Source organism: Dipodomys spectabilis, unplaced genomic scaffold (genome assembly GCF_019054845.1).
Source record: "Dipodomys spectabilis isolate Male_0828 unplaced genomic scaffold, ASM1905484v1 ptg000032l, whole genome shotgun sequence".
NCBI classification, from domain to species: Eukaryota; Metazoa; Chordata; class Mammalia; order Rodentia; family Heteromyidae; genus Dipodomys; species Dipodomys spectabilis.
Window position 1 is genome coordinate 7,593,856 of NW_024870709.1, and position 288,358 is coordinate 7,882,213.

At 35.5% G+C, this 288,358-nt stretch overlaps 2 protein-coding genes and 1 non-coding gene across 5 annotated transcripts; 1 reads left to right on the top strand and 2 right to left on the bottom strand.

The window, feature by feature from the left end:
- Positions 1–3,557: 3,557 nt before the first annotated feature.
- Tmprss15 (transmembrane serine protease 15) lies at positions 3,558–105,762 on the top strand. Of its 2 annotated transcripts, XM_042676982.1 has the most exons (26): positions 3,558–3,702; positions 5,408–5,538; positions 5,803–5,870; positions 15,576–15,727; positions 16,730–16,774; positions 19,968–20,003; positions 26,634–26,768; positions 31,107–31,218; positions 35,588–35,694; positions 36,772–36,912; positions 37,496–37,645; positions 45,894–45,999; positions 46,297–46,447; positions 48,596–48,731; positions 55,882–55,971; positions 58,245–58,370; positions 59,171–59,311; positions 64,884–64,994; positions 66,103–66,235; positions 83,021–83,116; positions 86,619–86,668; positions 86,859–87,033; positions 94,196–94,377; positions 95,566–95,661; positions 100,492–100,631; positions 105,607–105,762. In XM_042676982.1, exons 1-26 carry the CDS (start codon positions 3,558–3,560, stop codon positions 105,760–105,762), a joined length of 3,111 nt encoding a protein of 1,036 aa, XP_042532916.1. The 2 variants fall into 2 exon arrangements, with proteins under 2 accessions (XP_042532916.1, XP_042532917.1); XM_042676983.1 differs by lacking the exon at positions 16,730–16,774.
- Positions 105,763–109,090: 3,328 nt separating this feature from the next.
- Positions 109,091–128,637, bottom strand: Chodl (chondrolectin). 2 transcript variants are annotated; one of them, XM_042676908.1, is made up of 7 exons: positions 128,445–128,637; positions 118,452–118,761; positions 118,174–118,331; positions 114,391–114,477; positions 112,471–112,573; positions 110,517–110,595; positions 109,232–109,318 (listed from the first exon to the last, which is right to left on the bottom strand). In XM_042676908.1, the coding sequence occupies exons 1-7, from the start codon at positions 128,521–128,523 to the stop codon at positions 109,316–109,318; spliced, it is 819 nt and encodes a 272-aa protein (XP_042532842.1). In that variant the 5' UTR covers positions 128,524–128,637; the 3' UTR covers positions 109,232–109,315. The 2 variants fall into 2 exon arrangements, with proteins under 2 accessions (XP_042532841.1, XP_042532842.1); XM_042676907.1 differs by lacking the exon at positions 110,517–110,595 and having other exon boundaries at positions 109,091–109,318.
- A 10,580-nt stretch (positions 128,638–139,217) lies between these two features.
- On the bottom strand, positions 139,218–139,379 carry LOC122105724. The gene has a single exon (XR_006147081.1). It is a non-coding gene; the product is annotated as a U1 spliceosomal RNA (small nuclear RNA).
- Positions 139,380–288,358: the final 148,979 nt, after the last annotated feature.

Below are 288,358 nucleotides of genomic sequence, written 5' to 3' on the forward strand. Positions count from 1 at the left end.
CCACTAAACATACACACATATACCAGTAAAAAGTAAGAAAAAATTTGCTTTTTTTATTCCCCTGTTGATATTGATAAATACTTAAAACTTCTCCTACAGTGTTTTCAAGTTTAAAATAGATTTAAAATGAGCACTAACTCATTATTCAAATGTGCTAGATTCCCCAAGACATCTAATTAGAAGAGGAATTTGGGGGATGATTGGTTTGAGTGTATTTAGTTTCGCTTTACATTATGAAATTGTTCTTCTGCATGATTATTTTGATTTTCACACTCCCAAGCAATTAATGCCACTTTTAGTAACATGCAGCCTTTTACTTTTTGAAGAACCCCTTGATGAAATAAATTTCTGTTTTTTAAAAAAATTAATTGATATTCAGCAATGACTACTAAATTACTGTTCATCTACTAAAGTTGGGCACCTACCAATGACATTTATGTGTGTGTTGTGTTTCCTTTGTGTTTAATTTTTACATTTATTTTCTTAATTATCTGCTCTCTGCCACTCTTTCCCCAATTAGTGGAAGTCTTTCATGAATTCTGAATCCTGTTTTTCATTGAGCCACTATAAAACTCCTCTGTCCACGTGTACTCTTCTATCTTCTCTGCCTGTTAATGTCAACTTCCACTGAGGGCACGACCCACACGGAGGGCAAGATGAACACACCAGAGGGAGAAAATCCCAAAGAAACCCCCAATCAATGAGCATGACTACTCAGGAAAATACTTATCTCTGCTCACTCACCCCTTTGGGGGGAATCTCTAGAGCCTGTTTTCCCTGCCACACTGCCCAGGCAGGATATCTGCTTTTTAGATGCCTAACCCCATTGGCAGCTGACTTGACTTTATTACGTTCGGTCCCTCTCTGTAATTTTAATTCCCTCTTATGTGCTTTCTTTGTGCATATGAAAATAAATTTCAAATAAATTTCAGGACCACATATGAAATTATTTGCCTCTTTTCTGTTGTGATACCAAATAAATGCACTTGCATAATAAAAAGGTCTAATCCGTGTCTTTAGATTTTACTTTCCTTTTGACATTCTATGCTTAAAAAAATAGTGAATGTTATTATTGGGTACATATATCAACATTCTTTCTAGTTTACCTTTTTATTGTTTACACTTTCAAAAATTATTTGAAAACCTTACTTTCATAAAGACATTCTTCTGTAGTTTTAATCAATTTAATATGTGTATTGAATTTGTTTAGAATTTATTTCCCTCAATGCTGATGGATAATGTTCTAATTTTACTAGTCTGTTGATGGATGATGAATCAACTCACACCATTCTTGAATGAGCACTTACTTTTTCACTCATTCATGGTAAAGTATGCTTTTATTTGTTATTTTCTACCTGTCAATTTTTTACTCAGTTTTCTTCAGACATATTACTGCTCCTAAACGTATACCAAATTCTCTTTGCTCTTGCCATTCTGCACTGAGTTTTGTTACCTGATAGAGTAACACTTTTGAAAAAACAAAACAAAACTCCACACATGATATATTCATTCCAATCTTTTATTCATAAAGTATTAGAATTTATTCTTCTACTTACATTTAAATATACTGTGTGTAGCTATTTCATTTGAAAATGGAAGAGGTGAGTCTGATCAAAGTACCTTGCATGCATATATCAACATGTCAAAATGAAATCCCTTTGTACAACCTAATCGGTACTAACAAAAATACAAGGATGATTGAATTAATCAATTAAGCAAAGCTTTGTTTCTGAAAAATGTAAATTATTTTAGGTTATTAACAATAAGTTTTACGTGTGAGTTTCCTGCTTGTGAAAGCGTGTGAATTCACTCCTTCGTCTTCTGCCCTTAGAAGTCAAAAAGAACAGAAAAAGAAAACAAAAAACCCTCAAATTCTCTTTGATTTTCTTTTCTTTCTTTCTTTTTTTTTTTTTTTTTTGTCAGTTGTGGGATTTGAACTCTGGGCCTGGGCTCTGTCCCTCAGCTCAAGGCTCAAGGCTAGTGCTCTACCTCTTGAGCCACCGCGCCACTTCAGTTTTCTAGTGGCTAATTGGAGATAAGAGTCTCAGGATATTCCTTCCTGGGCTGACTTTTAACTGTGATCCTCAGATCTCAGTCTCCTGACTAGTTAGGATTACAGACGTGAGCCACTGGTGCTCAGCTCTCTTTGATTTTCTGAACTGTTTTGCTTCTAGATCAGCTATGCAAAGAAAACAGTCATTATTGTGTTTGACTTCCTTGGATTTCAAAATCCAAGGAGCATATTTTCTAAACTCTGGTTCAATAAGAGGGTCTGGCCTATTGTTAGAAATATCATTTATCATATAAGTAAAATGAACTATATTTCCAGGGCTGCAGTGGTGCTTCTGATTTCAATGCATACATTAGAATATTTAACAGCAAATAATTCAATTTAAAAAATGAACAAATATTTTCAATGATACTTATTTATATACTACTTTTTACCAATGGTAATAAAGAAAAACTAGTTATTGCTATTCTTAGCTTATTATAACTTCATAATTTCAGTGTGTTAAGGATTTCAAATCTAGGACTTTCTATTGCTGTCCAATTTTACTAACGGATCTAAAGCAAAATAGTTTACCTTACACTATATTTGGTTTATGTATGTATTTACATCTAATCCTGCACTCATTTTTATTATAGGTGTGAAAGTTCAATGAAAGCTTGAATTTTATTTACCAGAAAAGAGTTTTTGCTTTTCATATAAAGCATATGTCAAAAATCATTAATATGGTTATCTTAACTTGTATTCTTGTTATAATTTGAATATTTAAGGAGATAAGCCTGGGACAAATGAGCAACGTCTTACTCACTTGGAAAATGTTCTTAAAATAGAAACAAATAGCCTATTCCTTTTAAGGAAGCTACTTCTGTATATGTATAATTGTGATTGGCCATATGATACCTTCTTTAAGTGGACTTTACTTTAAGATATATCAATTCCCATTGCATAATGGTCCATTGCATAACTTCACTACTGACATGTTAAGCCTATAAAACTTTTAGTTGTTATAATCAGAGAGAGAGAATATATTAGAGACAATACTATATATACATATATATAGTATTATCTGTGCCCAATTTATTTCTGGATTACTACATCTATACACAAATCAGATTATTTAATAATGACGAGGTTGTACAGGTAAGGAAATCACTGTAAAAATGAAGTGCTTGCACCTAATGACTGTAATCGGTCATGGATTTTATGTTTTTCTCAGTAGTCCTCAAAACGTTAGTCATTCTCTATTTACAGCATGACTTTAAGTTTATTTACATCATCAAATGGCCTGTCTATGTAATTACCATTTACAACTGTAGGTATCTTTACTCATTCATATCTTTTTAAAGATTAACTACTCTTTTAAGCTACTTAACGTACAGAGACATAATGTTGCCAAAAGGATATAGACATCACATGAATACTGACCAGAAAGACTGTGAATTTAGTGATTTTTTTTTCTTATGAGACCTCAAAATTTGATAGAATTGTATCCTCAGTGCCACTTCGCTGATGTGTCTGTACTAAGTAGCGCAAGGCTTCAAAACCAAAAATGGCATCAAAAAGAAGTGTATCTTGCCAGAATCATCCCCTCAGCTCCTACGAAATCATGTTTGCTGCTCTCTTTGCCATACTAATGGTGATCTGTGTAGGATTAATTGCAATATCCTGGATCACGATCGAAGAATCAGGACAAGGTAAGTCAGCACTTGCTTTACTGAGGTGTGTTTCATCTCAGAGGTCCTGCGAATCACTGTATTCATTGGTGGGGCTTCATCACAAAGTGTTTTTATTTCATTAGATGCCTCTCTGGCTTCTCTTCATAGAATAACGGTAGGGAATTTTGAAACTTTATCCAGAATTTGAGCATGAGATTGTTTTTAATTGTTTTAAATGAAACATGTTGTGTTTCACTTCAGCAAATAACACTGTAAGTTTCATACCTGTAGGTTTATTCTCTTACATTTGAAATCATAAATATAGTTAAGCCATTTAAACCATGTTGACTAGAAAAGTTGTAAGGATGAAAGTTAATGAAACCTTATTGCTTATTTATATAGGATAATATCTTTATTTTCTTGTTAGTTCAGGTTTTATTGTGGTTCTGTAAATCAATGGGAATGTAGATGTACAAAAATCTCATTCTGAGTGGCATATAGTGATAAAAAAAAAAAAAGTAAGCCGGCACTATTTAAAACTAATTTCAGTTGTGTCAATGCTTTTCAAAGACATTCAAATTCAATACCTTGCTAAGAAAAGCTTTTGAGCCAGTTGCTTCTTGTAGTACTGCTCAGGAAACAAGGCAATCTCCTACATAGGATTTGCTCAGTTAATTCCCTTTTCCTCCAGTTAATGACAGCTCTTCGTGTTCTATATTTAAGTGTGGAACTTGAAATGCAATCTGAGTCTTTGAATAAATGATATGAATTACAAAAACTTACATCAATTAAATAACAGTAACTCAAATCCAAGTTCATTATTTGTCCCATTAGTACTTCTGACCTGTAGAACTTGGTGACCATGATAGACCTAAGGTTATGGAGTCATGATGTTCAAATTCCAGATCTCTCGGCTAAAGCAATTAATATTTGTGAAAATTCTCTTAGTCATTCTAACTCTTTCCCCATTGTGAAATAGAAAAATTATCATCTTCTCATATCATGTTCCTGTAAGGGTATTGTGTGTCATTTATTACATTTACTAGTGATTTCACCATGATGTGAATTTCAGTGGAAGCTATTCGTTTTCGATATATCACAAACAAAATATTCTGAAAAGATATTTTCTGCAGTGCTCTCAGTAATTCCTTCAATAAAGACAGTCACCATCTCATGCCAAAAATCACGCATGCCAATTTTATAATTCCTAGAATGTCAGAAGTAGCTTCAAAGCGAGGTTTCAAAGTAACACACATACTGAAATCTTCACAGCAATCACATGTAGAAAACCAGCTGTGCTCCTGGATACTTGGGGCTAAAGAAGTATCTGAAAGAAACTACACAACTTTTAATGGCCAATTTCTCCCCATGTTTTTCTGAATCAGTTCCTGTCATTGGGAGAATCTGATTAGTCTCTGTGTCATCCAACAGGAATCTCAATTTTAAAAAACTAGGGGGAAGTTTGTAGTGTGGGTTAGACTTCAAAGAAAAGAGAAGGAAATAATGGAAAATAAATTAAGTATATTTTTTAATCTTTTAAGACAAATAGGTAAAAAAAAAAAAGCAAACAGGGTGAAGGATGGGCAGACAACTGATTTCAAAATGGGAACACTACAAAGAAAGCCAACAGCTACTATAAAAATCAACCTATCAAGCAAGAACTTTATTTCTGTGTTTCAAGACAGAATTTACCTATTATCTCTTATTCGTATTTCACTGTTTGATTTCTAATTCATTCCTCCAGATGAAGAATTGGGGAAAAGTCATCAAACAAAAGGGACATTTAAAATAACATCTGGAGCTACATATAATCCTAATTTGCAAGATGAACTCTCAGTGGATTTCAAAGTCCTTGCTTTTGACCTTCAGCAAATGGTAGGGATTCTCTTCCTTCAGGGGGCTTAAAATTGTATGATTTTTTAATTAACTTATTACTAAAAGATATATAGATTCCATTTTCTCACTATGAAAAATACACTAAATAAATGTAACATGATTAAGATTTTTAAATATGTGAAGTCCCAACTCTATGAAGAAAATTCCCCACTTCTAAGGAAAACATTAAGATCGTCTGAACTTTCTATAACTTTTTGAACAAAATTGGAACTTTCACATTTAACACTTTTAAACCTCTTTTAGATAGACGATATCTTTCAATCAAGCAATCTGAAGGATCAGTATAAAAGCTCTAGAGTTTTACGATTTGAGTGAGTATGATTTAAAACATCACTGATTTTTGTTAGACTTATGAACTAGTATTTTTTTGTCTAAATGTAAAAAGTAGACTCACTGTGTGCAGGAAGAAAAGAAATTCTTCCTCATATTGTGAACATGTTGTGAGAACTGAGAAAAATAATGCAGATAAACATTTATTTCAGTGGCAATTAATAGTAATTTCGGTAACTGATAATATGTTCACATGTTTCTTTTAAGAAAGAACCTTGAACAGACACATGAAGGGTATTGAAGTTGAAAACTTTGCCACAGAGATATATTGTTTAATTTGTTATAAATACATTGAAGAAGGTTGTTCATTATTAATAAAATAATATAGTGTCTTCTAGCTTTATTGTACACACAAGAAAAGGTACTTATTCACTTTTAGACCTTCAAGGCATAAAGTTGTGCTTGAAAACAGTGTTCAGACATGAATCACTCTTAGATTACTAGAATACTGATACAATTTCACAATGGATACTTGACTCTGCAATGTGCCTGTAAGTATGTTTTATGCGTATTTTAAACGTGTGAGCATGACTCTGTGTATGTGCATGTTTGTTTAGATATCAGAGCAGTGAATTCAAGCCTAGAGTTCAGAAATTGTCACACTGGTGTTTATTGACGGTTTCCTAGTGATTATCATCCCCTGTGTGTGTCTTGCTCTACTCATTTCCTAAACTTTCTTAAGCTTTCATAAGCAGGAAAATCCCATCCTTTCTATCACTTTGTTTTCTAACTCTTGCTTTTAACCTTCATAAAATTAACTGACAGAAAACTTTTGGAGGAGAATTTATTCATTGAAGAGTGAAAAGTACCTTATTTACTCCTAATTTTTTCCAGTCATTAAGATGGCATTTCTGTCCAAATTTGGTAGGAATTGACTGTTTTAACAGTAGGACAAAGAGGGAACCAATGTATCAGCGATACCCACACAACAATATGTTGGAAATGGTCTGTACAACTGTGGGGGGAGAGGAGAGGTTGGGGAGAGGAAAAAAAGGGAGAAAAATAAGGAAGGAGGTAACAAGTTCAAAAATAAATGTATTCACTACCTTACTTATGTAACTGTAACCCCTTGGTACATCACCTTGACAATAAAATTAAAAAATAAAAAAGTTACAAAGAAAACGGCCTAATCGTTGCCTTAGGACAAGCTACAAACAAGTTAAAGATGAAGTGAAGAGTCTACAGTGATCATACAATTCATGTGTTAGACATATATCTAAATTTTGAAAGTATGTATGTGTGCGGCAGAATGCCATAGACCAAGATTTAAATGTCAATTTTGTTAGAATGAACATTGTGAGCATGATTTCCTTTCTCTTCTACTACAATGACACATTTCGTCATGATTGCTGCAGCTGAGTCACTTAAAAATTATCTCAATTTTTATTTGATTCAAGCTATTTCCTTGCAGTTTCTGTAGACTCCAGAAGTCAGATTTTCTTTTATCTTCTGAAAACGATATTCAGCTCTTTAAGATAACCTTAAAGTCCTATAAAAATTACATACATTAAAAGAATGTAGAAGACAAAGTCAAAACCATTGCATAATAAATAGAGCCATCTGAATTTGAAATATCTTCCTATATCTTCTAAAGTAGAAAATCGACTCACCTAAAGATGAAGCAAAAGTAGGTACTGTATTTACAAAGTAAGCAAAATATGTCTTAGATTGGCTCTGAAAATTGCCTCAAATATTTGTCCTCTCAACACAGAATTAGATAAATGTTAATTTAGTCATGCATTCATTCTCTCATTTCTTTATTACACAGACATGCTTGCTTGAAACCAGATAATTAAATAAGTTTTGAGAATACACACTAAAAGAGAATATTATGGAGCTTACATAATCATAATTATTCAGATATTCTTTCTTGGGCTGATATATTTAGAACCATTTTATTTTCTTTCCTTTCTTTGATTTGTTGTTGTTAGTTTGGTGGGTAGTTTTTATTTTAGATAGTCCATAAAGTTTTGATCAACAACCTACAAAGAACACCTAAGAGTTAAATGAAAAATATTTTAAAAATAATAATAATGTTAAGCTATACTGAACCTATAATGGCAAAGGTCTAAAATTCCTGCTGTGTATAGCTTAAAATACTATTAGAGAGATACACAAGCAGTGCACTACTTATTGTATAAACAGGTTATGTAACAGTGCAAGGACAAAACATCATTCAAGATGATGTAGTCTGGAATTTGCTCAACTGAGTTGGGCAGCAACGTTGATAGCCTCAAAAGGAAGATAATTTAACTTCTGCAAGAATAGAGTCATAATGTTTGAAATGCATTCTCTCATAAATATCTGACAACAAAATAGGCATCTATTTTCCATGTTTCTATGAATGTCCTGAACACTACTTCTTAGTAATCATAAGTACTGCCATGCTTTTTTTTATGAATTCATTCTAATCACTAGGGGAAAATAATGCTTCATCATTCTCTATCAAGTCTTTGTTTCTCACTTACTGATCCTGGTTGTAGTTATTAAAGTTTTGGAGAATATGTTTTAAAATGAAAGCTATTAAGTAGGAATAGAATTAAGTTTTGAGAACAGGTTTTTCTCCAGCTTCATATCTCATTCATTCAGTATTAGACACCTGCTTGTAAGCTGTCATTCTAAATGCATGTGTGATCCTGCTCTCTGCCTTCTGTTTCCCCTCCCTCTGCAGGATATCTATCATTCATTCCACCCTTAGTCTCCTAAGACACAGTCCATGTCACCTCTCAAATGATGCTTAGCTGACATTCTACTCTAAATTAGACCTTCGCTCCTTTATTCTTTTAGCACATCACACAAACATAGAAGGTACAATACTCAAAACATAATGCACCTGTGCATTTGTCTCTCTTCTACACTGCAGGGGAATGTGTCGGCAGCATCCGTGTTTTCTGAACCTGAACAATGTTTGCCTCAGAGTATTTGCTCTATAAAGATCTGTGATTTGACGGATGGTTTTTAAACACCCATTGTTCAATGGGAAATATAATGAAGAGAGTGGAAAGTTTTAGCTTTTTGTGCAAAAATGTGAATTTACACATTCTCTCCCCCCATGCCTATTCATCGACCAACTACTTTAATATTCTTTGTATCTCTATGGTCTTGGAACCTTAATCTTACTAGCTGGCCCTACAATTATCTACTGTCTTCCCTTCTTCTATAATTTATAGCCCAAAGATCTTATATCTTTTTCCAGTATTTGTTATCCTTGATAACAAATTGTTCCCATATCAAGACTTGAAGGAGACATAAAGAACAACATTGAGATTGATTTATTTTTTGCCTTTTTTCAAAATGCTATTTAAAAAGCGTTCAGTCAATAGTAATTCTATGAGTATAAAATCATACACACAAGGTTGTTTTTTGTTGCCTTTTTTTGGCCCACTTTGAGCTATTTCCGATAGTGGAATGAGTTGAACCAATTTTTCTTTTGTAGATATGTCAAGGATTGAGTCTGTAGAGCTACATTAAAACATCAATCAGATTTCTTTTTGAAAAGATTTATCTTTACTTAGGAAGATATCCCAGATAACTCTCTCCTTCATTGGTTTGTGGCCCCATGGCATCTATACTGGGCGAAGTGGATTTTGTCCTGCAGAATTTATCAGTGTGCTTATTTCTTGCTTGTTTTTTTGTGGAGCCCTTCAAGTTCATATGTATACAATATTTTGGATACCTTCATTTTTACTAGGTTGGAAATTCAACAAATATGGACTCTTACATTGTGAGATTAAAACTCTTGAGACTTAATGCTCTTTGCCTAAAAGAGTTTTATTGTACCAATACTGATGTTATGGAGAGAGGTACTCTGCCTTCAGATAAATTCTGCAGCTGCTGACAGCAGAGTATGTTAGACAGCTCTTGTCTATGGAATAAATTCATGTGAGGAATAACTTAAAGGAGGAATGATTATTTTGGCTTCTGGTTTCAGAGGTTTCGTACTGGAATCTCTTTGCTTTAGGCCTGACCTGAGGCTTGTGTTTAACTGGAATTCCCAGTAGAAGACATAAATACTCCTGGGTTGAAGATTGCTCTCCTGAGCTTCAGATCTCCCCTTATGAACTTTTGAGCCTCCTGAATGAATGACTCCAACTGTTAATTTCATTTTTTTTGCTGTTAGTTCAAGACCCTATGGACTTGGTGGATGATTAGAAAATTGCATAGAAAGCTCCTATCTCCTGCCAGAGAAGTCTGTTTTCCAAATACCATCTTGATGGCAGTGATAAATGTAAGCTAATAAGCTCCTCAAAGAAAGGACTCGGTCAACGCCAAAATATTTCTTCCACCTACATCTCTATAGCAAATGTTGGTTTTTTCCATCTTTCTTGTACAAAGGACCACAATACTCCTGAAAGAGCGAAGTAGTTCAACATTTCCACTAGACAGGATATACTTTAGTAATGCCTTTGCCAAAGTCACGAAGTTTCACGGATCACCAGGAGTAATTCCTTTCTATCTACTTTTAACAAGTTGAACATTGTATTTTGATATAATAAGCTCACAGTTATCTATCAATTTTGTAAAATCATAAACTTTGGCACTAAAGCTTAGTTTATAGAGTTATTTGTTTATGTCACAGTAACCCATTGTGAATATGAAACAGAAAAAAACATAAATTGATAACAGTAAACTTAGAAAAAAACATAAATAGATAGTAAACTTGGAACATACGGTGGCTATAGATGAGAGGGGGGAGACCTTGAAGTGCAGGAAATTTGAGGAGAGGCACTATGTCCAATAGGAGGGGAACTTTATGCTTCAAAATTGATTGGAGTTTGTAATCCAGAAGACTGTACATATACAGGGAGCTGATATTGCTTGAGGTTCTGATGGTCTTCAGAGGATTTAAGTCAATGTTATCCCAAGCAATCAAGAATAGAGGACGGGTTTTGATTGGTTTCTGCCTGTATGTATTAATTGATCAACATCACTTATATCTTTCCTATTCTATTATTTAGAGCATGTTTGTTAAGTAAATTTAGAGTATCTTCAATTTTTTCTTTTTTTCAATATATATGCCTGGTGTGTTGAGAACCCCAGATTAATTTTAATATTTAATGAGAAATATTTTATTTCTCTAGATCATAAAATCATCATTTGAAATTGAAATTTATTTGAGCTTAGGAATTACTTCTTTCCTTTATAGACACCTAAGAAATCAGTATAATGCCCAAACCTTAATAAATACTTTATAATAATTCCAAAGTACATTCTACATGTCATCAGTGTAGAGATATTTTTCCCAGGTGGTGGCTGAACTACTTTTAAGTTGGAAGTGAGTTTTTGAAAAGTTGAATATAAAAGAATTTCACGAAAATGTCTGCATGAACAATTACAGCTTAGTGCTTTGAGGGGCCTTTTCCAAAGGCAGGAAAAGAAATTCAGAATTAGGAGCAAGAGTGAAGGAGTAATATTTAGGATTATTTTAAATAATCACACATGAATAAAAATACTCAGTAATTCATATAAAGCCTTATAATTTTATTTAAAATCTCAATTTATAAAATCAAAGAACAAAAGTAACTGAATATATATTATATATAGCATTATATATTATGCGTAGTATATATTTTATATAATATATTATATACCTTTTTCTTATTTTTTATCAACATAAGTAAATTCACAAGTGTATATACCCAAATTATAGTTCTCAGTATTTTAAACTTAATCACCAAGCTATTTTTTTCTGGCTTTTAACAAATATTTAATACCAACCCTTGCCACTTGCTAATTTGTGGGTGTGTATATATGTGTGTAGCCATTCTGCAGGACAAGCAAGTGATTTGCTTTCCTTTGGGAATACTGTCTGTTCTGCTTTAAGAAACATGTGATTCAGATAGTATTAGCAGTTGACTCTTTTAATATAAAGTACAGTTTACCCTCTGTGGCAACATGCACTTTTGCTTGCCCTTTGAACACAGATAAGTCACAAAGTTAGGAGAGGAAAGACTTTTGTTTATTCAGCAAACTTAAAGGTTATCAATAGCATTAAGGAAAAATGAAGATAAGCATTTTGATCTCTTATACTCAGGTTCTGTGTACAATGATAGGGTTTATTTGCTTAAAGGGAGACAGAAAAAAAGAGAAGAAAGCAGAGAGAGTCACAAAGAGAGAGAACAGACAGGGAGAGAAGGAGACAGAGAAAAGGGGAAATACAGCAATTTTGCTGGAACAAGTAATTGGAAATGATCATTTTTTTCCCTTAAAGGTATAATTCTCATTTGCCTTAATAAACAACATCAATCTCACAGAAGTTGTAGAGGTTATAGTTAAACTACAAAAAATAACAGTTTCAGTTTTCTCATAAAGTGAAACACAAATGTTTATTATGTTTTTCATGATATCTTCAATATATTTCTCATATCTTAACACTTAGAAAAGAAGCTCTAAAGAACAAAACTATATATTTGGATATAAGCTATATAACTTCTGACCTTGCAAAATATAAATTATTAAAAGTTATACATAATTTACAACTAAGAGAACATATCTTTCATACAAATACATTTTAAGCCTGAGGATAATCAATCTAGTTATTTTCAACTAAGTAAAAATTCCAGATTTTCCCTTTCTCTGACCCAAATAACTTACCTCTTTTACTTCCTACCTTAAATAAACTAAAATTAACTGTTGAGTCAAATTGAACATGTAGAAAATGAATAGAGAAGACTCATGTATTTAATTAGAATTAAAACTATCTATTGTGCAATATAGAATAAGTAAAATTTTTGAACTGAAAATTGAGAACAAAAATAGAGATTATGCACGGTTACTCCACTTTAACCATAATTGTTTCTGTATTAAATCATTTGTATTTTGGGTAATGATATTGATTATGGATATAATGTAAATGAAAAGAAAGAGAGGAAGAGGAAAAGATAAAATGGAGATGGAAGAGACTATAAATCTTGAAGGAAAGCAGGGAAACAATATCTTCCCTCTCTCTCATGAAAATGTCTTAGTAGTTATTTGAGCTATATTTTTGGATATAAAAATCTTATAAGAGTTCATCATAATAAAATCTAGACTTGTCTCTAAAGTGCTATAGTATCTTTTGCTTTGGACTAATAGTTCATGATAGTGTTGAAAGAAATGAAATTGTATGTAAGAGGTTGGGAATTATGTAAAACTTTCTCTGAAAGGAATAGGAATAGGTGTTTTATCCCTGACATTAATAAAGTGTATAGCTCTAATTTATTCTGGGTCTCAATGTTATTATCACTAACATGAAAATGTTGGCCAACTATTTCAGCACTGATGGGATGAAGCCTGAAAGTTGAAAGCCAGTTAACTATTGTCTTTTTTTAAATGTCAGTTAACATAAATATGACCCACCAGTGCCTTAACTAATGGGTGTTTGTTTTCTGACATCACAAGAAATCAGGAGGTTTCCATGGGACAATGCGGGACGTGATCAGAGTGGAATCCTGGTGTCCTCTTCCTTCCATTCTTTTCTCTGTGGCTTGTCGATCATTTCTCCCTTCATAGTCCCGAGAAGAACTATAGTCCCAAGTTATGTCAATCATATGTACACACAATAAAATTCAACAATAAGAAAATAAGTGATTCTCTGTAGCCTGTCTTTTATTGAATGTGAAAACACTTCCCAGAAGTTTCCGTCAGTCTTATTATTCCATTGATCAGACTGTCACTTGTTTGTGAATAAAACCATGATTGACATAAGGAATGCCTAAAAATGTCAACTTTTCTTAAAAAATGGAGAGATATTCTCAGATAAAATTCATGACAGACATATGGAAAAGTGAACAAGTATGAAAGACCACATGAAAAATTGTCTGTGACAAAATGTGTTCTTACTGAGGACAGGGAATCCATTCATGTGAATGTCTAAGAGCTTTGTCATTTACAGGACATGGTTACTAAGATATAAGCAAATAATTGCATAAACTAAATTCTAATCACGACTTTACAAAGTTGATGGATATGAAGTATAAAATCATTATATAGAAGTACACAGCTCATTATTTTCTTTAAATCAACTGTATATAAAGGAATAATACCTATTAAATCAAGAATCTTAATCATTGTGACACAGCATAGATAAAGCATATCCTGTCTAGTGGAAATGTTGAACTACTTTGGCCTTTCAGGAGCATTGTTATCCAGTACATAGGTGAAGGAACAAAAACACATTTGCTGTAGATTCTATCAATGCACATGGGAGAAATATTTTAGAGCTTACAAAATCCTTTATTTGAGAAGCTCATTACCTTTCAAGTGTCACTGTCATCAAGGTGATATTTGGAAAAGGAGATTTCTCTGAGAGAAGAATGGAATTCTCAGTTTTCTAACCACCTATCAAGACGATAAGTCTTTGGACTAACAGCATAATTATATGGAAATACTTCAAGAAGGTGACTCTCAAGGTCATAAGGTGGGATATAAGTCAATGAACTATCTTTAACTCAGGAGTATTTATGCCTTCTAACTTGAATTTGTATTTTAAAATAGGTCATCTTGATTTATGCTCATGTGGCAACTTTCCAATTATCCTGTGACATGACTGTTATTTTGGGTCTTGTTTGGGTGTTTTTTTTGTAGTTTAATATATACAAAATCCATGCACTTTCTATTCTTGGACCCAATTACTTATCTAGGGACATTGTATTTCATTTAACACTTGTTTCCTACTTTCCTTGTCATTTACCTAGCTACCCTACATCATAGAGTCTTAATACCTGTATTTTGGAACCAGCAATTATATAATGCAATATTTGACTGTTTTTGGTTAATCTACGAAGGAACAAGTACAACCTGAATATTGCTTGCTTCATGCAGGTATACAATGAAGATCAGAGCTAGAGTTGGCCTTCCAAGTGGTGTAACTTAGAAGGATCATATAAAATTAATAGAAATGAACAAACAAGACAAAAGGAAATGAAAACAAAGATGACAACAGAAAATAACAAAACAGCTTGCTTCTGTCTTTGGGAGGATAAGGGGGAGCAAGAGAATGGTGGGACAAAGAGAGAACAAATGCAGTAGTGTTGCTCACTAGACCCTATGTTGAAAGTGAACTATACAACTTGTGGGTAAGGATGGGAAAAACTGGTAGAGAGTCATATACTCATTACCTGACTTATGTAACTGTAACCCCTCTGTACATCCCCTTTACAATCATAATTAATTAAATTTTCAAAAATAATAGAAATCAAGACAGGAAAGCAAAACTCTGTTCATTGACAGTATCTTACATTCCTCACTATTTTTAAATTAGCAGAGAAACCACAAATTCAGAGCCCTTGTTCCTTCTGTCATTACACTCTAAACAAATCCCCTGACATAATTTGACTGGTTTAATTGGGCACAAGTGAATCTTGGGAACAGCACAGCCCATGTGGATCTTAGAAAACTCGGATTGCAGAGTTTCTTTGGAGTCTGTGCTCTTGAAAAAGTATTTCATGTTTCACTCCTTTAACTTCCCAAGTGAAATAAAGACAATATACATTATCTAGCATATTCACTTTCATCTTTCTTTAAATTGCAAATGAAATCACTGTATAAAATGTACATTATAGATCAAGGGTTATAACCACTTTATACTAGTGTAATGAGGGTTAACAAGGTGATAACGAAATTTTCGAAGACATTTTACATGAACTGAGCACAAATCACTTGAAGATGACTGACTTTTTCCTCTTATATTGTCTTTTGCTTTGCAGAAATGGCAGCATTATAGTCCTATTTGACCTTTTTTTTGTTCAGCAAGTATCAGATGAAAATGTAAAAGAAGAACTGATTCAAGGCATTGAAGCAAATAAATCCAGCCAACTGGTCACTTTCCATATTGATTTGAACAGCATTGATATCACAGGTATCTGAGAACATTATTTGATTTCCTTGAATCATTAAGCTATGAAATTAAGATTCTAGCAGTGTACCTGAGAAGTAGCGTGATCATCTTTGGCTTCAGGAGCATATCTTATTGCCTGAGGTAACACATTTACATGAGAAAAGTAGAAATTGGAGAAACTGTATTTGAAGAAAAATATTACAGGGAAAAAGTTTGTAAAATAGCAAATATCAAAAATGGTTCTGAGAATGATGGCATGTATAAATATTTGTGAATCTGGTCCTGGCTTGGGATTGGGTCAAGAATACCCCGACTTTGAAGGAGACTTCTTTCAGAAAGCAATACTTAAGACATTCTAAGCAATTCATAGACCTCATTAGGTTACAAATTCAGGGGTTAACCCAGTTGAAAAGATAAAAGATAAACAAGAAAGGTCTCATCAGGTAGGCTCATCCAACCTCCTTGCTTATAAAAAAAATAATTTTTATTTTTAAAATGGCAGATCATTTTTGTAAAGAGAATATACTAAAGCAGAAGAGGATTAAAGTATCAAAAGTAATATCCTTGATGTAATTGTGGTTTTGCTATGAAGTGTCCTCCCAAAAGACTTATGTCTCCAGAACTTAGCACACAGCTTTTAGCTCTATAGAGCCATGACTGAATCATGAGAGCACTGGCTTCGTCAATGGTTTAGACCACTGATGAATTCTTTCATAGCTGACTGGTCCAATAAGAAGTAGAACTAAACTGGAAACACTAGATCCGTCGGGGCATGTCTTTGAAGAGTACAACCTCCCTCATCCCTCTTTTTGTCTCTCTGTCTCTGTCTCTGTCTCTCTCTCTCTCTCTCTCTCTCTCATTCTCCAGTGTGTCACTACAATAGAATGAATAGAAATGACATAAAAGCAGACAAAAATAGTATATCAAAAATCAAACAGGCCCTTTGAACAAACATTCTAGCTGAACCTAATGTTTTATAGCATCCTTTAAAACCAGTGTTAATTCAATTTTACATTATTCTAGAATCTTCGGGGAACTTCCCTACTATAATCCCTACAACAACTTCAGGTCAGTATTTACAGCATTTCTTACTACGTGTATTACACTGATTTTATTACAGTTATTACATGGTGATCATTAAGCTTCCTACTAAGATCAGATTTGTTTTATTTCTGTAACACTTTCTGATAGTCTCTATATTTAAATACAAAAATCAGATAGTTGCTTAGGAATAATATAATAAGCTAATAATATCACAGACTATATAATTACATAAGCCCAGGATATGCAGTTCTAATTTCATTACTACTCTTGTATTTCTAATTTTTATTTTGCAGGCAGGAGGAGTACATGCATGTGTGTGTATGCGTAGCATCTCAAAATATGACTCAGACATATGGCTGTATAGGTGAATCAATGGCATTTATAAGATCACTAGGAATGAGAAAGTGTCCAAAAGCTTTTCTAATGATGACATTCAAAATGTATTAGCCAAGCACCAGTGGCTCACGCCTGTAATCCTAGCTACTCAGGAGGCTGAGATCTGAGGATGGTGGTTCAAAGCCAGCCTGGGCAAGAAAGTCTATGAGACTCTCCAATTAGCCACCATAAAACCAGAAGTGGTGCTGTGGCTCAAGTGGTAGAGTGTTTTCCTTGAGCTGAAGAGCTGAGGGACAGCGCCCAGGCCAAGTTCAAGACCCACAATCACCACTACCACCACCACCCCCACCACCACCAACAACAAAATTGTATTGCAGTCTCTGGAAAGGAGAATTCAAAGCTCAATGTCAATGTCTCTTCACTGGATCTCTCTAACTTCAAAGTTTACTAATACTTAGGACTTCACTAGGTGTCATCAATCTTTCACCACTACTCAAAGAGTTCTCCTTCAAAATTTATCCAATATTTTTAGAATTTGCCTAAGTTACCTTGTATGTAAAATGTTTCTGCAATAGGAAAGCACAAATACCAACCCTGTTTCTGACAATGATAAAAATTAGTTGTTATATCCTTTCATCCCTCTAAAATTAAACATCACAGGAATTATGGATATAGACAGTTTTCCAAATATTTCTGGTGTCATCCTGAATAGCAACTTCACGTATAATTATTTTAAATTTCAAATGGTTATGAAATAACCAAGATAATACTTTTGGAATCAATCATTGTGACCATGTTTTCAAACACTATAGTGTTTTTTTTTAAATGTCCACCTAATCTAGGTAATATATTTTGTGAACATTTAATCATGGTGTTCATACTGACTCTTTGTGAAAGTGACATATTTACCAACTTAAAAAATATAAAGAATGCTATGTGCCAGTGGCTAATGCCTGTAATCCTACCTACTCAGGAGACTGAAATCTGAGAATCATAATTTGAAGCACGACCCATCAAACTTTTATATCTAATTAACCACCAAAAACTGGAAGTGGAGATGTATTTCTTTTTCTTTTCTTTTCTTTTTTTTTTTTTTTTGGTCGGTCGTGGGGCTTGAACTCTGGGCTTAGGCGTTATCCCTCAGCTCTTCAGCTCAAGGTGAGCGCTCTACCACTTAAGCCACGGTGCCACTTCCAGTTTTCTAGTGGTTTATTGGAGATAAGAGTCTCAGGAACATTCCTGCCCAGGCTGGCTTTGAACCATGATCCTCAGATCTCACCCTCCTGAATAGCTAAGATTACAGGTGTGAGCCACTGGCACCCGGCTTTGAGATGTATTTTTAGGGTGGAGTGTTAGCCTTGAATACAAAAGCTTAGGGAAAGCTCCCAGGCCCTGAATTCAAGCCCCAGGACCAGTAAAAAAATGAAGAAGGATTCTGTGACATATCTAAGGTCACAAACTGTTCCAAACTATCAAGTGTTATTCTCATGAATAAAAAGTAATTTCTTCTGATAGTGGCCAAGGTCTAAGCATACCACATACTTCTACTTACAATGCTTCTTTTTTTAAATACATTTTTTTATTATAAAATACTGTACAGAGGGGTTACAGCTACATGAGTAAGGTAATGAGTACATTTCCTATCAACATTGTTACCTCTTCCTTTGTTTTTCCCCTACCATCTCTTCCCTTCCCATCTCCCCAACTCCTGTTTAAACTAGAGACTTTACATTCAAAGCCATTATAAAAATCAATGAGTCTGAAGATTAACTTAATGGTCATATATGATATCTTCTCTATTTAGAAAATAAAAGTTGAAGTAAAGCATTTTAAAACCTATATTTTACATTGGTTATAAATAAAATCAATGGGTAATAAATATGTGAACTGTTAGGCTTATTAGTTAGATTTAATCATTCCAATTTAAAAGCATGCATCAAAACATCATGTGACACACAATTAAGTACTCACAATTATTTATTAATTGAAAATAAAATTGTAAAAAATTAAAAGCAAACAGAAGGCTTACTTTTTAAATCTAGATACAAATAATCTATGTTAGACAAATGCACTATACACACACATCACAATAATTCACAATATCTTAAAACTAGGTAACATAAAAGATGATAGGGGAAAAATAAAGTAGGGGGTAACAATGCTCGATAGGAAATGGACTCATTACCATGCTCATGTAACTGTAACCCCTCCATACAATATCTTTACAACAAAAAAAAATAGGTAACATAGTTAAAAGTAGTTAAAATATTAAGTAGAAAGTAATAATTTCCCAAGAAAATCTTCAAAGTATGAAATCATTGTTTTAATATTATTTATTCTTACAGACAGGCCAATAACCAACCATCCCCCTGCAACTCCAGGTAACTCTTGATCTTCTTCCTATTTTGCCTCTTTAGTTTTTACTTGTTTCCACATTTTAAGCATCAGCTAGTTGTTCCAGGGGTTTCGTTTTGACATGTTTATATTTGTGTTCAATATACCTTAAATCAGAATCATTCTTCTTTCACGCTCACTTTTCCCCAAACCATCTCAATGAGATAAGTATTCCATTTTGCACAGGTGCAAAAGGTATTTTCACCATCTTTTCCCTCTTTCAACTTCTCCATTCTTCCTCCCTTCTCCCTCTACTACCAAATCAAAGACAGGACCTGTTTTACATCGCAGTCTTTCATTTATTTTTGAGTGAGTGCTGGGTTCAGATGTAGCCTTGGTGTGGGATTTCTTTAATCAGATTGGGCCCCCTCCATGACTTTCCCTTCACTTTCTCCATCCCTGCTATCCATAATATTCAATAATTTTGAATGAATTTTGTTGTATTATTCAGTAGATTTCAGTGAGTTTCATTTTGCTGTCTTCACAGTTAAGTTGACAACCAGCCATCCACCAGCAACTCCAGGTGAGTTTCAATAATGTAATTCTCCATGTTTTAAAATTCTTCATTCTCGTTTTATTTTAGGCTCCCTAAAAAATCATCTGAGAGCACAGAAGTTCAATACTATCAATATTCTCTAGAGAATTGGGCTTTGAGGCTCATATTTACTAAAAGTGAAATTATGTTATGGGTTAATGCCTAGGTTATGTTACTTCATTCTAGCCCTCTGAGTTTTAGAATCATGGTTATATTCAATTTTTCAAAATGCCATCAATAGCGCCAAAATGTTTTCTGACAATGATTCAGCATCATCAGATATAAAAGATTTTGTTCTTTCTGTTATTCCCTTTGTGTATGTTAGATATGATTACTCTCTCTTGCTAAGGAGCTACTGTTGACAAAACCACTGCCAAACTAGGTCTGGGTTCATTCAGTCAACGTTTCTGTAACTAAGTGTTCACTTGTGCCAGCTCCCATTAAATATCTTTGATGTGCCAATTTCTCTGAACTTCTAGTAATTTGTCCTACATGTTTTTGTCTATCTGCCAGTCAACTAGAATGCTTTCTCTGGTCTTGATTTAATCTTTGTGTTAAATAGCCTATGTGTCACCTGAAACCTGTCAAGCAAACTCAGCCAGGCAGCACTGTTTAGACCTTCAATAAACTCCCAACAATAATACAATGGTGCCCAAATTCATGAAGGACAGACTCCAGTGGAGATTCCTGAAATGTTAGGTAGTACAAGCTTTTTTACCTTATGATGGTATGAAAATATACCTATGTAACTATTAGTTTTTTTTATTTTCAATACAATCTATTTACAAAACATCTAACATATTATTATAAAATGGGGTTGTGTTAGATGTCTCCTAACTGTAGGCTTATGTCAATGTTCTGAGCATATTTGGTTGAGTTAAACTATAATATTGGTATATTAGGTATAGTGAATGCATTTTGACTTAAAGTATTTGTAAGTAATGATAGGTTCATCAGGGTATAAATTTATTGTAAATGAGGAGGCATATATATGTGTGTGTGTGTGTGTGTGTGTGTGTGTGTGTGTGTGTGTGTTTGTGTATTCTCGTATATACAAACCTATGAGAAATCTATAACTTCTTTTATAATATTTTTAAAAAGCACTTTACAATCTCTCTTTGGCATACTGAAGTTTCTAGTATCAGTACTCTTGTGTTTGGAGACCAATATTGAAGAGTTACTTGGGATGGGAACATGGTTGAAGTAGAATAGTGCCCACCATTAGACTCTGGATTCAATTCCCAGGGAAGTCACCTGACCACAACTACAGTAATACTGAAATAGTTTGGTAATGGAGTCGAGTCTTAAGTGACGCTACAGGTACCACAGACACATGGGGAAAGACAAATCACAGCTCTTCTGACAGCAGAGTGGCCAGACGCAACATGGTAGCATATTTCTTACCATGGCATACAATTTAAAACATGGGGATTTTTTTTTCTGGAGTTTTCTATTTCAAATGTTCAGGACATAGTTACCAAGTGTTTCTGAAAAACCTAGAAAATGAAACCACGTATACATGGCTACTACTGCAATCCTATTTGTATAGTGTTAAAATGTACAGCACACAGTACATGCCCCCTCTTTGTAAGAAGGAATGATTCCTGTGAAAGACAGGATGGTGTGATTCAAAGCAGTTACGTGAATCATTGATCAAAATGCTTTATGAAGCAATTCCTCACAACTCTAAAGCCCACAGATGTCTACGGGGCAGGAGGAACCCTGCCTGACTTGTATTGAAATACATCCACAGAGAACCTTAACACACTGAAAAGCTCATTGAACCTACATGTCCTTCTCCAATATAAAAAATTTCTTACAGTATCTTTAATACATTTTCAAAAAACTCCTTTAAGGATTGATAGTGACTAATTCCATCAATTGGTGGTATAGCATAAATCAAGCACACAGGCCTTGGCAAGCTTTAGAGAAAAAAATAAAGGTAGCATAAAATTCTCTATCATTGACAAGGCATGAGTAAACCCTCCCATTTCTTCTTTTTACAAATCCCTGCACATACGTTTAGCAAGCTGTTTGGTGTCTTTGAACTGTATATTAACGATGGGGAAAATCAAGATTAATATATATGTCCAAGACAGTGACTGAGAATTTAAAGACGGATAATATAAATTCTGGTCAGCACACAGGAAAGACATAATGTATGAACATTAATCACTACTATACAAATAATAGGAATCTGAATTATAAAAGTAAAATATCAAAAATAATAACATGCTGCTTAAAAAAGGAATTGAGTAAGCTTAAGATGATGACCGTATTTTGTAATGCTTATTTAAATCAAATCAATTAATTAAACTAAAAAATATTAGTTTCTCAGCATTCCCTGCTATTGGAGAATATACTGAATTAACTATAATTGATTCTCAAAGAGTTCTCAAGGTAAGAAGATGAAAGGTATCATAGTCCTGTTTTAGCTAAATCCAAGTTCTATGTTAGTTCTGAATTATACGTCTCTCATTTATCCCTCTGAATGCAGTAAGATACTGTAGATTTATAGAGGGGAATGAGGCAATTAAACTTGAAAACTGCAGTTTCCAAGCAGTAATTTATTATGAATATGCCTTTCAGGGATGTTAAGTTTATACTCATTTTTATATGCCTGGAAGATAGAGTTTGAGAAAAATCAACAAACGCATGCATCATATACCTGGCATCCGTTCTACTATAAATTCTGCCTAAGAGTATTTTTATGTGATAACAGGTACAAAGTCCATGAGGATTGTGTTCTGTTGTTCAGATGCCTTTGTTGCCAATTATTGTAAAGTTTTACTAACCCACTGGAATGCCGGAGGAGAGAGGTAGGAGCTAAGGTCGCATTATACAGATTGATTTCTTGGCTGCTGCGGAGTGCCAGGAGGGGCCGTTTGGGGCAATTGCTCATATGCCTGAAGGGTTTCTAGTCTGAAGCTTGTTCTAGCCCTTTGTTGCTGACTGGGCAAACAAGGATTGCAGAAAACACAGAAGTTTCGCTGTCATAGGCTTTCTCCATTTCATACAAAATGCAATCTTGCTGCAATTCGACTATGTGGAAGAGTTTGGAGATGGAAGGAAAAGTAATTGGCTGTTTCTGAAGAGCATATTGTTAGACCAAAAGAACCTAAGGAAGAATTATGACCCTTAGTTTAATTGTACCAGGACTGACAAGCAGGGACTTTATCTACTAACAAATGTACTGTGATGGGGCATTGGAGGAAACTATGTTTATATATTGCTAAGCCATCTCTTCTAATTTAAGACACTCCTACTGACAGGATATCAGGACTGCAAAAGAAGCTTGCCACTGTAATTTCATTTGGATTGAAATGTAATAGTCTTGCTAATAAGACTTCATTTGTTCAATCAAAGTAGATGAGAATTTTTAGAAGGAGCTATCAATTTTCTAGTACAGTGTGGCGAAATGAAATTGGTCTCTAAGGCAGACATCTGGGGTCTGCTTGCAATACAATGAAGCTTCTAGAATCTTGAGGTTAATTTTTCCCAAATAGTTTTGATCACCAAGTGCTATTATCCCCACTTGAAGGAAAAAGAAAATAAATACCTAAGATTTCCAAAATATCATTTTTAATTTGTTCTCTTATGTATTACATTGCTTGTCAGTGATAAGATATTAAACACTGGATTTTAGACTTTTTATCTCCCATAAAGCTTGCACAGGTTTGGTACAAAATATTTCCAGAAAGTTCCCCATCCCACATCACTAGACATTGGTTTGACTTTGCATTACTCTTTGGTAACCACATTTGAGTTTACCATGAATCTCTCCTGATAAACTCTAAATAGATTGTTAAATCTTTTTATCAAGATAATACTGATTTACTGTGTGCTTTCATAATAGGCAAAAAATCAATTAGCTTGAAGAAAAATACCAAACAGATATAAAAATATGTAAAAGTCTTTTGTTTTTACACTAAAATTAACAGTGTCTAATATTCTAAGCCTCTAACAAGCTAACCCAGATATTACTCTCTTTCTGTACATTTATTGGGCTAAAATTCATTATTTCTTAATCTTTTCTCTTTTTAGAAATACAGCTATGGTGCTGGACTTTGTGGTACATACATGTAATTCCAGCTACTCATGAGAAGCAGAGAGGGTTAATGTTTGAGGTCACCTCAACTCTTTTCAGCCGATAAACGCCATTGTGACTAAAAAGCAGCAGTAGTTCAACTTCCCATCACTTTGCTCCCATTTTCCTGCCTTCTCTGGTCTTGATCAGGGCTGCATTGGATCACTGAAACTCTTTACTTCTGTATAATGATAATTCATTCCATGGACCATCAGTGAGGAAATCAGCCTGCATCTGTTTTTATCTGGAATATTAACTAGCTTCTCTATTGATCTATTCTAAATTCATCACATGATTCTCCACAGGTGTCCAGAAATTGCTTTTATAAGACATATCTTATATATGTCTTATCACATTCATACAGGAAAATTTTCAATGCCATTGGGTATAGTGAAATTGTTTCTAACATTTGCCAAAAATGGAGGGTCCTCACAAAACTGGCACCAGACTCCCTTCGATGATGACTCCCAGAATCACCCTTCCATGCAGATATGTACATTCCATGTATCGAAGTGTTCCTGTCACCCTGTCACAAACACTTCATATACTTTCTCCTATGTGGTACTTATGGGCATCCTTCAAAATCGAGCTGAAAGAAGACTTACTTTAGGAGTATTATTTAAATCCCTACCTCAGATGGAAATGAATTCTCTAACCTACGGTGCTCCCATAACACTTTTTTAACCTATTAAGAAAATAGTTAACTCCATAAGCAAGTGCCTTACACATCTTTTTATCACCATCTGTTAAAATGGCACAATACAAATAAGTTGACCATAAATATTTGTGAAGAGAATAAATCACTGTTTGTGAGACCAAAGGACCCATAGTTTTATCCCTTAATATGCTGTTGGCATTATTAGACAAGAGAAAGAGCTGAAGCATGAGGAGGCAAAGCTCTCATGAGAAGCATTTGGACACTCAAAAATTATGCATTTTCCTGGGTAAGTCCCTAAGCCTCGTCTTTCAAGTGCTGAATACATAGAATTTTATTAGCTACTGTTAAACTAAGGCAGTCAAGTAGAATGCTGTTACTCATCTATTTATTAAGCACTGATGAAATCCTATCAAATATTATACATTTTCTGGATTAGAACTCAGTGATTAACACCTCTGGATGAATAGATCATACATATCAACAATTGCAAAAATACATTTGAATTTATTAAGTAGCATTTTCATCATTAATTTTTAGTCAGCTAAATGAGGATATTCTGCCACTTGAGACTAATTCAGATCTTTATGTCTTATTTTAGGATTTCTGTGTTCCAAGAATTCTCAAATGGTTACTCATTTGAAGGAGACCCGGTTATCAGCATCTAATTTAGTTGTCCATATATGAAGCAATGCTGCCTATAAATATTTTTAATCAGCTGTATTCTTGGCAGAGTCAGTGATACAAATACTTTACTTTTTTCTAACTAATTTGGGGGAGCATAAATTTCAGAATATTTTAATTTTTTAAAAACCCAGCAGATGGCAGTACAGTTCTGGCTTTAAGGTTAAGAAAAAAAATGCTATTGAGTTTTGAAAAAAATAATCAAACCCTTTAAGCCATTATTATTCTAGTCACAGAAAAAAAAATACTAAGTTCTCCCATAGCTCTGCAAAACACAAACAGTGTCTTATCTTGTGGACATCTAAAAGCATGTCTTATTTTTAATTACTCTTAAAATTTCTGAGTTAGAGGAGATGGATTTGTTCAAAGTATACTATGAGTGAATATGGAAGTATTACTATGAAACCATCTTGAGCTACAAATATATGCTAATTCCAACACAAAAGTAAAATGCCTAAGGATATTTGTAGAAGTAAGTTATGCTTCTTGGTGCTTTGCTATATCTACATATGTACAATTGGATAGTTGAAAGATAAGATAATTGAAAATTGATCAGGTCCTGGCAGAGTATGACAGAGAACCCTGCAGGGAGTATTTGGATGGAATCTTCTAAGAACCTGTATGTCAGGAATCAAAAAAGAGATGAGGGACAGGAATAGCCATTGTATTTCTCCACTGCTCCAAAGCACTTAAATGCACTTAGAATTTTAAGTGCTTTATCTTACTTTAAAATGACTTTCCCTGGCATAGTTGACTCTTCACAATACATGTCTCTGCTGAAGTTACTTTATTTTCAAACAATAAATTGTGACTAGATGAAACTGGCTACTAGCTGCCATAGAAAATACGATGCGATTGCTAATAAATTGCCCCATATACCACAACAATGTTAGGAGCTACAAATAGTAGGAACAAAATGTGTAACCTATGGTAGTAATTTATCAAAGTTAAGATAAAGTAAACATTTACAGTGAAGATCTATGAAGAGATACAAGGTTTTTTTTTCAAAATTTAAAATCCTATATAAGCTTAACAATGAATGATTCATCAACTGAAGTAAATATTTGTAGTGGAAATTAAAGTACATTCTTGTAAGGACCTAATAAACAAACAACACAAAACAAATATTCAGACCTTACCAGTTGTCTACTAGGAAAGAAGTTTACAACTTAAATGTTTTTTTGGTTTTAAGGAAATGTCTCTATCGAGTGCCCAGCTGGTTCAAGGCCTTGTGGTGCTGATGTTCCAAAGTGTATAGCCATCAACTTATTCTGTGATGGAGAGATAAACTGCCCAGATGGTGCTGATGAAGATAAGGAACTCTGTGGTAAGGTCACTCCCAAGCTCTCTTTCTCCCCTCAAAGTTCAACATTCACACAGGTGCACCAAGATCTCAGCTAGCAGAAACCACTGAAGAATAAGCTTTCCTCCTAGCCACATGGATCATTAAATACAAGCTCTCAGAGCTGCTTATACTACTGACCTAAATTTTATTACATAGTATTGGACATGCTGATTAATGTTACAGAATTTCATTTGATGACAATGTATTCTCTGATTGGCAGTGCTTGTAATTCCTGTGGAGAGTGTTACTGTTTGGGGGCTAGGATTACAGCAATAAGTTCCATTTTACTCAAGGATAGTGCTCTACTACTTGAGTCACAGAGCCAATTCCGGCTTTTTCTGTGTTTCATTAGAGTTAAGAGTCTCACAGGCTTTCCTGCAGGGCTGGCTTCGAAGTGCAATTTTTTTTAATTAAACACCTCAACAGTGAATTGTATGCAGTCAAGCATGATTATATACTTTATATATGTTTTCTTTTTGTTTATTTCTTCATTTGTAACTGGGATCCATTTAGAAACATTTACTAGAAATCAGTAGCTGTATAATTTATTTCTGTGTCTAAGGTAGCTAAGCATGATTACCACAGAATTATAAATACAGATTAGGAAGCAATGGGGAGAACAATTTGGGTAAGTGTAGCCTATAATTCCTTTTGAAAAAAACTTAACAGAAAGCATGAGTTGCACATTTAGGGGGTGTGGTTTATAATCCATTTAAAAATTGACGATGCCTGAAATGGTAAGTACTGGAGTCATTGTTGGCTCCCCTTCTCCTTCTATTATTCAATACAGTTTTCCATGTGATGTACACTGACAATGAAAGCTCCAATAAGAATCAACATTTAAAGCACAATCTATCCACTCAGTGCAAATTGTGTAAGATGGGCAGTTGGTCCACTTCCCAGTAGCAACTCAACAGAAGCCTTCTTTCCTAAAGAGACCTCCACTCAGCACTCCTGATTCAAATGTTCTTGGATATAATTCAAACCTACAAAGTTTAACTACTTACTCTGAAGTGCACTCAGAATATATTGGAAGAAAGTGCAGACTATGGAATATTTCTAATCTATTTTATATAACGAAGTTACTCACAGAGGAACAAAGTGATCTTTTATGTTATGGTTTTCAGGCATTTTCTTAACTCCTTGCAGAAAGAATATGATACAAGTGTGCCATCATGAGGTAACAAAGATGTGCTGATTGCAGTTTCAAAAATAACAATATATAGCCAAGTAAGAAACATAGCACTAAGGCAATACGATAATTGGAAATGCAGGAAAAAAATACATTAGAAGAATCAGAAATTTTGACATAGCTATTATTTGAACTCTATACTATGAATTTCTAAAATTTCATAAGGAAATATCTATGTAAATAAAAAATTAGTCATAAATGTTATATAAGGATCATCATTTTATCTCAAAATAAATTTCAAAACAAAGAATTAGCTGGGCTCTGGTGACTCGTTCCTGTAATCTTAGCTACTCAGGAGGCTGAGATCAGAGGACTACAGTTTAAAACAAATCTAGGCAAGAAAATCAGAGAGAAACTTATTTCCAATTCACTATCAAAGAACTAGAAGTCTAGCTGTGACTCATATGACAGAGACTAGCTTTGAGCAATAGGCTCAGGGACCAAGCCCAGGGCCTGAATTCAAGCCCTAGGACTAGCAGAATAAATAGGAAAAGAAAGGAAGGAAAGGGAAGGGAAGGAAAGGAAAGGAAAGGAAAGGAAGGAAAGGGAGGAAAGGAAAGGAAAGGATTATTTTTCTGAGCAATATGTTTCCACATTACAGATGAATTAAATTACTACTTCCGTTTTAAATGCATATATCAAATTACACCATGACTTACCTGTGTTAGAATGGATTTATGCTTTAAAGTTCACTAACACCAAGCAGTTCATGTCACTTGCTCTCTTAAGCCTATTTGTCCTCATTTTCCATTTTCTTTATTCCATTATCTTTATTCTGGGCTTTATTCTCTATCTTTTTCATTGTCTTACTTTAAAGTTAGTATTGTATCTGTTTGTGGGAAATATTTTTAAGTCCTTTGTGAGAAAAGACAATGAAAAACTCACATACATTAATATTATCCAATGAAAGTGTAAGAATACAAGGGGTTTTCTTTTTGTAAATTTTAAGTAATTCATATTAATCATTCATAGTAATGAGCTTAAAAGCCTAAAACCTAAACTTTTGGTAAGAAAATTTCTACCTCAAAGATTTTACTTACCAATCTATATTCACAGAATGATCCATACAGCACATTTAATTGACCTTTGATCTCTCCTATTTATTTACTTTGCTCCAGCTGTGAGGTCTAATTCTGGTTATGTTATTAATAGAGTGCATTAATGTTGACTTCCTCTCATGGCTTCCTATTTTTAGTGTTTGGATATTTAAATTTGAATAACGTATAGCTGACTATAGCTAAAACAAGATTTCTTTAAATTGTTTTTCTCTTCTGATTAGAATAGCATCAGCAAGAAAATTCACTTTTTAGCTGACCTATAAAAAGAAAAGATGCTGACTCACAGCCTTTAGGCCAAGGTACAGGGCTATCTTTCAGTTGGCAAGTGTCCTCTTCATTTGCATGTCTCAAATGTGTGTGCCTAACAGACCTGCTGCTGGTGGGAAGTTTTGATTTGTGTATCTAGAAAATTCAGTGTGCTGAACAGACAGTAAACAGTGAACCAGCAGAGGGAGCTATTGGTGAATCCTGCTTAGAATTCAGGCCCTTAGGATACAGAAACATTTCACAACATGCTGTGGAATGGTTGGTATGGACAAATTCCTTTGTCTCCTAGTCAGAATGTTGTTTTTAATGCTGTGGTAGAAAACACTAAAAAGTCTACATAGTAATAATCTTGAGTCCCCACAAATACTAATTCTTGTGTTACACATTTTAAGCCTGAAATATTATTTCTTATTTCATTGTCATATATAAATTTAATTTCTCTAGAAATACCCTTCAGTTAAATATATATATATATATATTCATACGAAAGATATTTACAGAACATTATATCATGAAATGATATTTTGGCATTCTGTGCATTTCTATTGTAAGTAATTTAATACTGATACAATTTTATTTTTAAATTCCTAAGGTAATAATATTCTCTCTATCTTGATTTGTTTGAAGGAATTACCACAGGACAATGAGAACAATTAGAGCTTTCATTATGAATTCACATAAAAAGTTGCAACTTCATAGAGAACTGGACAAATTGATCATATTCTTTAGAACAGACTGGCATAATAATTTTAGTCGTGTTTCACCTACATTTATTACCTTTTCTATTTAGCATCTATATTGTCATTCAAGAGATATGACTGAATACTGGCTATAACTTTACAGTCAGGAAACGAGTTCCCTTTCTGCCATCTACTTCTACCCCAAATCCTTTACACCATCTCTTTCCAAACTGCTCATGGGCAACTAAAGAATATTCCAGAATGTCTTTTTAGAAACTACATTTATGTATGTAGTAAATAGGTTAGAAGAATTGTTTTGAAAATTCATCAGTTTTGTTATTTTGTAAATTATTCTCTAACTTATAGTTAAATAGTATATTTAAATATATTTGGGGGGGGCGGTGAGGGGTCGGTTGTGGGGCTTGAACTACGGGCCTGGGCACTGTCCCTTAGCTCCTCAGCTCAATGCTAGCACTCTACCATTTGAGCACTTCTAGTTTTCAGAGTTTATTGGCCACAGGAGTCTCGTGGACTTTCCCGCTGAGCTGGCTTTTAACCTTGATCCTCAGATCTCAGACTCCTGAGTAGCTAGATTTACAGGCTTGAGCCACCAGCCACTCTGCTCTACCCTACTACTTCTGATCTCAATCCCAACTTTCAAGTGCCATTTGGTTGTATTGTGAGTTCATTTTTTGAAGGATCTAAGCCATTTGAATTCTCCCTTGCAAATACTATGCTCAGGTTAATATATGCAAATTCTTAGCCTTGTCTTGTTTGTTCTAACATTATATATATATACATACAATATTTAACTTTCTGCTTATTCTTATGGAGAGCTATGTGACCTATATCCTATTTTCACATCATGGGCACAGGTGGGGCATTATAAAGTTCCCTGCTCCAGTGTTCATTTACACCCTCTCCCACTCTTCTGCTTGCCTGCTCAGAGTGAATAATGTCATCTCTTGTTAACTCCTCTACTGCATTATTAGGAAATATGGCACAGTAAGATCTGAAAGAATGCTTAGCTTTGAATTCTTGCTTACAAACTGGGAGATTTTTTGTGGTAATTACTTAAGCTCCCTAAATCCCAGGATTCCTTCTAACTGGAATTTTTCTGCAGCCACATCTTGTGATGGCAGATTTTTGCTGACTGGATCTTCAGGGTCTTTCCAGGCTGTGCATTACCCACCACTAGCTACATCATCAAGTATCGTTTGCCAGTGGATCATACGGTAAGATGCCCATTTCTATGCCCTAGTCTTCAGGCTTAAAGTCTATCCTGATATAAAGATATATCACATAGAATAGTATATTTAAAAAATTATTATTGGGGCTGGGAAGGTGGCTCAGTGGTAGAGCGCTTGCCTTGCAAGCCTGAGGCCCTGGGTTCGATTCCTCAGCACCATATAAGCAAAAAGAAAAAAAGCCGGAAGTGGCGCTGTGGCTCAAGTGGTAGAGCGCTAGCCTTGAGCTGAAGAGCTGAGGGACAATGCCCAGGCCCAGAGTTCAGGCCCCACAACCAGACCCCCCCCCCAAAAAAAATTATTATTGTTTTCATTAGCTCTAAGGTAACAAACTGACAAACTTTCCAAAGCATTAGTCCCATTTTTAATCTTTTTTAAAATTTTATTTTATATTGGGATTATTATGTACTTGTATAAAAGAGTTATAATTCCCTAAGACTGAATATGTGTGCAATGCTTCTTGACAAAACCACTTTCCTTCCTGATTTCACATTTTCTCCCTCCTGTCCTTACCACAAGCTATATCACTCATTTATATATAATGTACAATGTTTTGTCTAATAAATAATGTCATCTTATTAGGTTCTGAAGCAAGCTTCATTTTTCAATTTATTATTTTTGTTGCCTTTTTAGTTATCTAAGGAATTTTCCTATAATATTTTCTTCAAGCAAATATTCTACTTTGTGGTGAAATTATAATGTTATTAGCCAAAGCATCTAACTTTTCTTCCCCAAAACTGGTTTCTATATTAGAAATGCTTTATTCCATATAGTTTGTGCTCAGTGTTGACCAAAACAAGTGAAAAGACAATGATTAAATTAAAACAGAGCAAAATGTTTAATATATAATTAAACTGTATTTATTATTTTATTAAACTGTATTTATATTAGAGTGATCTACACTTGACATTATGATTAAAGTTGGTATAACACCAATGTTTTAAGCATATGGATATGAGAGACAACCTTGAAGACTCAAACCTAGCTTTTTCGGATTCAAATACACGATTCCTCACAAATGAAAAGCCTCTTTGACCCAAAGTTTCTGCCTTTATAGAGTTCAGCATCTCTAAGTATAGAGTTCAAAGTAATTATAAAATGTAATAAAAATATCAAGTGTTTAGAACACATTAAGTACTCAATAAAGGTATGCTATAAAATACTAACTAATAATGCAAAATTATGAACTGCATACATTAAATTTAGCAAAGTATCCATACCTTTTAAAAATTCAAAAGGAAACAAATTTTTGTACTCTAAAACCACAGGATTATAATCATGGTATCAAGGAGACACTGTGGAAAGTGAATTATGCAACTTATGAGTAGGGTTCAGAGAGGGAAACTGGGGAACGCAAAGGAAGGGGTGACATTGTCTAAAAGAAAATGTACTCATTATTTGAATTTTGAAATGGTAACTTTTTTTGTATGGCTCCTTAATAATAACAATAAATTATATATATAATATATATATAATATATATATATATATATTTAAATCCACAGGTTTATTCCTTTCCTGAGTCACTAGAAAGCAGAAAACATCACACAGGTGTCTCTCTCTCTCTCTCTTCCATGCCTAGCTATCTATTAGGAATAGGCAGAAGCCTCTGGATGCAAAGGCTCATGGGTCTTATAGCTTGAAAGCCTTATTAGGCAAAATCGCTACTTTCTTGCCTAGAGATATTAGAACTGTACTTAAAACAGCAGAACTCATTCCTTTTCTCCTTTATTTCTTCAGCCTCTTGTCTCTTCACCTTTCACGCTGGATTCCCTATATGTCTTAAAAACAAGCTAATTCCACTTTCCCTGAGCTGACGTTAGAGGCTGCACAAAAATAATCCAGCTGCCATCAATAGTTTTGTTCTCCCTTTTTCAGGCAGGGATGAGAAGCCTGTTTCTCCTTTATTGACCAAAGTCCTGTGCATATACCCACACCTATGAATATAGACCATGACAACAGAAGCTCCCAGGACTATTTTCTTAATTAAAGGATTTCCTTTAATTAAGAGCTCCTTAAAATCACAGTCAACTTCACATCTTCTGATAAATTGCCCTACATTCTTTCTACATACATACTGGAAGTTTCATAGATAATTTTTTAAAATGTAATAGTCTCTACAAACTCTGAGGGGTAAAAGCATAAGTAAATTTAATCCTTATATTAGAGGCAGACAAGGTATGATTGGCAAGGTGATGAAATAGTAAGATATGCAGAACATGATCAGGGTCAGAAAAAAATGTACATAGATTAGGGAAATTAATGCTGTTTAGATGTCCCTACCACTCAACATTACATGCAGGTCAAGGCCCACCTGGCATGTTTTTAAAATAAAAGAAATACTTAAATTCATATGCAGCCACAGAGAAACCTGAGTAGACCAAATGATCTTGATATTGAAGAACAAAGTGAGAGATTTCACATTTCCGAGTCTCAAAATGTATTATGAAGCTACAATAATCAAAACAGCAATGACAGAATAATGGGCTCAGATGAAAATTCTGCAAGTGTGTTCTAGTGTTCTTCAGCTACACCATCAGGGCAAGACAAAAAGGAAAGAATAATTTCTCCACTAAACGTTGTTGAGAAAACCCGAAATGAATGCAACAAAATGAAAGTTAAAAGTAAAGAATGAAGAAGAATGCGATCAGAATCTTGTCTTAAAATTTTCATAAAAATTTACCCAGAGTGAATTAAAAACTTCACGGCAAAACCTAAAATAATAAAGAAACCCAAAAAACATCAAAGAAATTTTTTTTCAACGTTTCTCTTAGTAATGATTTCTTGGATACAATATGAATAGCATAAGGAGAACTATATCAAACTATAATGTTCTACACACCACTGAATAAAATCAATAGAATGAAAAAGCAGTGTGAGTAATAAGAGAAAATATTTGCTAATAAAATATCTACTGTGGGTAAATAAATAAATATGTAAGCCGTTTCTACAACTGAATAGAAAACGTGAAAATTTTAGTAAGCCTGGTATAGATGCTTCATGTTTGTATTTCTAGCTATTCAGGAGACTGAGATCTGAGGATCATGTTTCAAAGGTAGTGCAAGGAGAAAAATCCATGAGACCCTTATCACCAGTTAACCTGCAAAAACCTGTGTAACTGGAGGTATGCTCAAGTCGTAGAGTACCAGCATTGAGCGAAAAAACCAAGCAAGAATTCCAGGCCCTGAGTTCAATCCCCAACACTGGTTTATACAAAGAAAGATTTTAATAAACATTTTTCCAAAGGCACAGAAGTTAAAAAAAACAACATGAAAAAAGAAGTACTCACTTTCCAAAATCGTTAGGAAAATACAAATAGAACATGAAACATTACCTAAAACTTTTTAATGGCACATTGCAACAAAAATCAAAGTAACAAGTGTTGGTAAGAATGCAAAGAAATTAGAACCCTGTATCTGGTTAGTAAGAAAGTAACAAGATGTTATTGCTATGCAAACACCATGCAATTTCTTTTTTTTTGGGGGGGGGGTCTGGTCGTGGGGCCTGAACTCGGGGCCTGGGCTCTGTCCCTCAACTCTTCAGCTCAAGGCTAGCACTCTACCACTTGAGCCACAGAGCCACTTGCAGCTTTTTTTTCTTTTTGCTTATGTGGTGCTGAGGAATCAAACCCAGGGCCTCTTGCATGCAAGGCAAGTGCTCTTACCACTGAGCCACCTTCCCAGCCCCCCATGCAATTTCTTGAAAATATAGAACCCAGCAGTCCTAGTTTCGAGTATTTATAAAAAAATAGGCATTAGGATGTCAAAACGATATGTATAATCCACAGTTCATATCAGAATTATTCACAATGTGCAAGAGGTGAATATTCATTAGTAGAAGACATTTAAAAATTCTAATATACATTCTAATATATATTTGTGTGTGTGTATATATATATATATATATATATGCAGTGCAACATTCTTTCTTCCCATTAAGAAAGGAATTCATATCAATAATAGAACACTGAACTCAAAAACATTATATTAAATGAAGTTAGCAAGTCATACGTGGTAAATTTTGCATGATTTTACTTATGTAAAGTGACTTAACTCGTCAGACTCAAAGAAGTGACATGGATGTTGGATCCAGGGAGTGAAGGAAGAAGAAAATGAGGATTTTTTTGCTTAATGACTATTCAATTTCACTAGTATTAGATTCATAAATTCTGGAGCTATGTCATACAATGCTGTTAATTAATATATTGAATTTAATACTTATACAATGTTTTAATGAAGTAGATCTCATATTATTGTCTTTAATATACATGTACTATGCATCAAACTCTATAATGTATTAAGTGCATTAACAAGTGTTTCATGGGTTTTTTTTTTTCCCTTTACATCCTTTCAATTCAGTGTAAAGCAAGGACTTTCCATTCAACTGAGCTTTGACTCTTTTAATACATATTATTCAGATGTGTTAAATATTTATGAAGGAGTAGGACCAAGCAAAATTCTAAGAGGTAAGTTTGAACCAATAAGTGGTCTATTTATTAAAATAAAACACATGTGAGGGAGATATTTGGAGTGAGATAGGTGGCCTTTTATATTTGAACTGAAGATGAACTTAAATTTTAAGTTACTGAATGGAAAAAGAAAAACTTTTATGTAAATCAGGAAATAAGTATTCTATGTAAACTTCATAACAGTATTATTTTATATGACCCTCTTCTAATTAGTGTTTTAAAATAGGTGAAATAAACATTCTTCATAAATTCCATTTCACTATAATTACCAATAAGAACAATTTTACTACCTTTTCCCTATTGTTCGCTATATCATTTTAATATTTCATGAATTTTGTAATTGCCTCTATATGTGGGCCTTAGGTTTTTACAAATTAAGCCTTTGGCCTCTACTAACCATTTTTATCCTTCTTAGAGCTGTAGTAACCCTTTGAGAATGTTAATTTTATAAAAACAAATATCAAAGAACAAATATATTTATTGGATATCATATAAAAGATTTTACATCCCAAGCATTGTATCAATGCTTGAGGATCAAAAATGGAAATGTATCCATTAGATAACTTAGCGTTGTTAGGGTAGTGATGAAATCAATATAAAATGTATAGAAGCAATCATGAAGTCACCTACTGTTAATGGAGGTCCTACAGATATATGAGTAAAGAGCCAAAGAAACACACATTTCTTTCTACTATTGTAACCCAGTTAATTTCCTGATAGAACATACACGAGAGAGTAAAAGTAACTTTTAGTCTTATAATTGCTAAATTTTTGTTCTTAGAAGACGTTTTTCAGTAAGATAAGGCATCTTTTTTCTTTTTCTTCTATGTACAGTGCATGTACCTAGTGGTTAAAATGAAAATACATACTGAAAAATCACACATATATACAGTAATCTGAGGCTTTCTAATACTTAGAAGAGGAACTATTTTAATTAAAATGAATTAATCATAAGAGTAATGAATTCTAACTGAGTGGAGTCAGACAGAGTAATAGGTTGTTCAATAAATTGAAATTAGTAGATGGATGATGAATAGATATTGACCTATAATAGCCATTCATTTTCCTTTATAGCTTCACTATGGGAAACTGATCCTGGTGTAATTAGAATATTTTCCAACCACGTTACTGCTACCTTTGTTATACAATCTGATGAAAATGACTATATTGGCTTTAGTGCAACATATACTACATTTAACAGCAGTGAACTTAATAGTAAGTATTATTTATTTATTCTTCCAGATGCCTTAATATCTTAACTTAATTTTTAAAATAGTATAATAAAATTTTTAGTTTTCAAGTTCTTTACTAAGTATTGCTTATGTGTATCTCTCTAGCTCACTCTAGAAAGAAGCAATAAATTAGAAAACAGTTCACATTCTTAATTGAAATCAAATAACCAATTTAAAAATAGATGTTGATGAAAATTAAGTTAAAATTTCACATGAATAATATAGTAAAAATTGTTATTATAAAATTGGAGAATTTCCCTATATGCTTAATGATGTCCAAAGTTATAACTTTAATAACAATGGAAGACAGAAAATATATAACAAAACTTGTGAGTAGACCAATGGAGCTAAAATAGAAAAATAATGAAAGCTTGTGTTTGCTGAAATAAGAAACACATTAGTTTAACACAGTTGGAAGCCAAAAACGAATTTTAGCTATTTGAAATGAAAAAGAATTAAGATTAACATTCAGTCATAAGTACAAAAAGTTAGACTGTTTTCAATGTAACCAAACTTCTGCATTGTAGAGTGAATTTAATGGGATTTTTTATATTTGTATTTCACAGATTATGAGAAGATTAATTGTCATTTTGAGGATGGCTTTTGTTACTGGATCCAGGATCTAAATGATGATAATGAATGGGAAAGGATTCAGGGAGGCACTTTTCCTCCTACTACTGGTCCAAATTTCGACCACACTTTTGGCAATAATTCAGGTACAGTGGTATTTAATTCATGACTCAGAAGGACACTGGGGTCCATTGTTCTGTAGTTGAGGGTCCTGCTAAATGAATAAAATATATTTTCAGATTTTCTTTTTGGTAATGAATTAATGAATACATTTAAATAAAAATGATTTCGAATAGGCTAGTCAATACATATTTAGGAAAAAAATCTATTCTTTTGTTCTGTAATCATTCATGAGATATTGAAAAGAGTGTTATGAACAGTACAAACAAGAAGGCTAAGATGTTTGTATGGATTCACCATTTATTTGCATGTGGACTTAAACAAGACAATGAGCTTCCCTAAGTATTGTTTTGCTTTGCCTTCATGCCACTATCTGATTTTTCATTGCTAGTGCATAAAAACACAGTTTTTGAATGTTGATATGGTACCTGGAAACATTGAGAAAGTTTTAGTTCAGATATCTCCTTTAAAAACTATTCCTCAGATTTCTCAATATATAATATCATTATTTTTTGAGATAAGACAGGCTTACTTCTGAGAATCTATATAATAAATGATAAACTGGTGTTTAGAGCCTTCTAAAGGAAGAACTATGATGTGTAAGTACATTTTTTCATAGAATGAGATACTAGAATTTGATTGCAGGTCAAAACATTAACATTGGAGACAATAAAAAATGACTGTTCTCATTTGCTTCTTAGAGAAGCATCAGAAGATGAGGCTCCTGAGAGACCTAGAAGCAAACACCAATGTAATTACCAAACATAATTACTGAACCAAGTCTTAAATGTGAAAGGAAAGGGGGTCTTTAAATGAGGAAGATCACAGAAAAAACACAGTAGAAATTTGTGCATTTATATCATCCTCAAATGGGACTTGTTCATAATTACTGATGCAAATACTATGCAATTATAATTATATATTAAAAGATGCAATTAACAAGACATAATTCTAGATATCAAGGACACAGATCACATATATTTCTACAAGGTCTGTCAGAACCTATAATTTGAAATCTTCCATTCTTCTCTGGTGTTCCTTTCTTAAATATATCTGAAGGACATTATATTATTAATCGATGTCTTCTTACTTAAGTATTCCTTTCAGAAAGAAGAAACTAGTCTTTTTTATCTTACAATTCCAATGGCATTGACAATATATAAATCTATGTCTATGACTCTGACTCGAAATAATATCTGAATAACTTGTTGACTAAATGACATAGAATGTAACATAAAAAATTGAAGCACACGTGCTTTGTAATTTATTGTTAATGAGTACTTCTGTTACACAAATAAATATTTTCATTTTTATGACCTGAAAAAGTAAATGGTTGATTTAATGTTAACTATGACCTAAATAGTTATGAAACATTAAGCCGTTATCTTCAAGAGAGAAACGTATCTAACCCAGCATTTGTAGATAATACCATCCAAAGAATAATAAAACACAGTCCATCTTATTATTTCCACTTGTTCAAAATACCTTTACTAAAAAAATAACTATTCTCATCAATTTGTATTGTCATAACTAAAGTACTTTTTCATTTGTTCTTTTATTTCTTCATTTAAGGAAGCAGTTTTCCTTCTTTTGGTTTGTTTACAGAATTTGTTATGAACCAGACCCTATCTCAAACACTCAGAGAATATGTGTAGTCAAATAAACTACACTCTTTTTGCTTTCATAAATCACATAATTCTATCCAAGTTAAAGACAAATAAATAAAATGCATGAAAAGTCATATATGAATTATCCGGGATGATAGAAGGAAAATTAGGATGTATGTGCTAATTAGTCTTGATGTCACTGGAAAAGGGATATATGTATCCAGTTTTTTTGGAATTAAAGGAATTAGTCATCCAGATTGTTTCAGGCAGAGGAAAGAACATGCAAAGAGTCTAAAAGGAGTATATTTAACTTGACTAAAGAAAAGCCAGGATGGCAGTTCCTGGCGCGGAGTAAGGAAGGCAGTGAGATCTAGAGAACAATGCCTCTCCTCTGACTGGTTTTCTGAGCACTCGAAGGGGCTAGCTGAGGTTTTGGAGTACAGAAGTGGTAAGATTCATCCTGGCTGGTAGGCAGGGAAGAACTGGTGGAAGGCAAAAATGTTTTTGATGCTTTAGAAGGTAGCGAGATCATTACAAGGCTTTCTGCAGAACAAAAAGATCATAGGGAGAAAAAATCACCAGCAGATGTAATGGAAAGATGTCAGAGAGCTGCGGATATAGTAAGAAGGAAAGACAATCATTATTATTAGTTATTAATAGTCAACTGATATTCTTTGTTAATGGAAAATTAGTTAGCAGTATATAGACCTATGAATAAAAATGTGCCCTGAATAGAGACTGATTGCATAAGATCAAAAGCAATTATTCTCCTACATAATTAATCTTCTTTTGAGTAAGCTATTTCCCAGAGCTTGACCCCCACATTCATGAATTAGTATGCTCATTCCCTTAAATGATCATCACCCTAGACCCCTAAAGATACCCTGAAACAGTCAAGTAATCTAATCATTATTTTTCCTACAGTGTACAAAGGAGGTCTTTTCCAAAGTTGGATAGAGAAGTGAGATGAAAGGGCAGGAAGCGTTTATATCTATTGACTGTGACAGACACCTTTTATATAGTTGAAATCTTTGACATTCAAACGATCATTTCTCGGCTTTTATGTCATCATAATAAAAGGAAAAAAAAACAGTTCCATTGCTATTTGAAGAGTGTAAGTACATTACAAGAGGGGGAAAAATGCTTTCAGTTTGACAACAGGTTAATAACTACGCAAATGCAATGAACCTGACCAAAGTGAAACAGCTTGAATGTCAGGTGGAGATTTTAAGTAGTTGGGTGGGATAGGGACAACTCAGGAGAAAGTCATATACCAGAAGTTATTTAAAATTAAAGAGGCAGAGTAGGTCAGAGCTCACCAGAGGCAGAAAAGTAATAAGGTCCATGGGAAAGCTTAATAAGGCCTCTTCAACTCTCATACCTGTGATTCATAATCACCAGTCATTCACCCCAGGGACATTTTTCTTCCAACTGGCTTTTTAATGCATCAGAACATCCTACCTCCAGAATGGAAGAGAATTAAATCTCTCCTGCTGTTCCTACTCATGTAAGCTTTTCTTGTTCTTTTGCATTCACCTTAAATGAAAGGAAGCCTAAATTCAACAGCCTAAATTAGCATTGCTTTAAGGAAGACCATCTGAGCCATTTCCCCTTTCCATACCTTCTAAAGAGCCCTCTCTTGGTGGAGTCATAGCTATTCAATCTTTGCATTGTCATTGTTCAGAGATTCTCTCTTCCTCTTGGAGACAAAGAGAACTGGGGGAAAAGCAGAGTTACCATCTTGGGATGCTCTGAAAGGGCCAATTTATTCAGGGAAATTAATGTGAGTTATATGCTAACTTCAGGAAGAGTCACAATAGGTCAAGTCAGTGCAAAGATTAGTCCATACCCCTTTCAAGATGTGTTTGATGCTTTAGAATAGAACAAAAGATCACTAAAATGTAGTCCAAGTTTAACCTTTGTTAAGACCTTCTATTTAGGCAGGCTATTTTGTGCCTTAGTTCCCTTTTCTAGAAAGTAAGGTTAAAGACAGAAGGATCTAGCTTTAAAAGCATGTTCAAAATATCAAACTGATAACCATGTTTAAAGAAAACTTCAAAAATTCCTGACTCATGAAAAATAGTAATACAAAACTGTTAGGTTTCATAACTATATTCTTTTCATGCTACAAATTGTCTATGATTCTGTTCTAAGTAGTATCCTGAAGAGTAAAATGGATATTTGACTCAACTTTTAAATGTTTATAACTTTTAGATATCAGCATTTCAATTAAGCATATAAACTTTGTATTGGTATACTTATACTGTTAAAAAACTATCATCTTAAATTTATCTTTCTTGAAGTATTGATTTGAGAAAGTAATACACTGTGTAATATTGATAGATTGAACTTTGCCCATTGTCCAATGTATTACTTTAAAAAATGCTTATGTAGTAAGTCCACATCATTTTACCTACAAACAACTCATAAAGCCATATGTATGAGCCTATTTTCTTTTCTTTCTCCTGGGATTTGAAATGAGAGTCTTCCACTTGTTTGGCAGGTGCTTTACCCTTTGAACCATGTTTACTACCCTTTTACTTTTTAGTATTTTTGACAACGAGTCTTTCATTTATGACCTGGACAACCTGAACCATGACCCTCTTACTTATAATTCTTATGTGGCTGAGATAACAAGTTTGTACCATCATGCCCAGCTTTTTATTGGTGGAGATGGGGATCTCTCAATTGTTTTACTTGGTCTGGTTTCACTCCATAAGCCTCTTGGTCTCTGCTTCTTGAGTCGCTAGGATTACAGACATAGGCCACTTGGCCATGTTCCTATTTTCTTCTAGAGAAATGTCTCTAGATTTGTAGAAAGCACAACTGTTTCTCCAGGTGCAACTGTTTGCATCAACATCAGTGCATGTCCAGCATTTTCTTCTCTTTGTTAGGGAGAGATTGAGTTCAGTGCATGCAGAATTTAAAAAGTGACAGAAGAGAGTTTTAAGAACCCTCTCCCCCAAAGAGGTTTATGAGCAGCTTAAATTAATGAAATGTATTCAATTTTGCTAAGTTTAAATTTACTCTTAGGTGAATCTCAATAGTTCTAGAAGATATTTCAAGAAAATTGAAGCTTTCTTAAAAGACATTATTATTATTATTTGACCATATACACTCCATAGGTTTATAGAAAATACCTAATCATTCCACTGGTGTAGAGTTCTAATAAATATGAAAGCAATGTAATGATAATATGCCAAGCAAATATTTTGATAATATTTATAGAAAATACAATACAATTTTATTTTCCAAGGTTCTAGAAAGTTCACTTATATCAAATAACTTAATATACAATGCAACAGCAGAGAAGGAAAATGTATCACAGAAAATTCAAAAGCACACTACTAGGTAGATAAATATAACTGGAAAACTTCCTGAAGATGCAGACATTTGGTAACATTTTTTTTCACAGAGATAAGTAAGATTTTAACAAGACACAATTGGAAAAAATAGAAAGTCAAGAAAATATAAAACAACATAAGGGTCATAAAGTTTCAGATCTTCTTCTAAATCAGCGAAGTGGTCTGCATAAATAGATAAATTATAAGAACCAAAGGTGGAAGATATTCTCATTATAGTATGCAGGATGCAAATCTCAGATTGAATTTCTGTTTATTAAATAGGAAAACAAGAGATAAAGATGATGAATAAAGGACTCATTTGATGGCACACAAAAATTATTATCAAGAAATGTAAATATGAGGCATAGTTTCGAGGTAGGAGCTTAGAGTGCCATACTTATAAATAAATATTAACAACGGTGTTCTCACCGAAATCTTCTCTTCCACTGATGAGATACTCTATGAAAATCCAGTTTGGATTTTGGATGTCTTACTCTGAATGCAACAGAGTTTTTCAGAAGATACCAACTGGAATTGTGTTACATTAGAATTTTTGAAGATCAAAGAAGATAGCAAATCTTGAGAAGACTTAGGAGAGGACATCATAGAAACTTTAAACATGAGTAGAGCTAGCAAATACATCTTAACTATATGATCCTAGAAATTAAAATGATCAATAATGAGTGCATAATAGTTCAATTTCAAAAAGAAAAAAATAAATTATAGTCATGTTAAAATGAAATGAGTTTTGTTAAAATGAAATGATTCTCATTGCATTTGACATGTTTTGCATAAATCAAGTGACCTGTACAGGCAAAATGTCATATATACGATTAAAAGAATTGGATGCCTAGACTTAGTCATGCCTCCAATTACAGGTGCACTGAAATTGTTTACTGTTAGAATTCACAATTTCATCAAGAATGCTCTCCATACTTGAATTTGTTAGCTAAAGAATTTAATGAATATCACAGATAATAATTTAATATATCATTTAATACAAAATCTCATTTTACTATATTCAGTCATGTGAAGTTATACCTGATATTTATTATACTGCTTGTGTATTTTATTTATTTTTACAAAATTCATAAGGAACTATAATCTGTTTAATTAATTTTGTTTATTGTGGACATGAATTCATGTGTTGATTTTACTAAAAATATCTCCAAATATATTACCATATAAAGAATAACAGAATCAATATGTTTCAGAATGCAATTAATCGACTATGAACATGGTCAAACATAAATGGAAATGTGTTGTGTGTTAGTATGATAGAGTTGCTGCTTATTACAAAAGTGTTTGAGTAATTCAATCATTTTACTACTTTTCCATGGTGTTCAGTTGTATTTTAGTTATTTTATCCCTATCTATGTCATAACGGAACTTAAGGTGAATTCAACATGAATTTAGAGTTGGATTCTGAAGCCTCACTTCCGTAACTATGATACTTTTATTTATTTGGTTGTGTAACTGAACTCTAAATCAAAAGTTACCATGAGCATTTATGAAGTATTATAGCATATGTAAAATATGAGCAATACATAAACAAAAAAAATATTACCACATATATTTTTACACTTAATATTTTCTTATAAATGTACAAATACTACATTTATGAAGGCTTTGGGCTATTACTTCACCTTGACTATTTATACATTGATGTATATATAGGCAGCGCTAATAATTCATTCCTTGATCTTACTCTAAATATTACAAATGAAATGTTTTGAATTTTATATACCACATTGCCTATATTTTTTCTGTTAGATGTCACAGGAGAGATTTCAAGCCAACACTAAATTTTAGAATTTCATAAAAGCAGGCATTGCAATTGAATTGGCTTAATCCAATATTTCATTCCTTTTATATCAATTTCATTGTATGATTTCTGCTTCTTGCTATAAGTATATGAGTAACAAACTAAGATTAAAATAAAATTCTCCAAGAAAATGTTCAGCATGTTTTACCTAACAGTACTTTGCATATCAAATGACTCAAATCATTGGCTGGAATAATGAATTCTAGTCCAAAAAGTACTTTATGCATTCACTTGGGCCATTATGAAAACTTTTATAGGGATTTGTATGCTGCTTGCTTCTCTGTGATCTGATTAGTTATCATTCAAAGAAACATAGAAAGATGAGACGTTTATCAAATCAAGTAACTTATTTTATTTAAAAGTGTGCAGTATAGTCCATGGACTATTAAACTGATGATCTTTGAATCTGCTTACCTTGCCTTCACATGTGTATTTAAATACTGTGTTCTATAAAGACATGGAATCATCCAAGTATTTAACAAACTGGAATTAAAATTGGGGGTGCACATTTGTTAGGAAATGGAAAGACTTCGAAAAAATTATATTAAGTGAAGTAAGCCAGGACCAAAGAAACATAGTTCCCATGGTTTCCCTTATTTGCAATAACTGGTATATGTCTACGACAAGTAGAAAAGGTCAAAAGCTATGTCCATATAGCCATTTAAGATAATGTTAAGTGAAATGAATCCCAAGATAGAGACACAAGAGGTTTTATCTTTCTTGCTGTTGTTTTTAGTGTACTTATAATGTACCATGTGATTTTTTTTGTTTCTTTTTTATGTTCTTTCCCCATGGCATAACCCCTGTTTTCAGTGTTTGATTCCAGTATATACATTTTCTAATTTGGGGAGGGGAAGGGAAATAACAGTAAGGATATTGGTTGACCCATTGTAACAATGAGATGTACGAAATTCTATGCTGAAAATGAACTTTACAGGGGCAGGGAAGGGGAAGAGGAGTTGGGGATGTGAGAAGAGAAGGCATGGTAAGGGAAAATAAAAGGAGAAGGTAACAATGCTGGAGAGGAAATGTACTCATGACTTACTCATGTAGCTGTAACCCCTCTGTACAGTATTTTTACCATAAAAATATATACAAAAAAGAAAAAAAGTAAAAGGTCTTGAACTCAGGAAAAAGAAACTAAAATGGGAGGGGCAGGTTTGTGAAGTGATTTTCCTAAAGAGTGAAGGAAGAGATAAGTACAGGAGGGAAGAATGAGAGTATTGAAAGGGGCTGACATTGATCAAGAAATACTGCATTCAGAACCTGCTTCGTTAAATGGCAACTCTTTTACAATGACTTAAAAGCAATTTAAGAAATAACCAAAAAAACCTACTTAATGCTTTCCCAATTCAATTCTATTGTCTTCTACACTGTATAAAATGTTTGCTAATCTTCCTACCATATGTATTATTTTCCCGTCAAATAATGTTGCTCACACAACAAAAAAAATTTTAATAATACTTAAGCCATGACAACTTTCACTTTTTTAAAATAGGATTTTATATTTCGACACCAACTTTTCAAGGAGGGAGAAGAGAACGAGTTGGACTTTTAAGCCTCCCCTTGAAGCCTGCTTTGGAACCAGTCTGCCTTAGTTTCTGGTGGGTTTCTGTTCATTTCTGGTGTAACTCATTTTAAATGTGGCTTTATTTAATGGTAGTATTAGCTTTCTCAAGGTTTTAGGCTCATATTTCATTAAGATGTTGCACAATATTTTAATTCATGCAATATGACTTTTTTTATGTGATAAAGCAGTAAAGTTCTTATATGCTCTCTTCCCTATTTCAATAACTTCCCAAGGGGCAAGTTTCAAAGTCAGTACAGGATTTAGAAGAAATTAAAATGCATTTGCTATAATGAAATAGAACTCCAAAAATTTCTGCTTATTTCCAAACTAGGTATTTTATGTATGGTGTAAATGTGTATAGATTAAGCATTAATATCACCAGTGGCAAAAACCTGGAGAAGACCATTTTCCAAAAAGAGGGGAATTATGGTGAAAACTGGAATTATGGACAAGTAACATTAAATGAAACAGTAGAATTTAAGGTTTGTAAAATACTTTGTGATATATTCTTCCTTCTGGTCATTTTACATACACATTTTGCAGGGATATGGTGAAAAAATTATATATTTCTAAGAATAGACAAACCTCTTTCTGCATCTTTCTAATCTACTTACTTTTTATGACTGGCACTTTTACTTATATTTACTCATGGACTTGTTCAGCATCTTTCTGACACTGGTCAACTACATCTTCTCATCTTCACATCAAAACTGGGGCTTGCTACTTTCCACAAGTTCCCTGTACTTTTCCTGTGAGTCATCTTTTCCTACAAAAACATGCAAGGCCATCTATACACACCAACTTACCCCATTCTGGCTTCCACTGCATACATTTCCTTGAAAAACAGGTTCTATGAGCTGTATTATTGGGAAGTCTCTGATCATTTATTATCCATTAAGATCAATTAGTTTTTCAGCTAACAGCTTACTATATTCTCTTCCTGGAGGGTTTTCGCAATTAAAATATAGGATTATATAGGTTATCTGCTTAATCAAATCAACAGGGCTCTAATTGCATAATTTCAAACAAGAAGTATGTTTAGATATACACTGTCAGTATCAAAGGCTTCTGTTTTCTTTGTGGCAAGTTGTAAGTAAGCTAGGTAATATTCAAAAGGGCTCTCATTTCTAGTCTGTCTGTCTGTGTATTTCCCTTTATTTCCTCTTTTTTAAAAAATTCTCTTCCTTTTGAATTTATATTTTTACATAAACTCTTCCAATTTTGTTTGCCCATTGATAGTTCAAGTAAGAGTGTGGGAACAGTACAATGGCAGAAGGAAGGAAACAAGAACTTCAGTAGCCAAATTTGGTTCAGTTCACTGAACACCTTTTGTAAAATACTTGAACTTGATTCAATTATTGTGTAGTTAGCTCAATAAGCAGAATAAGCACCAAGTTCTACAAACACTGCAGTAGTCCCAGCTTATGCCTACTTGCATTTTCCATGTTTCAATTACACATGTTCAACATCAGTCAAAGTATTCATGGAAAATTCCAGAAACAATAATTTGTAAGCTTTAGATAATTTTATTCAACTATAGTCTTGCAATTTTTCTACTTTGTTATATTATTATCGTTAATCAGTTACTGTGCCAAACTTTATAAACTTCCTCATAGGTTAATTTACACAATATGGGGAAATTATAATACACATTGTCTCCACATTATCTATAATTTCAGATACCCTTTGGTTTTATAATAGATTACCTAATGGTTAGTGAGGACTATGGTATTTGTACTTTACATTTGGAACAATATTGTGAAATCTTCAATAATTATTATTCTCATTTTGAAATCTGATTTGCTGTTCTATGACACAAAGGAATAGGACTTATTTGGAAAATGCCCCTGAGATAGAGTGAATGAATGGACAAGCAGATGTACAATGTACTCTAGTATTGAAAAGTCAGGTAAGACAATGATACCATGTTGCTAATATAGCAGGTAGTGCATTCAGCAATCATTCTGCTCATGTGTCTCTTCTACAAAAGGGAGATTGCAGAAAAGGATGACCAAAACTACCCATTATTTCTTTGAGCCTACTTTGCAACCTCTTACACAGATGAGATTTCCCAAGTCTGGTTCTGTGCCCCGCATCAGCACCTCATACAAATCCCATCTGATTACCTTAGATGAGCAGTGGCTAGGTAGGACCAGCTGGCTGTGCATGGTCAACTTATGACAATAGTTATCCCTTGTCCTCTTATTTTCCCTCTCATAAAAATCTCATCAGTGTTTCTTCCCTTTTTAGCTGGTATGCTTTAAAAACAAAAAGAGCTACCTGAATCTTTACTATTTTTAGGGGAAGAAATCAGTGAGAATTCTGTCTACCACCAGATGACATGACAGAATATGATAGAATAACAATATTATTAAATGGAAAGGAAGAGAAACAGAAACCAGAACAATATGGTCTAACTCTGAAAATAGATGTGAATTAAGTATATGAGTCAGTACACAGTAGAAGAAAGCTAGATTGCTCATAAGAATTTTAAAAAGCATGATCCATAAATATTTCAGAATCTAGTATTGATCATGACATATTTGCAGATTGTCGTATTGACATGTGAGAGGTTATTAGAACACAAAAGACTAGAATGGAATTATTTTACACATATCTCTGAATTTCAGGTTGCTTTTAATGCTATTAAAAATCCATTTCTGAGTGATATAGCTTTGGATGACATTAACCTAACATATGGGATATGCAATGAGAGTCTTCATCCAGAACCAACTTTGGTCCCAACTTCTCCACCAGAGCTCCCTAGTAAGTACCTTCCATTAAAACATTAATAATACAAGATAGATTTTGCTTTGGGTTACTTTGCTATCCAAACACAATTGTTTTGTCAATGAACATCAAAGACTAAAATTTAAGAATAAAGAAGAGCCGTAAGTAAAATGGAGACTCAAAAACTATGACATTACATATAAATTCAGGAAAAAATCTTAAATGCCTCAGTTGTGGATAATAGTTATGATCACATAAATATCCTTCTCAGTTTTAAAATGAAGTAGCTGAGTTGCAATTTAGTTTCCCTAAAATATGAAATAATATTCTACTGACCATGGTAAATGTCTGGTGGTCATAAAGAAGGGCCTTATACTTCTCAGTTTCCCTTTATTTATTTTTTTTCTGGTACTGGAACTGGAAGTTAGGGTCTCCTGTCCTCGCTTGATTTTTTCATTCAAGTGTGGTGCCACACCACTTGACCTATAGCTTCACTTTCAGCTTTAGGCTGGTTAATTGGAGATAAAATTTGGACATTTAATAGCATTAGTTTGAAACCATAATCTTCAGATTTAACCTATTGAGTTAGCTACAATGACTTTCTCAAGGAGTGATTTTAAGATCTTCAGCCCCTGAACTTGCTTTGAGAATAACTTAATAATAAGGATGGAGTCTCGAATTTTAGCATACACATTTACTTCACACAATAGATTTTTGTTCTGAAATGATGTCTTTCTAAGGTTTTACAATATATTTTCTTTATGAAGCTGCTAATATTTTGCAGCTGAGTATTCATTAGGATTTTTAGCCTTAGGAGATATTTTTACCTCAAAAATACAAAGTACAGCCTAAGTCTATCTATGCTCTCAAGTCAAATTGGAAATCTGACATTTCAAAGAAAACTCATTACTGTTCATCATATCCGGGTCAAAGGAGACAGCCACTTCACATTACTTTCAGACTAATGGGAATTAACAGAAGAAAAAGAGAAGAAGAAAATATCGACAATGATATAATATATTAAATTACCACTGTCTCTCACTAGCATCATCATTAAGCAAAAATATCTTATAAATATCTACAATGTGTAGGAGTACTGCAGAACAAAAATGAAATGTAGCAATAAAATTTGATGTACAAAGTAGTAATAGATAAGCATCTAAATCAATAGATAACCTGTGCCTACTATGTGAGAAAAGTCAAACAACAAAAATGTGAATTGGAGAAAATATTAAGGAAGCAGCAAGATAGAAGACATAACGACATTCAGAAAGTTTAAAAAAAAGTGGACTAGAACCACGTATCCTTGTATGATAAGTCTGGCTATAACATTCTAATAAGATGCGATATTTTTCTTTTTTGTGTGCTGGATATTGAACCCAGAGCTTTGTTCATGCTAGACAAGAATAAGAAGTTAGTTTCCTGAGATCAAACTTAGTCTTCATGTTTGCTCCACTAGGGTTTGGCTGGTTGCTAATATCACATAAAAGTAATAGTTATTATTTACTATGGATTAAATAGTCTCTCTTTAACTCTTCTATTATTTTGGCTTATTTATTTTTGCCAACACAGCTATCTTTGGCAAACACAATTTTGGCACCAGAAAGTTTAAAAATGATGATGAGTAGAAGTAGAAGAAAATGCTAATATGGATTCAATAGTTTGTGCTTTGTCATATTTAAAAATAATTGGCTCACTTCATTCTGTGTAGATGCACTATCTGTTTATTATACACAATATTTTTTACAAAAAATACATATTCAAAGCCCTTAACAATCAATGCTAATTGAAAAATACTTTCTACAGACAAAATAGTAGCAATATTTTCCTAATTCAATATTATGGGGGCTGAGAGTCCTTGCCTTGCATGCATGAGGCCCTGGGTTGAGTTCATTTCCTCAGTATCACATAAGCCGGAAGTGGCTCTGAGGCTCAAGTGGTAGAGCAATGACCTTGAGCTGAAGAGTTGAGGGGCAGCGCCCAGACCCAGAGTTCAATCCCCACAACTGGCAAAAAAATAAAAAAATATTATGGTCATACCAAAAAATAGATTCTCTTAATGCTTTTTTTTGTCTGTCACTGTATTTGTCAACAAATAGTCTATTCTTAAGGTTAAATAATGTAACTTTATATGCTCTATGTTTAAAACATAGCAAAATCTGATAACCTAAAATAAAATATTTGAGATGACTTTTGAATATAATATCATATACACAAATAAACTTTAAATATGGTTTCCATGTTACATATTTATCTGCATGACCTATATTAACATTATATCAATTCTTGCCAGAAGGAAAAAGGATAATTAATTCCCTGATGTCATAGAAGTATAGTATGCCTGCATATTTTAGCATTAGAAAAATTATAATGGTATAATAACTGATCTGATTTTAGAATACAGACATAGAATCTATCCAGAGTAAATTTGTTCCACTTGCCAAATGATACACTTCAAGGCAATATTTAGCACAGTAGAAAATGTTAATTACCATCAAACACATCCTGAATAATTATATTCTAATGCTATTTGCTATTGGTTCAGTGACAATCTTATTCGAACAGAGTTGTTTTTGTTTTTTTTGTTTTTTAGTTCCAAATCACTGATTTGTTTAAGCAAAAATAAAACCATAGTTGGCTGGGTAATAGCCTTATTTCCACTCTTTAGAGAACATTTAAGTAAGAAAATAATCCCTGACAAGTAAATGAATAATACAGTTTAGTCTCTAGCATCATTTTTAGGGATAAATACAGTGACTAGTTGGAGGAATGTAAGTTCAGTTTCATAGCTAAAGGAATTCTGTTCTGTGACATGAATCACTTGCTGCTTCTGCCGCTGTCTGCCCGTGACATTGGAATGCATTTATTTAAATATGGAGGCTATGCTGAAAACTCTTTATGAAAGCATACATTCTGTTACACAGACCTCATTTGATTTTACCTTCTAACAATGAGATAACTACTAAAAAGTATAGGCATGTACAAAAGGAAATCCACATTTTGGGGTCTTGAACTTATTTCTGAGGCTGTTAAAATGAATTAAGAAAAAGTAGGTTAGATAAAGATATATATTTAATCATTTCCACATTCGCTATATACATGTCTTTTTTCTCAATCTAGTCATAATTTCAGCCATTTTCTACTTCCAAATACAAAATAAAGTTAACTTGAAAAGTATAATATACATGACATTATACTCAGAACTCAGTAACAAATTTTTCACACAGAAATAAGGTAAGACCTTGCTGTCTCCTGCAAGAAATGACCATTTCAGTATATCATCATTCTGTACCACTTATTTGAATTAATAGTCAAACATAATTTCCATATCAACTATATTCTTAAATTCCTTAATTAACAATTTTTAACTATTTTATTTAAATTTAACTTATTTTATCTTTACATCATGAAGCCTAAATTTTTTAGTTATCATTGGTTTGATTTCTACAAAAAATAATGAAATTCAGGCCACAAAGAATAAAAAGTATCAAAATTGTAATGCAAAATGGTTAGTTACATCATGAATGGTTACAATAACTTTTTAGTGGAAATACAAATTTTCATAAGCTATTTTCACAATTAAAATTTTTTTTCATAAGCTGAATACAATACTCTTCATAGATGATTTCACTTTATATTATAACCTAAACTTTCAAAGTATAATCTCTAATATAAAAATGATTTGTCATTTATTACTAGGATATTAAACATTAATTGCATATTTTGAAGCTAACCATTTTAACATACTCAGCCATTTCTCAGATTCCATTATTATTGCATTTACATGAGAGCACCAATCCCAAACCTATTTTTGCTTCTAACTATATGCTCAATTTTTGTGCTTTGCCCTGGGTATTTTTAACTTAAGCCCTCTTTCTGTAAGTGAATACAATACTTCTTTATTCCACCCCACAGTAAAAGCATCTCACTGACATATGTGTCCTGGTCTTCAGCAGCTTAATCATGGATTTAAAATGACACGCTTGAAGAAAATTATTCATCCTTGACAGCTATTTTGCAAACCGCTGCATATTATTTGCATAGTGTGTGCTGTGAAAAATCCCTATTGGCATAGTCAGAAATTAACTGGAGTACAAGCTTTTGAGAGACTAGCTCTCAGAAAAAGAAAAACATAAGCACTTACCACTCTGAATGGGTAGAATTCTTTTCAGTAGACAAGCTACTTACTTTCTTTTCCTGAGTGGTCCTGACTTATCTGATGACACAGCGTGACTGTGATTTCTGCCATCCCTTTGCATGAGTCTTTGGGCCTTCTGCTAAGAAACATGCTAAATCTCAAGAAGAGCAATGTCATCATTAATATAAATAGTGTCATCGTGTTTAGAATGGTGGAAAGGGCTTCTAATTTCACTCCTTACAGTCATTTACACCTAGAGAGTAAATGAAATATTTTATCTTATGGGGCAGTTATTTGATATGAACTTATCATTCAAATGCACTTTGCAATGCACTTCTTAAGCATTTAAAAGGAATGAATTTCCCAAGATCTCTGCTTAGAGGAGAGATATTAAGTAAACTGTCCTCCGAAACAGACTTAACAGTACCACTTAGCAATCTTATCGTTTTGGTTGTGAGTTATATTATTAAAGTCTTATCCTTGATCCTTCTTTATATCCCATGAAGTGCTCAGATAGGTGAAAATTTGATGCATCCTCAAAACACCATTTGGCAGTGTAAAATTTTTATATTTCTCTATTTGAATATTGAGAATCATTGTCTCACACATACACACCCACATACACTCATGCATGCATGCACGTGCACATGCACACACACATACACACACACACACACACACACTGCACACATATGCTTAGTTTATCACCTTCCTCAGTGTTCCAATGGGAACACTAATTGGCAGCTGGGAATTACTCAAATTAACTGCGTCATATGTACTTCAAGTTTGAGTATTATAACCGATCCTTCTTCATATTTCCCACTGCATTTAGTCATGTAATAAACCAGATCCTTAGTCTTTTGTAGAGAAGTTTCCTGTGTTCCTAAATTACTGTTATTTCAAGTACTTTCTGCAGCGTTCTGGAGACATTAACTTCTTCATTTCAGATTGATCTCTCATTTACCTTACTTGCCAATATTTTCACTCATGTTTCTTCCTGCCTTCCTTGTTTTTGCCATACTTCTATTAAGTACCACTTACTAAGACTCATTCCAAAACCTCCATTAGCTTGGTCTCAATAGAGACAATGCTTTGGTTTAATCAGGTCAATGTGAGACAGTTACAGTACTTTGGAGAGCTTGGGATTAACTGTGTGAGGTCATTGCCCTTGGTCTTAGGTAAATAACAACGGCATAATCAAATAACTGAATATCTCCAAACTTCAGATTATCTGAATTCAAAAGAGCAATGATACCAGTATTCTAATCCACAAGGATTTTTTAGAGAACCAGTACTGCATAGGTACTTTTTACAAGTTATCTTTAGTTTTTAGAACTCAAAAAAAACTTCTTAACATCTATGCTCTGTACAGGGCAACAAATCCTAAGTACTCAACCAGCCCTTTATACAATTTGAGTCCATTTCTCCCCAGATAAAAACAATTCACATGGAAATCCTCTGTAAATGATGGTATATTTTAAGTGTATTTATTGTATACGTTGTATAAGTTCATCTGGGTCTGGACTGGCCTATTTGAGAAAGGAGTATAAGAGTACACTTTACCACCTTACGGAGCAGGCCAGTATGAGTAAGTCAGAATAATGATCTCTCAAGTGTCCTATTATAAACATCACAAAATCCAACTTTGTAAGTCTTATAATACAAAGTTAGCCTAGTAGCATGGATTTTAGTGATCAGAGTAAATAAAGTAGATGGTACTTTAGGAAAGGAGCAAGACTGAAGACATTCCCATGAATATAGATACATAATTACCCTTCCCATAATTTCACAGCAGCTCTACCAGATGATATTTCCAATATCATCTGCTTTTACTAACAGGAAAAAATATCTGCATGTATTTTTCAGATTAGATTATTTTAATGTGATGCGATTTTAATATGTTAACAGTAAACACTTAGAATAAAGATATTTAAAGTAGTGATAAATTCATGTTACTTTAAAATTTATAATAAAGGAGAAAGTTATAATATATTAAAATATCATGGAGTTAATGTACCTACAGTATAATAGCCTTTATTAGAAAATTTATGATTATTTTGGTAATATATTTGCATTAAGCTCTGACAGTCCTAACTTGATTCCTGGAAATTCCAGTTGCCAGTCAGTCCAGGGGAATTGGTAAGTAAGTGGAGGGAGATTCAGTTAGTCTCCTTTATCTGACTATCGAATACTTCACTATGAAGACCAATGAAGTTTCCCCTAATACTTCAGAAAGAAGAGAGGGTAAAGAAAGAGAACAATTTTGGATTAGTATCTTACTAGCACCTCTGAAAGAAAAGTGTTTGGTCTACAATTTCTTCTATAAATAAGTTTATCTCCAGCATAGATTCAATATTTATTTCATGACGCATACTTATAAAAGATGTTCACTCAAATAACTTTCATTAGTGCTACACACTATCAGGCTTCCTTCGAGAGTCACAAAAGCAATAAAAAAAAAATCTAAGTATTTTAAAAAGCTCTTGAGTAAAGTGATTCATTAGCTTTTATTTGTTCCAATCTTAAGTTGTGGAATTTTCTCTTATACAAAGCCTAACATTTATCTGTCAAAACTAGTATTCCAGCCTGGAGTCAATAGCTCTTACGTGTAGTCCTAGCTACTCAGTAGACAGAATTCCAAGGCTACCTAGGCTAAAAGTCTGTAAGACTTTATCTCAATAGAAAAAGTTGAATGTGGTGACAGGCATATATAATACTAGCTATGGACGGAAGTGTAAACAGGGTGATGGTGGTCCATGACGGCTTAGTCATAAAATGAGACCATATGTCAAAAATAACCAGAGACAAAGGTGCTGACAGCATAGCTCAAGTGGTAGAAGCATGCATTGTAAGCACGTGACCCTGAGTTCAAACCTCAGTAGAGTATTCATCCAAATTCGAAATATATATATATACACTCACAAACACACTCACTGTGAAAACTTAGCATTCTAACCACGATAATTACAAGTGCCAAATTTGCTGGCATATGATATTATGTCTCTAAAATAAACATTGAGTCTCTAAACAATGTTCTTTCCTTTTCAGCGGACTGTGGAGGACCTTTTGAACTGTGGGAACCAAACACAACATTCAGTTCTCCAAACTTTCCAAACAACTATCCTAATCAGGCTTTCTGTAAGTCATTCATTTCCCAGTTCCTACCCCCCCGAATGTACATATCAAGAATATGTCCTCCCATGGGGCTGGGAAGGTGGCTCAGTGGTAGAGTGCTTGCCTTGCATTCATGAGGCCCTAGGTTCAATTCCTCAGCACCACATAAGCAGAAAAAGCTGGAAGTGCTGCTGTGGCTTAAGTGGTAGAGCACTAGACTTGAGCTGAAGAGCTGAGGGACAGCGCCCAGGCCCAGAGTTCAGGCACCATGACTGGCAAAAAAAAAAAAAGAATATGTCCTCCCATAAAATATCAAAGTAGAGAACAAATTTGTCAAACATGAACACATTTACTGTATATATCTGTAATATTTTTAATATAACAAGAATCAAAATTATTGCTAACCTGTTAGCAATGAAAATATTATACTAGGCAAAGTAATTCCTCAAAATATATTATTTCTGCCAATTCTCACAATTTAATAGTTCTTTAAGGTAATTGCTATTATTATGATTCCAAATGAAATAATTGAATATAATCATAAGACAGCCAGTTTATGTCATACTCCTCTAGCTTATGTACACAGTGTTATGGTGTTTATACATAGTCTGTAATTTATAGAACAAAGTGAATGGAAAGCTTAAAATGTAAAAAGTCAGTTAGTATTCCTTTTGCAAATATAGCAGTCAATAACGCAGATACCACAGTGATTTTTTTTTAGGCCAACTATGAAGAAGAAAATAACAAAAGGAATGTTATAATACTTACACTGAGAAAGACTAGTTAGCAAAGACTGTACAAATGCTGTATTTCCACCAATCTGACTAACATGAGAAACTCACTATAGAGATTGTATTAAAGGTGCAAAACAAGCGTCTAGTCCATCCTACTAAGCTTGCACATCAGTAGACTTGTTTAGAAACAAATCCTTCCCATGACCATACCTGGTTAAGGCTACTAACCTGGATAGGGAATTCTACCAGTGTAAGGAACACCCCAATGGTTGTAAAAAGTGAGTTAGAAAATGCCAACTTTTAGCAGGGCGCTCCTGGCTCACACCTGTAATCCTAGCTACTCAGGAGGCTGAGATCTGAGGATCATGATTCAAAACTAGCCCGAGCAAGAAAGTCTGTGAGACTCTTATCTCCAATAAACCACTAGAAAAACCAGAAGTGGCACTGTGGCTCAAGTGTTAAGAGTGCTAGTCTTGAGCCGAAGAGCTCAAGGACAGCACCCAAGCCCAGAGTTCAGGCCCCATGACCAACAACAACAACAAAAAGAAAATGCCAACTTTTCTTCTTGCAATGATCTAGAGATGAGCAAGTCCCACTTTCAAAGGCAAATAGATGACCATTATAGGGATTTACCTGATCTAATAAATAAATAAGCTATCATTCATCAAATTCCACTTTTATGGAGAAACAGATTATTATCTCTACTTCTTTGGACATTTTAAAAAGAATGTCATTTGAATTAAGTAAGAATTCATACAACAGTATGATATCCAAACAGAAATTCAGGGGCTTGGAAGGTAGCTCAGCGGTAGAGTGCTTGCCTTGAATGCATAGGTTTGATTCCTCAGCACCACGAGTAAGCAGAAAAAGCCAGAAGTGGCACTGTGGCTCAAGGGGTAGCTGAAGAGCTGAGGGACAGCGCCCAGGCCCAGAGGTCAGGCCCCACAACCAACCAAAAATAAATAAATCACAGCAATTCAGAGAAATTTGTTAACTAATTAATTTGCTCAAATACTAAACATGTTTAGGCACTGAAATAAATTTTTAAAGGCCATAATTTAACAAGGATTCAGATAAATTGTCGGGATTACAAAAATATTTAAGTCATTAAAATAAAGACAAAGACATTCATTCAGGAATTCATGGAGGGTCCTTAATGTGTAAACAAGGAGCCCAGAACTATGTATTGATTCTCTAATTAACTGTATTGAAATAGAATATTAGCTTTTTTGTTATTTGTAAGCTTTATGCTGTTGGATTCAATTGAAAGTTGTGATATTTTATTCTAGTATTACATCTTATATAAAAGTATGTACCCATGGTAAATTATTTCAAGTTTGAACTTTTACTTTCTAAACATATTCTTGGCCAAACAAATAACTTTCTTACACAATAAAGTAAAAAAACAAAAACAAAAACAATAAACACCTGTTTGAAATCTTGATTTTTTATGAAATGGAAAAAAATGCTTAAAAGTGATGTGAAGTTTTTCAGAAAGTGAAGACTTAAATGAGATACAAAGCAATGTATTGCAAATTAAATTTACTACTGATTATCTCTAAGGTGTCTGGAATTTAAATGCACAAAAAGGAAAGAACATACAAGTCCATTTTCAAGAGTTTGACTTAGAAAATGTGGTAGATGTAGTTGAAATCAGAGATGGTGGAGAAGATGAGTCTTCGCTCCTAGGTAAGTCTGTAGTCTTCCTACTGTGAAGACTGGCTAGCTCAAGACATGGGTGAATAGAATGCAAGACCAGAGATTGAACACTTCTACAACTAGCAAAACAAAAACACTAGCAGGATATTAACCTTCAATAGGCAGTTTGTTGGCATTGGTGACAAATACCATTTTCCTTGAGCTCTTGTGGATAGGAATTCCTTTCAAAATTGAATTATTTTCATTGCTTGTAATATACAAAGCAATTAAAAACGTGACAGTATACTTTAATTAGCTGAAGTATTATCAGTAAAGAGTGTCTATGCAATACCCACAAGAAGAGAATTCATGAAAAATAGTTTAAAAGTTATTATTAAGTTTGTACTATCTGTCTCTAATCCACTTGAAAGCAACATTAATATATTTGGATAATTAATTAGTACATTAATTAATTAATAACATATCAATTAATACATTTGGAAAAAAGAGTAAGAAAAATTCTTACCCACATTTATGCTTAACGGTCTTAAAAGGAAGCAGTCATTTCTTTGAAATATCATGAAGCTTGCACAGTAGAAGTGCTAATCCAGATAATATTATGATTAACACTTTATTAAGTTATAGAGCTGCAGAACCTTGACCAATATTGAAGAGCTCAATAAACATGTTGGATTCGTAGAAGTAGCATCTAAAATCCAAGAGACTATGAACATTTCTTATGGCTGCTTCATGATGAACATGCTTTTCCTAGAGAATGGATATGGGCTAAAGGCTATGTTGGTCTTCTAGATTTAAAGGTCTTACTGAGAATTAATTTTCCTTTGGAGCAGCCGTGTATACAGGGCCAGGGCCAGTGAAGGATGTGTTCTCCACTTCAAATAAGATGGCTATCTTGTTCATCACTGACAACAGTTTGACCAGAAAAGGATTTAAAGCAAACTTCACTACAGGGTATCATTTGGGGATGCCAGGTAAGAATGTTACAGATCACATCATCAATTTAGAGAAAACAAAAAAATAGAAAAATAAATATATACTGGGCTTCTATTATATGCATTCTTCCTCATCTTAAAGATTTTTCTGCTTTATATCTGTGTAATTGTGACTTGAGTTTTTGTCAGAGTAAGTATTGATCCAACATGCTTCTTCATAGATCTACTTGCACCTCTCTGGTGTTCAAAGGGCCTTGAATTATGCTCACTTTAAAGATGGTCACTTGGCTACCTCAACTATGTAAGGAAGAACCCGTTCTATCACCAAGGTCACATTCAGGGGACAGCTGGGAGACAGGCAGGTGATCTGTGGGAATGCCAATAATATCCTATCAAAGAGTTTAATGTCATGAAATAACCAACTTATTAGAGACATCTGGGATAAAACAACTACAGTGAAGGAATGTAATGCTGATATTCACTGGATACTCACCCTCCTTACTTGTATTTTTTACTTTATCCATTAACAAGAACAACATAAACAAAATTATGGTCTGTTCTGTGTACATGCACACAAGTGTGTACATGTTCACATATGTATGTGTGTGTGTTAAAATTTAACTCGAGTTAAATCTGGAGTTTAGTCAATAATCTCATCCCTTAGTAATTTTGTGATTGCTTATTTCATAATAACAAAAATTTTCTATGAACATTTTATCTGTTGTTTTAGGGTCTCCTCTTTGAGACATTTTTATTTTGTTTCACCATTTGATTTAAAATAATCGGTTTATAATTCTTGTAGAATATAATAAATTATCTTACATTAGCTATACAAGGAAGATTTCATTTTGATATTTTCATGCATGCATACATGTCTTTCAATCAATCATTCCCTATCACTTTCCTTGACCACCACCCTTTCCAAAGACATTTTCAACAAGTTTCCTTACCCTGTTGCCATACTTTCCAATTATCTATTTCAACCCTATTCATTCTCTTTCACCTTCTGTAACCCAATCCCCTTCAGTAATTCGAGAAGAAATCTTTGATTGCAGCAAGGATGGAGTCTTCATGAGCGTCACTGTGTGATGAATCATCACTGTGCGATGAATCTGCTGGCAGTATGAGTTCACATTCTGCCTGGACCTGGCGTAGAGGTGGCTGAATAGTGGCAAATAAACAGAACCAGCTTCCCTCAGCACTGTCCTTGTCAAAATTTCTTAGACTAAAAGTTTGAAAACGGACTTGGACTTCAGGGGAGAACTGAGCTGGCACTGGGAAGTGAGGCTGGACCCATAGATTTGTTTATGTTGGTGCTCTACTTCGGAGACACTTATAGAAAGCATGTACAAAAGGGACATCATATACTGGTGTTAGCATTTATCTCTTTTACTTGAGATAGATGTATCTGATATACTGTAGGGACAGCTTTGAAACTATTCAACTAAAATATAATTATGTAGCATACTTTTATATATTCCTTTACCCCGTTTCATTTGATCCCATTTTCATTGAAATAGAAGTTATAATAAGTATTTATTAAGAGGTATCTACAAATGTACTCTCATTGCTCTTTTCTGATACATTGAGCTCAGTAGTATGAGCTAACTCGGAAGTAGCAGCTGAATACACTTAAGGGTTTTGAGCCCTCCTCCAGGCATGTGCCTCAGAGACAAATCCAGGTCTATTTAAAACCAAGCTTTTTATGTTGACTACATGAAGCACAGCTACCAGAGACTTCATAAAAAGAAGAAAGAGAAATTCACTTCTTAGCAATATTTCTTTTTCTCTCGCTTACCGTTGGCATAAAACTATCAGAAATTATATTTAAGAGTCCAGAGAGAGTTAGACAGTTGTGTTAAACCTTTCTTGATGGATTTTAAATTCCATGGAAGCCAAATCAAGTCTATGCATTGAAAGAAAATTTAAAAACAGCTTATTTATGCATCTACTTAGATCTTATAATTTCTATTGAGCAGTAATGATCACTTTGCCTCATTGAACATGATTTTCTCTAATTCATCAATCTTTCGAAACAGTTTATATTTTCTGGACTTATTAGTATGAGATATTAGGGTATAATCCTAATACTTTTGGCTAAAGCCAAACAGTGGTTTATAATTTTCATATTTAAACTTATCATATTTAATTAATATGTGATTTTCTTTTTTTCTAACATCTATACTGGGTTTCATTATGAGTTTCCAAATATATTTGGTCAAACCCTCCTCCATCACTCTCCCTCTTTCCACCTATCCCTTTCTTAAAACAATTTCAACAGACTCCATGGTTCAATTTTCGTACATGTATGTCAAGTACTTTGTCCATACTCTATTTCTCTTCCCTCACTCTCTCTAATCACTCTTCCTCCTTTCAAAGACACCCACCTTTAAGCAGCATCTACTTTCATTTCTCTCATTTCTTGGTAAAGTACATGCTATCACTCAGAGATATGAAGTTCTTTGTCTCATGTGCATACATGGTAACTAATCATATTATCTGCCTTTATTGTTTTCTCCCATCCCCTTTACCTGTTTATTGCATAACTTATTTTAGAAGCAATACATTTTTACTTAGAAGCAATGCTTTTTATCCATCACTCTCTCATTCTCTTGTTCTCTCCCCCAAGTACAAATTACCTCAATTAATATAGGTAGGTAAGTAGATAGATAGATAGATAGATAGATAGATAGATAGATAGATAGATAGATAGATAGATAGATAGATAGATGAAAAACATTCAATCTTTATCCTGCTGAACATGGCTTCACTCAAAGTGATAATATCCAGTTTCACCCAGTTTCCTGAAACTGTACTATTTGGAGAGGTAAGGCATTCTTGGGGCTTGAACTTGGAACTTGGGCACTGTATTTGAACTATTTCCTTGTAGTCATTCCTTGTAGTCATACACATATATACACATTTTACTTATCTATTCATCAGAAGAAGAGAGTCTAGCTGTTTTCATATTGCTTAGCTTTTGTGAATACTTTTGTATCATGGCTTACATTTTCTCAGATATATGTCTAAGACTGGTATTGGTGGGTGGATTGCATAATAGTTCTATTTTCATATTTCCAAGATACATACATACAGCTTTTCATAGTAGTTATGTTCACTCACATTGTCATCAGCTGTGTATAAGGATACCCTCTCTCTCTCTCTCTCTCTCTCTCTCTCTCTCTCTCTCTCTCTCACACACACACACACACACACACACACACACACACACACACTTTTCCAGCATTTGCTGTTCTTGATGATAGCCATTCTAACCAGAATGGTATAAAATCTCCATGTCATTTGATTTTCATTACCCTTCAGGGCAAAATGTTACTTCTTCAAACATTTATCGGCTATTCAAATTCCTTTTGGAATTTTTTGTGTTCATTTGCCCCTTGCTTAAGATAAGTTGTTAGGATTTGGGGAGATGATTTTTTTGAGCTCTCTCTTTATCCTGGTTATTAATCCCTTGTCAAATGTATAGCTGGCAAAGATTTTTATGCCATTCTGAAGGCTGTATCTTCAGTCCTGAAACTATTTCCTCTGCTGTATAGAGGTTTTTTAGTTGGATGCAAGACATTTGTCAGTCCCTTCTCTTCTCATTTGCTGGACTATTCAAATTCTGTTTAAGAAGTTATTGCCTATGTCTATATGTTCCAGTGTTTTCCTGTAGTAGTTTCAGATTTACAGGTCTCTAATCTAGTCCAGTCTCTAATCTATTTGAAATTGATATCAATACAGAGCAAGAGACAAAGATCTAATTTCAGTAATGTATATATGGTTATCCATTTTTTCTAACTTATGATTTTCTAATTAAACCTATCCTGGCTACATTAACAAGAATAAGATTATCGATAACTTTATCTATGATTAAATTATTGTCTAGACCTAATTTTACCCAATGATTTTAATAAACTATGAAATCATGGATATTTTCAAACTATGATGACTAATATTCTATGATAATATTAAAATATATAATTATGGTCATGGAATTAGTGCTGTGAGGTTTTAAAATAAATATATATGTGTTAAAATATAGATTTATGATAGAATTATAAATAGATTTTATGTGTTGCTATTTTTAAATCTTCTTATTTCCTAGTAGAAAATAAAAGGAATATTTCTAAAGACAGAATAATTCTTTCTGTTAAAATATTAATTCTTGACTGAGAAACAAAATATAATTATCTCTGTCCATTTGTCATCTCAGTAATCTGATTCAAAATGTGTTCATGAACCAAATAATTACATTTACAAGTACTTCCCTAACAATATTATAGAGATATATAACTTATTTGTCTCATGGTATTATAAAAGTTTACAGAGAAAAACCAACTTTGGTACACTTAAGATGAAAAAGAAGTACTTACTTTCTTTTAATAGTCAAGCGCACTGAGTATTTAAACTCAGACCAATTTATTTGTACAAAAAAAATTACAAAATGTCCAAAATGGCTTAGATAAAAGGCAAATGGTGCTAGAGTATTCAACCACTGTTCAAATTTACATGAGTAAAATTTGTCTTATAGTTCATAAAACTAAAGTATGATTTCAAGTAAAATAAATTTTTTCAAAGGTGGGGTTTTGTTTGTTTTTTGGCCTTTTTTGAAAGTTGTGGGGTTTGAACTCTGAGCCTGGGCACTGTCCCTGAGCTCTTCAGCTCAAAGCTAGAGTTCTAACACTTGAGCTACAGTTCCACTTCTAGTATTCTGGTAGTTAATTGGAGATAAGATTCTCATGGACTTTCCTACCCAGGCTGGCTTTGAACCGCAATCCTCAAATCTCAGTATCCTGAGTGGCTAGGATTACAGGGGAGCCACCAGCACCTGGATCAAAAGTTATTTTATAATCACTAAAATTCCCATCAACTAATAAATTTACATTTTAAAATATTTTTTGAAATAATGCTTTTTAAAAAGAGCTTTTTTATTCTGTCAAATCTGTAATTAAGTTTTATGCCTATTTTTGAGGCATATCAATGATTTAACATCATTCATACTTATCGTTTAACAAATAATTACATTCTCATGTTCCGACAGTACTTTACTTATTCAGAGCTCCATCCTTGACTTCCTTTTGCATACCTTCTACTGTAGTTTCCATTACTATGTGATTACTCAGCATTGCTTGACCCTGCTTCAGCAGAATGCACTATTTCCTACATGACCTGACTGCTTCCACAAAAGACAGCATCCACATTGTTATCTAATAAACATCTGGAAGCATCAGTTAGATGATGATGCTTGAGGAGCATTATAGTAGCTGTGACTTGCCTGTTCATTTGAAGTGGGGTAATTTGCTGAAGAGGCAGTAACAAAAAAATTGAGGATATATGTACTCAAAGACCAATAGGCATTTCTTGGAACTTCCTTGAATCCTTCTTCAAAGAATATGACTGAAGTTCTATCTACAATTTTTTAAAGCTATATGTCTGACTTGGATTCTGTTTCTGAAGCCTTCTGAGTAACCAAGAGCACAGTTTTCAATATCAAAGCCAGTTCAACCATGTACCTTAGAAAGGGCTGATGTTCAAATGGAGTGAAATGGAATGAACACTCCCAAATCATTATTTCTTTATCCTATAAAATAATCTTCTTTCCTACTAGAGCCGTGCAAAGATGACACTTTTCAGTGTGAAAATGGAGAATGTGTTCCACTTGTGAACCTCTGTGATGGTCAGCCACATTGTAAGGATGGCTCAGATGAAGCACATTGTGGTAAATCTTATTTTTATGTTCATATTATTTTAACCACTATTTCTTAGATTCTAAGTGTGTGTTTATTACAATGCATCTGAAGTTGTGGAGTGTGAGCATCTCACAGTGATCCCAACAGTTCTGTGCTACCTAGTTAGAAGAAAATTTAACATGTGTTTCTGCTCATTTCTTTGTTTAAACGGAGATACATTTAATAACAAAAAGTCTAGGACAACCAACATCAGGTTGATCACCGAAATAACACAAGATGTAAGAGCCCAAAGTAGTCATTTTTGTACAACTCAGATTAGCCATTGACTGTATTGTGCTTATTATAGAATGTAAGTAGACATCAGGTGCTTATTTATAGCTGACTTCCAGACACTTGGCCCTTGTCTTTCTTGGTTCTTTAATATATTTTACTCCTTCTGTCTTACTTATTTTTTAATCTAGCCCCCTACCCCCCTTCAGGTTTCTGTAACAATTTGAGAATTCATTCTTTACTAAACCTCATTTTTACTTCTAGGAAATATTTAATGTACATATGTTATTTAATGTATATATCTATAAGTGTATATTTAATAGATATTATATGATACTGTATGTTACATATTATATTAGTCAATATCTAATCAAATAAGTGCATACATTGAAAGCATAATCAGTTTCTACACTCTAAATACTAAGAACATTGCTGTTACCCTAAGGCCTTCATTTACTTTTACCAACTTATGTCAAAATGATCCCATGTGTAATCTGATATTTTTAATACATGTCCCTTAATTAGTTTAAAATTTGTAGTATAAATAAGCATAATTGTAAATACTGAAAGAGTATAGAGATTTTATGATATATGTGTACAATGGTAACGAATAAACTAATTGACCTATCTGTCACTTCAGATATTTATGATTTCCTTTGCAGTAAGAATCTTTGAAACTTACTTTCATAGCATTTTTTGAAATATACAATGCACTATTATTGTATGCAGTAGTAAGTATAGTAAGCATATTCTTCAATAGATCTCATTCCTATCAACTAATGGAAATAGTTTTTCTTCTGATTGACCACACATCAATGCATTCACCTTCCAGTCTTTAGAAACTACCACTGTTCTCTGAATCTGCAGTGCATCTTTCCAATGGCACAATGAGCAACAATGGGCTGGTGCAGTTCAGAATCCAGGCCAAATGGCATGTAGCCTGTGCTGAGAACTGGACCACAGAAATTTCAAATGATGTTTGTCACCTTCTGGGACTGGGGTAAGTAATTTTTTTAAAGAATGTAACTTTTAAAACAATATTCCATTGAATTTATTTAAAATGTATAATTTGTGAGTTTAGAAAGCAGATATGAACTTAGAAAATGTATGAGCACAAAAGAAGAAAGTAAAATTTTGATTACCTCCTTTCTATAGTAGTAATTATGACTAAAATTATTTTAGAAATATATTTCTATGCAAATATTATACAAGATAAAATATGCTGTACATCTAAGCATTTTTTATGGTTGTACATATACCTTTTAAAGAAAATAAAGTACAATCATCTGTTGGGCTCTGTGGAGAATTTGTTCCTAGACCGCAATGGGTAATAAAATCCATGCATGCTCAAGTCCTTATTAAAAAAATGGCATAGCTAGGTACTGATGGCTCATGCTTATAATCCTATCAACTCAAGAGACTGAGATCTAAGAAATGTGGTTGAAAGCCAGGCAGTGCAAGAAAGGCTGTGAGATCTTATCTCCAATTAACCACAAAAAGACAGAAGCTGTGACTCAAGTGGTAGAGTGCTAACCTTGAACTAAAATCTCAGACACAGCCTCTATGCCATGATTCAAGCCCTAGAACCAACACATACACACACACACACACACACACAAAAAAAAACTGCACAATATTTGCAAGTAATCTGCATTTCTGCCCATTTATATTACATCATCTCCAGACTTATTATAAAAGCCATTAAAATATAAATAGCATATGAGTACTTGTGATTCTAGGGAATCATAACTAGAAAAAAATTGTAAATAGCCAGTATAGGTGTAATTTCTGTGTGTGGATAGATAGATAGATAGATAGATAGATAGATAGATAGATAGATAGATAGATAGATAGATAGATAGATAGATAGATTAGATAGAGAGATAGATGGCTTATATGTAAAGATATAGAAATTACAGAAACAGAGCACTGATTATATTCCATTTCCATAAGAAGCATAACAAAACACAATAGTACTTCAGAGAAATTTATTTTACTAAATATTTTCAAAATATTCACAATAGTTGCTTGAGAAAATTTGTTAAAGTACAATGTGAACTACATATGAGAAGGTTTAAGACATACCCAAGAAAGATAATACAAGTAAAACTTATAATTAATGAATCACCAAAAATTAATTATACTTCACAGTCTAATGTAATAATATGTTACGTGGACATCTAAGTTCACATTATTCATTCCTTACTTCCTCATATTTCTAGACAAAAACGAGCAAAAAATAGAAAACAATGAATATGCATAATTTGATTCTTCTGCAATTCTTCTCAATGTTTTGTTTTGTTTTGTTTTTTGTTTGTTGATTGTTGGGCTTGAACTCTGGGCCTGGATGCTGTCCCTCAACTCTTCGACTCAAGGCTAGCACTCTATCACTTGAGCCACTGCACCACTTTTAGTTTTCTGCTGGTTTATTGGAGATAAGAGTCTCATGGACTTTAATGGCTAGGCTGGCTTTGAACCACAGTCATCAGATCTCAGCCTCCTGAGTAGCTACAGGCCTGAGACACCGATGCCAGGCAATTCTTCTCAATTCTGACACAGCCTTCTATGACTGAAGATTCACAATTATATTCACATATAGTTATTTTTTAACCATTGACATGATTGTGCTTCTCACCTGTGTGTCATATTAAACTATGAGTTCTCTAAATGCAAGAGATGCATGTTGATTTTCCATCACTATAATATGTATCTGTGGTAACCAGCTTATAAATAGGTAAGGATCATTTTGTTGCAGTCTTGGAGTTTCCAATCAATGATCAATTGTTCCTAGCACTTTGGACATATGAGAAAGCAAGAGTAGGCTGTATAGTTCTTCAAAGTTTTCACTACCTTTCAACAGCACCAAGATTCAAAATTTGCAGACATTTAGAAGACATTTAAAGTCCAACCTACAGCACTTCTTTATTTTATCTGTTATTGCTCACATCCAAAGAAATCCTTGTTTGAAAAGAATATACGCACAAAATACATATTCATGGAGGCAATAAATTATTCATTGTTTTCATGCATACGTACATATAAATATGGATAGATCTAGCTATCTAAAAGCATGCCAAGAGTCATTTAACTAGAAAGCATTATCATTTTCTCTCTGCTCTGAACTGGTACCTCATTTTCTAACATAAAAGTTACAAGGTCAAAAAAGAAAAATAATCCATGTACTCTCATATGCATACATCAACATTTTAGCTAACACCAAATATTCGTAATTCATCAAAATCAAATGCAGTTGATTGCCTTTAACATACAAGGCTCCTCAAACCAACTAGTAGTGCATAAACCAACCTTAACGCACAGATTTTCAAAATGGCTTCCTGTTTATTTTCTTATTTTTTTTTTAATTTTATTTTATTTTATTTGAGAACATACTGTACAGAGGGGTTACAATTACATGGGTAGGATAATGCATACATTTCTTACCAAGCATTGCAGCCTCCTCCTTTGTTTACCCTTCACCTCCCTTCCCAGCCTCTCCCCTCCCCCCCACCCAATCATACCCCCCCTCCCCCCCCAGACCGACATTGTAAAGCTGGTTTTGACATGACATTTTGTACTTCTCATTGTTACAACAGGTCCACCTGAATCCTTAAACGACTTGTTTGTCCCCGTCTCCTCCACATGTTATACTGACATCAAATATAGTGAAAGCGGAGGTTACACTGTGGGGGAGGGACTTACAAAGCAACAAAGAAATAATCTTATAAATGCGTTAGAAACACATGCATGAAAGAAACAAAAACATTAAAATACATATTTGAGGGTTCGTTTTCCTAACATCACATTCTCTGACTTTTTCCGCTTGACTCATACCTATACTAGATATTGCAAATAAGGGAAACCGTGGGACCTATGTTTCTTTGGGCCTGGCTTACTTCACTTAATATAATTTTTTCCAAGCCTTTCCATTTCCTAACAAATGGGGAAATGTCATTCTTTCTGATGGAGGCATAGAATTCCATTGTGTATATATACCACATTTTCTTGATCCATTCATCTACTGAGGGGCATTTGGGTTGGTTCCATATCTTAGCTATGGTAAATAATGCTGCAATAAACATAGTTGTGCTGGTAGCTTTAGTGTGGTCTTTTTTGTAAACATTAGGGTAAATGCCCAAAAGTGGGATTGCTGGGTCATAGGGGAGTTCTATGTGAAGTCTTCTGAGGAACCTCCATATTGCTTTCCAAAGTGGTTGAACAAGTTTACATTCCCACCAACAATGAAGTAAGGTTCCTTTCTGTCCACATCCTCTCCAGCATCTGTTGTTGTTAGAGTTCTTGATTTTTGCTGTTCTAACTGGAGTGAGGTGATATCTCAATGTTGTTTTGATTTGCATTTCTTTTATGGCTAGGGATGTTGAACATTTCTTCATGTGTCTATTGGCCATCCTTCTTTCTTCTTCAGAGAAGCTTCTCTTTAGGTCTTTCGCCCACTTACTTATTGGGCAGTTGTTTCTTTGAGGATTTGTTGTTGGGTGGTTTAATTTTTTGAGTTCCAAGTATATTTTAGATATGAGACCCTTGTCCGTTGTATGGCTAGTAAAGATCTTCTCCCAATCCGTGGGCTTTCTATTGATCTTGCTAGCTATGTCATTTGCCCTGCAGAAGCTCTGCAACCTTATGCAATCCCATTTGTCCAACCTTTCTTTGATTTGTTGTGTTTCCGGATAAATATTCAGAAAATTTCGGCCTGAGCCAAGGAGACCCAGGGTTTCTCCTATTCCATCCTGTAATGTTTTCAGAGTGTCTGCTTTGAGTTCAAGGTCTTTGATCCATTTGGAGTTGATTCTGGTGCAGGGTGATATATAAGGATCTAGCTTTAGTTTTCTACATGTAGTTAACCAGTTTTGCCAGCACCATTTACTGAAGAGGTTGTCTTTCTTCCATTCTATTGTTTTAGCTCCCTTATCGAAGATTAGATGGCTATAGGTCTGTGGGTTCATTTCTGGGTTTTCAATTCTATTCCATTGGTACTGAGGTCTGTTCTTATGCCAATACCAAGCTGTTTTGATTACTATGGCTTTATAGTAGAGTTTGAAATTTGGTATTGATATTCCTCCAGCAGTGTTCTTTCCATTGAGGAGCGTTTTTGCTATTCGGGGTCTTTTATTGTTCCATATGAATTTTTGGATTGCCTCTTCTATTTCCTTGAAGAATGAGGATGGAATTTTGATAGGTATTGCGTTGAATTTGTAGATAGCCTTGGGAAGTATTGCCATTTTCACGATGTTAATCTTTCCAATCCAGGAGCATGGGAGGTTTTGCCATTTTTTAAGTTCTGTATTGATTTCCTTTTTCAAGATTTTAAAGTTTTCATCATAGAGGTCCTTCACTTCTTTAGTTAATTCCTAGGTATTTTATTTTTTGTGGGGCTATTACAAATGGAGTTGCTTTCCTAATTTCAGCCACACTTTTCTCATTGTTGGCATACAGAAAAGCCATTGATTTTGGGGGGTTAATTTTATAACCTGCTACTTTGCCAAAGTTTTGAATCAGCTTGAGTAATTTGGGAGTGGAGACTATGGGATTCTTTAAATACAAGATCATGTCATCTGCAAAGAGGGAGAGTTTTATTTCTTTTTTCCCTATTTGGATCCCCTTTATGTCTGCATCTTGTCTTATTGCTGTAGCTAGACATTCTAATACTAGATTGAAGAGAAGTGGAGAGAGTGGGCATCCTTGTCTTGTTCCTGAGTTAAGAGGAAATGGCTTTAGTTTTTCACCATTGAGTATAATGCTGGCTGTAGGTTTGTCATATACAGCCTTTATTGTATTGAGGAATGTTCCATGGATCCCTAATTTTTCCAAAACCTTCATCATAAAGGGGTGTTGGATCTTGTCGAATGCTTTTTCTGCATCTATTGAGATAACCATGTGGTTCTTATTCTTGCTCCTGTTGATGTGATGAATAATATTAATTGATTTGCGTATATTGAACCAGCTTTGCATCCCTGAAATGAATCCTGTTTGATCGTGGTGTATGATTTTTTGGATGAATTGTTGAAGTCGGTTGGCCAAAATTTTGTTGAGAAGTTTTGCATCAATGTTCATCAAAGAAATGGGTCTATAGTTCTCTTTCTTTGATGAGTCCCTGCCTGGTTTTGGGATGAGGGTTATGATGGCTTCATAGAATGTGTTCGGTAGTGAGCTTTCTCTTTCAATTTCATTGAAGAGTTGGAGGAGAATTGGTGTGAGCTCTGCTTTGAAGGCTTTGTAAAATTCCGCTGTAAAACCATCTGGTCCTGGACTTTTCTTAGCTGGGAGGTCTCTTAATGCTGTTTCTATTTAAATGCTTGATATGGGCCGGTTAAGATAGTTTAACTCATCTTGCTTTAGCTTTGGCATGTCAATATTTGCTAGGAAGAGGTCCATTTCTGTCAAGTTCTCAAACTTATTAGCATAAAGTTTTGAGAAGTATTCCCTTATAATGTTCTGAATCTTGGTTGTTTCCGTGGTGATGTTTCCATTCTCATCTCTGAGTTTATTAATTTGGGTGTGTTCTCTTCTTTTTCTGATAAGATTTGCTAAGGGTCTGTCAATTTTGTTGACTTTTTCGAAGAACCAACTCTTTGTTTTGTTGATTCTTTCTATAGTTTTTTTGGATTCTAATTCATTTAATTCTGATTTAATTTTGATTATTTCTTTCCATCTACTGGATTGGGGTTTATCTTGCTGCTCTTTTTCAAGGAGGTTTAGATGTGTCATTAAATTGTTAGTTTCAGATCTCTCCAATTTGTTGATGTAGGAGCTCAGAGCTATAAACTTGCCTCTGAGTACTGCCTTTGCTGTGTCCCAGAGGAGCTGGTATTTTGTGTGTTCATTTTTGTTGAATAGCATGAACATTTGAATTTCCTTTCTAATCTCTTCCATGACCCACTCATGATTCAGCAGTGTGTTGTTCAGCCTCCATGTGATACCGGACTTTCTTTGGTGGCTTTTGGTGTTGAGTTCTAATTTTATTCCCTTGTGGTCAGAGAGAATGCAAGGTATAACTTCAATGTTTCTGAATTTAGACAAGTTTGCTTTGTGGCCTAAAATGTGGTCTATTTTAGAAAACGTTCCATGTGCTGCTGAGAAAAACGTGTATTCTGATGCTGCTGGGTGAAATGTTCGGTAGATGTCTGTTAAATCTAGTTGATCTATGCAGCTGTTTAGATCTGCGGTTTCTCTGTTGAGTTTTTGCCGAGTTGATCTATCTAGTGGGGAGAGTGGTGTGTTAAAATCTCCAACAATTAATGTCTTTGGATCTATATGGGATTTGAGGGAAAGTAGTGTTTCTTTGATAAATTTGGGTGCTCCATTGTTTGGCGAATAGATATTTAGAATTGTAATATCCTCCTGAAGGAGAGATCCTTTAATTAGTATGTAGCAACCTTCTTTATCTCTTCTCACGAATTTTAATTTGAAGTCTATTTTATCTGATATTAGGATTGCAACTCCCGCCTGTTTATGGGGGCCGTTTGCTTGGTAGATTTTGTTCCAGCCTTTAACATTGAAAATGTGTTTGTTTTTATGGGCAAGATGTGACGCCTGCAGGCAGCAGATAGAAGGGTCTTGTTTTTTAATCCAACTAGACAGTCTATGTCGCTTAATTGGAGAGTTCAGTCCGTTAACATTAAGAGATAGGACTGAGAGGTATTTGGGAGTTCCTGCCATGTTATCTACCTTCTTGGGGGCTGCGAAAACTGGGTTCTTCCTATGGTTCTTGGATTCTCAGTTTGGGTGCAGTTTCTTGGCCTTTATTGCGGTCTTGTTGGTTTTCTATGTGTAGGACATCTTTAAGAATCTTTTGTAGGGCTGGTTTGGTGGAGATGTATTGTTTCAATTTTTCTTTGCTATGGAAGGTTTTTATTTGGCCTTCAGTTATGAAGGAGAGTTTAGCTGGGTACAGTATTCTTGGTTGGTAGTTGTTTGTTTTTAGGGCATGGCATACATCATTCCAGGCTCTTCTTGCTTTGATTGTCTCTCCTGAGAAATCTGAGGTGATTCCAATTGGTTTCCCTTTATAGGTGATTACCCTTTTCTCCTTGACAGCTTTAAGGATCTTTTCCTTGTTCTGAGTTGATCCTGTGTGGATTATAATGTGACGGTGGGATGTCCTATTCTGGTCTGGTCTATTTGGGGTTCTAAAGGCTTCTTGTATCTGGACAGGCCTATCTTTTTGCATGTTTGGGAAGTTCTCTGCTAGGATCTTGTTAAACAAATTTCCTAGACCATTAACTTCTGCTTCTAGGTGCTCCTCTACACCCATTATCCTTAGATTAGGCCTTCTGATGGTGTCTTCCAGGTGTTGGATAGATCTATCATATTTCTTGGACTTGTCTTGGATGGTTGTATGTTCTTTCTCTATAATATCTAGGCTGTCTTCAATCCCTGAGATTCGATCTTCTGCATGGTCTAACCTGCTGTCAAGACTCTCTACTTTGTTTTTTATCTCTTTTCCTTCTAGTTGGTCAGCTTTGATGGCTTCAAGTTCTTTGTTGAAGCTCTGTTTTAGGTCTTGTATGAATTTCTTTACTTCCTTAATTTGGTGTTCAGTGTTTGTCCTCAAATCACTTAGTTGATTGGTTATTGTTTCTTTGGGCTCCCATTCCTTCTGTTGGGTTCCATTCAGCATTCCCTTTGTGGTCTCCCTGACTTCCTTCAGCTCTTTGTTAATGGATTCCATGAATGCCTTTAGTGATCTTTGTGTGTTCTCTACCTGGTCTCTCAATTCCTGTATTACTCTTTGATTAGCTTCCTCCCGTTTGTGGGATTCCTGCAGATCTCTTTGAGTGTTCTCAGCCTGCTCACACCATTCCTCCCTTTCTCTTTGAGTATTCTCAAGTTGTTCATGCAAATCCTGTATCAGTTTTTGAGTAGCTTCCTCACGCTTATGATATTCCTGTATAAACTTCTGGGATGCCTCCTCTCTCTCCCTATCACGCTCATACAGAGTCCTTTGTACGTTGTCAAACTTCTCATTTATCATGTTTGCCAGCAGTGTTTGTAGAGCTGTTTGGGAACTCTCCTCTGGATTATTCATTATCTGTTCTAACCCCTGATTATCAGGATTGGGAATTGAGATACCCGAATTTGCCATTTTTCTTGTGTTTTTCCGGCTTACTCTGCCCATTTGAGATGAAGATAGCACCAGTTTTGTGCTAGAACACTATCTTAAGGCAACCATCAACCAAAGTTTGCATTTGTACAGTCAATAGTCTACAGATACAATCTAGTTCAACAGATACATCTATTCGACATCAAACAACTATATGTTAAAGGGCTTCGAACCGCAGAGAAGAATTTGGAAAACCAGAAATTATTAGGGTTAGGGAGAGATGTGGGTAAAAAATAGGAATAGATTGGTGTGGGGAGGCACAGGGAGAGTTAACTATGTCCTAATCACAATGCAGGAAATAGGTTGGGTAGGATGCAAGTAGAGAGAGAGAGAAAAAGAAGAAAGGGAAAGGGGAATGAAAAGAGACCAGAAAAAAAATAGAAACGTAAAAATTAATGTTATTATAGAGATTAAAAGACCATCTATTTAGAGAGGAACGTGAATATGTTGAGAGAAAGGGAGGGACATAGAGCAGATGTGAAAAACTTTAAAAAAATGCTTAAAATATTATATAGGTATAAAGAGGTAGTACTGCTATTAATGAATTTAACTCTCAGAGGTTTTGAATTGAGTAATAAGTTTGTGGATTAAGTGTGTACACAATGGGGGATAGGGTCTACTAGTTAACTACGGGTTTATCTGAGGATGTGCAGGACAAGAGTTAAGTCACATAAAGAAGAACAAAAGAGGAAAAGGTGGAAAGGATAGGAAAGTGAGAAGAAAAGATCAGAAGTTCAGTAGAGCTAGACAAAAAACAAAAAGATAATTAAGAATGAAAGAAAAAGAGAAAGAAGACAAGAAAAGAAAGGAAAACACACCTTCACGTATTCCTAAAATAAAAATTATAAGAGGAGAGAAAAAAAAAAAAGTTACTGGAAAACAATTATTTTTTCAGAAGAGGCAAAAATTAAAGATTAATAAAAGTTTTAGAAAAGGAAAAAAAATTTTATATATATATATAAGGTAACAAAATAATGAAAAACAAAAAATAAAAAAAGAAAAGAAGAAGAAGAAAAAAAAAAGTTCTTTGATTTTTTTTTTTTTTTTTTTTGGGAGGGGTGGGAAGAGTCCTGTATCTCCCTTTTGTCTGTAACCAGAGTCTGGTTGGAGTCTATGGTCAGCTTGAGGTCCTGTGGCTTGATTGGTTTCTTAAGTCAGTTTGTTGGAACAGGCAGAAAAATGCTCTGCTTTACCCAAGATTTTGAGATCCCCCTCCCAGGTTAGTTTACTGGGAGGGTGATCTGCTTTGAGAATCACAAAAGAGGGGGATGCAGTGATGAGGCTAGGTTCTGGGTAGAGTTGAGGCCTTTCAACAAACAGTAGCTTTTCCCTGGGGCTATTTTGTGAAAAAAACTCACAGCACCCAGCCTGGAGCCATTCTCAGGGTTTCTGTTTTTCAATTGATTGTGGTGGCTGCTAGAGGGAGGGGCAGCCTCTGGCTCTGGTTACCCAGTGAGGAGAGCCACTCCAATGGCTGGCGCCTGAGCTGGGTGACTTTTCCCTGGATGGAACTGAGTCTGTGAGGTCACTTCGCCGTTAAGTTCTTGTGACCTGCTAAATGACTCGTTTTATTCCAAGGCCTGAGCTGGAGCTAGCCGCTCCTCCGAGCTTTGTCGGTATCCAAGATGGAGATCACCGGTGCTGGGGGGGGAGGGGTGGCCTTCCCTCCTCTGCTCCCTGAGAAGGAGTGAGGAAGTCGGGCTTCTACTCACGCCGAGTCTTGGATCCTGGGTCGTCTCTGGTCTGCAAAGTGCAGGATGAAGTTGTCCGCACCTTGTCGGTTCTTGCTGGTGTTGAGTAGAAGCCGCTGGTCCGCTGCGTCTGGCTCCTTCGTCCCGGACTGTGTCTCAGGTATGACCCCAGGGCAGTGGTTGCCTCTGCGACCCTGCCGCTGCAGCGGCAGCTGCTGGCAGGCGCTCAGATGTGTCTGCTTGGCTTCCCCTCTCTTGACTAACTCTCTGTCCTGTGATGGCACACTTGGTGTGATTCTCTGGCTTGGGACTGTTCACTGGAACTCTGAAACTGTTTTCTATGCAAGAGCTTGTTCATATTCCAGCTTCTCCTCCGCCATCTTCCCAGAACCCTTCCTGTTTATTTTCATTTGGACCCTAAAATGTATTTTTCACTAGAAATAACATTGTTTGCAGTATTTGGGTACTTAGTCCACAAGCTGTTAACTTCTGGCAGACTGAGAGAGCTGTACTATATACTAGAGCCAAAATAATACTCAACCATGACATAAAAATATTTTTTACCATAGGAAAATGGTCTGAAGTCTCACAAGCAGTGCTAGAAATCTTCCATAACTTACTGCAATTGGGCTGAAACTTTCCAGTTTTCCTTATTTTTCAAAATTCTGTGGATTCATTATTGGAAGTCCCCAAAACAGACCCAATGTCAGACTCATCAAGATCATTCTTATCAAGAATGAAAGAAGGAAGTGAGTCCTAACGCACTTTATGTAAATACCCATCAATTTGGCTATGTAACTTAGTCAGAAACTTCCTGTCCTTTAGATATATGTACATATTTGTTAATATGTTTGCATTTGCATCATACTTTCTAATAATACTTTATAGGTTTTAATTAAAGTGTTTTTCACATTTGGGAACATTTCAGACAAAAGTGTGAAAGAGGGTGAGTGGTAGGAAGAATAATGGTTTTGAGTAATCAGCAAAACAAGGAAACTGTCGGATGCTAATCTGTCACATCAAGTAAAACTCTGGTGAACTGGTATTGACTCCAGGTTCCTATTTCCATAATAATTTTACTGGAATAGTGACTTCAGAGGGATAGGGTTCTAGGAAGTCCTGTGGTTCCACTGTCAAAATTGCCATTACGTCTCAGGAGCTGATTTATAGACTCAGTTGAAAGATGAAGCTGAACAGATTGGTACCTTGACTATATTTCTAAGTAGGGGCACCCAAATAACCTGGAAATTTGCCCAGGAAATTCGTGTTCCAGTTTACCACATTACTAAGCAGAAGAATTTTTTTGTTGTTTTGTTGTTGTTGTTGTTGTTCCATTGAGATTTGTGAATTCTTACTTAATTGCTTTCTAAAGGATGTATGGTATTCAGAGGAATTCATTGTTCACAAAACAAAAATTGGTCAAGACTTTTCTTTGAAAATATTTTTTTAGTGAGTTTGAAAACAGTATATTGGATGATGTTAAAACGCTGATTCCTACAGTTGCATGCCAGAATTTACTAGAATGGAAGTATAAATCTTTATTATATTTTAACAGTACATAATGTAAATACATCATTTTTCATGACAGCAGAGTCAGAAATACAAAGATTAGCCATGATATTTTGTCTCATCCATGAATGAAAAAAAACAATTTTTGACTTACCCATATGTGCATATAGACACATAGGGAATTAAAATGTATTGAGATAAATACAAGACTGTAGGAGATCCTAATTCAATATGGATGTATCAGGGAAGCTGAGTGTAAGCAGAGTAGATGAAAATCGACTCTATACAACCGTGTACTGTTTATTTACAGGTTTTTCTTTTTCCCAGCTAGTGAGTTTCACTGACCTCATTTTCTATGGATCACAGTCCTTCGAGCTGAAGACAGGGATGAGAGCTAGGTTTCTTAGTGTGTATAAAACAAGTAGTGCACCCCCCACTGCCTTACATACAGTGGTTTTGATGAAGGCCAGGTATTTGTTTTCTTCTCAAACGAGTCAGGGTAATTTATGCCAAGACCTTCAATCTTTGTCCGTGTGCTTGCTTATTAAAGTTTCCTTAGTGCTCTAATAAAGGAAAGAAAGTTATAACCTTAATGAGAATTGGTCTAGACTGGTAGATGCTAACTGAAAGAAAACTCAATGAGTTTAAATGATATGTGTTTAGCATAGTGGAAAGTAATTCAGGAGTTAACTTATTATAAAGGCATTGTAGTCTCTCAAGATTATTTATGCAGATGAAGTATGAGCTGCAATTCCCTGCAGATTCTCATAAATCATATGAGGCAGATTTCATCAGTCTTTCCTTTTCTTATCTATTAAGCATTTAATTCCATCCCATTTATAGCATGCATAAGTAAAAAGTATTTTGAATAACATTTTATGTCTTTTATCAAAGTATGAAAAAAATTTAATCTGATGGAAAAATTAAAGCACAGAAACTTAGAGTGGTGATTTTTACATGATATTTTCTATGAAAGAACACTGTACTGTTCTTAACCCAGCACAGGAGAAATTTACTTGATTTTCCATTTTAAAATTAGGAAGTCAGCAGCTATTTAAAAACTTCACAAAATTTCAAAAATGCTAATGTACTAAGTTAAGTAATTATTTGAATCATCCTAATCCTATAGGAAATTGGGGTTAATTTTTAAATTCCAATATACTTCTGCACAATATTACTTTATATATAAAATATATCAATTTGATCTTGTTCACAAACCCAAATTTTAAAAAAAAATGAATTTACTTCAATGCTTGTCCATTTCAGGGTTTTTTGAAAATACTGGGAGAGAGTAAAATATTGTTTTAAGTTTTTCAAATAAATGAAATAATGTATCTGTTATAATAGGCTACCAGAGAATCTATTGAACCCGGGCTAAGATATAAGGTCTTTGGTTGCAAGGGAAACTGAGGTCTTAGTCTCCATGAGAGCCAGGTATACCTCACAGGGAATTCTTTCACATTTAAGGAATTCATAATCTTCATGATACTTCATGTTTGTTTTGCTCCAAGCATAGAGTTGGTGGTTTGATTTCACTTGCTCTTAGAAGCAAGACAAAGAAACACAAAACAAACCATACAGAACTTTTTTATTCTACTGTCATAGATCTAAATACTCTACCAAAATAAACTCTAACTTAATCCATAGGATTGCTTCGTTTGTCAATACTTAGAATTTCAGTATGAAATAATAGATCAAAAGATCAGTTGATTTCTGTATTACCCTTAATACAGTAGCTTCTACAAAGTAAGACATTGATTAGGTTAAGATAACTAATCTATGGACATTTTTTTTCTTTTTTTTGGGGGGGGGGGGGTTCTGGTCATGGGGCCTGAACTCTGGGCCTGGGCGCTGTCCCTCAGCTCTTCAGCTCAAAGCTAGCGCTCTACTACTTGAGCCACAGCGCCACTTCCAGCTTTTTTCTTTTTGCTTATGTGGTGCTGAGGAATCAAACCCAGGGCCTCAGGCATGCAAGGCAAGCGCTCTACCACTGAGCCACCTTCCCAGCCCCCGACATTTCTTCATGTTTATGTAACTATCCCAAACTTTTGAGGTCTGAAGTCAGAAAATCTAAATTTAATGAAGCTTATCTGCTAAGAGTTACTTTAGGGCTAATAAATGGGAAGTGTACTCCCACAAATGTGCTAAATGAACAAGCAGGTGTAGATGAGATGTGGTCAGTTCAGTAATGATGTTTCTACAACTGCCGCTTACAGTGGGTCTCCTAATGGGATGATTTGCTATGGAATTCCTTCAATTCACCCTCCCCCTGTCAATAAAAAGGTTCCTCCAATGTCCCACAAAATCAATCCTCTTCTTTCTCTCCAATCTGAAAAGAAAGGTCCATCCCTCTCCAAAAACCTTTTAGGCTAATCCCACCTGGAACTATTCATTACTTAAACCTTTTGGGGTGTGAAATGAGCCTATAGTGCCTGGCTGCAGTATTCACATTATTCCTTTTAGCTTTTAGTGTATCCAATGGCTTAAAACATTTCTACCTAAGCTTTTGCTTCAGGGAAGAATTCTTATCAAGCAAATGCAGTCTGAGTGACTAGACAAAGGAGAGAAAACCTGAGAATGACCTCAGAAGAGAGGCAGAAGATTTAACACCATGCAAGGAGCCTTAGGCTATCATTTGTGCTCTCTGTAGAATTCATTTATATTTTTATATTCCAACTATGACCTAAAAATAATAATGTCTGTATATATAGTCTCCTTTTATCATATAGAATAAAGTTTTTCTGAAGTCAGGAGAACCCTTTGAGGATATATTACCCATAAACATGGTAATCAGGGTTTAAGACAAGTTCCAGGAGGCATTAATATGTCAACAAGGTAATACTATGTGTTGTTTCTATGCTATACTAAATTTTTACCGATTTAGATAGTTATGTAAGTGGACAATAGCATTAGATAAACCTTCAGATCTTGCCATTTTTTTAATTTAGAAAATGGACACTTTAGCTGTATTCTTTGTGGAATGCCTCTCTAAAATCTAATAACAATTCTCTTTGAAGAAATGAAAATGGGAGCCAAAAGGACATCAACTGAATAATTACAGAACTTTATGTAAAATAGCCTCTCTTCAATTTGCTGAATATCCATTGTTCATAAATATGTTGATTTCATCTAGAATAATCATATAAAATCACTAATAACCATCCCTTCATAGTGCACGCCAGTAGTAGATGTATGATGCTTAAATCAACATGCCAGAAATATATCTTTAATGGAAAATTTTAATAAAGGAGCATCTTGAAGATGTTCCCCATTTAGTCTCAAGTGCTGTAGAACAGATGATCAGATAACTAGAAATCACTACAGAATAAAAATGTCCCTGGTGCCTTAGACAAGTAGAAAAGAAAATCTTGTATTTGGCTAGGATGGGAGTTTTCTGATAATAGTAGGCACCAGAACCACCCAGAAAGCTTGTTGAAATACAGATTTCTGGACCCTCTCCCAGAGTTTCTGACTCTAGTGGTCTTAGAAGATTGGAGAATGTTGAGTGCAGTTACTGATATAGCTAATTCTGTAAGAATGTGCGATGGGAAGGCAGGACATAGAAAACTACGTAGAAGAATGTTTACTTTATGGCAGACGTTCAATAGAATATGGATACTGGGAATGTGATCAAACACATCAACAAGAAGCATTGTCTAAAATGGAGATTGGAAAGTGACTGTAGCCCACCAGCTTTGCCCCCACAGTAACAAAGGATACTTCTCAGTTCCAACTATAGGACACACACACACTAGGACACACACACACACACACACACACACACACACACACACACACACACACATCATATATAAATGTGGTAGTAACATATTTGAACTAGAATCTCCCAATTACTAACCAAATGGTCTTCCAATTAAGCTAGATGTCTAGCTCTTTTTGTTTTAAATTTTCATATAGGGTCTCATATATTTGGCCAGGGCTGGCTTCAAACTGTAATCCTCTTATCCTTGCCTGTGCATACCTTGTTTTACAAATGTGTACACAACAACATCCGTATTGAATTTTGAGCTACCATCTCATTAACCTTTTTGCCAAGGAGGGTCTCAATCTAGGAACCTCTCATCTTTTCCTCCAAAATAGCTGGGATTATTTCTAGTCTTAGAATTCCCATACTTTTATAAATCAAGATTTGTGTGATAACCACAGTTGTACCAATGGTAAAATTCAAAATGCCTTAAAACCTGTTTGAGGCTCATTGTATCTTCTATAATGTATGCGTCATTAGATATCACAGGACAGCGTTGGTAAATTCCTCATGACCTCAGTGAAACATCCTTGCACTTCTAAATATCCTTCTGCCCTTTAAGGACTTCCAGACTAATGAGTTTTCTAAGCATTAGCAAATATATGTAATATATTTGCTAGGAAGGAAGGAAAAGGAAGGAAGGAAGGAAGGAAGGAAGGAAGGAAGGAAGGAAGGAAGGAAGGAAGGAAGGAAGGAAGGAAGCAAGGAAGGAAGGAAGGAAGGAAGGAAGGAAGGAAAGAAAGAAGGCATTGAAAATGCTCCTTCCTGCTCTTTTATTCTTATTGATCATAAAGTCATTTAGTTTTCCTTGAAATTTTTCTATACACAAATAACAAAACATCTATGTTGACACTAACATTGTCCACACTTTACTGAGAGCTGAAATCATTGGGTCTTCTTTTGAAAAGGCAACATATGGGTGCTTCAAAAGATAAGACCTTCATAATCTTACTGTTTAACAGTAGAAGAAATTCTCGGTCTAAGTTTAAGAAAAATGGGATAATTAAGAAAAACCTTCTATTAGGATTCACACCTGAGAATGTGGACATATCAGATTTTTGCACAGGCGATTTCATACCCTTGGTCAGTAGCAAGGGCCTTCTTCATCCCATTATGCTCATCCATTGATACTTTCAGGTCCAGAGGATATGTTCCTAAGAGCAATCATACAGTTTCCACCTTTTAAAATTAGAGTTTGGAATTAGACTGAAATTGAATGAAATACCAAGCCATTTTTGAAAAATAAACACAAAATATGTAGTTCTTAGGGAACATGTATTTTTTATTGTGAAAATATTGAAGAGAGGGGTTACAATTACATGGGCAAGATAACGAGTACATTTCTTATCAAGCATTGTTGCCTCCTCCTTTGTTTCCCATTTCCATCCCTTCCCATCTATTCCCTCCCACCCCCAAAGCTGTAAAGTTCGTTTTTCGACAAAACGACTTGTACATCTCATTGTTGGAATGGGTCCACCTGTATCCCTATTTAAACGATATATTTATTTATTTATTTATAAAAATAATATAATCTGCACCATCTTTTTAGGTGGCAAAACATTTGAAAATAGATACTACAATGTTCATCTGCTTATATGAAATTTCATTTCTTTCTGTGTCTACAGTATGACAAAACTAAAACAACATAGCTTGTGTGTCTTTAACTGTATTTTTTTAACATATATCTTCCTCCACTTCCAGGAGTGGAAATTCATCAATGCCTATATTCTCTACCAGAGGTGGACCATTTGTAAAATTAAGCAAAGCACCTAATAGCAGTTTAATACTAACTCCCAGGTGAGTCCTGAAATCTGTGATTTTTAGATGTTCATATTTTATAGAACTATAAGAATTACAAAAGAAAAAGAAGAAATTTAAAACTATTCAATTGAATTCAATGGAAGTTCAATTAAATTACTCCATAAATCTCAACAACAACAACAAAAAATAAGGCCAGCTTATACTGATGTCACTATTATAATTATTGCAGAGATAATTTTTAGGTTCTATTTTCTGTGAAAACTGGTTCTTTTTAAAATACCCCTGCACTCTTGGTTTCAATAAAAATAAGTAAAAGAATCTTTCAACTGTGAAAATCTAATGACTCACAATTCCCATTTTTATACTATTTTGAGGCATTTAAAAGACTAAATTCTCCACTTGCCAACACTGGATAATGGCAACCCAATCAGAAATTACCCATCTGACCTCAAATACTTAGCATGTTGCACAATAACAGTACTAAGATTTCTTTTTTTGGGGGGGGGGTTCCGGTCATGGGGCCTGAACTCTGGGCCTGGGTGCTGTCCCTCAGCTTTTCAGCTCAAGGCTAGCACTCTACCACGTGAGCCACAGCACCACTTCTGGCTTTTTTCTTTTTGCTTATGTAATGCTGAGGAATCGAACCCAGGGCCTCATGCATGCAAGGCAAGGGCTCTACCACTGAGCCACCTTCCCAACCCTTTGTTGAATTTCTGTCACATGACAGACACTGTGGTAGAACATTTTAGTATTAATTTAAAATCTATTGAAAGTTCTACAAGTTAGATAATACTGATAACACCACAAATATGAGGAAAGGAAAGCCTGAGTTTGATAAGTGACTTCTACAAGTTCTCAAAGCTTATAGCCAAATTACACATTTAAACCCAAGTCTACTTCTACCCAAAACATTCTATTTCTTTTCTTTAATGTCCTGAAGGTAATAGTTCACTTTAAATAGTAATTTTATAAGCCAAGTGCTGGTGGCTCATGCCTGTAATCCTAGCTACTTAAGAGGCTGACATTTGAGTATTGTTATTCAAAGCTAACCCAGGCAGGAAACTCCTTGAAACTATTATCTCCAGTAAACTACCAGAAAATGGGAAGTGGTGCTTGGCTCAAGCACTAGCCTTGAGCTGAAGAGCTGAGGGACAGTGCCAGGCCCAGAGTTCAAGCCCTACAACTGACAAAAATAAATAAATAAATAGTAATTCTATAAAGAAAATAAATCAAGATGCATGAATTTTCCAACCAGACTAAATGCCAGAGTAACCCATCCATTTATATCATACTTTTATATCACACTTTTTTACACCATTGGGCCAAGACAAAGACACAAAATCATGGTGTTGCCATTCTGGGTACTAGGGGTAACCTTACTCTGACTACAGAATCCATTGTAAGGACAGTGATACTATTTCTCTCCAACTCCCATAAATAAATCTTGGCAAAATAAGTTCCACTCCTCAATCTGCCTAGAGAGTAAGCACCATACTTCTCTATATTCCTGAGTCACTGAAGGCATAAGATTGTGTACAACACACTGTGAAATTGTTAACTTGCATTGAATTTTCTGGTTACTAATAGTTAACTATTTCTGAGCTTGATACCAAAGGAAACACTGTTTAGTCCGAGAATATTGAAAATGTCTTAAAGATGACCATTTTGAATACTCTAAATGCACAGTTTCTATGAAACTTGAAAATAGACTAGGAAGCATCAAGAAACAACTTCTTACTCAAATAAAGTATGTATCAGCAGTGAAATTAATTTACACACCTATGGATACTATGGATATATAATGATATATCTATATCTATGTCTATATGTGTTCTTGTGGTCAATAAAATATGAGTACATGTCTTTTTATGTCTATTGAAATCATTAAAGAAACCAGACAAAACTGATGAATATGATTTCAAATACTTTGTCATTTCATATTCCTGCATCAATGAATCTTTTTGACTGAGCCTATATTGTTTGGTTTTTTAATTGTCTTACTTTTCTCAAAGTTAAAGCACCTAAAAATGAGAAGAAAAGAAATAGTGGTAAGTAAATAGGTGTAAATCATTGAAGTTATGGATATATGTTATAAGTGTGTTTTAATATGCCCAAGATGTGCTGTAGCTGTATTAGGAAATGGTATGGTCAAGTACTATAATTTCTTATGTTACACTGATCTCTAGTGGTTAGATGGTATAACACATTATGAAAATGTCTTTTTTTATTCAAAACAGAATGGGTAGTTTTGAAAAGAAATAGTATTCACATTTTTAATAAATAATGAGTTCATTAGTCGCTTATTTTACAAGTGCTATGTTCAAAAGCAGGACTTGTGATTTATTCATCATTCATCATTCCCAGAATGAAACACAGAGCCTCATTCCGAGTGCTCCTCGGAGAATACTTTGCCAGAGGGAATATCAAGACATATTCTGGAGGTGTATTTTCTTATCCGTTTCACTTTCCACTGTTTCAGATACCTAGACTCAAACACAGTCTAAAAGTATTCAATGGAAATTCCAGAAATAGGCAAGTCATAACTACTAAATTAGGTCCCAGTCTGAACAGAGACTCAGACCTTATTTTATCTCTTAGAGGAGTGAGTTGTTCTTTGTGCCCCACATTTACAGTGAATCTCTCCTTCGGTGACATTGACTACAATATTTTAATGATGCCTTTTTTCACTTAATAAATGCCTCTCAAAGAAAGTAGTAGTTATGCAGTATTTCCTATATGTGAAAAGCAGAAAGTCACAATAAGCAAAGAAAAAACTGTCATATAGTTAGGTCCTAAAATCTGTGATCTACACTCATCATAAAGTTTTTAATCCATGAATTGTAAACAATGAAAGTGTTATTTTTCTGAAACAGTCCAAACTATATATATATATATATATATATATATATATATATATATATATATATATATATATGACTACAATGTGCAATAGATACTCCATTGCAACATTAAAATGTAGGGTTTAATGGCATTAAATGTAGGGTTTAATATGGTGTGTGGTTTTCAGGCATAAGCTAGACATCTTAGAACCTGTTTCCCATTAAGCAGGACCTATTAGATCAGAAAATAAGACATGCAATGTTAGTTCAAGCAAAATAGCAAATATAGTAAAATATCTATCACTGACCAAATGTTAACTATGTGTAAGGCACTATAATCATTGCATTATAAATACTACTTTTAATCTTCATAAAATTTAAATACATTATGTACTATTACCTCCATTTTATGGATTAAGAAACTGAGTTTCAAGAATACTGAGGAACTTATCCTAAACCACAGGAAAAGTAAGTGGTAGTAAGAATGTAAAATCATTGCTACTTATCGTTACAGTATGGCATTTTCTTCTGGGCATGTTAGCTTACTTATATTTTATGTATTGTCATATATCAAATAGATATTTTGATATATACCATTAAGGTCCATTTAAGTAAAGATAAATAATATAATTTGCACTATACATTACATTAAATATCAAGTGCACAAATTTTGAAATGTAATTGTTTTTCTTGTATAGTCAACAGTGCTTTCAAGATTCGTTGATTTACTTGCAGTGTAATCATAAATGTAAGTAAACCTTTTGATCACCTTCTCTCTCTTTTTTTCTTTTGGTCACCTTCTCTTTAAGGCTTCAATTTAAAATCCTATATAGAGATTTTTGTCACCTGCACTTTTCTTTTATCATCATTCAATTCTCATGATCCAAAGAAAAATCCTCCAAGTAAAGCAGATATTCTTTCTTCAATTATATTAATAGCATGTGGTAGAAAGCTGGTGACTCCAGAAGTCAGCCCAAAAGTCGTTGGAGGAAGCAACGCAGAAGCGGGAGCCTGGCCATGGCTCGCTGCTCTGTATTACAGAGGCCAGCTTGTCTGCGGCGCGTCTCTTGTAAGCAGAGAATGGTTGGTGTCTGCCGCACACTGCGTATATGGGTGAGTGTGGGGTCAGAGGTCTTTTCTCCATCAAGGTTGCCATCGAAGACACTTCTATGCCTTTTTCATTTCTCAGCCTCATATCTGATCAGGGAAATATTTCTACATTCTAATGATAAAGTTTCAATAACTTTTCCCTACAGTCACCGATAAAAATGAGCGCTATCAAAAATTATTCTTCATTTGTTACATATATCAAGTGTGTATCAAGTATCACATATACCAACTCTCCTACCCACACAGAATTGGAAGTTTTACCATGTAACAAAGTGAATATTTGTGTTGCTTTTGTTTGTCTGCTTTTCTGAGAAATGATCTAACCGTCTAGCTCTAGTTGACTGAAGACTTTTTACGTAGCGCAGTCTGTCTTGGCACTCATCATCTTCCTACACCGGTCACTCCAACTGCTGGAACTTCAGAACAGCTTTTAAACCTCAGAATTAATATTTATCACACAAATTATGCTTGTTATCACTTAATTAGGCTAATGTTTATTGCTGACAAACTTTTAACACTGAAAAACGTGCATAGGAAGCCCTCTTGTTAACAATTTTGTGCATTCTAGAAGTTTAAGTACATTTTTTGTGAATCGAAATATTTAACTACATCTCAGGTTAGACTTGTTAAATAAAATGTATTACAGTTCATTTTCATAATGAAATAGGGCCAAATGCATACAGAATCCTAGGACTTCATTCTCTGTTTTAAAATCAGCCTGTCTTCACTCAGTGCCACATGGAGGAATAGGGAACATGAAGAAGAGCAAAGCAAAGGGAGAAATTGTCATGGGCTCAGAAATATGGTCAGTATCTCCTTTCATATGACATAGAACATTCTGTTATTTCTAAGTCATTTCAAGAAAAACAAGCTTCCTCATTTGGTGTTTATGAGTGTAAGGAGGATTTAATTCCTGCTTCTGATTTAGCAAGTAATGCCCTAGAGACTTTTGCCTGTGCAGTTTAGTTTTGCCTCCAAGCGTGAAGCCAGAAGCCAGTCTCTAAAGACTTGTGTGTGCTCAGATGTAAGGCAAACAGCTGCAGTCAACCAAGTGACAAAATTTTAACTCTTCCAACTAATATAGACAAAGAAGGTGGCAATACATGTAAAGACAAGTAATCGTTAGATCCAAAGAGTTGTCATCTTTTTAGAGAAGATAGGGAAAAACACAGAGAATGAGCATGGAAGGGTTGAATTGACACCTAAACATCTAATAGAACAGAATGAGAATAAAGCCAAAAACCAATCCTAGGACTCTGGTGAGACAGCATCCTTGGCCAGATATCACGTTGGTCAATAGACTGATCAATGGAGCTATCCCAGGTTTCATTCCATGATATCATTCTCTGATATTATATATTAGGTGCTATAGCTCAGTGATTGAATTACAGTCTCTCATAGTAAATATGCACCCTCTTGACTTTGCTGCCTCCTGAAAAGTATCAGCTATCTGTTTTTAGTCATACCATAAGAAATACCGACACAAGGCATCTTCTCCTCCCCTGTTAACTAGGACTGTATTGCTTATCTACCCATATCCTCACACTGGGTAACATCAGTATCATTTCTGTGCTATAAGTAAAAGATATTTCTAGCTACAGCGTTAGTCTTTTCTAGTGTACATGGGTAGGCATTAGTCAATTAAATTAATCTCGAACTTGGTAAACTCTTTGATGTTTGATGTTCTTCCAGAACATCTATTATCTGAATGCCAGCCACACTTGCAGCAATACTAATGAAATCCTTTAATTAACTGCCTATAAATGTATTTTTTATAAGTCAGTGATACTGATCTCAAGTCTTTTTAAACTATACATTCATGAAGGAAACAGAGGCAGTTTAATTAAAACAAGTGTCCAATCATGTAACACATAAAACATCTTCAAATAACTTCAGTTCAAACATAAATGAACAAAGGTAAGCTATATTAAAATTATGATGAGTTCAAAATTATCCTTACATTGAACTTGATGATCCTTTACTAATCATAGAATTATAACTTTTCTCTATTTACCAAATGTTTTGTGCATTGACTTCCTGTCTTTAGCAAAGAAAAAAAATTCTGATAAAAGGTTTACACACTTTGATTTTAAAATATTTTAACTAGTATTAGAATACTGTCTGTTATTTATCATCTGAAAACCTAATTGTATAGTAAAAACTTTAATTTCCTGATAAAAAGAATAGCCCCTATCAATCATTTTGTGACATGTACAACACACAGGGTTTGTCTTCATGACAAACATATTCTAGAGTTTTAACTAGCAGATCGTTGTATTGTCCTCTTATCTCAGATCTTAGTGTCTGAAGTCCTGTTTGCACCTTAAGAGCTGTGATTCTAGATGATATTTTTTTTAAAAAATCCTTACTTTGTTCTTCTATTCCCCTAGTTGCTCCCTTTAAAATCTTGAAAGAAGAATTTAGAAAATTACAGGGCAACTTTCCTGTGACTTCAAGTACAAAGGTGATGTTGAGCCGAAGGTCAAAATTTTGATCCCATAAACATGACTGAGTTCACATGGGATTACAGACTAGGCAATTTAGTATCTAAGTCTCAATCTCTTGGTCTATAGAGGGACCAGGAAGATATATACCCTATAGGATGATTATCTCAACGAAACTAAGATGCCTTTGAGTATTATGAATGATGTAAGTATGAAATAAAATGTTATTTCCATTCTTACATGGGAGAGCAGGAGAAAAAAATCTAAGTGTTGTTCAATAAAGAGTCAGCAGATTTATTTTCTGAACTTTTTATATTGATCCACTACCACTGATATAAAAATGTAAGAAAAGTAAAATGCTGAAATATATAATCTTATATGTGTTATAGCTGAGATACAGTAAGAGATTCACACTGCTATTTATAGCTTAGTACTAAAATAAGCTGATGCATCTAATATAACTTCAGAAAATAACTTTTTAAGCAATTCAACACGGATTATAAAATAGTCTTGCATATCTGATACTACACTAACAGTTGAAAATTTGAGATTCTTCTAAATGCCTCAACATTATAAGATAATTTTAATAAATTTGCTTATATATAAAATATAAATATATAGTATATATTTATTTATATAAATACAATATGTACTTGTATATAAAGTATAAAATCATGTGTGCAATGTCATTTCTCTGTTTCTTATCAACCTAGTCTATGATTTTAAGGAATTAAGATGATGAAGATTATATCCTTCTGCTTATAGTAATACTATAGTAGTATTCTAAGTTTGTAGTACATTTTTCAGATTTAAAAGATGAGCAGCTGAGCATAGCGCTCAGTGGTAGAGCCCATGGCTGATATGCATGAGCCCCTGGATTTGATCCTCAGCACTTTCCTCTAAAAGTCTCCTTTTGAAGGATAGACTTTTAGAATTTATGTTTTTCTGATAGATGTTGAATCAAGTTGCAACCTTGGTTTTCTCTTCAAATATATTCAGATGTGTTCTGAAAGTCTCCTTTGGTCTATTTTCTTGACACATTCTAACAACTATTTTCACAACACACTTTTTTTTAAAAAGCAGATAAAATAACCAATCTGCTTCGCTTTCCTTTTGTAGATGTTTCAGTATCAGACCTATGAGGTATCTCACCATCTGAAATCACACTGCTGAACCCTCTTTTCTTAACTTTGCATAACCACATGTGATAGTGTGACTTATCACACAGCTCCAAGGCAGTGTGCATGGCCATAGGTCTCCTCAGTCCTTCCTGAGCTTGGGTTGCTCCCTGCATGAAGTCAAGTGATATTTCCTAAGTACTTAACCTGTGCTAAACATTAATCTAAGTTTTCAGAATTATAATACCGCCCATACCAGCTGAATCCTTTTCTTGATAATGTTTATATTACAGGTTAAGGCAGAAAAACTTCAAATAAGTATTTGAGGGAAAGATAAGTACAAAAAATGAAGCATGAAATTAGTATAAACAGTAGGAAAGTGATGGGAGCCCGGGGTGTGTGTGATCTTCTCCATTCGTTGAAGAGGTTGTCTTTTCTATAGTATATGTATTGGCTCCACTGTCAAAATGGTAGTTGACAGATGATAGTTGAGTGGTTTTATTTCAGTCATTTGTCTTTTCCACATATCTTCTTCCTCACAGCTCCTTTCTCTTTCTCTACATATTAGGATCCATTTTTTTTCTGCTAGCAAAGGGAAGATACAGGTGAAATGTAGCAAAATTCAAGCCACCTTTTTCTATACCAAAAGATACTCTATATCTGCTGTATTTATCATCAGGCTATACAGTATGCCTACCCATATATGCCCACATTTTCCCCACACCCATATATCCTGTGGGTCTTCTTTACTAGAATGTACATTCTTTCAGACAAGATGTTTTAAACTTATTGAGTCTCTTCCCTTCATCAAAAATCGTATCCTTGAAGGTTTTTTCCTCTGTTTCTCAGTTTTCGGTAATTGATCAAAGATTTCCCTGTGTCCAGTAACCACATCATGATTAAATACCAGTTCTCAAGAACGAAATGAAGATTATGAATTTAAATATTTTGTCTTCAGTGGTTCATAAATCTGAGAAACATTGACTATAACCTTTGTGTTCTCCACTTACATCCACTCAGAAAAGACTCAGGAATGACAAGAGGCAGTAAACACAGAGTGGAGGAAGTTCAGACACAGAAAACTGTCAGCAATATTTGGAGGAGAAATGTGAATAGTGATTTTCCTAACCATGTACTACTTAAACTGGTGCTGAAGCAAGAGACACATAAAAGAGATGTTATTTTCCAAGCAGCATCATAACAATCTTTAAGAATATGTCAAATTAACCTTGTAAATTATATTTAATTAGGCCAGTAGCTTGAAGCATTTGTACTTAATCTTCACAGTTCATGATTTGTGTATTGTATTCTAATGAAGACTTTAAAATAATGTGAGGCACTGGTGATTTCTTCACTCTGTGTTACCTGCAGGCTCTCTCATAGCAGTAATTATAATGATTAAATCTCAGATGAAATATAGTACTTACAAATTAGTTAAGAATTTGGGAGCTTATCTATTCTTTCTTTTGAGTTGTTTTAATCCAACAATGATTTAAATCGATAGCAAGTAAACCACACATGCCCATCTAAACTAAAGGACAGATTCTGAAGAAAATTAAGTATAAAAACATGTAAGCAGAAATTTTACTTATTTTTCTTAATAATAGATATTATATATGTGTATATAGAGATATATACACTCTCTTAATTCCAAAGCACAATCTGTATAAAGGTCTTCTATCCCTTCAACAAATATTGGCTAATATTATTGAGAGAAAAATTTACTCTCATAAAAATTTCTGTGCAGAAATACAAATATATATCAATGTGATACATGAGTTATATAATTATAAATAAATAAAATTAAGTACAAAGTAAGAAACGCATGAGGTAGTAATTTTAGGATTAGTTTACTGCAAATACCAAGCAAATTATGAATTAAATGTTGAATTAGAACACCAGTCTTTGAAATAGTGTAAGTACATGTTATTTATCTGTCATCACAGGCAGGTAATCAAGTGAAATTAAGACAGCTGAGATTTAGAAAATAAAATGAATACATGATAGGCAGAGAAGGAAATTCAGAGGGAAAGATTTCACTTTATTTAAAGAAGGCCCTGGTGGATATGGAATACCTGGGAATAGGGAGGGCAGAGTGTAATCAGGTTAACTGCAATTATCAGGGTGCCAAGTGTGACTGAAATACTGAATCCTCTGTTCTAGAACTGGGAAAGCAAGGCCTCTTGAGAAGCAAACAGGCCTTGTGCTATACCATAATACTCTCCTCCTAGCATCCAGGACACCACCAGAGCTGCCAGCAAGAGCTGGGAGAAGGATGTCATGCCCTACCTGGGCCCAGATAACCAAAACCAGGCATGGTGCTCCCTTCTTTTTGCCACTTCCTCAATTCCCTCTTTTCAATTCTCACTTCCTCCCAGGGAACCCTGCCTAGAACTGTTATGAGACACCCCCCCCCACACACACACACTCCCACACACACACCTGGGATCTTACCCACCCTCTCAGTCTTTTCACTCAGTTTTCACTTGCTCCCACAGAACCCTGTGCAAGACAATATGGGCCCCAGATCTGGCCTAAGTGCAGGCTTGTTAGTCAGACTTAGCTCCTGCCTACCCATATCTGCCCAGGCCAATGAAAGCAAACCAGTTCGCAGCGCAGGTAGTATGGTTATTAGTGGATGTTCATTGAGTATTGAGATCTTCATTAGATTAACTGATAACTGTTATTAAGCAGATAGAAAGTAACTTCATGCATTTGTAGGTACCCTGAACTTTAACATTCTAAACATCACATTAAACTAAACATCTGCAACTGCTAAGACTCAAAATCATCAATACTTCTCACTATAATTGCAGACATTGGATTTTGATTTCTTTGTGGATATGATTTAATTGGCTTAATTCCAGTTGTTCACTGGTAATTCCTTAGCATGAAGCTATTGTAGGCCAATAATATATTTGGGTGTCTTTGTGCATTTTCAAATTATAATATATTACCAAAGTTCTGTCTTACAACACCTATGCTATCCACTACAAGTGGATACACAGGCCAACCTTGAGTAAGGAAATTATTCAAGTAAGTACCATGATAGGGTTAGCCCTCTAAATAGAAAAACTACCCTGAACTTCCTTTCAGTATCATTTTAAATACAGCAGAAGCCTGATAAAAAAAAACTTAGACTATAATCAAAAGAGTAGGATGTAATCAAATATAAAGGTTTTCAAACTACATTGTATGTTGCTATAAGTGTAGTGTCTTAATTGGAAAATATTTTTATAATTGCCTGGTGGTCCAGTCCAGAAAGACATCAAACCACAGTGGAAGAAGAGAAATCAGGTATCTGTGCTATCTGAAATTATTCCAGTTGGTTCTGAGATAAAGCCAGAGTTGAGAATCACATGCTAAAATTGGAGCTCAAGAGATTGACATGTTAAAGATTATCATTAGTTAAGACTTTTTCCATAAATTTGTCCTATTTTATTGTCAGTTAAAAATAATAAATATTTTGAAGAATTCTTAGTAGTAATATAAGAATATTATAGAACAGGCAAGCATAGTTTTAAATTTGTGTATAAGATATGATCAGATAACTAGCTATTTTGACCACAGAGTTTCTCATCTTTCCTTATTTACCAACTGCAGGAGAAATGTAGATCCATCACGGTGGACAGCATTCCTAGGCCTGCATATGAAATCAAATCTGACTTCTCCTCATATAGTAACCCGGTTGATAGATCAAATTGTCATAAACCCTCATTACAATAAACGGACAAAGAACAATGATATTGCCATGATGCATCTTGAATTTAAGGTGAATTACACAGGTAAAAATGAAATGATTTTCATCATCTTATCTGCATAAATTGCTCCAAAAGAAGAGTAGAAATATTATCAGTATGAGTTCATTACTACTTCATAAAATTGGATGATCTGTTATAGAACTCTTTGTAACTTATATGGAATTGGTGTGTGCAGAGCATTAAATTACCTTCATGGAAGTATTGAAATCTAGACATCTGGAAAGGACGTGTAGAATAAAACTCTTAGATCTCTCCATATTAACACAAAGAAAGATGTCATAATATTACACATGTCCTCTCCATTTTTTACACAATATTAAGGTGAGGATATGGTAAGACATAATTGGAGAGAACAGTATAAAGATAAAGATTGATTTAAGTGAACCTTATGGGAGAACTTAGAATACTACCAGAACAGTAAAAGAATGACTTCCTCTAAATTCTTGGAAAAGGTGCAAGAATTCACTTGAGAAAGTCAACTTTGTCCCAAAAGATTCTGCTCAATGCTAGGTTTTACTTTGAAATGTTTTCCAATGCCCAGTTCGAAGAGAGTGCTGCCATCTTTGTTTGCCTGAAGTTACTTTGTACATGGATTACAGAACTTATCAAAATAGACTATTGCTTTGTTAACTAGTATAGCCCAGACTTTGAGGATTAGCACGGTATCCTAATGTTTCTGTCTTCTCTATGTTTTTATGGTAGTGGGGGCTTACTGAACTCCAAGCCACTTATAAATTGATACACAGGGCCTTTAAAGGCAGTGGGCAATGTCAATGCCACTATACAAGACCTGTAAGATGACTTTTTTTAATGTGGAGGTAATTGGAGACAAATGTTAAGAATGTCTGAATGTATTTTAATACTTAAAAAAACCTAACCAAGAGTTCACAGTATTGACTCTACTTATGATTATCATGATTTAAAAGTCTAATATAAGTGAATAACTCCTGACCCAAGAAACTCCACATCACAAAAGGCAGAGGACACAATGTATAGTATTAATAAAGGACATCAGTGGCATCCAAAAAATGGTCAAAGAAGGGTTGCTCTAAAATACCTTTGTTTCTTGGTATCTAAAAGGTGTTTGCATTAAGATGAAATATAAAAGTACAAGCTTTATAGAGTAAATTTTGAAGTGATTGACTTTTAAAATGGGTTAAAATGCGTATGTGTATGTAATTGTTTCTGTTAATTCATCTTGCTTTTTTCCAGATTATATACAACCTATTTGTTTACCAGAAGAAAATCAAGTTTTTCTTCCAGGAAGGAATTGTTCTATTGCTGGCTGGGGAACAGTTGTACATCAAGGTAAATGATTGGATTTGAAAGAAGGGAAAATGCATGCTGTTGGGACACATGATGTTGGAAATCCTGGGAATATTTTTAACATTTTGGCAACTTATGCTCTAACAATTTTGCCACACCTCCCAAAACCTTTGCCAGGCTTAGATTAATATTTTATTTTATAAGCATTTCTAGATTACATAGAAAATATTATAGAAGTATAATCATTGAGAAGAACTCAAGTATCCCCCAAATTTAATGTTAAATTGTAAGTACATATAAGCATTCTGAGAAATAGAAAAAATGTATCTGTTGAAATGATTCTAACTCAAAGTTACCAAAAGTAATTTTACAAAATACATGGGTTAAGTCTTATCAAAAGTCGAGTTTGCTTCACTGCAGTAGGAATGAATGGTCCCAAAAAACAACAAATAAAGAGTTCTGGTGAGGGCAGGGAAGGTGGCTCCGTGGTAGAGCGCTTGCCTTGCATGCCTGACGCCCTGGGTTCGATTCCTCAGCACCACATAAGCAAAAAGAAAAAAGCCGGAAGTGGCGCTGTGACTCAAGTGGTAGAGCGCTAGCCTTGAGCTGAAGAGCTGAGGGACAACGCCCAGGCACAGAGTTCAGGCCTCACGACTGGACCCCTCCCCCGTCAAAAAAAAAGTTCTGGTGAATCTAGGGTTTCTCCTATTCCATCCTGTAATATTTTCAGTGTCTGTTTTGACTCCAAGGTCTTTGATCCATTTGGAGTTGATTCTGGTGCAGGGTGATATATAAGGATCTAGCTTTAGTTTTCTACAAGTGATTAACCAATTTTGCCAGCACCATTTACTGAAGAGGCTATCTTTCTTCCATTCTATTTTTTTCAGCTCCCTTATCGAAGATTAGATGGCTATAGGTCTGTAGGTTCATTTCTGGGTTTTCAATTCTATTCCATTGGTCCTGAGGTCTGTTCTTGTGCCAGTACCAAGCTGTTTTGATTACTGTGGCTTTATAGTAGAGTTTGAAATTTGGTATTGATATTCCTCCAGCACTGTTCTTTCTGTTAAGGATCATTTTTGCTATTCGGGGTCTTTTATTGTTCCATATGAAATTTTGGATTGCCTCTTCTATTTCCTTGAAGAATGAGCTTGGAATATTGATAGGTATCACATTGAATTTGTAGATAACCTTGGGAAGTATTGTCATTTTCACGATGTTGATCCTTCCAATCCAGGAGCATGGGAGGTTTTTCCATTTTCTAAGTTCTGTTTTGATTTCCTGTATTTGATGTTGGTATAATTTGTGGAAGGGAAGGGGAAAAACAAATCGTTTAAATAGGGATACAGGTGGACCCATTGCAACAATGAGATGTACAAGTTATTATGTCAAAAAACAAACTTTACAACTTTGGTGGGGGGTGGGGAAGGAGCAGGTGTGAGGGGGATATGGGAAGGGATGGGAAGGGGAAACAAAGAGGAGGCAACAATGCTTGATAAGAAATGTACTCATTATCTTGCCCATGTAATTGTAACTCCTCTGTACAGTATTCTCACAATAAAAGAAAAAAGAAAACATACTTTACAACTTTGGCAGTGGGTGGGAGAGCGGCTGAGGATGGGAAGGGATGGGAAGGGGAAACAAAGGAGGAGGCAACAATGCTTTGTAAGAAATGTACTCATTACCTTGCCCATGTAATTGTAACCTCTCTGTACGATATTTTCACAATAAAAAAAATGTAGCCTAATCCAAACAAACAAAAAAAGTTCTGGTAAAGATGAGGAGGAAAGAAAACACTTCATATTTTTTGTTGGAATGTAAATTAATACAACCATTGTAAGGTTCACCATAGAAGGTAGCCCCAAATAAATTACAAATAGAACTACCATACAATTTAGCAACCTCACTACAAGTTCTAAACCTACAGGAAATGGAATCAGTATGTCCAAGAGGCATCTTGTTCTTAAGTTCATTGTAGTACTAGTCACAAGAGTCAGGAAATGGAAACAAAGCTGAGTATCAATCAGTGATTAATAGATAAGAAAAATGTGATATATGTTTCACAATGAATCACTCTGCAGCTGAGAACACACTGTCATTTTGTCTTTTGAGATAACATGATTATCTCCTTCTTAAGGATAACATATCAGGCACAGGAAAACACAATCCCACTTACATGTGGACTCTGGAGAAGCTGAACTACTAAAGACTGAGAAAAGGGGGTGATTAATACAGGCAAGGGAGAGTATCAAATGTGGGAAGCTCCATCCATTGGTTCTAAGCTACCATTCCAACAAAACAAAATGCTCTGGTTGTGCATTAGTGCTCAGTAGGGTACCTAGGTGCAATGATGGTTTTCTGTGCATTATGTTTTAAAAAGCTATATGAAATTATTTTCTTTTACCATAAGGTATGATTTGCTTAAACTCAATTAACATTACACAGTGCACCAAAAGATGACATGGTGACATAGTTTCCCAAAGGTATATACATATGGTTTCATTTAATGAAGTTTTAATGTATTCTCGTACTTTGAAGGCCTTCAATAAAAATCTCGATGCTCATTGGCTAACAACAAGCATCCTAACAGAATTCCTAACAGGAGGCCTCTGACCAAGAAGCATGCCAAGCAGAGAGGAAACCTACCTAAGTATTGTACCTACCTCTTTCCCCTACCTCTTTCCCACAAATAAATGATGTCCATGATGCTTAAGAGTCTGAGATTTGGGGGAGGGGGTGTCTGTGAATAAAAGAACTAGTGAAAAATACCCTAATTTCATAAGAGAAAGCAGGAAGGTCTGAGTCAGATGTTTGCCTGATGATCCCAACAAAGATTCTGCTCAGAAATTACATTATATTGCTCAAAATACTTTCATGTCAGTTCTCCCTAAAATATATTAAGGTCAAATACTGTATATTCTTATATTTCTCCATTTGAAACATGTCATGATTTATTAAATTGGAAATATAAAGAGTAAAAATGACTTCTAAGTAGATATATTTTCTTTCAAGCTTCAATCTAAAAGACATTTTCAGGCACAGTGCAGACTCTTCAAAAACAAATTATGCACTAATGAAATTTGAGACTCTATTCCATAGGGGGGAAAATTGAGCTGTGGAAATTTAGCACACATTCACTTATTGTTAGTCAGAAACATGTTTAATTGACTTAAGAAAGTTTCCAATAGAAGAATGGAGCCAGAAACAAAAGTTATATTTGAGATCAAATTGATTTAGAAATACATGACCATATTATGCTTCTTGGATAATTGTAATTTTAATTGTAACTTTATGAACTTTGTCTTATAATTTCTACATGCCTAATTTCATAGAATCTGAATTTTCCATTCTGTGAGAATATTGTCCTGACCATTTTTAGCTAAGAAATCCAGGAATATTCTATTTCATTACAAAGACATGATGTGATATTTTTTGTTTAAATTAAGCCTATACGTACATACTAGATAACTTCCTGAAATTTTTATATATGTCTCTAAGATAGGTAAATCTGTTGTGTGGAGTTTTCTGGGTTATCCTAAAGGCAACTCATCTTAGCAAATAAATATTAAAACTAAGTATGTTGCTTATATTTTCCTACAGCAAGACAGTTTCATACTCATTGACAAGGAAACAAATTGCTTTGCTTTTTACTGTAAAACATGTCCACCAACCTGTCATCATAGAATGGATGACAGTGAGGTTTGAAGTTTTCTCTTCCATTTCAATCTGCCCAGCTCACTTTCTTATTGTCTGTTATCACACTTGAATATTGTAGGTAGTTTACTACTCAATTCACAGGAGGTGCTCTTCCCAATACTAACCGCATTCTTGAGATACTACCTTTAAATCGGCTGTGATAGTCCGTTTACAACAGGCAAAGAATAGGCTTTGGGCTTTTATTTATGTATGAGAACCAGTTGCTACACATTTATCAACACACCACTGAGTCATAGATATGCTGTATTCATTCCACCTAAATCACTCTCTCTCTCTGTATATGCACATTTCTCTTCTTAATTATTTTTAGTATATCTATGAAACATAGATCAAAAACATGATCTTGTACATTTCTGTGGCACTGGATGACAAAGGCATGAAATTCTCTTTAACTTTCTTCTTCTCTTAAGGAAGCAAGTCAACTAGGCTGATGATTAGAAAGTGCTTATGCTTTACCTATCCTGAGTTCCTGGCACCTGTTTGTTTCATAGCCCTCTTGGGATTCATAGTTTAGTAAACAGATTCATACTTCAGGAGATGAGTCACTTGAAAAGGAAAATGTAAATACACTGTGATAATAAATGCTTCTTTTCTCTTTACCTACATGTGAATGGCACACTGATTGCCCCTGGACCAAAGCACAGTTATGGGAGCTTGTAGTGTGCACCTGCTCACTCACATAGTACCACAGAGAAGCTGAACAACTTTACACTAGAGGGAGAAAGGGAGGGAAGGAAAGAGGGAGGGACGTGGGAGGGGCTCCTCAGGTGCCAAATGAAAGCATTTCTGGATTTCTGAGTCAGGGCTAATTTCCATGAATGAAACTCTTTGTGTAGGTGGGCTTTATTTCCATAAGAAATAATGTAACTGTTTAAAATTATTGAAAATACCTGAAGACTACTCTAGTCCAATGGACCATTCTGACTATCCCTTGGGAAAGAAATAAGTGCATCACTGCTCTGTGTGTTCTGAAATCCACAGATGGGTTTTATTTATTATGTGCTTAAGAGTGCAAGGTTAGTAGTTAGTTCCATTTTTCTATCCTCACAGTGCTCAATCATGAGAGGAAAATGTTGGAATAAATAAGACTGATGGTGCTTCATTCAAGAGAGCACTGATCACTTCTCACTGGCTGTCTGCTTCATCCATTTTGAACAGGTCCAACTGCAAACATATTGCAAGAAGCTAATGTTCCTCTTCTATCAAATGAGAAATGCCAGCAACAGATGCCGGAATATAACATTACGGAAAATATGATATGCGCAGGCTATGAGGAAGGAGGAATTGATTCTTGTCAGGTGAATATGTAAATATGGTTACCTTGCATTTTCAGGGAGCGTTGCAATTTAATTATTTCACTTGAATAAAGAAATCAACCTTGAAGTTCAGCTCTTTTTGTATAAAATAATTTTATTTACCTATTTTCGTAGTACTCCTAAATGGACAAAATTAAGTTTTATGACAAAGAAGCAGAAATGTGTTTTAAGAGTTGGTATGATACAAGAGTGTGTGAGGTGGTAAGGTAAAATGAAGAGAAGAGTGATGGATTTGGTTTGAGCCTGAATATGCAACTCAGCTGAGAGATTTGATTTCAATTTTTTTCTTTTTCTTTAGTTATTATTGTTGTTGTTTTTGTACTGGAACTGGGGCTTGAACTCAGATCCTGGGAACTGTCCCTGAGCTTTTGTGCTCAAGGCTAGTGCTCTACCACTTTGAGCCACACTGCCTTTTCCTTGTTGCCAATGTTCTAATTACTTTTAGACTCTCTATCAATGGAAAACAAATCAAACAAGCCTGAGGGCTAATTTGATCTGTAGACCCCCAAAATTGTCAATCCTGAACTTAAAGTATGTCCCCATGTCAAATGACTTGAAACAATCTCTAGATTAAAAACTCTGAATAGCTTAATAGTGCCAGTTTTTCTTAGTGATCAAGGGAGTGTAGCCTAGCATAACTCTGAGAACTATAAATTTTCTATACTGAAAATTTTTTATTAATTTTTAAATGTTATTTTAGAGATGCAATGAGATGGGCTCATTACTATAGGAATGCCAACACTGCACCACATTTGAAGTGTCAATAATATTTGGCCTGAATGAAATCTTATCTGTGTACTATCCTTCCAAAACAGCATCTTACCTTCTAGAAATAATGGAGCCAACTGTGAGCTCCATGAAAGACACATTTACTCAACATATAGAACTTCTCTAATTTTTGAATCATAATTACTCGTGGAGTAGTCATTAAGAGTCTGGATTCCATGTTGATACTTTTTTTGCACGTTTTAAGGACTAAATTCCACATGTGAAAGAGAACATGCGATATTGGTTTTTCTCAGTCTGGCTTATTTTGCTTAACACAGTGGCACTCTAGATCTGTCTGTGGTTCGTGAATGATTTACTCTTTTTCTTACATTGTCCATTCATTAATGGTTACCCTGACTGATTTCATATATTAAGTCTTGTTGTAGTCATGAGTGGTTTTAATATTCTGATAATTTATATTCCTGAAGAGCCAGTTTCATGGTCTTCCTGATAAGAATAAGTCTTGGTGGGAATAACTGAGTTTGGACAACTAACGGGATTTGTGGAGAGGCATATATGAGAAAATACATGTAAGGCAACAAGTAAATATTCTCCAATATTAATTTTTTTGGGTGGTCCGGTCGTGGGGCCTGAACTCTGGGCCTGGGCGCTGTCCCTCAGCTCTTCAGCTCAAGGCTAGCGCTCTACCACTTGAGCCACAGCACCACTTCCGACTTTTTTCTTTGTGCTTATGTGATGCTGAGGAATTGAACCCAGGGTATCTGGCATGCAAGGCAAGCACTCTACCACTGAGCCACTTTCCCAGCCCCTCCAATATTAATTTGTATCATGAGACTTCGTAAATATACTTCTGTGTATGAAAATTAATAAAATATTAATTCATCATCATCTCCTGCATTAAATTAAACTTATTAGCATTAAAAATCAAATGAAAAATTTATGAATGGGAATACAAAGTTATATCTTGAGAAAATGGTTTAAGAATAACAACTTGTTTCATATATACATATATTTAAATGTATAGAGAAATATATATTGAAATAGATACATATATATTTGAAAATTAATAGCAAATACTTCTGCAAATAAATATGTGTATGAATTTTTAGTTAACTCAATATCTTCAGTTTTGTTCAACTTTCAGATTATTCTTTTTCTGCTTTAATGAAAACTGGCAAATTCAAGACAAATCAAATAACTTTCTACTTGCTTAGAATTTACCTCCAGATTTTTGTACTCTCTTTTAAAACTAAAAGTGTGGTAAAGGTAGATATACTGCCATTTCTGGAGATTTATAGGATTATTGCACAAGAAGGAAATCAGCTGTACAACTTCAATTATAGCTAATGGGGATTGTGTGGCAGATACTCACACACTAAGCACAAAATATGATGGCTAATATCATTTATTTTAGTGTTACATTCAGCCAATAACTCATTCCACACCTCTAAAATCTCAGTTGGCTCTGCTTTCTATAGAACCCAAATAGGTTATTCACTAGTAAAAATGTCTCATACAACAAAATATGTTGTGTAATAGAATATATTATAATTGAGAAATCAGTTCTCTATATTGTCACATGATTTCTTGGATCAAGAAATAGTACCAATAATGAAGCTGTTTTACTGATGCACTTCTTGAATGCGTTCTTAGAGGCATTATATTATTCTTCTTAGAATCATTATTACTATTATTTTATTTTTATTTTTATCAGGGTGCTGTCCCTCAACTTTTTTATTTAAGACTAACACTGTACCACTTGGAACCACAGCTCCATTTCCATTTGCAGTTAATTGGAGATAAAAGTCTCACAGACATTCCTGCCTGGGCTGGCTTTGAACCATGATGACCAAATCTCAGTCTTCTGAGTCGCTAAGATTACAGGTGCAATCCACCAGTGCCCAGTGAAGCTGTTTTAAAAGCTTTATTATTATTATTATTATTATTAAGGAGTTTTACAGAGTGGTTATAATTTCCTAATTCAGATTATGAGTACATTTCTTTTTTGCACATGGTCAACCTCAATGACAACATTTGCCCTTCTGGGTCTTCATAATTAAATAATTAAATTCTGGTGCCCTACCATAGGCTCACAGTATTGAGCCTGTTGTGCAAACATTTTCTCTTTATAAGACTGAGGGATGGATATTCTTCTAATGAGTCAAAATTGGTTCTTTACCAGTGACTTTCAAAGCATGGCCTCCAGTCTAGCAGACGGATTAGCACCACTTGAGAACTGGTTGGAAATACACATCTCAGATGTGAAGTTGGAGCCTAGTGATGTGTGCTTTCTTTTGCTATTCCGGAGATTGTGATACACAGAGAGGACAATGGTCGCCAGCCTTTACTTTTTTACTCTAAGGAGACAAAGGTTTCTTTATCAATATATGATCCAAGTGAACCATATACTTTAGTTGATCTTTTAGGTATGGGCCATTCATTCATATTTTTAAGTATATACTCATCTCTGAAATAGTAGAAGGAATATTTTTATTGAACAAACTAGAAAGTAAATCAAGGTGATTACTTAATTAAAGTGGAGTCTTGTGGCAAGATGTAAAGAACTGATGTGGAAGAAACAGAGTTAGGTCTCTCAGCAGAGAAGCAATAAGCTTTGCTCAGGGTCGTTGAGTGAGTAAATTAAAATCCTTGTACATACAATAAAAATGTCTGGATCAATATAATCAACGTCTTATCTATTATTTAAAAGTAAATTAGCTTTGAGAGCAAGAGCCCAGTGAATCTTTTAAAATTACCAGAGCTGTTAAAGTTTACTTTTAATAATTTCTAAATCATACCTAATGTATTTGGAGACATATATATGTATATTATATATATATATATATATATATATTCAGTTCCATAAACATAAACACTTGTGTGAAGACTATTAGGGACTTAGGCTACAAAAATACAAATCACAATCCCTACCTTTGAACAGCTTGAGCACATTTTTTGCTAGAATAAAGGTAGGCTGTAGTTGCCAATGCAATTTATGTTCCTCTCCACTCAAAAGAAAAAAAATGTGCTTTGATAGGCCACATTTTTTCCTTTAAAAATATGACTGAAAGATGATAAAGAATCAGACAAAATGTCTCTCAGGATATTTCCTAGCATTAAGCTGAGGGTGAAATATTCCCTTACACCAGTGATTGCAAACGCAGTATATATTATTTCATAATGTATGAAAAATATATATTGTCTACTCAGGAGACAGAGAATGGGTGTAGATGATCATCATTCAAGGTTAGCAGAGAAAAAATATTAGAGATCCCAACACAACAAATAAGTTGGGTATAGTGATCTGCAATTATAAACCCAGCTACTAAGGAGATACACATAGGAGAATAGTGGTCTAAGATTAACTCTGGACAAAACTATGAGAGTCTACTGAAAAACAGCTAAAAGTTCGGCAACATATGGCTCAAGTGGTCCAGTGCCTGCTTAGCAAACGCAAAGTCATACAAGGTCAAATTTCAATAACACAAGTAAGTGTAAAAAGTATTTGCACGATTAATATGAAGAAATATTTGCCAACTTTACATTAGTAAATAGTGACACTATTTACATGACCTTATTTGCATTATCACTATGCACAAATACAATCCATCTACTATGATAAGCTATAACTAATATTTGTGCAAACTAACCAGATGAAATCTTTGAACACATACTCATCATTAGAAAATATGCCAAAGATTTGCTTACTTCCACTGAAATGTTAAGGTTGCCAAACATTCAGTGCTACCCACGAGGACTAAAATCAACCTCATCCATCAGTTCTTCACTTGTTGTAAAGCCATCATGCAGATAATTTTGCCTTTTCTGTGAGGTCCTTCATAGTACCTCCAGCATATCTTCTTTAACAGAATGATTATCTTATTTTAGTTATGATATGTTGCATTGTATGCTTCAGAGAACTTCTTCCTACCCATAAAAGTGAAGAAACAATGGCTAAAAAGTGCTAGAAAAATTACAAATTGTGTTTAATCTGTCATTGGTTTGCCCCATGTCCTACTTATGAGCGGCCAGTCATGGTATAGAGTAATGGTAAGAGAATATACATACACATAAGTATATATGTATATATATAGAAGGCTAATAAATATGTTTATATATAATGATGTGCATATCTGTATTTTAAACTTTGATCAGTTAACTCATAACCATTCTACATATTTATATAGCTGACCAGCTACCCACGGCTTTCTTTTTTATTAACTCTTAGGGAGATTCGGGAGGACCTTTAATGTGCCAAGATGACAACAGCTGGGTGCTTGCTGGTGTGACCTCATTTGGGTACCAGTGTGCCAGGCCTCATCGCCCAGGGGTCTACACCCGGGTCCCAGGCTTCACCGAATGGATACAGAGTTTCCTACACTAAGCACGTCCTAAATCAAATGTAATGTGAAGGTTGGTCATATTTCCCTATTTCCCTCTCAGGATCATGGAAACAGATTTCTGAGACATAAAGTACTAAAAATCTTTATTCTTGCCTAAGTCACTGAAATGCTGAAATGGAGTGTTGTAGAGAGATAAAACGAATAAAATTAATTTTTGTAATTCAAATAACTTTATATTTTTATTTCCTTCTCCACTGTCTTTCACAGGTATTATTTTTCCTTTGTTGAAAAACGTTTCCTTTTTTAACATTTTCTGTTACTTAAAGAGATATTGCTTTAAGACATACACCATATAGTTAAGAAATATAGAATCAAAGTAGGAAAAAATGTGAAATTGTTTGAAATAAAGTGCTATTAATTGTGTGGATTTAGTTTAGCTTTCGATTTTATAAAGCTCAATTGTTTCTTACTTTGTATCAAAATGCATTGCTATTTCAATGTATACGAAAACTTAACATTTTCATGACTCATAAACATATTATAAGCTTTTATTTCCAACTTTTGTAAACAGATTGGTTTTTCTGTTCCCCTTTAATAAAGCTAAACAACAAACACACACAGGTGTGTATTTCACCTAAAGATATGGTCTTTCTGTAAAGATCCTGTTTACTTCCACTATTCACATTTCCCACTTATTCCAAGCTAGTATTTTTTAGTCTCATAATGAAACACCCACATATTAAAAAAACAGTTCAATCATTGAGCATGTTTTTATTGGCTCTCTTATATGTTATACTGGGTATTTCTAAAATGTGAAATACTTATGTGGGTATAGTTGGATTATCCACTAGAGCCCAAAAATGTGTAATAAATGAATTTGCTTCACTCCTTTAATCTCTTGGATTATTTCCAGAGAAATTGCCAGCTTCAATTCTGATTGTAATACAGTATCTGTTGATTTGCTTGGGGAAACAAAACCTCATTTATACTAAATATAAGGCATAGACACACGCACGCACGCACACACACACACACACACACTTGCAGGAGCTAATATGGCAGAAGAGTGAGGTTTAGTGGAATTGAAAGAATGGACAATCAGTACAAATTTGCCTATGGAAGAAAGGAGGCCTGAGCTCATCCTGAAAGTACTGATGACTGTTTGTGCCTGGAAGTGGGGCATTGAGGACAACCACACACGTGGCAGGTATTCTGAAAGTTCAGGGGCAAGAGTTGATTTAGAATCCTGTGTTATGGTATGAAAAGATTCCCGATGGAAACAGAGAAAGTGAAACCTCAGGTAAAGAAGGTACATCTAGATGATGGAAGACTAAAAATGGGGAATGTACTCTTGAGACAAACATGGGAGATCCTTTTCTAATCACCTCATCCCAACAAGAGGATAACACACCAGGTGGTGTGTGTGTGTGTGTGTGTGTGTGTGTGTGTGTGTTTAATATTAGTACACTGATCCACATCTCATCTTCATTGCAGATTAAAACTTTGTCCTGAGAATAAAACACAACAGATGGACCCTATACAGAAGTTTATTTACCAAAGATCTGCTGAAATTTGAAGAAACCTCTGGAGCAGCATCCTAACCATCCTCTAATAGAAGAACAATTATTTGATTTTCCATCATTTGTTACTTAGGGGTTTGTCATTAGTACCAGAAAATCTATTCGGACCTGTGTAATAATAATAAATAAATGAAAGGCCTCCCACCATCCCTTGGCTGCTTCTGTCTTGCAGCTGTCATAGTCCTGGGTGGCACAGACCAAACAAACAACTTAATCTTCCTTCCACTCCAACCTGACTAAAAGAAGAAATGCATGGCAGAAGCTGTGCATGGTGGGAGCTGGTAGGGCAGAGGAGATCCCCAGCAGCTGGTCTCTTCAACCCAGAAAGATGAGCAGCAAAGTAGGAGGTGTGCTTTACAGACAAAGTTAAGATTATTGCAAATACTAGTTATATTGCTTCCCTTGTTTCCAAATCTTTAGCTCTAAGGCCCACTAATGTCTCTTTTGCCTCTTAGCTTTGACAACCAATTTTAGTTAATTGCCTTAATGAAAGCACTTCATTGTACCACTGAGGATTGACAGGTTAAATTGCTCTGTTCACTCAATAATGTCAATGCTCACCATACTTAAATAGTGATATTTTCATCGCCATGTCATCATGCACTTATCTATATGGTGTTTACATAAGAGACTTAGACAACACCAGGAACCATTCTTCAGAAACAAGAACTCTTTATTTGGTTACAAGGAACATAGGGACATTTGATGACTTGCGAAGAGCAAGTCCAAAGCTTCAAGAATCTAGGCAGAAAGGAGCCATGTTTGCTGCCACAAACAAACCCTCATCGATGGATATTCCATAATCGATGACCTCCAGGCCCATGTCATATCAATTCATGTCATTCATAGTTCTTTTCTCATCCTAAAATGGCATTGTGCTGTGTTTAGATCCATGCTGATGGAACCATTCACCCTGTCCCTCCTGTAAGAACTTGGCTAAAGTCAGGTAGGGAAATCTGAGAAAAATTCCAAGTATCTATATCCATTGACAATCCCATTGTTTGGTTGGAAAGGGAGGGACCACAATGAGTCTACAACCCTCCAAGAGCGACTTGTAGTTAGTTATATAGGCCACATGTGAAGACATAACAATTTATGCTGTGTATACCACATTTTGTTCAAGATTGATTGAATAACTATTACAGCTACTAGTAAAGTTCTTTTATTACAAAATCAGTTTGGTTTTTAAACTAAAAATCATAGTAAGGCACATGTCTTGCACAATTGAAATTAGACAGTTCTTGCCTCTAAGTAAAATGTTTCAGGAGATTTATACCACAGTTAATGAAATAGCTTCTTATTTCTGAAGAAAGTTCCTAAACATTATCCTACCAAAAGCAGAAAAAGTGAGGGAAGTTGAACCATTATAGAAAAGAAAAAAAATGTTTCCTATGGTAATATATCTGTGTGTGTGAATTTAGTTGACAATAGTGATTGTATTTCTTTAATCAAAACAGATGTATTGAAAAATGAAATGCCATAAAAATAAATATTAGAAGAGTCCATTTTTATCAAACACTTATGCAAAGGTAAAATACTTCTGCACACTGTAGATATCAATACAATTTACATTACATTAAAGACATAAATTATGAAAGGTGAAAGCAATTAAAACAACTGCTTCTAACACACATACTTCTGATGTGTTGACAGCAGTTTTGTCTGCATGGTCCATTCCATTTACTTGATGTTTGGGTGCAACCTCTAGCAAAATAAGCATGTCTCACTCCATTAATAGCACAGCATAGTTTGTAAATGAAATAATAAACATACAAAAGTTATTTGAATATTTCCCTCAAGGGGGAGCTGAAAGTTCATCTTGCAAATCCTTTGAGATTTCAAGCCATTCCAAGCTTATGTTCTGATGCCATTCCTTATACTGATCCAGAATTACAAAACTACTTTTACTTTTGGGACAAAGTCAATGAATTATTATACTTCCATGCCACTTTCCTTTCTGGTGCTCTTGGAAATCCACAGTGTAGACTGGTTTGGGCTGGTTTTGGTTCTCCCTTTACTGAAAAACATAAAAACAAGTTCAGTGGCGAAATCTTTCTTGTCACACTGTTCATTTCTTGGTATAAATGGAGGTAATTCGGACATTTATTTATAAAAGAGTCCTTCTTTGATAGAATACTTTTCCATTCCTATAAAAAGAAATTATAAATTATTTCAGCATATGTAAATAACAAAAATTCTAAGGAGTGACAAGAAACAAAGATGTGTCTTTCTCTATTTGATGCTTCTTAGTTTAGAGTTCAAATACACAGATACCATACTAAAATTGTCCATTTCTCTGACAGAAATATTTGGAAGCATACTTTTTGAGAACCCTATTGCAATCCATCTTGAATTGAATTTCAAATCATAAAAACAAATGCTGTAATACTAAATTTATGTACGATGCTTCCCTGCCCTGTATGTAAGTTACCTGAACGAAGTGACTCAATTATGTCAGTCTCTGAAACCAATGTAGAGTAACTGCTGATTCAGGTTTTGGTAATTTAAGAACATCAGTTTCTCCCTCAAGACTGAGAAACAATTTTAGTTTTGTCAGACCTGGAATTCCCACCCACATTTCTAGCCTGTTCCTGAGGTTCTGCTTCTGTTTTGAGGGAGTTGTGGAAGCATCTATTTGAAATTTTACCCGAGTCATTTTGTACCAGATTACATAGCAAGGTCTAGATGCCTTTGTTCTAGTTTTCTGAGGCCAACCTATCACCTAGACGACTCTTCTGTGTCTGTGCTCATTCACTGTGTTCTGAGTTTACTTTTGTCCAGAACATCTCTTCATTTCCATCAGTGTCCCAGTCCCTGAGGACATCCCTCCACTTCCCATCCTGACTTTCTGCAGACCTTCAGGACTCCTTCAAAGCAGAAGAGCGATTTCTAAACACACCTGGAGATTACATTTTCAAGGTTATCTCATGTATTCCAACTTCACTGTCTTTGGACCATAAAATCCAGATTTTATAGCTTTGCAGATGTCCTCCGATAAATAGATCAACATATCCTTATGCAACAGTTATCCAACATGAATAGAAAATAAGTCAAGTTGATTAAAAGCCCCATCTCTTTTTAAAACTGGGAAAAATGGGTTACATGATTAATGTGGCTTGTGTATAAAATTAATATTGATTTAAGAGTGACTACTAGTTAAGGGAATAAAAGTCATTTTGAACATGACCCAGAATGATAGAAACCATCGTGTGTACCAGATTGGAATCTAAACTTTCTGCAAGGCACTCAGATGATAATGGAGTTGAATCTTTGGTGAAGTTTCTCCTTGCTTTCCTGGAAGAAAGGAAAAGGGGAGGAGCTAAGAATGATGAATGAAGTACTACAGCTAAATCTGGCATCTGGAAGTGCTCGAGGCTGATTGATTTTTCTCACTCTGAAATTTTCAGCTTCTCATGATATATTAGAGCAAATACAAATCACGGCGGCGGCGGGGGAGAGTGGGGGAGGGGGGGGAACATATGGTTTTGGGAAAACCAAAGAAGCTTTAGAGAAAATAGAGTTACTAAGTAGTTTAGCACATTTTACTTTACAAATGAGAATGTCTTCATCTTATATTTTTAGTTTTAGTTTTTAGTGTTTGGGGTTTTTTTTTAAATAAAATAGGTCTCAACACAAGCCAAGCCCTTTTTGCTTTAGTTATTTAAGGTATCAAATCTTGTCCACAGTTAGCTTCAAAGAAGATGTTCTGCCTACATCTCCTATGTAGCTGGGATTTCAGGGAGAAATGCCTATACTCAGACATTTTGTTTTGATCTTTGGAGTCTTACTTACGTTTTTTTCCTGGGCACTTTTCCCTGATCTCTTTTTTCCAAAGTGACTGGCATAATAGGCATTAGCCATGATACCTATTTTAAATCATATTTTCAAATCATTTTTATCAAGTTGATTTGCTACTTACAGGGCTTACATAACAGGGAATTACCATCCAATTCTCCTGATCAATATTACTGATTTCACAATGAGAAAACAATCATCTTATCCTTAAAGAAGGATAAGAAGGAAAAGGAGCCATAGGTCAAAATGGTAGAGCACTAGCTTTGAGTAAGAGTTCAGAAACAGTGTTCAAGCCCCATGATTGACCAAAAAAAAAAAAAGAATAAGTAAATCAAAATGTCTTTTGAAAAGGAAAGGATAATAAATTATTCAGTGAAGTATTTATTCTGTACAAAATATTGAAAAATAATTTTTGACAATATTGCATATTTATTAGAAAGCCAAGAGATTTCTTAACTATATCAATTTGCCAGGCTATTTTTTTCTCTAAAACTATATATAACTATTTTTCTGGGGGTTTTGTTAGATTAGGATTTATTTCTGAAAAGAAGCTAAACTTAAAAGAGATTCTTCCTTGCTATAATAATTCTTACTTAAAACACTATAGAAAAGATGTAAAATTTATTCTTACAAATACCCTCGCTTTAATTTAATATCTTCTGTTTTTCTTTTGACATACATTTATTTTTTGTTTTTAAGATGCAATTGACATACACGTAAAAAACTTTTACTTCTCTGACTGAAGAGTATGAGTAATCAGCATAAAAGCTGACAATATTCCCCAGATATCTTGTTGTTAAGATACATCATTTTATTTCAAAGTATACACTAAATAAGTAAGGACTGACTTTTACCACTGTACCTTATTTACTGTTCTTAAGAGATTTTTGTGAAATAAAACAGAAGCCAGCAACTTAATCTTGAAAAGGTACTACAGGGTATATCTATAAAAATGAAGTATTGCATTCAGCTTAATTTTCAGATTAAAAAATGTTATCTACGTACATATATATATACACATACATATGTATATATATACAACAAGGGTCAGTATTGTACAGACCTCTGTAGTAAGTTTATGAGCATTTCGATCCATATCTATCACTTATGTTAGCTATAGCTAGACAAATGAAGTACCACATCTTAGCCACTATTTTCTCAGCTGAGAAAGAGAAACAGGACATCTACTTGGTACTATACAACACGTATAATGAATGGATGGTTTTGTGAGATTGTATATACTAGATTTTCACTGATAGACATGAACTTTTAGAGACAAATTAAAATATAGTTATTTGCATAATAATATGTTTCAGATTTCTGAAATCCTATTTGAGATGTTTCAAATTAGTGTGACAGAAATAAATTATTTACCTTTTATGTAGCATCTGGAAGCAGCAGGTCCCAAAAGCAACCAGTATCAGTAGGAGTAGTGGGATCGTTGGTATAATAACATAAATTAGATTGGGAATGATTCCTATAAATTAGAACAGTCATAGTGTATAAAGATAGCTGAAGGAGAACTCCAACACAAAAATTACATAAGAACTTGGCCAAATATAAAGTAAAACAGAATTATAAGTAATTGTTAGATGTCAGAGGTAGTGCCAACATACCAATGACTAATGAAATAGTAGATCCATGATTCAATAAGAAATTAAAACCAACTTTTACTTCACTGGTGGTCATGCTTAATTCAATATGCACACGTTTAATGGTGCTAATAAACTTGCAAATTAGAAATGGACTAATTTTCATATTATGTTAATCATTTTAGCAATCTCATGTCATTAATCCCTCTCATTATTATTTTGAAAACTAAGTACTTATTAATTAAGAATAGTGAGCACTAAACTCATTATTGACTTGTTGGATAAATAATTATCCTAGTCAGAAATCTCAGTGTCATGAAGATATTCAGGTCTTTGAGATTAATCCACAATATGTAAATATTAACTGATGGTGCAGTCATTACCCAGAGGTATAAGACGCCAGAGACACAAAGACATGATCTTAATTAAATTCTAAAATGAATCATGTCTTAATCCTGATCCATCAAATTGATAATAATATATTTTTAGTAAAATTTAAAAATATCACTGCAACATTTAAATCCCACATAGCATAAATGACTTTATTAAATATTTTTCAATGTAATTGGAGGAAAAATATTCCTAATGTAATTTTTTTACAGATATCTTTAATTAAGTTAGATATTATGAATGATGTTCAAATCAGCTACCCAAACTTGGAAAGCAATCTTATTATTGTTCTGTCTATATGAGAAAAGAATATTGAAGAGCTATTTCCAGAGCTTGAAAGTTGTGATTATATCTGATCTAATTATCTGTGGTCAAAGTGAGCCAGATACAGGTCAATAATTCACTTACCCAAGTACCCCGGCCTTGGTTAACAGAGGGTGAGTTACAGACTTAGTAATTTGTGAATCTTTCTATTTTTATCTATTCTTTTGAGCTTTGTTGAATCATTTTACAGTGTTTGCAATAATTCCTTTCAAAATTTCTGCTACCATTCTTAATTAACAAAGAAAAACAAAAAATGTTTCCTATGCTTCTGTAGATTTTTTAATCATTTGCTAATTTTGAAATAGCAGGTCTTTTGGCCCAGTCTTTACAAAGCAACTAGGATAAATAAACATCTCTATTCAACCAATGTAGGGTCATGCTGTAAATACTCTTTAACTGAATGGGTGAGGATGGTGATGTTTTCTAACTTATCTGACTTGCACTGGAGATTGCATTTTGTTTCCTTTTGTAGGCAGTAGTATGCTATAAGAACAGATAGACCAAAAGCTCATACTATGCATCTTCCAAATTGTTCTGCAATAATGTCACTTAGGTAGCCTGAAATTAGTTAGAAAGGAGTGTTTATACTATGGAAATCAATCAAGGCTAACAGGTTTTTTATTTGGTCTTAACCTTTATGGCAGCCAATTTCTAAACATTCTTCAGGACACTGGTGTTTGCAGAACAATACTAACTATGCCAACTAACATGATGACACCTAAAAGTTGTTGAGGGACCTCAATTCAGGGTTTAATGTGGATTGGTTAGTTTACTACCAGATACACCAATTTGAAGTTTAAAAAATCTAAAAGAGCAGATTCTTTTACTTAAAAATAGCATAGCTCTATTCAACAGTGAATTTCTATTGGGTGGTTTTTAGAACACCACTTTCACATACCACAAGAAATATTTCATTGGGTTTGACACAAATAAGTGTTTCAAAATAGAGTTTTATATTCAGCAGAGCTAAGAAAAGTGAAAGAATTACCTGCTTCTGTAGCAACCACATTCTCAGGGGTGTCTCCTGGTTGATTTGTAAGGTAAGGCTTTTCTACAGGATCTGTTGGACTAATCTCTGTAAATAATTAGATCATAAATAATGATTAAAAATGAGGAAGTGGCACTGTGACTCAAGTGGTAGAGTGCTTCCCTTGAGCTGAAGAGCTGAGGGACAGCACCCAAGCTCCAAGTTCAAGCCTCATGACTGACAATAAATAAATACATACACATATACATAAATAAATACATAAATAATTGATTAAATATGAAAATGTCAACAATAAGATATGCTAATTGTGATTTTTTGAAGAAACTTACACAAAAAACTGAATTAACTTTGCACAAAGTTACCTAATTATAAAGTCAATATTTAATTATGTTTGAATTTAACAAATCAGGAATTCCTTCTTCATTTAACAATCCACAGAAGCTTATTATCAGCATGAATGACAAAAACAGACCCAAGTTGGAGAAAGATAAGAATTTGTGAAAATAGGAATTTGAGATGTTCAATTCAATTCACAGATGAGAAAGATGATGAAGGTAAATTTCTCCTTGTAATATTAATCAACAAGTGGCATAACAATATTATAAAACACATGTCACTGTTAGACTTGCTTTTCAGTACTGGTTATCACTTTATATAATTAAAATAAAGTTTGCAACTCCTTTTTTTTTTTTGGTTTTATGAGATTAGACCACTTCAAATGACAACTCCTTAAAAGACAGACAAATTTTGTACAATAATCTTGTAGTACCATACCTCATATTTCCCCCTATGAAACTATTTGTTATGTTAGTAATTGTGTTATTAAGAAAAAAAGTGGGCCATTGTATTTACCAGTGCCTATAATTTCAGCTACTGGAGCGGGGAGGGATAGGAGGATTTGGGTTCAAGTCAGACCAAACATTACTGAGACCACAGCTCAACAAATAAGCCAGGCATCAGTATGTGGGAGATAGAAATACTAATATCATGGGGTTTTGGCCAGCTGGGCTAGGTCAAAAGAAGTCCTTTTGAATAATAACTAAAGCAAAAAGAACTTGAGTATGAATCAAATGGTAGAGCCCCTGCTGAGTAAGGCCCTGGGTATGTTGATTGTTTTAATTTGTTCCAAAAAATAACTCTTTACTTTTGTCACCTCATAGGTTAAAAAAATAATGTGTAGCATCTTATATTTCCTATTAATATACTGTCATAGAATTTCAGTTCATTGAAAATATAATCATACACCAATTCTATAATAATGTTTATTAATATTTTTATATATAAAATTAACCTTGACTATTTAACACCTTCTCATAGGCTTAAGCTTCAGTCCTAACATATGCCTGTGTTTCTGCAGAACTTACTTATTCTATGACTAAGTAATATATGAGTAAATACTATAAATACAACAAAATTCAACATTGAAATGGTTACTGTAACAATAATCTTTAAAATCTTTAATGTGATTACCAATTAAATAAAAATTTAGATACCTAATTCCACACAGGCTGTTTTTACTATCTAAGAATGTATAAGGCAATTTTAACAGCAACAACAAAAAAAAGGATTCAGAAGTATCCCCATGAAAAATAAGAGTGGTAGATCCAAAGAAAAGGTATGCAGATCCTAGGCTAGGAACCGAACAAGGAAAAGAGGAAAGGCTGAAAATGAAGGTCAATTCTTAAGTGTCTGCATTGCCAGGCTAATGTTTCTGTGTTAATACATCTGATGTCATTGGTTGTACTCTTTATTAGATGAGATGTAGGCGTTCTCATCATAGGCTAGCTCCAGTAAAGCTGGAGATGGATGAAAATAATCAGGAATCTAGTTTATCTTACCAGTCAAAGTCAAGCATTCACCACAGAACCAGGAAATTTAATTAAATCTATGTCAATTACATTTTCAAAGTAGAAATAAACTTAAGGAAATAGTTGAAGATAAAAAACTAACAAGTAAAATAAAGACCAAACATACAGGGTTATTTTAAGATAGGTAAATACAAGCTTATGCAACCAAGATAAAAAAGCATGCTCACACCTGTAATCCTATCTGTTCAGGAGGCTGAAATCAGAGAATTACAGTTCAAAGTCAGTCCTGGCAGAAAAGTGCATAAGACTCTTATCTCCAACTAAACAACAAAAAACTGAAGGTGGAGCTTTGACTCAAGTGCCAGAATGCTAGCCTTAAGCACAAAAGTTCAGGAATAGTGCCCAGGTCCAGAGCATAAGTTCCAGAACAGGCACCACACAAACACACACACACACACACACACACACACACACACACACACACACATTCACTCATTTACTCATTCACACACAACATGTACATGAAATATCATTTAATAAATACAGAGAATTTAGAGATTAGTGTAGAATGTAGAAAATAAAGCAAATGCCCTCACATAAGTAATAGAAGCCTAGAAAATAATACAAAATATTAAAGGATGTTTTAATGTTGACCATGTGTTCAATAGTGTGTAAACTTGGATGTAAATTAAATAAATTAATAAAATAATAAAAATGAAAGATCAAACAGCTATCTGAAAACTATGAAGGAGATTGAAATACTGTCTATAGCAGACAAAGAGTGCTGAAACTTTAAAATATCAGAGGATCTCAAGTTTGTATTCTTCTAAGAGAAAAAGAAGAAAGAACATAACTGTGTAACAGGCATTGCTTTGCCAGGATTTCAGGAGGGTAATGATGGATTTACCAACCAAAGAGATTAAAGAACAAGCTCACCAGGAATATAAAAAGTTGGCTAATACACTCAAGAGCAAGATAAACATAAGACAAAGGTAAATCTAATCCAAATAATCCTTGTGAGGTACAGTCTTAAGAGAAAAGGAATGGTGTAATTTTAAGAGTATAATGGAAGCAGTGGTACTTAGTAATAATTGCCTTCCATGAACACAGATTATGAGGTGAAGCAGACAGCTCTTCATAAGTGTGATAATGGCACTTTCAAACCCTGCAAAGTAGAAAAACACCCCCCTCCCAATCTCCTAGTCTGTCTCTAACTTGACTTTCTCAGAAGACAAAACTATAAGTTTACATAGTTTTGGTTAGTCCTTCTTTTAGTGAAATATCAATTCCATTGAAGTATGCTAGTAAAAGGCATTTGAACATCCTTATTTTCAATGGGTCAATGAAATTTCCCCATTTCCTGCATTTGGCAAATATTGAGAGATTTTAGAAGAGTGACTAAGATGGTATGTGTCAATGAATGGAAATCAGAAGGGAAATATGTCACCTGCTCCAAAGGGTTTCCACTAGTGCAAAGAGCTTTAACAATTAGTCAGAACAGGTGTTTTTTTTATTATGTTGCATGCCTAACGACGATCACGTTGTTGTTGCTTTGAATTTGCCAGGAATGATCTAAAGAACTGTTGCACACATGCGACACATGAACATCTTCATGTTTCTTTGGCAACGTATACCTCCTTCCCACACATTTAACTAAGCTTTAAAGATATTTTAAAGTATATATTTATGTTCTCAAATTCTTATTACCGAAACATAATTTGGTCTTAATTTTAGAAATGATGTTTATTTTTTCTCAAGATGTTTCTGTTTACTCCCATTGAGCTCATTTGGAAGTTTTTTATATACAATATTCTTCTGAACAATGAGTGACAGGATCACTGTTAAGTAATTACTCTTCTGTAGCAGGAAAGACATAAAAAGAGCCAAAGATACTAAAGCATAAAAAAGAAAAAGAAAAAACCCTTAGTATGAACAAATATACACAAAGACTAATGTTACTGATGGTATTTCTCACCTGGCTCATACTTGCAGATATAGTTGTGCTTCATATTGCACCTGTCATCATTCCACTGGTAAAGGTAAGGCCCCCCAAGGCCAGGATTGGCAGTCGGTTGATGATACATCACAACACACTTTTCGCTTCCGCAAGAAGGTTCATCCGTGTACCAGTTTCTTCAAGTAAAGAGCAACAGATATATTTAGCAGCCTGCTCTATGCTGACATCCTAGAAGGTAAGAGAACTCTCCCTGTATCTCAAGAGCACACACTGGACTCTTCTAGGTCCACACTTACCGGTACTGGGAGTTGCTTCCATCAGACCACTGATAGAGGTCTGGGCAGGCACCAGATGTCTGGCCATCTCCATTTCTCCAAAGACCAATCCAGAAATCCCCATCCGAAATCCCTGTTCCAGGTTTTGTCAGGTTTTGCAACATGCTCTCTATTAATTTTTGTTCTGCTTCATTCTCAAGGCTAAGGAGGACACCTCCCTCAGTCTCGCACGCCAGCCGGGCCTCCTGGAAGCTCACTCGGCTGGACAGCTCATGGAAGTAGGCCATTTTGTAGCAAGGATGCTTTATGTCAGCAAAACACACCTTTTGGCCTGGAATAAAAATAGAAACGATACCCATATATTGATTATCAGGACTGTATTCCTAACTCTAGTATTAATCAAGAAAAGAAAAAAACCAGTCAAAACAGAAAACACATTGTCAATAATTGTTTTCTCATGGAATAATTGTGTATCATTTTTCTGCCTCATCACTGTCAACTTGTAAAAGTAAACTGTTTCTTTGGTAAATTGGGAAGGTGAACTTTCAAACACAGTAGTTCAAGGGGATGTTGAAACTACTAAGGGAAGTCAAAATTCTTCTGGTTTAGACTCCAAAAGACAATTATCATAGCAAAAAAAAAAGTAGCCAAAGAAATTTCACATATGTATAGCCAAGTGCGCTAGAAAATCAAAGCTCGTGAAGATCAATGCCTTATTAAAGAACTAATTATGAAAAGCAAATAAAGTAAAACAAAGTAGGTTTGCTTACGGTATCCTGAAGAAGATTCAAAGCAGAAATTTTACAGTGCAAATATTTACTTTATGTATGAGTGCAAACCTATCAGAATTGAAAGGTAACTGAGGCCAGAATAAATGTAAGGACAGTAATGAAAAATTAATATTGTCTCAGAAGTGTGAGGTTGAACATCTGAAGTACTATCTCTGAAAACAATCTCATTGTCATTTTCTGAATATTTTCTGTTTTTATTAAGCATACTGGGTATGAAAGCTAGTACTAAGGTTCACATCCTTTCTTTGCAACTCTAATAAGTCATAATTTTCTAATAAAAACTCTCAAATTTATAGTTAGAGAATCAAATTCTTAAAAGGGAATGAATCTTAAATGTGACCAAAAATTACCTAATGGCCTCGAATGAAGTTGGAGTGAAAACATCATGACATAAAGATCTAGTACTGGCTGAGGGCTGCCTCTGTAATCATTTAGATGGAAAGAAATTGAAAGTTGAAATTTGGCCTCAACGAATCAAAAGGTAAACTTAACACACATAAGGTGGTAATAAATACTAATTAGATTTGGGCACAAACTGTCAGCCTTAGAAAATCTATTTGTTTATTGTATGTACTAAATTAAGTTTTTAAACTTTCATCTAAAATAGGCTCCATTAAGCTATAGATAATATGAGAGTAGTAACATTTTAAGCAGAATCAGTTCTCCTAATGATTTGGTGACATAATTGCAAACATGAGTGACCTGACTGTGTCTTAGTACAGCTGTGTTTATAGCAAGGCTATCACAGTAGACAGGATTTACCTAACAGCAACCGAATCCTAATTATTCTGTTTATATTAGCCCGCCTCCGCCTCCTTCTGTATAAAGCATGTACACAAAGATTGCACACAATTTCCAGAAAGTTCATGCTTTCTTGTCTTGCTTTTCCTTAGCGTCTTCTTTTGTTCAACTCTAAGCTCTCTGCCATGGACACCACCTCTTACTCATCTTTGTTTCCAAATAGATGAATATACTTGCCACTACTTTCTTTGACTTGCATTAATGTTAGCTTAGGATTGATCTTGGAAAACAGCGCCCCTGTATCCTCGATTAAAAGTTAAGCAGATTGTATAATGGTAAGAAATTAAGATGATGTTTGACTGGTTTGCTTCAGTTCATTTGCATGAACATCACCTTTGTTGGGTTTGAAATTCTTTGGACTACGTGTTTTAATTTGTGATCTATCAAGAAAATTGTCAGTGGTAGGGGGTTGGGAGGATGGGATAAATACTGGAAAAAGTAAACTATTCAAATGTGGTTTTAATGACAGAATGTCACACTAAGCCAGAGTACCATATCCCTTCTGACCTCCAGTCATTAGAGACCCTTTGTGACACATAAGAGAGAGAAGGCAGCAGAAGGCTGTTCATCATGCCTAAGTGATAGATACTCAAGATCCTGACACAAGCTGAGGACATAAAATGGTGATTCAAGAAATGAAAGCCAGCCAGCCAGTTGTCTCTTTTGTCTCATCTACTGAGATCTGAATTCAGAGCAGGACCCCCCTCAAAAAGAGAACAAATTGGTAGAGTGGCTGAACTAATGGTTAACATCACATGTTAATAAAAATGGCCATGGAAAATGAGTTAGAGATTTGGGGGAGAACTTTTGTCATCTCCCCACAGACGTCCCACTGGTTGACTCTAATACAAATAATACATGCTATTGAAAAAAACATTGTTATGCATTATTATGTTATTATTTCATTGTTTAAAATGGTTGTTCCCAGTGGTACTGTGACAATGCTGAAAGCCTACATTTTACCTCTGCATTTTAAAAGTGGGATCTGATTTCATTTGCATCTACTATATCCTTCATATATTTCTCAGTTTCCAAATATATCTTAATTACATTCCCCTGCATTTTCAATGTGTCCAAACTTTCAGCCTTGTGTTGGTTTCCAGCCCTTTTGAAATGATAATTTTTTCCAACAAGTTTGTTTTACAAGATGTAAAGAAGAGGTCAGTTAAAAATTAGGCAGATGTTTTAATGGATAAAATGTATTTGTTTATATAAAAACCAACACTCATTCAGAGAAGGCCTGTATGCTTTATGTGCTAAAAGTCACTATTCATTATCTTTGATATATTAAATGATAAGTTCATCATTGATTTATCCATAGTGAGGACACAAATATGGCGACAGAATGAACTATTTATTACATTAAGACAGGAATGCAAGGAAAAGGTGTAGAATAGCTTCCAATATTCTGTGGAAATTCTTCACATAAACTATTTTAGTTTTTTAGAGTAATAGTAATATCAATAATGTATAGGCAGAGATCATATTTAAAATAAGTATCAATTATTAATTATATGTCCTGGACAATAGCTGACATAGGCACATGCCAAAGATATTTGGTGGTGAGCAGTGGAAAGATCCACAAGTTCTGGGTGAAAGAAAGTAGACTGTGATGGCTGCAGAGAAGTGGGTGGGAACTCAACCAAATCAGGATAGCAATCGATTACTAACTGGAAGAGTCATATTAATTGCAAAGGGTATTCAGTGACTATCATCTGTGTCTTTGGATCTTGAGTTGAAAAGTCACTAGCAGTTCAGATCTAGCAAGGCAGTTTCCAGGAAATTATAGATACATAGTACAGAATTTATGGTTATGTATAATGAGTTAAAACTGATGATACTCTGAATTCTATTACATCTAATTCTATTTTACTACTACTTTCTCCTTTATTGTGCAAATCTGGTCTGAGTTGCAGCAAAATCAGCAGAAGCAGAAGTTATTGAACCCCTGGCTGCATTTCAGCTCATCCCATTTGGCTTCTGTCACAGTGGAACTCCAACAGCTGGGAAACAAATGTTGCTCTAATTCCCAGAAAAGTTCTGTTAATGTAGATCTTCTGGAAGCAACTTTCCCATTTCTGTAAGGGCTAATCTTTCTAGAGAGCCATTTTCATTACTTCCCTCATTGTCCTGTGTGGTTACATGAAGATTTTCTCTGTGTCGTTCTTTACAATACCATATACAAATAGCATCTTTCATAGGTAAGAATTTTGAGAGCAATGTATTTATATTTTATATATTATATTATATTTTTGTTTTATATTAGACTAGAGCTACATTTATAGTCTCTAGCTATACATAACTCACCACACATCAATAGTTGAAAATATCCTTCAATTTCTGACATATCTACAAGCGTTCCACTCAAATTTCTCAAAACATTGAGGAACATGAGGTCCAAGATATCTTCATACCTATTTTTCATAATTACTTAATTTTAAAAATAAAATATATTTAACTGTTCAAGTTTTCTTCTCTGAAACATTCACAATATTTTTGTTTTATACATACATGTGTGTATGTCTACATATACCTGGCTACAGACACGTATGCCTTTATTGAGAAATAATTCTTAGTAATACTAAAGTATTTCAATTGCTGTCATTATTATGATAACATCCCAAGGGATTGTTTTCACTTGTTTCTTTATTGTGAAAACCTCATGTAGCAATGACATTGGCAGAGTTTTAATAACTTTGGCAATGATGTAAAAGCAAGACAAACACATGCAGTAATGGCAGTTTGCTTTCTTCTTCTGAATATTTTAGTATATATATATATATATAATGTATCAGATGTTTATTATATATATATTCTGACTATTCATGTCATTTGGGTGGCAAAGATTTTATTTGCCTCATACTCTAATATATATGAGCAGTATTACTGACATTAAATACCTTTTGATATACAGTTTTACTTTTAGATTTTGATATACCTTTTGTTGCCAAAAGTAAGTTCTGTAGGAAAGTATTACATAGCAAATCTTCCCTAAACCAGATTAGCTAAACTTTGGGCACTTTATTATGATCCTATTAAAGAATTTTCCCCATAATTCCTTTTACTCTCTTTTAAAAATCACAGTAAAATTTATGTTGAGACAAGATGAATGGTAATATGACCTCTTAGAACAATGCCAATGATTTGGAATTGAAAATAAAATGACTGCTTTTATTCTGAATTTTCAGCTTTGAATGTTCAATAGTATAACGTCTTAAAATATTTTGCTTTTAAAAAAATAATTTCCTTTTGTTGAGGTGATATACAGAGGGATTACATGAGTTAGGTAATGATTACATTTCCTTTTATTTTTGTTTTGTTTTGTTTCATTTTTTGTCGGTCTTGGGCCTGAACTCTGGGTTTGGGTGCTGTCCCTCAGCTCTTCAGCTCAAAGCTAGAGCTCTACCACTTAAGCCACAGTGCCACTTCTGGCTTTTTCTGCTTATGTGGTGTTGAGGAAACGAACCCAGGGCCTCAGGCATGCAAGGCATGCACTCTACCACTGAGCCACCTTCCCAGCCCCATACATTTTCCTTTAGTACAATGTCTTCTGCTCCTGGTCCCTCCCTCCCATCTCCACCCAGGAGTCATATAATCCACTTTCATCCCTGTCCAACGAGCTCCCTTGCTGTACTTTACTTTTTTTCCCCTCAAAAGACATTTTGTTTTAAATAAGAAAAATTTGTCATGCTAAACTTTTATTTTTGTGAAAGAAATCTTATACCGAGTTACAGAGCACATTATAGTTAGAACCCATTCTCTTGTACAGAGAAATAAAATCAAATTTGTAATCTTGGGACATCTTATGGATGAGGGTGACTGTAACTTACCCTACAACATGCACTGGGAATGCCATAGGGTTCTGAGAAGGAAGTGAAACTCAATATTTTAAAATAATAGCGAGCAAACCAAATAATAGTGTGACTTGAAGGTTCAAGTGTTTAACTAATGTCAACTCAATAGCTGAACTGCAGATACATGAAGTAACTTGAATTTGCTTTTCATTTCCCATACCTAAAAAGAGAGAGGTTACAGATTGACATTTATCAAGAAAGTGAAGGGCTTTTGTTTATAGTAAAACCTATGCCTTTGAGTAAATTAGGATGAAACAATAGACCAGCTAACAGATGGCGAAGAGAAGCTCTTCCAGATAACTCAACTCAAAAATGTTCCTTTTGCCTCTAGGGAGCCTCAGCTATGGGCATAGGCTTGCCGAACTACGCCACTCTCATCCTCTAGGCAGAAACTTAGGTGCAGGTTACACATTGACTGAGTTCAAAACTTTGAATTCTCCAAGTGATACCATGTCATAGGTATTCTCATTCCATTGAAAAGAAGGCAGAGAAAAGCTTAGTATTGCTCCCAAAGTCACAAATACCAATGCCAGGATATAGAACTAGGCTGTCTGGCTCTGTAGTTCATTTACTCTCATTTCTGTACTTCCTCTGTATATGTCTCAAATGCATTGTAGTTGAGAAATACTTCATGAACAAAGGGACTGGTGAATACATCCAATTATCATGTTATCTGTATTACAATCAGAAGCACCAATCAGTTATTGACTAGGAGGAGGTTACTATATGAAAGAAGTATAATACATTGAGAAATTGTTTCTAAACCAACTTTGAACATTTTCTGGCTCAAATTTAATACTGGAACACCATTTACATTAGGTTTTCAAACCTTTATATATGTCCTTGATGGTTTTTTTAATCTAGCCATTTTACTTTTCCAATAAGACAAATGGGGTCTCATTTACATGTTTTCCCAAATACAAGATCTATAACAGTGGTCAAGTTGTCAGGCTGTGCTACATCATCAGTAATACATTAAAACAATGAGGAAATAACCTCACCTCCAATTTGTGCACATCTATCTACCTATGTGTGAGTTCCTGGCACAATGGAAGTTGTGAATGATCAATTATATTTCCTTCCTGGGAGAGAGAGAGAGAGAGAGAGAGAGAGAGAGAGAGAGAGAGAGATTTGTAAAGAGAAGATATTTGTAAATAGGAATTGTGTAAATAGAAAATAGCTAGCTAGATAAATCTATCTATACAGATAGATTAAATATAGATTGATTTATACAGATAGATAATATGTAGATATTTAGATATAGACCTATCTATATATATAAAGAGAGAACTATAGATAGATAGAAAATCTTTGTAAACAGGAGAAGTTATTAGTGAATCATCAATTATTTTTCCACTTTGGATCCAGACAGACAGACCGACAAACAGACAGACAGATAGATCTTCTCTAACATCAATGTATAGGTATTGCCATCTTCAGGCAAATGTTGTAAAAACACCCTATAAAATGTTGGCAAACAGTAAGGAATAATGTCTATCTGACAAATATAGTTTATTTCTGCCTGTTCCCTTCTTTCCTAAGAGATGCTTAAAGTAATTGCATCCCTTCTTTCATAAAGGATGCTTAAAGTAATTGCGTGTGTGCTATCATCATTTTCTGACTTTAATGATGTCACGGAATTGTTCCATAGGCTTAGATACTCTAAACAGATTTTCCTTGTGTCTCCCTTCTGTTGTGTTAATCTAGAGGTTCCTAGTTGCTGCCCAACCGTTTGCAATATTCTATGTCATTTACACAATAAAAGGAGTGGTCTCGAAATCACCAAATATGTGTTATAAAATGTTGTAATAAGGATAAACTAGTAAATATTAAAATATTTAGGAGGTATATTTAATGAACTTTCCAGCATAGACAGGTACCACCATTGTATACACTAGGAAAAGAAAACAGAAGAGGAAAAAAAAACAAAGAAATTACTTTAAAATGATTCAAATGTTTAAAACGTCAACTGGTCTTCAAACTTCTCCCCACCCCAGCTAAGAGACCTAAATTTTGAATTCTTCTTTTTCAAATTTACTCATACACTACAGGTTAAAAAAAAAACTTATCTTTATCTTTAAAATGTTGCCACCTACCAGTTATTTCTAGAATTAAATTATCACAACCCGAATATGGGGCTTATTTATTTCTTACTACGTACAGATGTGGTAAAATCAAGTTCCTCAAAGAAGTTTAGAATTAAAGTAAAAAAACTGTCTTAGATATTTATCCACATGTACATAGATAAGGATAGAGATATAGGTAGATAGTCTATTCATGCATCAAAAATACTTATTGGAAGATGCTATTAAATCTTATGGGTCATGTGATTATATTGGCAATGCTACCTTTTGCTAAAATATTTTCACCTTGTTTGATGTCATGTTCTGATTGTTAAAACAGTGCATTTAAAATTAGTAGCAATGGTCTTCCTGAATATGTAAGTATTAATTAAAAGAATTCTTATGCAGTATTATTTAGTAAGTGCCTATCTTTCCTTGGGGTGGAGAGTGAATGTTAATTTTAGTTAAATAAAAAATGTTGTAATTTAATACATATAAATTTTATTTCATGGGTAGTATGTTCTAGTGGATCCAAGAAGCTATTTCAGTTCTGCTCAGCCACTTAAGAAGACATTTGGAAATGGCCCCTAGTGGCATAAAAAGTTTGATGTACTACTTGGAACTTACCACCAATCAGGCTGACACTGGACCTGTTAGGAAATATTTCTTCAAAGGTGTCAGGCTTTAGGCTAGTCTCTACACAGTCCAAGATAATTGGAGTTTATCTTTTCAAAAAAAAATAGTCTTCAAAGTATGAAAATCACAAATCATTTTAGAAGCAGTAGAATTGCAATGTGAATTCTATGATTAAAGGCAATCAAATTATTCATAAGAAAAAAACATGACTAAGTAATTACTTTAATATCAAGTAAACATCATTATTTCTGCTAAATCAAATATTTCAGGTTTAGTTCATCAGAAATTTTCCAGATGTCACCTTCAAGATGCCTGCAAATTACTAAAAGGAAAGCACAGCCAAAGATTTGGAATAATTGTACAAACAGAAAAGAGTAAACTTTTCATCAACCATGTTCTTAATTTCTGTTTTCATGTGAAGTTTTCTTTTCTCCCTTGAATTTTAAGGCATGTAAATGCAAATGTACCATAAAGGTCCCTGAGTGTTTCTATTTGTTTAGAAAACACCATGCTGTCAGCTGTCCATTTGTATGGAGAATTCTGATCAAGGCAGTCAGGTACGTAACCCACCCATCAGTGCTGTGTATAGAACTTGTTTTTCATTCTTAGTTAAATTAGCAAAGCTACAGCTTGTGTAATTGTGAAAAAAGTTATTAGACAGTGATTAGCAGCTACCCCTTTAAGAATGACATTCTGATGATGTGGAATCCCACCAACAGCCAAAGGGAAGATCAGTAGTGATTAAGTTTAAGATTCCAGCTTCTAAAGGTCTGGCTTCACAACTGATTAAGTTGCTGTCATCTGCCATCTAGCTCTATCTCAAGGGACACCTGTTGTGCAGATGTGCAAGCACACTGTAGACTTTTATATCTAAAGAAAACCATTTTACTATTAACCAGCATGTCCATTCACACACACACACACACACACACACACACACACACACGAACATTTTAGTGAGCATAATAGAGCTCTGTGGGAGTTCTTGTGAGCCAATATTCACATTAATCCTAGTGGTTGGGAGTCGATATCCTTAAGAGACTTCCAAAAGAGGGGAATGGTAGAGACAACGTAAGAAAGGAGACACCATAAGTTCCTGCCCAATACGACAACGAACATAAAGAAAAATCAGAGAGAGAGCTGGCACACGTGCCAATGCTCATCAATTCCCTTTGCATTGATTCCACGGATTGTTTATTGTGCACTCTCTGTATGCACGAGTTTACGAAGTACACCTCAGCCGGGCTCTGGCTGACTTCATCTTCTGAGAGGTCTCGACAGCAGAACAGAATATGCCAAGGAAAGACCATTCCACACAGGCACCCGTCCCCTGGCGTTCTTTTCCCAAGTCCTGCTGAGAACAAAGGCATGCATCCGTGCCCAGCGATCCACGGTGAACCGGTCTAGTCTCAGAAAACATCCTACAAACATGGTGCCAGGACCGACACGGAGCCAACCCCCCCCAGTGGGTGGGTGACATGTCCGCAGTGCCACTTCCATGTCTGGGCCCCTCCGCCTCCTCCTCCTTTATTATGAATAATAATTATTATAAAAATAACAATTATTAATATTTGCAGGTGCCCAGCCTTGCCTTATCTTCCAAAGTGAAATGACTCTGGCAAAGCCTATGCTGCTGTGCATTTACCAAGAGCTCCGTAGCTAACCAGACACTCGGAGAAAAAACAAGAAAATTAAACTTTTCTCTGAGTGTTTGGTAGGACAGGAGTCACACACACCAGTGTCCCTGCCTTCCCTGGACTCCTATAGGGTTCCAAATCATCACGGAAAGTGCCCCCCCAAGTCAGGCTCCCCCTTAGCACCCCACAATCCCGCTGATCTCGTCCGGGCACCCCACACCCCCGGACTCACCGCTCACCACGCGGCGAGAGAAGGCGCCTTGGCCGCAGAGCAGCGCCGCGCCCAGCAGCAGGGAGAGCGCGGGGATCATGGTGGTGGAGAGGAGAGGAGTCAGCAGCAGGTGTCTCCTGGAGGAAGGCGGCCTGGCCTCCTCCCACGAGCGCGCGGCTCAGTCCCCGATTCCCCTAACCCCGCAGCCTCCCGGTCTCCCCCTCGGACCCCTATGGCCTCGGCCGCACTCCTGCTGCTCCGCTTTCCTCCGGGCGCATCGCCTTCAACCAACTACCGCTGCCAAGCGCGCTGCTCCCGCGCGCGGGTGTGCCCGGCTCCAGCGCGCAAACCCCGGGGAAAGAGGGCGCAAGTGAGGGGATCCCGATCTGCATGCAACAAAGCTAAAGCAGGACCTGGCCCCACCACCCCGGATGCCCCTGTGCGTCTCTCCCTGGCCTCGGGGTACTTTGGGGGCTGAGCGCGGGCGCGCTGGTAGAGGCTCTAGTGGTGGCAGCAGCAGCCGCTCTGCGCAGGAGGCGCGGTCTTATATACCCCGGGCGCAGGGCTCTCGCTAGCAATAATTGTTAACTACTTCGTTTCTCCTGCCAAGCCAAGGCCATCCAGCCCTCCCTGCAGAACAGAAAAACAGTCCAGTCAGCAGTCCCACCTTCGCCCGGCCCTCCTCCCCACCACCATCTTCCCATCGCCAACGCACTTCAGTGCTCATTTGTGTGAAATGTGACAGCTGTGCTATTAAACTCTGGCAAAAGTTGGCGCCATTTGGTTTTCCCCAAGATAAATGTCCACGAGGTTGCCAAGTTGCGGGGCTCTCTCCCTCCCCCGCCCCCCCCCTCTCTCTTGATCATTATGTATTGCTAGATGCAGAGCAGTAGCCACTATTGAAGATGGATTGGCAGAATGGGGGCCCAAACCTGCTCAGTGAATTATATAATGTGGCAGACTTTCCCCCACCTAGGTTCTGAAAATAGATGATTTCCAAGCAGGTTGTTTGACTAAATTGCCACAGAAGCAAATTGAAGAGAATATTGGAAGCCTGATTTCCCCCAACGGATTTCAATCTGCTTTTGCAATTCCACAGGAAACCATCAAGGTAAAATAAATACCTCGAATTCTCAATAATTTCTTGGACATGAAGTGTATTATTTCTTTGTATTCATCAGTCAGTCTATGGTACACATTAGAAGCAACACTTTTTTAAACAGACAAGGGCACTTTTTCATAACCTGATCTGCTCTTTAATCTAACAATCTACCCAAACACAGTTGGCGTCAGTTTCCTGGAAGACTGGAAAGAAGTTCAAGAGAGTTCTTCCTCTAGCTAGACCATGATATGACTTCTGAAAATGTTTTCCATCAGCTTCGGCAGAATTAGCTTTGCTGCTTAAATGCACCAAGACTGCTTAAATACAATCCTTTTGTCTTACTAGGTAGCACACTTTCTTCTAACATGTCTTTGGTTTTCATAAGTCATAAGGATAGTTGAAATATTCATTGGATTTTTCCGTGGGGAAAAAGGCAATTAATTTCATATTGCCACAGTAAGTATGTGTTGAAGAATTGACATTTTAACGCAAGGACTTTAACTAATATGAAGGTGACCCTACTCATGGTAGTATATTCTAAATGAATTACAGCTAACTATACCTTCCCATTGTATTTATTTCCTTGTATCTTAGATAGGATTTTTGTAGCATTATTGTAGGGTCCTGAACAATTAACCAATCTGGATTTAGTGGCAGACTGGTGAGTTTTATTACTAGCTAAATGTCCACAAGACACAGACACTGGAGGGATTTTAAGTGGAAGATGGAAGGTTGTTATTCTGTCTAGGAAACCTTGTTTGTGAGCATCAGTGAGAGTGTGCCCATGGTCCAGTTTCCTTTCTACGACACAGAGAACAATGTGGAGAAAGAAACAGAATAAAGCCATGACCAGGTATAAAATTCTGCAATGGAAGAACAAATGAATAGTCTTCCACTCCCAGAGTGATTGTGACAAAGTACATCTCAGAAAAGGAAAATCAGTTGAATAATACATAACCTCTGAATCCTTTCCTCCAGTAGACCCCATGTCATGCATATCTGTAATGTGTAAAATGTGAACAAATGCTAGAAACCATTGTTGGCAGAGAAACATTTAGACTTCAGAAAATCTAAATGATAGTAAGTATTGTATCCTCAACATGATATTGCTGACTTCCTAAAATATTGGTTTCCTTAAGGCGACACATTTTTATTAACTAAGACTGCTCAGAAGTGATTCCTGTAGCTCATGGATTTAGAAAAAATAGTCCCCTTTTCAACATGATGACTTTAAAAAGAACTGGGTGATGTGTCTACATCACTCAAAAATATCTACTTGACTGAATCATAAGAGTATACAAATACAAACATGTGAAAATGAAGCCCATTTTTGTACAATTAATAAAAAAAAGTCATCTGGATAGATTATCACTAAATTTAGGTAGCCTGATCTGGGTAGCTTTAAATACAGAACTTAAAAATACTATGCATTCTCTTTGGAGAGCACCAGGAAATATATGCATGTTATATATATAAATGTGTGTCTATACATACGTATGATGTCTATATATGCATAGACATACTCATGTCTATATATACATATGTGTTATAAATGTGTAAAATATAATAAGGGACATAAAAATCTTTTTATGTATATTTTTGATTGTGAAGATACTGTACAGAAGAGTTACAGTTACATGATAAGGTAATGAGTCCATTTCCTACCATGCGTTGTTACCCCCTCCTTTGTTTTTTTCCTATTATCCCTTTCCTCTCCACCTCCCCAATTCCTCCTTCCCCCCCCCCAAAGCTGTAAAATTCATTTTCAACATACTGTCTTGTACATCTCATTGTTACAATGGGTCATCCTGTATTCTTATTTCAGCATTTTGTTATTTCCCTTCCCCTCCCCAAATTAGAAAAATGTATATACAAGGTGCAGGACACCAGAATCAAATACAGTGACAACAAAAATCTTTAACATGCCTGAATTCCTATATTTACACCGCTACTGGAGTTAGCAAATGATATTTTAATTAATTTTGTTAACAAATGATTTTCATTTCTTCCTCCATCCACAGTGGATATAAATAAGGAGTTCACGGGAGGTAAATGGTTTTCTAATGACAAGCACAATCTAGTTCCAAAATACACAAACAAAATCTATGGATCATAAGGAGATCCAGGGCTTCCTGAAGGGCCAGAATAAGACCAAGACATGTGAGGAATTGTCTGTAACTGTGTGGAGCTGGACACAGATCATCTGGAAACAGGGTGTGGCAATCATTTGATCCCTCTTATGTTAATATTTTTGAAAGTAAAATAATAAAATTTTTAAATGAGAATTTCAAAGTGAATAGACTAAGAAGATCACCAATGATCCAGCATTCAAAATTTATCTTGATTGCCAAACTTTAATGGACAGGATAATCTCAAAAAGAGTAGTCCCCCCAAAACTCTCAAAAATAAGTAAGTCAGTAAAGTCCCAGAAGCTCTGAAACTTCAGTATGATACAGTATGTGAAATCCTAAGTTGTGAAATGTGATATCTGAGCTCTTAATAGTATAGTATGGAATCTGTACGTCCCAAATATATAACATCCTTCACTCTCTCTGATCATTTTCAAATGTCTGCAATTCCCAGTATGCATCTGCTTCCTCTACCCATTAATATATCTTAAGACAACCTAAATTCCAGGCATTGATTTGCAGTCGCTGGCTTCTCACTTGGGTAATTTTATGGCCATGGCTTCAGCCTTAATCACAGCAGGGTTTATGCATAGATATTTCAGATCAGAAGGTGATGAATATGGTCTGTAGCAAAGATTTGATACAATGTATAAAAATACTGTAATTTTACATTAATATGACTGAGGTGTTATCAGAACCCAGTATTATTTTATCACACTTTATTTAAAGAGTTAATGATTCTCCTCATTGGAACCTAACAAAATAAATATTTAGATTGAAAATATAATGATTAATATATAACTATTCCAGGAAATGCAAAAAATGAAAACAAAAACAAAACAACAAAAAAAGCAAACTTTCTCTTCCTTAAGTTTATTGATGCTTTAGGAAAGAGAGCATTGAATGCACAGTTTAACACCCAATTTTTTAGAGAAGAGACTTCCTCGACATCTATGCAAGCTTTAACTGGCTGAAATGAAAGAGAAAAAAAAAAACAGGAAAATTCTCCTGAAATACACATGTTCATTTGAAAATGTGTGTGCTATAGAATGTGTGACCTTCCCAATTCTGGAGCCAGTTCCACTCTTGCAATCCCAGGAGATGGCTTAGTTTTTGTAGGGCTAGATTGAGTAGCTTCATTATCCATAGTAATGGTCAAAAGTAATAAAGACTCTCACACTATAAATGTATACCTTCTTATGATTTGAAGTTTTAAGTGTAGCAAGATCTGACTATTCAAGTGGTAAGTTATACATATTTATGGATCTCTATTAATGGAAACATAATTCATCAGAACTGAAGAAATATGAGTATATGTGAACATTTTAAATATCAACTCAAGTAATTTAAAATTTCATTATTAACCTAAAATAATGTGGACTGGAGATGTGAGTCAAGTGATAGAGTGCTGACCTAGCAAGTGCAGAGCTCTGAGTTCAAACACCAGTACTGCCAAAAAAAAAAAACCCAAAAACTAAAACTACACAGTTGCTATCATTACCAATTTACTATTCACTATGTTATATCAATTGGCTTATTAATTACTAAATCTAGCTTAATATGCACGACTATAACCAAACAAGTTGAGATTGTCAATCGAAAATGGCATAAACTAAAGTTATCTTTGCTTCAAGTGTCTGGTCTTACTTATTAGAGCTATAGTTGACAGATTGCACTTTGAATAGTAGTGTGAAGTGGATAGATTACTTGGCTAGCAGAAATATAAATCCAAGTTTTCAGGTAATATAATCATGGCTAAGTCTTTTTGCCTCTTAGTTTTCATTTTTAAAATAAAAAAGGAGTTAGGTGCTGATGGCTCACACCTGGAATCCTAGATACTCAGGAAACCAAGGTCTGAGGACCCAAGTTGAAAGCTAGCCTGGGCCTTTCAGATCTCCAGCTATTCAGGACTTCTCTTTTCCAAGTATTTTGAAAATCATATATGGTCGAATGCCTATATGTTATATATTGGCACTGTAAAAAAAGAGAGCTACAACTTGACTGGCCATAAAAGGAATGCAAATCAAAACAACATTGAGATTCCACTTCACCCCAGTTAGAATGGCTAAAATCAAGAAATCTAATAACAATAGATGCTGGAGAGGATGTGGCCAAAAGGAATTCTACTGCATTGTTAGTGGGAGTGTGAACTTGTTCAACCACTCTAGAAAGCAGTATGGAGGTTCCTCAAAAACTCCACATACAACTCCAATATGACTCTGCAATCCCACTTCTGAACATTTACCCAAATGATCACAAACAAGGCCATACTAAAGCTACCAGCACAACTATGTTTACTGCAGTAATATTCACCATAGCTAAGATATGGAACCAACCCTCAGTAGATGAGTGGATCAAGGAATTGTGATATATATATATACACACACACACACAATGTGTGTGTGTGTGAATTCTATTATTCCATCAGAAAAAAAATGACATGGCCCCATTTGTTAGGAAATGGAAAGACTTTGAAAAAATTATATTAAGTGAAGTAAAGCAGATCCAAAGAAATTTAGGTCTCATAGTTTCCCTCATTTGCAATAATTAGTATATGTATGGATAATTTTATCAAATGAGCAGAAAAACTCAAAAGCTATGTTCATGTGACCATATAAATTGATGCTAAATGAAATGAACCCCAAGATATGGACACAGAGGTCTTTCCTTGTTGTCATTTTTTTAAATGTACTATGTGATTTTTTTTTTGGTCTCCTTTGTGTGTTCTTCCCCTCATGATATATCCCTTGTTAACACTGTACTTGATTCAGATACCCTACATCTTGTATATACATTTGTCTAATCTGGGGAGGGGAAGGAGAATAACAAAATGCTGGAACAAGGACACAGGATGACCCATTGCAACAATGACACCACAGGACAATATAATGGTCCTGTGCAAGTGGTGCTCTAGCTCAAGTGGAGGAACGCTAGCCTTGATCAAAAGAAGGGACAAGCAGAAAAGGTCAGATAAGATGATGTTAGTCGAAATGAACCTCAAGATAAGAACACAAGTGGTTTTTTCATTCTTGCTATTGTTTCTAACGTACTTATAAGGTAACGCGTGTTTTTTTCTGTTGCTTTGAATGTCCCTCCCCCACAGTATAACCCCTGTTTTCACGGTATTTGATACTGGTATAATTTGGGGAGGGAAGGGAAAAACTAAATTGTTTAAATAGGTATACATATGGACCCATTGCAACAATGAGATATAAAAGGCACTATGTCAAAAAACGAACTTTACAATTTAGGCAGGGCAGGAGGAGGTGGAGGGCGGGGGACAGGGGGGAGTGTGGTTGTGAAGATGGGAAGGAAGGGATGGTAGGGGAAAAACAAAGGAGGAGGCAACAATGCTTGATAAGAAATGTACTCATTACCTTGCTCATGTAATTGTAACCTCTCTGTATAGTATTTTCACAATAAAAAATTTATTTTAAAAAAATAAAATAAAATAAGAAATTCAGAGATACACCCAGGCCCTAAGTTCAAATCTCAGAATTGGCACACACACACACACACACAGAATATTACTGTATTTCACAAATTTTTAAATCTTTTTGTTATTAAATTTAAAGAATAGTGAGCCTCCTGTTACATATTCATATCTGCATTTTATATATTTCTACCATATTCACTTAATACCAAATCATAAATTCTATTGATGCCAGAATATCTGTTATCTACATACATGCACTCATTTTCCAGAGATATATACACAATGATTCTAATAAAATATAAATTTGATTTTAAAATGTCAAAACTATTTTTCTATGTGTTCTCATCAATTTTTACTAAACAACTGCTGTCAATTGGAGGCCTAAAAATTTAAGTATATTAGACATGAGTCATACTCAAAGAAGCTGTAAAATATCAAGCTTAATTATTTGTGAGGCCTTTTCAACTTTTCAATTGCATTTCTCTAAGGAAATTTCATTTCTCTCTTCCTTCTCACAACTCCCTTTCCTCCTCTCCTCTTTCCTTTTCCCTCTCTTCTTCTCACCTCTGTCCTCTGTCCTTCTCTTCATCCTGCTCCTTTTTCTTTCCTCTTCTCCTCTCTTCTCTCTTCCTCATCTTTTCCTTCATCACCCCTTCTCTTCCTTCCTTCCTCCTCCTTCTGCTACTACTTCTTTTTCTTCTTCTTCCTCTCTACTTATCCCTTTCTTTCTCTCTTTCTTTACCATGCCAATATATAATGAATAGGCATTCTATCTTATTTGATTTCAAAGATACTTAGAAAATAGAAAACCTGGAAATTTTTTCTATAATCCTTTGTATAACACCATAATCCAACTAAGCAGCCGTAGAACCATAAATAAATATTTGATGAACCAAGGTTTATATACGAATACTCCACTTTATTAAAAAAAAATAACTATGGGGCTAGGAAGGTGGCTCAGTGGTAGAGTGCTTGCCTTGCATGCAGAGACCCTGGGTTCAATTTCTCAGCATAAGCAGGAAAAGCCAGAAGTGGTGCTGTGGCTCAAGTAGTAGAGCGCTAGCCTTGAGCTGAAGAGCTGAGGGACAGTGCCCAGGCCCAGAGTTCAGGCCCCCCGACTGACAAAAAAAAAAAAAGTAAGTATGCAAATAAGGGTAATAGCTGAAGATCTAAAAAGCATAAAGTTCATTTTATGGTATTCACATATAGTTGATTTTTTTCAATACATATCAAGTGTCACACAAACAACAATGCCAAAGCTGAATACTAAGCTGAAGTATATGTGGTGAAATATAAAGTTAGAGGGATTTGGGGGAAAATCTATTATTATATCTTTCTGGGTGTGTATCTGTCACTTTGATGATACTTTTTCATGCAGTTTCTAAATGCAAGATTGTATGCCAAATGTATATATACCTTGCAGCACAGCAGAATGGAAAGTTTGGAAATAGTAAGGAACGCTGTCAGGTAAATTGTATGTAAATATTCTGAACTCCACAGCAACTCCTTCGAAATAAACTTGAACAGAAAGGAAAAGAAAAAATAAAAGTGTGTGTGTGTTTCTATTTTCAAATCCTTCATACCAAAAATATTAATTGGTTGTGGTATATAAGAATTTTTTTCTAAATAGCAGACACTATAATTCATTAAATCATCTGTAACTATTTTAGAGAACAACAGAGATATAAAAATCATAAAAAATGTTTTACCTATTTCCTGTTTCCTCTAAGGAGTAGAAATTTTTTAATCTGATACTGAAAGATCAGAAAGAATGAGTTTTATCATAAATATATATAAAGAGGGGAAACAAAGGAGGAGGCTACAATGCTTGATAAGAAATGTACTCATTAGCTTCCCATGTAATTGTAACCCCTCTATACAGTATTTTCACAATAAAAAATAAAAAAAGATTACCTATCTGTCCTATAACAATACAAGATAATCATGGTAGACTCAGGCTCCCCTCCAAAGAGATTCATTAACACATGATTCTAACACTTACTGGCGATAAAATAGAGAATATAGCTTAGCATGTATATCATATCTTAATTGCCTAATTAATCCCATTGATAATCTACGGCAACCTCTCTAAGATTTTACACACCTCTATGACTCTATAAGACTTTTTCTAAGGGTGACTAACACCTTGGTGTAACCTAGACTCTGCACTGTTTTCTTACTCCAAGTTAAAGGCTCAGTGTGCTGAGTAGCTTTTGGATCCTAATAAAGGTAGCAAATATACTGTCATTCTCCATTCCTTAGACCTGTGTAAACACCTAGCTACTGAATGAAATACCACCTCTACTTCTTCTCCCAGTTTGTTTCCATGATGACTTCTGTGAATTCATTCAACAAATAATGCTGAATCCATGTTTCATTTCCTTGGTTGAAATTGTGAGTATAAAATTGTTTATACCTTAATTGTTTAATGCCCATCATTTCTGAGCTTTTCAATTTCCTACCCTAGATTTTTTTTTGTCTCCACCTATTGCCTGTTTGGCAAATGCTCAGTCAATTTCAAATTCTTGATACAGTCTGATAAATAATGTTGTACATTTCAATTTCTACTCCAGGTTGTCATAGCAACAAATTGCTATTTTCAATAAGTTTTGTTAGAAAACTGTTTGGAACAAATAATTTCTCCAAGTGGAGAACATTCAACTGGTTGCATATTGGCAGAATTTTCTATTAAAATATATTTGATCATATTATTCCCCATGAGTTAACCCTTTGAACTACAAAAAGTCAAGGAGACAATTAGCTTTAATAGAGAGGTAAATAAATAGAAAGTGACTATATGAATATTAAACATGTAATTTTATTAAAATATATATTATTTAATAAATATTAAGTACCTATTCATGATAACTACTAAATATGTGTAAAATAAATAAAATGCCTTCACCTGAAAAATTATAGAGTTTTTCTCTTTTTTGCTCTCAAGAGTTATGTTGTAGTTAGGGAGGGTATGTAGACTACATTTGGCATATTCTCATCTTCCGGTTTCCTGAAGTCAGGATAAATGAAGACTACCCTGAGTATTGTACAAGCATATAGCTTCACTCCCAGATACTCAGAACATGGAAATACAGTTGCTTTGCAATACAAGGCCAGCCTTGGCAGAAGTCAACAAGACTCTACCTCAAACAACAAACTAGGAGGATTGGCATCCACCTGTCATCTCGGCTATTTAGGAGACAGAGGTAAGTTGGTCTAAGCTCAAGACGAGCCTGGGAAAAAGTACAAGATGTTATCTAGAAACTAAACACTAAAGCTAAATGACTGAGAGTATAGCTCAAGTGGTAGAGCAATATCATGGCAAGTATAAATCTCTGATTTCAATTCCTGATAACACCAAAAATAAAAGACTTCAATGATTCAGAATAATTCTTCAAAATCTTTCTTGCCTTTTCTGATGCCAAAGAGTTTTAAACTTAAAGGGGCAAAACTTTTCAAGCTTAATTCATGTTATTTGCCTTCCAGAATCAATGTCCACTCTCACATTATAGACATTTTTTTTCCGAGAAAGAGTTGAAATTAGAATGTATATTTCTAGGTTCTACATTCATGAATTTAACTAGTCATGAAATATATACATGAAAACATCGCATCTAAACAAAACATATACAGACCCATTTTCTTATCATTATTCTCCAAACAACACAGCATAATAACCATTTATATTATGGAATATTAAATATATAATATTAGATATTACAAGAAATCTAATGATGGTTTAAGGTATAAGTGGGAATGTGTGTAGGTTATATCTTTTTAAAGGTACTGAGCACCTACAGGATTTGATATCTGTAAAGGGTTTCACAGACAATATCCGACACACCTAGGGACTACTGCACACTCCAGGTGATAATCTTATATATTCTACTTTTTGTTTTGCTTCTATACTGCTTAATCCTTATGCCAGGAATCTCTTCTTCCATAAATACAATAACTACATATTATACTCTAACAGACAAAGTCGTTTTACTCCCAAATATGCAAGATTACACCTTTTACTAGGTGGTTCATTATCACCTCCTCTATGAAATCTGTTCTTCTTATTTTCATAAAAAGAATTATTTCTTGCTCCAATACTTAAATATTGCATTATATTTCTTTTTCTTTCAGGGGAGAGAGCACATGCAGTCCCCCACTCTCAAAAATTATGCAGCCAAGTTTCCTCCACGTGAGGAAATCGCAGAGGTCAGCGCGCCCCAAGTGCAATGAACACGCCTCACCCTGGGAAAGCTACCTACAAGATCGTGGCATTTCCCCTGCCAGGTAAGTATTGCATTATATTTCTTATGTAACAGTTAGCTGGATGCCTCCTCATGTGAATGCTAATCTTCTTTGGGACAGACACAAAGTTACACAATCTCCTATGCCCCTGATAAATAATAATATTTTATGAAGTAAGAGTTCAATAACTGTTGATTGCACTTAAAATTTTCAAGAACCTACACATAACAACCTAGAATAAGATGTTAGTTATCTAAATGCTAAAGCAAAGCACACATTTCACTGAGGATAACTTATAAATAAAATAGCAATTTACTATTTACTTTTCAAGAGATTATCTGAAAAAATGAAATCAAACTTTTCATCATACTGTCCAAATAGATGGAACTATAAAACTGCTTGCTCATTTGCTGAGACTTAATTGCAATTTCTAATGTGGTATAGTGGGGAAATGTAAAAGGAATAGAAAACACTGAAATCAAATGACAATATGATCAACCTGCCCTTCAAAGAAATTTTAGAATTATTTTGTGTAACCCACAAACTTCATAAAATACTCTTTGAAAATCAAGATTTCAGTGACTAACTATAATATCCTCAGGTAATCAAAGTTAAAACATAACTAATATGAGATTCAGAAAAAAATAGAGAGCTGATTCATTTATTTAATAACTAATTGATGGTACAAATATAACTGGACATTCAAAATCTATTCAGTTGTAAAGATAAAAGCTCTACATCTTAGCACCTAAAATGAATTTCAAATCCCCTGACAAGATATAAACATCAGAAATGAATAGCTTTTAGCCAAATAGAAAGTGTTTGTTGTTCCTATCTCACCTTTAATGCTCTACTTTTCAATCTCTACTCCAGGTTGTCATAGTAACAAAATGCTATTTTCAATAAGTTTTGTTAGGAAAACTAGAGCACATAATTTCTAAGTGGAGATCATTCAATTGGTTGAATATCTGACAGAATCTGCTATTAAAATATATTTGATCATATTATTCCTCATGATTTTCTAACCCTTCGTACCACAAAAAGACTTCTAACACTCAGAGACAATAAGAGAATTAACTTTAATAGAGATACAAATATAGTCAATCCAATGAGTTGGCCAGGATTCAGTTCATAGCTTTTTTAGTCCTAGTACAGCTAACCATCATCCTCTGCATCATCAAAACATAGTTTCCTTCAAAATGAATTATATTTCATGTGATTGTCTTTGAACTGCTTAGTTTTCTTCCAATGTTAATATAAGCATATTCGCAGAAAACAGTACAATACTAGAAAGAAAATGTATGCATAAGGCAACATAGGCTTTTACATATTATTCAGCTATAGGCTTTCAATTAACACTGACCAATAGAATAAAGATTTGATTACTCTGTCTTTCAATCAGGTCCTCTGAAACCCAACCTTCTTTATCACTTCTTCTTCTTTTCTTTTTGTGTCAGTCCTATCTTGAACTCAGGGCCTACATGTTGTTTATGAGATTTTCTGTTTAGGGATAGCACTTTACCACTTGAACCTCAGCTCCACTGCCAGCTTTTTTAATTGGAGATGAGTCTCATGGGCTTTCCTGCCTGTGTTGGCTTTGAACTGTGATCTTCTGATCTCAGCCTTCTGAGAAGCTAAGATTATCAGTGTAAGCAATCTAGAAGCTTCATGTTCTGTTAAGGACAATAAAAAAATTCTAAAATCTGTTTCCTTTTTCTGAACACCTAGGAAAGATTCCTAGTATCTTCCAGGAATCCACCTAATCATGATGGAAAATAACTTACATTAATCTGGTAAATTATTTCTACTCATAGTGAGCAGTCTGACAACAGTCACAATGTAAAAAGAGAGCATTTAGTTAAGGGTATATAGTTATTTATACAGTGAAGTTATTCTTTTCATGTTAAAAAATAAAGCAGTTTCTTTTTTGTATATTTGTATAAACATGCGCAATTAACCAAAGACCTTGGTCATGTTAAGTTTCTTTAAGAGTTAATGCACTATTGATTCATTGTATGAACAATTGAATTTGGAATAATATTATTTAATGTACCATCAAAGAATTGAAGTAGAATATATCCTGCACTTTCAGTTTTGAAAAGTTGTGGTTGAAGTAGGCCATATATTATTGATTACATTTTTAAAGCTTGATAGATTTACTGTTTTAAAGTCACAGTGTAAAGTAATAAATCATAGAATTTTAAACATTAAATCTTTTCATTAATACCTTAGAGTAGAAGAAAAGATAATGCGTAAAGTTACCAGAAGCAATTTAACCATTGTGAAATAAAGAAAATTTATGCTAGTAAAAATTTCAAAATAACCCAACTTTTCATGCTTTTGTATAATGTTTTCTAAATTGTTGTTACTTAAACTGGATCTTCCTATTGGATGATTGTATTGGAGACTTGACACTGATTTGTCCATCTATCTGTTAGAAGAATAATTATATCAGTAACAATAATTCATAGTTACGATGTTCCAAGCACTGATGTGAAAAACTCCTGTGTATTAACTCATTTCATTCATCTACATGTCTTAGGGCCTTGCTGTGAATAGATGTCCAGCTAGGACAGCTCTTAGTATCTCAGAAGCACTGGGACTGGATTATGAGAGCTCTATGGTAGTGTGGCTAACCCATCACACCTTTCTATTTCCAAAACTACAATCTCTCCCCTGTCACAATGACCCCAGAGTGCAAAGGTAGTTGTTTTGTACCCTTTATTCAACTAACTATGGCCTTTCCATCCTGGTGCTTTGATAAAGCCCTATGGAATAAACAGATGAGAACTTAAAGGACAGATGGAAAGAATTAGAATTGTGATATGTGGAGATAAAAAGGGACAACACTTCTTCCACATTCAGCAAAGGCTAACGCATTGTACCCCACAGGCATTTGCTACTTTAGTTTTCTAAACAAGGCCATGACAATGGCATGGTTGTTTCTCTTTCATAAAGAAGGGAACTTAATCCATCTATCAAGCAGCGAGTGGAGCCAGGCTTCTGGGATTCTGCAGGAAGTGCAGGGCAGATTGATGTAGGAGAATAATTCATAGAGCATGAAGTGGCCTTGAGTAACTATATTTCAAATACTCTTTTAAATAGATTTTTAAAATAGCATAAAAAGAATCACGTAACTATGAAACCAGGTGGACCATCTGGTTATTTGAGGGGCTGGTGCAAGGCTATTTTTAGCCTGGCTCTTGGACAGGCTTGAAATGTTCACTGGAAGGTCTAAGCTGGACAAGAGACGTATTTAAATTAAGTCAAATGGAAGCCCTGCTGCGCCAAGTCATGGAGTTCGCATAAGCGCCATGGCCAGCGGCCATGGAAACCATTTCTGCTGAGTAGGTAATAAAATAAAAGAGGCTACGGCAGAGTACACTCCAAGCAGGGTCATTTCATGATGTTGGATCCAACACATTGTGCACTTCAATGAGTTGGCAGGGAGAGGAGAAGTCATTTACCTTGGCGAAATCTTTATTAGAAATATGGTTACTTTATGATAGCACTGCTTATTACCTTTTGAAAAAGCTGAGTAAGATTGTTTCTTCAAATCCAAGCTACAGCCGACATATTCTCCCAAGTGGGTAAAGAGAACTAAGTGAATGCCCACTTTTCCTGAATTTGAAATGGTAACACCTCCATACACCACCTTTATAATAACAATAAATATTGTTACTTAATATTTAATAATTAACAATAAATATGTTGTTACTTAAACTGGATCTTCCTATTGGATGATTGTATTGGAGACTTGACACTGATTTGTCCATCTATCTGTTAGAAGAATAATTATATCAGTAACAATAATTCATAGTTACGATGTTCCAAGCACTGATGTGAAAAACTCCTGTGTATTAACTCATTTCATTCATCTACATGTCTTAGGGCCTTGCTGTGAATAGATGTCCAGCTAGGACAGCTCTTAGTATCTCAGAAGCACTGGGACTGGATTATGAGAGCTCTATGGTAGTGTGGCTAATAATTGTTAATAATTGTTAATAACAATTGTTAATAACAACATATTTAATAATTGAAAAGAAAAAACTCCTAAAAATAAGTCAATTAAGTACACTTTTATCTCCATACTGCCTTCCTCTTGATTGGGACTACATGAATGTTGAATTGAATGAATTTGTTACAAAAATTAAAACACTTGCACAGCAATAAATTAAGATCATCTAAGTATGAGTAAAATACAAGTCATAAAATGGAATAAAAAGGTCTATTTCTAGCAGTTTACTGATTCACAGGCATATATTTTACCTTTTGGTTGGTAAACCTTAAACAAGCTTTAATTTATAAAATGCTCCTTTGAATAAACATTTTCCACATTAAGTTCTTTCACCACTTTACTTCCTTTAAATATTTTATAAGCCATTATTATATAATATAATAAGAATAAGAAATCTTAAAATCACTGTATTCATAAGTCTCAACACTTGAAATTCTACTTTTGATATCCTTTCCTGCTAACCAGAATGGCATTGCACTAAACTTAAAACTGCAAATTTCACAAGGAGCTAATGATGCTAGTTTTGTAACTCTAAGTCCTATTTTATATTTCATTGAAAATTAATCTCTTCTATGTCTTTTATATGATAAAAGAATAACTGTAGCCTACAATTTGGGTGGTTCATACCAACTGGCTCCGCTTCTTCCCAGCATTTTTTTCTGGTAAAGAACACTTTGTATCTAGAATTGAGACAACACTGAACAGCACTGAAAAGAAAACAGAGTCTATTACAGTTTTCTCTTAGAGTATTTTAAACCGTTTGCCCATAAGTTCTGTTGCAGCCCACTTCGTTATTTGAGGTAGATCATACTGCTGTTGAAAAATGTTTACTATCCTCTCACACCTTCCTTGGAAGGAATACAAGGTCCTACTTCATCGATTCCACAGCAGGTGGGACTTAAAGAAAAACTTGAAATTTACTTTATTTGCTTGTGGCCAGGAAACTACATGTTGATGAAGAATGCTTTGTCCTGTTCCAACTCTGCATATTGGGGAGAGGGGAAGATATGATGTAAAGATTGTAAACCCCAATGCTGATGCTGAAAAGGTAAATCTCTTTGTGGAGAGGAGAAAATCTTTACTGAAGCCGGAGTTATACACTTGTAGAAGAAAGAAAAGTGAATATTTGTTTTCATGAAAGCAACTTGTCTACAGATGCGCTTAATTATCTGGGGATATTTATTCTCTTCATTCCATCACAGAAGAGATGTAATGTTAGGCTTCCTTGTCTGATTTGTTTTACCCATGTGAATGAGATGGAAAATGGCATATACTCTATTCTGAAAGAAACTGTATATGTGCTTCTGTGGTTTGGTTTAACCTCTTATTTATCCCTTCAAACATGAAAAAAAAAGAAATTAAGCATTTGCTAGAGAGTGTTTCTTCAGTTTAGGTCTTAGAATGACAATCACTGCACATATCAAATACTCAGAGATTAGAGAAAAGATGGCCTCATCCATTATTCATACATATGAAGGTACAAGTGTTGGGGCAGCTATCTGAAATGAACAAAAACAAATCTCACTAAACACAATTCCATGACTATCAAATCGGCAATTACACTTATACACAGGTAATATTTCCAGGTACATCTCACTTGATTTCATCTGATACTGAATTCTTCCCAATTTCTCCTATTTTCATGTATTTCATGTACTTCATTTTATTCCACAGAAGCATTTCTGCTAGTGTCTCTTTTGCCAGATTTTTCTATTATCTCAAGAAGATAGCAACTATTCATAAATAAATATTAAAATTAAGAATCCAACCTAGCTATCCCCCAGGTATACTTCATAGACACTTAATGTGTAAGAATTTGTTTTGTACAGTAATAAATTTTAAGGCTGCAACTGTACAGAAACTATTTTTTTATCGAAGAGCTAAAGCACAAAATCACAAAAAAAAACCATGAGTGCATTTAGTTGTGACCTCATTATGTAATTATTACTCTACACATTTTATCTCATTATAATTAACATTTTAGCTGAAATGAAGCCTTAACTATAAGTCTCATTAATCAAGCTTAAAGAGAAAATCTTTGACAAATCAACCAATTTAAATGAAAGAAGGAAGTCAGCCAATTAATAGAATTTAGAATTGAATGGTGCTCTTCTAGCTGCTCGCAAAATTGACAAGAGGATTGGGCTGGCCCACAAGTGCCATTGCATGTCAGAGGAGACCCCAGGGAACCGAAAACACAGCTGAGATGTTTGGATTGCATGCGTGACAGCCTCCTGTGGAACTGGCATGCAGATGCCCTCAGAAAAGCCTGCATTTGGGATATAAAATTAGCCCTCAAAAATCAATGGCTTTTCTGTATGCCAACAATAAGAGAAGTGTGGCTGAAATTAGGAAAGCAACTCTATTCTTAATAGCCCCACAAAAAATAAAATACCTAGGAATTAACTTAACCAAAGAAGTGAAGGACCTCTATGATGAAAACTTTAAAAACCTGAAAAAGGAAATCAAAACAGAACTTAGAAAGTGGCAAAAAAAAAAAAAAAAAAAACCTCCCATGCTCCTGGATTGGAAAGATCAACATCGTGAAAATGACAATACTTCCCAAGGCTAACTACAAATTCAACGCGATACCTATCAATATTCCAACCTCATTCTTCAAGGAAAAAGAAGAGGCAATCCAAAAATTCATATGGAACAATAAAAGGCCCCGAATAGCAAAAACGATCCTCAACAGAAAGAACAGTGCTGGAGGAATATCAATACCAAATTTCAAACTCTACTATAAAGCCATAGTAATCAAAACAGCTTGGTACTGGCACAAGAACAGACCTCAGGACCAATGGACTAGAACTGAGAATCCAGAAATGAACCGACAGACCTATAGCCATCTAATCTTCAATAAGGGAGCTAAAAAGACAGAATGGAAGAAAGACAGCCTCTTCAGTAAATGGTGCTGGCAAAATTGGTTAACTACTTGTAGAAAACTAAAGCTATATCCTTATATATCACCCTGCACCAGAATCAACTCCAAATGGATCAAAGACCTCAAAGTCAAAGCAGACACTCTGAAAACATTACAGGATGGAATAGAAGAAACCCTAGGCACAGGCCGAAATTTTCTTAATAGAGACCCAGAAGCACAAGAAATCAAAGAAAGGTTGGACAAATGGGATTTCATGAAATTGCAGAGCTTCTGCATGGCAAATGACATAGCTAGCAAGATCAATAGAAAGCCCACAGATTGGGAGAAGATCTTCACTAGCCATACAACCGACAAGGGGCTATCTAAAATATACCTGGAACTCAAAAATTAAACCCCCAACAACAAATCCTCAAAGAAACAACTGCCCAATAAATAAGTGGGCTAAAGATTTAAAGAGAAACTTCTCTGAAGAGGAAAGAAGGATGGCCAACAGACACATGAAGAAATGCTCAACCTCCCTAGCCATAAAAGAAATGCAAATCAAAACAACATTGAGATACCACCTCACCCCAATTAGGATGGCTATAATCAAAAACTCTATTAACAACAGATGCTGGAGGGGATGTGGACAGAAGAGAAACTTACTGCATTGTTGTTGGAAATGTAAACTTGTTCAACCACTTTGGAAAGCAGTATGGAGGTTCCTCAAAAGACTTCACATAGAACTCCCCTATGACCCAGCAATCCCACTTTTGGGCATTTACCCAAATGATCACAAACGAGACCACACTATAGCTACCAGCGCGACTATGTTTATTACAGCATTATTTACCATAACTAAGATATGGAACCAACTAAGATGTCCCTCAGGAGATGAATGGATCAAGAAATTGTGGTATATGTACACAATAGAATTCTATGCCTCCATCAGAAAGAATGACATTGCCCCATTTGTTAGGAAATGGCAAGACTTATATTAAGTGAAGTAAACCAGGCCCAAAGAAACATAGGTCCCATGGTTTCCCTTATTTGCAATAACTAGTATATGTCTTAGTCAAGCAGTAAAGGTCAGATAAGTTGATGTTAGGGAAATGAACCCTAAGATATGTATTCAAATGTTTTTTTTTCTTTCATGCGATTGTTTCTAACACATTTATAAGATGATTTCTTTGTTGCTTTGTATGTCCCTCCCCCACGTTATAACCCCTGCTTTCACTGTATTTGATGTCGGTATAATTTGTGGAGGGGAAGGGAAAAAACAAATCGTTTAAATACAGGTGGACCCATTGCAACAATGAGATGTACAAGTTGTTATGTCGAAAACGAACTTTACAACTTTGGTGGGAGAGGGAGGGGAGAGGAGGATTTGGTGGAGGGGAGGAGGGGAGGAAGATTGGGTGGGGGGGGAGGATGGGAAGGGATGGTTCGGGGAAACAAAGGAGGAGACTACAAAAAAAATTTTAAAAAGAAAGAAAAGCCTGCATTTCTGTGTAGCACAAGTCAGGAGCCGAGGATGATGAGCCACTATGGAAAAACTATCTGTGAGCATATTTATCTGCCATGTTGTCACATATAAATGTTCATTAATGAAAAATATGGCATGGAAAATAATTCAAATGGAGATGCCATTTGTATGGAGGCCTAGCCTCATGACAAGTTGTCTAGAAATTTCTGTTACATTGCACCATTCACATTCTCATGTAGGAGACCAGCAGCTTGAAATTTTAAACTACTGACAACCATGAGTAAGCCATCTAGTTCATTTTTTAGTATTAAATACTGGCTTGGGATACAAGAGGATTTGTGTGAAGTCAATTGTAGATTACTATCAATAGTGTATAAAATAAACAATAAACAACAGTGTATAAAATAAACAAATGGCATTAACAGATGGAATGGTTAAGTTGCTTCTATCATTTTATAGAATGAGCAACTGACTTGTTGATCTCAGTGGCTAAAAGAAGCAATTCCCATGATAATAACCCAAGATCCTCTGTATTGTAAAGATATAGAACTTTATCTGCTCTTGTGATAAGAGCATTATTTTATTTGAGTATCATCACTGTCAGTTGCATTACAGATAAATCGACCCAGCAAACACTGTGCAGTTTTTAATCACAAGCAAGGAAATAATTCAGAACCTATTTTATACGGTTTCAAATGTATAAAATTAATATGATTCTATTAATAATCTTTTAAATAGCTGCACCTGCATTCAAGTATGAGGTACCTGACACAAGGACAAATCAATTTCCCTGTCTTCTCATTCTATTTCATAACTGGAAGATGCATGGGAGAAAGCCTGAAATTAGATTTTCTAACTTGAAATCAAGTTGACTTTTCACTATATAAAGAGATTTTGTTTACATTAAAATTATGGTGATTGTTTTCCTCTTATGAGAGGTTTGTGGGGCCAGAGCTGAATATTAATGTGGCATGTTGTGTAATTTTATGCAAAAATAATAAATGTTTTCAAGCAAAAATTGTAAATATTTGTATATTAAATACAGAAAAGCTTGAGTATCTTCATGATAAGCATCTTAAGTTCAGAGCAGAATTATTTTTATAACAATTAGAAAACTTATAATATGTAGGCCAATTATACTTATAATTTGAGTGGTTTATACCTGTAAAACTCATATCTGATCCTACCTCTCAATTCAATGTGGTTGCATTGGGAGTTAAAGCTCAGGTACCTGATTAGGTCATGAGTGAGATTAGTGGCCTAAGAGTGGCCTCATGACCTGTCTAGTTTTCTCTACCATGTGAGGACAAAGTAAACAGTAGACATCTATGAGAGAGTCCTGAATCATAGACTTTCTAGCACTGATTTTCTAGACTGATTTTCTATTGTATATAAACAATTCAGTTTATGGTGTTTCTTATAAAAAGTTAAATAGACAAATATTTAAGCTATTTAGAATTTATTTGATAGAAAGATACAGTTATATAAACTAGAAGAGCTTAATAGCTTAGAAATGTTTTGGAAGACAGACTCAGTTTATTCTTTCTCTGTGTCTCTGTGTGTCTGTCTGTCTGTCTCTCTCTCTCTCTCTTCCTCCACCACTGGTCACAAGGAAACAAAAATGTTTTACTTTTTTAAATTAGATTTTAAGCTAGTTGAAATATATAAACTTTCATATGTACCTTAATTTTAAAAGCCACAGAAAATATAAGACATTTCAGAGAATTACAATAAAAATTGATTTCTATAAAATGAAACTTTACCAACACCATAGAGTTTTTCTACAAGACAGGAAGGCATCTGCTACATTGTATATAAAATGCAAAACATTTCCTTTCAATCACCACTCACTTCACCTATAACTTGAAATAATGAGTCCATTAGTTAGAAGCCTGGAAGAAACAAGCAATTCATCTTTAGAAGCATGATTGTGCAAATGATATACTTCATTCCCTGCTCCCCCAAACTGGAGGCCTCACAGCCATTAACAAGACCTCCATTGCCAGACAGCATAGCTTCTTTTGTGTTTGGCGCACAGGCCCCGCTCCCTCCCTCTCTTCCTGTGTGCTGGATTCCTTTATCATCCCTCCAGGTATCATACATTCTCAGTATTTCTGTGTGGTTTTTATATAAGTCTTGAGGAGAAATAAATTTTTAAGTGATTAGTATTTGAGGAAATGTATTTTTGTGTTACTTTTTAATTTTGGTTAAAAAGACATTGTTTTCAATAACTAAGAACCATAATGTTCATGTCAAGTGTTTTATTCTCTCCTTGCTTCCAGTCTTTCACATTCATTTAACAAATATTGCTTTTATTACCCTTTTATTTTCCTTCAACTATATTTAAAAATATGCAATAAAAATAATTATGTATTATCTTACCTTTCTCATTATTTTCATTCAAATAATAGACTACCATATACACTTTCATATGTTTAAATTTATAATATATCTTGAGGATTTTGCATTCAGTTACACAAGACATTTTTCTCTTAATTTTCAGGAAATTCACTTTAGGTTAACAAAAGGTATGTATGTCTCCAAATTTAAATGTTAAATATAATAACAATACAGATTTAGACTAGCAAGTTTTGTTGTTGTTGTTGTTGTTGTTGTTTTTCCAGTCCTGGGGCTTGAACTCAAGGTCTGGCCTAGGCACTATCCTTGAGTCTATAAGCAACAAGTGAAAAGCAATGACATTTACATGTAAGAACAAACATTATAATCAAACTCAGAGGTGAACAAAAGATGTAGCTATTTTTTTCTAGGATGATTATGATTTTAATTCATATATGTTTACCTCTTAATTGAATATTGTTAAAGATAACAGCTATTTTATATGATATCACAAATTATAATGGAGAGTTGAGTGTAAGTGTATGAAATTTCTAATCTAGCAAAAAGTCAGCACTATATTATTAGAAGGCACTTCTATCCAAGCCTTCTCCTGAGACATAGCATGAACCCCCAAAACCTCACAAATCAGCAGTGACAGTCTATAAATTCACTTTCACAAAACGAACACAGCTGTATAACCAATAAAAAATTAATATTACTGGCATTCCTGAAGCCACTTCATATGAAGAGTTACTATATTGTCTGAAAACCTCCTGTGAGCAGTTGAAGGGAACTATTAAACTCCTGAAAATATTACCCTTAATATCTGATTCTCTGACTGTACCTTCCTACCTTCTCAGCTTCCATACCAAATACTAATAAAGCAGTTTATATATGAAGTCAGAAGAAATTGCAGCTTCCAGAAGTGAAATAGAAGACCCCCTCCAATTCTATACCCGCAATACTAAGAAAATCAAATAAACTCTAGATTAATGTGTTCCCGGAATTAAATCTCAGGGATGAGATCTGAAATAGAGACTAAAATGATCAGTATCAGGGAACCTAGTTAGTATCAGCTCTCAATATCTCTTGCACACTCTAGTGACAGTGACAATAGCAATGAGGAGTGCTAGCCAGTAGTGTTTTACTATGATGTGAATTGTTTTAAGCATTTGCATTGGTTACCTTAGTTAATTCTCATATGAACCCTGAAGTAAGAATCACTACTATCTTCATCTTAAAGAGGTGCAAACTGAGGGGCTGGGAAGGTGGCTCAGTGGTAGAGCGCTTGCCTTGCATGCTCGAGGCCCTGGGTTCGATTCCTCAGCACCACATAAGCAAAAAGAAAAAAGCCGGAAGTGGCACTGTGGCTCAAGTGGTAGAGCGCTAGCCTTGAGCTGAAGAGCTGAGGGACAGCGCCCAGGCTCAGAGTTCAGGCCCCATGACTGGACCCAAAAAAAAAAAAAAAAAAAAGAGGTGCAAACTGAGGCACAGAGGGCTACTGTGATAAAAAAAAAAAAAAAAAAAAAAAAAAAACCAGACATGAAATGGTATAACCTATTACTGAAGAGGTAGTAGAGTAATCTCCGTTATTTAGGCAACTTGTTCTGATAAAGTTCTAGACCAAGAGTTTAGGAATCTGGGATTCCAACACCTTTAGAGTACTATGTATATTTAGTATGATCACTGTTGGGCTTCTCCTCAGCTACTCACCTATGATTTTCCTCTGAAGTAATACTGTTGATAGGGTGTAGAGTGTCTCCAAATTTGGGCCGTTTGCTTCCGCCAATTCATGTTCTCAGACTCTCACACCAATCTCAAGCTCCATTTAGCTTCAAGATTCTTGTCACTAAGGTTTTCAAAAAAGTTTAAAATAGTTTCCTATCTAAGACGAAAGTTACTTAAACTGGGCACTGGTGGCTCACGCCTGTAATCCTAGCTGCTCAGGAGGCTGAGATTTGAGGATCACGGTTCAAAGCCAGCCTGGGCAAAGGTCCTAACTGAAGGAAGCTAAGAGGATAAAATCACTTGTTTGGTGAACCCTAACTTCACATCACATAGACAAGATAATATTTCTGTTACCTTCCCTTTTCCTGGAGTATTCTTGTCGTTCAATTTTGAGCCTCCAATTTCTCAGTCTTCTCTCCAAAAAGGCTTCTAAGCCCATATAGCAATTCTGTTGGGGAATGCTATGGGCAGAGTTACATTTTAATATAATTTGAGTAAGTTTAATTTGTAAAGTAGAAAGATTTTTAGAAAAGGCTTTTGCCTTCCTATCATTTCTCTTGATGCCAAGATAGCATGTTAATGGTTTTCGAGAAAGAGTAAGTGGTAGGATATATCGATTACCTCTTCTAACCAAGAACTCAACTCTAAATTTCTATACCTCTTCTAACCAAGAACTCAACTCTAAATTTCTACAATTTCTAATAATTATTCTACAATATCTGATCCAGTTTTTTCCCATTTCTATGCCTGAATATTTCCCATTTATTGGCTTTCTAAATTTTTAGTAATTTCTGCTCGAATGAAATACAATAGTTATGTTTTCCTAACTACAATTTCTAACATAAAACTTTACTGGGAATGAGTCTCTTTGACTCTCCAAACTTATCATATCCTTAGAATTTTTATCTTGCTGGAATGTGCTCAAAACTCACTATTTCACCACATTTCAAATAATAAAGTATAAAAAATCTTAGTTATTTAAATGGAGTTTCACAGTAATTTCACCCAGGTGAAAATAACACTTCTCTCTCATGCATGCAGAATAATTTATTTAAGATTTTAAGAAATGAATAAATACATCTTGGATCATTAGAAGTATGCTTCTTTGGGACATGTCATTGACAATATCTACTGAGCTATGTCTTAGTCTTGATCCAGAAAATTACTCATGAATCCATGTTTGATTTTAGTGGAAGAACTGAATATAAATGTTGCTGATGTCAACGTGATGTCATTCTTATCAAAGTTGATGAAATCAAGATGATCTCACTCTTCCAGATATAGCTGGAAGGTCATAAGGAAAGAAGAAAGGGTGAAAAACCGATAGTACAGACTTTCTAACTTCCATGGAAAATTCTTTTGTATCTCACATATCTCCAGCTTTATTTCCCTTACATTTCTGGTTGATTCTGCACCTCCACTTGTATTTCTGTGACATTATTTATCAAAAGAAATTCTTCAAGTCTATATAGAATCAGATAAGGCACTTGGCTAGCAAGAGGTGTCTCCATCCATAGGCTAACACCAATTTCTGAGTGAATTTCCAGAGACCAGTGACCATCTTTTCAAAGCAGTTTATGCTATGAGCTTCATTTTGTCTTTGAAAGCTGACTCTTACCTCAGTCTCTGTGAAGGCATTTGGATTTGTCATTAACTGTGCATCCAGCATCGCAACCCCTAGTACTCAGCCCCAAATACATTCAATTTTTTCTGCGTGTCAACCATCCTCTCCTTACTGTACTCTGACAACAATAAGGGCTCCAATATCCCCAAACCAACCAAATCTTAGGGTATAACTTTCAGAAGAAATTCTAGATAGCAAATTAAAGAATAGAACTGGCCTTTGGATCATGACTTGACAATATACAAACAAAATAGGTTAAAAATCTAAATACTAGCTAATGTTAGGCTAATATTAGAACAGATTCCTGAGATATAAATGAAAAAGTATACACTATAATACCATATACAATATATTATTATGCATTTTACGTATTTATACATAGATACATGTATATACATATGCATATGTAGTCTTTGTGTTAAAAGTGGGTAAAGCTCAAATGCTCTCTTATCCTAAATTGATCATGCTGAGGTTCTTATTCTTATAAAAACTAATAAATAGATTCTTCTTCTAATAATATATGTATGGATATATGTAATATATCATACTACGTATATGTCCATATATGTAATATGGATATATCTATATATAATATAAGAATTGAAGTAAATTTGAACATCACTGGATGAACAGATATTTCAAAGTATGTTACCAAGATCGTATCTGTCTCTATATCTTTCTGCTCTGCTTGGCCTCATTCTTAGACAATTTTCTCTACATGCAATAAATGCTGATGCTTCCACTATCCCTGGAGTTTTTCTGGGAACTAATTGCCTTATCTCCTCTGATAGAGGATTGGCAGTAGGAGTCATTTCTACACAGACTAAGTAAGATGTGTATACAATGAGGAGCTTCTAGGAGGAGGTAATTTTAGGAAAGCATGACTTCCTCTTCTAGGTGACATTCAAAGATGTAAATCTGAGGAGGTTTCTCTTCTCTAACTCAGAATGGCTAAAGTAAGCCCGGACTTGGAAGCAATCATAAAGCAAGATGGCTGCGGTCAGCAAGAGTGACTCCAGAGAAAATATGTTGACTTTATTATGCTTAATTTTACTTATTTTACTTAAGCCTACTAAAGTTTTATTTTGTCGTGACTATATTGGCCTATATATTCATATTTAGAACATTTAAACTTCTCACATTTTTTCTTTTAGATTTTTATTTTCCCTTTAATATATATTTCCATTTTACATTGCTTTTATATGCTTCCTGTTTTTATTATTTTTATTAATAAGTTTTTTATTGTGAAAAGACCATACAGAGAGGTTACAATTACATGAGCAAGGTAATGAGTACATTTCTTATCAAGCATTGTTGAATTGTGCCTCCTCCTTTGTTTCCCCTTACCATACCTTTCCTCCCATCCCCTCCACCCCACCACCTAAGTTGTAAAGTTCGCTTTTCAACATAATGTCTTGTACATCTCATTGTTGCAATGGGTCCACCTGTATCCCTCTTTAAACATTTTGGTTTTTCCTTTCCCCTCCACAAATTATACCAACATCAAATACAGTGAAAACAGGGGAGAGGGACATACAAAGCAACAAAGAAATCTTCTTATAAATATGTTAGAAACAATGACAAGAAAGACAAATCATTTGAGTCTTTATCTTGGGGTTCATTTCGCCTAACATCAACTTGTCTGACCGTTTCTGTTTGTCTCATACATATACTAGTTATTGCAAATAAGGGAATCTATGGGACCTGTTTCTTTGGGCCTGGTTTACTTCACTTAATATAATTTTTTCCAAGTCTTTCCATTTCCTAACAAGTGGGGCAATGTCATTCTTTCTGATGGAGGCATAGAATTCCATTGTGTATATATACCACATTTTCTTGGTCCATTCATCTATTGAGAGGCATCTGGCTTGGTTCCATATCTTAGCTATGGTAAATAATGCTGCAATAAACATAGTTGTGCTGGTAGCTTTAGTATGGTCTTCTTTGTGATCATTTGGGTAAATGCCCAAAAGTGGAATTGCTGGGTCACAGGGAAGCTCTATGTGAAGTCTTTTGAGGAACTTCCATACTACTTTTCAAAGTGGTTGAACAAGTTTACACTCCCACCAACAATCCAGTACGGTTCCTTTCTGTTCACATCCCCTCCAGCATCTGTTGTTATTAGAGTTCTTGATTATAGCCATTCTAATTGAGGTGAGGTATTATCTCAATGCTGTTTTGATTTGCATTTCTTTTATGGCTAGGGAGGTTGAGCATTTCTTCATGTGTCTGTTGGCCATCCTTCTTTCCTCTTCAGAGAAGTTTCTCTTAAGTCTTTAGACCACTTATTAATTGAGCAGTTGTTTCTTTGAGGATTTGTTGTTGGGGGATTTAATTTTTTGAGTGTCAAGTATATTTTAGATATGTGCCCCTTGTCCATTGTATGGCTAGTGAAGATCTCCTCCTAATCCATGGGCTTTCTATTGATCTTGCTAGCTATGTCCTTTGCCATGCAGAAGCTCTGCAACTTCGTGCAATTTTATCCCTATTTAAACAATTTGTTTTTTCCCTTCCCCTCGCCAAATTTTACCAATATCAAAAACAGTGAAAACAGGAGTTATACAGTGGGAGAGGGACATACAAATCAACAAAACAATCACCAAGTACCATTCTAACATGATGAGGGTATTAACTCAGTCTAAGTTGTAAATCAGGGAAACTGAGTGGCTTTCTCCCGTGTGATACTGGCTAAAGTTCAAATTGTCTCTGCCCTGAGTTGGCGCTGCAGATATTCTTCTAGCAACTATTAATTTCCAGAAAAGTGCTTAGCAAATATTAGATTTTAGAGAAATACATATTTTTAATAGTTTTTGCAGTTTCTGTATATGAATTCCTTAACTCCAAAATTAACCAATAAACTCAGAGCAAATTGTTTGCCCAATTTACAAATGAGGAGCTGATGGCAAGATAGGCTGAGGATTTGTGCAAGTGTTATTTAATTTTATTGAATATAAATTTGTTGGTGCTTACTATGTGAAAACCACTTTGGTAGGAGCTAAAGAATTAGGAAGATAATTAAGACACTAATCTCTTAGACATGCAGTGGTATATGAAAAATATAAAAATGAACTCTAGCAGATTATAAGTAATACATAGAGGCAAAATAATAAGCTCAGTGATGCAATTCATTATGATTAGTACATATAGTATGGTTTTAACAGTGAGATAAATTTCAATATATCCTTAATGGATGAACAGGACTTTTAGAGGCTAAAGTGTGTCAAGTTGTTGTCACAATGCAAATCAAAATTAAAACTCATAAAAATTTGAGTAAATTGGATATGGGGATAAAAACATGGATAATGAAGCTCATATGGAAAGTTTATTAGATTCCATGGGCAGGAACAAAACCAAATTTCAGTGGTCATAAATTCATTGAAATTTGAAGAGAGACTCATCATTTCTCACCACACATTTTAGAATTTCTGCCTTTCATTATTTCCAGGGTAGGTAGGGTGAATGCTAGCTCACTCAGTTACTGGGTCTTTCTCTTTTTCACCTTTTTCGAACTAGTTCACCAGAATAAAGTAATGAAAGTATTACCCCAGCAGAAAAAAGCTCCTTTTTACCTACTCTATTTTCCACCTTGTCAGAGTATTTTCTATTCTCACTGACTCAATTTTAATAATAAAAATCCCTACTCTCAGACCATTTTGGTTTCTTCCTTCAAACTTCTTACACTTCTAAATACAACCTACCAAATAATTAATACAATAATAAGATAACTGAACCCCATTGGTTTTATCAACAGAGAAATGTTGTGACTCAAACACAGGCAAAGAGGAGAGTTAGTCGATAACAGCATTCAACTTACTGGAAGAAATTTAATAATTAAGACAAAATGAACAATGACATGGGGACATTTTGTTTGTATGGTAGAACAGAAAAATTGGGGTTTTGCCTCCTACGGAATTTTGATTTTGCTAATAACTATTTTGTAAGTAATAAGTTGTCTGTACTGTCACAAACATTACAGACATTAAAGGCTGCAAATGTCCAAATAGCAATCTAACCTAGTGAGGCTGGCTAAATTATAAGAGGTTCAAAAAGATGTATCTTTGATCAGAACATTACAATTCCAATAACACTTGCCAAAAAAAGAAATGTTCACGTATCAGAGATTGGAGCCGGATAATTTGTTTGACATTACCTCACGGCTTAGAAACCAAACCGTTGCATCCTTATTAGAGTTTCTGTAATGCTGAATGCAATCAATGTAAGTGACAGCAACATCGCTTCTTCCAAACAGCATGATGTTCTTAGAATTTTTCTTCCATCTTCATTTGTTTTCTCAGCTACAATAAGCACCATCTTCATAGAATTCACCAAACAGTCTCCCTTTGAAGTGAAATGTCAAATGTGATATTTTCATAAAAGAATCCCAACACATAACATGTGTAAATGAAGAAAGAACTAAATAGGAAAAAGAAAACTATTTTTGATTAAAGGTAATACCAAAAGCTTTCTATACTTTTTTAAATCCAAATTGTTTTGTAGTACGTTTTGGTAACTTGCTCTCTTAACTGGAATATATGGAAATTTGAACTTTATTTTTTAAACATCCATGTGTAATTGTGACTTTTATAACTTTTTTTTCATTTAGTACTTTTGTATTTCCAAAGAAAATATGTAAAGCCTTATTAGATGTGCTTCATACAGAATAAAGTCTGTAAATCCATGTTTGCACTTCTTTTGGTCTAGTTTTGAGCTTCAAAGTTACTCATTTAAAGTTACTCGTTTCTATCTAGTTGTCAAATTCATTTCAAAATTGTCTGGGTTGTCATAATCAAAAGTAACCTTTTCAAAATGTGATGTATTGTTCAATACTTGTATCCAAAAAGGTCTTTTATTGACTTATTGATTTCTGAAAGCAATTATGGTGGTTTCAGACATTAAAATTGCTATTAACTATGATACCATTTGGGCAGTTGCAAACCCATGCTATTAGTTAAGGGTCAGACTGATATTGATTGCTTTTTTCTAACAGTAAATATAAATATACTAGACAAAAATTTTCAGCACTTTATTCCTGACAGATGTAACCCTAGCAAAAGAGAGATTCAAAATATAGTGCATGATGAATTCCACATGTGATATAAAATCAATTCTTGATTTATTTTTGTTCATATGATGTACATCCATCTAATGAAAAATTTATTACATAAATACTTTGATTTAGTTTTCTTTGTGTATTCTAAGTTCTTTAAATTCAATTCCAACTTTTTTATGTATTTTTATTGTAAAGATACTGTACTTACAGTTACATGAATAAGGTAATGAATACATTTCCTATGGAGCATTGTTACCTCCTCCTTTGTTTTTCCCCTACCATCCCTTCCTTCCCAAACTCCCCAACTCCTCCCTCCCCACCCCAAAGTTGTAAAGTTCATTGTACATCTCATTGCTACAATGTGTCAACCTGTATCCTTATTTCAGCATTTTGTTATTTGCCTTCCTCTCCCCAAATTAGAAAAAATGTATATACAAGATGCAGGGCACTGGAATCAAATACAGTGAAAACAGAGGTTATACCATGGGGGAAGTACATACAAAAGAAACAAAAAAATCACGTAATACATTATAAGTACATTAAAAATGACAGCAACAAAGATAAAACCTTTGTATCCCTATCTTGGGGTTCATTTTGCTTAGCATCATCTTGTATAGTCATATGTACATAGCTTTTGATACAATTCCTACTCTTAAAAGAAATATTCAGGGGAGGAAACTGATGATAGGGGGAAAATAAAGGAGGAGGTAACAATGCTCACTATGAAATGTATTCATTACCCTACTCATGTAACTGTAACCCCTCTGTACAACATTTTTTACAATAAAAAATGAAATAAAAAAAGAAATATTCGTTGTCGAAAATAAATTTATTCAAATGAATTAATTTATGACATAAAAATAAATTTTAAAAGAAAAATTGATTTCAATCAGTAAAAAGAAGCCTAAATGCACATCAAGTAAAATTTTGTGCAATAATAAAAATGTTAGAATAATAAAATAACAGAAATGTTAAAGATCACTGTTGGCCAAGATAGGAACAACCTACCACTTGTAGCTATTGTTAATTTAGTTTAATTGTATTTTAATTAACTGATATTGAAATATATAGAACCATTTAATCAAATACTACTATATTGGAAAGCCTATTTCCAGAATTCGTTGAAAAATAAACTTCAATAGCCTTTTAAAGGCTAACTACTGCAGTAAATCTGAAGTCTGAAATGGGAATTCAACCAGATTCTCGTAAAGGAATGACACATGTCAGAATTGAGTTTTCACTGCTAACAATCACAAAATAGCAAATTGCTAAATAAAAATCTTTGAGAGTGAGATCTTCAGCTTAGTCCATTTGTGCTTAGTCCTAGTCCACAAAATGCTTGACAGTGAAAAATCTGTAAAAATTATAAACTTAATTCTTACAGTTTAAAAAACAATGATATAAAGTTAAGGAGGTGGCCACAAGTGGAATGTTGGAGAAAGGCCAGTCTGTTTACAAGATGGCACCCTTTCCTGAAATCTTAGGATGAATGCAGTCCAAGTTATAAAACTGAGAGTTAAGCCACTCCTTCAAGGTTTTATCCGTTTGTCTGATGCCCATCTATTTATTTTGCAGTGTTAGGGAATGAATCCAGGGCCTCAGGCATGCCAGGCAAGTACTTTGCCACTGATCTGAATTCCTAGGGCATTTTATAAGGTCCCTCATATAGTCCAGGAAGGCTCCATCCTCATGAGGTCATCATTAGCTTACTGATTTTTATATTTTTGATGTTATATCCTGAAAGTCTAATTAAAATATTACAGAATTCATGTTTGCACCATCTGCAAACAGTGACAATCTTACTTCTTATTTATAGTGATTCATTTTTCTATTTTGACTAATTTCTGTATTTCTGACTTTCAGTATTACCTTGAATAAAAATGGTAGGAGTGAGCATTGTTGTCTTTGGTAAAAGACAATAGTAAACCAATTAATTATCTGCAAAAATAAGACTACGTAAATATTGCTTCAAAATGCATCATCATTTTCATTGCTGGTGGTTCATATTTGTAATCCTAGCTACTCAAGAGGCTGAGATCTGAGAATTATAATTCAAAAACAGCCAGATAAACCTGAAAGATTCTTATCTCCAATTAACCAGTGGAAATCCAGAAACATAGGTATAGATCAAGTAATAGAGTGTCAACCTTAAGTTAAAAAAAACAACAACAATGTCTTTCCAACAGTGATTGGATAAATAAACAGTTACATCCATACATTTGAGTATGAGTCAACAATAAAAACAATAAGCTGGTTAGCTTCGAAAAGCTTGGGAGAATGTTAAATTGAGATGTCCAAGTTAAAGCAGTCAGCCTGAAAAGTCTAAATTATATGACTGAATTATAAAGTACTTGTAATTTTCTATGTAAGATAAAGACTGTTAGTAAAAAATGAAAATAGTTATATTTATTTTTCTCCACCAAATTCAGTGGAAACAACAAAATCTTGAGAGTTAGCTACGATGATTCTCTAAACCAATGATGTGAGTTATGAGCAATCATTCCATTTTTCTCTTTTCCTTACTTTCTGGAATTCTATTCCAATCATATGTAAAAGCTAAATCTAAATCTGATTGTTTAAGAACTAAATTCTGAATGTAAATTTGTGAGTATTTTCAGTTTTTTTATCTAGTAGGAAATTAGTTAATCAAGTTCTTAGAACTCTTCGGCCTGTAAACTCTGTCTCAATATTTTTAAAATGGTCTTAGACAGGAATTGAAAAGTCATTTTTTAATCCAAAAAATGGCACTTCGTATTGCTTTTGTAACCCATGTATTTAAGGATGATTGTATATGTTATTCAATGATGGTATCAAAACTCTGGTATGTGCTTTAGTTTTGTTATACCTCCATGCTTCTTTTTCTCAGAGAAGAGGGGGTTTGGAGAGGTGGGCGAGAATGCTGGCAGGAGTGACATTGATCAGAGATGCATTGTGTTCACAAACTTAACTGTTAAATGGCAAATGCTTTGTACACATCAACACAATAAAAATTTTAAAAGTGTAGTATGATTTTAATTTTCCACTATAGTCTCTCACTTTCTGTAATTAATGATCAGGGCTGTCCAGTGCCAGGGAAGGTTGCTTTCCTCATGGATGATTGTACTACTGCTTTTCGTTTGAATATTTCCATGCTTGTGTGGCAATTTACAACATACTAGTAAATGAGCATATTCTACACACTTGCAATTACTCATGCTGCTTGCTTTCCTATAGATAACTTTCAGCTTGCTATTTAAAATAAATGAACATAAATGTATTACTTTAAGCAAAAGTAACAAATTTCTACCCCCAAGAACATGATTTTTACCATTCTACTAAAACAAACACAATCAAACTTTAAAAACAAATGCCAATAAGAAACTAGTAATCCTTCCTACTCAGACCTGCAGGATCAAGATTTGAAGCCAGTCTACAGAGAAAAGTCTGTGAGAATCCGTCTCCAGTTAAGAAGCAACGCTGGGCTGAAGGTGTTGCTGAAGTGGTAGAGTACAAGCTGTACGCAAGAAAGACACGTGAGGCTGAAAACCCTGGTTCTAACACACACAAATTAAAAGTTGAAGAACTTTAACATCATCTGTTCTTTGAGAGGTTCCATTTTTGTCTTGAACATAAATAAATCAAATTTTAACAAACAAATAACAAAATCAAATCATATAGATTAATTTTATTATGATGCTATGGCATTATTTTATTGTTGATTCTAAATAACTACAAGGTTGTTTTTCCTCCCTTCTTTAGTTTAATTAAGCATCATGATGCTCCCATTTGACATATGATAGAAAAATACCTGCAAATAGCCACTTGAAGTAGAGTTTGTTTGAATATACTTACAAATATTTACATGATCAGTTATGGAACACAGCCTATTATAACCTTCCTGTTGATCTTGAGTATGCCAAGATTAATAGAATGTAAAGTCTCCACAAATGATTATACTTACCCTAGGGAATATTGAAGTCTTTTTATAATGCACTGTCAAATGTCTAACTGAAAAATCTAATTAAGTGAAACTATAGATGCTAAAGGAATCTATATGCTTTCAATGGTCTGTGCTATTTGCTGACCTGTAGATAACTTTCAGCTTGCTATTTTCAAATAAATAATAAAGTCTACTAATTACAATGGCTTTTCATTAAGTAAATGCCCTGTGATCACCAGCGCAACTGTATGTCTCTCCCCTTAATGGTAACTCAAAATGCTTAGGTAAGTTTAAACTATCATGAAATATTTATTTGGTTACATCTGCAAATTATATACTCATGTGAATAATTGTCAACAAAGCTTCTCTTATTAAAAAGTTTACTATTTTACCCTCTGGTTGACTCTTTTCTATTTATTAGTTTTCATACTACAGCTATGGTGACTATTCTAATCACATATTTTGAGCATACATATATACTACAAATAATATATATCTTAGTACATTACTTAAATTTATACAATACAATCATAATGTTAAACTTTGCACAAAAAGAGTTTTTTTTTAAATATCCTTCCTCCGGGCTAGGAAGGTGGCTCAGTGGTAGAGTGCTTGCCTTGCATGCGTGAGGCCCTGGGTACGATTCCTTTGCACCACATAAACAGAAAAAGCCGGAAGTTGTGCTGTGGCTCAAGTGGTAGAGCACTAGCCTGAGCTGAAGAGCTGAGGGACAGTGCCCAGGCCGAGTTCAGGCCCACAACCGACAAAAATAAATAAATTAATTAATTAATTTAAAAAATATCCTTCCTCAAGTGAACAGGTAATGTGTCTAGGTAACTTATTATTATGAAATTGTAAATCCATGATGATAAAATTAACTTGTTTTGATACAGGGTTTTGGTTCCTTTCCAGCTGTAAATGATGGCATTTACTGACAGCGGTTGGCATCCTAGTGGAAATAATATTAATGACAGCGTTTCTATGATCCTAGGATTCATATTGAATCTTGAAAGCCTCATATGGCTTCAGGTTACTGCTTCAGAGGTTAGAAATTATTTTTCTTCCTAAATTTGTTGTGAATAGGAAAAGTGCTATGATAATCCTGTATGTTTTATTGATTGTTTTGTGTCTAAAAGACCATGCGTGTCAGAAGTTCATGTTGTGAAGGTAAGATCTGAGTGACTAAACCCACTCCAGAAAGATGTGGCTACACCACCATTTTGGGAGGTTGGGAGTGAAGGAATGAGTCATCGGGCTTGAACTAAAGGCCTAAGGGCTGTCCCTGAACTTTTGTTCTCAAAGCTACCTCTCTACCACTTTGAGCTGTAGCTCCATTTCTGGTTTTCTGGTAGTTATTTGAAGATAAGGTCTCATGGAGTTCTTGAAGGGCTGGCTTCAAACCTTGATCCTCAGATCTCAGCCTCTTGAGTAGCTAGAACTTCAGGCTTGAGCCACCAGTGCCTGGTTTGCATTACTATTTCTAAAGAAGCCCAACCCTGTGTCTACATTGACAGCATTTACATGAGAATGAACAGAGAAAGACAACTGGAGACCACTTTGGGCTTTTTATTGACAAACTAACACTTTAATTTAGACTTCAATTTTTTAGCTCCTGGACTTTTTAATTGAAAGGAGAATAATGGTTATTTGTTTGCTTATGAATCAATTTATAATCAAATTTGGGATAATATTGCATTGATGATATTTTACTGCTGTATTATAAGCAGTTTATTTATTCTTTCTCTTTTTGAAAAATATTTCTCCCTTTTTATAGTGGGAAAATAATTACAAAAATATCTGCAGGGATAATGACATTGTTTCTTAGCTCATAGTAATGCATTTTATAATCTTGCATGGAAATCAATGTGTCATTTGGCTTTCTGTTGTTATATTATGAAGCTAAATGAAGTATTTCATTTGTTTGCTTTACGCACCAGTTTTATAAAGCAACTACTAGAGATTATTATTTATCACTCTGAGGAAAAGTAAATACTGACTTTAAAGTGCAAAAATCTTTCTGATTTAACATAAAAGGTTAATATTTGTTTTCACCTAAAAGGAATATTTTAGATTGCATACTTAACATGACAAAATAATAGGCTTTCAATTCCTAGAAAATTTGTTGGAATTCTTGCTAACTCTGATGGAAAGTTAGTTACAAGGGAATGAGTGAAATATCGAATGTGAGACAAACCTTTGTGATAATAGCAATAAAATCATTTTCAATGGCACAATATTTAAAAGCATTGCTTTTTCTATTTTAGTTTCTCATTGTATTTTTAGTAAATGGACAAAAAGTGAATAACGATATTTATATTTCTCTAAACACCTCCACTTTTGCAAATGGATTCATATTGATTTTGTGACTGCATCCTACCTCCTAACAAAAGTAATGTGTTTCTGTCACTTACACTTGCCCGTCACCACTTACTGTTAATTATAACACTAAATCTGTATGAAATGGAAATAAACATTTTGAGAGGAAGGTAGAAAATGCATTTTTAAAGTGTCCCTACATCAATACATCAGGAAAAAAATATCCTGCACTTTACAAATGCTGCTGGGTTTTCATCTTATTAAGTTTCACATCAGCATTTGTATATCAATAGCTGTTGCAGGTACACTTTCTAATAAATGCTTTTATAAAGAAATGTAATTTTAATGGATTGAAAATCTATCACAGCAAAAATTTCTGCATGTACTTATCCTAGCTGTTATAGTTGAAAAAAGGGTTTAGTATCTAATCATAAGCACTGAAGTCATTAGAAACTTAAAATATGATTTAGTATAATTTGTAATCATAATATGCAAATATTTGTCTGTCTTGCAAGTGTCTTGCACATCATTTTGCTTCAACATGACATAAGAGAGAAGTAAGGTGACAGGATACAGCTAAAGCTATGCATGTCTGATGATGTTTACCGTGATTAGATTGGACACCATACACTTTTGACCTTGTATGCTGGTTATTGTCAACCTGCAGGTTTAAAATATGGCCTTTAAAATGGTTTGTGTATTTATTCTTAAAGCACTTTCCTGTGCTAAGCACTATTATGGGTTGAGAACACAGGGCTGAGCAACACATTGTAGATTAGATCCCCACTTTCATTAAATTTGCCTTCTGTTTGGGAAAGCAAATAAATCCAATAGAAATGTGAAACTGTCAAAAATGCTAAGTATCCTTCAGAGAACTGAAGTAGAGGAATGTAAAAGGGAATTTCAAGCCAGGCACCTGTAACCCTATCTTCTTAGGAGGCCGAGATCTGAGGATTGCATTTTGAAGCCCGCCCAGGCAGGAACGTCCTTCAGACTTATCTTCTAAAACCACTGAAAAAAGCTGTTGAACTTGTTGCCAACGCACTGTATCTAGTTCTTATTTTCTTTCATTTTCTTTTTCCATTGATTTATCCCTGGTACCCTCTGTCTGGTATATGCATTTATCTGATTTGGGGAAGGAAAAGGGGAATAATAAAATGCTGAAAGAAGAACTCAGGACCCATTGCAACAGCAATACTCACAAGACACTATGTCTGAAATGACCTTTACAACTCGGTGGGGGGGAGCACTGGGGGAAGGAAGGAATAGTGGGAGAACCAAGAAATGGGTAACAATATTTGACAAGAAATGTACTCATTGCCTTAGTCATGTAACTGTAACCCCTCTGTACAGCATTTTCACAATAATTTTTTTATTGTGAAAATACTGTACAGAGGGGTTACAATTACATGGCCAAGATAATGAGTACATTTCCTCCTCCTTTGTTTCCCCTTCTCATCCCTTTCAATTATCCCCCCCGCCTTGCCAAAGTTGTAAAGTTCGTTTTTTGACATAACCACTTGTACATCTCATTGTTGCAATGGGTCCACCTGTATCCCTATATAAACGGTTTGTTTTTGTCCTTCCCTCCACAAAATATACCACATCAAATACATTGAAAGCAGGGGTTATACCGTGGGGAGGGACATACAAAGTATCAAAGAAATCATCTTATAAATATGTTAGAAACAATTGCATGAAAGAAAAACATTTGAATACATATCTTGGTGTTTAGCGCACCTAACATGAACTTTTCTGACCTTTTTTGCTTGTCTCAGACATATACTAGTTATTGCAAATAAGAGAAACCATGGGACCTATGTTTCTTTGGGCCTGGCTCACTTCACTAAGCTACCAGCACAACTATGTTTAGTGCAGCATTATTTACCATAGCTAAGATATGGAACCAACCCAGATGCCCCTCAGTAGGTGAATGGATCAAGAAAATGTGGCATATATACACAATGGAATTCTATGCCTCTATCAGAAAGAATCACATTGCCCCATTTGTTAGGAAATGGAAAGACTAGGATAAAATTTTTTTTTAAAATTTAAAAAGTAAAAAAGAGAAAAGCTGGAAGTTGTTCTATGGCCCAAACAGTAAGCACTTGACTTGAGCAAAAGAAGCTCAGAGACAAAGCTCAGGCTGATTTCAAGTCCCAGGGCTGGACAAAAAAAAAAAAAAAAAGAATTTCATCATTTATGATAATGAATGAACTTAGAGGACATTACACTGAATGAAGCAAATTCAACAAATACCACAAGATCTCATGTATATGTGGGCTAAAAAATCAATCCCATGGAAGCAGAGAGTATAATGGTGGTTTTCGAGGATTTAGTTGAAGGAAATAGGGGTTGGAGAATGCATGTTGGTGAAAAAGGACTAAGTTTCACTTAGTAAGATAAGTTCAAGAGATAGTATATACTGGATATATACAGTTTATATAATGTGTAGGAAGGTGACATCATTGAAACAGTTAATAAAAATACCTTGTATTAATAAGATATGTGGAAATTTTTGAAAATTACTAAGAGAATATGGTGGTACAGAGGTTGAGCTCAGGGCTTTTTCAAGCCAGAAGTTAGAAATTATAGCAAAGCGTTTGTCACTGCCCCTTCCATAGCCTTCTTTGAAGAAATCCTGGACTTGTCTAGAATGAGTTTGAATCTATTTTGTACTGAGTGTATTATCAGGTCCATTCCTTCTCTCAAAGTCAAGTTCCCAAGCTAAAAGAGAGAGTCTGAAGAAGATAGCCCCCACCCCCTCCCCACCCTCCCCACCCCCCACCCTCATCTTAGATATTTGTGTTTAAAAGGGTGGACAGCTGACAAGAAGCACATGACTTCCCACAAAATGTGGCTGCTTCTTCTCTCTCAAAGATAAATGGAAGTGAAAACACCCAGATTTCACACTTGAAACATGATTTCCAAAAGTTTTGCTTCTTTTTTCTAACCCTGAACAAAATTTTGAGTAAATACAGTATTACTGACTTCACGGATAGTTCTCCAGCACGTACCCATCTAACACAATTCAAATTTTATTCCTATTAAACAAAACTTTCTCATCTTTTCCCTCTTCCTAGCCCCTGAAACCACTATGGTACTCTGATTCTGTGAGTTAATGAATATAATGGATTCATGTAACATTTGTGTTTTATGGTCTGTGTTTTATTTCATGTAGGGTTTCTACTAACATTGAAAAAAATCCAGCAACCCAATTAAAAGGTGGGTTGATTCTTTGAATAGATATTGATCTAAGAAAATTTACAAATAGCAAATAATTTCTATGGAAAGATAATTATAACATTCATTATCAGAGAAAGGCCAATTAAAACCATACATAGGCATTATGCTCACATCTTTGAGGATGGTTGGTGTCAGTTTTCTTTTGAGGGAGAGAATCTTCCCACCTTTGAGAAAAAACTCTCCCCAATCGTGTAGTCCCCTGGCAAGCCCCAGTCACATGATGAAAAGTGTGTTTACAGAGTAGAATGCTGTCTGTGGCTCCTTTTCTGTTTCAAAGAACCAAACCAAACCAACATATTCTTCTCTAGATTAATCTACATATTTCTGGATTATTCTACATATTTTTAGCCATCTAGCTTACTGTCTGGTCCATAGTTGTACCTCTGAAAATACTTGCTAAATCAATGAATAAATGTAGAAGAAGCAGAGGCACTGGAAAACTACTAAGTGAAGATTCATTTTAAAGCCTTTTTTACTTTATTTGTGATGTAATTTGGGAAACCTCAAAAAGCAGAAAAATCATACAGTAAAATAAACGTTTTATCAAAAAATAATAACCATCTTGTAGCATATTCAATTTAGTCTAAGTGCTGTGCAAACATTAACTCACTTAATCTGCTCTATAAGCTTCTTAGAAAGCAAACACCTTTATACGCATTTACAAAAGCAAACAGAGGAGAGTTTAAAACATTCAGGATTTGTAGGCAGAAGTAGTCAAACTGTTCTTCATGCAAAACATAACAATTTACTCTAAATATTTGTCAAATTGCCTCTCCGTCTAGGCCATTCTCAGGACGACAACTGCAGTCCAACTGTTTTTAGGTCCTTGCCTGACAAGCAAGCTGTGTCAGTTTAGAACATAAGCATGTATTCCTCTCATTGACTTCAGTAGAATTTCCTGGCCCAGCCCTGTCTCCTTTTCATTTTTCTAAACAAGAGACAAATAAGCACATTTATTTTCTATATGTTTTTTGCACATTTATGCATGCATCCACCCATTAGTTGCCCCCAAAAGTTGTGACAGCAAAAAAACCCCAAACATATATTTAAAAAATTAAAAATTTAATAGAAAAGCTTATGAACTTGGCCTTGAATATGAAAGTAAATGCCTAAGAGAGGCTGTGTTTCATAATCGGACATGGTCTTTAAGAAATGTTTGAATTATTGATGTAATAAAAGTTTCATTTAATTAGAGATTTGGCAACAAGAATAGAATATTAGTAGATATTGAATTCAATTCTTGGAATTGCATTTTAGCATAAGAAATTACAAGAAATAATTCCTTTATGTGATATATGTGTATATATACGTGTGATTATATATGTGTGTGTGTGTGTGTGTGTGTGTGTGTGTGTGTGTGTGTGTGTGTGTGTATATATATATATATATATACATACACAATCTCAGAGTCAAGTGCTGAATTATTTTTTAAGAAAACAACAAACAACTGGGTGCTGGTGGCTCACACCTGTAATCCTAGGTACTGAGGAAGCTCAGATCTGAGGATCATAGTTCTAAGCCAGCCCAGGCAAGAAAGTCAGTGAGACGCTTATCTCTAGTCACCAAAACGCCAGTAGTAAAGCCATGGCTCAAGTGCTAAAACAAACAACAACAACAACAACCAAAACAACAGTTCCAGGACAAAGGCAGGGTCCAGATTTCCAGGATGAGCACAAACACAAAGACATTCTCACTTCCGTTCCAGTGGTTCTTGTCTAGAATTATAGCTACTCAGGAAGCTGAGGTTTGAGGATGGAAGATAAAAGCCAGTCTGGGCAGAAAATTCCTTGGGAAGCCATCTCCATTTAACTAGCAAAAAGCCAGGTTGGAAGTGTGGCTGAAGTGGTAGAGTGCCAGAATGATCAAACAAGACAAGTTACAGTGTGAGACACAGTGTGAATGAAAATACGTTAAGTGTCACTATTCTGAAAGGCTTAGTATACTGTCATTCATTTTTGTTTTGATTTTCTCCAAAATCCATTTAGGAAGTTTACTGAAAGCTATTTAGCTTTTCTTCTATAAAAGTTCTTAGGCATTTTATTTTTCTGGGGAGGGTGGTACCTCCTTTGTAATTTTTACAACAAACGTAATATCCTTTTTAATTTAAAAGGAAGTTGTTTATTATTGCCTACCTACAAGGACTAAAGAGCAGGGTTAGGAGTATCTCATAAGCAGATCACAGCCACCATGTACATTACAAACTTCATTCCTTCCAGAGTGTCTGGAATCTCTCATGTGCCACCTCATCCTGCCCAGTGTCCCAACTTCTACTTGTCGCTGCTGCCAGGCCTGGAGCAGAGATGGGCTGTCCTTACCGACTTGTAGGTTGGACAAATTGCTAATAAAATAAAGATTGTTGCAAACAATTAAATGTATTTTATATGCAGCAATACCAGAGCAACTAATAAAATGAAGAGGAAATATATTAAAGGAGGCACAATTTTCTTTATTGAGAGGTGAATTATATGTAACAAAGAAATTTTAAAACATCAGACTAAAGCATGTATCATGGCTCACATGGTGAAGCACCTGTCTTGTTAAATATGATTCACTGAGCAATATGATCAATAGCAACATAAAGGAACAAATAAATGAATCAATTTAAATAAAAGCAAATTTCCAGTTGAGCTTTAGGATGATTGCTATTTTGTGACAAGAGGTAATGACAGTCGGTATGCGTGTTTCTTCCAGGTGACAATTGTCAATGTCTGGCGATGTTTTTTTAGCTCACAACTAGCATAGAGATACCAGCTTTAGTGGATAGAAGACAAGGATGCTGGATGTAACATCTTATCCTACACAGAAAAATCACTCACAATAAAAGAATCATCTTTTCTAAAATACCAATAGTATCAAACTTGAGAAATATTGGACCAGGAAGATGGTGATAGAAATCAAAAGAAATAGACTCATTCAAGGTACACATCAGTGATAAGAGTCAACAAAACTACATTGGTAGACTACAAAAGACAAAAAGAACGAGCAGCTACCAAGGTGTTGGACTCATTACCAAGAAAGGAAAATGAGGACAAGCAGAATTCTGTGTTTGGGTTTAAGCCATGGTTCTGTATTGGTCAATTTACATTTGTGATGGAAACATAACAAGTCATAGTAATTTGGACAATTACACAGTTGGATTGACAAATTTGTAGGAAGAGCGGCTGTAATTCACACACACTTTCTAAGCAGTAGGATATTTCTCACTTAGTCCAAACTCATGATAGAAGTGTGTTTTTAGCTAACCACTGAAGAAACAGAAACATTAAAGACTCTAGGAATAGACTTGCCTTTGAGATTAAATTTCTCTGATTCCAAAGCATTTGGTGGAGGAAGGGTAGACCAAAAAGAACAATAGACTGAAATGATTATTCCAAGCTAAAGCACCAGATTTCTAAGTTATATAAAGAGTAAAGAGTACAAAAGGAAGAGTAAAATACTGAAGATTAGATCTTTGACTCTACTTATGGTCTAGATCCTACTTACATTGTAATGATGCTTAAGTGCCATTAATTTTTTTTGTTTGTGCTAGCTTGAGGTTGAATTCCTGGCTTCATCCTTACAATCAACATATCTTGATTAAATCCCTCCTGTAGATCTGAATTTACTTTCCATCTGGAATGCGAGAGCAGTTCTGAAACTTTTAACTTAATTGGGTGCAAGCCCTTTTGTTTGGCCCTAGTGCTGTTTGGCAGCCTGGTCCTGGTGCTGCTGTCTGGGGCAAGCTTCCCTTCAGACCACAGTCAGCAGAATGAGACATCAGGGAAAGTGCTGATGCCTGAACCACTGCAACCCAAAACCACTTAATTAATATACAGGTTTAATGCATTCGGTAATTAAAATTTAATTCTTTTATGACATACAATAGAAACAACTCGCCTTGCAAGCATTTAATCTATTGTGCTCCTTAGAAGGAAATTGAAAAGCCACTGAAATGCAGTTGGTCCTCCTTTTGAAGCATTAATCACACAGGAATCAAATGATAGCTGTTTACCCCTGCTTGATTGATCAGTATTCTTCCTACGATTTGAGGCTCCTTGTAAGACAACTTCATCGTGAACACAGAACAATTTTGTGTTCAGAGATGCCCTCTAAAAATATAGATCATTGTTGAACTATAAATAATACTAATAAAATTTTAAATTAGCCCTCACACAAAAACCTGAAGGATCACATGATAATGGTCTAAGCCATATTTTTTGTCCTTCTGAGACTCTTACGTTTAAATGATTTACTGTACAGCTCACAATATAATATTTGAAAAAATATCAAGTATCTATTTGGTAATAAACATATGTGAAACCTAAATGGAATTTTTCTTCCTTCCTACATCTTGCCCAGAACATAATGAGCTTTCCTGTTAACTTTGAGAAATGTCTTTCGTAGTCACTCTCCAGAAGAAACGCAATTAACATTAGCAGTTGGGAAACAAATTGTGCAGTATAAGTAAGCAAAATACCTTACTTTGTTCAATCTAATATTTCCAAATCTTTTTAAACTATAGTTATTTAACTGAGTGACCCACACACACCAGATCCTGTAGATCAATATTCTAAGGAACACACGTGGAAAACATCTTGATTCCCTACCCTTACTCTACCCAAATATTTAGTTCATTTAATAAAACTACTAAAGAATGAGGAAAATACTTGCATAATCTTATAATACATTCACTCAATAAGCATTTCTTTATATCCTTTACATTATATGCATCAAAACTCATGTTAAAAAACCTTTGTATCAGCACTATATACAATAGCTTTTAATGATAAACCAATATGCTTCAACAGTAGAAGGATAAATGTATGTGGTATAAGAAGTCAGTGAAACTCAGTACAGCAATCGAAATGAATAAGTGATAGATTACAAAATAACCTGGATAAATGGCATGGATACAATATTGAACCAATGAAGATAACACAAAAGAGTATATAGTCAATGGTTCTGTTTATTCAAAGTTCAAAAACAAGCATTGTAGATTAGATTGCATTTTCTAGTTAAAATTCATATGTTGGAGATCTAAACTCCAACACTTCAAAATATGACCTTATTTGGAAATAGAATTCCTAAATGTACAACTAAGTAAGATGAAGTCATAGAACAGTAAGCCTTCCTGGTACAGAAAGCCTGGAATCCTTATAAGGGCTATGTGTTTGGAGACAGGCACTTGCACATAGAACACAATGTGAATAGTGCAGACAGAAATCAGATTGATACGTCTATAAACGAAAGAACCAAAGACTGCTAACCTACCCCCATGAGCTGTGAAAGAGGCATGGAACAGAGGCTTCCTCACAGTTCTCAGAGAAGGTTCAGAGTAAGAGAAGGCAATACAAATGAACAACTAGAAAATCAGGGCATTGCAAGAGGTCAGAGTTGCAACCCAATAATGGTTTTTGTTTTCAGATACTGAAAAAGTAACAGGTATAAGCTTAAGACAATATGTTCTTTCCTCTGCAAAATTAAATTTTGCTCTGCAAACTTCAGAAAAGGTTTGTTCAATTTAGCTAAGAGCCCATTTTAGATTTCAAGCCTCTAAGGAATTATAATAAAATATATTTCTGTCATTTAAGTCACACAATTTACTGTACTTTATTATAAACCCACAAAAAAGTAATTCATAGCATTAGAACCAGGATAGAGATGACATTTGGGCAGAATGGGAGGAGAACAAGGGGAAAGCAGTTGTAGGAGCAAACATTTCAGGAGGAAGAGTGATGATTCTAAAGAGCTGACTTTCTCTTGATCTAATTGTAGTTGCATGGACAATTCATTTTATGAAAAGAGCTGCAGAAGTAGCATTGTACACTCCTCAGTTTGTAATTTGTTTTACATATTTCCTTATTATTTATTGATTTATGTATTTATTTATTGTCGATCATGGGGCCTGAACTCTGGGCCTAGGCGCTGTCCCTCAGCTCTTCAGCACAAGGTCGGCGCTCTACCATTTGAGCCACAGTGCCACTTCCAGCTTTTTCTGCTTATATGGTGCTGAGGAATTGAACCCAGGGCTTCATGAATGCAAGACAAGCACTCTAACACTGAGCCACCTTCCCAGCCCAACATATTTCCTTATTTTTAATGAAGAAAGATTTGGTAGTGCCTTGTCTTTGAGAGACTCTTACTTTCAGTTTAGAGGGAAGCACCAAAAAGACAAGGAAAAATTACAATAGTGAAATAAATTCTAAAATGAGCTCAGCTACAAATGCAATCCAGTTGTGAAGGGATGGGGTAGTAAAAAGAATAAATTTCCCAGACCAGTTCAAAGGTAAGAAACTAAAACTTGAAGAGTGAGCACAAACAGAAAATAAAGAAGTAGACCATGTTTCTAGACAAAACAAAGATCTTGAACAAAAAGAAAAAAACAGTTAAAGGGTAAAAACAGATAATAAATAAGATAATAATATAATAAATAATAAATAATAGAGAACAGGATTCATTTGAGAAAGTAAAAGCTTCTCACCTTGGCTTACATACAGTGTAAGGAGTGGAGAGTGGAAAAAAGAGGTGAGAGATTTGAACAGTGACTAGGAGAGCAGGAAAGAGCTACTCTAAAAGATGTCATTATAGACATCTTTATAGATATGACTATAACTTAAAATCAAATCAAATATTTTCCCTCTAACAACACTATGTAACTACCCTTCCCTTGACAAAATGGAATCGTTCGCTGCAAATTTTCGAAAAGAATTATTCATTAAGCTAAGCACAAAGTTTTTATGTTATAAAAAGAACCAACTAGTACTAAGGATGAGGTACTTATGAGGAATATATTTTGTGCTTTGGAAAAGAATAAATTTACCTAAGCCTGATTTCTTACTCAGTGTTCGACCATTTGCCTAGCATGTGCAAAACCATGGGTATATTGTCCAACTCTGAAGAGGAAAAAAGAAAAAAAAGATAAAAGAAAAACTTTCACTTAGAAATAAAATAAGAGGTCAATTCTAAAAGCATTTAAAGCTTTAAAGTGTATCCCTCCACCCTTCAAGACCATTTCTTCACTATGATTAAATGTGTGACACAGTAGATCACTTTATCTCTCCATTTCATTCCCCTTTATTTCTCATTTTTTGAAAACTAACACATTGCTCCATGTGTTATTGAAAGGATTAAGTGAAATATAAAATTGAAATGTTTATGTGACATTCCGCTCTGTACCATAATAGATAGGGACACATTTTAATGGCTTAAAAAAACCCACACATTTTCTTAATGTTATAGTTTCTGAAGTCTGACAAGTGTCTCACGGGGCTAAAATAAAGGAGGTGTCAGCAGAGATGTGTGACTTTCCAGATACAAGGTAAGAATCTTTAGGTCTCTGTATTCTAGAAGCATCTCTAGCCCTGGCCCATGATCCTGTATCTTCTAAGCCAGCAGTATCAGGAAGTCAAGTTGGCTCCAGTTTTTCTTACGATGCCATCCTTGTTATCCTGGGCCTCACTGGGAAAGGTGTTCCACTTTGAATGATTCCCCTGAGTAGGTTGGGCTCACCTAGAAGCTAAGCACCTCAAGGCAACAAACATTTAGCCTGTCAAAGTGACATATTCAGAGATTCAAAGGCTTAGAGCATAGATAAGGGATAGAAGATGTACTCTGCATACTACAACACTACACAACAGTGCCCACATGAACGAATTGTTTAAAATAAGTTCTTTTCCCTTTCATTTGGACCATCAAGTCATGGCTTGGTAAGGGTAATCCTCTAGAATAATATTAGAAGCTATGCTATAAAGCTAAAATTTTCTGGTTTTCTTGCCCTACATAGTGTTTCTCCACCTTGGTGTCATTGACATTTTGTGGTAGTTTTGTGTTAGGGGAGCAAGCTCTTTTCCGCATCACAGGTTGTGCAACTGCCTCCCTGGCCTTTCTCTTCCAAATGCCAGCAGGGTTCCCCTGCTTTTCAATTATGACAAACAAAAGTATCTTGAGGTATTGCCAAATGGTCCTTGGGGATTCAACTTGCCTACAGTGGAGAATCACTGCTCTAACTCAAATGTATTAACAGTCTGGTTAATGGAGACTCATTTCAGGGCCAGCACTAAAAAAAAAATGAGAACTGGAATGCACTGCCAAAATGTTTGCGATAAACGAATCTATTTGTGATATATGGCATCTTCCACTTTCCTACATGCATAATACACTAATAAATTGAAAAGCAGATACATATTCTGATGCCTGATTTTCCTAAACTATAATTTTTTTCCTCAGCAAAACTGCCTAAGTGTGTAGGTGACGTGAATAGAGTAAACAGAAGATGCAGGTGCACAGGAACACAAGAGTCTGTCTTCTAATTAAGTCTTTTTGAGTAATCGGTACTTCTGTCTTATCCCTGGCAGAGTGACACAAATAAGCACTTTTCATATGAAGTACCTTCTGTTACCACTTTCAAAGCTTCACGCAAGTGCTGAAATGGGTCATCTTCTTAAAACTGGGGTTGTATAAAGAAAGTATGCATGATTGAATAGTATTCAGGATTGAAAGAAAGAAAATTATCTACCCTCAACCTATTGTATACCAGGTTCTGAATGTTTTCCTTTTTCATGAAATAGAGCAATTGTCTTTAATTTCCATTCATAACTTCCAAAGCAGCTTACATGTAGTAGCTCTCGAACACCTGAACTAGGGTGAGAGGCATTCATGGAATACCAAAGGAGCAAAATGATTTTCATATAAAGCACATTATAAAACCATCTTAATATTTGTAGTCACTCGATTTATTATTGGATTTTCCCTTCTTTAAACTGTTTCCTTTTCTTTTCTTTATTTTTGGGGGTCAGTTGTGGGGCCTGAACTGTGAGCCTGGGTTCTGTCCCTCAGCTCTTCAGCACAAGGCTAGCACTCTACCACTTGAGCCACAGCGCCACTTCCAGCTTTTTTATCTGCGTATGTGGTGCTGAGGAATTGAACTCAAGGCCTCATGCATGCAAGGCAAGCACTCTACCACTAAGTGATCTTCCAAGACCTTAATCTGTTTTCTACCCTATTTGTATTGAGTTTTCTATTCTACTAAATGATGCAATAAATATTTACATTTTCTATATATCTTTTTAAATGATAATCAGAATTATTTAACTAATTGTATTTGCCATACAAGCATTATATAGATTATGAACATCTAGTAAATCAGCAATATCCCAATCCAAAACATAGCAAAATAGTATTACTACTAACCAAGCTTCCAATAGCAGACTGGGCCAATAGAATTTAGCTATAAAATACCTGTGTACACATTGGAACTTATCCAGTAATTATTGCAGATGATGAGATAGTTTGGAATATGGCATTTATTTATTCACATTATGGCCCAAATGAGAACATCTGCCCAAAGGCATTATGGGAGTCCATCTGCTATTTGGCCTATACAACCTGCCTGAATGAAGACATGAAATCCTCATGAAGAAATAGGATTTTTAACAGAATATATTTATAATATCACTGGTAAAGCTAATAAGTACAGTTTTTAATTAATCTTTGTTCTCATCACCATTATTAGATGTCATTTCTTTGTAAACCACAAATAGAGATTTCTTTCTGAACAGATCCAAGCACAAGATGACTGGCAAGCCAGACAGACTGCAGCTAGGAAGATACTCTCAACTGTTTAATAACTATAAACATCATGACAAATTGCATTTGAATAGCAGCCTCAATGCATCTTCTACTTCACACACTCTTACTTCTACAATATGACTTTATGCCTTCCAATTTAGAAATGGTGCTCATGTAACACTTCCTTTAAATATGAGCAGGTGTATCACTCACAACTGATAAAATTAGTGACAATGAAGAAAGGGTACCAAATAATTTCTAGGGCAGTTTCTGCAACACTTACCTTTAGAACCTTTCACTTACAAGCCACCATGCTATGTGGAAATCAAGGCTTTTGAACAGGCCATGGGTACACTGACCGGCTGGCAGTTCTAGACTGGGTCCTCTTAAGCCAAAGGTAATATTTCAGTGAACATGAATCAGAAAACACTAGACTTCATATAATATCTATCTGTTAAATTTTTCTTCTAAGTCCTAGACATTGTAAAGCAATCTTTTCCCCTTTACTCTTTTGGAATTCCTTACCTATGAAGCCATAAGGATATCTGAGCTGTCATATTTGCCCTGGTTTGTTTCCATTTAAATAATGATGTGATAATAGTAAGTGACATTTTAATATAAATGATAACATGGATTATTTAATAAGAATAAAAACATACCCATGACTAGAACTGAATATTATTGACAGTATATCAGCCTAGAAAACTGACTTTGAAATCAGGTCACTATAGATCTTGATTATAGGTGATTGTTTCTATTTATATTAAAATTATTTTTAATGATAAAAATTTGATCCCCTAAATTTTAAGAAAATGCAAAAATTTAATTGGAGTTATTTCTGTTTCTTTCAAAGTGAACTAAATTGTCTTTTACAATGTTCTTTTACCTATACAGTAAGGTTTTTATAAGATTTCCCAGGTATAGTGAGTCAGACTGGTTCCCTTCCCAAAGTCTGAGTCAGAAGTGAGTCAGGTCACATACTTCAGAAGAAAATCTCCAGCTAGTAGCTAAAATCACAGAAAGTGATGAGTAGTTAGCCTCTAATTTGACTGTGAAATACTCCAAGTAAATAGAGCCTTTATGTTACTTGGTTCCAGGATTTTATTTTAGTATATGTATGACCCTGAGACTTTTAAGCTGTCTAGTATAAGTGGCCTTCCATAGTATAAGTTTGACATTACATAGGACTAGAATTAAATCAGTGACTTCCTCATAAGTTCAAAGTTTCAAAGGCTAAAGGCTGTATTTGAAAAAACTCCAGTACAGATGGGAGTTTCCAGGGCTGTCTTTCTGAAGACCACCTTTTTGATAGAAGTGTTCTGTAAATAACAATCTGGCTGAATGTAAAATCCTGCAAGTTCTCTTAAAGACTCTGAAAGTTGTTACCTCCTCTCTCACCATCTTTATTCATTAAAAAATATTGTAAAGATGATGTACAGAGGAGTTAAAGTTATATAAGTAATTAGTACATTTCTTTTTGAACAGTGTTACCCCTTTCCTCATTTTCTCCCATTCTGGCCCCCAACTTCTTAGCCCCACAAGTTGTAGTTCATTTCCAACATAGTGTCTAGTGAGTATAACTGTTGTATTGGTTTCCCTTTTGTCTCACCATTTCTGTGATTCCCTTTCTCTTCTCCAAATCAGATAAACTTATATACAAGAAAAAGGAGACTGAGTTAAAAATCAATGACAACAGGGAATAAACCTAAACCAAAGGAAAAAGGAAGAAAAAAGAAAGAAAGAAAGAAGAAATAACTGCAAACAATACACTAGAAAAAAATCGTTTCTATTTCTTGGAATTCATTGGGCTAAGCATCATTTTATATTATAAACATTATTTCATATGCACATAGCTATGGAGCTAGTGTGATCTTCTGCTAAAAATATCCTAGATACATTCAATTTATTACAAACAAGGGAAACCATATAGCCTATGTAATACTAGTGCTCCTTGGCACAGGTCAAAACTTCCTAAGACGCAGAAACATAACAAATCAAAGAAAGTCTGGATAAAGGGGATTTTATTAACTGCAGAGCTTCTGGGTGGCAAAGGACATAGCTAGCAAGATAAATACAAAGCCCTCAGATTGGGAGAAAATCTTTATTAGCTATTTGTCAGACAAGGGCCTCATGTTTAAAATAACCTTATAGCTACAAAAATTAAACCACTCAAAAAACAAATCTTCAAAGAAACAACAACCCAATTAATAAATGAGCTAAGCCTCCATGGCCAGCAACAATAGTTTTATGGGTGTGTGTGTGTGTGTGTGTGTGTGTGTGTGTGTGTGTGTGTGTGTGTGTGTTTGTGTGTGTTTTGTTGATCAGGGAGCCTGAACTCTGGGTCTGGGCACTGTCCCTCAGTTCTTCAGCTCAAGGCTCTTCAGCTCTCTACCACTTGAGCAAATTCTGGCTTTTTCTGCTTATGTGGTGCTGAGGAATCGAACACAGGACCTCATGCATATGAGGCAAGCACTTTACAACTGAGCCACTTGTTCAACCACTTTGGAAAGTAGTATGGAGGTTCCTCAAAAGACTCCACATAGATCTCTCCTATGACTCAGCAATTCCACTTTTGGGCATTTACCAGAATGGTCACAAACAAGACCATACTAAAGCTACCAGCACAACTATGTTTATTGCAGCATTACTTACCATAGCTGAGATATGGAACCAATCCAGATGTCCCTCAGTAGATGAATGGATCAAGAAAATGTGGTATATATACACAATGGAATTCTATGCCTCCATCAGAAAGAATAACATTGCCTCATTTGTTAGGAAATGGAAAGACTTTGGAAAAATTTATATTAAGTGAAGTAAACCAGGCCCAAAGAAACACAGGTCCCATGGTTTCCCTTATTTGCAATAACTAGTATATGTCTGAGACAAGCAGAAACAGTCAGATAAGTTGATGTTAGGTGAAATGAACCCCAAGATAGGGACTCAATTTTTTTTCTTTCTTGCTATTGTTTCTAACATATTTATAAGATATTTCTTTGTTGTTTTGTACGTCCCTTCCCCACGGTATAACCCCTGTTTTCACTATATTTGATGTTGGTGTAATTTGTGGAGGGGAAGGGAAAAAACAAATTATTTCAATAGGGATACAGTTGGACTCATTGCAACAATAAGATGTACAAGACATTATGTCGAAAAAAAAACTTTCCAACTTTGGTGGGCAAGGGGGTATGAGGGGGGGAGACAGAGGAGGGGACCAGAGGGGGGGTCATCGGGGGAGATTGTAAGGGGAAACAAAGGAGGAGGTAACAATGCTTGATAGGAAATTATACTCATTAACTTGCTCATGTAATTGTAACCCCTCTGTATGGTATTTTGACAATAAAAATAAAATAAAATACATAATAAAATAAATAAATGAGCTAAGGACTTAAAGAGAGAGTTCTCTAAAGAACACTATGAATGGACAATAGACACATGAAGAAATGTTCAACTTCACTGGTCATAAAAGAAATGCAATCAAAACCACATTGAAACTCCACCTCACCCCACTTAGAATGGCCTAAGAAAACTAATAACAAGTGTCAGTGGGGATGTGGCCAAAAGGGAACACTACTACACTGTTGGTGGGAATGTAAATTTGTTCAACCATACTGAAAAACACTATGGAGTTTCCTCAAAAGACTAAACAATAGAGTTCCCTTATAATAGAGCTCCCTTATGACCCAGTCAGTAATCCCACTACTGGGCATTTACTCAAATGACCACAAACAAGTTCACACTAAAGCTACCAGCACAACCATGTTCATTGCAGTATTATTTACCATAGCTAAGATATGGAATCAACAAAGAGGCCCCTCAGTAGATAAATGGATCAAGAAAATGTGGCATATATACACAATAGAATTCTATACTTCCATCAGAAAAATTGTATTGCCCTGTTCATAAGGAAATGGAAAGACTTGGAAAAATATATTAAGTGAAGTAAAATATGAAGGATATATTAAGACTAGATATTATTATCTCCAGTCAAGCTCAATGACCTAAAGAAATGATAGAAAATCACTTCTTTTGTGCCGATTCATTTCTCACATTAGAAATTGATCAATATGAGTAATTTCACTAATGTCTTCCTCTATTCATTCATTTCTTCTTCTCCAGTTTGTTAGAAAGTTATAGAATCATTGAATTCACAAGAGCATAAATTCTCTGTTCCTCCATGACACTGGATTGAAAGGGCAGATAGTCTCAAAGGAGTATGGAAACCTTGTGAATCTTAGGTACTGTACGAAGTAAGGCTAGCTTGCTACCTTAAATTTGGGAATTAGATTGATCAGTAAAGTTGGTATTATTTTGGTCACTCCAATCTGATTTTTATGGCATCTCTCACTTGTTTCAAATTCCAATGGGAAAGAGGCATTACTTATAGTCACCACTAGTACCAACAGAATGAATAAATATGCCAGAGTAATTTCTATAGTACAGGATGGTTTTCAGTACAGATTTACCAGAAGACCTTTTCAATTTTTTAATTCTCCAGCTGCCCTATGTGGTGATGACTATGTATTGGAACATCATTAGTTCTTGTACCTGTTTAATGAGTTAATCTAGCAGTTACCAGGAGAACCGGTTAGCAGTAATATTGTAACAGATTAAGAAGAGAAAAATAGATGATTTATTGATATTTACATGAATGATAAATTGAGGGGAAGTAGTAGAAAATTCAGCAGTTATAATGGCAGATGGAAGTCTACTTTAGTAAGACCTATTCACCTAGTATAATCTTGGTGTCAGCTCCTCACTTTTGTTGGTAAGAGTTGCCCTTCATTCCTGGTACAGCCCATAGGAAGAGATATTTTTTCTTCACAGGTAGTTGATGCCCTGCTTTTATACAAGTAAAAGGAAAAACTCTACCTATATTTGTAGATGTTCAGATGTCTTCAGTCCAAAATAGTCCTTAAGCCAAAGTGACATGTTTATAGGTGACATATTATTATCTCCTTCACCTTCAAATAGGGAAACTGTATCAGATTTACCAAGAACTCAATATAATGAGTCATAAAAAGCTGTAGAATGAGACAGAACAGTGTGTCAGAAAGATATGGAAGGTAAAGATAAATACAGAAAAGGAAGTGGAGCTAAAAAGATTTCGATCATGAAAATGACTCAACCTACCATGATGAGTTTTAAAGATGAAAGAATTTGACAGTTTCTAAAAGCAAAGGACAGAATTTGGACATCACACATGGAAATGGGGGCCCTCAGTTCTGTGTTTATAAGGAAAAACATTCTGTCAACTTTCTAAATAAGCTTAAAAGTAGCTTTATGCCCAGGACTTCCAGAAAAGAAATCAGCACTGCTAATATCGTGGTTTTGACCTCATTGAATGTGAGAAATAATTATTGATGGTTCATTTCCAAAGCTTGGTATCTGATGCCAGGGTGGAAAACTATGAAGAATTTGCTCAACAACTTGGGTAAATGTCAACCCAAAGGCCATGCACCTGGGAAGTCTCCCTCAGCTTAATAGGATGTTGGGGAGAGACCAACTGACAAAGGAAAGCAAAGTATCATTGTAAAGAAATATAAACTTAAACTGGGAAAGAAACAAAATAACAAAACATTGAAATGTAAGTGATAGTCTGGAGAGATTGTACACTCCATAGTGCTCAGCCAATGCAAAACTGGGAGATGGGGTTATGCATCAGGGGATACTTTTCTTGCAGCAAACTCCAAGAGAGAGGAAAGGGAAGCATACCTGCCTACCAGAGGCTTTATATTCCAAGTCTGCATTAAATTCTTGCTTTAGTTGTACTTCTTGTCTCTGAGTCCATTCTTTAAGCTTGGATGGGTGAGTCTGTTTCTTCCAATGAACACAGAACAGAAAGACAGCTGAGCTAGATCGGTCTGGAATTCTTTCCTACTTAAGTGATAGATAATAAATTAGTGTTTTTTTTGTTTTTTGTTTTGTTTTGTTTTGTTTGGGTCTGGTTGTGGGGCCTGAACTCTGGGCCTGGGCGCTGTCCCTCAGCTTTTCAGCTCAAGGCTAGCACTCTACCACTTGAGCCACAGCAGCACTTCCGGCTTTTTTCTTTTTGCTTATATGGTGCTGAGGAATCGAACCCAGGGGCCTCAGGCATGCAAGGCAAGCGCTCTACCACTGAGCCACCTTCTTAGCCCAGTGTTTTCTTTTTAAGCTGCAGTCTTCAGTAATTTCAAGTGGCAGAGATAGAATATTCATAAAGAATTTATTAACTAGAATTATAGTCAATTATAAGCAAGTTGTCTAAGGAACAGTTAACAAGACAAATATGGAAATCCCTAAGAAAAGTCAAGAAGGATAGCCCCAAATCTGGGCTTTTCATTTTTACCAATGATAGTGGATGTTCTTCATCTTTGTAAGATGTCAGAATATTTATTAGGAGTCTTGAAATTATTATAGAAATTTGATATGAATATAACAATTGGCAGCAGAATTCTAACAAAATGATACCTCTGTTCTCTGGTAAACATATGGTGAACAATCTCTCCTCTTAAACACATGGCAAATGTGATGTGATAGTTGCTCTCTGGTGTTGCAGCATCTAAAATAAATCATAGTAAACTACAGTAGATGTTCCTGTTGGTAGATGTAAGTAAGCTTACTTTGAAAAGCAAGCTGCCATGTTTTGAGAGTATCATGTGACTAGAATCAGCAAGAGGCCTCTAAGAGCTAGGAATAATGCCTGGCAGATAGCCAGCAAGAGCTTAGGGTGATAAGTTCTACCACTACAAGGAATAATTATTCCAACAAGCTCAATATCTACACAGAGACTTCAAAAGAACCCAAACCCAGTCTACACATCAATTTGAGTCTGTTGAGACCATAAAGAAAGAGCTCATCTGACCAGTGCTCAAACTTCTTAACTTAGTGGTCCGTGAAAACAAATAGTTACATTTAAAGCATAGTTTGTGATGGTAATACAAAGTGAATATAGATTTGATTAATTAAACCAAGTCTGTCATTTTATACATGATGCTATCAAGAACAATCCTGCCCATAGATACAAATGTATAACCACAAGCGAGTTGAAGAGATCCAACTGAAAGTCAGGTTTTAGTTTTGTGCTTTTTTTTCAGTTACATACCTGTTAGGTTTTCCATGGAGTACTTGAAACTATTCTACAATTTCCTTTATTGAAGTAATTTCTACATTAGGATAACACATACATAAGTAAATGCATATTGCAAATTGAAGGCTTCCATCAAAAAAATTATACATTAAAGTCTTAGTCCCCAGTTCAATGTTGCTAAGACATTGGACTCTTGGGAAGCAGTGAGATCAGGAGGATAGATCCCATCTGCATGATTTTAGTGCTGCCATAAAACATGCATCAGAGAGCTCTTAGCTATCTTTCTACCATTTGGGGATACAATAAGTTGATGAAGAGAGGCTTCATCAGAACATGGTAATGCACTGATCTTGGAATTCTTTTGTCCAGAATGGAAGCAATAAATTTCAATCATTTGTAAATGATCCAGTCTAGGATAGTTCAATATAGCATACTGAATATTGCCATTTCCTGTTAGCAAACCTCCTATCAAAAGTAAGTGCATTTCTCCTCAAGGAAATTTAAGTTATTGAACATGTGTAACTAGACTGATAGTCTTAATGAACTATAACTTGCCACATAGAACTTTAAAACTCATCATGCTTAAACAGTGTAGGGTCAAAGCAACTCTAGTGGAAAGACTAGACTTTATGTGTTTTCTATGAACAAGATGTTTATGTGGAAAGATATGAGACTATTTTCCTTATTTAAAAAAGGGGAATCCCAACAAAAGAAGCACCAGGAAATGGGTTTTTGCAAAGAGGATGGGGTGGAGCCAAGGGGAAAGGGGTAGAAGAATGAAAGAGGAAGGAGGGAGAAAGCAGACAAGAACTCAGCATTGAGAAATATAAAGGAAAGGGTGGGGCAAAAGGGGGTGAGGATATTGAAATGATGACGCAGATCAAGATTTTTATTATACACATAAACTGCTTTTGTTCAATGGCAAAGGATTCAATACATAACCTAAAATTAAGATGAGGAAATGGTAGGTTGGGAGGAGTGGTGAGAATTTTGAAAGCATGAGGTTGATCACAATATACTATATTCACCCACTCCTTTTTACAACTACTCAGAGATCATGAAAACATTTTTTAAAGTAACATTCTTTTGAGAGGGCTCTCCCTCTTTATCAAGGGATGTTATTAATTTCCTACAATTTTTTCTCTAGTTAGTAAATAAGATAGATTAAATTGTGAGGCATCTTTTAAAAAAAGAGGAACCTTCAAATTTCTTATAAATATTTGATAGGCATGGCTCTGAGGATTCTGTAGCATTTACTTTACTGAATATCAGTGTCACAAGAGCAGCTGCATGCAATTCTCATGTATAATATTCTCTCATCTGTTAAAGAAATAGCATCAGAGGTGCATGTATGCAGATGGTCTATTCAGTATGAGACCCCTTTTCCTGAGACTAACCAGGCCTGCCAATTATTTCCAGATGGAGTAGCAATAAAAGAAGGCAAGAGAACAATTCATCTGACAATTTTCCTTTTCTTGTTTTTTTTCTTTAAATGTCATTAAAGTTGAATCAAGAATGTAACTCTCCTGGTCATGTTTTACGTTTATAAACCAAAAAGAAATTGAATAGGACAGGGAAACAAATTCAAACAGAATGTTCAGCAAGGAAAAAAAAACTCACTAATTACAAAGCAGGTAGGTCCCTTGTTGAGAGCAAAATTAGTCGAGGCAAAAAGTTCACTTTTAAAATATATTAGTATTCTTTCCATAAATCACAAATGGGAAACGAGTTTCTAACTTAATTTTTTATTGACTGCCATGGATTTTAATTAAGGTTTAAATCTGTGGTGTGTTTGAAATATAATTTATATTTGCAAATGACAATAAGTTGCAATACAAAGATATTTCTAGGTTATGAGAAAGTTTTCCAGTGTCAGAAACCGATCTGCATTTAGATTTGTGGAGTTTTTAGACATAATGAAATGTGTACAGTATAAATGAGTAGTAATACTTGTTCAAGGGAGAAATCATGATAAGAAAATAACTTGCATAAATATGAATTATATGACTTCATTCTTCAATGAAATGCATTATATCCATTTCCAATTAAAGAATACTGCATGCATGAACATAAGTATAATACACCTCTGTAAAAAATCCTATAAATTCTCTCCAAATATTTGAGTTTAAATGCAATGTTATTCCATATAATCTTTTAACGCTTAGAATGTATTCTTATACACATTAAATTTTGGATTAAATAACAGTTCTTCACTCTTTGAGTTTGAAAAAGTGTTTTGGTATATGATAATATGCTTTAAAAAGACAGTTTTTATAAATATTTATGATCATAAGATTTTAATTAAATTTTCAGAGCTCAAAGGTTTATCTTTGTGAGATGTGATTGCTTATGGCACAAATGAAAAGTGTGTGTGTATGAGTGAGAGAGGGAGAGCGAGCTAGAGAAAGAGAGAGAGAGTAGAGATTTAACCCAGGATCTCAGGCTTACTTGCCAAATGCTCTACACCTAAGCTACAACTCTAGACCCAAAATGTGATCTATTATTCTATATAAAAATATCTCCCAAAATTGTTACTAATGTGTGTTACAGACTTAGAGATATGTTCATTGAAGTGACCATAAATCATTACTATTATCATTATATGATAATAACTGTGATGCCATCAAACATAGCTGCCTAATAATTCTTTAATAACTGATAGGGGTGAGGATTGGAATAAGACTGAAATAGAGAACAAGATACAGGCAAAACAAAAGTAGAGTCATCATTTGGACAGGAAGAGCACTACTTCAGTGATGTGAAAGTCTCTATTTCCACAGTGTCAGAGTCTTCCAGAGAATAGTTTTGTGATGCAATGGAACAGACCATTCCTCTCTGTACAAATATAATAAAATGAAATACTAGCAAACAAGTCTACTCTTTGAAATGTTCTTCTAGCTCAATCACAGGAGGAAGAGAGATGGTTCAGATATATGTAAAACCTGTCTTGCAAGATAGCCTCAAAGTATAGGAGTGTATTTAATACATATTAAAACTACTTTTCCAGTGTGAGAACATGAAGCTCTTTTTTCTTTGCCAAGCAGAATATATAAGGCCAAAAGGTGAAGCTGAAAGAAAAAGTGAAAAAAGTAAGTTGCCTCACTTCCATCCTCTTCCAATATTTTCAAACAAAAAGAATGAGATAAGAAGCAGGTAGACATTTCAGGCTCAATCAAAATAATATCCATCAGAAATGCTAGGAAAACCAACAAGTTGGAAATAATTTTGATCAGACCAAAAAAAAAGAATGGATTCAAAAGCGTTCTTCTTTATAATGAATACAAGTGGATAACAAGGAAAAAAAGGCTCTAATTAGCATCTTCTTTTAAAATAAACGTGATCAGAGATATCAGCAAACAAGTTAGAGGTATGTGATAAAAGAAATACACAAAAAATCCTTCTTGAGGGAGTTCCGGGAAGATGGCGGAGGAGAAGCTGGAATCTGAACAAGCTCTCGCATAGAAAGCAGTTTTAGAGTTCCAGTGAACAGTCCTAAGCCAGAGAATCACACCAAGTGTGCCATCACAGGACAGAGAGTTAGACAAGAGAGGGGAAGCCAAGACAAGGAGACACATCTGACCGCCTGCCAGCAGCCGCGGCGGCGGCGGCAGGGTCGCAGCGGCTACCGCAGCCGCGGCCATACCTGAGCGCTCACACAGAGAGTCCGGGACGAAGGAGCCAGACGCAGAGGGCGAGAGGATTCTACTCAACACCAGCAAGAACCGACAAGGAGCGGACAACTTCATCCTGCACTTTGCAGACCAGAGACGACCCAGGATCCAAGACTCTGCGTGAGTAGCCCCACTTCCTCACTCCTTCTCAGGGAGCAGAGGAGGGAAGGCCACCCCTCCCCCCCCAGCACCGGTGATCTCCATCTTGGATACCGACAAAGCTCAGAGGAGCTGCTAGCTCCAACTCAGGCCTTGGAATAAAACGAGTCATTTAACAGGTCACAAGAACTTAACGGCGAAGTGACCTGCCAGACTCAGCTCCATCCAGGGAAAAGTCACCCAGCTCAGGCACCAGCCATTGGAGTGGCTTTCCTCACTGGGTAACCAGAGCCAGAGGCTGCCCCTCCCTCTAGCAGCCTCCACAATCAATTGAAAAACAGAAACCCTGAGAATGGCTCCAGGGTGGGCTCTGTGAATTTTTCACAAAATAGCCCCAGGGAAAAGCTACTGTTTGTTGAAAGGCCTCAACTCTACCAGAACCTAGCCTCATCACCCCTCTTTTGTGATTCTCAAAGCAGATCACCCTCCCATTAAACTAACCTGGGAGGGGGATCTCAAAATCTTGGGTAAAGCAGAGCATTTTTCTGCCTGTTCCAACAAACTGACTTAAGAAACCAATCAAGCCACAGGACCTCAAGCTGACCAGAGACTCCAACAAGAGGCTGGTAACAGACAAAAGGGAGATACAGGATTCTTCCCAAACCTCCCAAAAAAAAAAATCAAAAAAAAAAAAATCAAAGAACTTTTTTTTTCTTCTTTTCTTTTTTCTTTTTTTTTTTTTTTTTTTTTGGTACCTTATATATATATAATTTTTTTTTCCTTTTCTAAAACTTTTATTAATCTTTAATTTTTGCCTTTTTTGAAAAAATAATTGTTTTCCAGTAACTTTTTTTTCCTCTTATAATTTTTATTTTAGGAATACGTGAATGTACGTTTTCCTTTCTTTTCTTGTCTTCTCTCTTTTTATTTCTTTCTTTCTTAATTATCTTTTTGTTTTTTGTCTAGCTCTACTGAACTTCTGATCTTTTTTTTTCTCCCTTTCTTATCCTTTTCACCTTTTCCTTTCTTTTGTTCTTCTGTATGTGCCTTAACTCTTGTCCTGCACATCCTGATAAACCCATACTTAACTAGTAGACCCTATCCCCCATTGTGTACACACTTAATCCACAAATTTATTACTCAATCCAAAACCTCTGAGACTTAAATTCCTTAATAGCAGTACTACCTCTTTATACCTATATAATATTTTAAGCATTTTTTAAGTTTTTCACATCTCCTCTATCTCCCTCCTGTTTTCTCATTATATTCACATTCCTCTCTAAATAGATGGTCTTTCAATCTCCATAACTATATTAATTTTTACGTTTCTAATTTTTTTTCTGGTCTCTTTTCATTTCCCTTTACCTTTCTTCTTTTTCTCTCCCTCTCTACTTGCATCCTACCCAACCTATTTCCTACATTGAGATTAGGACATAGTTAACTCTCCCTGTGCCTCCCCACACCAATCTATTCCTAATTTTTACCCACATCTCTCCCTAACCCTAAAAATTTCTGGTTTCCCAAATTCTTCTCTGCGGTTCGAAGCCCATTAACATATAGTTGTTTGATGTTGAATAGATGTATCTGTTGAACTAGATTGTATCTGTAGACTATTGACTGTATAAATGCAAACGTTGGTTGATGGTTGCCTTAAGATAGTGTTCTAGCACAAAACTGGTGCTATTTTCATCTCAAATGGGCAGAGTAAGCCGAAAAAACACAAGAAAAATGGCAAATCCAGGTATCTCAATTCCCAATCTTGATAATCAGGGGTCAGATCAGATAATGAACAATCCAGAGGAGAGTTCCCAAATAGCTCTACAAACACTGGTGGCAAATATGATAAATGAGAAGTTTGACAACTTACAAAGGACTCTGTATGAGCGTGATAGGGAGAGAGAGGAGGCATCCCAAAAGTTTATGCAGGAATATCATAAGCGTGAGGAAGCTACTCAAAAAATGATACAGGATTTGCGTGAACAACTTGAGAATACTCAAAGAGAAAGGGAGGAATGGCGTGAGCAGGCTGAGAACACTCAAAGAGAACTGCAGGAATCCCAGGAACGGGAGGAAAGAGAACTGCAGGAATCCCACAAACGGGAGGAAGCTAATCAAAGAGTAATTCAGGAATTGAGAGACCAGGTAGAGAACACACAAAGATCAGTAAAGGCATTCATGGAATCCATTAACAAAGAGCTGAAGGAAGTCAGGGAGACCACAAAGGGAATGCTGAATGGAACCCAACAGAAGGAATGGGAGTCCAAAGAAATCATAACCAATCAACTAAGTGATTTGAGAACAAACACTGAACACCAAATTAAGGAAGTAAAGAAATTCATACAAGACCTAAAACAGAGCTTCAACAAAGAACTTGAAGCCATCAAAGCTGACCAATTAGAAGGAAAAGAGATAAAAAACAAAGTAGAGAGTCTTGACAGTAGGTTAGACCATGCAGAAGATCGAATCTCAGGGATTGAAGACAGCCTAGATATTATAGAGAAAGAACATACAACCATCCAAGACAAGTCCAAGAAGTATGATAGATCTATTCAACACCTAGAAGACACCATCAGAAGGCCTAATCTAAGGATAATGGGTGTAGAGGAGCACCTAGAAACAGAAGTTAATGGTCTAGGAAATTTGTTTAACAGGATCCTAGCAGAGAACTTCCCAAACATACAAAAAGATAGGCCTATTCAAATACAAGAAGCTTTTAGAACCCCAAATAGACCAGACCAGAATAGGACATCCCACCGTCACATTATAATCCACACAGGATCAACTCAGACCAAGGAAAAGATCCTTAAAGCTGTCAAGGAGAAAAGGTTAATCACCTATAAAGGGAAACCAATTAGAATCACCTCAGATTTCTCAGCAGAGACAATCAAAGCAAGAAGAGCCTGGAATGATGTATGCCATGCCCTAAAAACAAACAACTATCAACCAAGAATACTGTACCCAGCTAAACTCTCCTTCATAACTGAAGGCCAAATAAAAACCTTCCATAGCAAAGAAAAATTGAAACAATACATCTCCACCAAACCAGCCCTACAAAAGATTCTTAAAGATGTCCTACACATAGAAAACCAACAAGACCACAACAAAGGCCAAGAAACTACACCCAAACTGAGAATCCAAGAACCATAAGAAGAACCCAGTTTTCGCAGCCCCCAAGAAGGTAGATAACATGGCAGGAACTCCCAAATACCTCTCAGGCCTATCTCTTAATGTTAACGGACTGAACTCTCCAATTAAGCGACATAGACTGTCTAGTTGGATTAAAAAACAAGACCCTTCTATCTGCTGCCTGCAGGAGTCACATCTTGCCCGTAAAAACAAACACATTTTCAATGTTAAAGGCTGGAACAAAATCTACCAAGCAAACGGCCCCCATAAACAGGCGGGAGTTGCAATCTTAATATCAGATAAAATAGACTTCAAATTAAAATTCGTGAGAAGAGATAAAGAAGGTCGCTACATACTAATTAAAGGATCTCTCCTTCAGGAGGATATTACAATTCTAAATATCTATTCGCCAAACAATGGAGCACCCAAATTTATCAAAGAAACACTACTTTCCCTCAAATCCCATATAGATCCAAAGACATTAATTGTTGGGGATTTAAACACACCACTCTCCCCACTAGATAGATCAACTCGGCAAAAACTCAACAGAGAAACCGCAGATCTAAACAGCTGCATAGATCAACTAGACTTAACAGACATCTACCGAACATTTCACCCAGCAGCATCAGAATACACGTTTTTCTCAGCAGCACATGGAACGTTTTCTAAAATAGACCACATTTTAGGCCACAAAGCAAACTTGTCTAAATTCAGAAACATTGAAGTTATACCTTGCATTCTCTCTGACCACAAGGGAATAAAATTAGAACTCAACACCAAAAGCCACCAAAGAAAGTCCAGTATCACATGGAGGCTGAACAACACACTGCTGAATCAAGAGTGGGTCATGGAAGAGATTAGAAAGGAAATTCAAATGTTCATGCTATTCAACAAAAATGAACACACAAATTACCAGCTCCTCTGGGACACAGCAAAGGCAGTACTCAGAGGCAAGTTTATAGCTCTGAGCTCCCATATCAACAAATTGGAGAAATCTGAAACTAGCAATTTAATGACACATCTAAACCTCCTTGAAAAAGAGCAGCAAGATAAACCCCAATCCAGTAGACGGAAAGAAATAATCAAAATTAAATCAGAATTAAATGAATTAGAATCCAAAAAAACTATAGAAAGAATCAACAAAACAAAGAGTTGGTTCTTCGAAAAACTTAACAAAATTGACAGACCCTTAGCAAATCTTATCAGAAAAAGAAGAGAACACACCCAAATTAATAAACTCAGAGATGAGAATGGAAACATCACCACGGAAACAAGCAAGATTCAGAACATTATAAGGGAATACTTCTCAAAACTTTATGCTAATAAGTTTGAGAACTTGACAGAAATGGACCTTTTCCTAGCAAATATTGACATGCCAAAACTAAACCAAGATGAGTTAAACCAGCTTAACAGGCCCATATCAAGCATTGAAATAGAAACAGCAATAAGAGACCTCCCAGCTAAGAAAAGTCCAGGACCAGATGGTTTTACAGCGGAATTTTACAAGGCCTTCAAAGCAGAGCTCACACCAATACTCCTCCAACTCTTCAATGAAATTGAAAGAGAAAGCTCACTACCGAACACATTCTATGAAGCCATCATAACCCTCATCCCAAAACCAGGCAGGGACTCATCAAAGAAAGAGAACTATAGACCCATTTCTTTGATGAACATTGATGCAAAACTTCTCAACAAAATTTTGGCCAATCGACTTCAACAATTCATCCAAAAAATCATACACCACGATCAAACAGGATTCATTTCAGGGATGCAAAGCTGGTTCAATATACGCAAATCAATTAATATTATTCATCACATCAACAGGAGCAAGAATAAGAACCACATGGTTATCTCAATAGATGCAGAAAAAGCATTCGACAAGATCCAACACCCCTTTATGATGAAGGTTTTGGAAAAATTAGGAATCCATGGAACATTCCTCAATACGATAAAGGCTGTATATGACAAACCTACAGCCAGCATTATACTCAATGGTGAAAAACTAAAGCCATTTCCTCTTAACTCAGGAACAAGACAAGGATGCCCACTCTCTCCACTTCTCTTCAATCTAGTATTAGAATGCCTAGCTACAGCAATAAGACAAGATGCAGACATAAAGGGGATCCAAATAGGGAAAGAAGAAATAAAACTCTCCCTCTTTGCAGATGACATGATCTTGTATTTAAAGAATCCCATAGACTCCACTCCCAAATTACTCAAGCTGATTCAAAACTTCGGCAAAGTAGCAGGTTATAAAATTAACCCCCAAAAATCAATGGCTTTTCTGTATGCCAACAATGAGAAAAGTGTGGCTGAAATTAGGAAAGAAACTCCATTTGTAATAGCCCCACAAAAAATAAAATACCTAGGAATTAACTTAACTAAAGAAGTGAAGGACCTCTATGATGAAAACTTTAAAATCTTGAAAAAGGAAATCAACACAGAACTTAAAAAATGGCAAAACCTCCCATGCTCCTGGATTGGAAAGATTAACATCGTGAAAATGGCAATACTTCCCAAGGCTATCTACAAATTCAACGCAATACCTATCAAAATTCCACCCTCATTCTTCAAGGAAATAGAAGAGGCAATCCAAAAATTCATATGGAACAATAAAAGACCCCGAATAGCAAAAACGCTCCTGAATGGAAAGAACACTGCTGGAGGAATATCAATACCAAACTTCAAACTCTACTATAAAGCCATAGTAATCAAAACAGCTTGGTATTGGCATAAGAACAGACCTCAGGACCAATGGAATAGAATTGAAAACCCAGAAATGAACCCACAGACCTATAGCCATCTAATCTTCGATAAGGGAGCTAAAACAATAGAATGGAAGAAAGACAACCTCTTCAGTAAATGGTGCTGGCAAAATTGGTTAACTACATGTAGAAAACTTAAGCTAGATCCTTATATATCACCCTGCACCAGAATCAACTCCAAATGGATCAAAGACCTTGAACTCAAAGCAGACACTCTGAAAACATTACAGGATGGAATAGGAGAAACCCTAGGTCTCCTTGGCTCAGGCCGAAATTTTCTGAATAGAGACCCGGAAACACAACAAATCAAAGAAAGGTTGGACAAATGGGATTGCATAAAGTTGCAGAGCTTCTGCAGGGCAAATGACATAGCTAGCAAGATCAATAGAAAGCCCACGGATTGGGAGAAGATCTTTACTAGCCATACAACGGACAAGGGTCTCATATCTAAAATATACTTGGAACTCAAAAAATTAAACCCCCCAACAACAAATCCTCAAAGAAACAACTGCCCAATAAATAAGTGGGCGAAAGACTTAAAGAGAAACTTCTCTGAAGAAGAAAGAAGGATGGCCAATAGACACATGAAGAAATGTTCAACATCCCTAGCCATAAAAGAAATGCAAATCAAAACAACATTGAGATATCACCTCACTCCAGTGAGAACAGCAAAAATCAAGAACTCTAACAACAACAGATGCTGGAGGGGATGTGGACAGAAAGGAACCTTAATTCATTGTTGGTGGGAATGTAAACTTGTTCAACCACTTTGGAAAGCAGTATGGAGGTTCCTCAAATGACTTCACATAGAGCTCCCCTATGACCCAGCAATCCCACTTTTGGGCATTTACCCTAATGTTTACAAACAAGACCACACTAAAGCTACCAGCACAACTATGTTTATTGCAGCATTATTTACCATAGCTAAGATATGGAACCAACCCAGATGCCCCTCAGTAGATGAATGGATCAAGAAAATGTGGTATATATACACAATGGAATTCTATGCCTCCATCAGAAAGAATGACATTGCCCCATTTGTTAGGAAATGGAAAAACTTGGAAAAAATTATATTAAGTGAAGTAAGCCAGGCCCAAAGAAACGTAGGTCCCATGGTTTCCCTTATTTGTAATATCTAGTATATGTATGAGTCAAGCGGAAAAGGTCAGATAATGTGATGTCAGGAAAATGAACCCTTAGATGTGTATTTTAATGTTTTTTTCTTTCATGCATGTGTTTCTAACACATTTATAAGATTATCTCTTTGTTGCTTTGTATGTCCCTCCCCCACAGTATAACCCTTGCTTTCACTATATTTGATGTCAGTATAACTTGTGGAGGAGATGGGGAAAAACCAGTTGTTTAAGGATACAGGTGGACCTGTTGCAACAATGAGAAGTACAAGTTGTCATGTCCAAAACGAACTTTACAATGTTGGTGGGGGGGGGGGGGCTGGGGGGAGGGAGGAAGGAGAAGGATTGGGATTAGGGGGGGAGGGGGGAGGCTGGGAAGGGATGTGAAGGATAAACAAAGGAGGAGGCTGCAATGCTTGGTAAGAAATGTACACATTATCCTGCCCATGTAACTGTAACTCCTCTGTACAGTATGTTCACAAATAAAATTAAATTAAATTAAAAAAAAAAATCCTTCTTGATGTGTAGTCATGTAGATTCACAAAGCTCAACTTCAAGTATAGTGTTGGAGGCATGAAAAATTGGCTACATATTTATGTATATGTAGGCATGTAATCAAAAGATTCAAATCTTCCTTAATCATCAATCAAGTGACCGAAATAAATGAAAAACTAAGTAAATATTGTTTGGCATCTTTCATCTATAAAACTGCTAAAACCAGATTCTCAAGATGCAAACTGGAAGCTTCTTAGCTGCTTTATAAAGTTTTAGACACACACACAATACACATTTGGCATGACAGAAGGCTTTAATTCTTGAGCACATCAATTCTAAATGAAGTAGTTATTGCCTCATTGTTTTAGACCCTGTTTTTTCAAGTATGTGCAACCAAACTTTAAGGAAAACCTACGCGTAACTGATTGCCACTTCGTCTTCTACAATATAGGTTTATGATGAATTCAGATCTGAAACTTTAAAACAGGAATGAATAGAGAAAATACTGCAAGTTATTTGGTATGGGCATTAACTTCCTGAATAGAACTCCAACTGCTTGGCAAGCGCAGATTGACAAATGGAGTACATCAAACTAAAATGCTTCTGCACTGCAAAAGAAATAATAACAACAGAAGACACAGCTACAGAATGGAGACTTTTTTTTTACCAGCCATGCATCTGGCAAGGAATAAATCACCAAAATATACATGAGCTCAAAAAACTTCAGTGAAATATTATTAATCTCTACAGAAAAATTAAATTATGTCAGTTTCAGGGACCTGGATGAAACTGGTGATCATCATGTTAAGCAATGTAAGCCAGGTTGAGCATGAAGGTTTCACAACTGTAGTCATATGTGAATGCTTAACCTAAAAGACAAACATGTATGTGAACTCATAAAGAATCATGCATGCACAGAGAGAACATTTTAAATTGTGGGATTGTGTGAGGGGATTAGGGGGAGTATATATAAGAAAATAAAATGTTAGAGCGTGAACAGTGCCAAAATGAATGAAGATAACAGAATGATGGTCACTGAAAGCTTATGAGTGATATGTGGTTAAGAGAATGGGGAAACTGACAGTAAACATGAAAGACAGCACGGTAAGTGCTTTATCTGCATATGTGAAATACCATGAAGAAACCCCTTCAAACAATGAACAGATAATTTATCAATGAATGGCACAAACAGATCCTGTCTGAACTACGGGTGCTAACCAGTGGGATGGGGAGGGCAAACAGAGAGCATGAACGTGGTGAAATAGTCAAAATACTTTATGTACACATATGAAAAGGGAACAATAAAGCTTGCTAAAAATATTTGAGAAGGGGACATGGGGACGAAAGAATGATGGAGACCATGAATGTGATCAATGTATATAATATGCATATTGGGGGGCTGGGAAGGTGGCTCAGTGGTAGAGCGCTTGCCTTGCATGCATGAGGCCCTGGGTTCGATTCCTCAGCACCACATAAGCAGAAAAAGAAGCAGGAAGTGGTGCTGTGGCTCAAGTGGTAGAGTGCTAGCCTTGAGCTGAAGAGCTGAGGGACAGCGCCCAGGCCCAGAGTTCAAGCCCATGAGCTGACCCCCCCCCCCCCAAAAATATGCATATTGGGATGGGTCAAAATGAAATCCTTTTGCTCAAGTAATGGAAAAAGATAAGTTCAGCATAACATTAAATGCTGCTTCAATGAAAACTTTTATTGATATGTTCCACTATACTGAGTTAAAAATATTCTTTAGTCAATACACATAGTAAGTAAAATTAGGATATTTTTTTCTTTTGGATTTGAGGGTTTTGTTTGCGGAAGAGCAGGATTTTCTCCAGGGCCTTGCTCATGCTAAGCAAGTATTCCACCACTAAGCAATGCCCCCTATCTTTAGAAGTAGATTTTTAATAAAAGAAAGATCACTCTTTTTTACATATTTTATTGTGAAAATACCGTACAGAGAGGTTACAATCACATGAGCAAGGTAATGAGTACATTTCTTATCAAGCATTGTTGCCTCCTCCTTTGTTTCCCCTCCCATCCCTTCCCATCTTCCTTCACATGTCTTTGTTACTGAAAAAAAAAACTGAACGTTAAACTAGCCCCAATAGTCATACTTTATCTTTTAAAAGTCAAAGCTATATTACTTTGTTTTAAAAATCACATTCTGAATCTTTACTTTGTGAATACATTATGAATATAACATGCTTTCTTTAAGGCTTTTTGTCTTTTCTATTAAAGAATCCATCTTATACTTCCTAAACTCACTTGTGCTGCTCTTACCTTAAATTCAATAATATCTGTAGAAAAATAGCAAAGTATCTTCATAAATGGAAGGAGTGATATTTTTCCCTAAGCTGCCAGGAGAGAAAGAGAGACATATTCAATATTTATGCACTATAACCTAAAGTGAATATCTTAAATGTGCTTTCTAGAGAAAAAGAGTTTCAGGAGCTTGTTGCAAGATGGAATCCCTACTTAAGTGAGATCCGTGTGCTCTGCGTGTAAATGTAAATCACTTTACATTTAGCACTTACTGAAATTGCTTTGTGTGATATACATTAGAAACCATCAAAAGTGACAAGGATACAGGTTGAAGGAAACCAACTTCCATGTAAACGTGGCCTTCAGGTTAGTTGTGTATGTAAAATGAAGAGTGATAACTGGAACAAACTGCACCAATTTCCCTATTGTTGTGCTTTAATACACTATTCTGTGTCATATTCCAGCACTTTAAGCTAAGAGATTAATGAGCAGGGAGAGAGGCTGCTAGTAGCACTATACAATGTAATATTTATGAAATATAAAGAATTGTTTTCTGAAATATCAAATGAATCCAGTGTGATTCTTTTTACAATAAATGATCCTCAAAATGAGAAGTAAAACAAGCTTTATATATAAACAGAATACATAAACTCAGGTACCATTTTTCCAGTCAGAGATAATACCATTGATCAACTCAAGTATTCCAACTAATCAGATAAAGAAATCTTTAAGATGAATCCATTTATCCATTTAGTAGACCAATTCTTGTTATCATCTCAATATAATTACTTCAGTTTTCTTAGAAAAGTTAATGGAATTATAGTACCCCATATATGAGAGGATAATAAATGTTCAGTAACATTTAATAAATGTAAAATGTGTAATTTTGTAAATGGAGGTCCATCTGAAGGAAGTAATTTTTCATAATTTATGATATTACTCTGAAAATTCAACAGAATTTGTCTAGTATATCAAAACAAATATATATTTAGTAGTAATAATGACCAAAAATTATATAGCATTTAATATATTCTGGACCCTACACTAACTTATTGTCGCATTTGATATTTTTATTCTCAAAGCAACACTAATTAGTAAGAGCTATTTCTGATTTCACTGTATTTGATGTTGGTATAATTTGTGGAGGGGAAGGGGAAAAAATCATTTAACTAGGGATACAGGTGGACTCATTGCAACAATGAGATGTGTACAAGTCGTTATGTCGAAAAACAAACTTTACAACTTTGGTGGGGGGGGAGATCAGGTGGGGGGAGTATGGGAAGAGGTGGGAAGGGGAAACAAAGAGGAGGCAACAATGCTTGATAAGAAATGAACTCATTATCTTGCCCATGTAATTGTAACTCCTCTATATGGTACTTTCACAATAATAAAAGAAAGAAATGATATCACAAATTAAAAAAAAGAGCTATTTCTTTTTCTTATGTTTATGGGAATCAAGCACAGGGCTTCCTATATGCTAGGTAATGCTATATACCACTGAACTACACCTCAGACCAGAGAACAATCATTATTGTTCTCATCATGTAGATGAAGAAACCTTGAAATTATGTTAACTGTCTATAGTCACATAGCTATTAGTTGAAGAAACTATGACTCAAAGCAAATGTATCTCACTCTACAATTCATGTTTGTAGTCATATTTTTTAAATTATTTTGAAATACTATTCATTGAGAGAAATAGAAAAAGATATTCATGGCTCTACATAAACAGCACTAGTGATATAAAAACTTAAAATCATGAGCCTTTCACAGATTTAGTAGTGTTAAAGGTGTTAGATAAGTAGGTAGTAGAGAAACTGGGATAAATGAGAAAAAGGAAATGGACTGATTAAAAGTTGTCTTTCACTAGAATGCATGCATGGCTATAGTTTTCTCTCTCTTGGCACTCCCTCAGGGGGCACTTAACCTGGAGATTTTGCTCCTAGAGCTTAGTCTCTTGACAAATACTAGATTTATATAACTACCAATTATTTATAAAATGTTTTCCCTACGGCTTACTAGAAGTCAATCAATTCTAACCATTAAAGTGAATACAAGTGTGAATGGGAAAGTAGATAATTTGAGCTATCAGAAACGTTGATTCCTTTGGTTTTCATGGAATCTTAACTACAGTTTAGTTATGATACATCCATTCTGAATTTGTAGTGAATTTCTAAAACTTTAAGACTTTCTATATCTGAACAACTTGAACACAGAAATGCAAGAAGCAAAAAAAAAAAAAAAAAAAAAGAAATGTAAGAAGCACTTCAGCATTCAGTATACACCAAATGCAAAGTAGACACCAATCAGTCAGCAGTGTTTACTACATACTGATCTAGGCTTCCAGCCAGCTACTATCTGCATTTACCTAATACATGACGATTCTCCTAACATGTATGACCATATATTTAATGATGAAAGACTATAGGGGACTCTAGAGACTCTAAATAAAAGAATCCTTGGACTAAAATATGAGTGGCATAAAGTTAAGGAAAAAAGAAAATTCCAAAACAGAGTGATGTGACTTGGAGAGATTTACCTTTATCTAGAGATTTTTTTCCTTCAAATTATCAAAGATAAACATTTATTTCTATATGTGGATATGATAAGTGATAACTTGACACTCTAAGCTCTCACAATCTATAATTGAAAACACCACTTCTAATGCCCACATAACTCCAGAATATATAGCTAGTAATTGATTCTGTAAGTTAGTTGACCACACAGAATTAAACAAACCCAGGTTAACTTAAACAAAGTGCAGGTTACTTCACTGCAAATCAATAATATCTGGGCAAGTATTGAAATCTTGTTGTCACCTAGTCAGAGTTAATATAGTTTCTTGAAATGCTACCTAATTCTCACCTTCAATTTCCCTGGCTCATCTTTTTCCTGCTGATCTGTAAGTGTAAGCATTTTATCCAGTATTATGTATTTTTTCTTTCTACTGTTTCCCTACTATTTCTTGTTTCATGGCCACCAAGCCACCTAACATGGTTACACACAAATCTTTGTCCAAAACTCTAATTTCCTTCAGCATTTCCTAACACCTGAAGAGAAACTTATCTAAGTAGTATACTCTCATTTGGAACTCAATTTTCAGCATAAATATTTTATCTTCCTTCAAAACTTAATCTAATCCAATCACCTACTTTATTGCCAATTTTCTAATTGCAACAGAATTTTTCAGACACTAAATACCTGGATGCTGAATGTAATTTTTTCCTTTGTTGCTTTCATCCTACTACTGTTGTGAGGTGGTGTCTTTCTGAGATATTTGAATGGACTATAGAACTAACTTTTTCATTTCCATTTCCATTTGCAGTATATCTAGATTTTATTTTATGCACTTCTACTAAATTATTCTTAAAGAACCTAAATAATTAAGCATCCTTCCTGAACATAAAACTTCAATATCATTGAAAATAACATTCAAGATTCCCTGGTTGATGAAAACCTATCATTCTGGATTTATCTCCTTTACTTTACTTTCCTCTTTTGGTACTTCATGCATTTGTCCACACAATACTTTTGTCAGTCCTTAACTAACAATGAGATTCCACAATTTTCAGTTTTTAAAAATATTTTATGTTGAAAATTCCTTTAGACCCTTTGTCATGTATATAAGTTTATCTGATTTGGGGATGGAAGGTGAATCACAGAAATTATGAGATAAAGGACAAAGGGGGAATCAATGCAACAGTGATACTTACTAGACAATATGTTGGAAATGAACTTTACAACTTGAGGTGGAGAGAGGAGCCAGGGGAAGGGAAGTGGAAGAAAACAAGGGAGAGGGTAATAATGCTTGAGAAGAATTGTACTCATTTCCTTACTTAACCCCTCTGTATATCACCTTTACAATAAAAAAAGAAAATGCATTTAGTATACATAACCCAGTAAATCTCATAACTCCAATGTGCTCAGGATATTTACATTAGTCTACAATTCATCAGGATATTACAACATAAAGTCTATTTTATAGTACAATGTTGAATATTCCATGTGATTTTTATTGTGAAAATACCATACAGAGGGGTTACAATTACATGAGCAAGGTAATGAGTACATTTCTTATCAAGCATTGTTGCTTCCTCCTTTGTTTCCTCTTCCCATCTCCACCCCCCACCCACCAAAGATGTAAAGTTCATTTTTTGACATAACGACTTTTTATGAATACTTTAGTAAAAGACAAAAAATAAATGTGTGGGTATACTTTTTCCCTATCAAGCAATTAATCATTAAAGTAACCCATCATGAGTTAGGAGCTATCTATATCTTCACTCCAAGTTGAACTTACTCAATGGGGCTACTCAATAAAGGACTCTAAAATGGATGTCAAGAAGGTCAAGAATTCAAGGCTAGTTTATGCTATAGCAAAGGTCCTGTCTTAGAAAGGGAAAAAAAACTGTGTTAACAATATCTACTTAGTTCATACTATCTTGAATGTGACTATTGAAAATTAATACAAAATGTCATTCTGGGTCCTACTGAAGAAAAGCAACAAATGTATAAACATGATTATCTAAACTCCCTTTGAATGTGATACAGCACAGCAAACTGCTGGAATGTTATTTACTATATACTCAAGAATACACGAAAGACATGCATGTGATCTTTACCAACCACATCCTCACTAATTTTCCCACCTTATTAAAGATAATCTGAATATGAACTGTGTTAACTATTCAAGGAGAATCTCTCTAAGTGCCATATCTAAGTGTTCCATATTTATTTCCAACTTTCTCAAGATTTTCTTGTACTTGAGAATTTTCAATCCTGGTACAAGCAGTATCCATTGTGAAAGAACTTCAAATAAATACTTAGCATTCATGTTTCCCAGGTTCCTCCTGTCCAAAAGTGGAATAGGCCTTCAAGTGTTCTTCATATAATTTTACCAGATACAGAGAAGCCACTGATGAGCCAAATAGTGAAGAGTTGTATATTAGAAAGCTTATATGTTTGTCCTATAGGACAAATTTCAGATGACCAAATTTACCATCTGTGATGGTTGAACTTTATTGGATTGAGAGAGCTAGGAGATTTTTCAAAGCCTACTTGTGCTTGTGTCCTTCAGGGTGTTTCTAGAGGCTATGATTCAAAGGTTTAACTAGCCCATAGATTTCATTCAAATTTAAATATATTGTTGGGGGGGTGGAACTGTGGTGGGGGTAGATTGGAGGATGTATGTAGGTCCCAGGAGGAGAGGCTGTCTTTTTTTTTTTTTGACCTTCCACCCTTATTTTTTTACCCAGTTCCATTCCATTAGAGCACTAATCTTAATGGGAATACTTGTTAGTACTTAGTTGAAGAGCAACATGCATTTATTCACAATGGAATTCTATGCCTCCATCAGAAAGAATGACATAACAGGTGGGAGTTGCAATCCTAATATCAGATAAAATAGACTTCAAATTAAAATTAGTGAGAAGAGATATAGAAGATCGCTACATACTAATTAAGGGATCTCTCCTTCAGGAAGATATTACAATTCTAAATAGCTATTCACCAAACAACGGAGCACCCAAATTCATCCAAGAAACACTACTTTCCCTCAAATCTCACATAGATCCTTTAAATTATTTCTATCAGGCATTTTTCACAGTAAGGAGAAGTCTGGCTAACAAAAGCATCCTCCCATTTTGTAAGATCTAAAACTGTATTGAGACTAAATGATTGAATAAAATTCAGTGAATTAGCTATTTCTTCAAGTTCTTCAACTCTTTTTAAATCTTTCCATTAATAATCAGATCCTAGAAGAGGGCTCTAAGATTAGACTCCTAAAATATGTTCTCTTCCTAGAAATCTAGCCATTTTTATCAAATTATTCTGGAAATAGTAATTAGCATTTTGTTTCTGTGAATCTAAATGGCAGATGATGGAACAGGAGATAGAACAGTGAGATAAAGATCAGGGAAGAGATTGGGACAAATAATTCAATTAGATAGCAAAATTGTTTTCAGCACTGTAATCTGTGTGAAATCATTCCAGTGTTCCCATGTGCTTATAGTCATTAAATTTGTACAGTTTCCCAGACCCATTTCCATCTTTTTTACCACCAGTTCTGGACATTCAAATACAGTCTTTAAAAAAAAATTAGGTTAAGATTTAATAAGCAGAAAATAATACAAAGCATCTAAAACAAATATTTAACTTACAGCCTGGAATATACATTATCATGTCTCAGGAGACTAAGTTACAAAACTCCTTGCCATATGCAACCATTGATGATATATATAATTTTCTGAATGGGACTATGAAGTATCAGAGTATTAATGTCTCCCAAATGTCACTGGAATCTACTGGACAAAGAGAATGTTGCACGTAGTCAAGGGCTGAAAGTCAGTGATACCTGGATTGAACTGGTAGCTCTCACATCAGCTTTCCTTTAACCTAGATTCTGCTGCCAGGTTACCTGCATTTTGAATTTTCACCCTTCAAGTTCCAATTACAAATTTTATACCAAAGATTTGTAGCATCACTCCAATGGAGGATTGCCATTTGCTTTATCATTCCTACTATTTTTCTCTTTCTGACCATAAAGTCAAAGTAAATTTTGTCTTCAATGGATATGTTTGTGTGTGTGTATGTGTGTGTGCGTGTGCGCACATTGGTACTATGGCTTGAACTCAGGGCCTCAACCTCTTGCTTAGCTTTTTCTTTACCATTGGTGCTCTACCATTTGAGCCACACTTCTACTTCTAGACTTTTGCTAGTTGATTGGAAATAAACTGTTGTGCCCCAGTGGCTGCAAACCTTGTCTTAGCCTCCATTGTAGCTAGAATTTCACATATGAATCCAGCATCAGTGGATTTTTTTAATGGTCCTTCATTCTACTCAGTATCCTGTTGCTAAACTGTTATATAGCCCATCCTTAATCTTCTTGTATAAAAATTCCTACCTACATTGTTAATGATCAAAAGCAATTCTATTTGAACAAGAATAACTTACATAACAGACATAAGTTATATTTGTGTATAAATATATACAAATGCACATATGCACACACCCATGTATTTACTAATAGGCTTTTACAGATACACACATATACATACCTGACAGATATAGCATTATAATCTTCCACAAAATGACATTATAAAGAATACAATAAAATATTACAGAAACCATTTGTTAGCTTTTTCATTTCTACTGCAACTGCACTTAAGTTCCCCCATGCCCAGATCTGCAATGGAGTGCCCTGATCAAAGAAATGAGGCATCAGCTTCTATTTGATATATTCCCAGGTCTTGGCTGAGACCATTTCATCAGAGATGAACTGCATCTAATGCAATCATCAGAATTAAAGCAGTTAAGAGAATGCAATTCCCTGCCAAGAATCTCCTCTGCATCGTGCTCTTATACACTTGCTATTCCAGAAAGTATGTAACCAGTACTAATAAGCTGCTGGCTGCAGTTCCAGAAAGAGCAGCAAGAACAAAAAATGCTGACCTCAGTACATTTGTCCTCACTTTACAATCCATGAAATTCTCACTGATTGATGTACAAGGCAAGGCATCCATCCATTCCATTACCGTTCTTTCCAAGTGCCTTTTAGGAACTTGAAAAATCAATATAATTCTGTAAATAAAATGAATCTCCATGAATATGACTATAAATATGATAACAAAAACTGGTCATATTTTAATTGATAGTTATTTAAATCAAAGAAACATTGGTGGTGGGGTAATTTTATTATGGTAATGCATTTTGCTTCAGGAAAATGTTATAAATGCTGCAAAAATAAGAAGCTAGGTTATTGTGTTTATTAAAGTTCATTTAAAGCTTTTTCCAAGTGCCTTAGTCTAAGTTAAAGAGGCCTCAAAAAGATTTCCCTAAACAATAGGATTTTTATTGCACTGTTTGTGGGTTTTTTTTCTGTTTTCTCCCTTTTGTCTTTGTTTCATATTTCTGAACCCTTTATCTTGTATATAAGTTTATCTGATTTGGGAGGGGAAGGGAAAGCACAAAAATGGTAAGACAAAGGGTGAACTAATTCAACAGTAATACTCACTAGATACTATGTTGTGGGGGAAAAACTGGGAGAAATGAGGGAGGGGGTTACACTGTTCAAAAAATTGTACTCATTATCTGACTTATGTACCTGTAATCCCTCTATATATCACCATAACAATAAAAAAAAACCAAATAAAAACACTTCCCTAATTTTGGCATAAATGCAATCAACTTCTAAATGTATGAAGATAGAACAAATGTTGATACAGAAACAAGGACTGGTCAGATAAAGGAAAGAGAGAAAAGTAGAGTGTATTTGCTAGGAATGCAACAGTGTCAGTGTTTGGGTTGGAAGAAGATAGTTAAAGGGATGTTTAGGCTATTATCTTTCTTCCAGAATAGCAACTCTGTTTTATTTTTGAGTTTCATGTAAGGTTTCATTTGAATTAAGTTATATGAAAATCAAAAAGGACAAGAATGTATAACAGAGAGCTATAAGGAATTTGAAATAGCTGGAACTGTGCAAGAATGGTACACAATTAAATTAACAGGATTGGCGAAGGGCAAATTGTAAATTTGATTAAATGTAAGTGTAACAAGGTGAAATGAAACCTTCCTCTCATATAAAGTTAAAAGACTCTAATCAGAACTGGCACTGTCATACCTCAGTGGAAAAAAAAAAAGCTGGAGACATTTACTTATACTAATTATGGTTTCTCACATAATCCAAATGTGAATGGCTTAGCTTAAAAAAGCCCTCAAATTCTTCTTATTTATCATAATGGTCAAACTTACTATTCCAAAAAAGAAGAATGAAACCAGCCTATCAGAACCAAGACAAGGCCTCCTCTTTGAGACCCCTCTCTGAATGAAGCATCTTTTGACTTTCCTTGCTTCTTTCTTTTCACTTCCAAATATTCTTACTATTTATATCAAACATGTTCCTGCCTTCTAATTTTATTGTTTTCCTGAAAGGGCTTTCCTTTAACTTTACAATAAGCTTACTCTGTTTATATTTTTTAATGAAAGAAATGAAGGGGAAAATATCAAAGAAAAAGAAAACAACCCAGCATAGATTGAGGAGGAAGATAGAACTGAAATTAATATAACTTCCAATCCCAATGTGTTTGTGGTTTGATCAGATTAACAGTTATCTGAATCTTGAACTATCTTCCAAGTTTCCAGAATTTAAGGTTGAACCTGTTCCTCTTTTAAGAGAAGTGAAATACTATGAAAGGTGGTTCTCTAGAGGAATAACTATGGAAACATAGTGTTAGAGTTATCTGAGACACCTCCATCATTCACTGGGAAGATTAGAAAATGGTTCACCATTGTTTATCAGCAGTAGAGATAGACACAAACTGACATGGATGGACATGTACCATTACATTCCAAAGAATGACAGACTACTCAGGAAGGTGCATTTAAGTAGAAAAATGACACAGATGTGTAACAAAGGACAGGAGTGGGTGATAAGTTCTCTGCCCCACCAGAGATATACATTCATTACTGCTTGGAAATAGATATTAGGCTTAGAACTATTATTCTAATTGGCAAAGAAATTGCTCAAATATATCTCTACAGAAATAGAAAAAAACATGATAAGTGATGGCTAGATTAGATAGATAGATAGATAGATAGATAGATAGATAGAATTGGTATAAGTGATGTGCACAAATACAGATATATTCAACAACTGCAAAAGGTACTGAAATTTTATTTTACTTGCAAACTAAGCTACTTTAGCGCAATTTCTTAGCTATTGACAGTAGCCATGAAACTCCTAGATTTGAGACAAAGAAATTTGTATTCACTATGCATAGGATTCACGATGTCTCTGTCACATAGGTTTCCCTCATCCCCAAGTCCCAGGGCATGAGGCTTAAGTGACTGCTGCATATAGAATTGGTTTACTTTACAGTTAAGGACCCTTCTGTTTAGAAAGCTCCACCTCACCAAAGGAGCTGCAAGAAAACCTACCTAATCTTTCTGCAATTGTTTCGTGCTTCTTGTTTTCCTAAGGTTTGAACCAGAATCCTATGCTTACCAGACAAGTGCTCTACCATTTCAGTCACACCACAAGCCCTTTGGGGTTGTTTTTTAAATAGCATCTTGCTTGTATGCTTGAGATAGCTTGTGATTGTCCTATTTACACTTCTCATGTAGCTGAGATAATAGGCATGCATCACCATGCCCAGCTTTTTCTTGGTTGAAATGGGTGTCTCTCCCAAAGAAACATAGGTCCCACGGTTTCCCTCATTTGTAATACTTAGTACATGTCTAGGATAATCATAGCAGATGAACATAATAGCTCAATGTCTATGTACATATGACCATATAAGATGATGCTTAGCGAAATGAACTCCAAGACATGGACATAAGGGGTGCTTCTTTGTTGTTGTTTTTAATGTACTATATGATTTCTTGTTTCTTTTGTGTTTTATTTTCCTATGGTTTATCCCCTGTTGTCACTGTATTTTGGTACTCTGGGTATTGAATATACGTTTATCTAATTAGGGAAAGGAAGGGAAACAACAAAATGATAAGACAAATGAAAAACGGCGAATCAATGCAACATGGATACTCATGAGACAATATGTTGGAAATGATCTGTACAACTTTCAGGTGGGTTAGGGGGACAGAAAGAGGGAGAAAAATGAGGGAGGAGGTAACAAATTCGACAAGAAATGTACTTACTACCTTACTTAGGTAACTATAAGCCTATAAAGGTTTAAAGGTACTTTCTAGTTACAAGTGAGGGAAACCATGCAGCTATGTTTCTTGGATCTATGTTATTTGCTTTTTGTTTTACTTTTCTTTTTCACTGTTTTTGATTTCTGTACCTTTTGTCTTATACATAAATTTATCTGTTTTGGGGAGGAGGATAGGGAGTGTCAAAATGGTAGGTCAAAGTGAAAACAAATTCAGCAGTGATACTCATGAGACACTATGTTGAAAATTAACTATGCAATTTGTGAAGGCGGGGTTAAAACGGGAAAAAAACTGAGAAAGCAAGGAAAGAGGTGGTACTGTTCATCAAGAAATATACTCATTACCTGACTTATGTAAGTATAACCCTTCTGCACATCACCCTTACAATAAAAAAGTTGATTCCTTTTTTTTAATTGTGTACTAATGAAAGAAAGAAGACAAAGAAAAGATCTGTTGTCTGGATAATGTAAGAGATGGACCAGACTAGAGACAAAGGAACACCAGGAAGGCTGCCATTCCATCAACCTAACAATGAGAGGCAGCAAGGAGGCCCATCCAACAGTGCTATCCATCCATCGTTATCAAAGTGACGTAACTAAAAAAAAAAAAGATGATGGGAAAGTCAAATATTGCACACTTAAATTACTGGATGGTTATAACTGGAGAAAATGAAAACAAAGATAAATTTTCCTTGTGCAAATTTAACTATTTACCCAAAGACAATATAGTACTTTCAACATTGTAACTTATTGTCACATTAAATAAAAGGGTTTACATTTCAATGCATCTCAAAGTTATAAAAATAGATTCCGTTGGGGCTGGGAAGGTGGCTCAGTGGTAGAGCACTTGCCTTGCATGCCTGAGGCCCTGGGTTCGATTCCTCAGCACCACAAAAGAAAAAAGAAAAAAGCCAGAAGTGGCGCTGTGGCTCAAGTGGTAGAGTGCTATCCTTGAGCTGAAGAGCACAGGGACAGCGCTCAGGCCCAGAGTTCAGGCCCCACGACCGGACCCCCCCCAAAAAAAAAAGATTCTGTTGCAGATAATTTGTGGTTTTGTCTACCCATGCAGTCACTTTTTCCTTTCACTATTTTTAGACATTTTGTGGGTTGAATGCTTGTTCCCCATTTTCCTATATTCATAACACTAAAGCATTAACTTCCAGAGTACATGACCTTTGCATGCCAACTAGGTCATGAGTGCAGAGCCAGGTTTATAGTATTAGTGCTGCTATAAAAGATGGCAGGTTTCCTTTCTCCTCTCCAAGGCAAGAGGGTAGACATCTGTTAGCCAGGAAAAGAAAGACTTTACCAGCAACTAGCCACCATGCAACCCTGGTCTCCACCTTCAGAAATGTGAGCCACCCAGTCTATTGCAATATGAGTAGTCTCAGATTAGTTAACAAAATAAATAGAAGTAAAAATATAACATACCACAAAACCACTTCAATGGTTTCTGTGTGCATGCAAGTTCTAGGATTTGAACTCAGGGCCTGGGAAAGTCCCTGTGTGTTTTTTTTTCTTTGTTTTGGGGGGTGTTCTTTTGTTTTGCTTTGTTTTTTGCTCAGCACTAGCACTTTGCCATTTGAGTCACAGCTCCACTTCTGGCTTTTTGGTAGTTAACTGGAGATAAGAGTCTCACTGACTTTCTTTTGTGGATTGTCTTTGAACTATGATCCTCTGATCTCAGCCTCCTGAGTAGCTAGGATTACGGGAACAAGTCACCAGTACTTGGCTTCAATATATTTTAATATTTGAAAGGATGTAATAATCCTGAGCAATATTATGTTGTTATTAAATTGTTTCTTGATTATATATCAATATGTAAATTATTGGTCAAAATAATCTTTTCTGTGTATCTATCTCTCTCTCAAACAATGGAAAAGCATTTCCAAGCTGGAATTTTACAATATCGTTTTACAGTCTGACTTTGTGCTTACTTGTGCTAACTTGAGTAATAGGGTTTTTTTGCAAACAGATGGTTGACACCTGTTACTATGGCCAATCCATTGTAGCTCCTCATGCTATGCTTATGTGACTGATGGTTTCTGTGTTATCTCCACATTTTGAAACAAAAATTCAATGTTATTCACTCAGAATTTTATTAATTGTTGTTTTCCTGTGAGCTTTTCCTTCTTTCAGAATTGTACCTAACATTTATAATAACATTAACTTAACACAAATATGTGTGTATGTATATACATTTATATATAGATGGATTATATAAACACTACATACATATATATATATATATATATTTATGGGGGGGTATGTAGCAACTGCCAGTCATTCATCAGCCACATTCCAGGAAGATCATTTCTGTATTTTCAGAAATTTATCTGAATATTAATTTCCTAAGGATAAGTGGCCCATAGGGAGAGTTTGACAAATGTCCTCCTACAGAGGAATTTTTTAATGCCTTTTCATTTCTGCCTAATCAGCTTTCATTGAGACTCTGCTGAAGGTAAGGCAATGCTAGATGATATGCTAAGTCCCTTCCAAGTGTCAAGCTAGATTGCAGATATGCTAGTATTCTGAAGAACTCAAGAACCTTCATTGTCTATTATTCAAATTCATAGAGATTTCTCCAGTGCTGTTGCATCAAATTTTCCTTCTTAATACATGCAATTATTCATTTCTACCCTCTCCTTTACATTCTACCTCCTTAATACTGCAATGCATTTTTAACAGATGCTTCCAGAGGCATAATTCTTGCAAATTAGTAAGGCTTCCCATAGGAAACATCAGTGTAGAATTGGACTCACAGGGTAGTAGACTAAAATTAATTTCACAGAGTAAGGATACATGATTTTTAAAAATTCTCCTTTGTCATATTTTTGGTAACTCGATAAAATATTTGATTTCATTAAGATAAAAACATGTTTCTTAGGATGGTCTATGTGGTAATATTTTATTAAAATAAATCCACCATCATTTCTTTTTTATACTTAAGTTTTAAAGACATTGTTACTGCAGAATGTATAGCAAAGAACAGTGAAGAAAATCCAACACAAAATAAAATAGATTTTTTCATAAGTGCATTTCAAATACTTTAGTATTTATATCTCATGTGGCTAAATTTGGTTCCATATGGAAAAAGTGAACACACTAAGCCATGCAGTGAATCTACATTATTTAGATCAGCAATAAACTTCATTTTGATTTTAACAATCTTGAAGAACTATACTTTTATAAATCTACAATACACTCCAAATAGCACATTACTGACAATACCTACTATCTTTACAATAGCTTTTAATCCTTTCTAAAGTCTAGATTATTTGAATATCTTTAAGACTGGATATTTAAAAATCATTTAGCAGCCAGGCATCAGTGGCTCAAGCCTATACTCTTATCTACTCAGGAAGTTGAAATCTGAGGATCATGGTTTGAAGCTAGCCGGGCAGGAAACTTCCTGAGACTCTTACCTCCAATAAGATACTCAGAAAAATCTGGAGCTATGACTCAGTGGTAGAACACTAGCCTTGAGCAAAAGAAGCTCAGGAAAAGTGCCTATGCTGAGTTCATGCCTCAAGACCAGCACACACACACACACACACACACACAATCACTTAGCAACACTTTGAGATTTCTCTCTCCCCACACTTGTTGCTTCTTATCCTCAACATATATTTCCAGTCAAGTATCTATAAGGTTGAGTAATTGCTGCAGATTGTTTTTGATAAACACTGCATGTCACACAAGGCCACATAGAATTGTTCTCAGAAACAAAGTAGAAAATCTAGTGTTCTGGGAGGCTGACTTTGTAGTGTCAACAGGGATACAGAGTTCAGTGTTCTCAGGGAAGAGTACTTTAATACATCCTAGGCATAGCATAGAAATGCATCCCAGTGTCTATAAATAAGCAGGGATGCCAGATGATAGTTTTCAAAACCAATGATTGTCTAGGAGCCTTTCTCTACTGTGTCATAACAGGAAGAGAAGCTTGTAGTTAGGCCAAACAAGATGTCAGCGAATGTCAAAGCAGCCCATAATTTGAGGCTTTTACTTTTATGTATAATACTTCAGAATGTACTGTCTAAGGACATTTGACATGAAAGAACCATAGAAACTTTCAAAAGAGACTTTAATTCATCCCTTTTGCCTAAGTTCATACTCTTTGTGACATATTTCCCTAAGAAGCCTAACACCGTGAAAGAAGTAGGGCTACTGCTTAATCAGTCCTAAGTGTTGGATATTAAAAGCCAACTGCTGATGTCAATAATCTCACAGGGGAGTTCCGGGAAGATGGCAGAGGAGAAGCTGGAATCTGAACAAGCTCTCGCATAGAAAGCAGTTTTAGAGTTCCAGTGAACAGTCCTAAGCCAGAGAATCAAACCAAGTGTGCCATCACAGAACAGAGAGTTAGACAAGAGAGGGGAAGCCAAGACAAGGAGACACATCTGAGCGTCTGCCAGCAGCCGCCGCGGCGGCGGCAGGGTCGCAGCATCGACCGCAGCTGCGGCGATACCTGAGCGCTCACACAGAGAGTCCGGGACGAAGGAGCCAGACGCAGCGGGCGAGAGGATTCTACTCAACACCAGCAAGAACCTACAAGGAGCGGACATCTTCATCCTGCAGTTTGCAGACCAGAGACGACCCAGGATCCAAGACTCGGCGTGAGTAGAAGCCTGACTTCCTCACTCCTTCTCAGGGAGTAGAGGAGGGAAGGCCACCCCTCCCCCCGAGCACCGGTGATCTCCATCTTGGATACCCACAAACCTCGGAGGAGCTGCTAGCTCCAACTCAGGCCTTGGAATAAAACGAGTCATTTAACAGGTCACAAGAACTTAACGGCGAAGTGACCTGCCAGACTCAGCTCCATCCAGGGAAAAGTCACTCAGCTCAGGCATCAGCCATTGGAGTGGCTTTCCTCATTGGGTAACCAGAGCCAGAGGCTGCCCCTCCCTCTAGCAGCCTCCACAACAATTGAAAAACAGAAACCCTGAGAATGGCTCCAGGGTGGGCTCTGTGAATTTTTCACAAAATAGCCCCAGGGAAAAGCTACTGTTTGTTGAAAGGCCTCAACTCTACCAGAACCTAGCCTCATCACCCCTCTTTTGTGATTCTCAAAGCAGATCACCCTCCCATTAAACTAACCTGGGAGGGGGATCTCAAAATCTTGGGTAAAGCAGAGCATTTTTCTGCCTGTTCCAACAAACTGACTTAAGAAACCAATCAAGCCACAGGACCTCAAGCTGACCAGAGACTCCAAAAAGAGGCTGGTTACAGACAAAAGGGAGATACAGGATTCTTCCCACCCCTCCCAAAAAAATTAAAAAAAAAAAAAATCAAAGAACTTTTTTTTCTTCTTTTCTCTTTTTTTTTTTTTTTTTGGTACCTTATATATATAAAAAAAATTTTTTCCTTTTCTAAAACTTTTATTAATCTTTAATTTTTGCCTTTTTTGAAAAAATAATTGTTTTCCAGTAACTTTTTTTCCTCTTATAATATTTATTTTACGAATACGTGAATGTACGTTTTCCTTTCTTTTCTTGTCTTCTCTCTCTTTTTCTTTCTTTCTTAATTATCTTTTTGTTTTTTGTCTAGCTCTACTGAACTTCTGATCTTTTTTTTTTCTCCCTTTCTTATCCTTTTCACCTTTTCCTTTCTTTTGTTCTTCTGTATGTGACTTAACTCTTGTCCTGCACATCCTGATAAACCCATACTTAACTAGTAGACCCTATCCCCCATTGTGTACACACTTAATCCACAAATTTATTACTCAATCCAAAACCTCTGAGACTTAAATTCCTTAATAGCAGTACTACCTCTTTATACCTATATAATATTTTAACCATTTTTTAAGTTTTTCACATCTCCTCTATCTCCCTCCTGTTTTCTCATTATATTCACATTCCTCTCTAAATAGATGGTCTTTCAATCTCCATAACTATATTAATTTTTACGTTTCTAATTTTTTTTTTCTGGTCTCTTTTCATTTCCCTTTCCCTTTCTTCTTTTTCTCTCCCTCTCAACATGCATCCTACCCAACCTATTTCCCTGCATTGAGATTAGGACATAGTTAACTCTCCCTGTGCCTCCCCACACCAATCTATTCCTAATTTTTACCCACATCTCTCCCTAACCCTAAAAATTTCTGGTTTTCCAAATTCTTCTCTGCGGTTCGAAGCCCATTAACATATAGTTGTTTGATGTTGAATAGATGTATCTATTGAACTAGATTGTATCTGTAGACTATTGACTGTATAAATGCAAACGTTGGTTGATGGTTGCCTTAAGATAGTGTTCTAGCACAAAACTGGTGCTATTTTCATCTCAAATGGGCAGAGTAAGCCAAAAAAACACAAGAAAAATGGCAAATCCGGGTATCTCAATTCCCAATCTTGATAATCAGGAGTCAGATCAGATAATGAACAATCCAGAGGAGAGTTCCCAAATAGCTCTACAAACACTGGTGGCAAACATGATAAATGAGAAGTTTGACAACTTACAAAGGATTCTGTATGAGCGTGATAGTGAGAGAGAGGAGGCATCCCAAAAGTTTATACAGGAATATCATAAGCGTGAGGAAGCTACTCAAAAACTGATACAGGATTTGCGTGAACAACTTGAGAATACTCAAAGAGAAAGGGAAGAATGGCGTGAGCAGGCTGAGAACACTCAAAGGGAACTGCAGGAATCCCATGAACGGGAGGAAAGAGAACTGCAGGAATCCCACAAACGGGAGGAAGCTAATCAAAGAGTAATTCAGGAATTGAGAGACCAGGTAGAGAACACACAAAGATCAGTAAAGGCATTCATGGAATCCATTAACAAAGAGCTGAAGGAAGTCAGGGAGACCACAAAGGGAATGCTGAATGGAACACAACAGAAAGAATGGGAGTCCAAAGAAACCATAACCAATCAACTAAGTGATTTGAGGACAAACACTGAACACCAAATTAAGGAAGTAAAGAAATTCATACAAGACCTAAAACAGAGCTTCAACAAAGAACTTGAAGCCATCAAAGCTGACCAACTAGAAGGAAAAGAGATAAAAAACAAAGTAGAGAGTCTTGACAGCAGATTAGACCATGCAGAAGATCGAATCTCAGGGATTGAAGACAGCCTAGATATTATAGAGAAAGAACATACAACCATCCAAGACAAGTCCAAGAAGTATGATAGATCTATCCAACACCTGGAAGACACCATCAGAAGGCCTAATCTAAGGATAATGGGTGTAGAGGAGCACCTAGAAACAGAAGTTAATGGTCTAGGAAATTTGTTTAACAGGATCCTAGCAGAGAACTTCCCAAACATACAAAAAGATAGGCCTATTCAGATACAAGAAGCTTTTAGAACCCCAAATAGACCAGACCAGAATAGGACATCCCACCGTCACATTATAATCCACACAGGATCAACTCAGAACAAGGAAAAGATCCTTAAAGCTGTCAAGGAGAAAAGGGTAATCATCTATAAAGGGAAACCAATTAGAATCACCTCAGATTTCTCAGCAGAGACAATCAAAGCAAGAAGAGCCTGGAATGATGTATGCCATGCCCTAAAAACAAACAACTATCAACCAAGAATACTGTACCCAGCTAAACTCTCCTTCATAACTGAAGGCCAAATAAAAACCTTCCATAGCAAAGAAAAATTGAAACAATACATCTCCACCAAACCAGCCCTACAAAAGATTCTTAAAGATGTCCTACACATAGAAAACCAACAAGACCGCAACAAAGGCCAAGAAACTGCACCCAAACTGAGAATCCAAGAACCATAGGAAGAACCCAGTTTTCGCAGCCCCCAAGAAGGTGGATAACATGGCAGGAACTCCCAAATACCTCTCAGTCATATCTCTTAACGTTAACGGACTGAACTCTCCAATTAAGCGACATAGACTGTCTAGTTGGATTAAAAAACAAGACCCTTCTATCTGCTGCCTGCAGGAGTCACATCTTGCCTGTAAAAACAAACACATTTTCAATGTTAAAGGCTGGAACAAAATCTACCAAGCAAACGGCCCCCATAAACAGGCGGGAGTTGCAATCTTAATATCAGATAAAATAGACTTCAAATTAAAATTCGTGAGAAGAGATCAAGAAGGTCGCTACATACTAATTAAAGGATCTCTCCTTCAGGAGGATATTACAATTCTAAATATCTATTCGCCAAACAATGGAGCACCCAAATTTATCAAAGAAGCACTACTTTCCCTCAAATCCCATATAGATCCAAAGACATTAATTGTTGGGGATTTTAACACACAACTCTCCCCACTAGATAGATCAACTCGGCAAAAACTCAACAGAGAAACCGCAGATCTAAACAGCTGCATAGATCAACTAGACTTAACAGACATCTACCGAACATTTCACCCAGCAGCATCAGAATACACATTTTTCTCAGCAGCACATGGAACGTTTTCTAAAATAGACCACATTTTAGGCCACAAAGCAAACTTGTCTAAATTCAGAAACATTGAAGTTATACCTTGCATTCTCTCTGACCACAAGGGAATAAAATTAGAACTCAACACCAAAAGCCACCAAAGAAAGTCCAGTATCACATGGAGGCTGAACAACACACTGCTGAATCATGAGTGGGTCATGGAAGACATTAGAAAGGAAATTCAAATGTTCATGCTATTCAACAAAAATGAACACACAAATTACCAGCTCCTCTGGGACACAGCAAAGGCAGTACTCAGAGGCAAGTTTATAGCTCTGAGCTCCTACATCAACAAATTGGAGAGATCTGAAACTAGCAATTTAATGTCACATCTAAACCTCCTTGAAAAAGAGCAGCAAGATAAACCCCAATCCAGTAGACGGAAATAAATGATCAAAATTAAATCAGAATTAAATGAATTAGAATCCAAAAAAACTATAGAAAGAATCAACAAAACAAAGAGTTGGTTCTTCGAAAAACTTAACAAAATTGACAGACCCTTAGCAAATCTTATCAGAAAAAGAAGAGAACACACCCAAATTAATAAACTCAGAGATGAGAATGGAAACATCACCACGGAAACAACCAAGATTCAGAACATTATAAGGGAATACTTCTCAAAACTTTATGCAAATAAGTTTGAGAACTTGACAGAAAAGGACCTTTTCCTAGCAAATATTGACATGCCAAAACTAAACCAAGATGAGTTAAACCAGCTTAACAGGCCCATATCAAGCATTGAAATAGAAACAGCAATAAGAGACCTCCCAGCTAAGAAAAGTCCAGGACCAGATGGTTTTACAGCGGAATTTTACAAGGCCTTCAAAGCAGAGCTCACACCAATACTCCTCCAACTCTTCAATGAAATTGAAAGAGAAAGCTCACTACCGAACACATTCTATGAAGCCATCATAACCCTCATCCCAAAACCAGGCAGGGACTCATCAAAGAAAGAGAACTATAGACCCATTTCTTTGATGAACATTGATGCAAAACTTCTCAACAAAATTTTGGCCAATCGACTTCAACAATTCATCCAAAAAATCATACACCACGATCAAACAGGATTCATTTCAGGGATGCAAAGCTGGTTCAATATACGCAAATCAATTACTATTATTTATCACATCAACAGGAGCAAGAATAAGAACCACATGGTTATCTCAATAGATGCAGAAAAAGCATTCGACAAGATCCAACACCCCTTTATGATGAAGGTTTTGGAAAAATTAGGAATCCATGGAACATTCCTCAATACGATAAAGGCTGTATATGACAAACCTACAGCCAGCATTATACTCAATGGTGAAAAACTAAAGCCATTTCCTCTTAACTCAGGAACAAGACAAGGATGCCCACTCTCTCCACTTCTCTTCAATCTAGTATTAGAATGCCTAGCTACAGCAATAAGACAAGATGCAGACATAAAGGGGATCCAAATAGGGAAAGAAGAAATAAAACTCTCCCTCTTTGCAGATGACATGATCTTGTATTTAAAGAATCCCATAGACTCCACTCCCAAATTACTCAAGCTGATTCAAAACTTTGGCAAAGTAGCAGGTTATAAAATTAACCCCCCAAAATCAATGGCTTTTCTGTATGCCAACAATGAGAAAAATGTGGCTGAAATTAGGAAAGCAACTCCATTTGTAATAGCCCCACAAAAAATAAAATACCTAGGAATTAACTTAACTAAAGAAGTGAAGGACCTCTATGATGAAAACTTTAAAATCTTGAAAAAGGAAATCAACACAGAACTTAAAAAATGGCAAAACCTCCCATGCTCCTGGATTGGAAAGATTAACATCGTGAAAATGGCAATACTTCCCAAGGCTATCTACAAATTCAACGCAATACCTATCCAAATTCCAACTTCATTCTTCAAGGAAATAGAAGAGGCAATCCAAAAATTCATATGGAACAATAAAAGACCCCGAATAGCAAAAACGCTCCTCAACGGAAAGAACACTGCTGGAGGAATATCAATACCAAACTTCAAACTCTACTATAAAGCCATAGTAATCAAAACAGCTTGGTATCGGCATAAGAACAGACCTCAGGACCAATGGAATAGAATTGAAAACCCAGAAATGAACCCACAGACCTATAGCCATCTAATCTTCGATAAGGGAGCTAAAACAATAGAATGGAAGAAAGACAACCTCTTCAGTAAATGGTGCTGGCAAAATTGGTTAACTACATGTAGAAAACTTAAACTAGATCCTTATATATCACCCTGCACCAGAATCAACTCCAAATGGATCAAAGACCTTGAACTCAATGCAGACACTCTGAAAACATTACAGGATGGAATAGGAGAAACCCTGGGTCTCCTTGGCTCAGGCCGAAATTTTCTGAATAGAGACCCGGAACACAACAAATCAAAGAAAGGTTGGACAAATGGGATTGCATAAAGTTGTAGAGCTTCTGTAGGGCAAATGACATAGCTAGCAAGATCAATAGAAAGCCCACGGATTGGGAGAAGATCTTTACTAGCCATACAACGGACAAGGGTCTCATATCTAAAATATACTTGGAACTCAAAAAATTAAACCCCCCAACAACAAATCCTCAAAGAAACAACTGCCCAATAAATAAGTGGGCGAAAGACTTAAAGAGAAACTTCTCTGAAGAAGAAAGAAGGATGGCCAATAGACACATGAAGAAATGTTCAACCTCACTAGCCATAAAAGAAATGCAAATCAAAACAACATTGAGATATCACCTCACTCCAGTTAGAACTGCAAAAATCAAGAACTCTAACAACAACAGATGCTGGAGGAGATGTGGACAGAAAGGAACCTTACTTCATTGTTGGTGGGAATGTAAACTTGCTCAACCACTTTGGAAAGCAGTATGGAGGTTCCTCAAATGACTTCACATAGAGCTCCCCTATGACCCAGCAATCCCACTTTTGGGCATTTACCCTAATGTTTACAAACAAGACCACACTAAAGCTACCAGCACAACTATGTTTATTGCAGCATTATTTACCATAGCTAAGATATGGAACCAACCCAGATGCCCCTCAGTAGATGAATGGATCAAGAAAATGTGGTATATATACACAATGGAATTCTATGCCTCCATCAGAAAGAATGACATTGCCCCATTTGTTAGGAAATGGAAAAACTTGGAAAAAATTATATTAAGTGAAGTAAGCCATGCCCAAAGAAACGTAGGTCCCATGGTTTGCCTTATTTGTAATATCTAGTATATGTATGAATCAAGGGGAAAAGGTCAGATAATGTGATGTCAGGAAAATGAACCCTTAGATGTGTATTTTAATGTTTTTTTCTTTCATGCATGTGTTTCTAACACATTTATAAGATTATCTCTTTGTTACTTTGTATGTCCCTCCCCCACAGTATAACCCCTGCTTTCACTATATTTGATGTCAGTATAACTTGTGGAGGAGATGGGGAAAATACCAGGAACAGAAGAACAGAAAAATTCTCTAACATAGGAGATAATCTTCAAAACATAACTGCTATAATCAGCCAGAAAAATATCAGTTCTAAAAGAAAAAATAATCCCATCATTTTCTGAAACCAGAGGCTGGAATCTTAGTTCTAGGTCTGCCACAACTGAAATGAAAAACTTACAGCCTTGTTTTCATGATTAAATTAACAGCATTAACTACATGAACCTTGAGGCTCTTTCCAATGGCCAAATGGTTTGAGAAGTTATTTATTTCCATCATTACTTTATGTTCTCTTTCTTCCATTACTATTATATAGCTCTCTATAAATTCTATACTTTGGGTTCTTGGCAGCTTTTCATCATGAAAATTTCCATTGTTGTTGTCATTGTTGGGGTTGTTTGGGGGTTTTACTGTCTTTTTAGGAGGGAAAAGGGAGCCATAGGAATAAACGGAGGACAGGTGAACAAATGCAGTCTTGGTATTCAATAAATACTATGTAAAAAATGAACTGTGTGACTTGTAGGCAGAGACATGAAAGGGAAACTGAGGGAAAACAAAGGAAGGGGTGACATTGTCCAACACAAATTGTACTCATTATCTTACCAGTGGGATTGTATCCCTTCTATACAACTCCTTAATGATAACAATAAATTTTTAAAAGACGAAAAAGAAGTATTTGTTGGAGTATTTGTTAGAAAACAACAAATTGCCTACTTAGTATCTGCAAAATCGTAAATTCAAATCTCTTCCCCTACCTACCACAATATCCTCTATTTCATGTCCCAATTTTTTGAGGAACACAGGTTCCTCTAGCTTTATTTACACATTCCTAAAACCTCTTCAGACTTTCTTCCTATATCTTTAAAGCCAATTTTACCTTCATTTTTATAGTACATGATTGAATCATTTTATAAGCAGCAGCTTTCTTGGCTATGTCCATGTATAGCACCATAAGTACTGAATTAAAAGCATCTGTAAATGCCAGACACCAGTGGCTCATGCCTGTAATGCTGTTTTTCAGGAGACTGGGATCTGACAATTATAGTTCGAAGCCAGCCTGTATAGAAAGTTCCATGAGACTCTTCCAGTGGTAGAGTACTAATCTTTAGCAAAATAATTCAGTGATAATACACAGGTCCTCAGTTCAAGCCCCAGAGCTAGCATACATGTACACACACACACACACACACACACACACACACACACACACACACACACACACACACACCACACATGCCTATGTATTACAAAGTTTGGATGAGAAATAAAAATCTGATACTTCATCACCTAAACTAGTTAGACAACCTGATAAAACAGAAACAAGTTACTTTAATATTCCTTGGCTCCTTTCAGCCCAACTTTGAACCATTTGACTGAGGATGAGGGAAGACAAAAGGATGGGAAGAACCCATTATAAGTGTTGTAAAAGTTGATGAAGTATTTAGATAACTTATCTCAAGTGATAATACTGTCACTGGTATATATCTAGATCAAATCATTTATCAAATTGTACATATTTACATGTGCTGTTTATCATGATGATTATACCTAAAGTGTTTTGTTAAGTCATAAAATTAGCTGGACATTTGTGGTTCATGCCTGTAATCCAAACTCCTCAAGAGGCTAAAACATGGAGGATTTAGGTTTCAAGTCAAATCATCAGAAAAGTAAATGAAAATCTGTCTCCACTTAACCAACAACAAGGCTGGGATGGCACATGACAGAAATGAAGTGGTAGAGCTCCAAACACGAACAAAAAGGTTGAGAGCAAGAGGAACTGTATTCAAGTATGTACAGGCACACACACAAAGTTTGAAAAAGAGAAAAGGAACAAAAGAGACATAGAAGTTTAAAATAAGTGCTGAAGTGGAGCAACCTGACTACTTCGTTCAGGGTAAAAGGGAGACAGAAGTTTGACAGAAGGAAGACAAAAAATGAAAAACATTCTGAAAACTAAAAAAAAAAAAAAGACTGGTAGTAGTGAAAACTCCTTATTTTGCTATGTGTAAAGTATAGTAATGGCACTTACACATGCTCAGATGGGCTGTGAAAGGAAGCACATGATCAATGACAATGACAATGATCAATGACTAGGCTCTGCACACGGAATTCACACTGGTGTTGAGTGGTATTAACGCCTGCTCCTTTCCTTCCTAAGCTAATTGTTTAGAAAAGCAGTATTATCATATACAGACATAGTGTCACGTTAATTATATGAAATATGAAGCCTATTGAACCTGCATTTGTTAACATCTTAGAAATATGCCAGTATTGGCTACTGCTTTATTCTTTTTACAGGAAGAGTGATCTATGATTAGATGTAATGGTGGTAATTCAGTCAATACAGAAAGTCTGTAACTTTTTTTTTTTTAAGCAACTAAGAGCAGAAAGTCTGTAACTTCTTAAATAAACTTAGAAGTTAGATACGAAATGGTCAAGGACATTAATTACTTTTGAAAAGAGACTAGTAATTAGTGGCACTGTCCATCTTGACACCAACTAACTATGTGTTATTTGCATTTTCTTATTCAACAATAGTGCATGGAAAAAGAAACGCTTGCCTCATTTCTGCATCTTCCATCATATCCCAGAGTTGAGGCTGCCTAAGTATTTCTTGAATAAATTAAGACAGAATTGTTTTACCAAAAACAATTCATGGAGTTTTTCAGTTAACAAAAAAGTTTAGCTAATGCTTAAGATTATTAAATGTGCATATACTTCAGACATTGAGCTTTAACGAAAACGTGTCCGTACATATTAATTTTCTTGTTAAACTCAAGACCTACTTCATAAGAGGTCTGCTCAGTAATTTTTCAGTGTTTTTATGTATAAAAATACAGCAATACACGTATGATTTCTCGGTTCAAATTCTTTAAAGTGGGACAAAAACTTAAAGACTCCTTGTAATATGGCAAATTTAACATTAGAAACTGAATTTTTCTTGCTGATTTGTTTTGTTTTCTTAGTTCTAAACTCTATACCTCGTACCCCCATTACTCCAAGCAAGGGGTCTATGAATAAGCAATGACCCCAGTTCATTTCTGCTTTTATTTTGCTGAAACAAGATCTTGCCACCTTTTGACCTAGGCTGGCTTCCAACTGACAAGACTCCAGTCTCAACTTTCCATGCAGCTGGGATTACAGGGTTATAGCTCCATACTCAGTACTTCAAGCTAATTTAAGCAATTCAGCTTTATGAAATTTTCCAAATTCATTTTCATCTCGTAAAAGCTTCATTTAAAAATTCCTATTTTATTTCTCGATGGAATCGTTGAAGTCAAAATTACAACTCATTTACTATTCCCTCCTCTGAAATGTAATCTATATATAAAAAAACAAAAATTCGTCATTCTTTGGTGTCAATTTGTATCCGTTGAGAGAGGAGCCATTTTTGTGTAAATGAGGACAATATTGGCATCAGCAAGAATAGAAATGACACAACCAACCATGCTGTACACATTAAGCGGTAATGGACGAGGCAGGGTCACCCCTGAGCCGGAGCTTCAGTTTTCATCAGGCGTCACTCGTATGTAACGTGAGGAGAACAGAACTGTCACTTCACTAACAGATGGCTAGAAGTTCCTGAAATCACCACACTTCCAATGGTTGCCTCCTTATAGAGCTGTGGAAAATGAGGCTGTTCAGAATGTTGGAATAAATGACCCAGCACCCCAGCCCTCGGGCTCCAGCCTCCATGCTCTGCCCAGCCACGCCCGGGGCTGAGAGGTCCATCACGTATCATGAGTGGTGAGCGTCTGCGCAGGCGGGGAGCTCTCCCACCCGTGCGCCATCCCACCGGCGCGCCCTCCCACTCGTGCGCCCTCCCACCGGCGCGCCCGCCCACTCGTGCGCCCGCCCACCTGCGCGCCATCCCACGGGCGCGCCATCCCACCCCTGCGCTCTCCCACGGGTGCGCTCTCCCACGGGTGCGCCCTCCCACTGACGCGCCCTCCCACCCCTGCGCTCTCCCACGGGTGCGCCCTCCCACCCGTGCGCCCCCCCACCCGTGAGCTCTCCCACGGGTGCGCTCTCCCACCCGTGCGCCCACCCACGGGTGCGCCCTCCCACCCATGCGCTCTCCCACCCTGTGCTGGCCCGCCAGGACCCAGGCGTTGCCTGCTGCATCTCTGATAGCCATGCTGATAGCGGAGCCCCGTGGGGCAGCCAGACCGAATTCGGTGCCGGGGCTCAGCGGCCTCGGTGACCTCTCCATGGTGACATCTCTGCTTCCTGAGGCTCCAGGATGAGCCTCAGTGGACCAGCCTCTCTCAGGAGACTTCTGATGGGGGAATCGAGTGACAGGGGCACGAGACAGGAGTCATGTGATGGGGAATCATGTGACATGACATGGTATCACTTTGATGTAGAGTCCTGTGACATGGGGGTCACGTAATGTGAGATCAAGTGATGTGGTGACAGGGGATCACATGATGGGTCACGTGCAAGGTGTCCTGTGACCCATGGTCACATGAGAAGGTCATGTGGGGGGGGGGATCATGTGACAAGAGGTCATGTTAGGCGGGTGGTGTGATGTGGGTCGGCTATTGGAAGTCTCCGCTGCTGGCGGTGGCGGCGGCAGGGGCGGTGCGGCGGGTCCGGGCAGCGCCCGCGGGCGGCCGGGGCTGTGGTCCAGCGATGCTGCCGCTGCCCCGCCGCAGCCCGCACGCACGCACACGCACGCACGCACGAGGCCGTGGCACAGAGGACCGCCTTCCTGGCCCGACCCTGGAGCGGGCGCACCACGCTGCTGCGGGCCCGGCTGACCTGGAGCACCTCGTGGCCCACGCGGGCGCACTCGCCCATCTGGAGCGGGCCTCGGGCTCGCGCTCTCCTCCCGTCCTCCCCAGGCCCTCTCGGCCCACCTGCGGGAGAAGCTGGGGCCAGCTCCCTGTGCCCGGACCCTCGGGGGCTGCAGCGATGGCAGCGGCTCCTCCGCCTGCCCAGCCGTGGGCTCCAGTCCCATCGCGACAGGGAGGTCCTCGGGGCAGGGATGCGGCCTTTGGGCAGGTACTGGACAGGCTCCGATCTGGAGATGTCCCTTCCACCGCCGTCCTCGCCGCAGTCCGCCCTTCCGGGGTGGCCCCCGATGGAGCCACGGTGGCCGACGGTTTCTGTCACCTGCAGCTAGCAGCACCTGTGGTGATCCATCCTCTAGTGGCTTATTATTATTATGAAAATACCATACAGAAGGGTTACAATTACAGGGGCAAGATAATAAGTACATTTCGTTATTTTTTTGGGGGGGGGTCTGGTCGTGGGGCCTGAACTCTGGGCCTGGGCTCTGTCCCTCAGCTCTTCAGCTCAAGGCTAGTGCTCTACCACTTGAGCCACAGCACTACTTCCAGCTTTTTCTTTTTGCTTATGTGGTGTTAAGGAATCGAACCCAGGGCTTCATGCATGCAAGGCAAGTGCTCTACCACTGAGCCACCTTCCCAGCCCCATGAGTACACTTCTTATCAAGCATTGTAGCCTCCTCCTTTGTTTCTCCTTCCCAACCCTTCCCATACCCCCACCCCCTACTCCCTCCCACCCCCCCACCAAAGTTGTAAAGTTCATTTTTCGACATAACGACTTGTACATCTCATTGTTGCATTGGGTCCACCTGTATCCCTAGTTAAACGATTTGTTTTTCGCCTTCCCCTCCACAAATTATACCGACATCAAATACAGTGAAAGCAGGGGTTATACTGTGGGGGAGAGACATACAAAGCAACAAAGAAATCATCTTATGAATACGTTAGAAACAATCGCATGAAAGAAAAAACATTTGAATACTTATCTTGGGGTTCATTTCCCTAACATCAACTTATCTGACCTTTTCTGCTTGACTCAGACATATACTAGTTATTGCAAACAAGGGAAACCATGGGACCTATGTTTCTTTGGGCCTGGCTTACTTCACTTAATATAATTTTTTCCAAGTCTTTCCATTTCCTAACAAATGGGGCAATGTCATTCTTTCTGATGGAGGCATAGAATTCCATTGTGTATATATACCACATTTTCTTAATTTATTCATCTACTGAGGGGCATCTGGGTTGGTTCCATATCTTAGCTATGGTAAATAATGCTGCAAAAAAATATAGTTGTGCTGGTAGCTTTGGGGCATTTACCCAAATGATCACAAACAAGACCACACTAAAACTTCCTCCAGTGGCTTTTAACAACGCGGTCCCATGGATCCTGTTCTGGGTCCAGAACTTCTCTGTGGCCAACTGGGATCGTTGGGAAGACTGGACCGCACTCACCTTTGGGGTGCAGAAGCTCAACTTTTCTTTTTACATAATAGTGTGCTGCATAATTTGACTTTAAAAAGACATAATAAAAGTATTTTCTCACTTCTGACAGAAGTATTTTTTTCTAGAAAAGTGATCTATGATTAGATGATAATGGTCAAGGGTGTTAGTTATTTTTTTTTTTTGGTGTTAGTTATTTTTGAGGAGAGACGAATAATTAGAGACACTGTCCATCTTGACACCCACTAACTTTTCATTATTTAGTTGCATTTTCTCATTCAACAATAGTGCATGGAAAAAAATGCTTGCCTCATTTCTGCATCTTCCATCATAAGTATTTATTGAATAAATTCAGACACAAGCCCCTTTACCAAGAATAATTCATGTAGATTTTCAATTAACAAAAAATTTAGTTAACATTATTAAAATGTGCATGCACTTCAGACATTGGGTTTTAATTAAAAACGTCCATACATATTAATTTTCTAGTTCAACTCAAGACCTACTTGATAAGAGGTCTGCTCAGTAATTTTTCAGTGTTTTACGTATAAAAATACAGTAATGCGTATAATATATGATTTCTGGGTTCAATTTCTTTCAAGTGGGGCTAAAACAGACTCCTGTGTGGCAAATTTAATACTAGAAACAGGATTTTTCTTTGTGGATTTGTTTTGTTCTGTTTTTCTTAGTACTACACTATACCCAGTACCTCCATTATTCCAAGCAAGTGATCTATGACTAAGCAATGACCCCAGTTCATTTCTGCTTTAATTTTGCTGAAACAAGATCTTGCCACCTTTTGACCTAGGCTGGCTTCTAACTTACAAGACTCCAGTCTCAACAGGGTTGAAGTCAAAATTCTAACAACTCATTTACTATTGCCTCCTCTGAAGTGTAATCTACATGAAAAATACAAAAATTCTTCATTCTTTGGTGTCAATTTATATCCATTGAGAGAGGAGTCATTTTTGTATAAATGAGGATAATATTGGCATCAGCAAGAATAGAAATGACACAACTAACCATGTTGTACACATTAAGCAATAACTGAAGAGACAGGGCCATCCCCTGAGCCGGGAGTTTCAGTTTTCATCAGGCATCACACGTATCTAACATAAGGAAAACAGAACTGTCACTTCACCTAACAGATGGTTAGAAGTTCCTTAAATCACTACACTTTCCAATAGTTACCTCATTATAGAACTGTGGAAAATGAGACTGTTTAGAATGTTAGAATAAATGACCCAACACCACAGTCCTGGGGGCTCCAGCTGTCCGAGGCTCTGCCCAGCCATCCTCGGGGCTGAGGGGATCAATAACCCATCAGTAAATACTTGCCACAGGCTGGGAAGCTCACGTCAGCGCTTCTACTGGTGTGCTGGCTCACAGAGGACCCAAAGGCATCATCTACTGTATCACTGCTTTCTTGTTGATAGGGGAGCACTGTGGGGCAGCCTGAACGCATTTCTGTGCCGCTGGCTCACTGGCTACTATGACCTCTTCATGGTGTTATCTCCTCTTCCTGAGGCTCCGGGAATCCACAAAAAGGATGAGCTCAGTGGAACCACCTGTCCTGCTTCCCTCAGGAGTCTTCTGATGGTACCGTTGCTCATCCAGGCTGGTGTGGGCAATTATGTGGAATCCTGGTCCCATTAAAGGAGCTAAAGGGAAGAAAAAGAACCTTAAAAATAGGTTTAAAGGAAATGTTGACTTCAACCAGAAATATCCACATAGTGGTATCATATTGTTCAGATGTTAGATGCTTTAAGATATATAGTCAATAAATTCAAGAGATTGGATCACTCAAAGAAGTTATTTGAAACTAAAGATAACTTTGCATGTACTCCTAAATAATAGCACAATTTGAGGAATAAGCAGAGAAAAGTTAAACTAAACAACTCTGGGTAAAAAAGGTAAGAAAAGGAGTTATATTAAAGAACCTAAAGGAAAAGAATGCTTTGAAAACAGTGGTCAGGCACATTTAATGGCACTGAGCATATCCAACAATGTCTCTTCTTTAGAATGTTCTTTTCTTTCAAGACAGAATGCTGTGATAAGAAAGGAACCACTTTTACCAGTGGACCAAAAAGTGTTTATGAACTATCACATACTTCATTAGAGCAAAAGTGAAATCTTATTGTGATAAAAATCTCTACACCAGAATTTAGCAGCAAAGTAAATAATAACCAACTTATCATTGTGTAAAGGTCAAGAAAACTGATGTAACAATTGGACTGACATCAGTGTCATAAAATAATAGGAACTTACTTCTTCATTAAGGAGAATCTGCAGCATTAAATACTGGTAGAAATCTACTCACTCAGGCCTAGCCCATAACATCATTATAAAGATTTAACAAACAAACAAATGGTAACTCCTGAATGATATATGTAAATTCTTGATTGAATTATAAAGTCCATTGAAGATGCTAAATTAAAAAGAAATGTAAATTACTTCCATCTGAGTGTTTTAATTTTAGCATAAAAATGGCTCCTGTCTGACATGTGATTGTCTTTATCCATGAAGAGAAATTTTTTTAACTATTCTAAATTATCATCAGGAATTCAGTTTTACACTGTTGCACCAGTTTAATTACTTGGAACGTCTCTTACTCGTGGAGGGTATGAGTAAAAGCTTAATACTTGTCTGGTAACTGCAATTCTAGTATATTATGCTTGAATTCTGCTTTAGCAGGACAGCTGTCCCAGCTTAGATGCAGAACATTCTTCTATCTGGAAAACTTTAAGGGAAAATAAGCAGACTATTTGTAGAATAACTATGAAGGCTCTTTCAGAGAACAAATCCTCAAAAAAGAAAGCAAATACAATGAATTAATTCTAAAGGGGAAAATTTATTTTTAAAAATCCATGGTCATTAGAAGAAATGGAAAAATCTTCTATATATTGAGGTCTGTTTCTTAGATTTGACCTGCAATTGAAGGCAATATGACTCATGGGTGTTATTTATAATATAGGGAATTTAGAATTTTCTAAATACTAATGATTCCACAATGGCGCCTTCCTTGTCCCCAATGTATAGTATGTTCCAAAAACACACTATGTATGTTTTGGATTTTGGGTTATGAAGACTCATCTTCTGGGATAGTACTTGACAAAACTCAGGGCTAGTTGTTATTAGGGATGGGCAGAATAGTTGGGATTTTCTCTCTCCAAAATGTTTCCTCAAATGTGGACACTAGATTCCTAAAAGAAGCATTCCAAGAGAGAAATGCTGCAATTTCAATTATAGATTACACATTATCCATCACCACTTGTGTTACATTCGGTGGGTGAAACAAACCACAAGGCCACTCAGAATCAAAATGATGAGAAATAGAATCATCCTTCAGTGGGAAATGTGGCCAAGAATTCACACTCATCTTCACCACAATATGAGACAACCCCCAAGGTATTCCTGAAAATATTTGAAGAGCATGTTATATGAAGCCAATCTCTTTTATTAGAAAGAGAAAGCATACATTAGTAGAATTGACTATAACTATAACGTCAAACTTATCTGTACAATCCTAAAGGCCAGGAAAATCCCCATCTTGACAAAGAAACTTCTAATACACTTTCACAATCACTTATTTATCATCACTTTGACGGAGATGATGCATTGCTTCCCCAGGCCCATCAGGCCTATATCTCAGGGATTTATCACACATCTCAGCACCACACTCTCAGAATAGAAGTTTTCGAGAAGGTACCATATATTATTTCCTAGCTAACACTGCACCTGTGATCTTTCCCTCCTAGTGGATAGAAGATGTCATCTTAGCTTCCTGACATTTGAGTACCTTGTATTTAATTTTCCTTGCTGCCTTCGGAGCTCTGGGGATATGGCAGAAATAAGCTCTAGCTGATTTAAACATAATAGTAATAATTCTTTCAAAGCATACAGGGTCCTAGCCATTTGGAGAGATTTCCTCAAGCTGTACAAAGGCAAAGAGGAATAAGGTATATGCTAAAAGAGAAGAACAAAAGTGGTAAAAACAGCAGGAAAAACCATAGAAGTTTTGCCAAGGATGAAGGCTTGCCAAAAATGAAATCTGCTAACCCATGTCCACTTTGAACATATGATGCCATTCAATGTACTGCTGAAGCTGCTCTAGAAAACTGTGTCCGCTGCTGCTGTAGATCCTCACAAGCAAACTGAAGTCATCTTTCCCTCTGCTAGCTTGAATCATTTATTATTCATAAAATCTCGTGGTGACTACATCCAGAAATTCAGGCATACCTCATATGTTCTTAGTCGAGGTAGAAGAAAAGATAGGACACTAAGCACCTAATTTCCAGATTCTATAAAAGAGAAGTTAATCCTTGTTCTTTTACCATAATCCATGAACTGTCCAATTACTAATTACCAATTAGTAATCAGGAGGGGTGAAGATAATCTGTAGGGGAAAATTAATGAATATAATTCATTGCTTTTGACTGTACATTGCCTATGTATGCTTTCAGTAAATTCTTAAGATTAATCATTGCTGTTATGTACATAATTCATGCAAAATTATTATTTGTATGCTGAAAATACTGTTAGCTATCACTTACAGCAAAATGATCCAAATTTTAATCAAGAGTATGAGGCAAGTGTTGCATCTTTTACGGTCCTAGGTCCCTCTATCATCCTGTTTTAGTGTTCAGTGATATATGAACTAAACTGTAACATAAATCACCATGAAACTACATGATAAAAAATAGTGAGAGAAAGGGAGAGGCAATATGGGAGAAACACATAGAGACTTACATCTTAAAGACCTATTTTATGTGGCAATTCATAAAGCTGTTTTTGCTTTTGTGATTTTTGTGTCAATACTTATTTTTGTACTCACTAGCTTGGTAGGAAGTTCCCAGTGAAGTGATTCAATTTTAACTCATTAAAGATCCTGCTTGTATAGGATGCACTCAAATCTCATGACAAAGGAATAGCAAAATTACCATGCATTTACCAGTACTCTTTATGTTCAGATAAGTCAATAGAGCCAACAGAGAAACCATCTTTTTGGAAGATAACGTAGAAGTTTGAATAGTTAAAAGTGGATAAGTATAAATCTTTTTAATTTTAATTGTTTTTATTGTGAAAATACTGTACAGAGGGGTTACAATTATATAAGCAAGGTAATGAGTACATTACTCATCAAGCATTGTTTCCTCCTCCTTTGTTTTTCCCCTACCATCCCTTCCCTCCCACCTCCAAAACTACACTCTTCCCCTACCCCCAACTCAGCCACCTAAATTGTAAAGTTTGTTTTTCAAGACAGTGTCTTTTACATCTCATTGTTACAATGGGTCAACCTGTATCCCTAGTTAAACATTTTGTTTTTTCCTTTCCCCTCCCCAAATTATACTGACATCAAATACAATGAAAACAGGGGTTATACTGTCGGGGAGGAACATACAAAGCAACAAAAAAATCACATGGTACCTAAATGAAGTAAGCCAGGCCCAAAGAAACATAGGTCTCATGGTTTCCCTTATTTGCAATAACTAATATATGTCTGGGACAAGTAGAAAAGGTCAAACACTATGTACATATGACCAGATAAGATGAAGTTAAGTGAAATGAACCCCAAGATAGGGGCACGAGTGGTTTTTTTCTTTCTTTTATTTTTTTAATTGTGAAAATCCGTAGAGAGGGGTTACAATTACATGGGCAAAGTAATGAGTGCATTTCTTCTCAAGCATTGTAGCTTCCTCCTTTGTTTCCCCTTCCCATCCCTTCCCATCTCCTGCCACCCTCCACCCCACCCTCTTCCCCCCAGCCAAAGTTGTAAAGTTCACTTTCAACATAACATCTTGTACATCTCATTTTTGCAATGGGTCCATCTGTATCCCTATTTAAACAATTTGTTATTTCCCTTCCCCTCCACAAATTATACCAACAGCAAATACAGTGAAAACGTATATACCATGGGGTTTTTTTCTTCCTTGCTATTGTTTCTAACGTATTTATAAATCTTATATTCAAAATCAATATAGAACTTGATATATCACTTGATGAAAATACCTCAAGTATAACAAGCATTTAGAAACAGATAACCTAATATTTCTAACACATAATCAGATGTCATTGGAGACATAGCACTCGCCTTTCCATATACTAGTCTTTCAGTTTATAGAGACAAATCATTCTAAGTTAGTCATTAGTTAAATATTATACAATGCATCCTAGGGAGGTGATATCCTAAATATATAACTGACCTGCACCAGACATAATAATTGTTTAATTATTCCTCTATTCTGAAAAACCAATTCCTAGTATATCCTAGAATATATAGTAAAACTAGAAGAATCTAATAGGCAACTTTCTAGTAAAGTTAGTTTCTCCTTCAAGAGAAAGATTGTGTACAATACTATAATGTATGAAAGGAAAGCAGAAAATTCATGGATGAGTAAATTCATGAAAGGCAGAGACAAGCAAATCCCAGTATGGAATCGTTATTCTACACAGAAGACTGCTGCGATTTAATCCATCTATAACCATATTTCTAGGCCAAGGTCCTCCTTTCCACATGCTTATTGAAAATGTTCTCCATCACAGAACTTCCATTTCCATGTTCAGACTCTATAGAGAAGGGGGTGTAAAACTCAAGGTTCTGGTCAGTGAGTGGACCTCCTGTTTTCTTTCAGAGAAACCCTAGTGTCAGCTCCAATGTACTGCAGTTTATTCCCAATCACAGGATGATCCCTTCTAAGGTGTAAAGAGGGGAGAATGACACTGTGGCAACATGGACACATTAAAGCCCCTGTTTAGTATGTATGTTCAGGACCTGCTGCTGATTAATATTGATTTGCGACTCTCTGATATTTGAGAGAGACTGAATTTACCCTTTTCCATGCATGTATCCTTTCAAAGAAGAATTGATCTGATGATATCTGCTTTGTGGGAACAGAAGAAAAACATTGTTTACAGACTGCTAGCTATTTGTCAAGAGTTAAGTGTTCTGTCTGTTCCTCCCATTAAAAGATACTTCTGAAGCCAGTAGTGGTGCTTGCTTGTTATGCCAGGACCCAGGAAAATCTTGAGTTTGAGGCCAACCTAGGCTATACAGCAAAACTATATCCACAACCATCACCAAAAAAAAGACTGGAGAGCTGGGGTACCTGCCTTTGGTTTTCAGCTATGAAGGATATGGTGGTGGAAGATCCCAATGAAGAACTACTCCAGGAAAAGAGAGATCCTATCTGAAAAGTAAACTAAGGCAAAAAAATGGGCTGAGACTTGGCTAAAATGGTCAAGTGCTTGTCTAGCAAGTACAAAGTTCAGGCTACAAACTTAGGGTACTACAAGAGAGACACACAGAGAGAGGAATGAAAAAATAAAGATGAGAAAGAGAGACCACCATATTTGTAAACCATATTGTTACAATAGAAACATCCGTTTGATTAAGTTTCTGACAATAAACCTATTTTCAAAGTTCTTCAACTTCTAGAAGCAATAGGCAGCCAGTCAGATTAAAAATATAAACAATTACACCTGTTTCCTTTAAATATAAAATGGCACTGGGACTTGGATTTCCAGCAACATAGTGCTTATTAAAGTGAGATAGCTCAGGCTTTATACTTACTCTATTAATAAAATAACTGACTCTTCTCTATGGTGGGAAGTAGAGGAGTAGGTTGTCATGAACACTCGTCCTTTCTGGATGGGAAGTGTAAATGCAAAGGGAACAGCCAAAGGGTGATGTCAGGTTCCTATATCAATCTACTAGCAAAGAAAGGACCTGGTGGTGTCCACCCATGAATTTACCAGATTCTCAAATTAGTGCTGTGACCCTAGCTTCCACCTTCAAAGATAGACAGAATTTCATTTGGAGATACTTGAACATTTTTCTAGTTACACAAATCAAATGAAAACTTTGTAGGACTCTTATTCAAATTCATTCTAGAAAGTCATGTCATGTCCTTTGAGCCACTCATTGGATATTTTCTGTGACTAAAGTACATCAACTCATTCGACCGCTGTTTTGTGAAAGCTCAAAATAAAGTGAGCAATTCTTCTTACTTCACTGCTGCTCAGCCATCCTGGTGCAAAATAAAAGGGAATCTTTTCTCTTGCAGACTATAAAGAGGCCCTTTCCAGACATTATCTCATTGGATCTTCATGCAACTTTTTGGGAAGTGATTTTACAGAAGTTGAAAAATCCCAGAGAGGCTCGGCAAACTACCATGATAGATTAAGGGGTAGAATCTAATCCTTTTGTGTAGTTCTCGGTTGGTGTTTGTTTCCGTTCATGTGACAACACGGGTGTTCTGGAATTTCTAAGGATAAGTGAGCAAAGCCTGACTACCATGCTTGAGTCCTCTATGGTGCACATTCAGAAAAGCCAGCCTCCTGGGGGTTCCCAGTAATGGTCATACAGACCCAGTTGTCACCCCCAGCTGAACCCAACCTTCCAGCCATCTCCACCATGGTGCCAGATCTAAGAGGGAAATTATCCCAGACTCCTCTCAGCAGCCCATCCACCGCTGAACTCACTGAGAAACAAAGGGTGATTGCGGAATCTCCAGCCCAAAGGAAATTCAGACTCACAAAATCATGGACTACAGCAAAACTACAGTTTTAACCAGGAAAGACATGAAGTACATTGAGTGGTTCTTTTGGCTAACTTATACAGCAACCAGATGCCAAATTCTTTTTTTTATTAAATATGTGTTTTTTGTTGTAAAGATACTGTACAGAGGGGTTACAGTTACATGAGTAAGGTAATGAGTACATTTCCTATCGAGCCGTGTTACCTCCTCCTTCGTTTATGCCTTACCATCTCTTCCCTCCCTACCTCCCCAACTTCTCCCTTCCCCCACTCTCGAAGTTGTAAAGTTCGTTTTCAACATAGTATCTTGTACATCTCATTGCTACAATGGGTCAACCTGTATCCTTATCTCAGCATTTTGTTATTTCTCTTTCCCTCCCCAAATTAAAAGAATGTATATACAAGATGCAGGGCACCGGAATCAAATACAGTGAAAACCGGGGTGAAAACTGGGGTTATACAATGGGGGAAGAACATACAAAAGAAACCAAAAAATCACATAGTACATTATAAGTACATTAAAAACAACAGCAAGAAAGATAAAACCTCTTGTGTCCCTATCTTGGGGTTCATTTCGCTTAGCATCATTTTATATATGTACATAGCTTTTGACCTTTTCTGCTTGTCCTAGATATATACTAGTTATTGCAAATAAGGGAAACCATGGGCCTGATGTTTCTTTGGGTCTGGCTTACTTCACTTAATATACTTTTTTCCAAGTCTTTCCATTTCCTAACAAATGGCCAGATGCCAAATGCTTGTTTTAATATGAATAAGGTCTATAAACTCTTAATGTTATAGAACTTCCAGTGAAAAACTAGAACTTTTATGCTTGAAATGAATTTATTTTCTAAATAGACCCAGTATCAAATCCTTTTACTATCTTAAATGATTTTTGTTTAAGAACTTGTAGTGCAAAAAGACTTTTTCATTCTTTTCTTCATTCTTACAAGTATTCCCTAAACTGAAATCTTATGATTTTTACAAGAGGGCAGACGATAGACAACTAAAACTCTGGCTCAAATATAGGTTATCTGACTGGAAGATGGACACTCTTACCATTAGATTAAAGTGTTTTCCATCTGTTCCATAATTTAGTCATTTATAATGAAATTTTTAAGAAAAAAAATCATCTATCCTTTGTTTGGATTCCAGTGGAGGGCTTAGTGTGATTGCTGTCTTCGTGCCAAAATAAAACTTCAGGATGAGAAAGCAGAAAGCGATGCCAAGGAAATGAATGCTGTTACCTTCAGTTCCAACTCCTGCTTTAAATTTTATAGCAACCCATTTTGTAAAGTTGCCCTTCCCTGTACTTAAGAGCGCTATCTTGCCACTCAGGAGAGAAATTCTCATTATACTCCTCAAAAGTTTATTTCTGTGACTGGAGTTCTACTTGCCTAAGAACTATAAAATCAGTAAATTAGGCGACTATGAGGAGTATTTCTTCAGAGCTTCACATTATATACCTGCCCTCTTCTCAGTTGCTCTTTTTTATTTTATTGTAAAGATGCTGTGCAGAGGGGTTACAATTACATGAGTAAAAGAACGGGTACATTACTTGTCCAGCATTGTTACCCTTCCCTTGTTGTCCCTCTATCTCTTCCCTCCCCCACTTCCACCACTCCTCCCCACTCCCCACAAGTTGTAAAGTTCATTTCCAATATACCGTCCTGTGGGCCTCATTGGTGCAACGGATCATCCTGTGTCCTTGTTTCAGTATTTTGTTATTCCCCTTCCCCTCTCCAGATAAGACAAATGTACATACAAGATGCAAGGTACCAAAATCAACTATAGTGACAACTAAGGATATACCATAGGGGGAAGAACATACAAAGAAAACAAAAAAAATCACCTAGTACCTGTAAAACAACAACAAAGACAGATCTCTCGTGTCCATATCTTGGGGTTGATTTCACTTCACATCAACTTATATTGATGATCATATGTACATAGCTTATCTGATAAGATTATCCTATACATATACTAATTATTGCAAATAAGGGAAACCATGGGGCCTAAATTTCTTTGGGACTGGCTTACTGCATTCAGTAAGATTTTTTTTTCCCATATCTTTCCATTTCCTAACATGCGGGACGGTGTCATTCTTTCTGATGGAAGCATAGAATTCAATTGCATATATAGTCCACATTTTCTTGAACCACTCATCTACTGAGGGGCATCTGGCTTGGTTCCATAGGCAGCACCATTTTTGTCTCAGTATATCTTTTTTTTTTTTTTTTTTTTTTTTTAAATTTTATTTTATTTTATTTGAGAACATACTGTACAGAGGGGTTACAATTACATGGTCAGGATAATGCATACATTTCTTACCAAGCATTGCAGCCTCCTCCTTTGTTTACCCTTCACCTCCCTTCCCAGCCTCCCCCCTCCCCCCCCACCCAATCATACCCCCCCCCCCTCCGACATTGTAAAGCTGGTTTTGACATGACATTTTGTACTTCTCATTGTTGCAACAGTTCCACCTGAATCCTTAAACGACTTGTTTGTCCCCATCTCCTCCACATGTTATACTGACATCAAATATAGTGAAAGCAGGGTTACACTGTGGGGGAGGGACATACAAAGCAACCAAGAAATAATCTTATAAATGCGTTAGAAACACATGCATGAAAGAAACAAAAACATTAAAATACATATTTGAGGGTTCGTTTTCCTAACATCACCTTCTCTGACTTTTTCCGCTTGACTCATACCTATACTAGATATTGCAAATAAGGGAAACCATGGGACCTATGTTTCTTTGGGCCTGGCTTACTTCACTTAATATAATTTTTTCCAAGCCTTTCCATTTCCTAACAAATGGGGAAATGTCATTCTTTCTGATGGAGGCATAGAATTCCATTGTGTATATATACCACATTTTCTTGATCCATTCATCTATTGAGGAGCATCTGGGTTGGTTCCATATCTTAGCTATGGTAAATAATGCTGCAATAAACATAGTTGTGCTGGTAGCTTTAGTGTGGTCTTTTTTGTAAACATTAGGGTAAATGCCCAAAAGTGGGATTGCTGAGTCATAGGGGAGCTCTATGTGGAGTCTTTTGAGGAACCTCCATACTGCTTTCCAAAGTGGTTGAACAAGTTTACATTCCCACCAACAATGAAGTAAGGTTCCTTTCTGTCCACATCCCCTCCAGCATCTGTTGTTGTTAGAGTTCTTGATTTTTGCTGTTCTAACTGGAGTGAGGTGATATCTCAATATTGTTTTGATTTGCATTTCTTTTATGGCTAGGGATGTTGAACATTTCTTCATGTGTCTATTGGCCATCCTTCTTTCTTCTTCAGAGAAGCTTCTCTTTAAGTCTTTCGCCCACTTACATATTGGGCAGTTGTTTCTTTGAGGATTTGTTGTTGGGTGGTTTAATTTTTTGAGTTCCAAGTATATTTTAGATATGAGACCCTTGTCCGTTGTATGGCTAGTAAAGATCTTCTCCCAGTCCGTGGGCTTTCTATTGATCTTGCTAGCTATGTCATTTGCCCTGCAGAAGCTCTGCAACCTTATACAATCCCATTTGTCCAACCTTTCTTTGATTTGTTGTGTTTCCGGGTCTCTATTCAGAAAATTTCGGCCTGAGCCAAGGAGACCCAGGGTTTCTCCTATTCCATCCTGTAATGTTTTCAGAGTGTCTGCTTTGAGTTCAAGGTCTTTGATCCATTTGGAGTTGATTCTGGTGCAGGGTGATATATAAGGATCTAGCTTTAGTTTTCTACATGTAGTTAACCAGTTTTGCCAGCACCATTTACTGAAGAGGCTGTCTGTCTTCCATTCTATTGTTTTAGCTCCCTTATCGAAGATTAGATGGCTATAGGTCTGTAGGTTCATTTCTGGGTTTTCAATTCTATTCCATTGGTCCTGAGGTCTGTTCTTATGCCAATACCAAGCTGTTTTGATTACTATGGCTTTATAGTAGAGTTTGAAGTTTGGTATTGATATTCCTCCAGCAGTGTTCTTTCCATTCAGGAGCGTTTTTGCTATTCGGGGTCTTTTATTGTTCCATATGAATTTTTGGATTGCCTCTTCTATTTCCTTGAAGAATGAGGGTGGAATTTTGATAGGTATTGCATTGAATTTGTAGATAGCCTTGGGAAGTATTGCCATTTTCACGATGTTAATCTTTCCAATCCAGGAGCATGGGAGGTTTTGCCATTTTTTAAGTTCTGTGTTGATTTCCTTTTTCAAGGTTTTAAAGTTTTCATCATAGAGGTCCTTCACTTCTTTAGTTAAGTTAATTCCGAGGTATTTTATTTTTTGTGGGGCTATTACAAATGGAGTTGCTTTCCTAATTTCAGCCACACTTTTCTCATTGTTGGCATAAAGAAAAGCCATTGATTTTTGGGGGTTAATTTTATAACCTGCTACTTTGCCAAAGTTTTGAATCAGCTTGAGTAATTTGGGAGTGGAGTCTATGGGATTCTTTAAATACAAGATCATGTCATCTGCAAAGAGGGAGAGTTTTATTTCTTCTTTCCCTATTTGGATCCCCTTTATGTCTGCATCTTGTCCTATTGCTGTAGCTAGGCATTCTAACAGTAGATTGAAGAGAAGTGGAGAAAGTGGGCATCCTTGTCTTGTTCCTGAGTTAAGAGGAAATGGCTTTAGTTTTTCACCATTGAGTATAATGCTGGCTGTAGGTTTGTCATATACAGCCTTTATTGTATTGAGGAATGTTCCATGGATTCCTAATTTTTCCAAAACCTTCATCATAAAGGGGTGTTGGATCTTGTCGAATGCTTTTTCTGCGTCTATTGAGATAACCATGTGGTTCTTATTCTTGCTCCTGTTGATGTGATGAATAATATTAATTGATTTGCCTATATTGAACCAGCTTTGCATCCCTGAAATGAATCCTGTTTGATCGTGGTGTATGATTTTTTGGATGAATTGTTGAAGTCGGTTGGCCAAAATTTTGTTGAGAAGTTTTGCATCAATGTTCATCAAAGAAATGGGTCTATAGTTCTCTTTCTTTGATGAGTCCCTGCCTGGTTTTGGGATGAGGGTTATGATGGCTTCATAGAATGTGTTCGGTAGTGAGCTTTCTCTTTCAATTTCATTGAAGAGTTGGAGGAGAATTGGTGTGAGCTCTGCTTTGAAGGCCTTGTAAAATTCCGCTGTGAAACCATCTGGTCCTGGACTTTTCTTAGCTGGGAGGTCTCTTATTGCTGTTTCTATTTCAATGCTTGATATGGGCCTGTTAAGATAGTTTGCCTCATCTTGGTTTAGTTTTGGCATGTCAATATTTGCTAGAAAGAGGTCCATTTCTGTCAAGTTCTCAAACTTATTAGCATAAAGTTTTGAGAAGTATTCCCTTATAATGTTCTGAATCTTGCTTGTTTCCGTGGTGATGTTTCCATTCTCATCTCTGAGTTTATTAATTTGGGTGTGTTCTCTTCTTTTTCTGATAAGATTTGCTAAGGGTCTGTCAATTTTGTTAAGTTTTTCGAAGAACCAACTCTTTGTTTTGTTGATTCTTTCTATAGTTTTTTTGGATTCTAATTCATTTAATTCTGATTTAATTTTGATTATTTCTTTCCGTCTACTGGATTGGGGTTTATCTTGCTGCTCTTTTTCAAGGAGGTTTAGATGTGTCATTAAATTGTTAGTTTCAGATCTCTCCAATTTGTTGATGTAGGAGCTCAGAGCTATAAACTTGCCTCTGAGTACTGCCTTTGCTGTGTCCCAGAGGAGCTGGTATTTTGTGTGTTCATTTTTGTTGAATAGCATGAACATTTGAATTTCCTTTCTAATCTCTTCCATGACCCACTCATGATTCAGCAGTGTGTTGTTCAGCCTCCATGTGATACTGGACTTTCTTTGGTGGCTTTTGGTGTTGAGTTCTAATTTTATTCCCTTGTGGTCAGAGAGAATGCAAGGTATAACTTCAATGTTTCTGAATTTAGACAAGTTTGCTTTGTGGCCTAAAATGTGGTCTATTTTAGAAAACGTTCCATGTGCTGCTGAGAAAAACGTGTATTCTGATGCTGCTGGGTGAAATGTTCGGTAAATGTCTGTTAAGTCTAGTTGATCTATGCAGCTGTTTAGATCTGCGGTTTCTCTGTTGAGTTTTTGCCGAGTTGATCTATCTAGTGGGGAGAGTGGTGTGTTAAAATCCCCAACAATTAATGTCTTTGGATCTATATGGGATTTGAGGGAAAGTAGTGTTTCTTTGATAAATTTGGGTGCTCCATTGTTTGGCGAGTAGATATTTAGAATTGTAATATCCTCCTGAAGGAGAGATCCTTTAATTAGTATGTAGCGACCTTCTTTATCTCTTTTCACAAATTTTAATTTGAAGTCTATTTTATCTGATATTAGGATTGCAACTCCCGCCTGTTTATGCGGTCCGTTTGCTTGGTAGGTTTTGTTCCAGCCTTTAACATTGAAAATGTGTTTGTTTTTACGGGCAAGATGTGACTCCTGCAGGCAGCAGATAGAAGGGTCTTGTTTTTTAATCCAACTAGACAGTCTATGTCGCTTAATTGGAGAGTTCAGTCCGTTAACATTAAGAGATAGGACTGAGAGGTATTTGGGAGTTCCTGCCATGTTATCTACCTTCTTGGGGGCTGCGAAAACTGGGTTCTTCCTATGGTTCTTTGTCTCAGTATATCTTAAATGTACTTTTTCAAAGTTTGATTTTAAAAGTGAAGTATGATCTTTAAATATAAAAGCTTTTACGTATAACTGAAAAAACAAATTCTAAATAAACCGCACTAGTAAACCTTGATTTACATTTTCCATAGATGATAGAATGGACATTGCCTTCTATCATCTCAAATCCTAGATCAAGATATTGATGTAACTACATATACAGTCTCCTATACAATTAAAAGGCCCCAGATTTACTAGCAAACACTGGGCAGAATATGTCATTACTTATTTTGAAAAGCAGATAATAATTTGTGGAGGAGAAGAGAAAAAACAAATTCTTTAAATAGGGATACAGGTGGACCCATTGCAACAATGAGATGTACAAGATGTTATGTCGAAAATGAACTTTACAACTTTAGCGGTGGGAGGGGGGGAGCAAAGGAGGAGGCAACAATGCTTGATAAGAAATGCACTCCTGCTCTTTCCCAGCTTTCTCTCTTTCCCAGCTCTCTCTCTTTCCCAGCTCTCTCTCTTTCCCACCTCTCTCTTTCCCAGTTCTCTCTCTTTCCCAGCTCTCTCTCTTTCCCAGCTCTCTCTCTCTTTCCCAGCTCTCTCTCTCTTTCCCAGCTCTCTCTCTTTCCCAGTTCTCTCTTTCCCACCTCTCTCTTTCCCACCTCTCTCTTTCTCAGCTCTCTCTTTGCGACTCAGGCTGGGTCCCGGGGACCCCCCTTCTAGATTCCCTTTCAAAGGCTAGTCATTCTAGGTTTACCCTAGATAAGGCCTAGCCCAGATGCTCTCTTTCCCAGCTTTCTCTCTTTCCCAGCTCTCTCTCTTTCCCAGCTCTCTCTCTTTCCCAGCTCTCTCTCTTTCCCAGACCTGTCCCAGGCCTTTCCCAGCCACATGGAGGGCCAACATGGCCTGGTGCCAGCCAGAATGATGAATAAACCTACCCCTTACCTGAAAAAAAATGCACTCATTACCTTGGCCATGTAATTGTAACCCCTCTGTACGGTATTTTCACAATAAATAAATTTTAAAAAAATTTTTAAAAAGAAAATATTCAGGTAAGGAAACATAAAGAATCCTAAAACCAAAAGAATCATTGGTTATTTCCTACATAACATAACTAACAAACATGCTAAAATGAAAGTCATAAGGAGTAATACCACCTAAAATGGTAAACTTATTTGGAATGAAATATAGTTCTAAGTGTATAGTCTAAACAGTGGTGACAAATGCAAGTAACAAAGCAACTCTTGTTTATTAATATCACTTATATTATTTCTTTATTCTGGCAAGATCTACTGAATTATGTAAGATTAATCAGCATTAATTCTTGGACCTGAACAATCAGCAGTCACTCATTTTTAATAAGACATTTTCTCCTTAAATTTTCTTTCTTTTCTAACCTTTTAAAATTTTTGTGCCACTTCATCTGCCTCAATCAAATATATACTTTTCAAAATCAATTTGGAATATGACCAAGTAAATATAAATTTCATTATATAAATATAAATTACATATGGATTACTCTCAAATTTTTCAAAAAGTGACATAGTAATTTCAATAATGCTCTTTATACTAGGTAGAAACTTTTTCTGTATATTTGCAAGTACAGACATCAGCAAAAAAAGATTGTGATAAATGGAAACACACTATTGCATTGAAGACGTAGCTATTGGCCTTGTTCCTTATCTTTCTAATTTCTCAGTACTGTCATAGTCCCAAGTGTGTTATGAGAATATATTTCAAATAGAGATTTTATTTGACTATGTCAAAAATAACTACTATTTTTTCAAATATCTACTTTCTAGTATTAAAAGATAATTTAGCCATAGAAATCCCTAAAAGTGGATAAAAGATAAGAAACTAAATACTGAGATTACATTATAAGCATCGCATTTCAAACTATGAGGGTATAAAACAAATGGTTGAAATATTTACCGAACTATGTAAAATAATAAATTTTTCATTTTCCTTTTAGTTTGAAAGTGATTTTTTTCCAATACAGAGTAATATGCTTCATTGCTTTTATGTAACTGAGGTTATAAAGCTGGTATTTCTGTACAGTTACATCATAATGAGAATTAAATTCAATTTTATCAAAAGGAAATAATTACTACATATAAATATATCTTATTTTAATACATATATTATATATTATATGTATTAAAATAAAACACCATGAAATTACAATTTAAAAGAAAACAGGCTGGTAGTGTATCTCAGAGACAGAATATCTGTGAAGTCTGGGATTTAATCCCTGCAAAAGGCAAAAGGAGAAGGAAGAAAGGAAAACAGAGGAAAAGAAGGAGGAGGAGGAGCATCAGGAAGAGGAAATTTACAGGAAGAGGAGAAGAAGTAGGGTATACAAGCAGGAAGAGGGGGGTGAGGAGGAAGAGGAGGAGGAGAAAGAAGAGGGGAAAGAGTTAGAAGAAAGAGAGAAGGAGAAAAATCTTGTAAACTGGAACGAATACTGACTATACCATTGTAAACATCAAAAAAACAAATAGACATCCATCTCGAAGAAGATACTGGTGGTTTATTGCCGACTAAAATAACGAAACACTCATGGACTTTCCCTGAGTTACAAAATTGGGTCAAAATAGTTAAAAGGCTATTCCCTAAATAAAAAGAAATTTATAATAACAAAGAATTTTAATGGTGTACATAGGAAAACAGGTTTTATTTTTAACAAAACTAGGAAAAAATCTTGAGTGTTGGATAATTTTTTAAAACATTTTCTACCTTACTTTTTTGTGTTTATCAAAACAATACATGTGTAAGATTGGATGTTAAATAATTATACCCAGGCCTACCCAAATTAACTGAAATTTTCAAAGATCACACATTCATCATTTTGCCCTGCCCTACTCCCAGCTCTCTGGTGTAGATATACCATTACATTTATATAATTAAAATTAGTCACATTGTATTGGAAGGTTATTGTTCAACATTTATCTTCGGTGTTTATTCTGAATGGTCAAGAGCGTTCTGGGTTGATTTTTCCAGAGAAAATTCATCCTACTAATTTAGGATTTGCTGATTATTCTTGTTTTCATTTATCCTACATATATATGTGTGTATATATATATCTTCAGCTAAAACTTTTCATAGCTACTTACATTGGAAACTTACTTTGGCTAATCAAGATAAAAATCATCAATCTATTTTTTGTTTACAATACATGTGTTGAATTTGTTATTTCAGTTAGCTACTTTCCCCCAGATTCTTCTTTGCTCTAAGTTTAAAAGCATTTTATTTCCATATTGTCATTTTTTAATGATGTCTCAGAAGGAAAAAGATATGGATCACAGAATTTAATCTGTAGCCTTGAAGTACAACTCAAAATTATTTCCTACTCTACTTGAGAAATAAGGCAAATTAGTAAGTAATGATATATTTATTGTATTCACTTGTAAAATAAAATAAATTCAAATTCTTAGTCCAGTAGTTTGACAAACAAAAGGGTTTAGAGTGCTTGTCATTCAAATTGTTCCCTGACTAAAATGATTTAAAGCAATATAGAATGTGTGAAAACCAGTCTCCACTCACTTCCATGTACACGAATAGAAGAGAAAGTAAACTTTTAACAAAGTTCTTTTGACTTTTATAAATACTTTTATAAATACAATATTAAGAAGATAAATTAACAATGTCTGGATATTTTAAGATGCTAGAAGAAATGGAAAAGGGAACTAAGGAGATAAGAGAAGTGCTAAGGCAAAGAAATTGCTAACAGTAAGAATAAATGAGCAAAATAATCACAAAGGGGTGGATCACATCATGCACCAGCTGGAATATGGAATGCAGAAGTGATGGAGAGCAACAGGCTGGTAGAATCATCAGGGCCGTGCTGTGAAAGGCTGTGCCACTCAAGCTGGGGCTGGCATGGAGCCACAAGTCTAGATAGAAATGTGTCAGAAGTTCACATACTCCCTGGAAAAATGTTCTTGGAATATCTTTGTGAGCAATGTGATAGCGAAAGCTTAAAGTAATGGATTTTAAGTAAATATGAATGTTAAAAGATATTTTAGATGTAGTTCTGCTCATACTTGAGAATTTACCTTCCCTATCTCTAGAAATTAGAGATATAGGGATAGAAAATTTGCTGGCTAAAAGTCTGATTAAAATAAGACTAAAATTAAAATGAGTACACAATATTGATTCAGTGAGTAACGAAATCAGAGCATTGTTTCTATATCTAATCTGTAACAAGGAAAAAAAAGATATATTAAAAATAGAGTAGGGTTGAGGTTTGGAGATCATTTTAAAGGCTGCATTTAGCCAGTTAGAAAATAGGAAAGCTCTCTGTAGAACAGCATACGTGATGGACACATATGCAAAGACAAATTCATGGTAGATCCTGACCATATCAAACATGACGGATGACTACTTCTAAGGAACTATGTAAAATGTTTGGATAATCCATAAAATACTATGGTATCGCTACTGAATGTCAGGAAAAGGCTCCAAAAGTGTCGTTTTCACTGAAGAATCAGCATTGATGATAAATTTACTTTTATAATCTCTTATGTTAGTAACATTTGTAATTTATAAAAATAAATAAATTTAGTGTCCTTATGAAGATACTTGATCATAGCAGAAAGGAATGGATTACTTGAATGAAAGTAGGATAATTCCATAAGTACATTTTATCAATTAATCAGAAGACCTGGAAATTTGTAGGCTAGGTAGATGAACATTTATACAACTGACAGTCTAGTTTATAGATGCTCACAGTAGAGGATAATGAAAAGAGGAGATAGTGACATAGCCCCTTTGTGGGGCTGTAGCAAAAAAGCAGGTTGGGGTAAACAGAGTACTAAGGAAAATGTGCTAATCTGAAGGTACAATACACAATTAATGTATAGTGAGACATCAATATTGTCTTTTTAAATAAACCAGGTATTCAAAAAATTATTCTTTTCCTCTTTCTTGTTTAATCTTGCAAATCATGTGGATTATGTATGTATATATATATATGGATGTTTGAATTGAATTGAATGTTTGAATATTTGAATTCTTTCATTCATTCCTTTATTAAATATTAGCTCAATTTACCTAGTATCTCCCAAGTACTGCTTGTTCTAAGAGCTTCAGATATATGAGTACAAATAAACATTCATGTTCTTACACTACTTATATTCTCTGGGTAATGCACAAAAAAAGTGAAATAATAAATAAGAAGTTTTGGTCATTGGAACAAGATAGGTCTATGTAAAAGATTAAAAGAAGTGTAAGGTAACAAATATAAGGCGTGGGGGGATTAGACAAGGGGGTTAGAGGAATGAGGGGGAATATCAAAAGGGATGACTGATCAATATGCATTGTATTCATAAACTGCTTTGTTGAATGACAACTCCTTTATACAACTTCTCAATTAAAAAAAAAACAATCCACATACAAAAAAGAACAGGAGAAATGGATGTTGAGTTGTGTAAAAGCTGATCTCACTGCAAAAGATAACGCCTAAGTTAAAATTAAATAAACTGGTAGGCTGGGATACAATTATAGTTTCATATTATCCATAGGATCTAGCCTTGCTTAACTGATATAATCAAATTCCTATACATTATTGTTTACAATATTTACACATAGAATTATCTCTCTATACCTTGGTTTAATTGTCAATAAAATCAAAGAGTTAGACTAAATTCAGAGTTACCTAAGGAATGAGGGCAAAGTAGCCTGCAAAATAAAGCAGGGTTAGGGACATGGCTCAAGTGTTAGAGTGCCAAGCCTGCAAGCTTGAGGCCCTGCCACAGTAAGGACAAAAAAAAAAAAAACACAGCAACAACAACAACAAAACATAAAATCCTTGATAGAAGAAGTGTTCCAGTATATTCATAAAAAGAGAAAAGGCCACTTTTACTAGGACAAGAAGAATACAAAGGGCTATTATGTAAAATAAATTGAGATAAATAGAAATATGGGGTTAAGCCAATTGTTTTCCAATATTGGTTGATTGTGAAATCAAATTATTAAGTTGAGACTTGATTTTTTTATGAAATCAGCATATTGGCATGAATACAGATACATCAGTTAGTGGAATCCAACAGAGAAATAGGAAAATTCACATCTAAAGTTAATGAATCTTTGACAAAGTGTTCAGAACATATGATGGGATAAAAAAAAAAAAAACAGTTCAGTAAATTGTGTCCAGAAAGTTGAATATCCACATTCAGAACAATGAAACTAGACCTCTTTCTCTCATGAGTTTTACCAAAAAAAAGCTACTGGAAGAAAACATGAAGAAAAAGGCTTCCAAATAAAGTGGGCAAGCTACCCCAAAACTACAAGGAATAAAAACAAAAATGAACAAATAGAATATATTAAAATAATAATCTTCCACTAAGGAATGGAAATGATCAACCAAGTAAATACCCAACCTACAGAAAGGGAGAAACTATTTAAAGACTAAACATATGACCAGGGTTGAATATCTAGGATATGTATGAAACTAGAAAAACTCAACAGCCTAAAATTAATGACAAGTACGATAATGATGATAATTCAATTGACAAAGAGGCAATAGATATTTCTCAAATGTCTATCAACTTAGGAATCAGTGAAGTGTAGTCCGTATGTACAGTGAAATGTCATGTGACTATTATAAAAAAAAAAGGTTGAAATCATGTAGTCCTAACAAGTGACATAGCCAGGTACAGAAAAACAAATACCGTATGATCCCACTCATATGTAGAATATTTTCAATAGCCAGGACAGGTAAGGACAAAAGGAGAAAGGCTGGTCAAAAGTATTATGTTAGCGGGGCACTGGTGGCTCACACCTGTAATCCTAGCTACTCAGGAGGATGAGATCTGAGGATCACGGTTCAAAGCCAGCCCAGGCAGGAAAAGACTGTTAGATTCTTATCTCCAATAAACCACTTAGAAAACCAGAAGTGTTGCTATGGCTCAAGCGGTAGAGCATAGCCTTGAGCTGAAGAGCTGAGGGACAGAGTTCAAGCGTCCAGGACCAGAGTTCAAGCCTCATGATCGACAAAAAAATACTATATTATATTTACATAGAATAAATTACTTTTGAGGTTTTATTGTACAATATGATGACTATATAGATAGAAGAATATGCTGTGTACCCCTAAACAAACCTAGAAGGATTTTGAATATTTTTTCTTGTATATAAGTGATCAATATTTTTGCAGTGAGACATATTGATCCTGATTTGAACATTATATAATTAACAAGCATATGAAAATACCACATTGCCCATAAATATGCAAGAAGTTTTATTAGTCAACCAAAAATGTTTTAGAAGACCTGCATTTAAAAAACTTGAATATACTAATAAAAAGACAATAAATGCAGCAAACATTAACATTTTCTTTTTAATATATATTTTATTGTAAAGATACTCTACAGAGGGGTTACAGTTACATGAGTAAGGTAATGAGTTCATTTCCTATCCAGCATTGTTACCCCCTTCTTTGTTTTTCCCCTACCACCCCTTCCCTCCCTACCTTCCCAACTCCTCCCTCCCCCTCCAGAAGTTGTAAAGTTCGTTGCCAACATAGTGTCTCCTACATCTCATTGTTACAATAGGTCAACTTGTATCCTTGTTTCAGCAATTTATTATTTCCCTTCTCCTCTCCAAATTAGAAATATGCATATACAAGATGCAGGGCACTGGAATCAAATACAGTGAAAACAGGGGTTATACATATGAAAGAAACAAAAAAAAAATCACGTAGTACATTACAAGTACATTAAAAACAACAGCAAGAAAGATAAAATCTCTTGTGCTCCTATCTTTCACTTAGCATCATCTTATATGGTCATATGTACATAAAGTTTGACCTTTTAAGATGAACAATTTCTAAAGTACCTCTTTCAAAAGTAGGTTTATTGTTTCTATATATAATGGTGAAAATTCACTTTGGCATATAATCAAAATACTTAAACGAGATCATCCATGGCATTAAAATGTTATTTTTAATTTTAATTTAATTTTATTTTTTTAAGGAAGATAATAAGAGTTTTAATATCCTTCAGGATAGCTAGAAAAGGACCCCACAACTTAAAACTATCTTTAGGGAGTTTCAATTTCAGTGTATATATTTCAGGGTGATACAAACATTCATACCCTATCATTTTGTCTTATATCCTCCACATTTCTGTGCACTTTCTAGGCAAAATATGTTCACTATTTCATTATAATCCACAAAATTATGTTCATTATTTAACTCTAATAAGCTTAAACATCTTAAGCTTAATTTAAGTGCCAAAATCCAACATCTCATACAAATATCATATATGTCACTTACGATGAGATTCAAGGTATGATTCATCCTAAATCAAATTCCTCTCCAACTATAAATCTGTGAAATAAAAGAAATTATGTGCTGCACAATTACAAAGAAAGGAATAGGTAGTCCCATATTCCAAGAAAGAAATAGCTAAGAAGACAAGACTAATGTGTCCTATGCAAGTCCAAAAACTTAAGGTTGAAAATTTTTTACTTTGGCTCAATTCTCTTTTGTATGGGATTTTCTGAGATGGAAGTCTTACTTTTTTGACCCATTGGGGTGGTGCCTAAGACCTATAAGTTTCCAGAAAGTTCTGTCTCAATATCTTTGGGTAGCTCTTGTAATGTGGTATCTTGTGTTGTAGTTCCAAGTCCATACTGACTCTATGCAGTGAGCAGAGGGGATAGAAATATTTAAACCAGAGCATAATCAAACCCAGTTTCATGTACAGATTGACACAAAACAGAAGTCAGGTAAAAGGTAGTATTGACCAGTATGTAATCATCATCATGAAAGCAATCATCATCATCATCATCATCATCATCATCATCAAAGCAAGCTGATATTGGCTAACTATTACACACCAATTTCCCGAGTATTCATACCAATACCTAAAAGATACATAGTGGTGCTCATTTTAAAAATAATAAAATGAAGATTGACAAAAAGTTAAGTGTCTTGCCCAAGTTCCCACAGTAAATGAGGAATAAGGAGGAGAGGTCAGTATGAGTAATTGTGGTTTTATGGTTTGGGTTATGATTATGGAGAACAGTATAGTAAACATGAGAAAAGAGATTTTGTGGATTTTGTTTGTGCATTTATAGAGAAAGCCTTCTAATGTATTCTCCTCTTAGAACTACAGTACTGAGATGGTTTTTAACTAAAACCGCAGACTTGGATGGCCCTCTGTAGCTCATAGCCCATTTCTCAGAAGCAAATCATCTCACAAAAAAGAGACAGGAAGAACATTCTTTCAGGCCTGTGGTTGAGAATCATGTGGTTACAATTAATGCCTGAATTTTTTAACTTCTCTGTGTACATTGTAAAAGTTGTCATTTCTGATTGTAAGTGACTCCAAATACCAGTTCACAAACTCAAATATGTAAGAAAGACATCTAGTTTATCACTGCCTACTTTTCGCTGGGGTTATGTCTAAATTCAAGGAATTAGTTTGAGACTCTGATTCACATATCCGCTCCATAGACATCCTCCATTACATCTGGTCCTCAGCCACTAGTTCCTGACATAACAACTTTCTACTCACTCTAAGTTTCAACAAATATCTTTCTTCTTCCTCTAAATCAACATAAAAATAGTACTTTTTCTTTTCTAAAGAATTTTTATTAGTATAATTAGTTGTCAACAGTATTTTTAATCTAAATTTTTTTTTGGTCAGTCGTGTGGCTTGAACTCTGGGCCTGGGCGCTGTCCCTCAGCTTTTCAGCTCAAGGCTAGTACTCTACCACTTAAGCCACAGAGCCACTTCTGGTTTTCTGGTTGTTAAAATGGAGATAAGAGTCTCAGGGACTTTCCCCTCCCAGGCTGGCTTTCAACCACAATCCTCAGATCTCATCCTCCTGAGTAACTAGGATTACAGGCATGAGCCACCAGCACCAGCTTTTAATTTTGAAAAGTGCTCCAAGACCTATGACTTTCGTATTCTTTTTCTTTCGAAGAATAGGTTCCGTTTTGCATATACTTCTCTTTTTTTTTTTTTTGGAGATGTCCCAAAACTTTATTACATCTTTTTTTTAAAAAATTATTTTCTTGTAAAGATGCTGTACAGAGAGGTTACAGTTATATCAGTAAGGCAATGAGTACATTTCTTGTCGAGCATTGTTTTGTATTTCTTATAAAATTACCGTTAACCCTTGGTTTCGTAAAGCAAAGGTTATTTTAATAAATGACACTAAGATTACATATAACCTGTTCATATAACCTGGAAGTAAATTAAAATAGGTTGGGTTATGTGATTTAAATCTACTAAAGAAATAATTACTTACCAATACATTATTTCAAAATGTTTATGTTTTGACTAGAAATCAAATAAAAATATACCCTTCAGTAAAACCAAGGACAAAAATATCCTTATACATGCCCCTGTACTTAGAAATTAATTGAAATATTAATTAATTTAATTAATTAAATATTAATTAAATACTGTAATTCCAATAAATAAGGATAATTGAACATTAACTAGAACTCATGGAGTAATTATAATATAAAGTAAAGGTCTAAGGTAAAAAGTTTAAAGGAGAAAATTTATAGAATCTTACCAAATGATTAAGTCAACTTAATGTAATCACTGGCAATATAGAACAACTTCATGCTATTCCATACATTATCTATGCAAATGACAGATGATGATTAAAGATAATCATTCAGGAAGACTGCAGCTCATATATTTGTTAAGGTAAGCCAATAATCTGAAGCCAATGCAAATTGCAACAAATTTCAATTGCTCTTAAAATTTTTATTCACTTTATAGATGTAATCTTTTAAGCTGATTGATTAGCATTCAGATTCACATCTTAATTTTACTTTAAGAATCTATAAGATAGTTCTAACTTTGTATTCCAGATCAAAATCACTGTTTTTCCTCTATCAAAATGTGTTCCTATATAGCAGTATTCATAAGATATTTCATTATCGACACAGACTGAAGTCACCATAAATGAAACAAGGCTATCCTGAAATGATTTGTAATAGTTCTTGCCCCCAAAGTATTTCTTATCTAAATGTTATTGGTGTTTAAAAGGTTTTACACTTATTAGAAGCCTTCCAAAGTCTTAGCCTTTAACTATCAAAATAAAATTTTTAATAACAAATGTGATACCAAAATACTTGAAGATATTAATATTTTTCAAGTGTCAGTGTAATAAAACTCAAACTATATAGTGTAGATTAGAATTAGAAGTACATTAGATATTAAAGGAAAATAAATCTTTTAATACACAGATTTAGTGTAAGAGCTTCTCCATTTTTTGGGTAGTTGACAGGCAATACCCTACCATGAAGCAGTTGGGAGTTTATCTGCCAAAGTTTTGTTCAAATGGTAAGACTGTGTCTCAATGGTCAGTAAAGATGATTTCACCTTTTGCATGGATTTTTATTCCTTCCTGGCTTTTTTATTCCTCCCCGGCTTTTTAATGGCTACTAAGGAAGCTGAGATCTAAGGATTGTGGCCCAAAGCCATCCCAGGCAAGAAAATCCTTGAGACTCTTATCTCCGATAAACAACCAGAAAAACCGGGTGGCTCTGTGGCTCAAGTGGTAGAGTGATAACTAGCCTGGAGCTGAAGAGCTGAGGGAAGGCGACCAGCGACCAGGCCCAGAGTTCAAGCCCCACAATGGACAGGAGGAGGAGGGAGGAGGGGAGGAGGAGGGGGGAGGAGGGACGGGGAGGAGGGAGGGGGAGGAGGGGGGAGGAGGGGGGAGGGGGGAGGAGGGGGGAGGGGGGAGGGGGGAGGAGGGAGGGGGAGGAGGGAGGAGGGAGGGGGAGGAGGGAGGAGGGAGGGGGAGGAGGGGGGGAGGAGGGGGGGAGGAGGGAGGGGGGAGGAGGGGGGGAGGAGGGGGGGGAGGAGGGAGGGGGAGGAGGGGGGGAGGAGGGAGGGGGAGGAGGGAGGGGGAGGAGGGAGGGGGAGGAGGGAGGGGGAGGAGGGAGGGGGGAGGAGGAATGCACAACCTAATATTTCATTGAAAATAAACTTACAAATTATACATTTTAATTGGGGGGGGGGGTCACAAAAAAGTTACAAGTTTCCAAGTCAATTCAACTTGAAGCCTAGTCTTCAAGTCAGCAATCAGTATAAAAATTCTCCACAAACACTAGAGTACAATTTGGCTTCACTTTTAGAGCAAGTGGGCAATGAAACTTGACAAACATTTGCCTTTCAAACTTTCTGATGAAGCAGCTGAATTGGATTTAGTGTGCTTATGTTAAATAGTGATGCATCACCATCAGCTGTGGGCATCTCCTCAAATATGCCATCACAGCACCTCTGTTAAAAGATTTTTTTCTCTTTAATGCATTTCTTAATACTCTGACCCAATTAACCAAAACTTCATTTAAGCTTTCCCTGCCAAAATTTTAAAAATCCTGCAAGTGCCATAGTCTCTCATATGCTATCAAATTTGTCTCCAGTGCCACATTTAGTATGTTCTTCTGAATGATAAATGATCACTTGCTTTGCTGAAATACTGACATTCTCTCTCCTCTTAAACTTCTTAAAAATGTTAATGTAATGATAGTCTATATGGTCCTTCTCTCAAGCTTCATCAGCATCTTGATTGCAATCTCCAGGATTGCAGTGCCTTGGTTAAAATGTTTCACTTATCAAATAACACTCTACTCATCATCTTATTAGGAAAGTAATTACACCACTGGCACAAATTGCAACTGTCTAAACACATACTGCATTTTCAATTCTCAAATATCCTTGAGTGAACTATGTGCATTACATATTTACATATTAACCAACGTAGATCATGTCTCTTACCAATCTGTTTATTCATCACATTCACCCATTTATCATGCAATATTTTCTGGTATGTGATAGGCCAACTATACTGTTAGGAGATAAAACATGAAAATGGCGGGGGGAGGGGGGGGGAAGGGAGGGGGGGGGTTGCTATGTCCACAGGACTACAACGCCTATCCCAGTGCAAGACCACTGGTTCTGGCTTAAATCAGAAAGAAAGAGAACCCTTGTGTATATGTGTGTGTGTGTGTGTGTGTGTGTGTGTGCGTGTGCATGCATTTGTGTGCATATTCTCACTTTGTGTTCATACACCAAATGTTAAGGAGACATCAATAGTTATTAGTAAGTACAAGCATCACTTCTTTCCATGAAGTGTTCCATAGCTACTGCCTATGAATTCTGGTCTTCAGATAGTCATGGAAGCCACCATTTTGTCTTTGATTCATGGTAGCATTCATGTATAAAAACACACAAGTATTAGGAAATTACCAGTACCATGAAGCCCTGACACTATTTATACTAATAGATACATTCTTGTTTATTCTATTTTCACTTGATCTAATTATATTATCAAGGTTCTCCAGAGAAAGTGAACTCAGAACCTACAGGAAATATAAATATATCTGGGGTGCACACATGCATACCTATACAGAATAGGTGGATGTAAGTATATACATATATGCACACATATATATATACAGAATAGATAGATAAATATGTATGTGTATATGTATGTATATATGTATACACATGCACACACACATATCTTACAAAGAATTGGCTCATGATTATGGAAGCTGAAAATTCCCAAGTTCTCTAGTTGGCACACTGTAAATTCAGGAATGCTGAGAGTAGTTCCAGGTTTGAGAAACAAGAAAGCTGTGGTTCAAGTTGTAGTCTGAAAGATGGCCAGCTCAGGACCCAAGAAGTGCCAGTGTTTCTATTCAAATTGAGTCAGGAAAAGATCAGTGACCCAGGGTTAATCGGTCAGGTAACAGCAGTTCTTCTATTCAGCCATTAATCACCACATATATAAATAACAACTGAACTACTACGGAGATAGACATCTACTACTCATGTTTATTATGAACAAATTTATATGAGCTCTCAAAATTATGAAATGCAGCTGATGTTGGGCACTGTAGCAGGTACTGGAAGTAAACTGCTTAGTACAAACTAGTAAGATACCAATCTTAAAAGAGTTCTTAGAAGAGAAATAGAAGTTTTTATAATATATATCACAATTTAAAACAAACTATAATGGTGATAAAAACAAAAACAGGGCAACTAGAGAACTCTCTACCCAAAGCAATACAACAATGGCCAGTTTCTAGAAACACAAATGAATTAACAATCTTAAGTAGAAGTATGAAGCAAATGCAATTTTGATTCAAAGAAAGAGGCTACCTAGGAAGAGAAAATGACCTGTTGTCACATGGATCCAGTCACAGTGAGGAACAGCGTAGAAAGAAGGCAAAAAAAATAAATATGTTTCACTGTTTCAAAAGCAATGAAAATGTGGGAAGAAGAAAGAAGATAGATGTCTTAACTCTGTTTAGCCCTATAGGATATTTAAAATTTTTCATAGTGTTCATATTAAGAACAACAATGCTTCCTTGGGATTTTAAAATTTATGTTATTTTCACAATTGTTTGATCATATAAGAATTAGGTGAATGCTTGCAACTTATAAATCTGAATTTCTTTTCATTAACCATAAAAATTATCATAAAAATTAATTTATCTGAAAATGTTTGCAGCTATTTTTCTTTTTTTTTAATCAAGAAGTATGAGGCTAGATGAGTTTCTTGCAAACACACATTTTTTTTACCCTAAGAATACATGACTGATTTTCTCTTAAAGCAATTTTTCTAGAGAAAAAAAAAATCTGTATACAAATAGAGTGGATACTCCACTTTAAATTAATTAATGCCGTGTATTCATCGTCAATATATCTGCAGTAATAAATTAAAGAAGCCAGTTAAGTTTGGCAGCATGTTTATTGAATCTTAATTCATTCTCTGATTGACACATCCTTCCTCCATCATTTTTGTTCAATTTTTCTATATCTTCTCTAAACTTAGAGACAGCCAACAGCTCTATGTCAGCTCTTCAATTTTGCTTTTTGGGATTCATTCGTGAACTAATGTCTAGTCCGGAAATCAGTGCTCTCATTTTTATAAACTCTTTTGGAACCAGGCTTAATCTTACTCTTCTCTTCAGTTTTATGAAATATTTTGGTTGAGCAATTATTTTCTGAACACTCATCATAAGCCACATTCATTTTTTGAAGTTTTAGTTCATTAGAATTTCTTATACTATAGGATAGCATTTTAATTAGATTTATGGCTTTTTATAAGGGTTCTTTTTTCCCTCAGTTTCTCTTAACTGGCTCCTATTTTATTTTACTCAGGTTCATTATCATCATCGCCTCCCTTTGTTTATGGAAGATCTTTTCCTGGTTTCTTGGTTTTCATCACATGTATACAGCTGTCACTCATTGAACTGCAGTTCTTAATACAGTCTCAAGCTCCAAATGGAAGGGCTGTAGCATAATTTCTTTATTCTCAGTTCAATGGCATTCATGAGTCTAGTCTACCATACTAAACCTAAGGGTGGAAATCTCTTCGCAAAATACTTCCATTCATTTCTTTTCTATGATGTATTAGCCACTGGGCATTCTCATCTGACCCCCACATTGCTACTTCCCTGTTAAGGCACAATATTGAAAGGTTCCCCTCTTACATTGAGATTCCATTGGTTTGTCCTCATGGTATATTACATGTGTTTCCATTGAAGGACTCACCATCAAAGTCATTGCAAGCATCCTTATTACGGTAAAGCAGCTTAGTTTGTTATTGGGGAAGGATCTCTACCATGGAGTTTTTAAATTCCACAAATGGGTATGTATGAGTTTTGTTTTGTTTACTTTTTTCATAGTTTTACTATCTGACTTCTTCATCTATTCTTACAGTTTCCTCTATAAATGTAAGCCTTTTCCCTAAGAAATGATTAAGCATGGTGAATTGATAATAGGAATGTTCACTTTATCTCATCTTGACTCAGAGAAATTCCATTTTGCTTCTGGTCATTACAATTCATGCTGTTATAAATACAAGGACAGAACACCTGAAGCCAGCCATTTAGCTTCAGAGACTCACCCAAGCATGGTATTTTCCTACTTTTTTATATCACTTCACACGGAATCAAATAAGTTATGATCTCTCCTTGCCTGCTAGCTCCCGTAAGAACCTGAGAAGAAGTAGACCCAGTTTCAAAAGGTTCTATATCAGCAAATGTAGATCCTCCTCGATTTACAATTAAGTTAGGACTTCATCTACTCGTACACTGAACATATTATGAATCAGGTATGCACTGAACCCACATTAACCTACACCTAACATCATAACCTGGCAGAACAGTACAACATAGAGAATCCGTGTTTCCCTCTACGGTGGCATTGCTGCCCGGAGCCATACCCTGCTGCCGCTGCCCAGGATCCTTTCACACAGCGAGACCTGGGAAGGCAGTACCTGGTAGACAGAAAGTGGACCATACCATAGAGGTTTCTTATGTGCAAGGTTTATTAAAACTTCATATGCTTATATACAGCATACGGGCATAGAAAGAGAATCTGCGATCACGACAGTCACGGGACCATCAGAGGACAGAAAGTTAACCTTAAACAATTTTCGGGGAATGCAGACAATGAGAGTTAACAACCTTTAATCACTGAGCAGGAATTCTCAACAAAGGTGAAGCAGTTCCATGTGATCAAAGACAAAGAGGAAGCAAGATGCAGGTGGGCTCCATTAAGAAACGCGAAAGGAATCTTGAGTCGTTGTTCTATGGAGCTATGTGGAGGAGCGAAGGGCTCTTTTCTCCTGTCCTCCACCAAGGTCATGGCCGGGCATCCAGGCCTTCGTCCAGATAGGGAAAGAGCTTCCTCCTTCCAGCATGGAGGCTGCAGCTGGGTACCGGACCTTTGCCAGGATTCTTGAGAACCTTTCTCCTCGTTCTCCAGCATACATAAACCTCGCACAGCACACAAATCCTTAGGGCAGAGTCACGCGAGTCTGTGTCTCCGACAATCCTAGGAAGATATCCCACTGGGAAGAGACCAAAGTTCAAAGTTGTTTTTGGTGAACACAGATGATTTTGTACCATCATCAAGTCTAAAATTCACAGGTCACATGTGCTACCGCATTTGAAAACTCCGACCCCATCATATTCTGCTACTAAGGAACAGCTAAAGAAACCTATTTTACCCAAGGTTGGTGCTTGGCTTAGCCCTCACAGCTGAAGATGAGCATTGTGAGTTCAAAAGCACAGTGATGTCTTGCCTCTGATAATATTTTTCCTGTGTGTATAACACAGGATCCATGCTGTAATGCTGTAGCCTGACCCTGACTGTGGTGAATCTTCTATTTCTTCTTTTTTTGGCCAGTCATGGGGCTTGAACTCTGGGCCTGAGAGCTGTCCCTTTGCTCAGCTCAAGGCTAGTGCTCCACTTGCGCCACAGTGCCACTTCTGGCTTTTTCTGCTTATGTGGTGCTAAGGAATCGAACCCAGGGCTTCATGAATACAAGGCAAGCACTCTACCACTGAGCCACCTTCCCAGCCCCTCTCTATGCTTTTTCAATGCTCAGGATTACAATAATGCTGAAAACAATCTACCTTCCTTGTATAATTTCTTTCCAGAATTTTATATGTGTCACTTGTTTCAAATGAGCAAAAGTAAACCTCCCATAGCAAATATTAGCAAATAGATATTGACAGAGACGCCTTAGTTTTCTATGACAACAGGCTGCTTTTGCTTTACCTTTGTGAGACCATTTGAGAAGCTGAAGAAGTGAATGATGAAATCAGACTCTGGTTCTAAATGATTAATGTTATTTTCAGTGAAGTCACAGTAAAATTTTGGTTCTTCTCATCATCACAAATAGTGTCAGACCAGGTCAATATTCTTATGGAAGCCAAAAACCATGTTTGCTCTCTGGCACTGGCAATTCTACGGCTCCCAGATGTCCTTTGAGGTCAGTGGACACTGCGGAAGCAGCATTGCAATTAAACAATACCTCATTCAAGTTAGCAACATCAGAAGCAATGATATAAAAGCAAGAGAAAAAATATTTACCCTTTCAGTTTTGACAAATTTTACTTTACATTATTACATCCTTCCTCTTCAGTTTGTTTAGTAGTCCTGAGAGATTTCATTCCCTGTCCTAAACTTTTGGGGCAGAATTTCTATAATGCAATGAGCACATTTAACACCTTCAGAATGGACCTCTACCCCTGTTAACTAAGGATATATAAGGATATATATATATGCATATATAAATATATATAATATATATGTGAACATATATAATATATATGAATATATATATATGAATATGTATATAAGGATATATTCTATATCTTCCCCATCATATATACAACCCATTGAGGGCTTCGGCTCAATATTTGCAATATCAGTCAGGATAATAAACATTAAATTTATTCATATGTACATAGCATGCCTAATGAGGAATTTAATGTACTCTGTAGCTGTTTTCTATGTTTTTCAATGTTTAAAATATACCTAGACATGGATTAGAAAAATAAATATGTTTACAGGGGTCAAAAACTTTATTCCCTTAGTTTAAAACTGCCAACCAGAGACATCAGTTTGAAATTCATGTTAACAAAATTAAATCATAAATGATAAGTGATAAATTTAATTCCTGTATTTCAGGGAGTGTCTCTTAAAATACTGGCCAATGGTATTTCCCTCATTCTGGACAGTCATAGGAAGCTGAGCCATGAGGAACAACTAGGACTGTTCAACAGAATACACGGATTTGTGCCAGTCAGAACAGGAAACCCACTTGTTTGAACTAAGTGATTTCTTCACCAGTTAGTAAAAGCTTGGTACTTTAAGAATGAACTAGGGGGCTGGGAAGGTGGCTCAGTGGTAGAGTGCTTGCCTTGTATGCATGAGGCCCTGGGTTCGATTCCTCAGCACCACATAAGCAGAAAAAGCTGGAAGTGGCGCTGTGGCTCAAGTGGTAGAGCACTAGCCTTGAGTTGAAGAGCTGAGGGACAGTGCCCAGGCCCAGAGTTCAGGCCCCACGACTAGACCTAAAAAAAAAAAGAAATGAACTAAGTGTTTTGCTATTTACCAAAGGAAGACACTATAATAAAACATAGCCTTGTAAAACCAATAGTAAGGATACCAGAATCAGTGGATTCTAGTTCTAGTCTCTCTGATATTTACCTGTGGGCTGACTGCATTTCACCTATTTGATCTGAGTTTTTTCAGCCATATAATGAAAAGTAGGGAGACAAAAGTTCCATAAAGTATTATGATAGAATCATATAAAACTACTCACTGCAGTTAAAAAAATGTAAATGTATATCCTACATGGCTACTGTCCTGGCATAAATAAATTTAGCTTAGCTGTCAGTATATGTGAAAACAAACATTTCTATTTATCTATTTATATATTTCTATCTATTTATCTCCTGATAAATCTTACTTCATTCCTAGTAGCATTTAAATGCTGAAAGTGTTAACATTTTGTCATGCAAACTTCTATAAAAGCTGATAATGACATTCTTTCTGATGGAGGCATAGCATTCCATTGTATATTTATACCACATTTTCTTGATCCATTCATCTATTGAGGGGCATCTGGATTGGTTCTATATCTTAGTCATGGTAAATAATTCTGCAATAAACATAGTTGTGCTGGTAGCTTTAGTGTGGTCTTGTTTGTGATCATTTGGGTAAATGCCCAAAAGTAGGATTGCTCGGTTATAGGGGAGTTCTATGTGTCAGAAAGAATGGCATCGCCCCATTGGTTAGGAAATGGAAAGACCTGGAAAAAATTATATTAAGTGAAGTAAGCCAGGCCCAAAAAAACATAGGTCCCATGGTTTCTCTTATTTGCAATAACCAGTATATGTCTGGGACAAGCAGAAAAGGTCAAAAATCTATATACATATGACCAGATAAGATGATGTTAAGCGAAATGAATCCCAAGATAGGGACACAAGTGTTTTTTTTTTTTTTTCTCTCTTGCTATTGTTTCTAATGTATTTATAATGTACCATGTGATTTTTTTTGTTTCTTTGTATGATCCTCCCCCAGAGTATAAACCCTGTTTTCACTGTATTGAGGTTGGTGCCCTGCACTTTGTATATACACTTCTCTAATTTGGGGAGGGAAAGGGAAAAAACAAAATGCTTAAATGGGGATACAGGTTAACCACTGTAACAATGAGATGTACAAGACATTATGTTGAAAAATGACCTTTACAATTTGGGGCAGGGTGGGGGGGAGAGGAGGTGGGAGGGAAGGGATGGTAGGGGAAAAACAAAGGAGGAGGCAACAATGCTTGATAGGAAAGGTACTCATTACCTTGCTCATGTAACTGTAACCCGTCTATACAGTATTTTTACAATAAAAAAAATATTTAAAAAAAGAAAATGAACTTTACAACTTTGGTGGGGTGGTGGGATGGTGGGAGGAGTTGAGGAGGTGGGGAGGGAAGGGATGGTAGGGGAAAACAAAGGAGGAGGTAACAATGATCTCATTACCTTACTCATGTAACTGTAACCCCTCTGTACAATAAAACATTTAAAAAAAAAACAGAATGTACTCATTACCTTACTTATATAACTGTGACCCTTTGTGGATCATATTTATAACAAAACAAAATTTAAAAAAGGATTATTTTGGCAAGTCAAATATTGTTACCTATTCAAATAAAAATATATTCATAAGATAAAAGAGCTGATACTGATACAAGATCCTATTCAATTATTTTGTATGTAAAATGCTCAGTAATGCTTTCTGATTCTCTTATCCACAAGTTCTTCATGATAGACTCATTTTCCTTCCCAATTATTTCATTAAAATTATTTTCAAAATTATGACACATTTAAAAATATTAGAAAGGTCATTCTTAACATCAAAATACAGATTCCTTTTAAAGATCCAAATAATTTAAGCCACCCACATGATTTATTTTTCATCAACTGCAAACTTTTTATCATCCTATGATTCTGCCTAGAGCATTAACAGAGTCTCTACTAGATTACTAAATTCACTAAATCACTTACCAACAGAAAAGCCTAACATTTCTTAAAATCTCTGCCAGAGTTATAATTTGCAAATTCACACTAAAAGCAATTTTGCTTGGCGCTTTCACTTAGGTCCTAAAATACTATCCTATTAATCTTCTAAAACCTTGCATGACAAGCTTCAGTGGCAAATAACATTTCTCCTCCCAGGTAGCATTAATAACTGCATCATCAAATTAGATAAGCAATACAAATATGAAAATCTCTGACTCTAGAATCTATGCATGTTCAACATCTATTTTATAGAGAAGAGAGTATTATCTATCTTCTAGTAAAACCTTAATGCAAAACTATTTTTACTCAAACTTCAAATATCTACTTATATATTTAATTATTCTTGCTTCCATAATGGCTCATCCTTGGATATTTTGATGGATTTCTCAAAGACAACATCTTGGATTTCAACATGCCTCAGTTCTCCCTATGTAAATTTGTCTCTGCCTATTCTTCCCTTTTACACTAACTAACATTAATATACTCAGCTGTTTACATTTGTGAATCATTCTTACTTTTCATATCCAATGCTTGTGTAAGTCTTGTCATTTCCCAATATTTTTCTAAGCAGGATTATTTGATTTTAATTCACCATTAACAGTGCAATATGTAATGAATTCCAGATCTGTTTATTATATAGGTATCATATATTAATCCAGTTAATAAAAATAATAAATACAGATAAATTCTAAAATTTTCCACATAGATCTGCCAAATTACTAAAAAACTGTCAAATTGGTTTCTCAAATTTATTTATGTTAAGTACATTAAGTAATGATATTGATTAAGCACATATTTCAGTGATATATTTCTATCAGCCTCATTCTACTGCTAAAGCTCACAGACTATGCTCTATTTATTTTTGGGTAAAATATATAAGAACAAGGCAGGGCAGAGAATTTCTTTCAAACAGAAAATGGAAATTTTATATAGTTCTATTATTATTTGTCTCAATTTTAAAACTGAAAATGATTAAGTAATACATATATACAACACTTACGTATTACAAAGTTTCATCTGATCATTTCAAAATTTTGAAGTTATGTGCATTACAACAAATCTGGAGCCAAAATTCTATAGGTCTAATGCTAGCTGGGTATTGTGGCTTGCAATCTGTCTTCCTACTCTCATTACCTTTTGGACATGTGTTAGAGCCGTTTCGTCTGGTAGTTGTTTCAGTTGTTTCAGTAACTACAGATACTTTCCAACTCTCAATGGTTTGACATAAGATTCTTCAATTTTATAATGATATGTAATTCAGCTACACAGCATTTTCACTTTTTTTTCTTTTTTTCCTTCTTTTTTTTTTTTTTTTTGATCAGTCGTGGGGCTTGAAGTCTGGGCCTGGGCGCTGTCCCTCAGCTCTTCAGCTCAAGGCTAGCACTCTAGCACTTGAGCAAGGTGCCACGTCTGGCTTTTTCTGCTTATGTGGTGCTGAGGAATTGAACCCATGGCCTCAGGCATGCAGGGCAAGCACTCTACCACTGAGCCATCTTCCCAGCTCCAGATTTTCACCTTTAAATTTTAATATTTTCTGAAGCTAGGAGATATATAGCATGATACTCTGTCATAATACTGGGTGAGAGAAAGTCACAACTTTCCATTACCTATACAATGATGAGAATAAGGAACCACACGCCATCACAAACTTTGCTGTCATTCTATGATTACATTTTCAACTTATAATACTTACAACTTAGTTTAGTAAAACAAAACATTACCAAAAGTGGAATAGCATTTTACTGTGAATCCAAAATGGATCCCGAAAAAGACTTTTCCCTTTAGCATTATCAATAAGTTTGTGACATTTTGATGCTTTTAATTGCTTATCAGTGCCAAGCCTTATCCAATCTCCTTAGCATGGTGTTCACTTTGAAGTTCAAAGATTAGACATTCATTTTTGTCATTAATTTAATATGGATATATGAAATTTTTGTCAACTATCTTGCCAGTGGGTATTAAGAATGAATACTTGAATCTCTGCATTTCTTTTCCTCATGAATTTTTAGGTCAGCATTTTTGGTGTACTGAACACTATTAGTTACTTTTCTAAATTTATGAATACATAAAATGGACCACACATAGCACTTCTATATCATGTGAGTACGAAACCTTTGGTTTATCTTTTTAAGAAATGACCTTCTGTATGAGTCTTCACAAATGTTTGTCATAGCCATATGCCACCAGGCTTCTTTTTGTCATTACATGATAGTTTTACACCAAGTTACTCTCTATGATGCAGTAAACCTATTTCAAGGGACAACTGTAAACCTATTTCCCCTGAAAATAAGTCAGTTACTTGGACTTCAGAGCATATATGATGAAGTGTGAATCCAATAAAAATTAACTTTAGGATGATTGTGTATGGTACCCTGGTTTTCTCCAGTTGTATGGTTTGGGTTGTACAATGACTACAATAGTGAAAACTGTAGGAACAGTCAAGGGATTCCCTCATCTGGTTGAAAGGATCTTAGTTGTTGTCTCCTATCAATCCAGAAATAATTCTGGCTGTCAAAAGTAATTAAATTTAAAGCAAGCAAAGTTAGAAGCCATAAAATGAATCAAACATATTTTAATAGTTTAAAAGATTCAGTTTGGCTGGGTGCTGGTGGCTCATGCCTGTAATCCTAGTTAATGAAGAGGCTGAGATCTGAGGATCGTGATTCAAAGCCAGCCACGGCCAATTTAACCACTCAAAAAACAGAAGTGGAGCTGTGGCTCCAAGTGGCAAAGCACTAGCCTTCAGCAAATGAGTTTAGGGACAGCACCCAGGCCCTGAGTTCAAGCCCTGTGACTGACAAAATAAAAATAGAATCAATTTTCAATATAAAAATATACACTCAAACTTCAAGAAAAGAAGGGAATACTATATACAACACCGTGGCCTCTGTGGACCCTGTATCATTCCTGTTACATTAAATAATTTCTTATACGATTGTCACTGCCAGCCCTCTTATATATCATCTATTGCTGAAGCATCAAAGTAGTGCCATTAATCAAATTAGGCTATATTCAATTATCAGTGTTAGGGAAAAACGATATACATTCTCTTTCTTCCAGAGTCATTATTGATTATATGTAAAAGGTTTAGAAAGAGCATCTCTGAGCTCAGATTTTCAGGCTTCCTGAGCCAAGTTTAAAGTAGAGTTTGGACAAAAAGTAGATTCTTGCATTTCTTTTAGTTAGAAGATTGAGGACCCAAGTAAATCAAGATCATCAAGGAATTGCTTCCTTTCAGGGAATCATTCGCAGACTTGTAATGCAGAGTCATCCCAAACTTGCAATTAAATTGTATCAATTCTTGTAGAAATATCAAATAAAGGGATATGAAAATATCCTAGATTTTGGATGCTTGCCTTCGAAGAACATTAATCTACTGCAATAATAAGTGAAGGTAAAAACTAATTTTGCTGCAGTGATTATAGCCTTGGAATGAGTCAGTCACAGATAGATGGTTATCTTGCAAGTGATGAACTATAAAAATAAACCAAGTCATCATTAAATGTTCGGACATATTAATTTTTTGAGGAATATGTATGTGAAATTAATCAGACTTGAGGTGTAAATATATTTTGTCAATTAATTTATGTAAATAACATTTTAATCTGGATTTATGCAAACAAAGGAACTCATAATTCCTGTTCAATAGTAGGAGCCTTTTTATTACTGGTCACTATCATAGTGGTAAATGACATTATCATTAACCTTTTTGCAGAAGATATATTTATTTTATTTTATTTTATTGCCAAGGTGATGTACAGAGGGGTTACACTTATGTAAGTAAGGTAGTGAGTACATTTCTTAGAACTTGTTACCCCCCTTCTCATTTTTCTCCCTCTTTCCCTCCCTATCATTAACCTTTTACTCTAAAAATCTCAGAAGTCTTCTTTGATTCCTGTTATATTTAATATACTACTAAATCCTATCACTTCAATCTCAATACATCAGTGTGATCCCCTCATTCCATCATTTACACAACCCACTACTCTGTGGGTTTAACTTTTAACTCAGCTCTTGAACTCTCTACCTGGCTTAAATGCACACAAATGACATTCTAGCTTCACATCAGTCCAGTCCTTCCTGTGGTCAGCCTCCTTTGGAATCTGCTTTCTGCTACCTCTCACCTTGATTCTTTTATCTCACCTAGTTTTTCTTCAAGCAATGCAAAGTACATTGGTTTCCTGAAATTACAACATCACAAACTCAGTGCCTCAAAATAACAACAATGACAGTTATTATTCTTTTGGCAACTTTGAGAGGCCAAAATTTCAAAGTCAACATGTTAGCAGAAAATGGTTTCTCTCAGAGCTCTACAGGGAAATCTTTACATGCTTCTTCCTAGCTTCTGGTAGCTCCAAGTTTTCCATTCTGTGGCAACCAATTTTATATCTGCTTCTGTCTTCCCATGCCCTCTCTGTGTCTCTGATTCTATTATGATGACATTTACCATTGGATTTAGGAATTGCCTATTAATCCACTATGATCTCATCTTGGATTGTAATTTATATGTTCAATGGTTACTTTTTATTAAATTTATTTCTATTATCTTTAAATAATTTTCCAAAGTGCCTTCAATTCAACGTCAATTTATGAATGCAATACATTTTGATCGACGTTACCTTTTCCATCATTTTCTCCCCCCACTTATCCCAGCCCACCATCCCCTCAAGTTAACTAGCTCTCCTTTCATATTTATACATTTAGTATTATGACTGTACTGACCAGTACTCCTATGCTTCTTTTTTTACGTAAAGGAATATTCACAGGTACTGGAGCATAGTGTAGTGTTTGACCGTCCCCACCCCACAACTCACTTTACTAAGGAGGTTTTATCTTCAGTATTTTGTGTTATCTTAAGACAATCTGGATTGCCCCTAGAAATTTCTGCTTTCCTTTCCTTGATTCACCATTCATGTCCCAGCTCCTGATAGTTATGCAGTGTCCTGAACCTTCCATGCTAATCCTTCTGAAGAGCCCTCTTCACCTTATGTTTCTTCTTTCATCACCCTGTTTTTTCTCATCACAGCTTCACCCAAATCTGGGGAATTTTTTTTCCTCCCCATTGACACAATAGAACCCTGTCTTACTACTCAGTTCCCAGTGCTTGACATCAGATTCAAATATTTATTTGCTTATGTATTTCAATCATTTTAATAAATATTCATTTCATACATAAATATTTATTTTCATATTCCACAATAATTCTGTGGGATAGAATAAATTTAGCCATAGAGAAGATCGACTACCCTAAAAACTAAACAAAAATATAATCAATAGGAACAAGAGCCAATTTCAAGAAAATATGATTATATCCTCATTAATAAAATAAAAGGTTATCTGATTGATTATAGTAAAACCTAGTAAAGGAAATGAGGTTGTTTTTCTTTTTATTAACACAAAGAAAACAATCAGCTTGTAATCCAAATAAAGGTTCTAAAATAAGAAAATGGCAGCAAATCTCCAGAATATTGTAGACTCTTAAGGACTACAAAGTGTCACAACTGTGTTTAGCTTGTGAAGTTCACATAAAAGAACATTTGTTCAAAGAAGAAGAAAATGTGATGCCCAAAGTGTTAAAAAGTAAAACTTTTCTTCTGTAATCTGTCTTGACAACTTCTATTCTTTATTCACACTTTAATGGTTTCCTAATGTAAGAAAGTGTACTTTTTTAAATCAATACGAATCTTATTGTTTATGGCATGTCAAGTTTTAAGCACAAACCTAAAGTCATTATTTTATTTCAATGATAAAGTATTAAAATTACAGAATTCATACTTCATAATCCATACATGAATGCATGTATCATTCTTAGCAGAAAGATGGAAACACCATACAAAACCAACTCAACTCTTCGGATTTCATGTCTTTGCACCTGTACATTTCACCAACACCTTACTTGACTTTACCAATAAGATTGCAACAATGAGATGTACAAGTCTTTATGATGAAAACGAACTTTACAACTTTGGTGGGGGGGATCAGGTGGGGGAAGGTGGGGGGAAGTATGGGAAGAGATGGGAAGGGGAAACAAAGAGGAGGCAACAATGCTTGATAAGAAATGTACTCGTTATCTTGCCCATGTTATTGTAACTCCTCTTTATGGTATTCTCACAATAATAAAAAAGAAATAAAATAACAAAGAGAAAAGAAGTTTAAGTACCTTTAACTCCTGTTTTTTTCTTTGATATCATCACTTTAGTTTCTCTTAGCATCATCGTCATCTTTCTATGTTATAAACAAGTTATGGTTAACATAACCTGTATATTCAGTACCAGTAACAAACTTTGAGTCTCTGAACTCCCATACATCATGAACCCACTGGAATTCTGTTCACAAAACATCTTGAACATTATATGAGACGACTGAAGGGTTAAAGTAACTCCATTTTTGAGGCAGTGACCATTTGTTGCTTGTTTATCTCAGGTAGCAGAGCAACACCTGGTGGTAATCCAAACACCTGGTTGTTTGCCTTTATAGGCCCTGCAAATCTTTAGCTCGGGGCTCTCCTCCTAGGCTCTGTGTTGGAGTGTAGGACAAGGGCCTAGCTGCAGCCTGTCTAAATAAAACCTTGCTTTTGCATTTTGGAACGTCTGACCCTCGGTGGTCTTCTTGGTGGGGGTCCTGTGACTTGAGCACTATATTGACCAGTAGATACACATATTCAATATATCTCTTCTGTTAACAAATACGCTCCATCGTCCCATCAGAAATTACTGACAAAACCCAAATTCATTTTTAAGAATCTCAAGACATCAACAGCAGAGCATTAAAGCAAGAGTTTGTCCTTTCTGAGATTGATCCTGTGGGACTATACAGATTATATACCCTTAAGTCAGCCTTACAATACATATTCTAGTACTTCTAGGCCAAAATGTTTCTACAGTAGAGATGGATTCATCTAGCAATTTTATCATGATCTGAATTGTTAGGACCATGCAACTAATTTCTCTCACTCTTTGCCTATATACAATATATAAAGAATCACAAGATATGCCTTCAATAATATAAACTTCCTTGGTCAGCTATCTGTGGCTCATTGTAATCCAAGCTACTCAGGAGGCTGAGATCCTGATGATCTTTGTTCAAAGCCATCCAAGCAGAAAAGTCTGAGACTCCATCTCTAAATAAACAGAAAAAAGTTGAACTGGAGGCATGGCTCAAATGCAGAATCCAAACCAAATAAATAAGCCTTAAGTTCAAACTCCAATTCTCTCAAAAAAATTAAGCCCATTTTTCACAGAAGTTAAATATCTCACTATAGTTCAATTATTTTCCTTAAGGATATATGAAAGGATATTTGAAAACAAAAAAACTATACATTGAATATATGATTATTATATGTATTGCTAAAATAGAGTTTTCTAGACTGACAGAAGTAAAAACTAAAGAATAAGCAGTTAATGCCTTAACAATTCATCAGCTCTGCATAGCCATCAAAAATACATCTCTACCCTTTCATGTGCCCAAGAGATTTTTTCTCTTAAAATACTTCATATGAAAGCTTCTGAACACCAGAGAATATAAGGACTGGTGTGAAGTACATTTTGAACAAAATGTTACTTTTTTGTTTATTGCTAGACTATTTAGATATAAAGAATAAGAAATAGATTGCTAAATTCTGATTTCTATCACTCGAATTATAGTTTACAGACTCTTTTCACATTGGTTCCAAGACACAGCATATTTTTTGACACCTCTGTGCTTCAAATTCCTCACCCTTTAAATAAGAATTTGTGAACAGTATTCCCTAAGTTTTAATTTGAGAATTCTTTAGTACCTGGAAAACAAAAGTCTAGCATGTGCTTGCTGGGATCTGTGAGGACACTCAATCACCTCGTGAGTCCCAGAGCACATCCAACCCAATCACTTCCCCCACAGGTTTTTCAGCAGGAATACTTGTATATTCTTTCCAACTTTTATATGGGATTTTAGAATATATGTTTTCCCCAACTCAGGTGACACAGAGTTCATGTGGTATTGGTTCCTTCTAATGTCTTCAGAAAAAGATAAGAAGCAATATTTTCCAGTCTCTCCAACTAATATCTAATATTTAAAAAACACAAAAAATGTTTAGCCTCTTCTCCCCACCCCACCCCCTTATGTGATCCCAAATCTGGACTACAGAGGGTACATTCCTTTATATTGTTGTTGCTAGTCTCTACTAGATGAATTTGATATTTCCTTCCTATAAGACACAAAACACACATGTATAATAATCATAAAATTTGCCACATAAAATTTGTGACATGACTAAATATGTCCTAAAATACAAATTTGGATTCATTAATCAAGTCATTTGACTTCTATGAACCTTTACTTACTCATTTTATAAAGAAAAAGAACTATGCTAGATGCTGCAGTTGTTTTCAATAGACCCTAGTCCATTGAGTCTATCCTTAATTTCTAAGAATCTGGAGTTTTTAGTTATATTTTCTACTATTTGGGGGTTTAAATGATCAGCCCTATGTTTTACTTACACTTTTATGATTACACAAATATATGTACATGTTATGCACTATAATCTTGAATAAAGTATAACCCAAATACATATATCTATAAAATAATAAGATGATGTTTTAACAAACAAGATTGAGGTTTCTAAAATAAAAATGGCCATTGTTTATTGATACTTTTCATTAAATTTTTGCATATATTTTTATACCCAGATTGTGCTTTGATACAGGTATAGGTATTTCCATCATATGACTGAGAAAAGTGAGGCTTAGAAAGGCTTAAATCCTTACTTACAGCCGTCATGGTCATCATTCCACCACCATTCCTCTTTTCTGCAGGTTTTCCTTTTAACTGTGTCTATATTATGCCATTTTGAGTCTGTCTTAGCCAACATCAACTGAACAAAACAGCTTTCTAATCACAAGTCAAAAAAAAAAAAAAAGCCATGAGGGACACAGATTTTCAGTAGCCACCTGTTACATAGCTCCAAAAGCTTTCAATAAGTATTGCTTTTCCAAAAGAAAAAAAGAGTTTTTTCTTTCTTGACATTGTTCCTAACATATTTATAAGATGATTTCTTTGCTGCTTTGTATGTCCCTCCCCCACAGTATAATCCCTGTTTTCACTATATTTGATGTTGGTATAATTTGTGGAGCGGAAGGGAAAAAACAAATTGTTTAAATAGGGATACAGGTGGACCCATTGCAACAATGAGATGTACAAGACATTATATCGAAAAACGAACTTTACAACTCTAGTGGAGGTGGTGGAGGGGGAAGGCGGCGCAGGGGGGAGGGGAAGCCAGGATGGGAAAGGATGGGAAGGGGAAATAAAGGAGGAGGCAACAATGCCTGAAAAGAAATGTACTCATTACCTTGCCCATGTAATTGTAACCCCTCTGTACGGTATTTTCATAATATAAAAGGAAGAAAGAAAGAAAGACAGACAGACAAGAAGGAAGGAAGGAAGGAAGGAGAGAAGGGAAAGAAAGGAAAGAAAGAAAAAAGGAAAGAAAGCAAGCAGACTAAAGCAAGTTAAAAACCATTTAAAAATCAAGTAATTCCGGGTACCAGTGCCTCACACCTATAATCCTAGCTACTCAGGAGGCTGAGATTACAGTTGGAAGCCAGCTCCAGCAGAAAAGTCCCAGTGATGGGCTGGGAAGGTGGCTCAGTGGTAGAGTGCTTGCCTTGCATGCCTGAGGCCCTGGGTTCGATTCCTCAGCACCACATAAGCAAAAAGAAAAAAGCCGGAAGTGGCGCTGTGGCTCAAGTGGTAGAGCACTAGCCTTGAGCTGAAGAGCTGAGGGACAGCACCCAGGCCCAGAGTTCAGGCCCCACGACCGGACCCAAAAAAAAAAAAAAAAAAAAGAAAAGTCCCAGTGAGACTCAAAGTAACCACTCAAAAACTGGAAGTGGCACTATGGTTCAAGTGGTAGAGTGTTAGCCTTGAGTACGAAGAGCCTAGAGTCAGGTGACAAGAGAGGATTGTAAGCTTTGTTCTTTTTTTAATGCCTATGCTCAACGTATATAAAGCATGTAACTAGGTGCAGAAGGCACTTTATTACCAATATAATCAAGAGCAGAGGAAAAGTAGGGAAATAAAGAGAAATCATTCACTAAATGTGCTCTAAAGTATTTCATGTCCCCTTTTTACCACTTGTAACTAGACAAAAAGAAAGCTGAATTTCAAATAAAAGGTTCTTTGGCTAAGACTCAAGATCCATTAAAATAAAATTGCCCCAATTTATAAAATGGTATGAAATTTGATTGCCTATAACAGGCTTTTTATGGAAAAAAATAATAATACTCCATAGCTTAGGAGCAATAGCATGAAATATACCTGTAAACCATTAAGAAACCTTTTGTTACAAAATTCTGAAATGCTGAGGCAGCTCTGGTATCAGCAAGTACAGGATTTTACTGCAGATACTCAGGGCCCACGGCGATTCAACAGAAAATTAATTAGCATCCGCTCACCATAAATCTCAACAGTATTAGCTAAAATGCCAATTTTGTAATCACTTTTCATTAAAGCCAAAAATACTAATTAAAATTGATTTTTGCCTGTGCTTTGGTAAGTGGCTGCCAGTTAAAGGTTTTTAGTTGTCCTGCAGACCTTTACTTAAATTAATTTTGTAGGTTGTCTCCTTCCCTTTTGTAAAGATAATAAAGTGTGAAAGGACGAGCTATGTGAGTCTGGCAAAGATCAGTTCATCCACAACAAGAATAATAAACAGACTATTCTTGTTTTTTGGCTAAAACTGATATTATATTCCTTTTTAAGTAGATTCCAATTATTTTATTTCATGGGCATAGATAAGCACTGATTTGAATGATTAAATAACCCATTTCTTTTCAAGAATCTAGTAAGTGAAGACTTAGTCTAATTTAAGTTAACCATCTGTAAATAAAATAAAATAAATAGCATACGAACTAAGTACATGTGCAGTGGCTCATTGTGAGCCAATAAAGATTAAATGAAGACTCAACATCTGTGAAACAGAAGCTGATGGTCATATAAGTGCCAAGTCCCCTTCGCAGGGTGATAAATAGAAAAATCACAAACCATAAATTTCTTAAAGGGTTGTTCACAATGGCCCTAATTGCTCTTTCACCTTTCTAATTAAGTGTGTGGGGGGGGGGGAAGATTTGTCAACAAAGTTAAGTATTTGGGTGACATCAGGATGTATTGGCAGTGGTATGTTACTTATAGCCATGGGTATTTAAGGAGCTTCAAGGACAAAGTTAAGTACAGAGTTCCCTTGATTTAGATTAAGCATTTGGGAAGTGTTTTAAAAGGTTGAATATTAAATATCAGATGCAATATTCTCAGACCCATGGTAGAGAGGTTGGAATAGACAAAGAGCAAATTCATATGTAGCATCCAGACTTAAAGAGCTTCAGGAGCCTCCTGGTGCAGTTAGAGGTCTCTAACCAGAAGGAAGTCTTTCACTGCCTACCTTCCTATAAAGCCTTAACTGGAAAAAACAAGGGTGGGGGGGGGGGGCGGCAGGGTAATAATGTTTGACAAGAAATGTACTCATTACCTTATTTATGTAACTGTAACCCCTCTAACATCACCCTTATAATTAAATTTGAAAACTACAAACTTAGGCATTGCAGTCTATTCTCATACAAAATCAAAATATGTTTCCTCTTAAAATATTGAAAGATAGCAATAGCCAAGAATGAATAAATATTGGTTGTAAATCTCTCAAAAGTATTTACAAAATGGTCATACAAAAGAGTTATGTATAATACCATTGACACTGAAGCAGCATAAATCCTGACCACAAGGCATCCCCCATACATTGCATCTGTTTAAATGAAGATATAAAATGAAACTCACTGAAAGTTGTTGAATAATAGGGGATAACAGGGCTGGGAAGGTGGCTCAGTGGTAGAGTGCTTGCCTTTCATGCATGAGGCCCTGGGTTCAATTCCTCAGCACCACATAAGCAGAAAAAGCTGTAAGTGGTGCTATGGCTCAAGTGGCAGAGCACTATCCTTGAGCTGAACAGCTGAGGGACAGCACCCAAGCCCAGAGTTCAAGCTCCATGACCAAAAAAAAAAAAAATTAGGGGATAGCAAGGAAAGGAAAATTACAAGTAAATAATTATGGTATTGATCTGATGAAAATACTGTATCTCTATGTATGAGTGACTCTGTGGCTCAAGTGGCAGTGCACTAGCCTTGAGCAAAAAGGATCTCAGTGACAGTGTCAAAGCGTGAGTTCAAGCCCCAGGATTGGCACACAAATAAAGGTAATTAATAAAAAAAAAATCCTTGTACAATTAGTAATGCTAATAAAAATATGAGAAAAATATTAAATGAAAAAAATTTCCCAATCAAAATTTTCCCTCCACTATATATTTTCCATGCCAAAATGTTACATAATGTTTTTGAGATTAGAAAGTTTACTTTGTACCATGAGTTTATAAAAAGAAAGTTATTTGGAGTTCTGCATGAATTTACATTATTTATTACTTTTATGCAGTATATTTGGTTTATATATCTAGGATTATATTTCCAATTTGATTGTTAAATATGTGTAGCAAAAGTTTTCAAAAGTTTTATATATACACATATATATGATGATATTAAGACATGATCTTTATTAATATTTGCCATTAGATCAGTTTAACATTAAGACAGTTTTGCACGATTTTCAATATTATGGAAATTGGTCCTTATATCCAGTCCATTAAGTTGGTCTGTACACCTTTACTATAAGCTGCACGTTTAGTAATTTTATAAGCCATTTCCCAGTAGCATCTCATTTAGCGATCATTGGCAAGCTATTGTGGAAGTGTCAATCAAATGTGGAAAAGTTATTCTCTAACCTACATTTGACTAATGAAGCACAAATGAAACATTTGTCTTTGCCACTGAAAACAGAGTGAAAGCAGAAAACCAAAGTTCACTGAACCGTTACAGAAAAAAAAAAATTACCACATGACCTGGACTCTGATGAAAAACTACAGTATTAGTACTTAGCTGAATTCTTTAGTGTCAAATGACTAAAGAATTACTCACAGTAAATTTCTCTCCTGATTCCTTCAATTTGTAATTTTTATTGATCAAACAGTGAGATTAATTTATTATTTTCTTCTGTTTGCATTATATGTGAAATATTGTATCTGAGCCTTTGGAATATCTTCCTACAGCTCAAACTTCCCAGTCAAATTGGCTAAACACAAAATTTGGTACTCCACCTCTGCTTCTCAAAACTATTCACTTTAATTTCATTTTATGTGTGGCATATAGTGTTGAAGAAATATCTGGACTAGGGACTGGGAAGGTGGCTCAGTGGTAGAGTGCTTGCCTTGCATGCATGAGGCCCTGGGTTCGATTCCTCAGCACCACATAAGCAAAAAGAAAAAAGCCGGAAGTAGCACTGTGGCTCAAGTGGTAGAGCGCTAGCCTTGAGCTGAAGAGCTGAGGGATAGTGCCCAGGCCCAGAGTTCAGGCCCCACGACCAGACCCCCTCCCCCCCAAAAAAAGAAATGTCTGGGCTATACTTTTATTTGTAGCTCAGGAAACTTCTTTTCAAAAATAAAGGCAATTTTTAAGTATAGAGCTATGTAATCAAATTTGTGTAAATGAAACAGAAATTTTAAATCAATTAAAAATTTTTTATTTTAATGTATTTATGCCCCATAAGCTTCTGTTTATTCAGATTAGAGCTCACTTGTTTTTATCAGATGTATTACAATTCCCAAGCATCTAACTACATCTGTTTATTCCACATATGTAGGATGCTTTCTTATTTTTTACACTATATAGGTCTATATTTATTCTCTCCTGTCTTGGAGAGCTTCTGTGAGTGATAACCTCTATCATCAACTTAATTCTTCTTGATTTTTCTTAGTCCCATAATAGATAGTTTTATAATATCTTCCTTCAATGCTTTAGGACACACTTCTCTTTTGTTTAAAAAAACTTTTGAGGGTCTCCTCTACTTCCATTTATGTTGTCTACTCCTGCTGCTAAAATAAAATTCTGGCATGCCTAGAATTTTTAGAAAAGTCAAGATTTAACTTTGTCCTAATTTTATTTATTTTGGAATGCAATGTCCTTCCAAAACACCAAATAGTTTGATGTGTACATTTCCTATATAGTTGTTAATATTGCAAGTTTTTGTTGGATATATGTCTATTACACATATAGTGTTTTCTTATCTTTGTTGTCTGTCATTGTAAAGGAATATTGTATGCGAAAATACATCATTTCTATAAAGTGAAGCTATCAGGATTCTCTGTACCTTTCTAGAATATCAGTCATTTAAAACAGTCCCTCGTTTGCTGAAATGTGTAATAAAGAATTATTGACATTGATTGGATATGTTAGAGCAATATGATTCAAGTTGCCCCAACAGTAAAAATCTTTACAGTGCAAAGAACCTTACCTAGGTTCCTGGACAATATTAAAAGCCAAACACTTTTAGGAAAATTCCAGAATGGGAGAATCCAGCTACTCATCAGACAATGGCCTAATATCCAGAATACACAGAGAACTTAAAAAGTTAAACCCTCAAAAAATCCACAATCAAATGAATAAGTGGACTAATAGGCTAACTAAAGACTTCTCAGAAGAAGAAGTAAAGATGGCCAATGGACACATGAAGAAATATTCAATACTTCTGGCCATAAAGGAAATACAAATCAAAACAACAATGAGATTCTACCTTATCCCAGTTAGAATGCCCAATAACAAGAAAACAAACAGTAGCAGATACTGATGATTATGTGGCCAAAAGGGAACCCTAATACACTGTTGATGGAGATGTAAACTTATTCAACAACTCTAGAAAGCAGTTCCTCTAAGATTTAAATATACAACTTCCCTATGATCCAGCAATTCCATTCCTGAGCATTTTCACAAAAGATTTCAAAGCAGGATGCAGTAAAGCCCCCGGAAGAACCATATTTCTTACATCACTATTTGCTATATCCAAGCTATAAAATCAGCCCAAATGCCCTTCAGTAGACAAATGGATCAAAAAAATCTGGTATATATACATAATGGAATTTTTCTATCCATTAGAAAGAATGATATACCACTTATAAAGATATACCATAATATACAAACAATATACCATTTGTAAAGAAATGGAAACACTTGAAAAAATTATGTTAAATGAAAGCAAGTCAGGCCCAGAAAGATAAAGGATTCATATTTTCTCTTATATGTAAAAAACAAACTTAGCTTACAAACTCATAAGTAAATAGCTTGGGTGGTATGCAAGTTTGCACAAATGTATTAACTGAAATATATAGATTCACATAGTATACTTCTCAGAGAGCCAAAATCAAAATTCAGCAAAATAAAACACCAGGTACCAGGTACTCAAAACAAGTGGGTTGGGGTCAAGGGCAAAGAGGTAGACAAATGAAGAGGAGAGGGGGAAATGTCTTCAAGAATTCAATATACATCCTACAAAATTAAGAAGAATGAAGAAAGAGATGGGTAGAGGAGAGACGGGTGAAAATGTTGAAAGGGGTAACATTGATCAAGATACACTGTATTCATAAACTGATTTATCCAATGGCAACTCCATCGTACAACTAGCTAAAGATAATAATAAACATACGTAAATAAATGGAAATTAAAAGTAAAGCTGTAAACTTATGTAAATGATCATCTGAAACAAAGGTGACTTTTCAGTCTTCTGCTAGCAAGACTTCTTTTCCTTAAGTGCTGAAAAGTGTTCCCACCTAAATTAAGGTTACCTCCAATGTTTTTTACTAGGGGTGAGAAAAGAGGCCTCCCCTGAATCCAACACTGTATGGCCTGCCTTCTCTCCTGAGATGTCGGCAATCAAATCACTCTGAGCTGCCCGAACAATGAGCCAAACCAGGCTGTCTCTTTCTCTGTTGAAGAGGCTATCCCCAAACTCAAATTCCATGTAACCAATGACTCTTTCCTCCCTGGAGAAATAGACTTCAACCTCCTATGGGAACCTTAAATTCCTAGTTACTGAGCTAATTGCCAGTTTCGATTTCACAGAAAATGTATGCAAATAACCCAGTAGCTATTGGATGCTCACTGGTCTCAACCCAGTAGCTATTGGATGCTCACTGGTCTCACGTTTGCTCTACAGAAGGTAAACAGGAGGGTGCAGACCGCTATGGCATTATCTCTATAAGATGAGAATGCAGACACCAAATATCTCCTCTCTCTTAATTGGCCCCAATAAATCATATTTCTCAGTCCTACTGTTTGGCATTGTGGGAGTCTTCCCAAGGCCTTTCACATGGCAAATGTTGGAGATGACCACCAAAGGGCCCAAGGAGCACCACACAAACTAAACCATTAAGTATCAATGTGATTTACAGTGACAACACCAATCACCACTGATGCACAGGAAGAAGAAACTCTCTTATTTCTAACAAAGAATTTCCAGCGTATCAAAGTTTTTAAAAGTTTGTAATACACGCTGCAAAAAGTAGTCTAAAACGTATTTTATGCTTTCCTAACATTTCCATCATTACACTTTACAGGAATAATAAGACTAGAATGTATAAAGCTGAACTGGGCTTTCTGAATGACAGTTTTAAAAGGTGTCAATTCCCAGGAGGAAGCGAGTCATGCTGCAAAAAACAGGAGGAGCACAGCGGATGAGCCTGCCAAGTCACTGCATGCCCAGTCACCGGATGGATCACTAACAATGAGTCTCAGTGTAATTTCACAGATCTTAAAGTCACTGAAAATTCCTCTTTGTTTGACTCTCAAACTTATTTTAAGATGTTAAGGGTTTTCTCTTTTTATGAGAACGTTAGCAGCTATGTCAGTAGACCTAAAGACATGTTATTTTAAATGAAAGGTCATTGAACTAGGGTTCTATCTTGGTTCTCTTCTTTTATCTTGAGTTTTTCCCCAGGTGTTCTGGTTCATCTGGTTCATCAGCCATCACATAAATATATGCTAGATTGGTAGTGTTTCACCAGTTCTTAAGAAATGGATACAAGGTTGTCAGGTAGAATATGAAAATAGCTTGTCCTCATATTTCCACCTCTAGGAATAAACTACTATAGTCTAATCATTATTCACATCGTACTGATTTGGTCCTTATTGTCAAAATGACATCTCATTATAAATAAATCTAGTGGTATCTTCTTATAAATAAGTCTAAACACTGATATTAATCAAAGTTGTAGTGTGATTTTGTAGTTGTGTAGGAAGCAAGAGGACAAGTTAATTCAGTTGAATAAAATTTTAAAAATGACCAAGAAATAACAGGTAGATGAAATGTACTCAGTAAAAAGGTACTATTAAAATTATCAATATGAATAACTTTGTGAATCATGATATCAATAAGTTAGTTTTGGCCAATATTAGAAAACAAAAAGTAGGAACTGAATGGAAAAAATAGCATCGAATAGAAGAATAGGATAGGATAGGATAATAGAATAAAAAATAGAATAGACTATCAACTTGCATTGCACCTTGTAAGAATAAACATCATTACTTTTGCACGGAGTGTATGAACTAGCTCATTACAGAATTCAGTTATATCCCTGAGCCATAATCATCTTTCTCTCTTTCTCACCTCTTGCTCCTAGTCCTTTAGCTTGTAGTTGATTTTTCAGGTAAAGTTTCAGCCTAGGCCACTCTCAATCCTCAATTACCTCCTGAGCAGCTCAGATCACAACCATGAGAAACCATACTTAGTTCAACATGAGCTTTTTAAAGTTCTGCTGTCTTCCAATCAGTGGAATGAAAGAAATCAGAGGGCTGGGAAGGTGGCTCAGTGGTAGAGCGTTTGCCTTGAATGCATGAGGCCCTAGGTTCGATTCCTCAGCACCACATAAGCATGAAGAAAAAAGCCGGAAGTGGCGCTGTGGCTCAAGTGGTAGAACGCTAGCCTTGAGCTGAAGAGCTGAGGGACAGCGCCCAGGCCCAGAGTTCAGGCCCCATGACCGGACCCAAAAAGAAAATCAGAAAAATACATTTATCTTGATAAACAATTGCATACCACATATCAGAGTACCTTGATTTGCTCTAGTAAGGAGATCTCATATGAAATAGCAGTTGCAATTTAAATAACCACCTCTCATTTGGTAGAACTCATCCATCTTCAGTACTAGCCATTGGAGAGATAAATAAAGATAAATAGGAATCAGTTCTCCTCCATCTTTGAACTATTTGTTTGTGACTCAATGGTTGGAGCAAAATTCATTATATATCAGCTGACTCTCTATAAACTCCTAATCCGAGTGGCAATCTGCAGTAACATTGTAAATCCCTAGAAACTAGTTTCATGTACAGGAAACACAAAGCTTCAAATAATCATGAAATATTTTCAGCTTTAATGATCAATAAAATTAAAATAAGTTGGAAAATTCTAGGATTATGATCCATAGCATTTGTTTTCCATCAAGTATTTGATTTTTTTTAATTCCTTGATGCTAGATTGTTGGGTTGAATTGTTTGATAATTAAGGTAAAGACTATTCTGCAACAACATGACTTGTTGGATCTCAGTTCTAATTAAGAAGAATTTTAGAGTTCCGGGAAGATGGCGGAGGAGAAGCTGGAATCTGAACAAGCTCTTGCATAGAAAACAGTTTCAGAGTTCCAGTGAACAGTCCCAAGCCAGAGAATCACACCAACTGTGCCATCACAGGACAGAGAGTTAGTCAAGAGAGGGGAAGCCAAGCAGACACATCTGAGCAGCTGCCGCTGCGGCGGCAGGGTCGCAGCGGCGACCACCGCCGCGGAGGCATACCTGAGACGCAGTCCGGGACGAAGGAGCCAGACGCAGCGGACGAGCGGATTCTACTCAACACCAGCAAGAACCGACAAGGAGCGGACAACTTCATCCTGCACTTTGCAGACCAGAGACGACCCGGGATCCAAGACTCCCCGTGAGTAGAAGCCCCGCTTCCTCACTCCTTCTCTGGGAGAAGAGGAGGGAAGGCCACCCCTCCCCCCCCCCAGCACCGGTGATCTCCATCTTGGATACCGACAAAGCTCGGAGGAGCGGCTAGCTCCAGCTCAGGCCTTGGAATAAAACGAGTCATTTAGCAGGTCACAAGAACTTAACGACGAAGTGACCTCACAGACTCAGTTCCATCCAGGGAAAAGTCACCCAGCTCAGGCGCCAGCCATTGGAGTGGCTCTCCTCACCGGGTAACCAGAGCCAGAGGCTGCCCCGCCCTCTAGCAGCCACCACAATCAATTGAAAAACAGAAACCCTGAGAATGGCTCCAGGCTGGGTGCTGTGAGTTTTTTTTTTTTCACAAAATAGCCCCAGGGAAAAGCTACTGTTCATTGAAAGGCCTCAACTCTACCCAGAACCTAGCCTCATCACTGCATCCCCCTCTTTTGTGATTCTCAAAGCAGATCACCCTCCCAGTAAACTAACCTGGGAGGGGGATCTCAAAAACTTGGGTAAAGCAGAGCATTTTTCTGCTTGTTCCAACAAACTGACTTAAGAAACCAATCAAGCCACAGGACCTCAAGCTGACCAGAGACTCCAACCAGACTCTGGTTACAGACAAAACGGAGATACAAGACTCTTCCCACCCCTCCCAAAAAAAAAAAAAAAAAAAATCAAAGAACTTTTTTTTTCTTCTTCTTCTTCTTTTCTTTTTTTTTCTTTTCCTTGTTTTGTTTTTTTTCATTTTTTGTTACCTTATATATATATAAAATTTTTTTTTGCTTTTCTAAAACTTTTATTAATCTTTAATTTTTGCCTCTTCTGAAAAAATAATTGTTTTCCATTAACTTTTTTTTTTCTCCTCTTATAATTTTTATTTTAGGAATACGTGAATGTGTGTTTTCTTTTCTTTTCTTGTCTTCTTTCTCTTTTTCTTTCATTCTTAATTATCTTTTTGTTTTTTTTTCTAGCTCTACTGAACTTCTGATCTTTTCTTCTCACTTTCCTATCCTTTCCATCTTTTCCTCTTTGTTCATCTTTATGTGACTTAACTCTTGCCCTGCACATCCTCAGATAAACCCGTAGTTAACCAGTAGACCCTATCCCCCATTGTGTACACACTTAATCCACAAACTTATTACTCAATTCAAAACCTCTGAGACTCAAATTCATTAATAGCAGTACTACCTCTTTATACCTATATAATATTTTAAGCATTTTTTTAAAGTTTTTCTCATCTCCTCTATGTCCCTCCCTTTCTCTCAACATATTCATATTCCTCTATAAATAGATGGTCTTTTAACCTCTAAAATAACATTAATTTTTATGTTTCTATTTTATTTTCTGGTCTCTTTTCATTCCCCTTTCCCTTTCTTCTTTTTCTCTCTCTCTCTACTTACATCCTACCCAACCTATTTCATGCATTGTGATTAGGACATAGTTAACTCTCCCTGTGCCTCCCCACACCAATCTATTCCTATTTTTTACCCACATCTCTCCCTAACCCTAACAATTTCTGGTTTTCCAAATTCTTCTCTGCGGTTCGAAGTCCTTTAACATATAGTTGTTTGATGTCGAATAGATGTATCTGTTGAACTAGATTGTATCTGTAGACTATTGACTGTACAAATGCATACTTTGGTTGATGGTTGCCTTAAGAGAGTGTTCTAGCACAAAACTGGTGCTATCTTCATCTCAAATGGGCAGAGTAAGCCGGAAAAACACAAGAAAAATGGCAAATTCGGGTATCTCAATTCCCAATCCTGATAATCAGGGGTTAGAACAGATAATGAATAATCCAGAGGAGAGTTCCCAAACAGCTCTACAAACACTGGTGGCAAACATGATAAATGAAAAGTTTGACAACGTACAAAGGACTCTGTATGAGCGTGATAGGGAGAGAGAGGAGGCATCCCAGAAGTTTATACAGGAATATCATAAGCGTGAGGAAGCTACTCAAAAACTGATACAGGATTTGCGTGAACAACTTGAGAATACTCAAAGAGAAAGAGAGGAATGGCGTGAGCAGGCTGAGAACACTCAAAGAGATCTGCAGGAATCCCACGAACGGGAGGAAGCTAATCAAAGAGTAATACAGGAATTGAGAGACCAGGTAGAGAACACACAAAGATCACTAAAGGCATTCATGGAATCCATTAACAAAGAGCTGAAGGAAGTCAGGGAGACCACAAAGGGAATGCTGAATGGAACCCAACAGAAGGAATGGGAGCCCAAAGAAACCATAACCAATCAACTAAGTGATTTGAGGACAAACACTGAACACCAAATTAAGGAAGTAAAGAAATTCATACAAGACCTAAAACAGAGCTTCAACAAAGAACTTGAAGCCATCAAAGCTGACCAAGTAGAAGGAAAAGAGATAAAAAACAAAGTAGAGAGTCTTGACAGCAGGTTAGACCATGCAGAAGATCGAATCTCAGGGATTGAAGACAGCCTAGATATTATAGAGAAAGAACATACAACCATCCAAGACAAGTCCAAGAAATATGATAGATCTATCCAACACCTGGAAGACACCATCAGAAGGCCTAATCTAAGGATAATGGGTGTAGAGGAGCACCTAGAAACAGAAGTTAATGGTCTAGGAAATCTGTTTAACAGGATCCTAGCAGAGAACTTCCCAAACATGCAAAAAGATAGGCCTGTCCAGATACAAGAAGCCTTTAGAACCCCAAATAGACCAGACCAGAATAGGACATCCCACCGTCACATTATAATCCACACAGAATCAACTCAGAACAAGGAAAAGATCCTTAAAGCTGTCAGAGAGAAAAGGGTAATCACTTATAAAGGGAAACCAATTAGAATCACCTCAGATTTCTCAGCAGAGACAATCAAAGCAAGAAGAGCCTGGAATGATGTATGCCATGCCCTAAAAACAAACAACTATCAACCAAGAATACTGTACCCAGCTAAACTCTCCTTCATAACTGAAGGCCAAATAAAAACCTTCCATAGCAAAGAAAAATTGAAACAATACATCTCCACCAAACCAGCCCTACAAAAGATTCTTAAAGATGTCCTACACATAGAAAACCAACAAGACCGCAATAAAGGCCAAGAAACTGCACCCAAACTGAGAATCCAAGAACCATAGGAAGAACCCAGTTTTCGCAGCCCCCAACAAGGTAGATAACATGGCAGGAACTCCCAAATACCTCTCAGTCCTATCTCTTAATGTTAACGGACTGAACTCTCCAATTAAGCGACATAGACTGTCTAGTTGGATTAAAAAACAAGACCCTTCTATCTGCTGCCTACAGGAGTCACATCTTGCCCGTAAAAACAAACACATTTTCAATGTTAAAGGCTGGAACAAAATCTACCAAGCAAACGGACCGCATAAACAGGCGGGAGTTGCAATCCTAATATCAGATAAAATAGACTTCAAATTAAAATTCGTGAAAAGAGATAAAGAAGGTCGCTACATACTAATTAAAGGATCTCTCCTTCAGGAGGATATTACAATTCTAAATATCTATTCGCCAAACAATGGAGCACCCAAATTTATCAAAGAAACACTACTTTCCCTCAAATCCCATATAGATCCAAAGACATTAATTGTTGGGGATTTTAACACACCACTCTCCCCACTAGATAGATCAACTCGGCAAAAACTCAACAGAGAAACCGCAGATCTAAACAGCTGCATAGATCCACTAGACTTAACAGACATTTACCGAACATTTCACCCAGCAGCATCAGAATACACGTTTTTCTCAGCAGCACATGGAACGTTTTCTAAAATAGACCACATTTTAGGCCACAAAGCAAACTTGTCTAAATTCAGAAACATTGAAGTTATACCTTGCATTCTCTCTGACCACAAGGGAATAAAGTTAGAACTCAACACCAAAAGCCACCAAAGAAAGTCCGGTATCACATGGAGGCTGAACAACACACTGCTGAATCATGAGTGGGTCATCGAAGAGATTAGAAAGGAAATTCAAATGTTCATGCTATTCAACAAAAATGAACACACAAAATACCAGCTCCTCTGGGACACAGCAAAGGCAGTACTCAGAGGCAAGTTTATAGCTCTGAGCTCCTACATCAACAAATTGGAGAGATCTGAAACTAGCAATTTAATGTCACATCTAAACCTCCTTGAAAAAGAGCAGCAAGATAAACCCCAATCCAGTAGACGGAAAGAAATAATAAAAATTAAATCAGAATTAAATGAATTAGAATCCAAAAAAACTATAGAAAGAATCAACAAAACAAAGAGTTGGTTCTTCGAAAAACTTAACAAAATTGACAGACCCTTAGCAAATCTTATCAGAAAAAGAAGAGAACACACCCAAATTAATAAACTCAGAGATGAGAATGGAAACATCACCACGGAAACAAGCAAGATTCAGAACATTATAAGGGAATACTTCTCAAAACTTTATGCTAATAAGTTTGAGAACTTGACAGAAATGGACCTCTTTCTAGCAAATATTGACATGCCAAAACTAAACCAAGATGAGGCAAACTATCTTAACAGGCCCATATCAAGCATTGAAATAGAAACAGCAATAAGAGACCTCCCAGCTAAGAAAAGTCCAGGACCAGATGGTTTCACAGCGGAATTTTACAAGGCCTTCAAAGCAGAGCTCACACCAATTCTTCTCCAACTCTTCAATGAAATTGAAAGAGAAAGCTCACTACCGAACACATTCTATGAAGCCATCATAACCCTCATCCCAAAACCAGGCAGGGACTCATCAAAGAAAGAGAACTATAGACCCATTTCTTTGATGAACATTGATGCAAAACTTCTCAACAAAATTTTGGCCAACCGACTTCAACAATTCATCCAAAAAATCATACACCACGATCAAACAGGATTCATTTCAGGGATGCAAAGCTGGTTCAATATACGCAAATCAATTAATATTATTCATCACATCAACAGGAGCAAGAATAAGAACCACATGGTTATCTCAATAGATGCAGAAAAAGCATTCGACAAGATCCAACACCCCTTTATGATGAAGGTTTTGGAAAAATTAGGAATCCATGGAACATTCCTCAATACAATAAAGGCTGTATATGACAAACCTACAGCCAGCATTATACTCAATGGTGAAAAAGTAAAACCATTTCCTCTTAACTCAGGGACAAGACAAGGATGCCCACTCTCTCCACCTCTCTTCAATCTAGTATTAGAATGCCTAGCTACAGCAATAAGACAAGATGCAGACATAAAGGGGATCCAAATAGGGAAAGAAGAAATAAAACTCTCCCTCTTTGCAGATGACATGATCTTGTATTTAAAGAATCCCATAGACTCCACTCCCAAATTACTCAAGCTGATTCAAAACTTTGGCAAAGTAGCAGGTTATAAAATTAACACCCAAAAATCAATGGTTTTTCTGTATGCCAACAATGAGAAAAGTGTGGGTGAAGTTAGGAAAGCAACTCCATTTGTAATAGCCCCACAAAAAATAAAATACCTAGGAATTAACTTAACTAAAGAAGTGAAGGACCTCTATGATGAAAACTTTAAAATCTTGAAAAAGGAAATCAACACAGAACTTAAAAAATGGCAAAACCTCCCATGCTCCTGGATTGGAAAGATTAACATCGTGAAAATGGCAATACTTCCCAAGGCTATCTACAAATTCAACGCAATACCTATCAAAATTCCTCCCTCATTCTTCAAGGAAATAGAAGAGGCAATCCAAAAATTCATATGGAACAATAAAAGACCCCGAATAGCAAAAACGCTCCTCAACGGAAAGAACACGGCTGGAGGAATATCAATACCAAATTTCAAACTCTACTATAAAGCCATAGTAATCAAAACAGCTTGGTATTGGCATAAGAACAGACCTCAGGACCAATGGAATAGAATTGAAAACCCAGAAATGAACCTACAGACCTATAGCCATCTAATCTTCGATAAGGGAGCTAAAACAATAGAATGGAAGACAGACAGCCTCTTCAGTAAATGGTGCTGGCAAAACTGGTTAACTACATGTAGAAAACTAAAGCTAGATCCTTATATATCACCCTGCACCAGAATCAACTCCAAATGGATCAAAGACCTTGAACTCAAAGCAGACACTCTGAAAACGTTACAGGATGGAATAGGAGAAACCCTGGGTCTCCTTGGCACAGGCCGAAATTTTCTGAATAGAGACCCGGAAACACAACAAATCAAAGAAAGGCTGGACAAATGGGATTGTATAAGGTTGCAGAGCTTCTGCAGGGCAAATGACATAGCTAGCAAGATCAATAGAAAGCCCACGGACTGGGAGAAGATCTTTACTAGCCATACAACGGACAAGGGTCTCATATCTAAAATATACTTGGAACTCAAAAAATTAAACCACCCAACAACAAATCCTCAAAGAAACAACTGCCCAATAAGTAAGTGGGCGAAAGACTTAAAGAGAAGCTTCTCTGAAGAAGAAAGAAGGATGGCCAATAGACACATGAAGAAATGTTCAACATCCCTAGCCATAAAAGAAATGCAAATCAAAACAACATTGAGATATCACCTCACTCCAGTTAGAACAGCAAAAATCAAGAACTCTAACAACAACAGATGCTGGAGGGGATGTGGACAGAAAGGAACCTTACTTCATTGTTGGTGGGAATGTAAACTTGTTCAACTTCTTTGGAAAGCAGTATGGAGGTTCCTCAAAAGTCTCCACATAGAGCTCCCCAATGACCCAGCAATCCCACTTTTG

Bases quoted from the DNA above. Each gene is read 5' to 3' on its own strand.
- Chodl (XM_042676907.1), bottom strand. From the start codon at position 128,523: ATGATCCCCGCGCTCTCCCTGCTGCTGGGCGCGGCGCTGCTCTGCGGC. The intron at 118,762-128,444 runs GTGAGTCCGGGG...TTTTTATTCCAG, and splicing joins CTCTCGCCGCGTGGTGAGCG to GCCAAAAGGTGTGTTTTGCT. The intron at 109,319-112,470 runs GTAAATAATTTA...TATGTTTTTCAG, and splicing joins TTCCAGATGCTACATAAAAG to TAAAGGGAGAACCAAAACCA.
- Tmprss15 (XM_042676982.1), top strand. From the start codon at position 3,558: ATGGCATCAAAAAGAAGTGTATCTTGCCAGAATCATCCCCTCAGCTCC. The intron at 5,539-5,802 runs GTAGGGATTCTC...AACCTCTTTTAG, and splicing joins CTTTTGACCTTCAGCAAATG to ATAGACGATATCTTTCAATC. The intron at 58,371-59,170 runs GTAAGTCTGTAG...CCTTTGGAGCAG, and splicing joins AGATGAGTCTTCGCTCCTAG to CCGTGTATACAGGGCCAGGG.